The following is a 270884-nucleotide window of genomic DNA, read 5'->3' as shown; positions in this document are numbered from 1 at the left end:
TCGATGTCACCTCTTCCAGGAAGTCTGCCCTGTAGGCCAGACTCTTACCAGCTGGAGTGAGACATACATGGGGAACAGGACCAACATGTCAGCTTCAGATTACTGGAGGCACAGAAAAAGACTGGGGTGAAGGTGGGACTACATGGAGCATCCAGCCTGACCAAGAGAAGTCAGGGAAGGCATCTTGTAGGATGCCCTTCTCCCCTTCTTCCCCACCAAAAGTGAGAAGTTAGCCAAGGAAAGGGAGACTGAGATGATGGGGACTGATGTCCCCCATTCCTTTCCCCACAGTTCCACCGCTACCCCCGATGACCCGTACGAAGTGAAAAGAGCCCGAGAGTTGAACCAGCTGCTGGGTCCCAAGGGCACAGGCCAGGCTTTTGACTTTACCCTAGACCTGCACAACACCACAGCAAACACTGGAGTCTGCCTCATCTCTGAAGCCTCCCACAACTCCTTCAACTTGCACCTGTGCCACTACCTACAGGTGGCCCCTAGAGGGAAGGCAGGAGGGCGGGGAGGGGGCAGGGGGACCAGTGCCACCTGAGGTACTCCAGACTCGCCGCCGTATCCACCTCTTTTCCTTCCAACCAAGGAAAAGAGGTGGGGCAGGGTGGACGACCCTCTGCCTCCTGCACACTGCTTTTCCCAGCGTCAGTGCCTAAGTTTCCCCTCAAGAAGGCCTGGGTCCTGACTGGTGCCTCTCACCCCACAGCGGCAGAACCCGGGGATGCCCTGCCGCCTCTTTCAGTATGAGCCAGCTGGGACGGAGACCTTCAGCGTGGAATCTATATCCAAGAATGGAATCTGTGAGCTGATGGGTGGGGGAGGAGAGTAGGAGGAGTAGGCAGGGAGGGGGAGGACTCAGGAGGGGCAGAGTTAGGAAGGGTAGAAAAGAAGCAGAATCGAGACAGAGGTGGGGGGTAGGGGATAGGAGGACTCACCTACCATGGCTAGGCCTGGGCCGTTTGCCTGACATCTCCTTTTCTGGCCCCCCAGGTCTGGAGATAGGCCCACAGCCTCAGGGCGTGCTGCGGGCCGACCTGTTCTCCCAGATGCGAGCTCTGGTGGCGTCCATTCTAGACTTCATTGAGCTCTTCAACCAAGGTGAGACCCTCCAGTAGCTTTTCAGGAAAACTGAGGTCTGAGGAAAGGGTTGGCTTCTGGAAACCAGAGGGACAAGTGGTCACACACAGCCTGTGTGTGTGACCCACAGCCTGTGTGGTCACACACAGGCATGGACTTCCCCGCCTTTGAGATGGATATCTACAGGAACTTGGGCAGTGTGGACTTCCCACGCACCACAGATGGTGACCTGGCTGGCACTGTGCACCCTCAACTGCAGGTTGGTGTTGTGGGAGCTGGGGTGGGGGTACCCAGAACATCCGACTGAGCCCCTCGTAGAATCCTGAGCTGGATGAGAAGTTGGTGCAGTCCATACCTGCACCTAGAGCCCCACCCCGAGCCTGGCATTTGGAGCAGCTGAAATCTTCACAGTGGAGTAGGGAGGCTGGTGGATGCTGCCCTCTCTTAATAGGAGAAGCCAAGGGGAGGAGACAGGACACAAGTCACCTGCTTAGAAGTACAAGTATTGTTTTTCCATGGATATGTGAGTAGCTCCATGCCTGGGAGCTGCCTGTCCACAAGGGGGCGCTGTTAAACAGGCTCTTGTGCAGTCCTATAGCCTTTTTCTACAGCAGTCTTAGTAGTTTTAATCTCATTTATGACATCTGTGAGAGAATCCTAAGCCAGACCTGCCCATATGCTTTGCAAATGATGTGTAACAACAGTTATTTTAGAGATTTTACTTTAAAAAATATAAGCATGTTCAGTATTTTGTCCAAGAAGAGAGAGTGTGTACAGGAGTGATTCTGATAAGAGTATTTCTTTTCTTTTCTTTTCTTTTCTTTTTTTTTTAAAGATTTATTTATTTCTGTGAGTACACTGTTGCTGTCTTCAGACACACCAGAAGAGGACATTGGATCTCATTACAGATGGTTGTGAGCCACCATGTGGTTGCTGGGAATTGAACTCAGTACCTTCAGAATAGCAGTCAGTGTTCTTAACCGCTGAGCCATTTCTCCAGCCGGAGAGTATTTCTTGATGATGTCATAGCTATTTTAATTTGCATAGAACACACCATGATGTTCTTGAAACAGCAAAATCATCCTGGTGACACATTCCCCAGAACTAATCTTGTCTCTAAGCAGTGCTCCTTGGCAAGGGTAGAGTTACTCCCTCCTGGGGATGGGGGTCGGGGAGAGGTCATGACCCCAGCAACCTTGGCCTTGGCTCTTCTCCCAGGACCATGACTTTGAGCCACTGAGGCCTGGTGAACCCATCTTCAAGCTGTTCAGCGGAGAAGACGTACTGTATGAGGGGGACTCCACTGTGTACCCTGTGTTCATTAATGAGGCTGCCTACTATGAGAAGCACGTGGCTTTCCTGAAGTCTGAGAAGATCCGAGTCTCAGTGCCTACCCTGCTGGAGTTGACCCCCCGCTCCACCCAGACTCCCTAACCCAAATCATACCTGGCCTGATCTCAGTTTTTCTATCTGAACAATGGGTCCCAAGCCCAGGGTCCCCTATCTCACTCTGGACACCATATCCCTTTCCAGACAACTGATCTCATTATATAAAATAGACTGCGCCCCAAAATTGACAGTTCTTGTTCTTTGCCCAGCTTGGGCTTTGACTAGGGAGGTGGATGGGGGAGGGGAGGGATGTCCACAGGACCACACATGCACCTTTTTTTTTTTTTTGGTTTTTCGAGACAGGGTTTCTCTGTGTAGCCCTGGCTGTCCTGGAACTCACTTTGTACGCCAGGCTGCCCTCGAACTCAGAAATCCGCCTGCCTCTGCCTCCCGAGTGCTGGGATTAAAGGCGTGTGCCACCACACCCGGCACGCATGGACCTTTACATGTGGGCATACTGAAGGAGAAACTGGAGGAAGGGCCAGCTAATGTAACCTTGGATCTGGGGCCAGTGATAGCCATCTCTGTGCCTGTATTTGGCCGGATATCCTGGGGATAAAGAGAGACCCTCCATGTGGAGGAAGACCTGGAAATGAACTTCCAGGACCTGGGGGGTGGGAGGTCCCCATCCTCCTACTGGCATGTGCCCATGTAAATGTAAACAGCTGGGCTTGCCCAGGTTTGTGCCTACCCGGGTATGTGTGTGGTCCCAAGAGTCCTGGGCCTGCAGTGTCCATTTGAAGCAATCTGCATAGCTAGGCACATGGCCCAGATGTGAATTTCCAGGGGCTCAGGGGAGTTGGATGCAGACGGGGTACACCCAGGACAACTGTCCAGCTGCAAGGGTACTGGGAGGAGATGGCCTGGGTTAGGGCAGATGGAAGCCCAAGAGAGAAGCCAAGGTCCCTTCACCACCACCACCTTCTCTCCCCACCCTCACCCCTGGCATGAGGGGAACAGTGAAAGGTGCCAGTGGTGTCTCTTAGTCTTCAACCAGGTTCCCTGCTGAGCAGGCACAGCATTGCAAACTACTCAGGAAAGGTCAGGATCCAGGGCCCAGAGCTCTGCCCTCCCACAGTCTCTGGGCCTCTGCAGTCTGCCTGGCTCATTCATCTCCCTGCGGCCACGGCTGCCACACCGCCTCCTGGTATTGAGCTGTGAGATGAGAAGGTGTGAAGGATATGGGTGCGCCAGGGAGCAGCTGGCAGGCAAGATGGATGAGAGGGCAGTGGGGCCAGCAGGAGCCTGGGGCAGGAGGGAGGGCTGCAGGGTGGCCTGCCTTGCACAGTGTGCATGCGTTCACATACTGGGTTGTGGGTCCTATCTGTGAGACTAGAAACATACAGAAGCCCCACACACTGTCCTCTCCTGGATAAGCCTCTGAGTTCATGAGTGCACATGTAGACATGTGATCTAGCATGTTTATGTTCATGTGTGTGTGTTTTCCAGTATGTGTATCAAAGGAAGGCATGCGCACACACAGACACACACACACACACACTTCAATGCCCAGCAGAATCCAGGCTGGCCCACTTCTGAGAATCTGGGCTGAGGAGGAGCTGCTAAGACTGGGACAGGATCCCCCAACCTCTCCCTTTTCTCTCCTACTTCGCACCCAGCACACGGAATTCTGGGGCAGGAGGTCTGGGCACACTTCACTGGAGAACCTGGGAGACGCTGGCATCCTTTGACTTACAGACAGCGCCCCTTTCTTACCTGGTTGAAAGCACCAAAGCCAATGTTAGTGTCCATGGAGTATGGATCTGTGCAGGGTGGGGTCTTCTGAACTGCTCCCTCAGCACCCCTAGTGTGTGTGTGTGTGTGTGTGTGTGTGTGTGTGTGTGTGTGTCCAGCTTCAGGCTAGAGTCTGGGGCTGAGGGGCACTGAATGGATGGCAGAGAGAGGCAGGTCTATCTAGCCTGTGCCCCAAGTGTTACACTGACATGGCTTAGGTCCTGCCCCTGTTTGCCCCTGGCAAAGACCATGGCCTCTTTGAACACAACCTTCTAGCACCAGACTCTGCGGAGGTCTGGATTCTCCCTCCCAGGGTGGGCTGAGGTAGCCTGGCCAGGTGGGCTGTTAAGTACAAGCCACTAGTCAAGGGATGCTCTCAATAAAGGAAGCATGGGCTTAGAGGAAGCCCAACCTCTGGGCAGTGACTAGGTTTCCCTCAGAACAGATGGGGAAGCTTGGAGGAGGTGACTGGCAAGACTGGAGAGTGTGCACAGCGGATGCTTAGGCTTCCTCAGTCTACCTAATGGAGATGACAAGTGATCATGTGAGGGATGACCCACGCTATGCTGCTTGTCAGCTAAGGCTGGATCATCACAGGCAGAGAGATTGTTCACTGAAGTCGGGGATACTGAGGCACTGGACTGGCAGGAGAATCTGAATATCTTACTACCCAATCTGAAGCTCTCTCTGCCTCTCTCGTGTTTCCTGCCTGTCCATTGCAGGGACAGGCTGTAGACTTATGGGGACAATATCAGTAGGCAGGGGTCTTAGACTAGGAGAGAGGGCACCACCTCTGCACTTAGCCCACATCTGCTGCTTCCCCTGCTGCCTCCCCTTCAGCCCTTCCATCTAGGCAGAGCCTGGCCCCTGTGGACATCAGGCTGTCCTCAAGATGGCACCCTGCCCCCACCTGCACTGGGGCCCATTGATCAGGAATAGCTGGGGGCCTCTTAGCTGGAGAAGGGAGAGAGATCCAGGAGAGGAGAGGGGGAGTTTTGCAACGTCACAACCTTCCCACCTGCCCCCTTCCACATGAGCCTGCCTCCAGAGCCAAACCCAGCCAGTGGCCCAGCTCCAGACACTACAATCAGAGTCAATCTGGAGATACCCACCAGAACATCCCCAAGCTGGGCTTTACATCCAACCAGGTGTCCCGCTCAGGAGGAAAAGCCTCAGCCAGGAAGTCGGACAGAGGACAAACAAGGAGGGAAGTACTGAGAACTGGGGACAGGTGCATGCTTGAGAGTGAGGTCTGCTGCTGAGCATAGGAGCCAGCCCAGTGTCACTCACTGGCGTTCCCTCCCTGGGTGAGGCTGCAGCCTAGCCTGAGCTGAGATCTGGCTGCCCGGCTGTCCGCATGGCAGGTAAGTATGGGTTCAGGCTCACAGGTCACTCACTCCTCGTGGGTCAGGGCTGCAGAAGGCATGGCACAAGCCTTGTCTGCACATGCTCTGAATAAGCAGTCCAGTGGCACTGCCTGCCTGGTGTCATGCTAGACATAAGACACCTCCAGCCACCGGTCTCTTTATTATTTATAATAATTAATAAGTATTTTAATTATTGCATGTACATACTCCTGCACATATATGCATGTGAGTGTGCATGGTGGGGGCGGGATAGTCACAGAATGTTCGTGGGGGTCAGAGGGCAACCTCTGTGGAGCTGGTATTCTCCTTCCATCTTGTTGGCTATGGAAATGCAAGTCATGTTGCCTGGCTTCCCCCACATTCATGTAGCCTGCGGAGAGGCCCCCCAGCCCCCACCTGTCCAGCAGTGCCCTTTGCTCCTGTTTACCAGGGGCACTGTTGGGAATGGAGACTTTGTCTCCTCACTCCTGGCCACAACAAATTCCATGGTTCCTTCCATCCTCAGCCCCTTACTGGAATGTTCTCCACAAATTTTTGGGGTTTTTTGTGTAGCTGAGGCTTACCTAAGTCACTATGTCGCTAAGGGTGATTTCAGTTTCCAAGTATTGGGAGTACAGATGTGTACCACATCTGGACCAAAATAACCGTCTTTAAAATCCAGTGCTGGGCATTGAAAACAAATCCCCATGCGCGCTAGGCAAGTGCTCTGGGGCTGAGCTGTATCCCCAGCAGCACCTTTAAACTGTAGTGAATGTATGTGATATAAAATTCACCACGCTGACTATGTTTAAGAGTGTAGCTCATGGCATTAGGACATACACGGCTGTGTGCCCCTCACCACAATCTGCTTACTTTTTTTTTTTTTTTTTCATCTTATAAAGCTGAAACTCTCATCCTCACGGAGGGTTTTCTCCTCCTCCTGCCCGGCAACCACCACTTTGTTTCTGTGATTTTCTTTAACCTCTGTGAGTAGAATTATACAAACCGACCTGTGCTTCTGTCCTATCTCACATAGCAGAGTGCTCTGTTCTCATGGTCTCTCCCCACTGCATCAGAAAGCCCTTTATTTTGAAGGGTGAATAGTATTCCATTGTGGGCTACATTTTTTATCTACTCATCTGTCAGTGGACACGCGATTGCTTCTGCCTTTTGGCTACTGAAGCAGCACTGTCCTGAGGTGGATCGGTGCTTGGGCTCCTACTTTGGTGATTCTGTTTAGTTTTTTAAGAAGCCTCTGATCTGCAAAGGCTGCACCGTTTTAAATTCCCACCAACCCCAGGATTCCAACTCCTCCATAATTCTACTCACACTTGCTAAATTCTAGATTCTTTTCTTGTCCTAACAGTCACCTTGACAGCTGGCAGTGTCTTCCTGAAGCTGGCACCTTACTGCACCTTTGTTCTGTTTGTAGCTTTTGAATCAGAGTCTTACCGGTTCTGTTTCCTTGTTACATTTCCCTTCCTTCCTCTTTAATATGTATTTGAGACAGGGACAGGGAGACAGGGTCTCGTGAAGCCCAGGCCAGCCTCAACTCACTACGTATAGGAGAAGAGCCTTGAACTTCTGGTCCTCCTGCCTCCATCTCTCGAGTACTGCCATTACAGACATGTACCACCATGCTGTGTATATTTTTAACGTCTTGATGGGAACTGAGCCCAGCATTTTGTGCTCTGTAGGCAAGCCATCTACCAACTGAGTTGTGTCCCCAGATTGGGGGAGGGGAATCATTACTTTGTTAATATTTATTTTGTGTGTGCTGGTGAGTATGAGTGGATAACTAACCAGCACACACAAAATAAACCCGAGGGGCTGCTTCACCGGGTTAGCCTGTGAGCGCCTACAGGGCACTTGGTTAGTGATTAATGTGGAGGATGCAGCCCACTGGTGTCAGTGCCACCCCTGGGCAAACAGAACAAGCCACGAGGAGAGCCAGTAAGCGGGCTTCTCCCATAGCCTCTGCATCCCCTCCTGCCTCTGAGCTCCCAGCGTGCTTTCAGTCATGTTTATCAGAGCAATAGAAAGTAAATTAGTCTAGTGTGTGCACACAGAAGTCAGGATAAGCAAAGTTGGTTCTCTTCTTCCACCACATTGGTCCTAGGAATGGAACCAGGTCTTTGGGCTTTGCAGCAAGCTTCGTTATCCACTGAGTCATCTCACAGCCCAAGTATCATTGTTTAAATAAGAAACTGGAGCGTTTGGAATCTTTCGGCCAAGGCTTGTGTTGCAAATTATGGCTGAGACTGTCCAGAACAGGGAGGGGGTGCATACACAGCCATGAGTGTCCTAATGCCATGAGCTGTATGCTTAGACATGCTTAACATGGTAAATTTTATATCATGCGCACTCTAGCCACAGTTTAAAGGCTTTGCTGGGGATATGGCTCAGGTTTCAGGGTCTAGGGAAGATAATTTGTATGATCTGAGAGCTCCCTTCAGCCTCCTTCCCATCAAACAGCACTGGGCTGCTGGAGCTCCAGGGAGTTTCAGTAGCACTGAACTGAAGAGCCTCCTGTGTGCCACTCTGCTCTCACCAAGGCGTTGTCTGCCCTCCAAGATGGGAAACTAGGGAGCCAAGAGCTGAAACAATTTTCCCAAGGCCATGTAGCTGCCTGTCTCTACCCTCCAGGATCCTCCTGGGGAAAGACTTTAAATTAGGCGCAGTGACTGTAATCCTAGCACCTGAAAAGCTTAAGGCAGGAGGATTCCCTCTAGCTTGTGGCCAGTCTTGGCTACCAAATATCACCAAGCTTCACCACTCCTAGCCAAATAGTCATGGTGACACATGCCTGTTACCCTAGGCTCTGGGAAGCAGAGGCAAGAGGATCCGAAGTTTAAGGATAGCTTTGGTTACATAATGAGTCTGAGGTCAGCCTGGGCTACATGAGACCATGTTGCAGGGAAAAACTAAAGAAAAGGTCATAGTAACTGACTGTGGAGTGATGTTGGCTGACAACACTGGGGACAGAAGCCTGGCAGCCAGGGGCCTTCCAGAGGAGGAGGAACACGGACACAGTCCGAAAGATGAGGCTGAACGGACACTGAGTCAGGCTGACAAGTCTTCATCCTCTCTCCACAGTCTTCCTGTCTGCTGGCCTTGGGGTACTTGCTCCTCCAGAGACCTGTCCCCATCCTGAGACCAGCACCAGCTGGGAGTCCCGGCTGGGGACACGATTCCCCTCAGATTCCTGCACCATGTCTACAGAAGCCCAAGCCATGGCAGAGCCCACTGGGCAGGGCCCCAAGAACCCACGTGTGTCCAGTGTGATGGTGCAGCTGGAGATGAAGCCACTGTGGGAAGAGTTCAACCAGCTGGGCACAGAGATGATTGTCACCAAAGCGGGCAGGTGTGGGCATAGAGAGTGGGGGATGGGCAGGGGCTGGGGGAGGGGCAGAGCCAGGCTGAGCACCCCTTCCCTGCAGGAGGATGTTCCCAACGTTCCAGGTGAAGATCCTGGGCATGGACACGCTGGCTGACTACGCTCTGCTCATGGACTTTATCCCGTTGGATGACAAGAGATACAGGTCAGGCCACGGCAAGGGAGCAAGAGTGCTGAGAACAGGAACTTGCCCCTAAGGGCAGACAGGGTGAGGTGGAGCCCTTCTGAGTCCATACCAGGGGAGGCCAGCCTAGAGCGACAGGTCTTAGGCAGAAGAAAGAGGGAATGGGCTAGCCTGAGGCATACGCAATTAAAAAACAAATGATGCCCACCAGGTGGACTGAGCATGACAGGCTGAGAATCAGCGTTTTCACAATCACCTTGGTTAGACATGGCACTGAGTAGGGCAAGGACAGCCCCTGACCTCTCCCCCTGCTCCCCCAGGTACGCATTCCACAGTTCTGCCTGGCTGGTGGCAGGCAAGGCGGACCCTGCCACGCCTGGCAGGGTGCACTTCCACCCTGACTCGCCAGCCAAGGGTGCCCAGTGGATGCGGCAGATCGTGTCCTTTGACAAACTCAAGCTGACCAACAACCTGATGGACGACAATGGCCACGTGAGGCGCAAGCCACTACGCTGTCACGGGGAGGGGCTGAGCTGGCTGTAACCGGGTGGGACTGGGATTGTGATAAAGCCTGGAGCTAGAGCTGGCAGGGCTGGTGGGATATCTGCATGGCTGTCTAAAGGAAGAGAGGGAGGAAGAGGAGGTGAGAGGGGAAGCAGTTTGAAGCTTAGGGGACAGCCTGAGCAGAGACCCTGAGGTTAGAAAACATGGAGTGAGTTGAGGAGACTCCCAGTGGGACTGGAAGGGCCAGCGGTGGGTAGGTTGTGCCACAGGGCCATGTGCCTGAGGTGGGCCCATGGAGGGTGGCTGCACCAGCTCCACCCTGCACTTGGCTCCCACCCTCCTGCAGATCATCCTCAACTCCATGCATCGTTATCAGCCCCGTTTCCATGTGGTCTTCGTGGACCCACGCAAGGACAGTGCCCGCTATGCCCAGGAAAATTTCAAGTCCTTTGTCTTCACGGAGACCCAGTTCACAGCCGTGACAGCTTATCAGAACCACAGGGTGGGTTGTCCCACAGATCCCGAGGACCAGCTCAGCTCTGAGGGGCAGAGACTGAGGCTGGAGGGGCCTCTGTCCCCTGGACATCTGCCTTCCTGCTGGCACTGGAGACCCTGGGCCAAGGGGGTCTGGGTCCTGCTGAGCGGAAGTTCCCAGGGCTAAGTGTGGGCTTCCAGGGCTCAATGGCTGGAGCCAAGTCTACAACTAAACTTTCTTTCTGTAGATCACGCAGCTGAAAATTGCTAGCAATCCCTTTGCCAAAGGTTTCAGAGAGGCTGACCCAGACTCATGGTATCGTCTCACTCCTGCCTTCTTGCTCTAAGCCCAGCTGTGCCCTTCCCCTCCACCCCTCCATCCCAAGCAGCTCCTAAGGCCTTCACTCCTGACCTGCTTCATGGTCATGTCCTCTAGTTTGCCCTGGGATCCCCTATCTGACTCTGACCATAGCATCTGGAGTGGGGGTGGGGTGCTCCCTTGCCCTTTCCCCCATTCCTGCTTGCCCTATTTTCAGGCCTGTGACCCCCCGGCCACTGCTCAGCATTCCTGCCCGGAGTCGTAGCAGCCTCAGTCCCTGCCTGCTTAAGGGCTCTGCAGAACGAGAGAAAGGTGAGGACCCACCCCAAACACAATGGCATGCACGTAGGCCTCCAGGAAGGGGTTTCACCATGATGGGCAACATCCTCCTCCCCCATCCCTACCTGGGCAGGAAGGCACAGGAAAAAGCAGGGCAGGGACAGGGTTCAGAGCAAAGGAGGGGTGCCTGCTGGGCTTCCTGGAGGAGGTGGATCCTGAGTTGGGCATTGGATACTAAAAGCTCAGCTTGGAACTGGGAGACAGTTGAATAGAGAAGGTAAGGAAGAAAGTTCAGGCAGAGAACAAAGATGAATACTACATAGGTCAAGATGTGTGGCCAGCGACAAGACAGACAACGTAGGCCTCAGTATTAGGACTGGGGGTATAAGGGGAAATCTGTGGTCCACTTAGACCATTTTCTCCTTCAGATACCAGTAAAGCTTCCGCTTCCAGCTCCAGGACCCCTACTCAGCCACACCATCAGCTGCTGCCTGCCCCCGATGTCCTGCTGGCCCCTGCCACCTACAGACCCCTCCCTTACCAGAACCTGTACCCTGGATCCCCAAGCCATGCTGGGTCCCCAAGAGCTCGGCTGGCACCTTACCCTCTCCCCAACATCAGCACTGCGGGAGATCAGGAAGACCCAACCCTCACAGCTGGGCTGGGGCTCCTGCCCACCTCTGCCTTGTGCTTGGTGTCTAATCAAGCCTCGCAGTGATGGCTGAGTGCTGTGGAAGCCTCTTTCCCCTGTGCCCCACCTCTCTTACCCTCCTCTGTAAGACGTCTCCTAAGGAGGGCAGCACAACTGGAAGCTCTACAGCAGTGGGTTCCTGCCTCAAAGTCAGTCTGGGGCCTGCCAGCCTTGGAATCAGGTCTCCTTCCTACTCAAAAGCCCTGAATCATGCCCTGCTGCCTCGAGGATGCCTCCTCTAAATCCTGCTTCGAATGTCCTTCCCCCACATTAAACTGCTTGGCAACAGCAGTCACAGTGCTTCTGTTCACAGGAACTCCCAGACCAGACAGTCCCATCACCTTTATAAGTCTCCAAAAGCTGGACCCAGAGCACCGGGTGATAACTGACTACACCAGCAAGGCTGCGGTTAACCTGGTGTGTCCCCTATTTTGTGTACCCATATAAGGATGGAAGCGGCTCAGAGAGGTTTTGGCTCACAGTCACACAGCAAAGTACAGCTGACACTCATCATTCCACTTAAATGCGATGCTCTAAGGCTGGTTCTGAGAGCCAGGGGTCATTGAAGTGTGTCTAATATGATAGATAGGGATCACACAGGCCAAGGTAGGGATGGGTGTATACTTGGAGAACCGGAGGTAAAAGTCCAGGTTGAAGTCCTCTCGGTAGAGTCTGGTGGAATAAGGCTGGGGGAGGCGCGAACTCTTCGTTGTCTTGGAGTGGGCGCCCAGAGGCACCTGATGACTCCGACTGTGCTCCGACCCAGAGCTCTTCCTGTGAGACGTTCTGGAAAGCACGGACACCCACGAGACGAGAGAAAAGGGGCCCAGAAGATCTTCAGCAGCCAGACATCCCAATTCCCGAACCCGAAGTCAGGACCCATTCAATTCAGGTTACTCAAGCGTTCCGGAGACACAGAGTCCAAACCAACTGTGCCACAGATAGGGAAGTCACGTCCCTGGAAAGAAACTCAAGCGAAGCTGGCCGGCTTTTCCGGACACGCCTTCCATCGGCTCTAAGCCAGGTCTTTCCTTTAGGTGGCGCTCTGGTCCCTGTACACAAAACCGCTTCTGCCCTCATCTCGCAAACTCCGCCCCAGATGCCCTCTGTCGCCCAATAGCAGCAAAACCCGCCTTAAGCCACACCCCCGAGGTCTCCGAGGCTCTGCCTCAGCAGGCCTCGTCTGGAACTCCTCCGAGGTTCCAGCAGCCACTGCCTTGTCCATCTCGGAGGCTCTACCCGGGCAGGCTTCATACCGCCGGCGTCCGAGGCTTTGCAAGGGCAGTCCCAGGCCTGGCCGCCTCTCATACCCGGCTCCTGGAAGCCACGCCTCCTCGAAGCCACGCCTCCTTCCGGCTCCCACTTAGGTCCCCCGCCCCGCGCCGGAGCTTGCGCGCTGCGGCGTCCCCTCCCTAGCGGGCCGATCCCCCCCTGTGTCCCGGACGTCTGGGACATGCTGCCTGATGGCCTGTCCGCGGAGGACGAGCAGCGCTGCCGGCAGCTGCTAGCGCGGACCACTGCCCGGTTACGCTCGCGGCCCGCAGCGGCCGCAGTGCTTGTGCCGCTGTGCCTCGTGCGCGGGGTCCCGGCGCTGCTCTACACGCTGCGCTCTAATCGCCTGGTTGGGAGGCACAAAGGGGAAGTCAGGTACGCCGGCCTTGCCGGCGCACTACCTGTGGCCCGCATACCCCTCTGAATTTCTCCCTTCATAAACAGGACTCTGCCCCTTACTGTAGACTGGAGAGAGGCGATCCGGGGCTCCCCTTCTTTGGTTTCGCCCTCAGCAGAAGTTGAGAACACCCGGGGACGATATCTGCACTACTGGGACACCATAGGCAGACATAGGGTGTCTGAGCCCTAGCATAGTCTTAGCCAGCTGCCAGACCCTCATGTCGTAATTTATATCTCCAGTGCCTGTCCCCCCTTACTCTAATGGCACAGAGAGCTAAACTGCCTCCTGACGACCTGTGGTCCCAAGATTCCCTCTGCCCATTTAGTTTCCCAGGCGGTAAGTGTGATCCGGACGACCAAGATGTAATACATACGGCCCTTCGGGAGACTCAGGAGGAGCTGGGCCTAGAGGTGCCCAAGGAGCACGTGTGGGGTGTCCTGCAGCCAGTTTATGACCGGGTGAGCCACCCTCATCCTATCACAATCGGTACCCCTAGTGGCCGGGAAGCCAGCCATGCTCAGTCCAGGACAGGGTCCAGGAAGGCTTGCAGGGTAGGCTGCATCCCTCTAGGCTTGAGTGGCAAGTGGGAGGTTTCCTGGCGGTATTCAGGCAAGGGGGACCTGTGAAGCAGCATGGCAAGAAACCAAGGACCGGAACTGGAGGGCTCCACTATGATTACCCAAGACACCTGGATGGCAGAGTAGGGTCTGCTTCCTAAGTCTGCTCCTCCTGACTCTTCACCCTTCTCCTACCCAGGGAAAGGCAACCATAGTCCCGGTACTTGCCAACGTGGGCCCACTGGATCTGCAGAGCCTTAAGCCCAACCCTGAGGAGGTGAATGGGGACTACTGGGGAGTTGGACTGTCTTACCAGGGGACTCACAGGCAGTCCTCTGTCCACCCTCTTTCTGTCTCTTGCCTACAGGTGGATGAAGTATTTGAGATGTCTCTGGCCCACTTGCTGCAGACACAGAACCAGGGGTATACCCACTTCTGCCAGGGTGGCCACTTCAGCTACACACTGCCTGTCTTCTTGCATGGACCACACCGTGTCTGGGGCCTCACGGCTGTCATCACTGAGCTCACCCTGAAGCTGCTGGCCCCTGGCTTCTACCAGCCCTTCCTAGCTGTTCCTGAGCTGCCTAGGGGTTGAGGCCTGCCTGGCCTTTAAGTGCCTCTGCCATCATTTGGCCAGGCTACTCCAGAACTGATTAAAAGAGTGTTTGACAACTCTCCTCTGGCATCTTCCGTGTGGAAAGCGAGACATGGGGCATGGTAGCAACCCTTGTAATTCCAGCACTGGGGAAACAGACAGATGGATCTCTTGGGACTGCTGGCCAGCCAGTGTGGGCTACTTGGTGAGACACAGGCCAGTGAAAGATTCTGTGTCAAAACAAACAGGCAAAAAAACATGATAGAGGCTGGTGAGATGGCTTAGTGAGTGAAGGCACCTGTCACAAAGATTGATCTTTTAAGACCCACGTGGTGGAAGGAGAGAGCCAACTCCTGCAAGTTGTCCTCTGACCATGACACACATGTTCACAGATGTACATACATACAGGGTTTAAGAAGGGAAAGAAGCAGCCGGGCGGTGGTGGCACACGACTTTAATCCCTGCACTTGGGAGGCAGAGGCAGGTGGATTTCTGAGTTTGAGGCCAACCTGGTCTACAAAGTGAGTTCCAGGACAGCCAGGGCTACACAGAGAAACCCTGACTCGAAAAACCAAAAAAAAAAAAAAAGAGGGGGGGGAAGCCAAGCACATGACACACCCCTGTAGTTCCCACACTCCAGCGGTGGAGACAGGAGGATGGAGAATCCAAAGCCCACTCTTACTTGGCTTACACAGTGAGACTTGTGGAGCAGAAGGGGAAGGGATGCTAGGCTGCTCCTGTCAGTGAGCTCCCCTGCTCAGAACACCTCAAATAATGTGCCCAGTGGCCAGGGTGAAGCGAGTCAAGTAGAAGACACTGCCTGGGAAGTGGAAGAAGAGAGCCATACGGAGATGGAGCGAGAGGCCAGTTCCACCATACAGAGAGCCTCACCAAAAGATCAAGGGGACAGACTTGGGAGGGAGACCCAGCCAGGGGACAGGGTGGGAGTGTGGTGTGACTGCCAGCTGGTTTCCTTGAGGGGACTAGAATGCAGGGCTCTCCCAGCTGCTGTACTCATTTCTACAGGAGGACCCCACCCCTTCATACCTCCACAGTCCCCTATCCCTTTTTCTTCTCTCTTGATCCCCCCACATTTCTGCCCTTCTCACCTATTTCCTTTCCTGCCTACCCCCCCCAACACACCCCCTTTGTCACCTCTAGCCCTGCAGCCTCCTTACCCAGCAGCAGGCACATGATGGTGGTAAAAATAGCTCCTTTCAACAAAGTGTGAATGGAATGGAGGGGGCAGAGGCAGGAGACAAGGCTGGGCCCTCAGTGCTAGGGAAGGGCCCTTGGGAGGTTGGGCTCCTGATCCCCTCCCTGCTCAGTCACACACTTGCTCAGATGGTTCACCTCAGTCTCAGGCTCTGTCACCCTAAACATACACCTAGAGCCAGCAGCAGCAAAGCAGTGTGACACAGCTCTCCAGAGGTAAGGATCCCAGAAGGCTGACTCCAGCCTTCACTTTGCAGGTGAGGCAAAGTGTCTTCTGTCCTAGAACAGCCTTGGTGATGCCTCTTCATTCCATCTTGGTGGCCAGGTGTGTGCTCGGTGCCCCCAGTAGGTGGGAGCTTCTCTGAGTCCCTATGTCTGGACCACCATGGCATGTGCAGGGCCAGCCAGTGGGCGGCAGCGGGTGAGCATGCAGGAACACATGGCCATCGATGTGAGCCCTGGCCCCATTCGGCCCATCCACCTCATTTCTGACTACTTCCCACATTTCTACCCCTTCTTGGAGCCGGTGCTGCATGCCCCAGATCGGCAGGCAATGCTGGCCCCAGCCATCCCCTCTGCACCCCAGCTGCAGCCCAACCCTGAGCCCGAAGGAGACTCGGATGACAGCAGTGAGTAGGGGAGACAATTGGGATGCTCCCTAGGATGGGGTCAGGGGTGTCTCTGGCACCCAGGGCAGAGACCAGGCAATGTAGCGGTGGGGTGACCATGCTTACCGCTTGCCTCCGTAGCTGCCCTAGGCACCCTGGAGTTCACACTTCTCTTTGATGAGGACAACAGTGCCCTGCACTGCACAGCCCATCGTGCAAAGGTGAGGACAGAGGCTGAGTTCCTTGGATGGGACAAGCCACAGGTCTCTTTCTACATCCATTTTGTGTTTCCAGGGCCTCAAGCCACCAGCCGCCGGCTCTGTGGACACCTATGTCAAAGCCAACTTACTACCAGGGGCCAGCAAGGTGAGGGTAAGATCCAGGCCCTTAGATAGCAGGGCCAGCTTAGGGTACCCATTGATTCTACTTCACCCTATCCCAAGAACTAAATCTCAGTTGCTAGGATCCAAGAGTCAGAGCAGCAGGCCAGGAGGGTGCCTGACTTGCTTTCCTGACCCCAGGCCAGCCAGCTTCGGACACGCACTGTTCGAGGCACCAGGGAACCTGTCTGGGAGGAGACTCTCACCTATCATGGCTTTACATGCCAGGATGCTGGACGGAAGACCCTGAGGTGAGGACCCAGATCAGGGCACCAGTAGGGAGGCAGGGGGTGGGGCTTGTGTGACCAGGACTGACCTGGATGGCCACCAGACTATGTGTGTGTGAGGACTCACGGCTGCGGCGCCGGCGGCGAGCAACCCCCCTGGGGGAGCTACGAGTGCCCTTGAGGAAGCTGGTGCCAAACCGAGCCAGGAGCTTTGACATCTGTCTAGAGAAGCGGAAGCTGGTGAGTGGGCTGAAGTTCAAGCTGGGTCTACAGGACCAGGAGCCACGGGGAGTCAGGGAGGGGTCCTGGACAATAGCTACTAAAGTGATCAAGTGCTCTGATTTTTTTTTAGACCAAGAGGCCCAAGAGCCTGGACACAGCCCGTGGCATGTCTCTATATGAGGAGGTGGGTATCAAAGCTTGGCTGAACAGGTATAGAGACAGGCAGATCTAGATAGCCCAGGCTGGGATTAGGGCTAAGAGGGGCAGGTGTCCAGGCCTTTAAGGGCTTAGAGAAATTTGAATCCATCTCTCTTATAAATTCTGTGAGTCCTCAACAACTGCTAGGGTCTTAGGACTGGGCGAGGTGACAGTGACTCATTTGCTAGGGCAGCCTGAAGATGGGAAACACTAGGAACAGCCTGCGAAGGGCTCAGACTATAGGTAAGCAGGCCTGAGAGATGGTGCTTGTCGCCAGAGGTAGGAGATTGGGCAGGGTAGAAATAAGCTCCCAGATTGCTTGTCTGCTGCTAATGTCAGGGCAGTGGGTACCTCTGGGCCCGCCGCTCAGGAAGCAATGAAGATGACTTCAGCGCTTACTCAACCCCACCCGAGATCCTGCCCAGAAGCCCCTTTGCCAGGCAGGAAGGACATCTACAAGGCTGGGAGGCAGGCCCTCCTGCTCCTGGCAACAGTGGAGATGCTCTGTCCTATAGTGGAGCCCCAAGTTTCTGTAGTGTCTTCTTAGGTAGGCTCAAGCCCGTGAGGCCCACAGCAATAATGGACATCACTGAGAACCCTAAAGAGTCCCCACCAATCCCAGAACCCATGTCCAATCATGCCTGGCCACATACCGCTGGCAGAGCACTCCTGCGATAGCGAGTACCGCCAATGGTAAGAAAGTTTGGATCTCTGCCATCAATTCTACCCTGAAGGTGGGAAAGAAGGCATCCTACCCCAGGCCTTCTTCCCAGCTGGGGACCTCTAGTGTCTAAGAATATGCAAAGAACATTTATATGATGGTCTGCCAGGCAGTGGAAGTGAAGGTGGGCTTAAAAGGTAAGAAACCTGTCTCTCCGTGATGACAGCCTCTCAGCTACTTCCAGTGCATGAAGACAGCCACTTAGGAAGCCCCAGCCAAAAAAAAAAGATTAAAAAAAAAAAAAAGACAAGAGAAAAAAAAACAAAACAAAACAAAAAGAATAAGAAAAAAAAAAAAGACAAGAGAGAAGGAAAGCCGCAGCATGGCTGTAATGCTTACCATCAACCCCTTCTTGCTCTGACATGAGCAGCAAACCCTACCTTTTCTGAGCTTTGGAGGGTTCAGATATCTGAGTGCTACTGTAAGGTCTCTTCACTGAGGACTGGGAAAATGGCTATCTAGGGAAATAAACTTGACAGCCTGGTTTCTCTATAGGCATTTGTGCTCACACTGGGACCTGGCCTCTGCAGGTGGGGGGCTTCAGACTGGACAGGGTCTGACCACAGCTTGTACCTGCAGGAGGAGATGGAGGCAGAGGTGTTTGGGGAAGAACGTGGACGCATCCTACTGTCCCTGTGCTACAGTTCCGAGCGTGGTGGCCTGCTGGTGGGTGTGCTACGCTGTGCCCACCTTGCTCCCATGGATGCCAATGGCTACTCAGACCCCTTTGTCCGCCTGTGAGTACAAACAGGCAGGTGGGCATGAAAGGTGAAAGCGGGTCCTTGGCTCTGCCAGACCATGCCTAACCAGCCCATCTCTCCATCCAGTTTCCTGCATCCAAGTTCTGGGAAGAAATCCAAATATAAGACCAGTGTTCGGAGGAAGACCCTGAACCCTGAGTTCAATGAGGTGGGTCATGGCTGGGAGACCCCAGTCAAGTGTCCTCTTGATTTAGCAAACCAGGCCCTACCTGTTTGAGCCTGATGAGCCTGTTTTGTAAGCTCCAAAGAACTCACATCTTTACTGTCCCTTTCCCTACAGGAATTCTTTTATGCAGGTCATCGAGAGGAGCTGGCCCAGAAGGCACTGCTGGTGTCTGTGTGGGACTATGACCTGGGCACAGCTGACGATTTCATTGGTGAGCAGAAACACGGGGTGCAAGAGGGAGCCTCAGGAACTCTGAGGGCTACTAACCCATCTCTTGGCAGGTGGGGTGCAGCTGAGTGGCAGAGCCAGTGGGGAACGCCTGCGCCACTGGCGGGAGTGCCTCGGCCACTGTGACCACCGGCTGGAACTGTGGCACCTGCTGGACAGTGTGCCCCCCCAACTTGATGACTAGTCAGCACAGCACAGGGCCCTGCTTTGCAACCGGCTCAGGGGCCAAGATGTCTGCTGCATCTGGAAAGAGGTCTGGGCTATCACATCTGCTATGCATTCTTGTCTCCTTCCAGTCATGTAACCCCCAAACACAAAGCAAAATAAACACCTGCTTCTTCTGCCAGCTCGGAGTCTGTCCTTTCCCTAGGAATGTCTGCCTCTTCTATGCCCTCACCTCACAGGGCAGACCAGGTCCCTACTTTCCGTCTCTCACCCCTCAAATTTAAGACTGGGGGTGTGGTTCAGTGGCAGCATGCTTCCCTACCTTGTCCAAAGCCCTGGGATTGGTCCCCTAGTGCCACAAAAAGAGAAGTGGGCCAAGTTCACCCTTCACTGCCCTGGTCACATTCTGCTTCCCTTGCCCAGTGAAGGAACACATCTCTATGCGTAGGGGAGGTACGGAGCGGAGAAAAGCAAAGGTCCAGACAAGCTGTGATTGGAGAGTGGACAGCACTTGTTTATTGTCCAGTTTCCCAAAGGGATGAGAAATTGTCAGGCTAGGGTGTGGACTCACGAGGCTGCCTGCCAGGCCCGGTGCTGCTGGGCAAACCGTTGCATCCGATCCTCAAGCTCTGGCCGGAAATGTCGGATCAGACCCTGGGAAGGTGAGGGAGGCTCTGTATGAACCAGAGTGGCAAATTTCCAAAGCTCTGGGATGTCAATGCCCCCACCTTAGTGTGACACAGCAGGGCAGTGTGTACCTGTACTGGCCAGGCAGCCCCATCACCCAGAGCACAAATGGTGTGGCCCTCTATCTGCTTGCTGATCTCCCACAGGGAGTCAATCTCAGCTGGCCGGGCATCTCCTTTCACAAATCGGGCCATCACTTTGTTCATCCAGTCAACACCTGTAGTGGAGCAACAAGAGGGGCCTGAGGGCCTCCCACCATGAAGGGGACAACCCTGAAGGGATGCAGGCCTCATGGGGGAAGGTTAAGAACAGCTCAGCAACTACATCCCAATCTTCCCAGGAAGCTCACCCTCGCGGCACGGGGTACACTGGCCACAGCTCTCATGCTTGTAGAACTCAATGAGACGAGCGATGGCTTTCACAATGTCTGTCTAGGAGACAAGGAACAGTGCACAGACATCTTAGCCTCCCTCCCACAACACCCCTGACTCGGGTCCAGTGCTCTGGCCCATGCTCTCCCACTGTACAGGGTTTTAGTCTGTAGGAACTGGGAGCCAAGAGCCAGTCAGGAGACTTTTCAGAGAGGCTCGGGGAGGGAACACACCCGGGCTGGCAGGAGGTTTACGGGGCATGAGGTCCATTACCGAGCGATCCATAACAATAACTGCAGCTGTGCCCAGGCCTGTCTGAGCCTGCACCAGCGCATCGAAGTCCATTAGCACTGTCTCACACACAGATTTGGGAATCAGTGGAGTAGATGAGCCACCAGGAATCACAGCAAGGAGGTTGTCCCAGCCACCTGTGACACCACCTGTGACAATTTCCAAAAGGCTTGTCATGGCTCTCCCACCGTGGCCTCTCCCAGCACAGCCCCTGAGTTGGCTCCAGGCTTACCAGCGTGCTTCTCAATCAGCTCCTTCAGCGGCACAGACATCTCTTCCTCCACAGTGCAGGGGTGGTTGACATGGCCAGAGATGTTAAACAATTTGGTACCTGAATTGCGTTCTCGGCCAAAGCCAGCAAACCAAGTGCCCCCACGACGGCAAATGGTGGGGGACACAGCCACTGTCTCCACATTGGCCACAGTTGTGGGGCATCCAAACACTCCTTCAAGGAAATGACAAGAGGCTGGTGGCTTTCCAGGAAAGGAAGCATGCGTTGTTTTTGGACACTGGGTTTTTCCCCATAACCTGACTATCCTGGACTCACCCTGTTGACTAGGATGGCCTTGACCTCGAGATTCACCCACCTCTGCCTTTCGAGTGCACCACCTCCCCACCGGGAACATGACTCTTGTTAGTGGGATGTCCTGCTCTTGTCTCCTCATCGCTCTTGGCCCACACCGTACCCAACTCCAGGGCAGCATTTCCTATTCACCACCACACCTCTAACTTCTGGGACAGGAAGAAAGTACACTGCCCAGAGGGGACATGGGTATCTGATGTGAACTGAAGGCTGTGGGTGGCACTGGCAGAGACTGCACTATTAACACCTTCCTCATCAACCTGTCCTCCTCTCCAAAGGGCACAGAAAAATACTGCAAGAACCACCCAGAAGGCACCTGGTCACATTCAGGATCCCAGAGGGCTGAGCTAAGGCAAGGCCTCACTCAGGGCTGGGCAGAGACTTACCCACATCTGCTGGAAAGGGCGGCTTCAGGCGTGGCTTTCCCTGCTTGCCTTCAATGGATTCAATTAGTGCCGTCTCTTCTCCACAGATGTAGGCTCCAGCCCCACGCACCACAAACACATCAAAATCATAGTCGGAGCCACAAGCATTCTTGCCAATCAGACCTGCTTCATAGGCCTCTCGGATAGCTACCTGTGGGACAAGGTCTAAGTTCCCCAGCCCCACTGTACCCCAAGAGTCAGCCTCCAATCCAGGGCCCATGGAACCCTTGAAGACTTCCTAAGTTGAACTTTGGAGCACAAAAAGGAAGAACTCTGGGGCCAGGTCATGTTGTTGATGGATGCAGGAATGCCACTCCCCACCCCCACCAACCCAATTGCTGGCCCCAAACTGGTACTACCATCTAAGAATGGTTGTGCCAGGAAAGACGACAGCATGTGAGGTGAGGTGTGCCTGCACCATCAGCCAGCGCTCATGTGCTCACCTGCAAATTGGAGGCCTCATTGTAGAATTCCCCTCGGATGTAGATATAGGCGGCCCGGGCTCCCATGGCCCGGCCTCCCACAAGGCAGCCTTCCACCAGCTTGTGAGGGTCATGGCGCATGATCTCTCGGTCCTTACAGGTGCCTGGCTCTCCCTCGTCAGCATTCACCACCAGATACTTGGGCCTGTGGGGTCCTGCACATCAGTCAGGCTACAGACCCACCAGGACCCAGTTCTCAAACTTCATTCCGTCTACACTCAGAGAAGCCTCAAGGCAGTTGATCCTCTGTGCCCTATCCAAGGCTCTCTTTGTGTCACACCGATGACAGAACTCTGCCTATTTCATCTGTGACCACATATGTCCACAAGATAAGCCATGTTCTCCTGAGAGAACAAATCCAACATCTCTCCCTGGGCTTCCCTTGAGAGTCAATTCAGTTCTTGGTCGTAAGAGGTCTGCAACCTCCACCACAGCCTTGAGGCTAACAGGAGGTAGAATGGTTGACTTTTAAAAAAATGAGCAGGTAGTGGTGGTACACACCTTTCACCCCAGCACCCAGGAGGCAGAGATGGGTGGATCTCTGAGTTCAAGGCCATCCTGGTCTACAGAGTGAGTTCCAGGACAGCCAGAGCTACACAGAGAAGTCCTATCTTGAAACAATATTTCTGTTTATTACATTTATTTACTGGTGGTGGCAGCATGTGCCCTAACACATGTGAAGTTCAGGGATCAGCTTATGGGAGTCAGCTCTCTCTCTCTCTTTCATGTGGGTTCTAGAGATGACCTCTGGTCACCAGGCTTGAAGCCAGGCTCCCTTACCTGTTGAGCCATTATGCCAACGGAGTGGTTAACTTTATAATTTGCATTCTAGGTGTCTAGGTGTCAACTGAAGTTACAGGTCAAAAACTGAACCAACATTATCTTTTTAAGTTCTGCATATCATACTCAGACACACACCCATGCACATACAAATGAAAAAGAAGAAGAAGAAAAAAAAAGAATTCAAAAGGACCAGATTCTCCAAAGCTTGCTAAGTATTAAAAGGCAAAGGTGGAATTTGAATAATAAGGTCTGCCTAAATGAAAATCTTGTATGGATTGTAACATCTTAAGTCTCTGCTGAGGAAAGAGATAGCTCTTAAGTTAAGGATAGATATATCCTCTCTTACAGCCTGCTAAGTTTCCCAGCATCACCCCCAAAACCCAGTGATCCAGCAGCCCCTCCTGAATCCTGCAACCAGAGCTTAGGATATTCCCCAACAAACCTGCCATCTGAAGGCTTATTCATGAAGCTCCACTTGAGGCCAGTGGGGAAGCCAGCACCACCACGGCCCCGTAAACCCGATGTCTTCATCTCACCCAAGATCCAGTCAGGCCCCTTCAGCAGGATCTCCTTTGTCTTGTACCAGTCACCCCGCCTCAGGGCACCTTTCAGCCTGGACAGAGTAGGAAATAATGTGAAGGAGAAGTCCTGCTCTGGGACCCAGCAGGCCAAGGGCACTGTCTCACCTCCAGTCATGGCGCCCATACAGGTTGGTAAAGATCCGGTCTTCATCCTTCAGTGAGCCAAATGAGGTTTTCTTGGGTGCTGTCTGGGGAGATAGAAGGTCAGGAGGTCTAGAGCTCAGGGACTATGAGGGATTGGGGCAGAATTTTCAGCTTCTTGGTCCTTCCTACATAGGAGGAGCTGGGCCACAGCAGGGGTAGAGGCTTCAAAGTGTTTGAAACATTGTAGCTCCCGACCACCATTTATATCAGTCCTTCCTGTTTAGAAGTTAAGGAGCTAAACACTCCAACGTTTCATCCCAATTCATCCTGGTAGCATTCCTGAGCTAGGAATGGTTTCCTCCATTTTCCAAAGGAGGACACGGGGGCTCTAAACAAAAGGAATTTAGGGAAGGCCACAAAGCTAAAAGCAGATGGTCCCCACGGAGCCATGTCACACTTCAGCGACAGCACCAGCATTGCTTCCCCAAGACCAGCATAGATTTGTCTGACTCTTCCACTAGAGCAAAACCTGGCTAGGAGGAGGCGCTTGATTTCCCTAACTCTGCTGAAGAGGTAGTATGTGGTCACTGATGGAAGAGAAGTGCCTCATTGGGGCTGCGGAACAAAATGGATTTGGGGTCTGAGATAAAGGAGAGGTGTGGACTGGAATGTTTCACGACTTGGTAGAAAGTGGCCTGACATCCACTCCTACCTGGTGGCGCACGCCTTTAATCCCAGCACTCGGGAGGCAGAGGCAGGCGGATTTCTGAGTTCGAGGCCAGCCTGGTCTACAAAGTGAGTTCCAGGACAGCCAGGGCTATACAGAGAAACCCTGTCTCAAAAAAAAAAAAAAAAAGTACTTCTCCTCAGGTGTAGTGGTGGATGCCTGTGGTCCCAGAAGCACCCAGAGAGGCTGAGATAAGAGGACCAACACTAATTTGAATACAGCTTAGAACTATATAATGAGCCCCTATCTCATAAAGAAAAAAAAAATTCACAAAAGCGTTTTCCGGTCACTACTGGAAGCAGAATACTGTCGGGGGGTTGAAGAGATACACATCTTTTTCAAAACTGTTTTCTGAACTTTGAAATGGGGCGAAGACCCTGATACCCGGTAGGGCTGCGAGGAAGAAATAACAGACTATCTAAGACGCCTCAAAACCTGCAAACCCTCACACCAAGACGGGGTTGTTAAAACAAGAGTAGCTGGACTGGACATCGTCAGCCTGGAGTTTGGACCGTTAGTTTTTATCCAGACCGGGTGGTAGCTCGGAGAGGAGAGGACTCTGCAGAGGGAACCACAATCCCGCTCGCCGCTCGCCACTCATCTGCCATAGGCGTGGGCCTGAATCAGGGCGGGCTCACCGTGCCGCTGCTGAAACGCACAGATACCCGCACGGGAACCAACCCGCCGAGAAAATGCCGTGCCGCTAGCATCGCGGGAGCCAGACGGGTCACCTCCGGCTGTCACCTTCACAACTCCGAACCGCGGGACCGGCGCGACAGAAACACACGGGGTAGGGGGCGCACAGGAAGTGCGTCACACATCCGCAGCCAGTGGCGTGTCCAGGGACCTCCATTCCTTCGGGCTCCGCCCTCGGCCTCGCCCACTAAAGGTGCGCGGGCACAGAGACCGGAAATTTACTCTCGTGCTAGGCCTTCTGGGAGATGTAGTCCAGCTTGCCCAGACTCTCCTTTCTCGGAGACTCTTCCATTTCCTACTAAACCAGGCTCACGTGTCGCCCTCTGCTGGTTCCCAAGTATTCCACTTCCTACAGACTTTGTGTCTAGTTGACACCAGCTGTATGCACGAATGGAAGCTGGGGAGAAAATTAGTTGGGCTACAGCGGAATCGTCCTGATCTGGTGTAATTACGCTGAACTAGCTGAGCCCTGCTGAACTAAGCGCTCCCCCTGAGCATCCGTGTGCCTTGGAGAAGTACTCATTAACAAAAGAACTGGTGAGGCCCCTCACTTCCCACAAAGCTGACCCAGAACCTTTGCATAGGAATTCTCAGGGCTGTGTGTCTGTAAACCTTTTAGAGCAATGCAGAGACCAAGGATGGTCGGTGAGTGTCACAGGCTCCCGCCGATGCTAACAGGCTTCCCCCTCCCCTTGTCAGGGACCCCTTGGGGCTCTGGTTACACACTGCAGCCGGACTCCTGTCTTCAGAACCCAGCTCTAGAACAAAAACGTTTTGCTTGTTTTTCTTTTAAGATAAGTTTCATTTAGGTCTGGCAGGCCTGGAAATCACTATATGGCATAGGCTGGCTTTCAACTTGCTGTGAGCCTTTGACTTCCTAATGCTAGATTCACAAACCAGCTCCAGATATAAGAGTTTAAGAGTTTCCTTCCTTCCTTCCTTCCTTCCTTCCTTCCTTCCTTCCTTCCTCTCATCATTCTCTCTCTTCCTTCCTTCCTTCCTTCCTTCTTTCCTTCCATCTTTCCTTCCTTCCTTCTGCTTTGTCAGACAGAGTCTTACTATTCCCCTAATATGCTTTAAATTGCGCCTACGAGCTCACTTGGGTGTCTATCTTGGTAATAGGAGACCTCAGCATGCTGGACTTCTGCAGAATAAAGCATTCTTTGTGTCTACGTAGTATTTGAGTCCAGGGTATCAGGGATCAGAAAGGGGGCAGCAGCATCTTTAGACTACTTCATGCTTATTATGGGAGTCAGCTCCTTGGGGCAAGTCTGATCTTTGCTGTCAGTTTTATCTAATTATTTTCTTTTCTTCTTTCTTCTCCTCTTCCTTTTCTTCTTGTTTCTTCTTTGTGCACAGCTACTTAACAACCTCTTGGGGTCCTAGCATTTATATACCCTCTAAAAACTCCACAGAATTCCAAATGTCACATCATCACAGAAACTATCTACAGCTGGAAAAATCATGTCCTTGCTAGAGCACGAGGCAAATCATAGTCAGCTGCTGTGGACAGTCTGAAGCAGTTCTATATCCTCACACTTAGGATCAAAAACAAAAACACAGTTTGATAATATTTCTGTGTTTTTTTCAAAGAAACCAAAACTCCAAAGTTGTCACTACAATGTCTTGTAGGATCCCCGAAGGGAGACCCTCACTCAAGTCTCAGGGATCGCAAGCCCAGAAAGCCACAACAGTCAAGCTTGCTGCAAACACACGAGGTTTTAATGGCACACAAACCAGCATGCTGAGGTCAAGACCCATACACCACGCAGGGGTAGAGGAGTCTGACCCCAACCCTATTTTCCAGCAGGCTTATAAAGGCAAAAACCAGAACCTAGGGGGAGGATCGGAGAGGAAATTGGGGAAGTCTAGGGGTGGATATTTACTTCAAGGTACCTGGGACATTGAGACATTTTGTGGTTGTTTTTTCCAAAAGTTCCGGGAAATTAGGCCATCTGGCCGGGGGCGGGGGCCAATGTTCTCAGGGCAGTCATTATTTTATTTTTTTACTCTTCAGTCTGACTTACAAGTGTAGTATGTAAGAGACAGATGAATACCTGTTTGCTCAATACTGCCCACAGTGTGTGCTAGTCAGAAGGTTTTTTTGTTTTTTGTTTTTTGTTGTTTTGTTGTTTTTTTGTTTTGGTTTTTTGGTTTTTTTTGTTTTTGTTTTTGTTTTTTTTTTGAGACAGGGTTTCTCTGTGTAGTCCCAGCTGTCCTGGAACTCACTCTGTAGACCAGGCTGGCCTCGAACTCAGAAATTCCCCTGCCTCTGCCTCCCAGGTACTGGGATTAAAGGCGTGCGCCACCACACCCGGCTGTTTTTTGTTTTTTAACTTGACATAAATTAGTCATCTGAAAAGGGGGACCTTTGACTAAGGGATTATTTCCATTAAGTTGCTGGTAGGCAAGTCTGTGGGAGCATTTTTTTTTTTTATTAAGGATTGATGTGGGAAGGCCAAGCCCACTGTGGGTTAAGTCATTCCTGAGCAGATGGTCCTGTATTGTATTTAAAAAAAAAAAAAAAAACCTGAACAAGCCATGGGCAAGCAAACCAGTAAGTAGTGTTCCTCCATGGCCTTTGTTCCATTTCTGCCCACAGGAACCTGAGTTCTTGCCGTTACTTCCCTCAATGAGGGACTGTGACATGGAAATGTAAGCCTTTCCTCTCCAAGGTGTTTGCTTGTTTTGGTCATGGTATTTATCACTGAAATAGACAGCAAACTGGGACAGTAGCCCTAGATGGCGTTAACTCCATGGGGGTGAAAATGAGCGTCTGAAGGATTTTCTCCCTGACTGGTAGAACTGCACCCAAAACCATATTTTCCTTCCCATAGTGCTTGGCACTCAGCAGGACCCACAGCACTACTGACAAGCCTGTGACAGTCACTGGGTCCATCAGTGCTCCCAGAAGGGGCACCAAGAGCATCCACATCCTGCCTGAAGTGTTACAGCCTGGCAGGGCAGTCCCAGCCCCCCTCTACTGGGTAGAGAAGAGATGCCTGGGTAGAGCTAGAGATTACATAGCTAATCCAGGGTTTAGACCTAAGTCTGTGGATCATTTGGGGGGCAGAAGGAGGGGTAACAGGGTGGAACCAGGGCATCCCAGACCTTCCCCCTGCCCCCCATCATAAGTACTCAGACCAGAGGGAGAAGTGCCAGGGACAAGATGCAGTTTGTGGAAGTGACAGAAATGGAGAATGGAGGACAGGACCCACATTCATCTAGTGTCTGGCTCAGCACCAAGTGCTTGCCATGTGTTATTCCCTTAAGTCTTCCACATACATCAAATAGGAGTAATTAACCCCATTTGCAGAAGCAGACAGTGCGGCTCTGATGCTATGTGAGCCTCCCCAGCTTGGTACAGGTGCCAGTGCACTTTCTTACCACGCTGCTTGAGTAAAGGGAGTCTGAGGTGGAGGCAGAAGGATTGCTACAAATTCAAAATCATCCTTGCATATATAGTGATACATAGGGAGACCCTTTCTCAAGGAAAAAACATTTTTTTAAAGGAGGCAGCAGGAGACGCTCCTTAGCTTGCCTGGAATGCTCAAGGCCCTCCCTGCCTTTGACTTCAGTTAAGAGGTGTGTGTTACGGAAAGGCAGAGAGAGGACAAGGAGACACAGAGGTCAATTAGCTGGTTTTACAGGCTCACACTTGTAACTCCAACACCTGGCAGACTAAGGCAGGATTGCCTTGAGTTTGAAACTAAGTTAGGCTAGAAAGAAAAAAAATTTAAAGGTCCATTCTGGTGTCATTTCCTAAGCTGTTTCCTCTGGAGGGTCCAAGGCCTGGTGCTCCCTTCTTTCTCAGCCTGTTCCCTGTTGTGTCTCCTTCTCCCACGTCCACAGGCCCTTCCTCATAGCCATGGCTCTTTATCTGCCACCTGGAACCTTTCAAGTCCCCTCTAATTCATTCTCTATAAATGTGGAACCAGCAGAAAATTTTAAATCACAAGCCTGTTCCCCACACACACACACACACACACACACCCTTCCCGCCAGCCAGAAATTCTTCACGGTTCCAGGGCTGGTGAGATGGCTCAGCAGGTAAGATCATTGACTGCTCTTCTGAAGGTCCTGAGTTCAAATCCCAGCAACCACATGATGGCTCACAACCACTAGTAATGAGATCTGATGCCCTTTTCTGGTTTGTCTGAAAACAGCTACAGTGTACTTATTTATAATAATAAACACATCTTTGGCCGAAATGAGCAGGGACTGAGTGAACAGGGCCAACTGGAGCAATTAGGGTTGACTGGAGCAAGCAGAGGTCCTAAATTCAATCAAAACCCAACAACCACATGAAGGCTCACAACCATCTGTACAACTACAGTGTACTCATATACATAAAATAAATAAATAAATTAAAAAAAATGTTCTTGGGTCCAGTAAGTATTCAAGGCTCTGTCTGCACAGCTGGCACACACCAGGGATCTGCTGGGCTCTTTGGGCCTTTTCTTCCTATTCCTCTGCTGGAGGAGCCCTGTGGATGTCACCATTCCCAGGGACTTTCTTCACCCACCAGGACCAACTATATAGAATAACTGTTGTCCTGGCCAAGTGGGATGAAGGATGCCTGCCTGGGATGTCTCTTTAGGAAATACTTATTTAATACTATAACCGGTTTCCTATTTCAAAACTTAAAAATACTGCTTTTCTTTAATTGTAAGTATACAAAATGCTACAGAGACTAGAGGTGTTGTATTCCAAGGCTGTATAAGCCAGGTCTGGTTATACATGCCTTTCATCTCTGCACTCAAGAGGTGGAGGGTAGAGGCAGGAGGATTAGGAGTTCAAGGTCATCCTAGCCAACACAGCAAGTTAGTTGGAGGCTGGTCTGTGCTGTATGAGATCCTGTCTCAAAAAGAAGGAAGGAAGGGAAGGAGGGAGGAAGGAAGGGAAGGACGGAGGAAGGAAGGGAGGGAAAGAAAAATCAAGAAATGGTAGCAGTGTGTCTTCACTGCCTGATTTAATTGGCATAATCCCTTTGGTTTCTTTGCACTCTGTTTTCACTAGCACATGAGTTCAATGATCAAAAAAAAAAAAAAATTACCATTTGACAGAAGAAACTAAACTACTTGCCCATCATTCTGGAGCCAAATGCTTTTAAATCTGAAATTCTTGTGAGCGCCAGTAACTACGAAGCTTGCTAAAGCTTTCAGGTTTTGAGACGGGGTCAGTGCTGCCCAGCCTGGCCTCAAACTCCCTGCAGAAGCAAGGGGGCTCTGACTTCTCTCTCCTGTCTTTACCCTCTGATTGCTAGGATCTGTCTGCCCCCTGGGCGTGGCTAGGATCTGGGCGGTCCCCTGGGCGTGGCTAGGATCTGTCTGCCCCTGGGCGTGGCTAGGATCTGTCTGCCCCCTGGGCGTGGCTAGGATCTGTCTGCCCCCTGAGCTTGGCTAGGATAGTCCCAGGAGCACAGGTTTATCCTGAGGGTGTTTGGTGGCTGGCACCTGAGATGATGGAGTAAGTTTCCTTTTTTTTTTTTTTTTAAAGATTTATTTATTTTATATATGTAAGTACATTGTTGCTGTCTTCAGACACACCAGAAGAGGGCATCAGATCCCATTACAGATGGTTGTGAGCCACCATGTGGTTGCTGGGACTTGAACTCCAGAACCTTTGAAAGAGCAGTCAGTGCTCTTAACCACTGAGCCATCTCTCCAGCCCTATAACTTTCCTTCTTAATCTGTGCTTAATCACCTCGATCCCTTTCCCATCAAGTAAACTATTGTTGCCTTAAGGGTGACGCCTCGTGAAGCTGCTGAGCACAGAATCTGAACTCAGTCAGGTTTAATCCTCTGCCCTTCTGTTGACATGCTCTGTGGCTTTGATCAAGTTCCTTGACCTCTCTGTGCCCAAGGTGTGGCTGCATTCATTAAATGTTTTCATCTGTAAAACTTTAGAACAGGAATGTAATGCAGTGTATGTACAGACCTGTCTGCTGCGCCCCCCCCCCCCTTCTTTCTTTCTTTCTTTTTTTTTTTTTTTCTGTTTTGTGACAGGGTTTCTTGGGGCCCAGGCTGGCTTCAAACTTGATATGTAGCCCAGGATGACCCTGAACTCTTGATCTCCTGCCTTCTGAGTGCTGGGATTACAGGAATGCCTCCCCACATCTAGCGGGTTATTTGTTTGTTTGCTTGTTTGTTTGTTTTAAGACAGGGTCTCACTATATCCTGGAACTCACTGGAGTGACAAGTGACTAGACCAGGCTGGCCTCAAACTCAGAGATCTGCCTGCTTCTGCCTCCCGAGTGCTGGGACCTCACTCAGCTCTGGCTGAGTCATAGCTAAGTTTCATTTCCAGCCTAGATGATATGAATCAGACACAGATGGAACGCAGCTGCGGGAGTCTAGCACACGGCTGAAACAAGCCCCTCCCCTGGGAAGGAAGTGGGCAGAGAGCCAGCACCCGGCCCACGGCCAGCCCAGTCCTGTGTGCTCACCTGGCTGTGTGGCTTACTCTCTCTTTGTCTTCAAATACTAAGCACTAGTGTCTCTGGGAGAGCAGTCTGGTGCATCCTTGACGGCTGTGTGGGATGGCAGATACAGGAGGTGTCTAGACACCCCTTGGAAGCTGTAACAAATGTGAACTGAATCGCCCTACTCCAAAGAATCCAGTTTTTAGAATGGCCTTGGTTTGTAAATCAGCAGTTCTCAACCTGTGGGTCATGACCCCCTTAGGAAGTTGAACAACCCTTGCACAGTGGTCAGATATCCTGCAGTCAGGCACTTAGGTTACAACTCACAATAATAGCAAAGTTACAGTTACGAAGTGGCAATGAAATAATATCATGGTTGGGGTCACCACAACATGAAGAACTGTATGTATTAAAGAGTCTCAGCATTGGGAAGGTTGAGAACCCCTGAGCTCGAGAAAAAGAAAATAGCCTGCCTGGCTCTTCTCTGTGGCCAGACACAGGCTGAGCCACTCAGCGTCTCTGCATCTTCGCCTCCGGAGGTCACTGTTTACCTCCTAAAGGCAATTTCTTCCCATGGCAGACTCTAAAAGCTAGGAGGAGGAGCCTCAGTTGTTTGACTGGGTTGTGAGGTCCTGGCTAGTATTTAAAGCCTTTTTCCTTGCGTGATTTTGTCTATGAGCCCTGGAGTCAGCCAATCTTTCAGATGCTCAGGAATTTAACTGGGATGACTATCGCACGTAGATGTGGCTTTCCAAACCTATACAGTCAGTGCAAACTCTACCCAAGGCTCACCATAGCTTCTCATAGAACTGAGAATATGATAGTAAAATGCGTATGGAACAACAAAGAGCCAAGAACGGCCAAGATGTTTCTTTTCCAACGCTGAAGGGGGAACCCAGGGCCTGGTGCATGCAATACAAGCTTTCTATCACTGATCTATGCCCCTAGTCCCTCCATGGTGGCTCCTCTGTGTACCACTGAGTCAAGCCTCCAGCTATGATAGCCAGGCTGACCTTGAATAACAACATGGAGTTTTGGGATACCTGCCTTTCAGAGAGCCATGTAATCAGCAGCTAGAGGAGCTGAGAGACAGAGGGGCAGTGGTCCTGACAGATGGGGATTCATTTTATTTTAGTTTTTTATTTGTGTGGGTGTTTAGCCTGTATGTATGTATGTCTGTCTACCACACACATGCCTGGTGCCTGTGGAGGCCAGAAGAAAACATTAGATCCCCTGGGACTGAAGTGACAGATGGTTCTGAGCCACTATGTGCATACTGGGAATAGAACCGCCGTCCTCAGACGGTGCTCTTAACTGCTAAGCCAGCCCTCCAGCCTCGAAACTGTGTTATTTATTTATTTATTTATTTATTTATTTATTTTTCTCAAGACAGGTTTCTCTGTGTAGCCCTGGCTGTCCTGGAACTCACTTTGTAGACCAGGCTGGCCTTGAACTCAGAAATCCACCAGCCTCTGCCTCCCAAGTGCTGGGATTAAAGGCATGCGCCACCACCGCCCGGTCAAGACTGTTATTTTTAATTGTAATTTTCTAAATGCCTGTGGCCTCCGCCATGCCTTCTGTATTGGGAGCCACCCCCCCCCCCCAGACTAAGGTACATAGAATAGCACCATTTCAAACACATGAAATCAAAACAGGTGAGATCACTCACTGGGTAAAGGCACCCACTGCCAAGCCTGAGACCTGACTCCAATCCCTAAAACTCACTTACTTGGACGGGCTATCCTTTTCATGTAGCCCAGGCTGGCCTTACACTCTCTGTGTAGCTGGAGACGACTTTGAGGCTCTTGCTGCCTACCCCTTCAGACCACTGGGATGGCAAACGGGCACCCACACTTGAACTTATGTGGTACTGCGAAGCCAGAGTCTCGAGCACACTAGGCAAGGACTCTGTCACACCCTCGCCCGCAATGTCATTCTTCACCCTGACCCCTTGAAACAGGTTCTCATCATGTGCCCCTGAATGAGGTCTTGAATTGACAGATATCTTTTCTGCCTCCCCAAAGCAACACCACGCCTGGCTTGGGTGCTATTTATTTATTTATTTATTTATGGCTTTGGGGTTTTTTTGTTTTTTTTTTTTTGTTGTTGTTGTTGTGTTTGTTGGTTGGTTTTTTTGTTTGTTTGTTTTTTTTTTTTTTTTTTTTTGGTTTTTTTGAGACAGGGTTTCTCTGTGTAGCCCTGGCTGTCCTGGAACTCACTTTGTAGACCAGGCTGGCCTCGAACTCAGAAATCTGCCTGCCTCTGCCTCCCAAGTGCTGGGATTAAAGGCGTGCGCCACCACGCCCGGCTGGTTGGTTTTTTTGAAACAGGGTTTCTCTGTGTAGTCCTGGCTGTCCTGGAACTCACTCTGTAGACCAGGCTGGCCTCTGAGGAGAACAATGGCTTCCCTTTGGTTTTGGCCTGAAAGGGTCAGAGCCGTTAACTGGGAGAAAGTTCAGGGGCCGTCCCTCCTAAAAGGGAGGGATGTCCTGACATGACTTTCTGTGGGCCAGAGGTTTTCCTTGTTCCTAGTCAAGAGTTAATATTTACCCGGAGAGGAGGATGTTCTTGGGTCTGCTGGTATACACTTCCTTCTTCTGAAGAACGTTCTTGTTATGAGAAAATGACTCCAAAAATGATAATATTGTGTGCCAGGTACAACTAAGTAAAAATGTTATTTTTGAGCAAAAATTGCAAAGTCATACCCCATGTTTATAAGCTGAAGAAATCAGTAAAGCTTTGCTACTTGCCACCGGAGTGGTAGTCTGTCTCTCTTTAAGGCGTTCGCAAAGCTGGTCTTCTTCAGGCCTCGAACTCAGAAATCCGCCTGCTCTGTCTCCCAAGTGCTGGGATTACAGGCGTGCGCCACCACTGACCGGCTATTTATGGCTTTTTGAGACAGGATTTCTCTGTGTAGCCCTTCCTGAAACTCACTCTGTAGATCAGGCTGGCCTCAAACTCAAAGATCTGCCTGCTTCTGCCTCTGAAGTGCCAGGGTTAAAGAAAGGCGTGTGCCACCACACTTAACTCTTTTATTTTCTTCTTAAATGATTCGTGTTTATTTTATGCGAATTAGTGTTTTGTCTGCATATGTGTCTGTTTAAGGGTGTCAGATCCCCTGAAACTGGAGTTACAGTCCGTTATAAGCTGCTATGGCTATGTGGGTGCAGGAAATTGAACCTGGGTCCTCTGGAAGTGCAGCCAGTGCTCTGACCACTGGGCAATCTCTCCAACCCCTACTGTCATTCTTCTTTCTTTCTTTTTTTTTTTTTAATCTTTTTTTTTTTTTTTAGATTTATTTATTTATTTATTACATGTAAGTACACTGTAGCTGTCTTCAGACACTCCAGAAGAGGGAGTCAGATCTCGTTACGGATGGTTGTGAGCCACCATGTGGTTGCTGGGATTTGAACTTCAGACCTTCGGAAGAGCAGTCGGGTGCTCTTACCCACTGAGCCATCTCACCAGCCCCCCATTCTTCTTTAAAATAAAAAAAAATTTTAAAGATTTATTTATTCTTTTTTTTTTTTTTTTTTTTTTTTTTTTGGTTTTTCAAGACAGGGTTTCTCTGTGTAGCCCTGGCTGTCCTGGAACTCACTTTGTAGACCAGGCTGGCCTCGAACTCAGAAATCCGCCTGCCTCTGCCTCCGGAGTGCTGGGATTAAAGGCGTGCGCCACCACACCCGGCTGATTTATTTATTCTTATGTATGTGAATACACTGTAGCTGTCTTCAGATACTTCTGAAGAGAGCATTGGGTCGCATTACAGATGGTTGTAAGCTACTGTGTGGTTGTTGAGAATTGATCTTAGAACCTCTGGAAGAGCAGTCAGTGCTCTTAACCACTGAGCCGTCTCTCCAGCTCCCCTGGTGTCATTCCTTTTGTTTGTTTGGTTTGTTTTTCGAGACAGGGTTTCTCTGTATAGTCCTGGCTGTCCTGGAACTCACTCTGTAGACCAGGCTGGCCTCGAACTCAGAAATCCACCTGCCTCTGCCTCCCAAGTGCAGGGATTAAAGTCGTGCGCAACCATGCCCGGCACGTCTCCTGGTGTCATTCTTAAAAGTCATTTTATAAAGGGAAGGATGCTAGAGTAATTTGTTGCCTGACCTTGTTCGTTTTAGTTTTGGCTTTATAATAAGCCTATATATATATATATATATATATATATATATATATATATATGCTGTCTGGACTATTCTACAACTTTCTTGGAGTCATGAAAGATGATTATTGTAAAGAATTTTTTTGAGCCGTTGTGTTAAACTCCAAAGTTTTTTCATTGACTTTTTGTTTGCTTATGTATATGTGTGTATCCATCTGTCCATCAGTCTGTCTGTCTGTCTGTCTGTCTGTTTGCCCAGGTGTGGGAATGTGCATACAATGGCATACTTGTGGAGGTCAGGGGACAATTTACACGAGTCCCTTCTCTTACCAAGTGAGTCCTAAAGATTGAACCCAGTCTCAGATTTGTCAGCCAGCAACTTCGCCAGATGAGTCATCTCCCTGGCCCTGTTTGTCCCCATTTGTCTGAGACTGGGCCATTCTCTGTAGCCCAGGCTGGCCTCCAACCCTCCCTCCCTTTTCCACAGTCAGCCTGGTGACTACCAGGTTACGGGTGACATAACACCCAGCTTCGCCTGTAGCCTCTGGTTTATGAGTCCCAGGCATGCCGTTCAAGGCCAGAAGCTCAAGACTGTAGCTGCTTCACATTTTACTTTCGTGAGAAACAGAGAGGAACTTTTGTTTATGTGGTCTTTATTGTTTGGGAGGATTCTGATAAGGCCAGGAACTTCAGCTCCATCACTGAACACAAGTCCCATCCCCCTGTGTGGGAGATTGCCGTCATTTCCTCTGAAAATCTGATGCAACAGTGAGCATTGTGCCAAGGAAACCCTCAACTGTAACAGGGTCATTGGAGCCATACTTAAGAAATAGATCCTAAGCCTGAGGCCACAAGGGCACCATCTTTCACTGTTACTGTTTATCATTTTGAGACAGGGTCTTACTATGTAACTCCAGTTGGCCTTGATCTTGGAGACCTTCTACCTTTCTGGTATTGGGATTACAGGTGACTCCAGAGACAATCTGAGAAGCTGCCTCTTGTCCCTGCCATTGTGACTTCCCATCGTGACGGACTGCACCCTGGAACTGTAAGCCAGAATAAACCCTTCTTTCCTGACAGTGCTTTTTTTTTTTAAAGATTTATTTATTTATTATATCTAAGTACACTGTAGCTGTCTTCAGATGCACCAGAAGAGGGTGTCAGATCTCATTACGGATGGTTGTGAGCCACCATGTGGTTGCTGGGATTTGAACTCAGGACCTTCGGAAGAGCAGTCGGTGCTCTTAACCACTGAGCCATCGCTCCAGCCCCTGACATTGCTTTTATCAGTGCATTTTATCACAGAAAATGAACTAACACAAGTGAAGCGATGTCTTCTAGCCCTGGAAGCCCCTCAGGGTTACTCCCTCTACCCAGTCCTCCTCAAGCAGTGAAACATTTCACTGAGAAGATTGAAGTCAAAATACTTTTGAACTTGTTTGAAAACCACCCAAGCCCAGCACAGGTGGCACAGGCCTTTAATCTAAGTTCTTGAGAGGCAGAGGCAGGGGCAGGGGCAGAGAGGCAGAGGCAGAGAGGCAGAGAGGGGGCAGGGGCAGAGAGGCAGAGGGCAGGGGCCAGGGGCAGAGTCAGAGAGGCAGAGGCAGAGAGGGGGCAGGGGCAGAGGGCAGGGGCAGAGGGCACAGGCAGAGAAGCAGAGGCAGAGAGGCAGAGGCAGAGGCAGAGGCAGAGAGGGGGCAGGGGCAGGGGCAGGGGCAGAGGCCAGCAGATCTTTGTGATTTGAGGCCAACCTGGTGTACAAAGTTCCAGAACGTCAAGGCAAAACAAAGCAAAACACCCACCCCCCAAATCTAATGCAATTCCCTGTTGCCTTCTGCTCCTGTGACTTAAAAGTCACCCATGTGTGGTGGTTGGTGTTCATTGTTAACTTCACGGAGTCTACAGTGGCCTGGGAGATGGCATGCCTGTGGGGACTCACCGTATTTGGTTAGGTGGAAAGACCCTACTGTCCCTGCAGTCTTGATCTGCTCACACCAATGGCCTCTGTCTGACCCAACCTCCCTTCCGCGCTGGTTACCCCACCTCCAGTCACCTTTATCTCCTTCTCTCCTCCATCCTTCAACAAAATGGGTCATCGGGGGGTGGGGTGGGGGGTGGGAGTGGGGAGTTGGGATTGCCCAGATGTGATGTTGTACCTGACCCCAGAAGCTGGAGGGCAGGGGAATCTCTTCCGGGGTCTCTCCCTGTGACCTAGAACACTATAATAAATCTCTATGTATATGTGCACATGTATGTACACATGAAAAGAATAAGATGCCATTCCTAAGCATGCCCCTCTGGCATAGTGACTATTTTGAGTTGAAGACATTTGAAAGATATTGTTTTATTTTCTTTTTTTCCTATCTCAAAAGGAGGGGATGAAATTCCCATCAGGACAGTGGCCTTCCTGCAGCAGAGCAGGGCAGGGACAGAAGGCATGCTGGCCCATTTCCTTGTCCTTCCTACTGATGCCTCGCACTGCCCACAGCTACTCTGTGTCCTGAGACTCACAAAGCACCATTCAGGTTTGCTTTGAGACCATGGATGGTTCCACCCATCAGCCTCAACACATGGAACCGGCCCTTGTCATCCACACCAACCCCACCAGCCCTGAGCTACCACTTCAGCCAGGACACTAATACCTCCTCATGTCCCTCTGCTTGCGCTGCCTGAACTTCAGTGAATTCTGTCAGGAATGGAGGTAGGTGTGATACCTGGAAGCTATTACTCCCGACCTAAGGTTGTGCTTGGGCTAAGTTTAAGTAAGAAGGAAGAATACTGAAGCTGAGGGAAATCAGCACAAATGGCTTGCAAAAAAAAAAAAAAACAAACAAAACAAAACAAAAAAAAACAACTAATTTATATATTTGGGTGTTTTGCCTGCATGTACATTTGCACACCAGGAGAGGGCATTGGATCCCATGGGACTACAGTTACAGATGGCTGTGAGCCACCATGTGGCTGCTGGGAACTGAACCCAGAACCTTTGGAAGAACAGCCACTGCTCTTGACTGCTAAACCATCTCTCCAGATCCCTGTAATTCTTTTTAAATCAGGAATTAAAATTTTTTTTTTACATTTCAGACTTTATTTTTATGGTAATAGGGGTTTAAGTAAGAGTCTTAGACACACGTGCTAGGTGAGTGTTCTACTGATTATATACATCCTCACCCCTCTTCTAAAACACTTTAAACCAGCCAGTGCCTTTAATCCCAGTAATTGGAAAGCAGAGGCAGGTGAATCCCTGGGAGTTTGAGGCCAGCCTGGTTTACAGAGGGAGTTCCAGGGCAGCTAAACCTACAGAGAGAAATCATGTCTAGAGAAAACCAAAACCAAACAAAAGCCACTTGATTTTAGGTGTGGGCATGTGCATATCATAGAACACATGTGAAGGTCAGAGCACAGCTTACTGGGTCACTTGTCTCTTTCCACCACGTGGGTCCTGGGGATCGGACCCATGTTTTCAGGCTCGGCAGTGGACTTAGCGCAGGCTTCTTTACCTGCTGAGCCAGCTCGCCTCACCAGATCTAGAAGTAAATTTTGTTTTGTTTTAGTTTTTTTGTTTTTTGGTTTTTGTTTTTTGGTTTTTGTATTTTGTTTTTTGTTTTTCGAGACAGGGTTTCTCTGTATGGCCCTGGCTATCCTGGAACTCACTTTGTAGATCAGGCTGGCCTTGAACTCAGAAATCCGCCTGCCTCTGCCTCCCAACTGCTGGGATTAAAGGCGTGCGCCACTACTCCAGGCCTAGAAGTAAAATTTGTTTTCCCAAGTTTCTCAAAACAGGGAGAGTCCCTGGCTGGGACTTTTCTTGTTTTGGTGGTGCTGTGCTCAAATGATCCTGAGACATCCACTCGAGGCTTCTCAGTGTGCCATGCCTCAGATCCAGCTCAACCCCAGAAGACAGCTCTGGGGTACAACAGAATGGTAAGCACTTCTCTCTGCGGCTGGGACGACAGTCAGTCAGTAAGTGCTGGCTCTGTGAGCATGTGGACCTGAGTTCAATCCCCCATGTCTGGGTAGAAGCCAGATGTGGGCAAATGCCCCTGTAATCCTAGCACAGCTTGCAGCAGGTAGGGGGCACCTGGCAGTTGATCCCACTGACTCTAGTGAAAGACCTCCGTTGGGATACCCCCCCAAAGAATCATGAGAGACCGTCTTGATGCAAACACACGAGGCAGTTTAATGACGGAGCTCTGGGCCGACACGTATCTCACGAATCTCACGAAGGAGACAGAGGTGTCGACCCCGAGGCTCAAAAGTTAGGGTTTTATATAGGAAAAAAGTGGAGGTAGGGAAAGAATTGGTGCGGCTTCACACAATTGGACAGTTTAAAATCAGCAAACTGTACGTGCAGAGCAAGGTAACAGCAATTCTGAGGGTGTGGGAAGCCACATACGCCATTACAAGATGGTGCTGGCTACCGCTGGCCACCACCCATAAGTTTGAGTAAACAACCAATGTGCGCATGTGCAGTAGAGTTTTTTGCCGAGTCACTGCCTGGTCCAAGGCATGTAAATGAGGTACTGAAAGCATAACCAATCGGGTGTAGACACGACTGTCCTAGGCCTATATAAGCAGCACTGGTTTTCGGGCTCGGGGTCTTTCGCCTTCGCAATCAAGCTCTTCCAATAAACATGTGCAGAAGAATCCTGTTGTGGCATCTTTCTTGCTGGCGAGTCGGGCGTCTACAAGTGGTGCTGAAACCTGGGAAAAAGAGACATCTTCAGGCACAAGCGAAGACCCCCTGTTACAGGGAGGATTCAGAACTGCATCACGGGGAAGGAAGAAGTGTTCCTGCAATAAAGGCTATTGAGAAGAATTCGACCTCGTGGATTCAGAACTCTTCAGCTGGGGAATGGCAGTACCGGTAAGTAAAAAGAAATTTATGTAAGTCTCTGAGAGATATGCTTTCCTATGGAATAGATCTGGTAATTGTTGCTGGGGTTGTGTTGCTTGTTTTCTTTCTTGTCCTGATATTGTGTTATTGTCTTAATTTTCATCGCCCTGGACACGTGTGTATCTGCTGGGAATAGCTTGGCAGATACATAAGATCATAAAGCGAGTGTAGATAAACTCGTGAGTCGATCTTGGGACTAAGAATCTCATGTAGATAAGTGAGTGTCTCCGGAACACTTTAGTCCAGGACGATCATAGGTACTGGCCAGTCTATGCCATTAGTAGGGCCGGTGCAATCCTTGCTCAAAGAACGAGGTTTAAAGATTTCTGAAAGTACAGTGAGAGGATTCTTAAAAGAGATAGACAGACTTGCTCCTTGGTTTGCCCCCACTGGGTCACTGACGCTACCTAGTTGGGAAAAGTAAGGGAGAGATATAGTGAGAGAGGAGGCAGAAGGGAAAGTGAAAGCAGGAACAAGGACGTTATGGAAGCTGATTAAGGCTTGTATCCAGGTCAAGAAATGTGAACCAGCTGTTAAGGAAGGGCAGCGATTTTGCAGGAGCACCAGGAAAGCATGTCAGAAACAGAGAGAAATGAAAAGGAAGGAGCATGCAGAAAAATAAGTAAAGGAAGAGATATAAAAAGAGAAAAGGAAAAAAACCAAAATATAGAGATTCAAAAGATAATATAAAGAATGAAGATCAAAATATTAAGTCAATTTACCCTCCTCTCGATGACTTTGAGTTATTAGAATTATCTAGCTCGGAGGACTCGGAATTATCAGCAGGGGAGGAGGAAGAGTTGTAGGAGGCTACTGCAGAGTATGAGGCGGAAAGATATGGTTCAATAGGAAGGAGTCTCAGTGCTCCCCCACCACCTCCGCCTTATACAGAGAAGAAAACAATTGGCAATGGCCTCTCTTTTTGCACTCCTAGAGGGTTGCGTAAAATATGTCAGGCTTTTCCTGTTTTTCAGGATCAAGCTCAACAGCGATATTATGAGCCAATATCACATAAACAAGTGAAAGATTTAGCAGAGTCAGTAAGGACCTATGGAGTCAATGCCTCTTTTACTCAATCCCAAATTGATAGACTGGCTCACCATGCCATTGACTCGTTTTGATTGGATGAGTGTGGTAAAGGCATGTCTTACGATGGGACAGTATCTAGACTGGAAGTCTATATGGCATGATCTGTGTTTGAGTCAGGCAACCAGCATGGAGCTTTGAAATGCTTACAGGTCAGGGTCAATGGACAAACAATCAGTTAGGATACCCAGTGCAGGTCTATGATCAAATCAATCAGGCAGCAGTGAAAGCTTGGAAAGGATTGCCTAATCAAGGAGAGGTATCTGGTAATCTGACAAAAATTATTCAGGGAGCTAATGAGCCGTTCTCTGAATTTGTGGCTCGCATGATGGAAGCAGCTGGATGCATATTTGGTGATTCTGAGGCCGCAATGCCATTAATTGAACAATTAGTTTATGAGCAATGTACCAAAGAATGCAGAAATGCTATCACACCTTGGAAAGGGAAAGGACTACAGGTGTGGATGAAAGCCTGTAGAGAAATAGGAGGACCCCTTTCAAATGCAGGGCTGGCTGCCGCAGTTTTGATGGCGCGAACAAAAGGAATAACTTGCTTTAATTGTGGATAAACAGGTCATATGCAAAAGCAGTGTTTAAAGGGATAGTCCGGATGTCTTTGAAGGTCTTCTCCTATCTTTATGGCTAGCCAGTTCCTGGAATGACTTAACAGCAACAGCCTTTGTTCTTTGCCCTTGGCCCAAAAAGCCCTCCTAACTAGCAAGCCACATGAGTCAAGGACCTTGAATTTAATTTTCTTTCACTAGCTGTGAGACCCTCAAAAATAAGATGGTAGCAGGGTGTGGTGGCACAAACTAATCCCAGTACTTGAGGGGATAGATACAGGCACATCTCTTGAGTTTCAGGCCAGCTAGAGCCATATGGCAAGACTCTGTGTCAAACAAACAAAACAGTGGAAAGTAATTGAGAAAGATACAAGCTGCCAATCTCTGGTCTATACACAATCTCTCCCCCTAACCCTGCTCCCCTCCTCTCTCTCACATACACACCAACAAACCTCCCTTTGTCTGTCTTTCTAAATTTAGGTTTGTGGGAGAATCTGGGTGAACTATGTCTTTGGGGACAGAGGCTCTGCCAGATTCTGTCATGAGAACTCTTGCTTCTGTTGGTTCTTTTTATACAAACAGATATTATCATTGTTCTTTGTCTTTTGTGTGACTGGCCATGTGGAGGGGAGTCACAGGGTAGAACCAGGAGTGGCCCCATGAGCTTGTGACTCCAGCCCACCTATTGACTAAAAAGCTGGGTTTCTTGCCTGGCCTATATCCGTGTGGGTAAGCTTTTATATGTGGGTCATCAATAAAATGAATCTGAGCATGTTTCTCTTTCTCCCCCTTATTTCACATGCAGAGCCTTTATCTCAGTGGCCACTGAGTGTATTCTCTCTGATCTCAATCAGAGAAACAAAATATTTAACCCAGGCCATGTGGTCAGCCTGGAACAGCCTGGAAACCCAGGTCATTGAGGGTACAGTAATATTATATCTATCTGTGGTGCCAATTTCTGGGGAGATTGTCATAGGGAGAGATCCTAGTCTGAGGGCCATTCTCTCATCAGCCTTCTCTGACTCCTCCCACTCCCATCACGTGTTAGAAATTGGCCAGTCCACTCATTTAATGACCTCCAAGTTAGATGATGGTGGTGGTAGGAGTGGGTAGTGGTTTTGGAGGCATAACACAAAGGTTCTTGTGCCCACAGATCTCCAGAGAAATCAGGAATGTTAAGCACATATGACTGTCTTTGCAGTGGAAAAGATGAAAACCTGTTCTTTCATCCAGAAATCTGGGAGTTGGAAGTGACATCTATTGGACCTGGTGATATCTGGTGGGCTAGGCCATATCAAATTCCTACCACCAGTACCAGAGGCGCTGACAGTCTAAATGGCCTCTTCCCTATCTTTATGTCAGAGACCAGTCCAGAGCCTTCCCTTGGCCCTTAAGCTATGCAGGTAGCCTATCTCTAGAGCCTATCTTCTTGGAAGAAATGACATGTATCCTGAGTTGAATTTCAATGTAATTATGTTTCTTTATGCACAGGGGATTGATTGTCTTATACCAGGACATTTTCCCCAAAATTATACTGGGTTTAAATACATTGGGATAAACCCCTGATATCAGACTCTTTCTCATTTGTTTGAGATTCACTTCCCTGCCTGACACCTGCAGAGATGCCCTCGGTGACGCCGATGCTGATAGTGATGAAGAGAATGATTTGAGACGGGCTCTCCTGTAGCTCAACCTGACCTTGACTTTTGATTCTCCTGTCTCCACTTCTTGAGTGCTAGGATTACAGGTGTGAGCCTCCACACTAGCTCTTTAGTTGATGTTATTTATTTGTGTTAATTTTATTTCTTTGTGTGGGTGGGGCAGGACAGGGTGTGTACGGATGTGTTGTGCGCATGCGCGCGCGCGCACACACACACACACACACACACACACACACACACTTTCTTTCTTTTTCTCTTTCTTTCTTTCTTCCTTCCTTCCTTCCTTCCTTCCTTCCTTCCTTCCTTCCTTCCTTCCAGGCTAGTCTGGAACTAACTCTGTATGGAGTGCTTTCTCAGTGCTGGGCTCCAGGTGTAGTGGCATGCACCTAATTTATCCTAGCACACAGGTGGCAGAGATAGGTGGGCCATGAGTTCAGTGCTAGCCTGGGCTTCATAACAAGACTATTGACAGCTGGGGTTTTATTGCTGTGAAGAGACACCATGACCACAGCAACTCTTAGAAAGGAAAACATTTAATTGGGTCTCGTTTACAGTTCAAAGGTTTAGTCCATTGTCATCATGGCAAGAAGCATGGTAGCATGCAGGCAGACATGGTGCTGGAGAAGGAGCTGGAGAAGGAGTTCTACATCTGGATCAGTATTTGGCAGGAAGAGAGACTGACACTGGGCGTGGCTTGAGCTTCTGAAAACTCAAAGTCCCCAGTGACACACTTCCTCCAACAAGGCCACACCTACTCCAATAAGACCACACCTCCTAACAGTGCCATTCCCTATGAGCCAATGGGGTCCATTTTCATTTAAACCATCACAACTATCTCAAACTACCAAAACTCAAGTGTTTTAGTTTGAATGGGAAATGTCCTCCACAGGCTCCTGTGTTTGAACCCCTGGTCCCTAGCTGGTGGCCCTGTTATGGGATCTGTAGAACCTTCTGAACATAGGGCTAGCCGCCTGACCTAGGCCACTGGGGTGGATATTGAGGGTTACAGTGTGGCCCTTATTTTGGACTGAGTTCTCTTTCCTGATCCACCAAGAAGTGAGCAAGTCATGGCTGATGGTCCTGTGGCCAGGAATCCTGCCAGGCCGCCCCTCTGTGGTGGACTGTAGCTCTGGTCTGTAATAACCTCCCTCCAAATCACTCTGCAGGGTATCTGGTCCCAGACAGGAGAAAAGTAACATAAAAATGAAACTGGAACATCAAAAGCAGCCACTATTCCTCAGGCCTCATTCTTCTGTGGGTCCACTCAGATAAGGAGCTCACTAGACACCAGGAGGCCCCCTGAGGCCGACTCTGGGGCTCTGGTCAGCATTTACCCCATGATGCCCCCATCCTCAGGGCAACATAAAAGTGAGATTCAGACAACTTGAGCCGGGCGTGGTGGCGCACGTCTTTAATCCCAGCACTCAGGAGGCAGAGGCAAGCGGATCTCTGTGAGTTCGAGGCCAGTATGGTCTACAGAGTGAGTTCCAGGACAGCCAGGGCTATTCAGGAAAACCCTGTCTCAAAAAAAAAAAAAAAAAAAAAAAAAACAAACCAAAAACCAAAACCAAAAAAAAAACAAAAAAAAAAAAAACCCAAATAAAGAAATCAAACGGTTCCTCCTCCTCCTCTTCCTTCTTCTTCTTTTGGTTTTTCAAGATAGGGTTTCTCTGTGTAGCCCTGGCTGTCCTGGAACTCACTTTGTAGACCAGGCTGGCCTCGAACTCAGAAATTCACCTGCCTCTGCCTCCTGAGTGCTGGGATTAAAGGCGTGTGCCACCACGCCCGGCCCTTCTTATTTTTATTTTATGTGTGCAAGAGTTTTGTTTACCTCTGTGTCTGTGCACTGTGTGTGTTCTAGGTGCCCATGGAGACCAGAAGAGGGGGGTCAGATCCCCTGGTACTGGAGCTATAGTGTGAGCCACCATATGGATGCTGGGAACTGAACTTGGGTCCTCTGGAAAAGCAGCCTGTGCTCTTAACAGCTAAACCATTTCTTCAGTCCCAAATGAAATGTAATTAAAACAAAGAAGAAAAGGCCTACTTAGTGTAATATAGTGCTTCTATTTGAAGTAATCTAGATTTTTAAAAGAAAGTTTTATTGTATTTATTTTAGTTGCGTGTAGGAGCTTGAGGTAGAGACTTGGGCTCAATTCTCAGTATCCACACGGCAGCTCATAACCATCATAGCTCTAGGGCCCGAGGATCCAGTGTCCTCTTCAGGCTTCCACAGACACTGTATGGAATGTGGTGCACAGTCATACAAGCAGGCTAAACACCCATTCGCATCAAACAAATAGGACTGGAGAGATGACTCAGTCATTAAGAGCACTGGCTGTTCTTCCAGGGAACCAGGCTCAATTCTGAGCTTGTCTGTAAAATGCAGTTCCAGAGTTTAGAGACCCTCATATAGACATATGCAGGCAAAACACCAATACACATACAATAAAAATAAATCTTTTTTTAAAGGATGGTGTGAGGGCTGACTGCTATTCCAACGGACCTGGGTTCAGTACCCAGCACATGACAGCTCACAAGTGTCTGTAACTCCAGCTCCAGGGAACCCAACGTCATCACACAGACTCACTTCACATAGATACAAATGCAGGTGAACACCAATGCACATAAAATAGAAATAAATAATTTTTTTAAAAGTGCTATGTGCCGGGCGTGGTGGCGCACGCCTTTAATCCCAGCACTCGGGAGGCAGAGGCAGGCGGATTTCTGAGTTCGAGGCCAGCCTGGTCTACAGAGTGAGTTCAGGACAGCCAGGGCTATACAGAGAAACCCTGTCTCGAAAAACCAAAAAAAAAAAAAAAAAAAAAGTGCTATGTGTGTGTGTGTGTGTACATGAATGTATCAGAGGGTGTGTACCTGTGTTCACAGATAGGCCAGAAAAACAAAACGACACCATGCTCCTTCTTCTATTGCCCTATTCCTCTGAGGCAGGGTCTCTCCCTGAAGCTGGAGTTCAAGTTTCTTTAGCTAGGCTGAAAGCCAGCGAGCCGCAGCCGTCCTCCTGACTTCAGGTCCACATCTGACTTGTTACCTAACTATTAGGATCCATATGCTGGTCCTCACAGTCGCACAGCAAAGGACTCCTAACTGTTGAGCCCTGACTGTCTCCAGAGTCTGATCTGCATGTTTGGAAGGACAGGGGAAACACTCCTGATAAGAAGCTTAGCTTAAGGTCTAGCCAGCTCCCAGGGGCAAGCAAGAGATGAACTTAAGCTCCCAGCAGGCTCTGTTTGCTCTCGCGCTTGCTCATCTTTAGTCTTTCTGTTTGCCAGTCTCCAGCATCTCACCTGACTCTTCTCTCCCCTCAGCACAACTCAGTTTTTAAGAAAATTTCTGGGGAAACTTTGCACAGGGGATAAAGCGGCTATGCATAGCACAACCCCAAACCCAATTCTGTCAAGTACTTTGTGTTAAAAATATTTTAAAGATCTGAGAGGTGGCTTGGTGCTCAAGAGCACTGGCTGCTTTCCCAGAGGACCCAGGTTTGGTTCCCAGCACACAAGACATCTCTAGCTGCTGTAACTCCATCTGCAGGAGAACCATCGCCCTTTCTGCCCTCCTGGACACCAGCACACAGCTTGGGAAAATACTTATGTATATAAAATAAAAATAAGTAAATCTAAAATAAATAAGTAAATAAATAGATAAGCAGCAGCTGAGGAAATCCCCTTGTAAAAGGCACCGTGGCTTGATGAAGTTTCTTCTACCAAAATTCACAATCTCATTCAACTGTCAACATGACAGTATTGAAATAGCCAGGCAGTGGAGGTGCAAGAAGTCAGGCAGTTCAGGCAAATCATTAACTTCAAGGCGAGCCTGGTCCACAGAGTTGCAGGACAGCGGGACTACACAGAGAAACCCTGTCTCAAAAAAACCAAAATAGACAGACAGACAGACAGACAGACACACACACACACACACACACACACACGAGAGAGAGAGAGAGAGAGAGAGAGAGAGAGAGAGAGCAGGAAAGAAATGAAGGAAGGAGGGAAGGAAGAAAGTAATGCTACTAAGAGGTGCTGGGTGCTGGTGACAGACTCCTCAAGAGTGCTTCATCGCTAAAGCTTAGTTAGATTGCCAGGCTCCTCTGGACACCTGTGTCCTTCCCCAGGTGTACTTCTTCCTTGCCAGAAACTGGGTGGATTCAGATACAATGTTTTTTAACTCCAGAACCCTGTAGCCTCTCCCCTGTAGACAAACAGTATCTTTTCAAGGTGCTAGAATGTATCGAATAACGATTATCTTCTACTCAGCATTGTAGCATTGTCCCTGTCCACTATTATCAAGTAATCCCTGTGTGCCATGACAACGTGAATACTGGCAACATCTTTCATGTTGGTCCTAAGGAATATTAACGCTCAGATTGCTCCTGACCCTTTCCAGGGCAGAAGGGAAGAGGCTGCAGGCTTGAAAGAGGGGTTACTGAAGAACAAGGCAGAGAGCCAACACAGTCAGAATGACAGGCAGGTGATTAAATGTTAAGGAAGCTAACGAAGGGCAATGCAGAGCTCAGCTACAGAGTGCAACATCCTCAAGGTGAGCGCCAGGAGTCCAGAAGGATGGATGGATGGCTACTTGAATGGGCCTCATCACACAGTGGGGATAGGGTGGGTGGAGCTCAGGAGAAGCTTAGAGATTCTCTGCCAATTGGTCCCTGGTGGCCTTGCTGTGTGGTTGAATGACAGGCTTCTATGGGGTCTGGTGAAGTTGTTGCACTTTTCCTTGGAGGGTTTGGTAAGTTCTTGGCTCATTTTTTTTTCACACAGTTTTAATATACACACTCGCCCATGGGTTCCAATCTATATTGAGTAGCTTGTAGATGGTGTCAGTCAGAGACTGTGGGTGGTGCTGGTTGGATAATGGCAATTACAGGCACAAAGGAGATGGCAGTCATCCTGTGTCTGCATTTACACTCCAAGGAAACACTCAGCCCAAAGGCCACAGTCTCATGCAAATTAGGGCACAGTGGTGACTCAGAGCATTTAGTGCTTGGTGACAATCTACAGTTACCCAGCCTCAGGGGTTCTCTTATAACAACAAAGTCCAGGCTGAAAAGAAGAGAAATGTCCTTCATAGCCTTGGCTGTCCTGGAACTTACTCTGTAGACCAGGCTGGCCTCAAACTCAAGAAATCTGCCTGCCTCTGCCTCCCAAGTGCTGGGATTAAAGGCGTGCACCACAACGACGGGCCAAGAAATGTCATTCTTATCTTCAAGCACAGAATACTGAGGCCAAGGAGAGAAACTTGCAGGAACAACCTGAGCACAGTCCACAGCTGTGATCACAACATTTCAGAAATAGACACTCACACATAACCAGGAAGGCAAGCAGAGGCCCTCTGTACAGTTTGTGACCCTTCACCAGGCCAGCTTCAGGTCACAGTGCCTCAGCCTATCCCAAGGCAGGGAACTAGCTTGGCCTGCGGCCAGGTGTTGAGTGTTCCTAGGACTAACTGGCAAATCAACATGGGACCCCCTTCATTAGATGTTGGTTCATTTCTCTTCTTATTCTGCTCTTAACCCCTTCCTGTTTCAAAGGTCAGCAAATATTAAGCAGGAAGATGTCCTGGTCCCACCCTTATGTGCAAGTTTCCTGGTCCTCTGCCCTTTTCCAGCCTGAGGGTCCCAGAGCCCTCTTTTCAACAGGAAACAGCACCAGAGGCACCTCTTCTGTCTTACAAACTTTATTAGTGCTGGGAAAACGGGGACAAGAAGCTCTTGTCTCTTCAGTCCACTACTGTTTGCCATTGCCATTGATGGGGCGGTTCACATGTTCCGGGGAGGACAGAAAGGCCTTGATCTTGGGCCTGGCACTGAGGCGAGCCACATAGGCAGAGAGCAGGGGGAAGCTGTCCAGGCAGCCAGGGGCCAGGACTTGGTGGATCAGCAGCAGGTCCAGCAAGTTGTAATCGGCAAAGGAGATCTGCAGGGGCAGGAGGTGTGGGTCACAGCAGCTGGGAGGAGGCTGGGGCTGGGGACAGAGAGCTGAGGGCCCCCACCCCCACCTCCACCCCTTTAGTTCTGCTCCACTTTACATATGGCACCCTCTTGTCCTTATCCACAAGGCAAAGGCAATGCAAGAGATGCTCACCTGGTCACCCACGATGAAAGCTTTGCCTCCCTGGTTCTGGGACAGCAGGGTCTCAAAAGGCTTCAGATGCCCAGGCAGGGCCTTCACATAGTCATTCTTACCATTTTCCTGCCAGGGAGACACCCAAAGACACCATCCTCCACTGTCACAGTGCCCTGGGCACTGGACTCCTGCTGCCCTGTAATGAATTCCAGATATACCCCACCCCCAGGGACATGGCCTACCACTACCTACTTCCTGGGCTGCTTGGTGTCAGGAGCCTAGCCACCACTGTGCCTGCTGCCAACACCCAGGCTTTGACCAGGTCTCAGTCACTTCAGCTGCTAATTCTTTCTTACACCATTCAACCACTCCATCCCTGCTATGCTCTCCTTCCCTACCCTAGGCTGCCCTGGACAACTCACACTGTAGCTCAGGACACCCATCTACTGTGATTGCAGGCGTGCATTACCACCCTCAGCGAAGTTCTCTGGTCTTTAGCATAGTAAAGCTCTCAGAGCTGGCACCCTGAGGATCATTCGGAGCTTCACATTTAAATCCAGCCACGAACAGACTCTTCAACAGCCCCACAGAGTCCAAGCCAGCTAGCTGGTCCAAGGGCTTTAGGACCTGGCCTGCTGCCCTCAGCTCTGTCTCTTTATGTTCTGCCCCTATGCACACGAGAGGGCACACACACTCTTCCTATCTGCACGCCCTGACCCCTCCTGAAGCTGTCTATTGGCCCTCTTTACACTGCCCTGACTGCCTCAGGCTCTGATACAGAAAGGAAACTAGGGAGACTGAAGTGCACAAAGCTCCTTTGCTCATCGCCCCCACCTCTACCCTCCCCCCCCCCAGATGCAGGCTCACATAGTTGGTGTAGATGAGGGTGACATATTTGCAGCGAAGGTCCTCCACCCCATCATTCACCATATCCACCTGGGCGGCCTCCTTCTGGTTCTTCCCATAAAGCCCTGCAGGTTGGGAGAGACAGCATGACTGACCCCTGATTGCCTCAGGCATGTGGCAATGTGGCTGTTGGCAGTCTTGGTGGAGGGGATATGGGCAGTCATGTGAGGCCTGAGCTCATGAAAGGCAACAGGAAGCCACGGCAGGCAGACCACAGCTGCAGCCTGAACAAGGATAATCTCTGTGTGTCCCTGTCTTGCTCTGTCAACTCAAAACTAAAAAGGGAGTGGCCAGCTGGGCAGAAACCCCCTGAAACAATAACTGATACCCCCACCACCACCCTGCCCACCAGCTGGACCACCTGGGTTCAGGACTTACCCAAAGAGCGGCCAAGGTGTCTCAAGATGGCATTAGATTGGTAAAGGGTGAGGTCTCCATCCTCAAACTTGGGAAGCTGCCCATACAGCTGGAGGGAGGAACAAGAACCTTGGTGAGGCTGCTGCCTCCCAGTTACAGCCCTCCTAAGGCCCTACCTCTGCCCCCTCCACTACAGGTGTCACTCACACAAGTGGGCTTGAGCAAGCCTTGCATCCAGGTATCTATGGTAACCACCTCCTCCTTCCAGCTCTGGCCCTGGTCAGCCAGCAGCATGCGCATGGCCTCACACCGCCCTGTATGGAGTCAGGGTAAGGATTTGGGGGATAGTGTAAAGGCCCAGCCTCAACGCAATTTCGAGTACGAGGACTGACTGTCCACTTGCAACCAGAAGGAGGGTCAAAGATGAACTGGAATTTCTCCATGGCGGATAGGAATGGTGGGCTGCAGCCCCTACCCCAGACCTCCCCTTCCTGCAGTCACTTGGTCTTACCTCGAACTGGGAAGTAGACAATGGTGTATGGCGGCACTGGGGTGGACAGGAGAAGAATGTTAGGTAGAAGAGGGGTAATGATTAGGTTTCAGAGTGGTGCACTTTCCCACCCCGTCTCCTGGGTCCCTTCTCTGGTTTGAAACGCCTCCCTACCCCACCCCCACCCCCACCCCCAAGCTCCTGGTGCAAGCTGCCCGGTGCAAAGAGCTCCGATCGCGAGCCCAGGCCCGGACAGCTGCAAGCTGGTTGTCCGGGGAAGCTGCGCGGAGCGGACTCACTGGCTGCTGGGTGCAGATTCAGTGCTGCGTAGACAGAGAGGTACTCAGAGCGAGGACGGAAACGTAGGCCACCGGGCCGCCTTATAAGGGGCATCGCGCTCCGCCCCGGATGCTGACTCAACAAGTTGGAGCGAGAAGCCGGTAGCGGAGCTCTGCAGCTCCCGCCTCCTGCCGGGGACACTCGCTTGTGGGACCCTAGTCTGCAGCGGTGCTGGGTTCATTTTTGGGTCCTGCTCCGAGAAGGGTTTGTCCAGCTCCCGTCCACTTTGTGCTGGAGCTGGACAGCTTTCTGCAGCATGTGCAACTCTGTCAGCCTTTTGCCTGTCCCCATCTACCAACCTCTGTAGTAGATTCCACTAGGCATTCCTTAACTCACCAACTTCTTTCTCCTCCCAAAGAGCTTCGTTTGATCATTTGACCTTCGCCAGGAGTAATCAGAAAATTGTTATCCTAACTCCTCACACTCAACACAAACACCAAATAAATGATAAAAATAAACGACACAAACAGGGTTGGAGAGATGGCGCAGCAGGTAAAATGCGTACTACACAAGTTCGAGCGCCATAGTCTCACCTCAGCACCCACATAAAAAGGGTGCAGCACGCACACAGAATCCCGGCTCTAGTCCAGGTGGTGGCGGCGGCTCCCACCTTTAATCTCACTCAGAAGAGAGGCAGGCAGATCTCTGTGAGTTTGAGGCCAGCCTGGTCTACAGAGCGAATCTCAGGACTGCCAAGGCTACACAAAGAGATTTTGTCTTAGGAGAAAAAAAAAAAAAGGAACCCTAGCTCTGTGAGAATAGAGATAAATATAAATCTTGAGTTTTGTTAGCTGATCCGTCTGGATGAACAGGTAGGCTCCAGGTCGAGTAAGAGACCTTGTCTCAAAAAAATAAGGTGAAGAAAAAAATTCCTCTGTGTGATTCTCCACCGTTAAACAGGCTAATCCAAGCCCCACATAACATAGGTGCACATTTACTGAATCCGGAGCCTTCATTCTGTTATGACGTCTCTGTATTGTGTAAAACTTTGATTACATAAAACTGAATGATTTTTCAGTTGGTTTAAAAGAATCACCCCCCAGTGACATCTTTTTTAAAGAATTATTTATTTTATGTTTGTGAGTATACTGTTGCTGTTTTCAGATACACCAGAAGAGGGCATCAGATCCCATCACAGATGGTTGTGAACCACCATGTGGTTGCTGGGAATTGAACTCAGGACATATGGAAGAACAGTCAGTGCTCTTAACTGCTGGGCCATCTCGCCAGCCCAATAATCCTTCTTATTTTAACTCTCAGGGATAGTAAGAACAAAACAAAACAAAACAAAACAAAACAAAACAAAGAAGCAAACAAAATCCACTAAAAGTTAGATTTCTGTTTAGATAAGATTTTATCTTCTTGTCGGTGTCTTACTCTGAGAACTCTTGTTAACTCACCTTGGCTTTATGTGTAGGGGGCAACAAAACTCACAGATCATCAGCAAGGTAAGCATAGGCCCTCTGTACAGTTTGTGACCATCCACCAGGCCAGCCTCGGGTCACAGTTCCTTAGCCCATCCAAAGCCAGGGAATTAGCTCTGGCCTGCAGCCAGGTGTTGAGTATTCCTGGGACTGACTGGCAAATCAACATGGGGCCCCCTTCATTAGATGTTGGTTCACTTTTTCTTTTTTCTTTTCTTTTCTTTTCTTTTCTTTTCTTTTCTTTTCTTTCTTTCTTTTTCCCCCGTTTTTTTAAGACAGGGTTTCTCTATGTAGCCCTGGCTGTCCTAGAACTCACTCTGTAGATCAGGATGGCCTCGAACTCAGACATCCACCTGCCTCTGCCTCCCAAGTGCTGGGATTAAATGCATGCACCACCACTGCCCATCTCTTATATATATATATAAGAGAGAGAGAGAGTTGGTTTTTTTTTTGGGGGGGGAGGGAAGGGTTGAGACAGGGTTTCTCTGTGTAGCCCTGGCTGTCCTAGAATTCACTTTGTAGACCAGGCTGGCCTTGAACTCAGAAATCTGCCTGCCTCTGCCTCCCAAGTGCTGTTGGGAGCTATTAAGACAACACAATTGTCCTGATCTCTGAATTGGGCCTCTCCCCCCGAGAAGAAAAGGGGGTCAAAGGCAGGCCACAGACACACCGCTCCTAGAACAACCACAGAATGTTCCAGCCCTAAGTCAGCGCTGGATGTCCTGACCACAAGATGTACCCTGATACCACCAAGTTCCTGCTTCTCCATGTAGTCACCAAAAGAAAAATTTCTGCTGCCCCATCCCTCCTGCTGAGAAGTACTTCCCCTTTTGCTTGTGCATTTAAGCCTTGAGCCTCGCTGAATACAGTGACACCGTGATGCTACTCAGACTGGTTCCATGTCTTTCTTCCCACTTGGTGTCCATCTTTCTCTCCCCCCATTTGGTTCTTAGAAGAAGGTCCCCTCGAGACCCTCGAATAACTGGACTTGCTGGACAGGTCAAGTGCTGAGATTAAAGGTGTGCACCACTATGCCTGCTGGGTTTTTTTTTTTTTAGATTTATTTATTTATTTATTTATTATATGTAAGTACACACCAGAAGAGGGCATAAGTTCTTATTACAGATGGTTGTGAGCCACCATGTGGTTGCTGGGATTTGAACTCAGAACCTCCTGAAGAGCAGTCAATGCTGTTAACTGCTGAGCCATCTCTCCAACCCTAATTTCTCTTCTTATTCTGCTCTTAACCCCTTCCTGTTTCAAAGGTCAGCAAATATTAAGCAGAAAGATGTCCTGGTCCCACCCTTATGTGCAAGTTTCCTGGTCCTCTGCCCTTTTCCAGCCTGAGGGTCCCAGAGCCCCCTTTTCAACAGGAAACAGCACCAGAGGCACCTCTTCTGTCTTACAAACTTTATTAGTGCTGGGAAAACGGGGACAAGAAGCTCTTGTCTCTTCAGTCCACTACTGTTTGCCATTGCCATTGATGGGGCGGTTCACATGTTCCGGGGAGGACAGAAAGGCCTTGATCTTGGGCCTGGCACTGAGGCGAGCCACATAGGCAGAGAGCAGGGGGAAGCTGTCCAGGCAGCCAGGGGCCAGGACTTGGTGGATCAGCAGCAGGTCCAGCAAGTTGTAATCGGCAAAGGAGATCTGCAGGGGCAGGAGGTGTGGGTCACAGCAGCTGGGAGGAGGCTGGGGCTGGGGACAGAGAGCTGAGGGCCCCCACCCCCACCTCCACCCCTTTAGTTCTGCTCCACTTTACATATGGCACCCTCTTGTCCTTATCCACAAGGCAAAGGCAATGCAAGAGATGCTCACCTGGTCACCCACGATGAAAGCTTTGCCTCCCTGGTTCTGGGACAGCAGGGTCTCAAAAGGCTTCAGATGCCCAGGCAGGGCCTTCACATAGTCATTCTTACCATTTTCCTGCCAGGGAGACACCCAAAGACACCATCCTCCACTGTCACAGTGCCCTGGGCACTGGACTCCTGCTGCCCTGTAATGAATTCCAGATATACCCCACCCCCAGGGACATGGCCTACCACTACCTACTTCCTGGGCTGCCTGGTGTCAGGAGCCTAGCCACCACTGTGCCTGCTGCCAACACCCAGGCTTTGACCAGGTCTCAGTCACTTCAGCTGCTAATTCTTTCTTACACCATTCAACCACTCCATCCCTGCTATGCTCTCCTTCCCTACCCTAGGCTGCCCTGGACAACTCACACTGTAGCTCAGGACACCCATCTACTGTGATTGCAGGCGTGCATTACCACCCTCAGCGAAGTTCTCTGGTCTTTAGCATAGTAAAGCTCTCAGAGCTGGCACCCTGAGGATCATTCGGAGCTTCACATTTAAATCCAGCCACGAACAGACTCTTCAACAGCCCCACAGAGTCCAAGCCAGCTAGCTGGTCCAAGGGCTTTAGGACCTGGCCTGCTGCCCTCAGCTCTGTCTCTTCATGTTCTGCCTCTATGCACACGCGAGGGTACACACACTCTTCCTATCTGCACGCCCTGACCCCTCCTGAAGCTGTCTATTGGCCCTCTTTACACTGACCAAGCCTGCCTCAGGCTCTGATACAGAAAGGAAACTAGGGAGACTGAAGTGCACAAAGCTCCTTTGCTCATCGCCCCCCCCTCTACCCCCCCCCCCCCCCCAGATCCAGGCTCACATAGTTTCTGTAGATCATGGTGCCATATTTGCAGCGAAGGTCCTCTACCCCATCATTCACCATATCCACCTGGGCGGCCTCCTTCTGGTTCTTCCCATAAAGCCCTGCAGGTTGGGAGAGACAGCATGACTGACCCCTGATTGCCTTAGGCATGTGGCAGTGTGACTGTTGGCAGTCTTGGTGGAGGGGATATGGGCAGTCATGTGAGGCCTGAGCTCATGAAAGGCAACAGGAAGCCATGGCAGGCAGACCACAGCTGCAGCCTGAACAAGGATAATCTCTGTGTGTCCCTGTCTTGCTCTGTCAACTCAAAACTAAAAAGGGAGTGGCCAGCTGGGCAGAAACCCCCTGAAACAATAACTGATACCCCCCCCACCACCCTGCCCACCAGCTGGACCACCTGGGTTCAGGACTTACCCAAAGAGCGGCCAAGGTGTCTCAAGATGGCATTAGATTGGTAAAGGGTGAGGTCTCCATCCTCAAACTTGGGAAGCTGCCCATACAGCTGGAGGGAGGAACAAGAACCTTGGTGAGGCTGCTGCCTCCCAGTTACAGCCCTCCTAAGGCCCTACCTCTGCCCCCTCCACTACAGGTTCACTCACACAAGTGGGCTTGAGCAAGCCTTGCATCCAGGTATCTATGGTAACCACTTCCTCCTTCCAGCTCTGGCCCTGGTCAGCCAGCAGCATGCGCATGGCCTCACACCGCCCTGTATGGAGTCAGGGTAAGGATTTGGGGGATAGTGTAAAGGCCCAGCCTCAACGCAATTTCGAGTACGAGGACTGACTGGCCATGGTGAGGGAAGTAGAGCTTTGCAACCAGGAGGATTAATGATTAACTGGAATTTCTCCATGGCGGATAGGAATGGTGGGCTGCAGCCCCTACCCCAGACCTCCCCTTCCTGCAGTCACTAGCTCCTACCTCGACTTGGGAAGTAGACAATGGTGTATGGCGGCACTGGGGTGGACAAGAGAAGAATGTTAGGTAAAAGAAGGGAATGATTAGGGTTCAGTGTGGTGCACTTTCCCGCCCCATCTCCCGGGTCCCTTTTCTGGTTTGTTCCCCACACCCGGTCCCAGGCTCCCGGTGCAAGTTGCCCGGTGCAGAGAGCTCAGTCCCGAGCGAGCTCTGTCCGGGACAGCTGCAAGCTGGTAGTTCGGGGAAGCTGCAGGGCGTGGACTCACTGGCTGCTTTGCAGAGAGAAGTGGGGATTAGGTGCTGAATAGTCAGAGATGTGTCTCGGGGATGGAAGCAAACACAGGCCCCAGGACAGCCAGCCTTATAAGGGGCATCGCGCTCCGCCCCGGATGCTGACTCAACACGTTGGAGAGAGAAGCCGGTAGTGGAGCTCTGCAGCTCCCGCCTCCTGCCGGAGACACTAGCATGTGACCCGAGTCTGCAGCGGTGCTGGGTTCATTTTTGAGTCCTGCCCAGAAAAGGGTGTGTCCAGCTCCCTTCCACTTTGTGCTGGAGCTGGACAGCTTTCTGCAGCATGTGCAACTCTGTCAGCCTTTTGCCTGTCCCCATCTACCAACCTCTGTAGTAGATTCCACTAGGCATTCCTTAACTCACCAACTTCTTTCTCCTCCCAAAGAGCTTCGTTTCCTTCGCTAGGAATAGCCAGAAAACTGCGCTTTTGGGTTCTTTATGCCAGAGATCTGAGGAGCTTCAAAACGAGAAGAAAACTCAAGTGAAGAGACAAAGATGCAGTTGTATGTCAAAAACCTTAGTTGGTGGTTCCTCGCCTTTCTGTCATGGACTCTAGTTTTTCAGCCCTTCAAAAAATAAAAGCTGGAGAGATGGCCCTCTCTCAAGGCATTTCCAGATCTTACACAAGACCCAAGTTCAGTTCCCAGAACCCAGTCAGTTGGCTCACAACTGGCAGGAACTCTGGGGCCAGATCTGACACTTCTGGCTTCCTTGGGGACTGCACTCATTTGCACAAACACAGAGACACATAATTAAAACAAAACAAAACAAAAAACAAAAAAACAAAACAAAATACCTGTCCCTAAAGGCTACCACAGACAACCTCACTGTTACACACACCCAAGTGTGTGAGCCCACACCTGAGAGGGAGGGAGGGAGAGAGAGAACATCACATCACACTCTTCAGTCGTGCCCTCTGGTGTTGAGGGGACAGCTATGTCTTCCCTCAGGCTGGCTAAGGGCTGTTTCTTTCTTCAGTCTCCCCTTCCTTCCTTGCTTCTCCCTTCTCTGTGTCTCCCTGGGTAATGGGGATTTGGACTATTGAAGCAGTTGTAGGTAGCTACGCCTGTGTCTCACTCTTTCCTCCCGCAGCCTGCCTGTCACTGTCCTAGCTGGTGTCTGGTTCTTGCTGGTCTGTCTCCTCCTCTCTTTTCCTACTCCGTTACTTCAAAGGAGCCAAAGTCAACTTCTCATTTTGAACTGAAATTTATGCAGAAACATTTTCCACCCCCCAGCCCTGCCCCTAGCCCCTCCCCAGGCTTGGACTCTGTGCCCTGTGGATAATAAAATACTGACCATTCCCCTTTCCCACAGCTCAGTCCTGGCCTTTCTGCCCCTTCTATAGAGCACAGACATGTGTGGGGGTTAAGGGACTAATGGATTCCCAGTCCCTATTGGACCCCAGCCTGAGCCTGCCCTTTCTTATTGTGTTCATCTACTCCCTTCTCAGTTCCTGGCTGTTATCTGGGATGCACCCTGTGTGGAAGTGCTGATCCCAAGATATGTGGACCCTTGATTCGCATCTGCATCCGTAGAACCTGGGACAGGTGTATATGCATGCACTGTAGCTTCACATTCTCAACTACTGTCAGCTCCCTCGGGCCCCAGTTTTCATCACTGAGGTTCTGGGCCCTTCTTGTGTTCTTGAATTTTTGTTTTTTTGTTTTTTTCTTGCCTGGTGGAAACTGCTAGCTCCTAACCGTGGGCTCTGCATAAGCTGGCCTTGAACTTGTAGCAACTCCTCTGCCTCAGTCTCTTAAGTGCTGGAATTACAGATATATCACTGAACCTGTTACTCTGTTCTCAAAGGGCTGGATAGATATAAAGGAAGAAGAAAATCTATACTCTAGCCCTACCCCCCATCCCCCCAAACCCATACTTTGGGTTACTGCCTTATTCAGAGTATCTGGCCGGAGAACTAGAGGACTTTATGTAGTTATACGTACAGATTTTTGGCCTGTAATCCCATCACCTGAGAGACAGAGACAAGACTCCTAGTTAGCTAGTCAGACATGCTGGAATTGAGTTTATCAGGGATTCTGCCTCAATTCAAAAAAAAAAAAAAAAAAAAAAAGGCAGAGAGCCATTGAGGAGGATGCCTGGTGTCAACTTCAGACCTCTACACACAGGTGTACGCATGTGAACATGCATTCATACACATGCAAACACACACAGAGATACCACACACATGTGCAAAAAGAGAACTGAGCTGGGCTGAGCTGATAAGATTATGTATGACTAGAATCCTAGCCCTCTGGAGGCTGAGGCAGGAGAATTGTGACTGCAAAGGAAACCTGACCTGAAGACTGAGGCACTGTCTAAAAATTACTTCCTAAAATCCTGGGGAGGAGGCCAGAGAATCTTCTGTTCCCACCAACGGTGTGGAAGGAATCCCTGCATCTATCTTCTCACCAGGAAGGAATCCAATCCAGGGAGAGATGAACTCCAGTTCCACAGAGTGTGGTTTTCATGACCGTGACACTTCCAAAATACACGAAACTCCCAGGAGGAAGCAGAAGAAGGTGTGGCCCTGGGCCAGAGGCGGGCCAGCTTCACTGGGCAAAAGGATGGGATATGTATGTTTGTGAGGGTTTTGTTGCTGAATCATAGTGACTTGACTAGATTGCTACAATTTATCCATTTACCAGGCTTGGGAGTGTAGCCTTTGTGGCTTAGTGCTCCAGGTACTGGTCATAAAACAGATAGGGACATTCCTCCACCCACCCGCTTCCTGGGTTCAATTCAAAGAATGGCACCCTGACCATTACTGGAACCTACAATGCAAATGTGCTATCTTTAGGGGCTCTTAGATTGTTAGGGGCTCTTAGAAACTGTCTTGAGAGATAACCTGACACTTGTGACTTTATACTTCCTTGTGACTCTTAACTGGTATTTTTGGTATTTTCCAACAACACCCTCCCCACCTCCATGAATTGTGGTTTCTTCCTTTAAATACCCCCTTACTCAGCTACTCGGGGCGCCATGGTCCTCTACCCCTGCGTGGTGTATGACCATGGGCCCGAGAGCGCTCTTGATTAAAAATCCTCTTGCAATTTGCAGCAAGATCGCTTGTGTGTGATTTGGGGTGTTGCCTCTCCTGAGTCAGAACGTGGGGGAGTCCTCACGTTGTGGGTCTTTCACTACAACCTGCTGACCAGTCTGTAACATCTCACTTGCTTGCCTGCCCACCTTGTGGTTTTAAAATAGAAAATGAAAATACAAACTGGGCCTAGCAGCCTTTCGTGAGCTGCCCTGGCTTCCTTCCTCTCTTCTATGCTCATTGGTGGTGGACTGCTTATTCCAGAAACATTTCCACAATTCTGGACCTGCCTCCACCTGCCCCCATTGAGATCTTTATCACAACCTTAGTTTGTCCAGAGAGGCTGTAGTTCTCAGGCCTTTCTGTCCACCGAGGCTCTCTGGAACCCAGAGGGCATGCTCCCAAGGTGATTCCAAGGTCCCCTTCCAATGGCTTAAAGGGACTGTAAGACCCGGAACTGGACCGAGTCTCTCTATGGAAGAATAGACTAAGCTAGGCATCCAGACCAAATAAGGACTCCATATTATTAGACATAATTAATACAAATAAACATTTAAAAATTATTATTTATGGGTTTTTGTTATTGTTGCTTTGTTTCTGATTTTTTTTTTTTTTAAACAGGGTCTCACAATATAGGGTAGGCTTGCCTGGAACTTTCAATAATACTCCTGTCTCAGACTTCCATGTGCCCAGATTATTATAGGCATCACCCATGAAGGTTTGTCAAATTTGAGAAGCCTGCCTAATGTAAGCAAAAAGGAGATTTCTGAGCCAGGCATGGCGGGACACACCTGTGATAGACCAGAGGCTAAGAAAATGTATTCTGTCTGGTGCTTTGCTAACACATAAAATATATAGCATTTTTCTAGTTTATCTTTTTCCAACAGTCTCCAACAAATGTTTCACTCACCATTTTATTCTACAGTTTAAGTTGTTTTACACACACACACACACACACACACACACACACATTCATACAATTGTTCATGGGCCATGCCGACTTTATCAAAGGCTGACCTCAAACCCTCCACATATTGGAGAATGACCTTGAACTTCTGATCCTCCTTCTTCTGCCTCCTTAGTGCTGGGAATGCAGGTGTGTCCCACCACACCCAGTTTCTAAGATGCTGGGGGTGGAACTCTGAACTTGGTGCCTGTTAAGCATACATTCTGCAAACTGAGCTACACGCCCAGCCTGATTTATCTGTATTTAAGACAGGGTCTTGGGAAAAAGTGAAGAATGAAATTCAAGTGAGGGGCCACCTGGAAATAGTAACTGAGATAGAGACAAGTCTGAGCCTGTCCTACTTTGATGAATATGCTGGGTCATCAGTGAGCAGTTACTGGCGCTAACAAAGCACTTCAAGAACTGTTGAGCTCACCTCGTCCAGCAAGAAAAAACGCAACATGGTCGGATTCTTCTCAACAGCCTTTTTTATTTCAGGAACACCTCGATGCTACGGGAACACTGGAAACCCAGGGAGGACTGCTTATATACACCCCAGCACTGGGGAGAGCTATGTGTCCTCCTGGGATTGGTCAGTCTGCTGGCACTTTAATTTGTATGCACCCGCTCAGGAGGGGCTGGCGCCAGATTCGGGCTAGCGCCTGCGCAGTGGCGTTGTACCGGAGGCCAGCACCATCTTTTAGGCGCCCGGCTGCCTACAAAGAACGAAGAGAGTCCTAAGGAGGAGACTGGGCCTTGGCTGACAAACTCAAACTAACAAAAGGATAGGAATCCAGTGTTAGGATTTGGTTCTTCTATAAAAGGCATGAGATGAAGCTGAAGTGGTTGGCTGAGGCCCACAATTATTGGAAAATATGTAGTTGCCACTTGACACCAAGAGGGACCACCAGGCAGAACCCCAAGGAGCCCTCTCAAAATGACCCTGGACACCCGAAGCTTTGGAAGCCTCGAAGAGTCTCATATGCTCTTCCTGGTACCAAAGCAGAGATGGCGGGTCACAGGATTTTGGACTCCTTGAAGCTGGGGCAGGGGTCTGTTGGGTTTTATGTCTCTAGGCAGTACAGCAATAATAGAGCTTGCATCCATAGAAACTAAAATGACTGCTTTAAAAGAAAAAAAGAAGAAGAAGAAGAAAAAAGGCAGGGCCTTGGGATGTTCCTCATGTTAGTCTGAGGCTCCTGAGCTGTAGATGGAGTATGGAGTCTGAGGCTCCATCCTCCTGTCACAGTGTCCTATGGAGCTAGAACTTTAAGTGTCGCTTACTGCAACCACCAGCTTTTTATATTTTCATCTTTCAGTTTTATATGTTATGTGAATCTGTTATTTACTGTTTCAACGTTGAGAAAAATCACTTATTTATTTATTGTGTCATGCAAGGGAGTGTCACATCATGCTTGGTGGCAAATGCCTTTATCTGCTGAGCCATCTTGCTAGCCCTTCAACTTTTCCTTTTTCGTCCACTCTTTATTCTATTTTACATTCCTAGCTGTCCTTTTTGTGCTTCTGTATTTCTACAATGTGCGTCCTCTGTGAGTACTTGGTTCTGCAGAAGGCTGTTGCTTTTGATGCAACGGGAACTTGTGAGACTGCGCCCCCTGGTGGATTTGATCAGTCTATTGTTTTACTTTGCCAAACTAGGATTTATTAAAACTCTGGTTTTAGTTGCCAACCTTAGTGGCTTCAAGAAGGAAGGAGCTGAATCCCAGGGAAATGAGATGACAGCCAATCTCTTGTCACCCCCAAGCAGATCCTGAGATGAGAGGCTCTCCTCAAGACCCTTGGGGCAGGAAGGAGGCTTCCAGACTCGAATGTGTCAGTCTTAGAGCATTTGAGGAGAAAGCATGGATGGGAGAAATTCCCTCTTCCCCCAGCACCTCTCCCCAGCACAGTCTGCAGCCATCTGACCGGGAATGCCTGCAGCTGCATTAGGTCAGTAAGTGACAGTGTGACAGCAACGACAGTCCTTCCTCAACCATGGAGAACCAGTGGTAAGGACTGGGTGACAGTGGTCCCGTGGCCCCCCTTTGTCAATACCTTCAGACACTCTCAGTCTCACACTTTACATCTACACACACACACACATCAATCACCTGTCTCTAAGAGGTATGTCTGCTCAACAACCCCTAACCTCTTGTTTTTGTTTTAATTTTGATTTATCGTATGTTATATGCATGAGTGTTTTGCATGCATGTATGTGCATCACACGCACCATGGTGTTCTTAGAGGGTAGAAGAGAGCACCAGGTCCCCTGGAACTGGATGTACGGATGCTGTGACCACTGTGTGAGTGCTGGACACTGTGCCCGGGTCTCTGAAAGACCTTCTAACGACTGAGCCGTCTCTCCAGCTTTTTTTTTTCCTAATTTTTTTCCCCCTGAAACAACTTCTCTCTGCAGTTTGCTACTGGAGTTGAGGTTAGTGTGTGCTAGGTCACCACAGAAAGTGAAGGCTTGGACTGGAGAGATGGCTTAGTGGTTAATAAGAGTACTGACTGCTCTTCCAGAGGTCCTGAGTTCAATTCGGATCACCTACATGGTGGCTCAGGCCCATCTATAAAGGGATCCGATGCCCTCTTCTGGCATGCAGGTGTACATGCAGCAGAGTACTCTCACATAAAATAATTACCAAACCAAACCCAAAAACCAAATTAAAAAAAAAAAAAAAAAAAAAAAAAGGTTTGGGGGTTGGAGAGATGGCTCAGCAGTTAAGAGCACTGGCTGCTCTTCCAGAGGTCCTGAGTTCAAATCCCAGCAACCACATGGTGGCTCACAACCATCCATAATGGGATCTGATGCCCTCTTCTGGTGTGCCTGAAAAGAGTGACAATGCACTTACATATGTTAAATAAATAAATAAATAAATAAATTTTGAGAGAGAGAGAGAAAGGGCTTCCACATCGAGGACCTTGGTCATCACCTGCCTCTGTAAATAAAGTTTTATTGGATACTTGCTTGTTTTGAGACAGGGTTTCTCTATGTAGCTCTGGCTGTCTCTGTAGACCAGGCTGTCCTCCAACTCACAGAGATCTTCCTGTGCCTGCCTCTTGAGTACTGGGACTAAAGGTCCCACAGCTTTTGGGCAACAGCAGCGGTGAGGATGATGAACCCCACAGCTACTGTGCTGTCCCAGAGATTAAACGTGTGCTGTCCATCCTGTGCCGAAACTCTGCTGACCCCTTATACAGTGTCCTCAAGACACTGAGTCATGAACACCTCAGTGTCATTTGCTTCTCCAGGGTGGTAGCTGTGGAGTGTCCCAGAGCAATGTCCAGCACCTTGCCAACATCCCTGCACTGCCATCAGGGTCCAGGGGGTGGGAGTTCCAGACATTCCTGCAGTAGACTCAGAGGGTGGTCAACAGCTTCAGATACTACCTCACTGCTCGGGACCACAGAGAAAATGCCACCGAGCTGGCTCAGTGCCTTCCACAGACCATGGTCCCTCAGAGTTAGCACTTCTCTCTGTAGGATGACAGGCAATGTGCCAAAGTCATGAAGGCCTCCCAGGAAGCAAAGGCCACTAGGGGAAATCGTCGCTGCTTATATACTTTTCTACTTCTTCTTCTTCTTTTTGGTTTTTCGAGAGAGGGTTTCTCTGTATAGCTCTGGTTGTCCTGGAACTCACTTTGTAGACCAGGCTGGCCTCGAACTCAGAAATCCGCCTGCCTCTGCCTCCCGAGTGCTGGGATTAAAGGCGTGCGCCACCACACCCGGCCTATTTCTTTTTAAATGTATTTATTTTATGTCACTGTCCTCAGACACACCAGAAGAGGGCATCAGATCCCATTATAGATGGTTGTGAGCCACCATATGGCTGCTGGGATTTGAACTCAGGACCTCTGGAAGAGCAGTCAGTGCTCTTAACCACTGAGCCATCTCTCCAGCCCCCTATATACTTTTCTGTTACATTTGGTATGAATGTGTGTGCGTGCATGCATGTGTGTGTTTATGTGTGCACTCATGCTCATACCACAGTACCTGTGGAGGCAAAAGGATAATCTGCTGGAGTTGGCCTTCTCACTCTATCACGTAAGATCCAGAGATAGAATTCATGCCATTAAGCTTGGTAGCAGGTCCCTTTAGCCACCTCGCTAGCCCAGGGTTCTCAGTCTTACTCTGTGCAGATGAGGCTTTGGTGTAGAAGTCTAGCCAGGGAAGCGTTCTACCCTGTTCTTCTGCTTCTCTCACTCATCACCTCCAAGGACATGTTTTAGAGGTGAGGAGGAAAGGGAGGGGAGGTGCAAGGCTGAGCCATGAAGGCAGCAAACATTGCCATGGTGTCTGCAGTGACTGGCATTCTGTGAGGGTCGCCATGGCGTAGGATCCTGACTGAAGTGACCACCTTGACTTTGTAAAGACATCAACGGCAAAGGTTATGGAAGGGCTGAAAAGAGAAGTGCTGTCACCGAGGCCTTCACAAAGTAAGAAATTATAAATTAACGTCTGTAGTTTACAACACCAGAAATGAAGATCTCGCTTGCTTTTAAGATAGGGCCCCAAACCAGACTCACAGAGATCTCTGCTTCCTGACAGCTGGGATTAAAGCATGTCTATAAAAATATATAAATAAAAAAATTATCTTTTAATTTTGTATGTGTGTGTCCACATCTGTGTATAGGTATGCGCATGTGACTGCAGTGCCCACAGAGGCCAGAAGAGGGCATCAGATCCCTTAAAGCTGGTTAGAAGTGGTTGTGAGCTGCACCGTGTGAGTGCTGAGTACTGAACGCCAGTCTTCTGTTACTGTATACTGTGGTCCTAACTGCTGCACTGTCTCTCTTGCCTCATAGCTTTAGTTCTGTTTGTTAGATTTAAAATTTTTTTTGGGCTGGTGAGATGGCTCAGTGGGTAAGAGCACCCGACTGCTCTTCCGAAGGTCCGGAGTTCAAATCCCAGCAACCACATGGTGGCTCACAACCATCCATAACGAGATCTGGCGCCCTCTTCTGGAGTGTCTGAAGACAGCTACACTGTACTTACATATAATAAATAAATAAATAAATAAATAAAGTTTAAAAATTTTTTTATCCTGATTGTGTGTGTCTGTATTTGCATGGTGTGTGTCTGTGGTGGCGCACTTGTGAGGATCAGAAGACAACTTTGTAGAGTCAGTTTTCTCTTCTACCTTCTTGTGGGCTCTTGGGATTGAACTCGGGTTGCCAGGCTTGCTCCACAATCCCCCTTACCAACAGAACCACCTTGCCAACCCTGCTTCCCTGCTTGTGTTTCGGATGTGTGCCTAAGATCGCTCTCACCGATGTCTGAACTATAACCAATGATATGATTGCTAGTTTTGGACACATTGGCTTGTTTGTTTTCATTTTTGGTTTTTTTTTTTTTTTTTTTTTTTTTTTTTTAGACAGAGTCTATGTACCCTGGGCTGGCCTTGAACTAATGACCCTTCTCTCTCAGCCTCCCATGTCCTAGGACTGCAGGCACATTTCCCTACCCAGTCCAATTTTGTGTAGTAGTTGTTGTTTTTCAAAACAGGGTTTCTTTTTGTAGCCCTGGCTGTCCTGCAGGCTGCAGGATTTTTTTTTTTTTTTTTTTTAAGTTGAGAAAATAAGACTCTATAAAGAGGGCAATGTGGTTACTATAATCTCATTTCCAAAATAGAGAAACCGAAAATAGTGCAGTATTCCCTGGAGGAGGTTGGCAGACAGAGACGCTGCTCAGAAAGCAAATCAACACAGACTGCTCCAAGCAGGCAGGTTACAAACCAGTAATAAAGAGTAAACCAGTGCTCCAAAACCCAACCAGCCAACCAACCAACCAACCAGCCAGCCAGAGTAAACCACTGAAAACCAGCTTAAGAGTTAAAGCGTTGACCACCAGGGGGCGCTAGAGTGCAGAGGCTGAGGCCAAGGGTCGTTCCTATTCACCAGGCCCCCTGAGTATTTTAATGTTTTTGAAGAATGCTAATAATCTGCCAATAGAATTCTGTTGTTTGAGTTTTGCATCTTGCAGGCTCTTATGGCCACAGTTGCCGCTGACAAGCAAAGCTTAGGTCCCTAAAGTGCTTTAATGTGTTTGCCCCAGAACGGGGCATGAGCATTCCGTGTGTTACTCTGCCCCATCTACACCAGGCCCCTTGCAGCTCGTCAACCTACTTTTTCAGAGTCGTGCCTTTTTTGGCAAGTACATCAATGCGACTGAAATTTTGCTAAACTTCTGTGAGTCATTTCAGTAAATCGATGAACCACTGGAACCCGCAGTTTTTAGCAAATTTGTCAGGGTACAGGAGGTTTAAGCATGCTTTAATCCCACCACCGGGGAGGTGGAGACAGGTGGGCCTCTGTTGAATTGAGGCCAGCCTGATCTATATAGTGATTTCCAGGCTAGCTAGGGCCACAGAGTGAGACTCTGTCAAGTTAAAAAAAAAAAAAAAAAAGACAGGAAGCTTGTGACTGAGACAGATCTAAGTCTTTCCCTTGGGGATCTGTGCTGGCTTGGGGCAGCTTAGTGTGAGAATGGAGTCGAACTGTGAGCGTAGAGCTAGTGTTGGCCATCTGGTAGTGGAATGGAAAACATGATAATAAGTGAGCTCCCTCAGGTCTGGCCTCAGACATCCGTCTCTGCCTGCTTTGAACCCCTAGTACATAGACAGCCCACTCTCTGTCCTAGGCACTGCTGCATCAGCCTGTTACTGAAGATCTAGGTAGGCTAAAATGGAGCTGTCTGGGGCACAGCCCAGGCTCCCTCTCCTCCCACTAGTACCATCTATTCCTGCCTGCTTGGCCTCAGGAAGTGCTGTCTATGACATCCAGACATAGACATAAACATAGGACATAGACATGGTCCTCTCTGATCAAAGCTCCTACCTGCCTGTATCCAGGCTCCTCTTAGGAAGTTTTTTGTTTTTGCTTTTCTAGAAAGGGTTTCCCTGTGTTTCTGTGGCTGACCTGGAACTCTATCTGTAGACCAGGCTACCCTTGAATTTAGAGATCCACTTGAGTATGCCTTCCAAATGCTGAGATTGAAGGAACGTGGGAGATGCTGACCAAAGGTACCATGTTAGCATGACAACGACTGTTTAGAGGCTCAGCATCCCTTCCCCCACTGCTCTGCTGGCCAAGCCCTTCCTCTCCCACTCATTTAAGTGATAGAAAGGAAGCAGGGGTGTGGGTGGGGGTGCACTTGGAAAAGTTTAAGGTAAACCTAGGCCACACAGTAAGCTCTCTCTCAAAACAATCATGAAAGAAGCCTAGTCCTCAGCACTGAACAACAGCGACCACAACAAAATTAGAGGAGGTTGGGGAGGTAGCGACAACAGAGCTGCTTAAAGAACAGGGTAGATCCCTGCGCTTGGCGCTTGAGCGGCTGCTACAGTGTTATTTGTCTATGATTCCAGCACTCAGAGAGTGAGGCAGGAGGATTACAAGTTCTGGTCATTCTTGGTAAGTAGAGCATTTGAGACCAGCCCGAGAAACAAGAGACCTTGCATCTTTTTCTTTTTTTTTTAAAAGGAGAGTTACCTAAGAGATATTAAAGATTATTGTATTATAATGGTTATGATCAAACTTGATGCATTGGTTAGGAATGAACAATAGTGAACAGAGAGTTCTAAAACAAGCAGAGTGCACGTGGGAAGTGAGTACTACCTCTGCTTCTGGGGAAAAATAGGCTAGACTTCCAAATACAGTTTAAATAAACAATCTAAAATGATTAGGAAAAGATCTGCCTAGGGCCTTGAGAGTTAAGAGCATGTGCTGCTCTTAACAGGACCCGAGTTTAGTTCCCAACACCCATGCTGTGCTGTTTCCGGCACTACAGGGAGACTGACACCCTCTTGTCCTCTGAGAGTTTGTGTGTTCATGTGTGCACATGTAATTAAAAAGAAAATAAAACTTGACCAAAAAAGTGTCAGAGCCAAATGTGGTGGTGCACTCCTTTAATCCCAACACCCAGAAAGTAGAGGCCAGCAGATCTCATGTGACTTAGAGGTCATCTTGGTCTACATAGAAAGATCCAGGACAGCTAGAACTAGAGACCCTTGTCAGAAAGAGAGGGGGGCAGGGGAGGGAGAGAGAGAGAGAATATATCTTCCTTCCCTAACTAGAGTTTTAAAGGTCTTGTTGATGACATAAGTAATGACAAAAAATGTTCAAATGACCCAGTCAAGTCAGAGTCAGATGAAGACATAGCTCAGCAGCTGAGAGTTCATACCGCTCTTTTCACAGGACCCAAGTTCCAGTCTTAGCACCTGTGTCAGGCTCTTAACAGCTTCCAGTTACTTCAGCTCCAAAGGATCTGATGCTGTTTCTGGCTTTTGTAGGCTCATGTGTTGAGTGTCCTCATGCATACTTAAACACACACGTCACAAAACATTGAATACATTCATAGATGTTCTCTGGAAATATGAGCTTTCAAAGCATGTGTTCAGTGTACGCTTACTTTTAGATGTGGTGCAAGAAAGTTAAGTGCTAGGTAAAATGGTTATAATGTAGGATTTTAGTTTTGCTTCCTTAAAAATAAATAACAAATTGAAGAATCCTCTGTATAGGAGATCTGCAGATCAGGTCCACAGACAGAAATGAGTAATTAAGACAAACATTGTAACCATAGTTTCAAAAGAGTTTTGGTAGATGCATGCTGGCTCTCTCTGAGAGCTCTAAAGCGGGCGGTTCTCTAACTGTAGTGGAGGCCTCATCAGTTCATCTCAACCCTTGACCTAACGTGGCCGCACACCCTCGGCAGCCAAGCTTATTGTAAGTCGTCTGCTCCATTTGTTTGACCTTTGCTGTTTTCTCTTTCAGACGGGGAACTGGTGCTTTTAAATCACGAGTAGGACTGCCTGCGCCTGCTCCTGTTATCAATAGCAAATACGGACTTAGAGAAACAGATAAACGCTTAAATAGGCTTAAAAAGTTAGGTGACAGCGGCAAAAACTCAGACAGTCAGTCTGTCAGCTCTAACACAGATGCAGACACCACTCAGGAAAAAGACAATGCAAGTAAGTAAGTAAGGGAGCTGCTGTGAGGTGCCAGTTATGCTCCTCAGTTCTGTAGCATGCCCTAGGAGGGTCTGTAGCATGCCCTAAGAGGGTCTGTAGCATGCCCTAAGAGGGTCTGTAGCATGCCCTAGGAGGGTCTGTAGCATGCCCCAGGAGGGTTTTTTGGTTTTTGTTCCTTGTTTTTGTGTTTTTTGTTTTTAAGATTTATTTGTGTTTGTTAGTACACTGTCGCTGTCCTCAGACACACCAGAAGAGGGAATCAAATCCCATTACGGATGGTTGTGAGCCACAATGTGGTTGCTGGGAATTGAACTCAGAACCTCTGGAAGAGCAGTCAGTGCTCTTAACCACTGAGCCATCTCTCCAGCCCCAAGGTTCTCATTCATACAAAACAAGTACTTTACCAGACAGCCGGGGCTCTGTGTTTTGGGGAAGAGATTGTCTAAGGAGTTGTGGACATATTTTGAACCTATCAGTCTCTCTCAGCCAAAGGCAAACCAGTTGTTCTTTCTCTCCTCTCTCTTTCCTTCCTCCTCTTCCTCTTCTTGTGGTTTGTTTGTTTGTTTTTTGTTTATGTGTTGTTGTTGATTTTGTTTTTTTGGTTTTTCGAGACAGGGTTTCTCTGTATAGCCCTGGCTGTCCTGGAACTCACTTTGTAGACCAAGCTGGCCTTGAACTCAGAAATCTGCCTGCCTCTGCCTCCCAAATGCTGGGATTAAAGGCGTGCGCCACCACGCCTGGCTTCTTGTGGTTTTTGTTTTGTTTTTTTGAGACAGGATTTCTCTGTGTAGCCCTGATTATCCTGGAACTCATTCCATTGACCAGGTTAGCCTTGAACTCCAGAGACCCGCCTGCCTGCCTCTGCCTCTGCCTCCTGAGTGCTGAGGTTAAATGTGTACACCATTTGCTTGGCACAAGATGTATTTTCAGAGGGAAGTGATTGTGGTTCCCACGACTAAGCCAAAAGATGGATAGATGGATGGAGTAAAGTCAGCTTCTCAAACCTGGTACCAAGAACCTGAAGCCTCCCCCATCCTACTCTGGTGGAGAATTGAGGAAAAAGAGACAGAGAGGGAGAGGTGAAAAGAGAAAGAAAGGGATAGATGGAGACAGAGAGAGATGGAGGGAGAAAGACAGAGACACAGAGAGAGAAAGAGGAGAGAGGCTCCACCTTAGAGGAGGGTGAAGAAAGGGACATGATGAACTGTGCCAGTGAGGTGGGGTAGTCTGTCAGAGATGGACTCATATTGTTCCAGTTCTTTGTTCATTGAGAGCTCACCTCTGCATCCATAACTAAACCCAGAGCTGAGGCTCTGGGATGGGCTAGTCTTGGCTCACATATTAGTCCTGCATCTACAGGAGAAGACCTGGCACAGGAGGAAGATGCTGGGGACTAACATGGAATGGGAGGAAGAGATGCCCAGACGGTTGTCAGGTTGGAACTGGGCAGCCATCCCAATGTGTGTGTGACTGTTGCCTTGGCTGAATTTAGGAGCCAAAGGTCGCAGTTGCCCTGTTTTTGGAACAGCAGGAAAAAGCATCTGCTTCAGACTTGCAAAATGGTAACTTTCCAGAGAGACAGCCCAGGCAGGTCAGCAGGGAGGCCTCCAGCCTCCTGCACCCACAGTCTGTAGCACAGGCTGCTGCCTCTCATGGTCTGGTGGCCATACGTTTAAGATGAAAGCAGTCCTGGGGGCAAAAGTCTTCCTGCCATTTTCTCTCCTGCTCTGACAAAAACTAGGGTCATGACAGAAGTTAAGCTGAGAGGAAACAGCAAGCTTGTGCCATGGACCCAGGGCAGCAGAAAACAGCCATGCAGGAAAGCAGGCAGGCAAAACAAGGCTCCTCCCTCCAGCCTCTGTCTAAAGTTGGCAGAGGAATGTTCAGAGCTCAGGAGTTGGGGTGAGGGGTGTTGCCAAACGGAGACGCACTGGGCAGTTTGGGGGACTGGAACATCCATTGGTAGAATGAGGAGTGGCCCCAGGCAGGAGTTCACCCCAGCTTTACCCACCCCGGTGTACAGAACTGACGCACGGCCTTCCTAGATCAGACACAAACACCCAGATGAGTTTGGACGTGGCCCCAGATTTGCACCATTTGACTTCAGCCTGAGTATCTAATACGTAACTACCATGTATGTGTTTAGTAGTCACTGCACTTGTCCAGAGAACATGCAGAAGTGGCTGCTGGGAATGTTTGGGAAAGAATGCAGACTTAGTATCCAGATGCCTGGGTGCAAATTCCAGCTCTGGCCCAGCGTGAGAGAGAATAGACTCAGAGAGGGTCAGCTACGTTTCTGTGGGACCCACATACAGATCAAGAGCAGCTTGGAGAGTCCTGATGACACGTCTGAGTCCCCTCAGGGTAAGAAGAGCCTTGGGACACTCTCTAGGAAGGTGGCAGGTGGCAGCAAATAGCAGCTGCTGGAGAAGCAACACTAGGAGATGGGGGGACACTCCCAGACTTCCTGCCTGTATGACGTAGCTGAGGAATGCAACTCAAGGGTGAAGCCCTGATCCCAGGACTGAACCCTGATCCCGGAACTAAGCCCTGATCCCAGGTCTGAATTCTAATCCTTGTACTAAGTCCTGATCCCTGAGCCGAATCCTGATTTCAGTCCTAAGACCAGCTCTTCATGGTGAGCCCTGACCCCTGGGTTAAACCTGCTCCCTGAGCTGATGATCACTGATCTCATGTTGGAGACCTGATACTCGGGCTGAACCCTGATCCCTTCTCATTTCTCAGCCCTCTCAATCCTAGGAGGGCTATAAAAGGGAAATCTTTTGGGAGAATGAGGCCAGCCTTGACTCTACTCTTTCTGCTCTCTCCCAAGCAGCAGCTGGCCAACTCTTTTAACCTGGGTACAAAAGGCTGTTCCACCTCCCTAGCTGGGGAGAGCAGATGCAGCCGCCAGTCTTCAAATGCTCCTCCCACTTTCAGAAGAGCAGTGAGCCCCTTGAGCTGCAGGCCTGCCTTGCAGCGACTCTCGCACTGGGGACTTGCTGATTGCCTGCAAGTGGGATAGGAGAATCCAACTGTCCATGGTCTCAGATAACACATGAGAACTTGCCACATGCTTACTCATGGGACACACTCAAATATATGTGTCACTCCTGAGGGTAAGTGTCTGCCCAGAATGAGTTCACCAAATGAGGCATTAACTAGCTGATACCCTTAGGGCTATAGCTGTATTCCTCTTGGATGAGGGAACCCTGTAGGATTAAAGGTCAGTCACCTCCCAGCAGGAAGTCCTCTAGTAGGACTTGGAGGTTTAGAGCCCCAAAGGCCCTCTTTCCTGGCAGCTCTGGGCCAGACATTTTAGCAAGGGTGGCCTATGTGTCTACACAGTGTCTTCATCCTTGCCCCTTAAGCTCACAGTACAGCTTTCTGCCATTCCGTTTTTTTATTTTGTGTTGTGTTTTTGCTTTTTTTTTTTTTTTTTCCTTTTCTTTTTCGATAGGCCCTGACTGTCCTGGAACTTTGTGGACCAGGCTGACCTTGAACCCACAGAGATTCGCCTGCCTCTGCCTCTCAAGTGTTAGGATTAAGGACGAGCCCTGCACTGGCTCCTGCCATCAGTTTTATTGGTCTGGGGTGGGGGCTGGGGAAGGCAGGTGGACTCACATCTTTATGCAAGCAGCAAGGGGCCGGTTCACGTGCTCTGGAGACTCCAGGAAGGCCTTGAGCTTGGGTCGGGATTTCATAGGCGGAGAACAGGGGAAAGTCATTCAAGTAACCAGGAAACAGGAGCTCGAGGTTCAGAAGCACATCCAGCAGGCGGTAGTCCGAGAAAGAGATCTACAGGACAAGGGTGTGACGGGGCTGGAGCTGAGGCAGGACTGGGAGAAGCTTCACAGAGCAAAACACTGGGTGCTCCCTGCTTCTGCCTCTGCATCTGGCCTCAGTTTACCCCTCTGAGAAAGGATCTGGCAATGAGTGGGTGGGGAAAGGCCTACCCAATGCTCACCTGGTCACCAACAATGAAGGACTGGCCACCCCTGTTCTGGGCCAGGAGAGTTTCAAATGGCTTCAGGTGTCCCGGAAGCTCCTTCTGTGGTCAGAAAGGTGCAGACAGAGTGACCGAAGTGATCTCCCTTTCCTGCCCACCCCGCTTGGTCACTAGCCTGTGGCTCCTACATACAAGGATATGGTGATACTGCTGGGCAATGCGTCTGAATAGGTCTTCCAGTCCATCGTTCACCATGTCCACCAGTGCTGCCTCTTGCTGGTCTTTGCCATAGAGCCCTGGGTCAGCGGGCAGGCAGCAGGCTCAGGTTCTGTACTTGTCCCTACATGTCCACTCCGTCTCAGCCTGGGCCTACTCTCTAACCTTGCTTTGGAGGTCTTCCCTGCCTACCTCTGGGATGCCATTAGAAAAATGATACAAGTTGGAAACTCACAGCCCTGGCTGTACAGACAGCAGACAGCCCAGCAGCACACCAGTAGCCTTCTGGAACCTGGGCCCTGCATGATCCTCTAGGGTGACCCAGGTGGGACATTGGTGGCTGCAGGTGAGGCAATTCAAAGCCCCAGGACATTTTGAGGAACATCTCAGGTGTCTCTCAGGGCTTGGCTTCTGGACTCACGGAAGGAGCGGCCCAGGTGCCGTAGGATAGCATTGGATTGGTACAGGGTGAGATCTCCATCCTGGAACTTGGGGATCTGTCCAAACAGCTGGGAGAAGACCTCTCTGTAAGGGGTGCTGAACCTGGCTGCCCCCAGCCCTAGACACAGCACCCTAAGGCTGCGCCCCAACCTCATCCCCAAGGGGGAGAGGGAGACAATCACTCACACAGGAAGCCTTGAATGTGCCTTGCTCCCAAACATCCAAGGTCACCACCTCCTCCTTCCAGCTCTGGCCCTGGTCGGCTAGGAGCATGCGCATAACCTCACAGCGCCCTGTATTGGGGTGCAGGATGAGGATGAGGACACAGCGAAAAGATCCACTCTCAGAGCATCCTGGGAGAGTTTGGGAGAGTGGAAAGCTGACAAGAGGACTACGCTAGCTTGGGAGCCTCGTAGGGAGGGGAGATATGTGGTGGCAGAGGCCATGTCCAAACATTATCTTGGAAAGCGAAGACCCAGCCCCACAATGCACAGGGAAGGAAGGAAAAGTGACAGACAGTGCAGCTGTCTATGGAGGCTAAGAGGGCAGTCCTGGCCCCACCAACCACAACTGTAGTCCTGCCCCAGGTCTCTGTCCCGGCCCCGGCCCCAATACCGTCTTGGTCACGCCCTTCCTACACCACTGTTGGGGACTCCCAGGAGTGACCCGGAAAACTACTGTTTGTCCCCTTCATCTTGGAAGTGCTGAGGCCACACCTCGGGAAGGGAAATAGACGATGGTGTAAGGTGGCATTAGGAGAGATAGACAAAAAGCACGATGAAGGAGGACCTTGCCTGGGCTGCAGGGCCAAGGAGCCGGTAGTAGCAGGGGTGAGGTGGGGGTATAACTCTGCCCCCACCCTCGCCTCCAGGTTTCTCCTTACTGTTGGGCCGATGCAGTGTGGAGCAAGCTCAGCAGGAAGAGAGGAAGTGACCCAGCGCCTTATATTGACAGGAAGACTCCACCTCCTCAGACATCCCACACTGCCCCAGAAACAGACCAAGTCCTGGTGTCCAGTGTACCAGCTTCCTGGCAGACGTGGAGGGGGAGAGCAGGGCAGACTCACCTTTCTATCTGTGGTGCTCTATGCTACTGGAGTTTTGCAAGAGGCACACATGGTCACATGATAAGCCTCCCCCTTAACACGCCCAAACCACTCGGTTTCTTGTGTGCTCAGGGGTTTGGACAGTGCCTTACATGCAGGAAGGTCTCTAGCCAACAGCACATGGTATAATAATAAGTGCTCCTTGTAAAAATAAGGCAATGTAGAGGAGCCGTGATTAATCCCAGCACTTGGGAGGCAGAAGCAAGAGGATGTCTGAGTTCAGCCTAGTCTGGCCGACAGAGTTCCAGGACAGCCAGGGCTCCAAAGAGAAACCGTGTTTATAAATGACAAAAAATAAATAATAACAATACCATAATAATGGCAGTGTCACCTGGAGTGGTGGCACACACCTTTAATTGCAGCACTCAAAGTACAAAGAAAGGCCGGGCGGTGGTGCCGCACGCCTTTAATCCTAGCACTTGGGAGGCAGAGGCAGGCACATTTCTGAGTTCAAGGCCAGCCTGGTCTACAAAGTGAGTGCCAGGTCAGAGAAACTCTGTCTCGAAAAAACGGGGGAAAAAAAAAGTACAAAGAGAGGCAGCCCTTTCGAATTCAAGGCCAGCCTGGTCTACAACCAAGATCACCAAGCCAGCCAGAGCTATATAGCAAGAGCCTGTCTTTTCAAGAAAAGAATAAAGGGATTGTTTTTTTTTTAAGATTTATTTATTTATCACATGCAAACACACTGCAGCTGTCCTCAGACACACCAGAAGAGGGCATCCAATCCCATCACAGATGGCCGTGAGCTACCATGCAGTTGCCGGGACCTGAACTCAGGACCTCCAGAACAGCAGCCAGTGCTCCCAACCGCTGAGCCATCCCTCCAGCTCCCCCCCCCTTTTTTTTTAAATAAAGGGATTTTTTTTTTTTTTTTTTTTTTTTTTGGTTTTTCGAGACAGGGTTTCTCTGTATAGCCCTGGCTGTCCTGGAACTCACTTTGTAGACCAGGCTGGCCTCGAACTCAGAAATCCGCCTGCCTCTGCCTCCCGAGTGCTGGGATTAAAGGCGTGAGCCACCACGCCCGGCAATAAAGGGATTTTAACTAATGAAATATCCCCTCCTCTCTGGTGATGCTATAACAGAAAACTTAGCAAAGAGTTAAGCCTTACATGGTCAGTCCTCAGCCTTACATGTGTCAGTCCTCAGCCTTACATGTGTCAGTCCTCAGCCTTACATGTGTCAGTCCTCAGCCTTACATGTGTCAGTCCTCAGCCTTACATGGTCAGTCCTCAGCCTTACATGGATCAGTCCTCAGCCTTACATGTGTCAGTCCTCAGCCTTACATGGTCAGTCCTCAGCCTTACATGGTCAGTCCTCAGCCTTACATGGTCAGTCCTCAGCCTTACATGGATCAGTCCTCAAGGCTAGCACTGTTCCTTGTTTGTAGAGAAACTGAAACAAAGAAGTGACGTGACATGCCCAAGGTCACACAGCTAGTAAACAGGATTTAAACTTGTTTGGTCTGGTTAGTTCCCTGGGAACCTCATGTCTGTCTGTCTGTCTTCTATCTATCATCTATGCATCTATCTATCTATCTATCTATCTATCTATCTATCTATCATCTGTCTGTCTATCTGTCTATCATCTATCTATCTATCATCGGTCTGTCTATCTGCCTATCATCTATCTATCTATCTATCTATCTATCTATCTATCTATCTAGCATCTGTCTGTCTATCTATCATCATCACTGTGCTTCTCTGTTCTCTGTGTAGCCCTGGTTGACCTGGAACTTGCTCTGTAGAGCAGGCCAGCTCCAAAACCATAGAAAGCCACCTGTCTCTGTCTCCTGAGTGCTGAGATTTAAGGAGTGTGCCACTACTGCCAGGCTGGGAACCTCACTTTTTAAATCCATTTTCCCCCTTTGATACCTTCTTGTTGAAGGGAACAGACTATGTCACTTCACAATGTGCTTCTGAAACATAAACCGTACCACAGAGCAGGGCATGACAGTGCAGAGCTGGACTCAGGGCTGTGAGCACCAGGATGGAAGGTGCTGAGTGAAGCTAGCCTGGGCTGCATTGGGAAACCACGCCTCAAAAAATAAAACCGACTGGAGGGGTGGCTCGGTGGGTCTGGATCCGGATCCCAGCAGCCACACCAGGCAGCACACAACCAGGGAGTCCAACACCTCTGGCTTCTGAGGGCACTTACATGCACATCCCCTCCACACATAATTAAAAATGAAATAAATGTTAAAAGATAATGAAACAAATCAGAGCCAGTGAGAAAGCTCAGGGAATTGCCACCAGGCCTGATGACCTGAGTACAGTTCCTGAAACCCACAGTGAGAAGAGAGAACAAACTCCCAAGGATGTTCTCTCATCCCTCCAACCACTGTGCACGCACGCACGCACGCAGGCACACACACACACACACACACACGTAATAAAATAAAAAAATAAATAAAATTACTGCAAAACTGAGGCAGTTGAGAACAACAAACAGTAGTAGTGAAAATTAAAGGTGCTGATAAGGATTTCTTCACATCCCTCCCTCCCTCCCTTCTCCCCTCCCTCTCTCCTGCTCTGCTTAAAATGTGTGTGTAGGGGGGTCTGAAGGTGTGCTATGTGTATATTTGTGTTGTAAGTATTTATGTATATGCATGGTGTGTGTGCTATATGTATGTGTATATGGTGTGTATATGTGTGTAGTGTGTGCATATGTGTGTGCGTGTGTGAGAGATGTGGTATGTACTTGTGTGTAGTGTGTATATGCATGTGATGTGTATATGTGTGGTATGTGTGTGGGGTATGTATGTATATGTATGTGGTGTGTGTATGTGTGGTATATGTGTGTGTGTGGAATGTGTGTAGGATGTATGTGTGTGTGGTGTGTGCTCTGTGTGTGTGTGTGTGTGTATGTGTGGTATCTGAGTGTGAGTGTTGTTTCTCAACAGCCATCCACCTTTCTGAACAGGACATCAGATCCCACCCTGGCCTGAAACTTATCTAGCAGGGTAGGCTGCCCAGCCAGTGAGCCCCAAGGACCAACCATCCTTTCTCCATTACAATTTCAGTCTTTTGTGTTGTTTGTTTGTTTGTTTATTTTGTTTTAATGTGGGTCCTGGGCGTTCAGGTCAGGTCCTTGTGTTTGCAAGGCAAGCATCTCACAGTCTGAGCAAGCATCTTCCAAGCCTGAGGGGCCAATCCTCCTGGCATGCCCAGCACTCCAGCCTGTTCCCCACTGTGGTCCCTCGCTGGAGTTTTCTGTGGGACAGAGCTACCAAGAAAGTGGAGATGCACTACCACCCACCTGGAACTCCGAAGCACAAAATTACCCCAATCAGGAGAACCCTAATAGCCAAGGCTCACGCTTGGGGAGCATGCCCCCTCCCTTGAGCCCACAGCTTTGTGGGGCTGGGAGCAAGTGGAGGAGGTGGTGCCAGAGCTGGGCTCTCATCCCTGGCTCACAGCTGGAGGAACATCTGCCCAGCACAGAGCCGCTTACTAAGAGCTTTCATAGAAACGATCTCATTTCATCTCCCAAGCAACCCTGGGAAGAAGTTAAGGAAGAAGGGAGAGAGGCTTGTTGCCATTACGCCAATGGAACATGGTATCTCAGAGACATTCCTTCATTCTGTAGAAGGATCACAGACTCGGGAAAGCAGATGCTACAGTTTCAATAGGTGACCCCCAAAGGTCTATAAAGAGCGTGGCACCGTTAGCACAGTGGTGTGCTCTCTGTGGGTCAGGACCCCTTTGGGGGACGGAGGCTTGGAAGGTCCTTTCCCAGGGGTTGTGCATTAGGTATCCTGCATGTCAGATATTTACATTATAATTAGTGATAGTAGCAAAGTTACAGTTATGAAGTAGCAATGACAATAATTTTATGGTTGGGGGTCACTGCAGACATTTTAAATCTGTAGTTAAAAGACAACTAACGAAACAAAATCTTAAACTAGTGACTATGATAGTTGGTTATATAATGGAATGTTTTACCGGAACCAGATTAATTGATCAGAACTCCACTGATCAATATTTGAACTCTGAACTTTTTTGGGGTGGTGGCTGCTGTTTTGAGACAGGGTTTCTCTGTATAGCCCTGGCTGTCCTGGAACTCACTTTGTAGACCAGGCTGGCCTCGAACTCAGAAATCCGCCTGCCTCTGCCTCCCGAGTGCTGGGATTAAAGGCGTGCGCCACCACGCCCGGCAACTCTGAGCTTTTAAAGTCCCAATTTAACAGTACATAGTGAGGGGAAGACATTGGAAGCTGTTTTGTCCCTTTTTTTGTGCCTTAACTACTTTCTTGTCACCTTCAAGTTTGTCACAACCTCCACAACTTGCACTTACCAAGCTCAAAACACCTTCCTAGACCTTCAGATATTTTCCTTGATCCTCATAAGTTAGGTTTTCATATCTTCAGATCTTACACAAATTTTATTTAATAATTAACCATGAGACATGATCACTGGGAGCAGTCACTACAGAGTGAGCTCCTTTAGATAAAGGAGCAGCAAAAAGTGACATCTAAACCCGGTTTAACCTTTTATCATGAAGCCCGTGAGCAAGGCGAACCTGTTTGCTTTTTAAATAAGAGATCTTAACTAGCTAATGAGCTACCACAGTGGCGGATTACCTGGGGCTAAGAAGCTCCTTGCCTGTTCTCGAGCTGTCAAGCTACAGTCAGCAATGTGGTCAGAGATCTGAAAGGATAAATTTTAATCCCGATGTCATAGATCAATTAAAACAACAAAGATTCGCCCATGGTCCGCTGCCCAGACAGTGTTCCCAGGTTCCTGTGGTCTCTGTGGCACTGCGCACAGAGGCAGTCTGGCCATTAGGCTCAGGAGATGAGGGTTTTTTTCCTGTAGAGGAGGGACATGGGAAAGATGACTTCACCTTATCGTAAGACACATTTTCTGTGCTAGCAATAAGGCAAAACAGCATAAAACAGCAGTGGAACATTATGAAACGATTTCAAAATTATCCATATTTAAATAACAGCCAAATCCCTATTATATTAGATCTAGTGGAAAGAAAAACAAGAGGTGAATGTAGCCGTGGTGGCTGGCGGTAGGGGGAAGCAGCAGCAGCAGCCCTTCACACAAGTGTGCGTGCTGTGGCCCTTCACACAAGCAAGCATTCCGTGGCCCTGTGCCAGCAAAGACACGAGTGGTTAGGCACACATTCTAAATTAGCTCTTGTTAATCTGAATTACCTTTATGATCTGAAATGTCACCATCATATAAGAAACATTTTAAATTAGGGTGAATCGCATACACAGTATGTGGTAAAGTATAACTTTGAGGCAGGCAGATCTCTGAGTTCAAGAGATCTCTGCAGAGTGAGCGCCAGGACAGCCAGGGCTACACAGAGAAACCCTGTCTCGGAAAGAAAAAAAGAAAAGAAGAGAAAAGAAAGGAAAGGAAAGAGAAGGGAAGGAAAGGAAAGAGAAAGAATAACTTTGATCTTTATCATCACACAAAAATCCATACCAAATTAAATTAGACTTGTTGCTTTCTTAGTCTAAAAGGTGACAAGATAATAAACAGTTCACTAGGGCTGAGCAGTTTTATAATTCAGTGTGCTCATATTAAGATGGTAAAGTCACATGGTTATTAACATTGAAAACATTTTTCTTTGTAGATCTGTCAGTTTTTGTTTTTGTTTTTTTTCCTTCAATGAGAATTGCATCCAAATTATATGGACATCTACAGAGAGTTAAATCCAAGTTACATACACATAGAGTTGAATTTGAGTTACATACAAATATATATGTCCTAAACGAGAGCTGAATAAAGCCAAATATTATTGTAGATTATGTAGATTTTAATCCATACCCAATGAGCAATTTATAAATCCTTAGATGAGCATTTACAGCATAAACTTAAGATATACATTTATTTTGAGGACAGAATGTAAAGAAATCAGAGATAAAAGGTTTTTAAGAGTGGAGACGTAGAAGAGAGCAAGTAAACATATAAAATATTTGAGAATCATTTGTCTGTGTCCGTGAGAATCTGGAAGATAGGAATAAATTCTGAGTCTATGAAGAGAGACAGGGCGTTCCTAGTGCAAGCCAGCGGCAGGAGGGGGACGGGGAAGCAGGTTCACGCGGGCAGCCCCAGAACTGGGCCGCAGGGAGGGAGAGGATTTGAGCTGGAATTTGGAATTTACAGACAAATGATCGATACATCTCAGGAGTTGTTTAACTGAGACCAGGCAGGAAGAAACGGGATTTAGAGAGAAGAGAAATAGAGAATCCTTTCCCATTTCGCCGATTGCTCGTAGTATTTGTAGAAATATGATTGGAAGGCAAATACATTTAGAACCAGTGTAGAGGCTGCGGGGCGGGGGAATGAGAGGATCGTTCCTGTGGGTGAGAAAGGGAAGCAGAATGTCCCTGGAGCCTGGAGCCATGGGCATCGTCAGACTCAGGGAGGAAAAAAGGAAAGCCAAACCATTCAGAGGTCATTGTGTGGGTTAACGGGGGTCAGAGGAGAGACTCGTTGCCTGGGACCAGGGTTTTTGAGGAAGCCAGAAGGTGAGAATGAGAACCATGCTCTGGTAGAGGATTTCATCCACAGGAAAGTTTTGAGGAAGAACAGAGAAGGGACATAGTAGCCCAGTAAGGCCTACGGAAATGGCAGGGTTGCAGCTCCGAGGAGACTGCGACTCGGACTGGAGATGCGTAGGTTGCTTCCTCAGACTCCGGGAGAAGTTAAAAAGACCAACAGGGAAACTTACCTAAATGTCATTAGCGGATGGGTTGAAGAGCAGTAGGTGAGCCAGAAAGTATAGTTGTTGTAGGTTGAATGTAGGGTCCTGTTGTGTGACTTAGACCCAAACACCAGAAGAACCTCCCAAGTCTGGCACCCGTGTTATGAAATATAGTGTGGTGGTGGCAGGGAACGGGGATACCTGGCAGGCTCTTGCCAAGCTGTCCCCCTGAGAAATCACACCACGTGACAGACGTGACATAAGGGAAGGTTATTGCTTATTGTGGGAAAGGGGGAGGAGGACTTGGTGAAGGGGTAGAAGGGGGGATCAGAGGACAGAAAGAGAGGAAGAGAGGCTGGCCAGAACACATGGGAACAGAGAGAGAAAGAGGGAGGAGGAGGGGGGAAGGAGGAAGAGGAGGAAGAGGAGGAAGAGGAGGAGGAGGGGTTGAGGTAGGCAAGCATCCTCTTTCACATGGCAGGCCACCCACACCTGGTGACAGCACAGTTAGTTATGGCGCAGGTGATGATAAGCTGCTATTAGGTCACTGGGAGGAAGTCTAGTAGAATTAATTGTCTGTAAGCCAACAGAGACACCATGACCAAAGCAACTCTTATAAAGGAAAACATTTAACTGGGATGAGTTACAGTTCAGAGGAAGCATGGCAGCGCGCAGGTCAGAGGAATGCTGGAAAAGGAGCTGAGAGTTCTACATCTTTATCCACAGGCAGCAGAAGGCCTATGGGATAAGCATTCAAACACATGAGTCTATGGGGACCATTCTATTCAAACCACAACACCAGGGCACCAAGGATTTTCTTCTCTGGTGAGTCATATGAACGGACTCCTACAGTATTTTGTTTTGTTTTCTGGCTCCTTTCATTTAGCACAACATTTTCCAAAATTCACCCATGTTGGGGCATGTGTTAATACTTTATAACTTTTGGTTTTGTTTTGACTTGTTGTTGTTTTTTTGTTTTGTTTTGTTTTGAGACAGGGTTTCCCTATGTAGCTTTGGCTGTCCTGGAACTTATTTGATAGACTAAGCTGGCCCTGAACTCATAGAGGTTACCTTGTCTCTGTTTTCCGAGTGCTGGGATTAAAGGCGTGTCAATCAAGGATAGTCCAGGCTGTCCTTGAATTTTCTATGTGGTAGAGGATGACCTTGAACTTCTGAACCTCCTGCCTCCAGTTGCTGTATGCTAGGATAGCAGGCAGGGGCCATCATGAGACACTTAATAGTACATTTACAATTGCTGTATGCTAGGATGGCAGGCAGGGGCCTTCATGAGACATTTAACAGTACATTTACGGATAAATCCTTAAATGAGACTCTGCTTTACAAAAGGAACCACATGTGTTTTTTGCCATTGGGCATGGCTTTTTTTGAGGTAGGGTCTCATTTTGTAACTCAGGCTGGCCTCACACTTTGCATCCTCTGCACAAGTGCTGGACCCACAGCTGTGTACCGCCATACCCAGCCTGGATTCTAGATTTACTCATTTATCAGCTAATGAACGTATGGTTTGTTTAACTCTGGGTGCACGAATAATGATTCCAGGTTTGTGGGAAATTACACTTTTTTTTTTTTGAGACAAGGTTTCTCTGTATAGCCCTGGTTGTCCTGTAACTCCCTCTGGACCAGGCTGGCCTCAAACTCACAGAGATCTGCCTGCCTCTGCCTCTTGAGTCCTGGGATTAAAGGTGTGTGCCACCACCTGGCATTCATTTTTCTTGAGTACATACCTAGATTTTGGCTTTGGGCTTTCAGGATCATGTGACCACTTGTTCTAAAGGACACTGGACTCACTTGGCCAGTGGTCACACCATTGAGAACTGCACTATCAAACTAGAGTGACCCCACTTCTCCAGACCTCACTCTGGCCTGTGTCTGGTGCTTCTCAGGTAAAGTTCTGGGCTCAGCCCATGGGGACAAGGTAGAGAAGATTTTGGGAGTGTGGAGGGGTGGGGGCAAAACTTGGTTTGGAGAGAATAAAAGTTGCTGTCGATAATAATATTTTCCTGCCTTGACTATGTGACTCTGAAGCCAGAAGCCACAGGCCTCAGGCGAATTAAAGCTCAGTTGTTAAATAGTTGGAAATTAAGTAAAGGATTAATTGCCAGGGTTCCTTTCGATCTGGCCTGGAAGCCTTGCCCCTCACTGGCCAGGGGATAGGGAGGCCTGGAGCAATTAACTTTTATTGAACCAGGAGAAGAAAGTCACTCCCACAGGGGAAAAAAAAACTTTTATACAAGCAAATGTGCACAGAAACATACTTACATTCATACAGACATTCACCCTTTTGTTGGGGCCAACAATCTGTCTCATTAACTTAAATACTTACACACACACATTTATACACACACACACACACACACACACACACACACACGCTGGAGCAAAAGCCCAAGCATCAGTGTAGAAAGAACTCACTCATTCTAGACGAAAATTAAGCTGTAACCTTCATTGCATAGAGAAAGAAAAAGCTTCTACCTTTCTATTGCTAAATGAAGGAAACCCAAGTCTGTTAGGAAAAACACCTGTCCTTGTTGGTAGGAAGCCTGTTCTAGCCTGTCTCACAGTGAGAAGCCTGCCCACTGCTCTCTGCTCTCTCTCCAGCGCCTTCTCTGCTCTGTGTGTTCTGTCTTGCCTCGCCTCTCTTCTCAGCTCCTCAGCTCTGTTAGACACTCCTTTCCTTTCTCTCTTCTCTTTCTCCCCAGCTCTGCTGTGATCTGCTGTGTTCTTTTGTATTCTCCTGTGTTCTGTATTCTGCTGTGTTTTGCTATGATCTGCTGTGTTCTTCTGTATTCTCCTGTGTTCTGCTGTATTCTGCTGTTCTGTTGTGCTCTGCTGTGTTCTGCTGTCTTCTTCTGTATTCTGCTGTGTTCTGCTGTGTTCTGCTGTGTTCTTCTGTGTTCTTCTGTGTTCTGTTGTGCTCTGCTGTGTTCTGCTGTGTACTGCTGTGTTCTGCTGTGATCTGCTGTGTTCTGCTGTATTCTTCTGTATTCTGCTGTGATCTGCTGTGTTCTTCTGTATTCTGCTGTGTTCTGCTGTATTCTGCTGTGATCTGCTGTGTTCTTCTGTATTCTGCTGTGTTCTTCTGTGTTCTGCAGTGTTCTGCTGTGCTCTGCTGTGTACTGCTGTGCTCTGCTGTGTTCTGCTGTGATCTGCTGTGTTCTGTATTCTGCTGTATTCTTCTGTGTTCTGCTGTGTTCTGCTGTGCTCTGCTGTGTTCTGCAGTGTTCTGCTGTGCTCTGCTGTGTTCTTCTGTATTCTGCTGTGTTCTGCTGTGCTCTGCTGTGTTTTGCTGTGCTCTGCTGTATTTTTCTGTGTTCTGCAGTGTTCTGCTGTATTCTGCTGTCTCTTCTGCTTCTACTTTGCTTCTATTTTGCTTCTCTTCTGATCTCCTTCTGCCTACTTAATGTCCTTGTTCCTAGTTTTGGTACTTTTTCAGGAGACTAGATCACATTAGCTATTCCAAGCCTCCTTTTTCAGAAGTTCACAAAAATTCAAACCTAAATTCACATTATAAATTGATTAAGGAGTGTCTTAGTCAGGGTTTCTATTCCTGCACAAACATCATGACCAAGAAGCACTTGGGGAGGAAAGAGTTTATTCGGCTTACACTTCCATACTGCTGTTCATCACCAAAGGAAGTCAGGACTGGAACTCAAGCAGGTCAGGAAACAGGAGCTGATGCAGAGGCCATGGAGGGATGTTCTTTACTGGCTTGCCTCCTGGCTTGCTCAGCCTGCTCTCTTATTGAACCAAGACTACCAGCCCAGAGATGGTCCCACCCACAAGGGGCCTTTCCCCCTTGATCACTAATTGAGAAAATGCCTTACAGTTGGATCTCATAGAGGCATTTCCTCAACTGAAGCTCTTTTTTCTGTGATAACTCCAGCTGTGTCAAGTTGACACAAAACTAGCCAGTACAAGGAGTTACAACAGAGATGTTTACATGTGCTTCCATCAAGGCTGGTTGTCCAACCTAACATCCTTTTCTGCCACTAGCTGCACAGTTTCACTGAGAGTTTAAAACTATAATTCTAAGTTAGCACATTTCTGAGAGGCTTACCATCTGACTAATGCCTCATTAGTATTGAAGTTTTGTATAGGTAAATCCAGTCAATATTTTATCTTCTGTCCTTGCACCTAAAAGAAATGATTCATTCCCAGTTTATGGACTTTAGTTATCAGATAACAGTTTACAGCCTAAAGGAATGTTATCCTTAATCCTAAATCCGTTACACTCCTACTTTCTATCCTAGTACAATTAACTTGTGACATATGAAGGCCTGCAGAGTCCTACTTCAGTTTTCATATTACAGAGGGCCCAAGATTCCTTGTACAATCTTAAGAATTCTATAGGATTACTATTTGGAGTTAAGAAATCATATATTTGCCTATACAGCATTGCTAAAAAGGGTACATCTTTGTTGATCTGCAAAAAATCTGCCCAATAGGGTGAACTAATGCCCAGGAATTGTTATATTAATTTACTAATGACAGAAAAAGCATATCAATAGCAAGAATCAAACCTGAGATGAAATCTCTCAGGCCTTGCCTCCAAGAGCTCATCCATCACAGACAATGAAAAAACAAAAACAAAACAAAAACAAAAACAAACAAACAAACAAAGGTAGACCATTTCAGGAAAGTCATCCACTAGCCTTAGCTTCTCCTTCATGACTTCTGTCAGAAGATGACATCATCTTTGTCATCAAATGTGTTACACTTGAAAGTCAGAGGATGACAGACATATGTTTAGTCATGCGTTGATTAGTGTCAATAAATGACTGGGGAATACCTTTGTAACTATGGTTTCCACCCTAAGTCATGGTTTAAAAACAATATAACCCAGTGACTAGGGAGATGGCAAAATTGGTAAAGTGCTTGTGATGCAAGTATAAGGGTCAGAGTTTGACCTTCAGAACCCAGGTGAAAGGTGCTAGGCACGTGATGTTAATCCCAGTGCAAGACAGAGACGTCAAGTCCCTGGGGTGTGCCAGCTAGAAGGTTCCCCTTCTTGGTGAGTTCCAGGCCAGTGAGTTATCCTGTCTCAATAAAGCAAGGTGGATGGTGCAGAGGACAGCTAACATGGTCCTCTGATATCCATACAAACATCACACACACAGGCATACACACAAGCCATGTTGTTGATCTGCAGAGAATCTGCCCAATAGGGTAGGCTAATGTCATCTAGGAGAGCCCACGGCTAGCGAATGACTTTTCTGAAATGGTCTGCTGCACTGTATCATATTGTAATACTGAATATTGGCTCCCAAGGTCTGGTTGCCCTTGGGATGAAGAGATACTCACATACACCTGAAAGATCCTGACAAAATATGAAAGGTCACAGAAGCCCTAAAATTGGTAAGATAGATTTCATTGTTAGCAGAACTAGCTTCACTGATTTAGAAAAATAGGTGCACAATGCTCTGGCCACTCCTTAAACCCATGTGTCTGCCAGTGTTTTGACCATTCCTTGAACCCAGGTGTGTGCCCACTGCTGCATCTCACTGCCAGGTGTTTGTGATATTGGTTGCTAAGACAGAGTCAGAAAATCTCCCCAGCAACTACAGCCGGGCCAATCCGGAGTTGCTACACCTGCACCAGACTCTTTCCTTGTACCCCTCCCATACCCATTTCTTGAGAATAGACATTGTTTAGATCTGGAAATCCCCTACTCTCCCCTTTTCCTTCCCCCCCCCCAGGGCCTATAAAAACTGGGACCCCTTTCCCCTCAAGGTCGACTCCTCTACCCCTGCATGGGATATGAGTCGTCCCCAGAGCTCTGGCTTTCCCCAAATAAAGCCTCATGTGGTTTGCATCAAGCTTGGTTTCTCATGAGTTCTTGGATGTCCGCTATTGTCCCAAGGCCTGAGCGAGAGGCTCCTCTCGGAGTCTTTCACACCAAGTGATGCTATGTAAACGTGTCACCCAAGTTATACCTGATTGGTCAATAAAGATAACTATAGCCTGTAGCTAGGCAGAAGAGAGGTAGGTAGGTGGGCTTTGGTTCCCAGGCTTGGGGTCTGAAGCAGCGACCACAAGGGAGCCGAAAGATGCAATGGGGATAAGAGATCGTGCCGGGCGTGGTGGGGCACGCCTTTAATCCCAGCACTCGGGAGGCAGAGGCAGGTGGATTTCTGAGTTCAAGGCCAGCCTGGTCTACAGAGTGAGTTCCAGGACAGCCAGGGCTATACAGAGAAACCCTGTCTCGAAAAACCAAATTAATTAATTAATTAATTAAAAAAAGTCTTTTATCTGGGAACTGAATGATTTAAAGTGGGGTAGAGACCCCCAGTAATAATAGTATTATTTACTACAACAGAGATTATAACTTGAAAAAAAGATGAAATTTCAAGACCTGTAAGTCATATAAAGTACTCAGAAATTGCTGGTTGTTTGTGAGCCTAGAGGCTTCCTGGGGCTGAAAATAAAGAAAAACAAACCCGGGTATGCCCCGTAGTTAAAACATTCCTGGGAACAGCTTAACCTTAAAGATAAAGGGGAATGTGAAGATATAACAGGGCTATCTAAACTGAGTCAACAACTCACAGAACTCTGACACCCTGCACGTACATGTAATTTTTCTGCTGATGTTTGAATAAGCCAATAGTGTGTCGATATGCTGAATTCCACACCCCTAAGCCCCTTACCCCATAAAAACCCCTAGCTTCTGAGCCTCGTGGCCGACATCCATTATCTCCTGTGTGGGATGCACGTTGGTCCGGAGCTCCGTCATTAAACTACCTCGTGTAATTACATCAGGGCGGTCTCTTCATGATTCTTTGGGTGCACACCGAATCGGGAATTGAGTGGGGGGTTCCCCACTAGGTTCTATCAAACTCAGGCAGTGGGGCTTGTCTTAGTCAGGGTTTGTATTCCCTCACAAAACATGACCAAGAAGCAAGTTGGGGAGGAAAGGGTTTATTTGGCTTACACTTCCATGCTGCTGTTCATCACCAAAAGAAGTCAGGACTGGAACCCAAGCAGGTCAGGAAGCAGGGGCTGATGCAGAGGCCATGGAGGGATGTTACTTACTGGCTTGCTTCCCCTGCCTTGCTCAGCTTGCTTTCTTATAGAACCCAAGACAACCAGCCCAGGGATGGCACCACCCACAATGGGCCTTCCCACCCTTGATCACTAATTGAGAAAATGACATACATCTGGATCTCATGGAGGCATTTCCTCAAGGGAGGCTCCTTTCTCTGTGATAACTCCAGCTGTGTCAAGTTGACACACAAACCCAGCCAGTACAAAGCTCATGCCTACAAGTTCAACGCTGAAAAGGCCAAAGCAGGAGGGTTGCCATCAGTTTGAGGCTAGTCTGGGTTACATAGTGAGTTCTAGGCCAGTTTAGGCTACAGAGGGACACCATGTCCAAAAAGGGGGTGAGGGTGGGGAGATAAGATTCTGTACCTGCAACTGGAGAGATGGCTCAGCAGTTAAGAGCACTGGCCACTCCTCTAGAGCACTCAGGTTCAATTTCTAACATCCTTATGGTAGCTCACAATTGTCTGTAACTGTAGCTCCAGGGCATCCATGATACCAGGTGTGTGCATGTGAGATACACACACACACACACACACACACACACACACACACACATATATTTACTGGCAAAATGCCTATACACATAAAATAAAATAAATCTTTTTTAAAAAGATTCCTGCACCTGCCATCTACCTACTTCCATCCATCTGTCTTTCTATCTATCCAATCATTTATCCATCCAACAAACATTCAACCATTAGTGTAGTAGGAATATTTTAATAAACCCTGGAGTGAGATCACTACCACCTCAATGGTTTATGTTCCTGAATGAAAGACACACAGAGCCTTTATAGACTGAGCTGGGCAACTGCCCACTGTCCGTGCTGTTGGTATCCACCTCCCATCAATAATTCCGAGTTACTATTTACTAATTTCTATGATCCATCTTGACTGCTTTTAATTCAGCCAGCCAGCTCTCTGGGCCACATTCTCTTGACACAGAGTTCAGGGCGCTCTTCTTCTTCTCTACCCCATGGTGGCCCCTGTCTCTCTCCTACACACTCTTCTAAGGCATGGCGTCTTTTGCCCCCTGCTCCTTCCTCGAGGTCCCAAACTCAGGAAACCTAAACCGTGCCTATGTCTTTTCTCCCCAGTTATTGGCTGTTGGCATCTTTATTTACCAATCAGAATTAACTAGGGGCAGGGTCTTTCTCTTGTTTTAAGGGCAAACAGTTTTGGGGGGCCCAAATACAAGCATTAGGTCAAACTCACTACACAATAGTCCACCAAAGTGCTCACTAATCTTCCCTCCCAACTAACCAACTAACCAACTAACCTTCACCAGCTTATCCATCCGTCCATTAATCCATTGGCCCTTCCAATATCTCTCTATGCAATCCATCTACCACTTACCAACATCTGGCTCATCAGATGGTGTCCATCTATCCATTTGTACATCCAGCTATTCAATTTCCCCTCCACCAACCCAACTGTCTATCCATTAGCCTCTTGTCCCTCCATCCATCCCTCCTTCTATGTGCTTACCTGATCATCTACTCTTCCAACTAGCCACTCAAAAGCCAGTCTATCCAGTTATCCAGCCAGCCAGCCATCCTTCTACCACTGCCAAAGGTTCTGATCCTGACAGCTGCAGGGTTCCAGAAGGCTAATCTCCTGCACTAAGACCTTGGAGTTGACAGTCTGCCAACCCCACCTTCTTGCCATCAACCCCCTCTGTAGAGGCCACCAACTCTTCTCTTGTCTCCTTATGGCCTCTGCCCAGTGTGCCCTGATCTAATGATTCACAACCCTGGACAGCAGGCCTTGAACCTGTTTGGCTAAGTCACTGTTGAGCTAATTGAGGACACCAAGATGAGGTCTCCAGGACACTGAGATGCAAGCCAGGAGGGACTTCCAGCCAGGAGACAATGCCTTTGTCCTCATGGGAAACTTACCTACTGACTTTTGACTAATTATTTCCCTAACCACCTTGGACTATACTTTGAGACACGTATTTCTCATTACCTCCTATCTTCCCAGAGGGAAATACAAGATTAACCTTCATTTTTGTTTTTTGTTTGCTTGTGTGTTTTTTCAGACAAATCACTGAACTTACCGACTGATTCATGCCTAGGTTCCCAGCTACTTGACAAGAAGAAAGGAGAAAAAAACAGACAGACAGAGAGAGAGAGAGAGAGAGAAGAGAAGAGAAGAGAAGAGAAGAGAAGAGAAGAGAGGAGAAGAGAAGAGAAGAAGAGTCTGGAGATGTAGCTCACTAGTGGAGTATTTGCCTAGCATATATGAAGCCTGGGCTCCAACCCCAGTCCTGGGTAAAAATGAAAAGAGGGTCAGAAGGTAAAGTGCTCTTCCCCGGGGACCCAGCCCTGTCAGACCCTCTAAGACCTTGCAGAACATGAGAGAATATGCTTTCTGGGGACTGTTTTGGAGGATGCCCTGCCTGGTGCACATGGTCTGAAAAGCCACAGGCTGGGTCCTGTGAACAATGACAAAGAACCCTTTCCCACGCTTGACCACCTGGCCAGCGTCCACACACCTCTCAGGCTCGCCTGTCCCAGATCTCAGTCTTCAGGCTGCGTTTAGCCTGTTCCCTCCTCATGGAGGCCACCTCTTCCCAGTCACCTTATCTCACCTCCACACACAGCAAGGCCTCCCTCTGAGAGGGAGCCTGTTGGACTGTCCTTGTATTTGCCCATTGACTATAATCCTACATGGCTGAAGGTGCTGCCCCTACCACGTCAAAAGCTCTAGAAGTGAAGCTGGCTGGCTGCTCCCAGGCCGAGGGTGACAGTGCCACCCTCTGGTGCCCTCTCTCTACTGTCCATACGTTCTACAGAGGCCACTGATGTTCTCCCCTTCCTCCTGAGGGCTCTGCCCAGGGTTACTTGAGAGTTCCCGGACTCTGCCAGATCACTGTTGACTGTCAGCCTCATTCAGGGCTACTTGACATCAGCAGAACAGGCCATGTCCCGAGTGTGGTGTGCAGAGCCTTCCTCTCACCTGCCTGGGTGGGTATTCCGAAGCACAAACAGCCTGCTTGGTGGCCTTTGTCTGAGTTAAATGCACTTGAGACTGGAGTCTTCAGGGAAGGTGGGGTCTGTTGTGTGGTCCCTGATGCTGGCCTGGGACTAGAAACCACCCTGGGGTTTCTTATAATCCAGACTGGACTGGAACTTACTATGTAGCCAAGGATAACCTTGAATTTTGATACTTCTACCTCTGGGTATTTTACAGGTGTACAACACTATGTCCAGTTTTTTTTTTTCTGTACTGTGTTGAGCTCAGAGTCTTTCTGTATGCTAGGCAAGCACTCTACCAAGGGAGATAGAGGCCCTGCCTCTCTCCCCACTCTCCCTCCCGTCCTTGATGTTTGCAAGCTAGTCACTGAATCGATGATAGAGTCACTAGCTCAGATGGCAGACATGGCATGGGATCTGGTTCCCTGGGACAAAGGCTGGTGCAGGGGGGCACGTGAATAAATCATGAGGGGCCCATGACAGGCCAGCAGGCTACAGCTGACCTCATTCTGGAAGTGAGAGTAAGCTGCTGTGTGGTGAGTGGCTACAGTGTGGCAAGGGGCAAGGGTCTGTGTGGCACCTTTATCCTTGTTCCTTGAGAAGAGCTTACAGGTCAGGGGGGTGGTTCACCCAGGAGGTGGGGAAGCAGAGGTGGAAACAGAGGTATCCTGGGACTCCAGATGGGGAAGAGAGGAGCAGGTGGCATACTTTTCCAGAATCTTGGAGCTGTCCTGGGAGAGAGAATGGTGGAGGGGTGGAAAGGGCAAACAGATAGAGCAAACTGAGAAAGAACCCCTGTAAAACAGTGAAAGGGCAGAGAGACAGACAGATGGACAGACAAGCACACACAGAGAGACAGACAGACAGAGACAGAGAATCAGAGACAGGGAGACAGAGATACAGAGAGACACAGAGACTGAGAGAGACAGGAAGCCAAATACAGAGACAGACAGAGACAAATAGAGAGAGACAGAGACAGATAGACAGAGACACAGAGACAAACAGACAGGGGCAGAGAAACAGACACAGAGAGACACACAGACAGGGACAGAGAGACACAAAGACACAGAGACAGAGAGAAAGAGATAGAGAGACAGACAGAGAGACAAAGACAGAGAGGGGTTGAGGGGGACAGAGAGAGGTTAAGGCACAGAGAGAAACTGAGGGGAACAGAGAGACTGAGAGGGCCTGAGAGTACTGGTCTACCAAGACATAGTATAGGCCAAGCCAAAGCAGATGGAGAGCAAGCAGGATACGGAGCAGGAAGAATGTGTTAGGACCACGAACCAGAGAGGTGCAGGCAGGATATGGGACTGAAGGAGGCCAGCCAGCGTGGGAGCCTGGCCACCTGGATCAGCGAGGAGCCCCAGGGTGGAGTCTGTGGTCCTGTGAAGGTTGGGAAGCACTCTAGGAGGTAGGTGAAGATTTCAAAGATGGATTATGGGAGCAGCAATGGAAGAAGACAGTGATCTTAGAGGACTCGGGCTCTTCTAACCCCCAGAGCTAGAAACAAAACGTAGCCACAGCTTGCACTGAGCCACCGACCTACAGGTGGAGGAGACCCAGCTGGAACAGAAAACGTACCACACCTACATCCATGGCCCTACCCGAGGGCCCAACAGATGGCAGCCTCCCTGAAGGAGACTCCAGTCCATCCTCAGGCACTGCAGGACCCAGCCAAGACCTAGCCAGCCCCACCACCCGCAGAAGGGCCCTTCTCCGTGAGCTGGAAGCCCAGGTGCAGGCTGCCTACGGACAGGTAAGGGGCAGAAATGTTATTTTCTAAAGGACCCCAAATCCCAGCTGGCTATAAAACACACCTAGAACCAAGTCCACATACAGGTGACCAGAGTGGTCAGGAGAAGTTAGGGGATCCGCCTGCCATCTCTGTTGACGCTGAGGGAGCCCTTCATGCACTATGACAAGCCCTGAATGGATACAGGGTTTTGATAGGGGTGCACAGGAACTCCAGACTGGGCCAAGATAAAAGCAAGCAGGCTCTCTCTTTCTCCCTGAGGACTTCACCCCCCAGCCCCCAGTTGCCACATTGGGAGAATTGGGAATCCAGCTGGTCCAAGCACTGGGTGCCTACTTCTTCTGGAGGGATCCAAGCCTGCTTCTGAAGGTGCTGATTGGGGGAGATTAGTGTAAGGCTGAGAGAGGGGCTGGTTGGGGGCGGGGGGGGGGGGTGATCAGAAGACCCTCCCGTGGGAAGAGCTGGGAGACTGTGCCTTCCAGGGGGCCTTGGCTCTGAGTAAACCCATACACACACTCACAGAGATACTCAGAGATAATCCCGGATTGGATTAGGGCCCAAGCCCCGGGCCCAGGGCTCCCCGCCTGCCCACCCGCTCCTGATCTTGCCCACAAAACCCCAGGAAAATCCTCTCCAGTGCTCCCAGGCTGTCCCTGGAAACAGCAGGGGGCTGGCAGAATCCACAGCATCCTCCCAGGACTCCGGGCCTGGCATGGTTCAGAGACCCATGGGGAACTGTGCCAAGGCGCCATGGCACCGGGGGTCTAAGGTAGGAAGGTGAAGGGGAGAGACATAAGGCCAGAGACCTGGGTGGCCGATGCACTGGGCAGGTAGTACCCAGAGACCTGGGGTACTGGGCTGGATTAGAGATTGGCTCCAGAGGAGATGGAGGGATATCTGTATGTTCCCCTACTAAGCTGATAGATAGGCCAGCTACCCATTCTGTGCAGGCCTGACTCTCTCAGCTTTAACCGGGCTGACCCGAGCTAGAGGTCAGGTCTTGTTCTCCTCCTTGACCCGGCTAAGGCTCTCACTTCTTCTGTGCTTTAGTTTACCTAACTGAGCAGTTGGGGGTGAACTCTTGAGCCTGGGATGTTAATGGGTCTTGTGTACCTAGAGGCCCCTCCCACTCTGTCAGGTGCTGGGCTCCAGAGGGAGGAGCAGCTGATGAGGGCTGGAGAGGGGCTACAAGAGACCGGGCTAAGTGGGCATTGCTCCGGCTCATGGCTCACTTTGCCACAGGAACGCTGGCAGTGGCCTGGATCCCCCCTAGGGGGCTCCCGCCCCAGCCCTGGTCCCAGAGCTGAGGAGCAGGAGGGGACACAGGGCTACTCAGTGCTCGGAAGCTTGGTGGGGCCAGCATGCATCTTCCTTCGACCCAGCATCGCGGCTACCCAGCTCGTATGTACAGTTACTCCTCTGCCTGCCGGCTGCTCAGGTCCCATAGCTTCATCACTCCCAAGTAGGTGTGAAGGCCAGAGAGGACGTCAGAGGAAAGACAGCGACCCTAGGGGTGGGGCGGAGCTTGGGGAACTCCCATACCAGGCATGGAGTTGGGTACCAACCCAAGAAACAGCCACCTGAGAGTTGGGGTGCAGTCCAGTGGCAGAATACTTGCTTATAGCAAGCCCAGGGTTACATCTCCAGCACAACCGAAATAGAAAGAAAGTGCTTTCAAGGGGAAGATGCTAGAGAGGTGGGAGAGTCCTCAGGAGAGGGTGGGGGCAATGCAGACCTGCAGTGACAGTGAGGCCAGCTGGCTTGAGTATGAGGTTCTGTCTTACCCTGGGATCTGCCTCTGTCAAAAGGAGCTATGTACCTCAGAAGACTGTGGGAACAGGGGTCCTGGGGTCCCATGGCAGGTCACAAGGAAAAGGGATCCCCAAGACACCCAGACAGATGACCAGGACCAGGCAGAATCAGGCACAGACCTTGAGGATGTTGTGGGGTGGGCTGGATGAGAAACCCCAGGACACAGAAAGAGGGTGCTGAGGTGTGGGCAGGCCAAGGAACTCCTAACTATCTGTGTACTTTGCAGGATCGAGAGCTGAGACCAGAAGAGATCGAAGGTAACGGGTTGAGGTGGAGTGTGGGGTGGGGGTTACAAGAAGAGGTTTGGGGCTAGGGCCTCTGCAAGGTCCAGGAGGAGCGAGAAGGACATGGGGACTGGGCAGGGGGAGGTGGCAAAACCTCCCTTCTTTGCCAACCCCTTGGTCTCAGTGACCACACTGGTCAAGGACTGCTTTTATATTTGTCTATCTGGCTGACACTTCCTGGCTGTCCACTGTGGGCCTGGCCCCTTGCTAACCCTGCTAACCAGGTAGATAAGGGCCCCACCTTCTGGAGATAGCTACAGCTGCAGCTGCATAGAGCACTCTTAGGAAAACCAATGACTGGGCTGACTAGGAAGAAATGGGCAGGGAACTCTTCCTGGTAGCTTTTCTGTCTCTTCTCCCCTCCCGCCTTCTCTTCCTTCTCTTTTTAATCACCTAGAACAGAGATGGACACATAACAGGTGCTTCTTAAGCATTGGATGAGAGAACAAAGTTTTAACACCACACATGCAAAGGCTCTGGGTAACAATAGGAACTGAGGTTTAACAGAAGGGACTGGAGCAAAGGGAAAAGATGGGCCGGCCCCACTGGCAGCCAGGAGGGGGTGCTCAGAAGAGGATTAACCTCACTCTGTCCCGCAGAGCTGCAGGTCGCCTTCCAGGAGTTTGACAGAGACCGGGATGGCTACATTGGCTACCGGGAGCTGGGTGCCTGCATGCGGACACTAGGCTACATGCCCACGGAGATGGAGCTCATTGAGATATCACAACAGATCAGTATGTGCTTCAGACCCACCAAAGCCTCATGCCCCAGCCCTGGCCCAGCCCTGAGGTAGACGTGTACGCTGTTGCAAAAGCCCAGGATATAAGTTGTTATTAAAGGGAGAGCAGGGAGGATGACACCAGTAAAGAGACTGAAGCTCAGAGAGGTGAAGTATTGTCTAGAGTCACACAGCAGGGGCTCAGAGAAACCAAGAAACTGTGACTTAAGAGCCTAGTAGGATGGTGACACATGCCTTTAGTCCTAGCACTTGGGAGGCAGGCAGATCTCTGATTTCGAGGCCAGCCTGGTCTACAAAGCATGTTCCAGGACAGTCAGGGCTACGCAGAGAACCCCTGTGTTGAAAACCACAAACAAACAGAGCCTAGCTGAGGACAGTTCCCACCACGAAGTGTCATGCCATCATTGGCATACAGGAAGGACAGTCCATCTAAAGCCATGAAGGAAGGAGGCAGGAGCCAAAGGGAACATAGGTCAGATGCTAGGCTGGGCTCTCTAATGGATGGACCTACCCTCAGGTGGTGGGAAGGTGGATTTTGAAGATTTTGTGGAGCTGATGGGTCCCAAGCTGCTGGCAGAGACGGCAGACATGATTGGCGTGAGGGAGCTTCGAGACGCCTTCCGGGAGGTGCACCTTGGGTGGAAGGGGTGGAGAGGGTCGGTGAGATTGTGGGTCTGCAGGGAGTGAGAGGCTGAGTGGATTCAGGGCTCAGTCAGTGATCCCATGCCACCATCAATGCTACCACAGTTTGACACCAACGGTGATGGCTGCATCAGCGTAGGGGAGCTCCGGGCAGCCCTCAAGGCTCTGCTGGGGGAACGCCTTAGCCAACGGGAAGTAGATGAGATACTCCAAGACATTGACCTCAATGGAGATGGCCTGGTTGACTTTGAAGGTAACACTTCCCCTACTTAGCCACAGGTGCCCTCAAGGATTCTAAACCAGGGGTCCTCAACCTGTGGGTCGTGACTGAATATCAGATATCCTGCATATCAGATACTTAAATGACGATTCATAACAGTAACAAAAAATATAATTATGAAGTAACAATGAGATAATTTTATGGTTGGGGGTCACTATAACACGAGGAACTGTATTAAAGGGTTGAAGCATTAGGAAGGTTGAGAACCACTGTTTGTAAAGAGTCCCCAGTTATCATGAAGAATCCAGGAGGGAGGGATATATCCTCCCTACTGTAGAGAGAAGAAATTTATGTCAGTTCTCAGGAGAGCTCAAGTGCTTACTTGGGGAAAGGAAACGGGGAGAATCAAGATTGTAGTCTGAGCGACTGAGGCCCCTCCTGCCTGATACACAGATGCCTTGGAAGGCCTCCTCAAGAATCCTTCGCCCGCCCTGGGGCAGGCAGATCTGCCTCAGTTCTAATGGGATCAGGAGGGCAGACCTAAAACCTTGGCTTGTCCTGTTAGAATTTGTTCGGATGATGTCTCGGTGAGCCTGTATAGAAGCTGGAGTGGACCGGCCTGGAGGATCCCAGCCTCCGAATTGCAGAGGATCCTATATGTTCTTTGAAGGTCACTGTGTACAGGACTGTGTGCCTCCTCCCCATCCCTGCCTGGGCACAGTGCCCTATCCTGTCATCACCCCATACCTCGTCCTGGTTCTCTGGCAATAAAACATCTCCAAGCTTGTTGAGAAAGAGTTTTCTCCACTCACTCATCCTGAAGGTATCTGACCCCAAAAGCTAAGTTCTGGAACTGGGCTAATTACAAGTCACCAAGTCACCGCAAATGTGAGCTCCAGGGGAATAGGGACTCCCTCTTCTTCCTCCCTGATCTAACCCAATGCAAGGGCCAAAACAATGTCTGATAGGTGCATGCCTTTTATCCCAGCACTCTGGAGGTAGAGACAGTTGAATCTCTGTGAGTTCAAGGACAGCATTGTCTACAGAGCAAATTCCAAGACAGCCAGGGCTACACAGTGAAACCCTGTTTCTGGCCTCCTCTCCCCCTCCAAAAGAAAAACCCAAAACAACAAAAAAGACATCTTTGGACTGTGTCTTAGTCAGGGTTTCTATTCCTGCACAAACATCATGACCAAGAAGCAAGTTGGGGAGGAAAGGGTTTATTCGGCTTACACTTCCTTGCTGCTGTTCATCACCAAAGGAAGTCAGGACTGGAACTCAAGCAGGTCAGGGAGCAGGAGCTGATGCAGAGGCCATGGAGGGATGTTCTTTACTGGCTTGCCTCGCCTGGCTTGCTCAGCCTGCTCTCTTATAAAACCCAAGACTACCAGCCCAGAGATGGTCCCACCCACAAGGGGCCTTTCCCCTTGATCACTAATTGAGAAAATGCCTTACAGTTGGATCTCATGGAGGCATTTCCTCAACTGAAGCTCCTTTCTCTGTGATAACTCCAGCTGTGTCAAGTTGACACAAAACTAACCAGTACAGACTGGTAAACACACACACACACAAACACACACATACGCACACACACACACACATACACACACACACATACACACACACATACACACACACACACACACACACACACTCATGGCTTCTGGTGTTGAGCACTGACTGCTCTTCCAAAGGTCCTGAGTTCAAATCCCAGCAACCACATGGTGGCTCACAACCATCCATAATGAGATCTGATGCCCTTTTCTGGGGTGTCTGAGATAGCTACAGTGTACTCACATATAATATATAAATAAATAAATAAATAAATAAATCTTAAAAAAGAAAGAGAGAAGGAAAGAAAGAAAGAGAGAGAGAGAGAAAGGAAGAAAAGAAGAAAGGAAGAAAGGAATGAATTAATTTCCAGGACAGAGCCCTTCTCTCAGCTCTGTCATATGTATTCCTGCCCCGGCCTGGGAGAGGCGCTTCTCAGAGCTCAGCCTTCGGCACCCTGGAAGGTGCTGGCTGGCAGAAGGCCCCCCAGGAAGCACATCAGTCGGAGAGCCGGGACTTCCTTCCTCTGGGACCCCCAGTACTTCCCGAGAACAGCCCCGCCCATTTCAAGGCCCCGATAATGGGCAGTCTATGTTGGTGAGCCTTTTAGCATAGAGGGTAGAACCTGCCTAGCAGGAATCAGGGACTCCTTCCCTAGCCAGATGCCTGGCTCTTTTCTTTACAAGTATCCCTAACCTAAACCTCCACTCTCCACTCTCCACTCTACTAGAGACTCACATCTTCACACACAGAGCCTTCACAGCCCCTGGTCTACATGGGTCTCTACCCACTCCCACTTTTGTAACAAATGCCTCAGACTAAGTCATGTAGAGACATTCTAATTTAACACGCTCATGTCTAGAAGCTAGGAAGCCCAAATTCAAGATGCAGTCAGAGAAGGTAGACAGTGACACATACTTGTAACCCCAGCGCTCAGAACACTAAGGCAGCCAGATCAAGAGTTTGAGGCTAGCCTCAGGCACATCGTGAGATCCTGACTCAAAAAGGAAGGAAAGGGCAGACAGTGTGGTGGTTCACAGCATTGATACCAGCCAGACTTGCCAAAACACAGAGACCCTGTCTCAAGAAATGAGAAGGAGCTGGACACAGTAATGCATGCCTTTAATCCCAGCACTCAGGAGACAGAGGCAGAAAAATCTGAGTATGAGGCCAGCCTGGTCTACATAGCAAGTTCTAGGGCAAGACTGCATAGTCTCAAATAATGAGGGGGAGGAAGAGAGTGATTGGGGAAGACATTGGCAGTCAGTCTCTGACTCTCACACACAAAGAAATAGGAGTCGGGGGCACACTGGTCCTCATCAGATGGTCTTAGGGACAGCAAAGAGGCAGCCCAAGCTCCCAGAGCAGCAGCCTGGAATCTGGACTCTGAGGTGCCAGTGCTGGCCTCAGCAGCCTCAGCACCACCCATCCTGCAGATCCCAATTAATCCTTAATCCTCAATTAAGTGATCCCTACTGCCAAGCCTACCGCCTCCAACAATAAGTTGCCCAAGCCCTGTGGCTTTTCCAGAAGCTGGCACAGATGGTATCATCCACGAGACGATGTCTCTGCAGGAGCCGGGGGTGGCAACCCCACAATTGATGGGAAAGCTGCTCACTGCTGCCCAGCTCCACGCAAGCCTCTGTGTATGGATGGTGAAAGCCACCAGAGAAGGTCTTAGTTGGAATGTTTCTGCTAACACTGACAGCGCTCGTGGGACCCCGATGTCATGTATTTCCCCACGCTCCCGCAAAAAGCCTCTAGTTTAGATGTTCCAAAAGATCCCAACTGGAATAGGTCAGGGCTAGGAGGGGAGCCGCCCACAGCAGACTCTGCGGAGACCCTGCGTTTCCCAGCTGCTAGCGGATGCTTCCCTGGAAGTGTGCTCACTGCCCAGCTCCCAGAGCTCACATGCCCTGTGGCCTTTGGCCTTCCAAGGATGAACTCAGTCCCAGGTCATCAGTGGCTCATTCCCAAAGCGGCACTCTGAGTCTGAGAACTAACTAGATTCTTTGCTTGCTATCCATGCTCCATCATGGCATTCTACTTTATAGATGATTTTTTTTTTTTTTTTTTGGTTTTTCGAGACAGGGTTTCTCTGTATAGCTCTGGCTGTCCTGGAACTCACTTTGTAGACCAGGCTGGCCTCAAACTCAGAAATCCGGCTGCCTCTGCCTCCCAAGTGCTGGGATTAAAGGCGTGCGCCACCACGCCCGGCTGATTTTTTTTTAATTACACACACTAAAGTTTGCTCATTGATGAATCTTCAATGTTTTCTACTCACCCTCATGGAATTGTATGAAACAGTCTCACTCTCCTAAAAACACTGTCTAGACTTGAATAACCCTGCTCCACCCCCAGACCCCTAAGCTATCTCCTGAGAGCTAGTCACCTGTCAGCCTTCTGATAATTTCCCTTTCCCAGCAAGCTGCACAATGGGAATCATATACACTGTAGCTTTTTGTTTTGTTTTGTTTTTTCAAGACAGCGTTTCTCTGCATAGCCCTGGTTGTCCTGTAACTCACTTTGTAGACCAGGCTGGCCTCGAACTCAGAAATCTGCCTGCCTCTGCCTCCCGAGGGCTGGGATTAAAGGCGTGCGCCACCATGCCCGGCTCTATGTAGCTTTTTTTCACTTAGCACCATACACTTAAGATTTATTCATGTTGAGAGGTCTGCCCGCAGTGGGCACCACTATGATATGTTGGAGAGATGGGGAAAGAGAAGTGGAATAGTTTGTGTACTATGAAGAGAGACAGAACTGGGGATGAGAGGATGGAGAGGAGTAGCCTAATGTGAGTAGCCAGTCTGCCATCTGAAGTCATAGTAAGGTCCCAGCCCTTGTTGCTGCTAAGGGCCATGCAGCAGCAGGGGTCTGTGTCAATGTCCGTGGCTCATGCTACCACCAAATACCATGCAGATGTCCCTGGTCTATGCTTCCCCTTGGGAGCATGTTGATGTCCAAGGGCTGTCCAGAGCTGGCCCCGGTGGCATGAGAGCAGGAGCTGGCCCTGCCCCCTGCCAGCTGCAGCATTGGGTGAGTTAGCCAGGGCAGGGCAGGAGATTGCCCCAGTGGTGTGGGTGCAGGAGAGCTGGCGAGCTAACATAGCCACCACCCAGGCCCAGATCCAGAGCTATGAGTTGACTCATCCCAACCTCTACCCCATCTGTGAACTGCATGTGAAAGAGCTGGTCCTGCAGACCTAAAGCTGCAGGACCTCCAGGACACACAGCAACAACAGGATATCCAAGAGGAGGCTCATTGAGGATCCAGTGTTGACAGTGTAGTGTAAGGCAGAGAGAGGCCTTGAACCAGACCAGTGACTCATTGCAATGAATATTTGCAAGTAAAGATGTATGGACAAAAAGGGTGTACTGTGGGGCACACTGTGACACACTACTACAGCTCCCATAATGAGGTGTCTTTGGGTTTTATTTTTTATTTTCTTTTTGTGGGGGAGGCTGCAAGGGCAGAGGGGCGGGGGGATGAGTGGGATTGGGATGCCTGATGTGAAATTCACACAAAAAAATTATAAAAGATGAAATTAAAAAAAGATTTATCTTTAAAAAATGGGACAGTAGGGCCTTCAAAGATGGAATTAAACATCATGGTACTAAGGGTAAGTCTGCTGTGTCTGTGGCAGGTAGGAGAAGCTCACATGCAGATATTAAAGGACACATAGGAAGAGGAAGGATGAAAACCTCACTTGTCATTGAAGTAACTCTCCGCATGCAGAGAGACCCAGGGAAATGTACTACCTAGGGGAGTCATCTGGAGGTTATCTGATAAAATGAAGCATGTTGCATCCTGTAGTCTGTCCCGGGTGGGGGGGGGGTGTCTCATAATAAAAAAGAGTTACGGTTCAAAAAAAAAAAAAAGATTTATCTACGTCATTGTGTGGAGAGATGCTCAGCAGTTGAGCACTCACTGATCTTCTAGAAGACCCAGGCTCTCTCCCCAGAACCCATATGGAGGCTCACTCTCCTTGGCCACAGAGGGCAGTAGACATGCACAGACATATACAGAGGCAAAACACCAATACATATAAAATAATATTAAAACAAAAAGTATTTTATCTATGATATATTATGCTAGATACATGATTTCTATCTGTTGCTGAGTAAAATTCCATTATATGAAGATATGAAGATATAATTGATGTGGTGCATTTGAATGGTGCATCTGTTGTATGGGTATACATACCACAGCTAATTCATCTAAATACCTATTTTCTTTTCCTTTTGAAATAGAGTCTTTCTACGTAGTTCTGGCTGTCCTGGAACTTTCTGTGTAGACCAGATGGCCTTGAATTCCAAGTTCTGCCTGCCGGGATGAACTGCGGGATCCAGGACGCCCACCTGTTCCTGTTCACCCATTGAAGGGTGTTATACTTTGTAAATTACTTTTTTAAAAAAAGATTTATTTATTTATTATATGTAACTACACTGTAGCTGTCTTCAGACACACCAGAAGGGGGCATCAGATCCCATTACAGATGGTTGTGAGCCACCATGTGGTTGCTGGGATTTGAACTCAGGACCTCTGGAAGAGCAGCCATTGCTCTTAACTGCTGAGCCATCTCTCCAGCCCTGTAAATTACTTTTGAGACAAAGTCTGGCTATGTAACCCAGCCTGACATCAAACTCATGGCTATGGTCCTCAGTCTCTCATTGAGCTCTGGGGTTTCAGAAGTATAGCAAGCTTGAGTCTCGAATGTCTTCGCAGAGCCTCATGTGGAAGGTTTGGTTCTCCCAGTTCACGGCACTACTTCCTAGGAGGGACGGAAGCTCTAGGATGTGGGACCTTCTAAGGCAAGGTCACTGGGCAACTGTTCTTGCAGGGAACAGTTCCTGGACAACTCAGGTCCTGGACCGTCTTCTTCCTCTTTTCTCATGTGCCGTGAGAGTTTCATAGCATGGATTGAACAGGTATCCTCTGACATAGGCTCCAACCAGAGTGGAACAACCATGAGCTGAAACCTGAAGCCATGACACTCACTAAGCTTTCCTTTGGACAACTGTCTGAGGTGTCCCGTCACGGGAGTGGAACACTGACTAATATAAAATACATCTGCACTGTTGCATGTCATAAAACTGCCATAAACCGCCGCACATGCCTGCTTTGCAGAGACAGACATCTTCCTATCAGTTGCTCAGCACCCATTTTCCGGGTCATTGTGGTAAGACTATGATTTGGGAAGGAGCTGCTGGGGTATCTTCTGCAGTGGCTGCACCATGTTGCCTCCCCACCAAATGAGCAGAAGAGTTCATGTCACCGATGTCTCTGTCAGCCGCTGGTGAGGGTCAGAGGTGTAGAGGCATCTCTCTGCTTGTGAATCCATTCAGTTGTTCAACACTCTAGTGTGAAACTTTACAAACATAAAGTGGGTGGTGAGCCTCGCCTTTAACAGCTGAGCTGTCTCTTCAGCCCTAAAACTTTACAAACATAACGTGGGGAGAGATATACAGAAATACAAATTGGAGCCAGCAAATGGCTCAGTGGGTAATGGGGCTTGCTACCAAACTTGACGACCTGAGTTTGTTTTCTGGGACCCACACAGCAGAAGAATCAAATAACCACCTGAGTCCTCTATGCTGTCTTCCAGTCACTGCACATGCACCATGGCACATGCAGCCACACACAGTCCTCTATGCTGTCTTCCAGTCACTGCACATGCACCATGGCACATGCAGCCACACACAGTCCTCTATGCTGTCTTCCAGTCACTACACATGCACCATGGCACATGCAGCCACACACAGTCCTCTATGCTGTCTTCCAGTCACTGCACATGCACCATGGCACATGCAGCCACACACAGAGCCCAATGACACACATGATAAAAAACAAAAAAATCCAAAACACAAAAACCAAAAATATAACAAAAAAGAGTTTTTGTTTTGTTTTGTTTTCTAAATTTGAAAGGGACTGGAGAGATAGCTCAGTGGTCAAGAGTGCTTACCACTCCAGAGGCCCTGAGTTCAATCCCCAGCAGCCATGTCGGGTGGCTCACAACTGCCCGGAGCTCCAACTCCAGGGAGTGTGTCATCCTCTTAGGAACTCCTCAGGTACCTGCCCTGCTGTGCACATACCCACTCTGACACACAGACATGCACATAATTAAAAATAGAACACTTTTTTTCAAGTAAAGGAAAAGCGATGTCAGCTATTCACATAAAGTTACAGACGGCTGTTGACTATCAGCCTGTGAGGTGAACTGAGTCTGTGGGTCTCACTTCCTAGCCTTTGATCTGGAGGATGCCATACCGGAAGGTCCCCTAAAAGCACAGGGAAGCCAGGTGACTCACACTGTGAGCCAAGCTTAAGAAGCAGAGGCAAGAGCACTCCTGTGAGTGCTGGTTAGCTGGAGCTGTGGAGCAAAATCTTATCTCAGAACCAAACCCACACAAACCCAAGGGCTGGGCTGAGAGTGCTTACTCTGCGAGCACTAAGGTCTGAGTCCCTAGCTGAATATCGATGTAAAAAAAGCCGGGCACAGTTGAGTGTTCCTGTGACCCCAAAATTTAGGGTGTAGGGTAGAGTTGGGGCTCCCTGGCCAGCCAGGCTAGCAGAAATGTGAGCTTCTGGTTCAGTGGCATACCCCAACTCAAGGCAGAGGGGCAAACAGCAGTAGATGAGAACACCGGACACTCTCTTCCCTGGTCTTCTCACTCCTCAATCATTCACATGGACTTGCACCCACACATGCCCATGCATGTAACACAAACACACACACACACAGAGGCTGGGGAAGGGTTCCCCTGACAAACAGGCCAAGAGGCCTTTGCCAGCTTCCCCCGAGTGATCAGAGTCTGGTCTTTGGGTAGGCAGGCTGCAGCTGTCTGCTCTAACCTCCTTCAGGACACACCCTGTTCCTCGGGGAGGATCCACTCTCGAAAGAAGAGGAACATCTAAATCACTTCAGTGTGTGTTCAGCCCACTCGCACCTCCCCAGATGTTCAGAGCTGGATGTCGGTGTGTTCCCTTAAGCTCACATGTGCACCCCTACTTCCCACTGTGACTGAATCTGGAGGTAGGTCTCTAAGGAAAAAGTGAAAATTAAAGGTCAAAGGGCAGGGCCCTTATGTAGAAACACTGTGTGAGGCCGGGAAGAAAGCCCACAGCAGGGACCCAGGACGCTGGTACTCCGACCTCAGACTTTTAGCCCCTAAGCTGTGCAAAAATAATCTCGATTTAAACTACTCAGTCCATGGTGTTTTGTTTCATTTGGATATTACTCAACCCCAAGCAATGAACATATGGAGCAAGGGAGAAAGCAGGAAGGCTTACGGCTGAAAGGAGGGGAACTGAGACATTCCTGAACGGAGTGTTTACAGTAGCTCTCTTCACACACTCCCACCCACCCACTTGAGTCTTTCCCACCGTGCAGTCCTGCTGGCACACATGGGGGTTGTCTTGGGTGACCTGACCGGCACTTTTATTTTTGTTTATTTGGGACAGGCTGGCGCTAAGTTCTTGATCCTCCAGCCTCCTTGAGGTTACACACTCACCGCCATCCCAGGGCCTTATTTTAATTGTGAATTAGAGAATTCTAAAAAGGCATGATTAAATGCCGGGTTTTGTTTTGTTTTTGTTTTTTGTTTTTTCAAGACAGGGTTTCTCTGTGTAGCCTTGGCTGTCCTGGAACTCACTTTGTAGACCAGGCTGGCCTCGAACTCAGAAATCCGCCTGCCTCTGCCTCCCAAGTGCTGGGATTAAAGGCACGCGCCACCACGCCCGGCTGGTTTTTTTTTTTTTTTTTTTTTTAATTTGAGATTTGTTTGGTTTGGGTTTTTCTTAAAGATTTATTTACTTTATGTATCTTGAGTACACTGTAGCTGTCCTCAGACACACCAGAAGAGGGCATTGGATCCCATTACAGATGGTTATGAGCCACCATGTGTTTGCTAGGAATTGAACTCAAAACTTTTGGAAGGACAGTCAGTCTTAACCACTGAACTATCTCTTCAGCCTTTTGGTTTGTTTTTTAATAGTCTTTAAAAAGGAGATTTATGGGCTGGAGAGATGGCTCAGTGGTTAAGAGCACTGATTGCTCTTCCGGAGGTCCCGAGTTCAAATCCCAGCAACCACATGATGGCTCACAACCATCTGTAACAAGACCTGATTCCCTCTCCTGGTGTCTGAAGACAGCTACAGTGTACATACATATAATAAATAAAATAAGTCTTAAAAAAAAAAAAACAGGGAGATTTATTTAGCTGGGAGTGGTAGTGCATGCCTTCAATCAAAGCATTCAGGAAGAAGAAGAGAGAGGATCTCTGTGAGTTTAAGGCCAGCCTGGCCTACATAATGAGTTCCAGGTTAGCCAGAGCTAGTGAGACCCTTTCTCAGGAAAAAAAAAAAAAAAAAAAAGTCTAGGGTGTTTTCCCTGACTGTACGTTTGCGTACTACATGCTTGCTGGGTGCCCACTGAGGACAGAAAGGGATATTGGGCCCACTGGAAATGCAGTTACAGAAGGTTCTGAGGCACTATGTAAATGCTGAGAATTCTAACCTGGGTCCTCTGGAGGAGCCTGTCCTCTTACCTGCTAAGCCATCTCTGCAGTCGCTTTTTTGAAAAGTGAGTTCTGCAGCAGACATATATGCAGACAAAACACTCGTATACATAAAATAGTTTTATTTTAATTTTAAAGTGAATTGATTTCAAGGAAATAGAAACTAGATGGCCAGACCCAGGTGGGAGTTTCATTAATGACGTCAGAACAATAATCAACCATGCTTCAACCCATATGGGGCTGGCTCTCATCTCTATTTCTCTGCCCACTTCCAAGTTTACTTTCCAGGTATTACTGTCTTCATGTTTCATGAGAAAACGGAAACATATTAAGGCAAGAAACTGGAGTGTGACTGTAATCCTTTAGCATTTCAGAGACAAGAACATCAGGAATTCAAGGTCACCCTCCCCTCCCCGGAGAGTTCGAATTCTGACTGGGCTACTTGAGACCTTGTCTCAATCTCATCCCACCCGCCAAAAAGAGAGTCCAGGAGGAAAGCATTAATGAGGTGTTGAGATTCCAGCCAAGGGTCTTAACCGGGGTCCTGACTTGACCTAACTCAGTTCTTGATCTATGATGCTCTATCATTGTGGAGAGAGTGGGGGACTTAGGGTTCAGTGTCGAGCAGCGTCGTTGGCTGCCTTGGACCCACCTGCCTAGACCGAAGATTCAAACCAATCCAGAGAAGGAGCTTGGTAATGACTTTGGTGAGGGAACCGTTGCCATGGGAACAAATACAGGCCTGAGGCGCGCACATGCGCACAGCCGAAGTGGGGGGGCACTGAACCGGTGAAAGGTGACGTAAAACGCTCGGGGTAGGGCGGAGTGCTCACACTGTGGGAGCCGTGGCCTTGGGAGTTCTGAGCGGAGGGAAGTCGCGAAGCGGTGAGGACGAAGGGTGTTCGGCGGCCCGCCACACACCACCGGAGCAGACCGCGGGGACCAGACTGGCCCGCTGCCGAGGCCCCGCCTCTTGGACCTCGGGACTAATCGGATTGAAAGCGCGCCGGCCCCGGGCCCCGAACTCGCCAATTGAGGAGGACGGCTGTCACCGCCCAATCCGGGGCAGACAGGTGCGAGGTCCGGAAGGTGGAGGCCAATCGGCAGCGGTTGCGGCCTGCGGGGGCAAGATTCAGCCAATGAGGAGGCTCGAGTGACAGCTGAGCGCGCCAATCGAGAGTGAGAAACGATCGTGCCCGCCCACCCTTCCGGCCGGAGCTCTATTTACCAGGGGCGTGCAGCTCGCTTGCCAATCAGAGTGCCGCTGAGCTGCCGGACAGCCAACCCCAGAGGAGCGGCCGGTTGGCGGCCGCCGCACTGAGGAGTTGGGATGTCCTACAAACCTATCGCGCCCGCCCCCAGCAGTACCCCGGGCTCCAGCACCCCCGGGCCAGGCACCCCGGTCCCTACAGGTGAGGCTCCAACTCCACCCTTGCTCTCCTTGTCCGGGCAGTCGAGGTCTTGGAGGGAAACCGCTCGAGTTTTGCAATCCGGGGCCTGCTAGACGAGCCTGGCTCAGCCTCAGTTTGCTGGCCTGAGAAGTGGGCGTGGTCACGTAGAGCTTGTAGGTGGAGCGCAGGGGGGAGGAGTGTGTCTCCGAAGTTGTTCAGAGTGGAATGAAGAAGCATGCCTTTGGAGGTTAGTCAGGGGAACAGTCCTGGGCTTGGAAATCTGTGACGAGGCCCTTGTCACACTCTGACCTCTTACTGGTGTCGTTGCAGCCGGGAGTGTCCCATCGCCATCGGGCTCAGTGCCAGGAGCTGCCGCACCTTTCAGACCACTGTTTAACGACTTTGGTCCGCCCTCCATGGGGTATGTACAGGTGAGTGTGGCCAAGAGCTTGCTTATGGCCGAGGACAGGAGATCCCCTCGGGGTCTGAGATCACGTCTGTATTTTCTTTTGACACAGGCGATGAAGCCACCTGGTTCCCAGGGCTCTCAGAGCACCTACACGGACCTGCTGTCTGTCATAGAGGAGATGGGCAAAGAGATCCGGCCCACCTATGCTGGTAGCAAGAGTGCCATGGAGCGCCTGAAGAGAGGTAAGTGAAGCCACAGGCCTGCCCTTGCTCTGCCCAGGACACAGACACTGAACTTTAAGACAGTTCAGTAAGGATGGAGGTTATCTAGAGTCAGGACAGGACATTTGGGCCAGCCTCGATTGGAACAGAACTTGTACCTAAGGAGGTGTTTTTAAATGAACTTTTCCGTTTTCAAATGAGTCTGTTTCCAAGAAGGTGCCTGGGAACTCGGGGTAAATGCGAGGAGGATTAGCCACCCTTAATCCCATCCACCCTCATTAGATTGGAGGTGCTTTAGCTGAGCCGTGGGGCGGTGGGGGAGTGTCTGCTCTGAAGGGTGGCTGTGGACTGTTTCTGGGGCCCTGTTTATTACCTCCCCAGGCATCATCCACGCTCGGGCACTAGTCAGAGAGTGCTTGGCAGAGACAGAACGCAATGCCCGCACGTAACAGGAAGCACCTTGACCTCATCGTCGGGACCTTTCTGGCCACTGCAGAGCTCCCGCTTCTCCCTGGCCTTCGCGCCCCAAGTTGCTTCCTATCCTGGGCTTCCTGTCCTGTGTCTCTTGGTGGGCACCCTCCAGGAACCAGGTAGCAGATCTTCGTCCAGTTGGCTGTACAAACTGGTCTCCTCCCTCTGTGGGAGTACTGGGAGGCCACTGGAAGTCCCTTCCATGACCTGCTCACAGTGCTGATCTGACGGGAGCTTGCTCCTCTCTGTGGCCCCACCACACAGCACTTACTCCTAAACTCTTAGCCCAGGCCACCTCCTGCCTCTTCACCAGGAGTGCAGAAGATTTCCTGCCTCATCTCTGGGGCCACAGCCGACTCTCTTTTTGGTGTGTCTTTTACTAAATATGCCCTTTTTGTATAAATAAAAGATGCTTTGGAGTCATTCTCTCAGCCTTTCTGTGTGTGGTTCCTCTGGGGAAGCCTGAGTGGGCAGAGCGGAAGGGCAGAGCAGGAACTGGGAAGGTCGCTTGAACCTAGCTTTGCCTTCCCATTTGCCTTCTTGTCCATTGCTACCTCCAGCGCTGTGCCTTGCAGCTGAAGACCAGACAGAACACCAATGATGTCTGCATAAGGAGGTGCCACCAGGGGGCAGTGTAGGGCTTGGCTGCCTTCACAGCTGGAGGCACTATTGGACAGCAGGAGCCTAAAGGGCCCTTCCTGTAGATTGGCAGGCATGCCTGGCAGGGTGGAAATACCAGTTCACTTAAGCCTCTCCCTTGAACGTCCTAATGCCCCTACACTACCTCCACTTTAAAACCATCCTTGGAAGGCTCTAAATACACCGGGTCTCTGACTCCTAAGGGAGGCAGTTAGAGGCTCCTTCCCCCACACACACACACACCTTGGCTTGATGCTGCTATCCACTATCCTGACAACTTCCACAAGGCTGGGTGTGTCTCCATGAGCCAGCCCCGGGTGTCTCGGCCTTTGTACAGAGTCGGAGCAGTTAGATGGGTGTCCAAATTTGAGAACCTAGCAAACATAGTAGGGAAGGACTTGGGCTTCATTAGGGGGATGGCCTGTACCTGGGCATGTAGCTAAGTAACCGGGAAATGCCAACCCTAGGCAGAGGCAATTGAGAACTTCCAAATTCTGGCTAACTTTGGGGTACAACATTTCCTCTAACCTGGGCTCCCGCTAGGTCAAATTCCACCTCTTCAACGCACACAGGAGGGCTGCCCTGACTGGGCCTGGGTGGGAAATGAAACCAAGAATCCTTGGGGTGTCCAGACAGCACAGAAATAAAGAACTGGCATTTGGGGCCCGGCCTCTTCCCGGTCTGTCTTGGAGAAGGAAAGCAGGGGCCAGCCTTGCTGCGCCGCGGGCGGGGCTGCCCCGACCCTGCCGGGGTGGGGAGGACCAGCCGGGCCCAGGAAAGGGGCGGGGCGGCTGCAGTGACGCGGCGGGGAGGGACAGCAGGGGCGCCGGCGGGCAGACCGGGAAAAAGGTCGGGGCTATGGGCCGGCTCCGCGCCTCCAGAGGGTCGGGCTCCATCTGGAAACCGAGGCCGGGACTGGGGGCACAACGGACTCCCACCTTGGGGTCGACCACCCCTGCCCGGGTTGGGTGAGGGGCACCCACCAGAAGCTAGAGGTGAGCGGGGACGGCGGTGAGCGGGCGGGTCAAGAGCGCGTCTGGCGACAGGGACAAGGAGCTGAGGGAAGTGAGGACAGAGGGCCTCTCGCCTGCCCGCTGGGTGCGAGGTGGGGGTGGGAGGGGTGTCTGCAGCGGAACTGTGGCGCCATGCCGGGACGCAGGTGGGCAGAGTGGGCCTCCCAGGGCGGAGGCCAGAGGGATACCAGTGGACCGCTCCTACACCAGCCTGGAATGGGCAACCTCGTGGGAAGATGATGGGGTGGCTGTAAGGACGAATGGAAACTCGGCGAAAACCAAGGGTACATACAGTTCAGGAACCGGGTACCTTCTAGGGTGGTAAAAGCAGGTTGGGGGGGGGGGGAGACGGAGGTTTTGTTTTGTTTTTTTCTTCTGGCATCATAAGGTAAGTTAGTATTAGCAGAGTTGCAGAGGCCCATTGGGGGTCGCTTCCTGAAAGATACCTTGGCGGACAAGGGTCTAGGTGGACGTCTAGGAGTGGAGTGAGTACACAGAACCCCACCGACTCCAGGGTTCAGATGAAGTGGTGAAGGGGGCGGGTCCCTAAGGTTCTGGTCTTGGAAGCCAGGCGCGGCCCGGAGGGATGCTGTTTCGGGATGCGACCTCGGTGCAGACGCGAGGATGGCCTTGCGGCGTGTCGGCTCGCGTCCGCCGCTCTGGGGGGCCCGCGTCAGCGCGCGGTTGCCATGACGACAGGCGGGCGGGGGGCGGGGCTGCGTGGAAAAGAGGTCAGCTCTGAGCCTTTCTACTGCTCTGGGCTCCGCGGTGCGGGAGGCAACACTGGGTTCGCCTCTGCCTCCCCCGCGGCGGGCCCGGCCATGGGGTTCCGCGTCCCGAGCCCCTCGGCAGGCGTGCAGGGCTCAGTACCGCGCACCACCGTCCTGCACTGACTGCCGCGCGGTACCCTGCGCTAGGAGGAGCAGAGGCCGCACGCGGTCAGCGGAGCGTCTTCAGGATGCTTATCAAGGAGTACCACATCCTGCTGCCCATGAGCCTGGACGAGTATCAAGTGGCCCAGCTCTACATGATCCAGGTGAGAATGGCGGGGAGGTCTGTAAAGGAGCCATGCTTCATGGTAGAGTGAAGAAGAAATTCGCAGGCCTCAGGGGGATAGTCCGGCTGGCTTCCCTCACAACCAGTTCCGTTAGTGGGTTCTGTAGCCCATAAGAGGACAGAGAGACATCCTCTTTGAATAATCAAGCAGAAGGGTGGGACAGAGGGGCAGAAGGGCAAGGAAGGCCAACGGGTGCTTTCAATCCATTAAATGCCCAGCCTGCACAGCCTACATATGGTCTCCTTTAATCCTAAGAATCTGTAATCCCGTGGGGGAAGGGAATGCAGTCTATGAGGAGACCAGGGAGCCAGGCCTACTAGGTGGCAGGTAGCTTAAGCAGGGGTTCTGGGGGAAAGTGAATCCTGGCATTGCCGGGAGATAGAAAAGAGGCGCATGGATCAGGGCCTCAGACTGTGGCAGGCACAGACAGGGCAGGCAGGAACTAGATGGTGAGGAAGGACATCTGGCCTTTGGCTGTGAGAGACATGCTGGTTCAAGGCAAGCTAGCGGGGCTTCAAGGGGTCTGAGCCAGGTTTGTTCTTCGGGCCTATAAAATCTACATCTAGGAGGAGAGAGGGCCATATCCCACCTCGTGGGGGTCAAGTGGGCCACATTTGGGCTTCAGAACTATGAAAGGGGAGCCAGAGGCTCTCACACACTGACAGACGTCACTAGAGCTGGGAATGAGGTTCCAGCGGGACAGGGCAAGGCAAGTCTGTGGAGAGGTGGTCTTGTTGCTATTCCTTGAACATACTTGTCATACCCCCCTACTAAGCTTGCACACACTTCTCTGCCTCCAGCCCCCTGTGTGCACACATACCACATATTCAAGCCATGGTCATGTCCTGTCAGTGATCTGTGACCCTCTATGGCATTTAGTCCCTAGGTCTTCGCCCTTGCTGACCCTTCCTTTCCTCATGGCACTCTCTGCCGTTCTGTTTTCTATCTCCCTCTGCTGCAGCCTGAGTTGTGCTGTCAGCAAACCCCAGTCCTACATCCCACCCAATGAATGACCAGATCAAGTGTTAGGTTGCAGGACCCCATGGGACCTGGGCAGAACCCATGATGCCAACCCTAGGGACTTGTAAAGGCTATGTAAGCTGCAGAGATGTCTTGGCTGTTAAGAACAGTTGCTGCTCTTATGGGGGACCTGGATTTTGTTCCCAGCACCCACAGGGCAGCTCACAGTCAACAGCTAGTCCAATATCCGGAGATCCAATGCCCTCTTCAGGCACCAGACATGCAGGTGGTATCCATACATATATGTAGCCAAACACTCATAACTTAAACTTCTTTTTAAAGAGTGATGCAAAGAATTAGAGCCAACCTGAGGACCCCAGAATTTAAGCTAGGGGCTGAGTTCCCTATTTTCTGTCCTGGGCTGCAGAAAAAGAGCCGTGAGGAGTCTAGTGGTGAGGGCAGCGGCGTGGAGATCCTGGCCAACCGGCCCTACACAGATGGGCCTGGAGGCAATGGGCAGTATACACACAAGGTGTACCACGTGGGCTCCCACATCCCAGGCTGGTTCCGGGCACTGTTACCCAAGGCTGCTCTGCAGGTAGAAGAGGAATCTTGGAACGCTTACCCATATACCCGGACACGGTGAGTGTGTGAGAAGGCACAGGCTCAGGACCGGGAAGGAAACAGTGCTGTGTACACAGTATGACTGTCACACTGCCCTCTGCAGGTACACCTGCCCCTTTGTGGAGAAGTTCTCCATTGAGATAGAGACCTACTACCTGCCTGATGGGGGGCAGCAACCCAACGTCTTCAACCTGAGCGGGGCTGAGAGAAGACAGAGAATCCTGGGTGAGGCCTTCTTGGGCCCCCTGCTGCTGCCTCTGTGGGCGGTCACTAACAAGCCCCAAGTCCTGTCTTTCTGTCTGTGAAAGGCTTTTCCTTCTAATCCTTGGGGTGGTGGGTAGAGATGAGAGGAGGGTCTGGGTTTGCTTAGTGCTGACTGAAACCCCTTCAGATACCATCGACATCGTGCGGGATGCAGTGGCCCCAGGAGAATACAAAGCCGAAGAGGACCCTCGGCTGTACCGCTCAGCCAAGACAGGCCGAGGGCCGCTGGCTGATGACTGGGCACGGACAGCAGCCCAGACAGGACCTCTCATGTGTGCCTATAAGCTGTGCAAGGTTGAATTCCGCTACTGGGGCATGCAGGCCAAGATTGAGCAGTTCATCCATGACGTAGGTGAGCATCCGGATGAGGAACATCCAGCGCGCACTCGACCCGTGTTTGCAGCCAGGAATGCTTCCATTCACACAGTGGAGGGGAGAAGAGGAATAGTGGAGCCTGGCTAGGAATCAAGGGCACCTGCTTTGAGGTACCTGAAAGAATTAGGAGGGCAAGCAGCTGGCAGCATGGTCTCTGAAGCCCATGCTATCTCTGATACTCAACGACGATGCACCTCTGTGAAGTCTCGATGAGCTTGGCAATACTGAGAGGCTCTCGGGAGGGTCACCAGGTGAAGATGATCACCTCACAGATTTGCTGAGGATTGCAGGCCAAGAAGCGCATTTGATTTCATTACTGTCTTCCTCAGGGTGGCCTCCTTTCCCCAGCTCTATGGCCCTGATACTGAAGCCCCAGTTTAAGCCTCTCCTGACCCCTTCCCCTCCAGAGCTGCTGCTGAGCCCTGCTTCCTTGTCAGGTCTGAGAGAGGGCCACTTGCACACACAGAGAAGAAACATCCCCAGGTGACAGAGCCTCATAGCCCGGGTTCTACTTCCTCCACTGCTGACCCCCTGCAGCTGTCCCAGCTGGGAGGCACCTCAGCACCTTAATGTTCCTTTCTGACACTAGAAAAGGAGGTGAGGACAGTGACAGCCAGTGTCTGAGTGAGAGTCACTGCAGGATCCCCCTTAGCACCCGGGACAGCCCTTTAGGACAAGGGCTACTACCATTCCCATTTTGCAGATGAGGACACTGAGTTTAGAGAGCGATGCAGACTCCCCTGTAATGCTTTTGGGAAAAGCACTAGTAGGAAAGCGAAATCTCCAACATATTGTAGCCTCTGTTAGGATGCTAATGCATTTACGTCCGAGGTTTGTAATTCAACCGTTGTTATTATTATTATGACTTTACTTTCTAGATTCTTTGGGGTCTCTTATCTTTATTTCTTTCCTTAAGATGATACGAGGACGGGTATCATCTTTCGCGTCACCCTCTTGAGGATTGCCAGAATTTCCATTAACTATTAACACCTTCATTAACCGTGACATTTCATTAACTGTTACTACCTTAATTAACTGTTAGCTCCTCAGCAGGAAGCCAGCTGAAAGCAAGCCACAAGCCTTGGTCATGTCTGCTAGAGTGACTGCCTCAGTACTCAGCGGTCAGAGAAATAGACCAGAAAGGACAGGGAGACAAATGCCCATCCGTCTCCTGTCCTGTCCTCTAGACAACACAGGCCTTGTGCTGCTTAGTGGGTAGTATGTCTTAAGAGAGCCATTACCTAGCCTTGAGGCCTGGGCATACAGCTGCATTGGCAGGGCAATGGGGGTGGGAGGCATGGTTCTGACGCCTGGGGCTTCTGCAGGTCTGCGCAGGGTGATGCTTCGCGCCCATCGCCAGGCCTGGTGTTGGCAAGATGAGTGGATAGAACTGAGCATGGCTGACATCCGGGCACTGGAGGAGGAGACTGCACGCATGCTAGCGCAGCGTATGGCTAAGTGCAACACTGGCAGTGAGGGACCAGAGGCTCAGACCCCTGGGAAATCCAGCACTGAGGACCGGCCTGGGACCAGCACTGCTGGCACCGCTGATGGGCCTGAGGCCCCGCCTGGCCCTGACGCCTCCCCAGACGCCAGCTTCGGGAAGCAGTGGTCCTCATCCTCGCGTTCCTCCTACTCATCCCAACATGGAGGTGAGACCGCGGTGGAGGGGCCAGGAATGGGAGGGGGCCCCACCCCCCACCCCCCACCCCCCACCTGGGCTCCCAAGCTGAAGCCCAGGTGGTTCTGCAGGCGGCGTGTCTCCACAGAGCTTGTCTGAGTGGCGCATGCAGAACATCGCCCGGGACTCTGAGAACAGCTCCGAGGAGGAATTCTTTGATGCCCATGGTCAGCACAGAAGCCATATTTGTGGAGGATGGGGGTATTGGCGAGTTACTAAGTCACCCTACCCGTGACACAGCCCCCTGTCTCCACAGAAGGTTTCTCGGACAGTGACGAGGTCTTCCCCAAGGAGATGACCAAGTGGAATTCCAATGACTTTATCGATGCCTTTGCCTCCCCAACCGAGGTGGAGGGGGTACCAGGTAAAGATCTCACCTCAGGATACCAGATGCCAACACCCTGTGTGCAGCAGGGGCTCAGAACAGCTTGGTTCTAAGTGAACAGGACCTGAGAGGAATGTCAGTCTGGAGAGGGTTCCCATCAGTACCCAGTCGGCGAGTGGATGGATAAAGGGTGGAGTGGATGGAAGAAAAAAGTTCAAACAGGTCCAGGTGGCACCAGGGAGGGACTGCCTCTGTATCCAGGAAGGCTTCCTGCTGGTACTGATGTCTACACTGGGGTTTCAAGGAGTGAACCAATACTGTCCAACAGAACTGTCTAAGACAGTGAAAATGTTCTAGGCCCAAGTCAACCTGTGTGGTAGCCACTAATACCATATGACTGGCAGGCACTTAAGAGATGGGGCTTTTAAATTATTTTGCATTTTATTTTAATATAAAAAGCCATGCTTGGCTTGTAGCTGTCATGGTATTCCCCTGAGGTAGTTGCTGACAATATTTTGTTTATCTTTTGAGATTTTTTTTTTTTTTGAGGTAGACCACTAAGCATTCTACGACTATGCGTGCTAGGCAAGTGTTCTATCCCTGTATCCCTGTATCCTCTGGATCTGTGGTTTGCTATGTCAAATGGATCAGGATGAGAAATTTCCCAAACTTTTTTTTCTTTTTTTCTTTTTGGTTTTTCGAGACAGGGTTTCTCTGTGTAGCCCTGGCTGTCCTAAAACTCACTCTGTAGACCAGGCTGGCCTCAGAACTCAGAAATCCGGCTGCCTCTGCCTCCCAAGTGCTGGGATTAAAGGCGTGTGCCACCACGCCCAGCTGAAAAGCCTAGAATGTAAAGTAGTCTGCAGATTTGGGTGGGAATAAAAGGGGACATCAGGCAGTCATCATGACAAGGGTATCTGAAGGACCAAAGCAAGGGTTCCAGTGGTCTTTGATCCCCCTCACTTATTCTCCCGTGTCTTAGATCCTACAGTCATGGCTACCAAAGGCATTGAAGATGGGGCCCGAGCTCCCAGGGACTCAGAGGCAAGTATGTTCAACTACTCTTGTACATGTTCTGCTCATTTGCTGACTGGCCACTGATCTGACACCCCATACCTCACTGTCCCTCAGGGCCTAGATGGAGCAGGGGATCTAGTGGTCGAAGCGTGCTCTGTGCATGCCCTCTTCCTCATCCTGCACAGCGGCAGCATCCTGGACTCTGGCCCTGGAGACACCAACTCCAAGCAGGCCGACGTGCAAACGCTGAGCACAGCCTTTGAGGCCGTCACCCGAGTCCATTTCCCCGAGGCCCTGGGTCACGTGGCACTGCGGCTGGTGCCCTGTCCACCCATCTGCGCGGCTGCTTATGCTCTTGTCTCCAAGTACTGGCCAGGGGTGGAAGGGTGGAGCACACACAGGGTCCCCAAGAGGCAGTCATCTATTTGGGGGGCTCCCCCAGGATCAGGGCAGTTCCGGGGGTAGAGAGAGAAATCACCTACCTGGGTCAGTCCTGGTCAGGAGTGGGTTGGTTTGATTTTGTTCTTGCTGCTATTTTATGTACATGGGTGTTTTGCCTATGTGTCTGTCTGTGCACCACATGTGTGCTTAATGCTCAGAGGTGACAAGGTGATATCTGATAACCTGGTAGCTAGAGTTTCTGACATTTGTGAGCTGCCATGTGGGTGCTTGGGATCAAACCCAGGTTCTCTGGAAGAGCAGCCAGTGCTCTTAACGGCTGAGCCGTTGCTCTAGCCTCTGACTTTGCTTAGCCCAGGTTGACTTGGGATAAATAGCTGAGATTGGCCTCAAATGTGGGAATCCTCCTAGCACAAACTCCAGAGCAAGTGGTTCTCATCCTGTGGGCCTCGATCCCCAAAGACCATTGGGAAACACTGATAACACAACTCATAACAGTAGCAAAATTATAGTTATGAAGCAGCAGCAAAAGTAACTTTATACGTGGGGTCACCACAACATGAGGAACCGCACTAAAGGGTCGCAGCATTAGGAAAGCTGAGAGCCATTGCTCCAGAGTACTGGGATCATAGAGTGCACACCATCATGCCTGCATCTGAATAGACCTGATGAATAGGTCCACCTCAAATGCCTCTCCGGTCTCACACCCCACCAAGGACACTAGCTAGCAGGCCCAGGGGAGCCGATAGCTGTGGTTAAACCAAAGGCTCACCACATTTTATTCTCCTGCAGCCTGAGCCCCTACAGCCATGATGGGGATAGCCTGTCCCGCTCCCAGGACCACATTCCGCTGGCTGCCCTGCCGCTCCTGGCCACCTCATCCTCTCGCTACCAGGGTGCTGTGGCCACTGTCATCGCTCGCACCAACCAGGCCTATGCAGCCTTCCTGCGCTCATCGGAGGGCACAGGTTTCTGCGGGCAGGTCAGGGGTTAGACATGTTCCCAGGAAGCAACCAGTACCCATGCAGCTGTGGCCCCCCATCTAGATTGGTGACAAAGCCTCTCAGTTGTGCCACCTTCTCACTCAGGTGGTGCTGATCGGAGATGGTGTTGGTGGCATCCTGGGCTTTGATGCGCTCTGCCACAGTGCCAGTGCAGGCCCAGGGAGTCGGGGCAGCAGCCGCCGTGGGAGCATGGTCAGTGTGGCCAAACCCAGCCTCCTCAGGAGGGGGGTTGTCTCCATCTCTAGGTCTCTGCCCCCTTGGAATATGGCCTCTCTGCATGTGGGCAGGGCCCCCGCTGCAAAGTTGAGTCTCCCATGGGACTCTGCCTGATCCAACCCCAAGCCTGTATTCTCACTTCCAAATGAGATAAGAATCAGATGGTCTCAGGCCTAAGGATGCTTCTGTCCTTTGTTCTTTCTAGAACAATGAGATGCTCTCCCCTGAAGTTGGTCCAGTACGGGACCCGCTGGCAGATGGGGTGGAGGTACTGGGTCGTGCTAGCCCAGAACCCTCAGCCCTACCTGCTCAGCGTACCTTCAGTGACATGGCCAATCCTGATCCTGATGGCTCTCAGAACAGGTGATAACTTTGCCCAATAGCCCCTGCCCTAAACATAGGCTGGACCTCAGAGGCAATAACAGTGAGTTTCTCCTTCCCTTACAGCCTCCAGGTAGCCTCCACAGCTACCTCTGGGGAGCCCCGCCGTGCAAGCACAGCCTCCTGTCCACCTGCCAGTTCTGAGGCTCCTGACGGCCCCACGAACGCTGCTCGCCTGGACTTCAAGGTCTCAGGCTTCTTCCTCTTTGGGTCCCCACTGGGCCTGGTGCTGGCTCTACGAAAAACTGTGATGCCCGCCTTGGAGGGTGAGCGAGCCCTCATCTGCTTCTGTTTGTTCCTTCCCCGTGTCTGCTAGCCTTGGTGGCTTCACCTGAGACAAGGGAATTCTTTTGGATTTTTTGTTGTTGTTTTGGGTTTTTTTGTTGTTTTTTTTTTTCGAGACAGGGTTTCTCTGTGTAGCCCTGGCTGTCCTGGAACTCACTCTGTAGACCAGGCTGGCCTTGAACTCAGAAATCCGCCTGCCTCTGCCTCCCGAGTGCTGGGATTAAAGGCATGCGCCACCACGCCTGGCTTGAGACAAGGGAATTCCTACTGTTCTTCCTCACTGTGAAGTAATGGCCTGGTTAGAGAGGGGAAACGGAAGGCCCAGAAAGGACATGCCAAGGCTATGTCCCAAAGTGGATCAGGAGGAATAGGAAAAAGGTATTCTGTATAAGGAATAGGTCCCAAGGCTGGAAACTTAGTTCAGTGGTTAAAAGCACTTGTTGCTCTTGCAGAGGACCTGAGTTCAATTCCCAGCACCCACATGGCAGCTCACGACCATCTGTGACTCAGTTGCAGAGCATCTGACACCCCTTATAACCTTCATGGGTATCAGGCACACACATGGTACACATACATACATGCAGGAAAAACACTCATACACATAAAATAAATCTAAAAGGGAATTTAAGACTTTCCTTTTTTTAAAGAAGGGGCCCACATGCAGAAGCCTCACATCACATAACCCAGCAGCCAGCAACGGCTTCTTGTCCAGGAGACCCCTGCAATGCCTGGTCTAACCACACTCTGCCCCCAGGCTGGAATAATGGCACACACCTTTCATCTCAACACTCTGGAGGCAGAGACAGGCTTATTTCTGTGAGTTCAAGGCCAGTCTGCTTTACATATTGAGTTCTAGGACAGCCAGGGCTATAGAGAGAGACCCTGTCTACAAACAAACAAAAAACCCTCCCCCTTCTCTGTCTGTCTAATGGGTACACAGTGGCTCAGATGCGTCCAGCCTGCGAGCAGATCTACAATCTCTTCCATGCCGCTGATCCCTGTGCCTCCCGCCTGGAACCCCTGCTGGCCCCCAAGTTCCAGGCCATCGCCCCCCTGGCTGTACCTCGTTACCAGAAGTTTCCCCTAGGAGATGGCTCATCCTTGCTGCTGGGTACAACACCCCCTATCCCAGCCAAAATTAAAGGGAGAGGAGACAGTAAAAGATAGGCAGTAGCCCCCACATCATAGATAACCTCTCATTTCACCCCTCCCAGATACAAGAAACACTCCCCTTCTCCCATAGGCAGTCAGGGTTCCCAGGACCTTTTGACCTGTGTCAAGTAGGAACCAGTGACTAGTCTAGAGGGGCATTGGCATGTCGATGTGCACACGTGTAAGATTGTACCTCTATGTGCACTTGGTTGCATGTACTAGAGGGGAGCATGTATGTTTGTGTGTTTGGGGGTAGCAAGCATACTTTTAGGATTTTTGTTGACTATTGTATACAACCAGAGACAACACTGTCTGCCCTGGAAGGCTTCAGCTTCAGCCAGCCAGAGAGGCCAACGGGACAGAGAGTCGAGGCTCAGGAGCTGAGTAATGGCTGGGACCACTGGGAGAAGAGGCATGGGGGTAGTCTGATGCTTAGGTCGCTCCTCTTCCTCCAGCTGACACTTTGCAAACCCATTCGAGTCTCTTCCTGGAAGAGCTGGAGATGATGGTACCCTCCACTCCCACCTCGGCCAGTGGTGCCTTCTGGAAGGGCAGTGAACTAGGCAATGAGCCAGCAGCCCAGACAGCAGCCCCCAGCACCACCAGCGAGGTTGTTAAGAGTAAGTCAGCCAGCACTGCCTTGCACTGTCAGCCTGCCTGGAAGCGTATCACTTCATAAAGTACACACATTGTCCTAGGTAGATGGAAAGGAGGGAGGGAAGACACCCCCACCCCTAGAGACCAGGTAGATGGGCAGTGGACAGCAGGCCACCCTGACTCACTGCCCACCATGGCTGTGTAGTCCTGGACCGCTGGTGGGGAAACAAGCGGATCGACTATTCACTGTACTGCCCCGAGGCACTCACCGCCTTCCCCACGGTCACGCTGCCCCACCTCTTCCACGCCAGCTACTGGGAGTCAGCGGATGTGGTGGCCTTCATTCTGCGCCAGGTGAGTGAAGCCAGGGATGTGGGCCTGAAACCGGGAAGCCTAGGACTGTGGAAGAGGGCTATTGTTTCCTGCCTGGTGTCCCGGGCAGGTCATCGAGAAGGAGCGGCCACAGCTGACAGAGTGTGAGGAGCCATCCATCTATAGCCCTGCCTTCCCCAGGGAGAAGTGGCAGCGCAAACGCACACAGGTCAAGATCCGGGTATGTGTCTGGCTGTCAGGAGCCAGCCCAAGTATATCCCCAGCATCCTTAGGGTTCTCTGGCCTCACATCTGCCTTGCCTTAGCTCTGCCCCTGGAAACCTCAGGTCCCTCTGCCCACTTCTGAGCCCTGGTTGTTAGTCAGTCTGGATCCTCATTCACCCTCACCTGACATCCTCTGCATCCTGTCTGCACTGACTGCCAGGAAGCTTCCCAGCTACACACTCCATGTGATCCACAGAAGTTTGCATGTTCAGCCTCCGTGGTCTCCCATGGCAGACCTGCCTCCTCACGCTCCACCATCAGAGTGGCCCTGAATCCAACCGGACACCAACTCTTTCTCCATACATATGCATCCTTTCCTCCATACATGTGCATCCTTTCCTCCATACACATGCATCCTTTCCAGTCCCAGCTTTCTCCATACATATGCATCCTTTGCAGTCCCAGCTTTCTCCATACATGTGCATCCTTTGCAGTCCCAGCTTTCTCCATACATGTGCATCCTTTCCAGTCCCAGCTTTCTCCATACATGTGCATCCTTTGCAGCCCCAGCTTTCTCCATACATGTGCATCCTTTGCAGTCCCAGCTTTCTCCATACATATGCATCCTTTGCAGTCCCAGCTTTCTCCATACATATGCATCCTTTGCAGTCCCAGCTTTCTCCATACATGTGCATCCTTTCCAGTCCCAGCTTTCTCCATACATGTGCATCCTTTCCAGTCCCAGCTTTCTCCATACATATGCATCCTTTGCAGTCCCAGCTTTCTCCATACATGTGCATCCTTTGCAGTCCCAGCTTTCTCCATACATGTGCATCCTTTCCAGTCCCAGCTTTCTCCATACATGTGCATCCTTTGCAGCCCCAGCTTTCTCCATACATGTGCATCCTTTGCAGTCCCAGCTTTCTCCATACATATGCATCCTTTGCAGTCCCAGCTTTCTCCATACATATGCATCCTTTGCAGTCCCAGCTTTCTCCATACATGTGCATCCTTTCCAGTCCCAGCTTTCTCCATACATGTGCATCCTTTGCAGTCCCAGCTTTCTCCATACATGTGCATCCTTTGCAGTTCCAGCTTTCTCCATACATGTGCATCCTTTGCAGTCCCAGCTCACCCCTCTTTCCCACCAGAACGTCACTTCCAACCACCGGGCGAGTGACACCGTGGTATGTGAGGGCCGTCCCCAGGTGCTGAATGGGCGCTTCATGTATGGACCGTTGGATGTGGTCACGCTCACTGGAGAGAAGGTCAGGACCCAGTGTCCACGCTCCTGGTGTTTCCTACCCTGCCCTAACAGCTGCTGATCTATAGATCAACAACTTGAAATTCCTCCTGCCTGGCCAGCCTCTGCTCTCACCTGCCTGTAAATTGGTGCACAGGAGTGTTGTCTCCATAGCCCTGTCCACCCTTTCCAGGTGGATGTCTACGTCATGACACAGCCACTGTCAGGCAAGTGGATCCACTTTGGCACAGAGGTCACTAACAGCTCAGGCCGGCTCACCTTCCCAGTGCCCTCAGAACGTGCACTGGGCATTGGTGTCTACCCTGTGCGCATGGTGGTCAGGTAAGCAGCAGGTATCTGGGCTCCTGTGGGGCTGGGCACTGCCAACCTCACCCTATCCACTCATGCCATGCTTCCATGGACCATAGAGGAGACCACACCTATGCCGAGTGCTGTCTGACTGTGGTGTCCCGAGGCACGGAAGCTGTGGTCTTCAGCATCGATGGTTCTTTCACTGCCAGTGTCTCTATCATGGGCAGTGACCCCAAGGTGCGCGCTGGCGCAGTGGACGTGGTCAGGTAGGACCCTCAGCCCCACCGGCCACAGCGACTGGTCATCCCTGTGGACTGGAGCTGACAAGCCTCCACCTTACAGGCACTGGCAGGACTCTGGCTACTTGATTGTGTATGTAACTGGCCGGCCTGATATGCAAAAGCACCGTGTAGTGGCCTGGCTGTCGCAACACAACTTCCCCCATGGTGTTGTCTCCTTCTGTGATGGCCTCACCCACGACCCGCTGCGGCAGAAAGCCATGTTTCTGCAGAGCCTGGTGCAAGAGGTACTGTGGCTGAGGATGGTCCTAACCTGCCCTCGCCCCATTCCACACCACAGTGGTCCCAGTCCCATCAACTGGACCTAAAGAGGCCTCTGTGGGCCCGCTCTCCTGAGGGCCAACAGGGGAGATTGAGCTATGTTGACCAGGACCTTGCCCCCATCTCTTCACAAATAGGGATACCCCTGAAACAACAATTGTGGGGGATGCATGCCGCACCCTTGGCCCTATGGCTCTACGGGCTGCTGACAGGCTTTTCAACACAGGTAGAACTGAACATCGTGGCTGGATATGGGTCACCAAAAGATGTGGCAGTGTATGCAGCACTGGGACTCTCTCCGAGCCAGACCTACATTGTTGGCCGTGCTGTGCGCAAACTGCAGGCACAGTGTCAGGTAAGATCTAAGGAAAGGCTGGGAACAGAATTCCAGGGCCAAGGCTAAGGACCACCCAGTGTGTTGATTCCTGCAAGAGAGGGCAGATATACGGCATTTGTGGCCCCAGAACTACTTATTCCTCCTGGGATAGGGATAACAGGCTACACTTGCTGTGCACAGACTCCAATGATCACAGAGGCTGTGACTGTTCAAGGTCTCAGATACAGATCAACTTACCATGGCCTTGGGCAGGCGCTTTGACCTTTCTGAGCTTGTTCTGTGGGTAGTGAATGATGCTAGCACTATCTGTACTCATTAGCTTATAACAAAGGTCTGATCATTCACCGTAGGTCAAAGGCTCAAGGCTGGGCCTAAGCTTGCTAAATGCTAAATGCTTTTATTTCCCCAAGATGCCAGCCTGAGGATGAGTCAGGCCTAGAGAGAGGCAAACTGGGAGTGGAGCCAAGGTGCCTGGCTCACAGTCAGGGGATACTATGTAGTGGGAGAAGGCTTCCTGATCAGGCTGAGCCAGCCTGCCACTTGCCAGTATCACCCCGGTCTATCTACCCTGTGCAGGAGCCTCGGGGGAGGCTGGACATCCCCTCATCCCTGCCTCCTTCTGCCCACAGTTCCTGTCAGATGGCTATGTGGCCCACTTGGGCCAGCTGGAGGCAGGCTCCCACTCCCATGCCCCCTCAGGACCTCCGAGAGCCGCTCTGACCAAGAGCAGCTATGCTGTGGCTGCCCCTGTGGACTTCCTCCGGAAGCAGAGCCAGCTGCTTCGATCCAGAGGCCCCAGCCAGGTGGACCGTGAGGGTCCAGGAACACCTCCCACCACCCTGGCCAGGGGCAAGACTCGCAGCATCAGCCTCAAGTTGGACAGTGAAGAGTGAGGGAACCTTGGCTAGAACTGGGTTATTTATTGACTCGCAAGAGGCCTTGGTGACTGTGGGAGGCTGGGGCCCCCACACCCTGTATGACTACACCACAGTATTACTTCCCTTTGTGGGGGGGTAGGGGACCCAGCCCCCAGGGGAGGAAGGAGGGAGTGGGCTAGGGCCCAGCAGCGTTTCCAGTGTGTGAACCTATAAAAATAAACAACTGCACTCTACTGTGGGCCTTCCTGTCTGGGGCACTGAGGTGCTGAAGGGGGCCAGGACCTACTCAGGGTCATAGAGGCAGCCAGGCTGGAGCCCTTGTACTTTCACTTTCACGAGCCCTGGCTGCACGTACCTAGGGCATTTCCTAGATAGTCTGCCTGTTCCTTCTCCTGCCCCCAACCTCAGCCGGTGTTGGAGTTTATGAGAGTCACGTGGCTTCTGACCCTGCACCTCCCCTCACCTCTGCCCCTGAGGAAACTTCTGTCTTCAAAGCCAGGAACTGTGGCCCCTAAGGATGATAGAGTGGCCTGTGTGGGCCACGCATGCTTTACCGCTTAATACTAGAGGCTCCCTAGACTGGTATTGGCCAGAAAGAAATTCCCAGAGACCTTAGAACAAGCCAGTGGGAACTAGGGTAAGAACCTGATCTCTTCCCTCCCACTGACTACCAAGCCCCTAGCCAGTGATGACCAGCCTTCAGGATAGATTAGTTCTGCAAAGCCAGAGAGATAAATAAGGCCTTTATATACACAGAAGCGCAAAGTGACAGTGGGGGATTGACAGGTGGTGGCAGCAGTGGGCTTGGCAGGGCAGGGCAGGGCAGGGCAGGGCAGGGCAGGGCAGGGCAGGGCAAGGCAGGGCAGAACTGGGGCCCTGTCAGTGGGAAAAGATGCCCCGGAAGCGAGCTTTGTCCTCTTCATCCTTCTGCCGGATCCGTGTCTCCAGGGCCCGCAGCTCTCTGCTTACCACAGGTGCCAGGGCAGGGTCTAGCTCTAACACCTTGGCAAAGTCAGCCTGGGCCTCCTGGGCATTCCACACGGCAGCATGGGCCTTACCCCGCTTGAAGTAAGCCTTGACATTGTCTGCAGGGACACCAGAAAGCAGAGGCATGCAAGAGGCATAAGAGGAGACGGCCAGCCTGACTTCTGGCATCTAGGCCCACAACTCTCTGAACGGGGTACCAGTGCCACCCTGTCACACGGTTCCACTCATACTTCCTGGATACTGCCCTTCCCTGCTGGCATGGAAGCTCTGGTCAGGCTCTTGTGGGGAGCTCAGAGATGTCAACGCTAAGGGCACAGTGCTGGGTGGGAAGAGGCCAGTCTGGGCTGCCAGCGGGCCTGGTGCTCACCATCATACTTGTTGAGGATGGAGGAGCAGTGATCCAGCACCTCATAATACTCCTGAGCCACCAGCTTGCACTGGCAATAGTTGAGTAGCAGTGGTGTGATCTGCAGGTCCAACTGGATCCAGTCAGGTGAGCCAGGCTGCTCCTGGGGTGTATGGGGGCGAGGAAAGTGGAGATGCTGAGACCTGGCCGCAGCCTTGGCTTCCTCCGTGTGCCCCTCCCACCGCGGCCTCTGAGCATACCTTCATCTGCAGATTCTTGAGGCAGGCGATGGCGTCATAGTACTTGGCAGCAGCCTCTTTCACCTGCCCCTCACGGTACAACCGGTTGCCCTCTTGGTGGATGAGTGGTACCGCCTTGGCTTTCTCCTCATCTGTCATTGCCCATGGGTCCTGCTGATAGGTGCCAGGACTCTCTACCTGCCAAGGCAGGAACCAATTCAAAGCAGAGCCCATGGGTACCTCGGAATCTTCTGCAGCAAACCTGGCCTCTGACATCAGATGCTGGAAACCATGTCACCTGGCCACTGGTCTCTTAGCACGTGTCATCAGCCCCTACATGCCTGGGCATACCAAGTACTAAGTACTCAGGTAACAGTGAAGATGGTGGCAAGTACTCATGCGCTGGCAGAGCCTATGTTCCATGGAAAGTAACCTACGTGGGCAAGAAGAACCACCTAACCCTAAACCTTCAGAGCACGGCCAGTTGTGAGGAAAAGATGGGCTCACAGACGGAGGACAAGAGTCGAGTTGGGTGGGCATAGGTGATCAGTGAGGCCTGAGAAGGGCCCTAGAGGCTTCCACAGTTTTCCTACCCTTGCCCCTTTCCACAGACTAACCCTGGACATCGGGGAGGTAGGGCTAGTGTCCCCTTTGAGACAAGGAGCCTTACCTTCAGCATCTCGATGTGGAAGATGAGAGGCTGTGGGTTCTGCTGCAGGGCGTCCAGGTCCGCATGCCCCAGGGAGCTGTGTTCATGCATCTGAGCAATCCCACAGCAATGCCGCTGTCCCTCCAGGGGGTCCTTGCCCTCAGCGATGTTGCGGAGGCTCTTGGCCACTAGAGGATACAGGACTACGTGCTGCAGGAAGGCAGCAGAGGCGCCATCAATTTGTGCAGGTGCTCAATGTGCACAAGAGAAGTCTCGCCATCACCGTTCATACAGGCTTTTCCACCTCTGGTGGCTTTCTCTCTCTCTCTCTCTCTCTCTCTCTCTCTCTCTCTCTCTTTTAAAAAATGTTTGTTTATGTTTGTTTTGTTTTTTCTTTCTTCTTTGGGGTGATGGTGGGGAGTTCAGAACAGAGTTTCTTCATGTATCCCTGACTATCCTGGAACTCTTTAGATAAGGCTGGCCTCAAACTCAGAGTTCCACCTGCCTCTGCCTCCTGCATCACCATGGCCTGGCTTCCTCGGGTATCTTTCTATCCTTACAGTAAAGCCCTCAGCTTTGCCATGATCTCTGGCCACCAATCCAGCACCTGCCTAACTCACAAACACACTAACAGTTCCCTTCTGTGTCCTGTCCATCAGGAGCCCAGTATGGGTCTCTCTCCGTTCTCCCCTCCCCCTCCCCTTCTCCCCTTAGGGGTGAGTCCCCCAGACCAAGCTCTTCACCACATCGTGTGCTCAGCGCCACTTCTTCCTTCTATTCATGTCAAGGCCCCTCTCAGAGCTGGGCACAGGGCACATCTTCAAATCCCAGGGGAACTGGGTGTGGTGGTATACATCTTGGCAGATGGAGACCTGAGCCCTGAGTTTGAGGCCAGCCTGGTCTACAGAGTGAGTTCCAGAACATCCAAGACTACACAGAGAAACCCTGTCTCGAAAAACAATGCAAACAAACAAAAACAACAACAACAAATTCCCAGGGGGGGCTACCTGGTGCTTTGCTGCAACTATTATTACTCAGGAAGCTGAGGCTGGAGGACCTTTTGAGTCCAGGAATTCAAGAGCTTCTTGGGCAGTACAGAGATCCAAAAAACAAAACAAAAATCAGGAGCTTGGGGAGCTGGCTCAAAGGGTAAAGTGACCTGAGTTTAGATTCACAGCATCCATGTCAAAGCTGAGTGTGACTGACCCACTGCTTGTAACTCCAGCTGGGAGGAGTTATTTAGCCAGTCTAGAGCACCCATGCATGCAGGCATTCAGGCAGGCAGGCAGGCAGGCACACACACACACACACACCCCCGACACTGTTTCTAAAGAGTAGGCCTGGATGGTATGATATCTCCCTGGCAGGTGAAATGCCCTGGGCTCAGTCCTCAGTCCCAGGACAAACAAAACACTGGGAAGATGGAAACAGAAGACTTAACCTTAGAAAAGATGTAAGGATGATGGGTTCCCATTGCCCCTGCTCTCTGCACACAGTAGATTACTAGCAGACATTCATATGCAGATGGTTTTGGACAAAGGGCTTTGGGTTGGCTCCATTTGGAAATGAGAGGTAAGAAAAAGCCAGTTCCCATCATGTGTGTACAACTAGACAGAAGACCAGATCCTGACATGGGGCATGAGGGCAGAAGAACCCAGAGGAGGGGTTCAAGAAAACCCTTAGCAGTCAGGGGTCTTCCCAGCGGTGATAACCATGAATTGACTTTGAAGTATGAGGAAGGGGTAGGCTATAGGAAACGAAAGACAAGGAAGAACAAGGGGTTCGTTGTATAGGAGGAGACATGAGACATCAGACTCCAAAGGGACATGTCAGCAGCCACATATGCGCCACAGAAGTGACCAAGAGCCACAGAAGTATGAGGTAATGGGTCCGATGGGCAATTGCACCTAAAAATGAGTCTCTGGCTGGAGTCTGGTTTATGGACAGGAAAGAGAATAGAGGCCAGGGTGCAAGTCAGGAGCCTAGTGGTAGTTTGGAGACAGCGCTAAGACTAAAGGCATGCACCACCACCTCCCATCTTTATTTGGACAAAGTTAGTGGCTAAGCCAGGGCAGCAGCCCTGAAGATAGGACACAGAGCATGTCCCAGAACTGTTACCTTGATGTCACAGAGGAACTGGGCAATCTCCCCCTCACGCATGGTGCACACGATGGTCTCCCACACAGGCAACTTGAACTTCTTGCCAACGATGAGCTCCATGGGCTTGCCTCGTGTTCGGCTGTCATCTATAACGGAGCCTTCATTGTCACTGTGCAACGTCCGAAAGTGGAACGTGGCCTGTGAAACCACACGGGATATCAGGGGAAGGTACAAAGCCTCACTAAAGCCCCAGCTCACATACAGCCTTGCTTCTAATGAATGCTTCCTGGATGACGCTCTCCTGGGAACACCAGCTAGCCCTGCACCTGGCTTTATCCCACCGTCTCAGTGAGAGCTGTGTAACAGACAAGGAAGTAAGAGGCCCATGGCTACTGGGAGACAGGGCTGAGACAAAGCCTGTTTCCAATCATGTTTTCAACATGGATCTACTGAGCTCCTACTACACACCCACACTGTACAAGACACAATAAAACATAGCAGTAAACCACGCAGAAGCTACAGAGCCACTGAGGAGCACCCATGGTCTTTCTAGAATACAGGAAGGAAAGCCAGACAAAACCATATGCTATGTTAGAGGAAAGTGATTTTTTTTTTTTTAGCATTTTGAGAAGAAAAAACAAATTTAACAGAAGTAGGGCAGGGGCTTCTCCAAGGAGGCAAAATTTTAAGGGGATAATAGCAATAAGGAATAAAGAAAAGAGTGAGTCAGATGAGGACTCAGGTAGTAAAGTTTCTAGGCCAAAGAAACAACAGGTACAAAAGCACACAGTGGGTCAATGTGTGGGGTATTCAAATCAGCAAGGCCAGTGCCACAGTGTGAACATGGAGTGCAGACTCCATGGAGCCCCAGCGGTGGGCAAGGACAAACTCCACAGGGCATACAGAATGTGTTGAGGGCCCGAGAGTTTTCACACTGAAATTAGAGGCACTGGGTGGCTCCTAGCAGAAGTGGTACATAACCCAACTTAGATTCTTGTTGCTGGGATGGGGTCACCTTTAAAGGGATGAGGATGGAGGAGTGGGGCAAAGATGGACGGTTTCTGTATGACCCAGGCAACTCTGCCTGGACTGGAGACAGCACAGATGGAAGAGATTAAGACTGTGTGGTCATAGCTGCACATGGTGGCTCACGTCTTTAATCCCAGCACTCATGAGGCAAAGACAGGTGTACTGGTTGGTTTCGTGTCAACTTGACACAGGCTGGAGTTATCACAGAGAAAGGAGCTTCAGGTGAGGAAATGCCTCCATGAGATCCAGCTGTAAGGCATTTTCTCAATTAGTGATCAAGTGGGGAGGGCACCTTATTGGTGGTGCCATCTCTGGGCTGGTAGCCTTGGGTTCTATATGAAAGCAAGCTGAGCAAGCCAGTAAGTAACATCCCTCCATGGCCTCTGCATCAGCTCCTGCTTCCTGACCTGCTTGAGTTCCAGTCCTGACTTTCTTTGGTGATAAACAGCAGGGTGGAAAGTGTAAGCTGAATAAACCCTTTCCTCCCCCAACTTGCTTCTTGGTCATGATGTTTTGTGCAGGAATAGAAACCCTGACTAAGACAACAGGTGTATCTTTTGAGTTCGAGGCCAGCCTGGTTTACAGAGTGCGTTCTATGACAGCCAGGGCTACACAGAGAAACCCTGTCTCAAAAACCCAACCAAACAAACAAACAAACAAACAAATGAGAATACTCTGGTGCTATTCCAACATCAAGGGTAGAAGGGTAGAGAGAGGTAGACATCCACATTTGTGAGTAATCTGGGCGTGGAGTCATGTCAAAACGTTGATTCTAGATAAGATCATGTTAGGGTGAGGGCAGACAGAAGAGAGCTTGAGACGGAAATCTCAACAGGATATGGTTAGCTGAACCCACACTCTTAACTGCTACATGGCTGTGCTGCCTTTCTGAAGTCAGTTTCCACATCAGTAAAACTGAATCAACAGTATCTGTCTAGCATTGTGGGAGATAAACCTATGAACACATACCACGGGGCTCTCTGGTAGCTGGGCTTTTTCTTTTACTTTTCTGCTTGAAAATCCAAGGCCTCTACATCCTAGACTCTACCACTAAGCCCCATCCTTAACCCTGGTGGTGTTACATTGATTTCTGTATTTGGGGGCTCACATGTGACATAATGCTTGGATGAGGTCAGGGGACAACCTGCAGAAGACATTTCTCTCCTTCTACCATCTGGGTCCTGGGGATCTAACCCAGGCCATCAGATTGGCAGCAAGCACTCTATCCACTGAGCCACCTCACCAGCAGAAGACCCCCCCCCCTGACCCCCAGTGATTGTTTAACCCTGCCTGCTTCTATTTACTACGTGCCCCTGCTCACCGATTACTCTAGTCTTATATTATTTTATCCTATGCTTTTCCATCTAGAATCCCTCTTGCCAGGCTCCTTCCAAAGCCTGTTCTTTATCTCCATCTCTCTAATTTTAAGACAGGGTCTCATTAAGTGTCCTGAGCTGGCCTTGAACTCATGCTGTAGCCCAGCTTCACCACCGGCTGAGACTGTAGGCCTGTGCCACCAGGCCCAGCTTGTAGATCCCTTTTTCAAGCACAGCTGATCACTACCACCACATGCCTGCCCTCTGCTCTCAGCATTTACCCCTCACCACATCAGGCTAGACTCCCTGCCTGCTGGCTTAAAACCACTGGCCAGAGGGCATACATTCATTCACAGAATTCTTGCTTTTGGCTTCACTGGTATCAGCTCACAACTGTGATTAGAGATCTACAGCAACAAAGCAGGGGTACCTAGAGGTACGGAGTGCCTTAGGGAGGGGCACCTGAACTTGGTGCCCAGATATAAAAGCATCTATCAGGACGCTGACATAGGAGTTTGGTCTGGAAAACTAGATCTCTGGGACTCTGTGTTTTTTTAGTTCCAGGACCTCAGTTTCCCTGTGTAAACAATGAGAGTTGTCCTAGATGGTTTCAGAAGGCTCCTTTACTCAAAACTGCATGAGCTTTGAACCTTCAGGTACGGGTATCAGCACCGAGGTCACACCCACACCAAAACCATTTTGAGATGACTGACACCCACCCCTGTCCAATGCAGTCCTAAAACAAAGCCAAGGGGCGGAGTAGACATATCTGAATTAACTCCCACTTAAATCCAGACCAATCAGCGTCGAGCTCGGCATGTGAGAGGTAGCCTGACGGGCAGCTGCTCTCTGGGCATGCGCAACCTCTCACCTACGGCCTCCTCCCGCCTCGCATGCGCACCGCGCTTCAGAAGAGACGCTGGGAAAGTGGGGAGAGGATGGACACAAACCTTAGTGCCATCCTGAAAGTCCGGCAACTCTCCTCGGCCCTCCTGTATCACACGCTTTTGGATCCCGTCCTCTCGAAGTCTTGCGATGAGATCCGCCATCCTCCTTCCCCGCTGCTCCCTTTCGGCAACTTCCGGACTCGCTCGGTAGCTTCCGGACCTGTTTCGGCAACTCCTAGCGTCTCGGCAGCTTCTGAGCAAGCGCCATTTTGACTGAGGGCAGAAGCCAAAAAGGGAGGGAATGAAGAAAAAAGCCGTGATTGGTTCCTAATGCTACGGCTTTAACGCGGCGCTGGGGGCGGAGCCTGAGCCTGCTTAGGGGCGGGCCTTTGTTGTCCCTCCCCTGCCAGTTGTGCTTAGTTGGCTTTATTGGGGTTGCAGCTCTCCTATCTGTGTGCCACTCCATTTAAGTTGTAGATGCCCTATTATCGGCATTTCAGTTAGAAAAATGAAAAACACCGCTTCACCTGTGTATTCCCTTTGGACCTTTTTTGTTTTGCTTTGTTTTGTTTTTTCAAGACAGGGTTTCTCTGTATAGCCCTGGCTGTCCTGGAACTCACTTTGTAGACCAGGCTGGCCTCGAACTCAGAAATCTGCCTGCCTCTGCCTCCCGAGTGCTGGGATCAAAGGCGTGTGCCACCACCGCCCGGCCCCCCTTTGGCCCTTTTATTTTGCTTATTTTAGCATAAGTTATAACATCTAGATTCTGGATTCTAGATTCACTTGTCTTCAGAAAAAAAAGGAAGGAAACCCGGTGTGGTGACATACTTCTCTTTAGTGTCTTCATCCCTTATATCATAACCAGGAAGATTATTTTCTTTCCCCTGAGCCCCAGGTCACATACTCTGACTGCTTCACTTTCCAGCAAGAAGTCTTGAGGGGCTGGAGAGATGGCTCACCAGTTAAGGGCACTGACTGCTCTTCCAGAGATCATGAGTTCAAATCCCAGCAACCACATGGTGGCTCACAACCATCTGTAATGAGATCTGATGCCCACTTCTGGTGTGTCTGAAGATATCTACAGTATACTTATATAATAAATAAATAAATCTTTAAAAAAAAAATCCCTCAGAGAGGGGACTTTCTGAAGGGAAGAGGAAACATGCTTGGGTTTGTTTTCTATCAACGCAGAGAGCTTACAGGCAAGCTATCCCAAACTTTAGTGAAAAGTAATCTGCTGTACTCCTCTTGCAGGAAGTACAACAGAAGAAAGCTGACCGATATGGCTAAGTATACACCAGAGCATGAAAGATGTAGATAGATAAAAATAATAACATATGATCCAGGTTGTTGTGGTGCACGCCTTTAATCCCAGCACTTGGGAGGCAAAGGCAGGTGAATCTCTGAGTTCAAGTTCAGATTGGCCTACAGAGGGAGTTCCAAGACAGCAAGAGAAACCCTGTCTTGAAAAACCAATGATGGGCTGGTGAGATGGCTCAGTGGGTAAGAGCACCCGACTGCTCTTCTGAAGGTCCAGAGTTCAAATCCCAGCAACCACATGGTGGCTCACAACCATCCGCAACGAGATCTGGCGCCCTCTTCTGGAATGTCTGAAGACAGCTACAGTGTACTACATATAATAAATAAAATCTTTAAAAAAAAAAGAAAAAAGAAAAACCAATGATAACAACAATAACAACAATAATAATAATAAAATGTTAAGCTAGGGACTGAGAGTGTAGCTCAGTGTTGGAACATTTCCCTAGCATTTGAGAGGTCCTGGGTTCTTTCTCTAGCACACACACACACACACATTAAGCTAACACTACCTATCAGTATTCTCAGTGAAATATCAGTCACGAAAAAAGACTGTATGGCCTGGAGCGATGCCTCAGCAGTTAAGAGCACTGTACTTCTTCAGAGAATGTAAGTCCCTTTCTCCACACCCACATAGCAATTCATAACCTCTGTGAGTCCAGTTCCAGAAGGCTAGACATGTTCTTGTGGCCTCTGTGGGCACCAGGCATACCTGTAATGCACATACATACATGCAGGCAAACATGCACATTTTAAAATACTGTATGATCACACTTACTGAAGTGTCTGCATAGACAGCTCAGAGAAAGAAAGTAGAATGGTGCAGTGGGAATGGGGAAGTTGTTTTTTAAGGAAGGACTGAGTTTCTATTTTACAACATTACAAAGCTCTACAGACTGACTGGCTACACAATACTATGAATTCATAACTGAACTGTGCAGTTTGAAACTGTGAGGAAGGCAAGGTAATGTTATCTGTATTTTACTTCAAGAACAAATTTTGTTTCATACAGACAAAAAAATGCAAAATGAGAAAGACAGACTAAAGAGCAAGTAGGATTTCTCCCAACAATGTAAGACTGGCATAACTTGAGATCAACTTATTCCTCAGTGAGACAACTCAATGGGGAAAGTCCTTGAGACAGGGTTGAAGGATGGCTCCGTGGTGTAGAGTGTTGCTCTTCCAGACAACTGGGGTTTGGTCCCCAGCACCCACTTGGCCACTCACAACTATCTGTAACTCCAGTCCCAGGGGATCTTCTGACCTCTACAGGTCCCAGGCACTGGCGTGCATCCAGGCAAAACACTCATACACATAAATATAAATGTTAAAGAGAAGGGCAGAGGGAACAGAAAAGGGAGGGCCTGATAAAGGCATTTGCCTCAAACAGACAATCTGAGTTAGACGCCTGAGCCCACATGGTGGACAAAAAGTGCCTACTCCCATTAAGTTCTCTGACCTGAGCCGGGCATGGTGGCGCATGCCTTTAATCCCAGCACTCGGGAGGCAGAGGCAGGGGCAGGTGGATTTCTGAGTTCAAGTCCAGCCTGGTCTACAGAGTGGGTTCCAGGACAGCCAGGGCTACACAGAGAAACCCTGTCTCGAACCCCCACCCCAAAAAGTTCTCTGACCTACAGAAGCGCCATGCATCTGCATGCTCACACAGACTCCTGTGCACACACAAGAAGTAAATAATTAAATACATATGGAAAGGCAGGAGGGAGGAGAAAAAAGGAAAAGGATGTGACAGAGGAAGAAAGGAAGGAAGAGAAAGGGGAAGCAAGAAGGAAGAAAGAAACCATGTATAGTGGTAAGCCTGTAATCCCATTATTAGGCCAAGGCAGGAGACCTATAGCTTGTCTACATAGTGATTTCCAGCCTGGTAAGAGCCACATAGGAAGATGTCAGTGTCAGAAAGACCTCACCAGCCAGCAAAGGAAGACAAGGAGGGAGAAAAGCATCTGCTTGTGTCCATCAGAACCACCGGGGCTGAGAGAAAGCCAGAAGCCTCAGGGTAGGTGTCAGGAAATCGCCAAGGTACACTCCCTACAACCTGGACATCCACCTGCTAGAAGAGGAGGCCTCCCACCATTCAAGGAGACAGCAGTGATGTGTGCATGAGGCCAACCTCAGCCTGACTGCTGCGGGGCTGAGTGTTGGAAGCCCAACTGGTACCACGCCTACAGCTCATAGAAACAGCAAACAAGATGCATGTGGAAACCATTAGCACTGAGTGGAAAAATGGAAAAATGGAAACAACAGAATGCACTTGATACAGGAGCCCATGCTTGTACATTGCAAACACATCCATATAGAAGACAGTGCCGGGCTGGTGAAATGGCTCAGTGGGTAAGAGCACCCGACTGCTCTTCCAAAGGTCCAGAGTTCAAATCCCAGCAACCACATGGTGGCTCACAACCATCCGCAACGAGATCTGGCGCCCTCTTCTGGAATGTCTGAAGACAGCTACAGTGTACTTACATATAATAAATAAATAAAAAAAAAAGAAGACAGTGCCTCGTGAGGGCCAGGTAGGGTTGCAAACACATCCATATAGAAGACAGTGCCTCGTGAGGGCCAGGCAGGATTGAAACTCAGTGAGGCCAGGTCTTGGGAGAAGAAGGGGAGGGGAGGAAGATGGGGATGGAGGGAATGGAGGGGGCGGGGAATGAATGACCACAACTAGAGAGGAGCCTCTTTAACCATAAAATGAGAAGTTGGGTTGACTCAGTTCTTTATGGGAGATCATAAAATGAGAGGGTAGTTGGACGTGGAGGAGGGCAAACACTTTGTAAGCTAGAAAGATATGGGTTCAATTCTCAGACGTAGCACTTTGACAAACTGTCACCGATATTTATTGAGCATCTATTCAGTTCCAAACACTCCTGAGCACTGAAGAGAAAGCGGTACTACAAAAGCTAAGGCAAAAAGATCAGGAATTCAAGGCCAGATTGAGCTAAATAGGGAGATCCTCTTCCAAGAAAACCAAAAAAAGAAAAAAAGATAGAAGGGAATGCAGACTCAGTGCTAGAAAGATTTTTTTTTTAATCACTTTAGCTGCCCCATGTATTCTGAATTGGAGGAAACAATATAAGCGCTCTGAGCCTCAGTGTCCACATCTGAAAAATGATAAGGACACCCCTCCATTGGAAGCTGTGGTGAGTAGGATGGAGGAACAGGTCCAAGAGTTTCGATGGCACAGGAGTGCGGACTGGAATCCAGGCTACCTTATGAGGTTTGAGCTGCTGGGCAGAGAAAGCAACCACACACACACACACACACACACACATACCACACCCCTCCCCCTCCCCCTCCCCCTGCCCCCCCCCCCCCCCTACAAGCAAAAGCTTAGATCAGTCCTGGTCACAGCCGGGGCTGTCGCTCACCAAGGGAGCCTCAGGGTGGCGCCGCGAGTCCCGCTACCCGCGAGACTCTGACGTGATCCCGAAGCAACTCTGCACTCTGCTGCTCAGGCCTGCAGAGGAGGAGCGGACAGGGCGGGGCGGTTGTAGAGGGCAGATCTTCGCTCCCAGGGAGACGGGGCGGGGCCTGTGAGGGCGGGACCTGTTTGGTGGGCGGGACCTGTTTTGTGGGCGTGGCCGTGGCGGGCTCAAATGGCGGCGGCGCTGGGCGCCTAGGCCGGCGGGGGCCATGAGCGCCGCCCGGCCCCAGTTTAGCATCGATGATGCCTTCGAGCTGACCCTGGAGGACGCGGGGCCTGGGCCCGAGTCCAGCGGGGTCGCCCGCTTCGGGCCGCTGCACTTCGAGCGCCGGGCTCGGTTCGAGGTGGCTGATGAAGACAAGCAGTCCCGGCTACGCTACCAGGTGAACGGCCCTGCTCGTCTCACCCTCTTGTCCGGGATAGGGCGGAACCCCAGGCTGGGTCCCGGAGAATTCTAACTCCGGAGCCTCTGCCTAGAGACCCCACCGGAGCGGAAAATTGTCCCCTAGACGTGTCTGCTCATCCAGATTTATGTCCTTGCCCTCTGAGCTCTGAGCTCGGTTCCAGTGCAGCTGTGGAGAGCCGCAAACTCGAACTAGGAACCCAGGCCTTAGCAACAGTGTAGAACCCACCTGTCTTGAAGACTGACACCCCAATATCACTCCGAGGAGTTTGGGGAGTACTTCCAATCCGAACCAGACCTTGTCGATTTTTACAGCATCCCTTGATCCCCAGACCACGTGACCTATGGAGCCTCCGCATCCCCTCTACTTTGAGAATCACCCTAAAAATGGAGGTCCCCACACATGATGTGTTTGCCCATCTCTTAAAATACTAAACCACACCATAAATCATTGTCTCAGGTAGCTTCCCCCAACCCTATCGTTCTTTGGGACGTAAGAACCAGAGGCCTGTGCTATGCTATACCAAATCCAAAGTCTCTATGTTGGGTCCCTGAAAAATCCTAAGAGCCTCATTTGAGTGGTCACCTGCTCCTGGGATCCATGCTGGCAGCCCACTCCTGCTGGATTCTGTGCTGAAGCCCCCAACAGCCTCCTACTTCCTACCCAGGTTTTGGTTTCTGAATCATCAAACCGGTTCCGCTGGGAGGGCAGGGAGAGGCAGGAGAGCAGCTGCCAGACGTGCCAGGCAGAAGCTGTCAGGCTGCCTTTCTCCTCCCCCCAGAGGGCAGTGGAAAGGCCCATACCTGAAGCTTATCTGAACCTTATGTCCTGGAACAGAACCTGGAAAATGATGAGGACGGAACCCAGGCCTCTCCGGAGCCAGATGGGGGAGTCAGCACCAGGTCAGGGCCAGGTGGGGATCCACCCTTCTTATCCCAGGCCCCGTGTCTGTGTCTCAGGCTCCTGTCTGCAATAACCTGCCCAGTCCCCAACCAGATGCATTTACCTGTCTTACAGGGATTCCTAGCCCTGCTTCTCTCATGGGATCTGCTGTCCAGCTGGGTCACCTTACCCTAGTGCCCCTGGCCTCCACCTTATCAATGCCAGGCTTTCTCTCTTCTAGGAATCCTCAGTTTCATCCAGTCCCCACCCTCTTTCATTCCTCTTAACACACACTCTATTCTGTAATTCCTTCTCACCCCCTACCCTTGACCTCCTTCAGGACCCTCTATCCTGCAGGGGTTAACCTCAGTCCCTAGATACACCTTGAGTTTATCTCTCAGCTTCTGTCCCTCTCTTTATCTTCCCCGCCCCCTCACTATCCTTCTGTTCTTCAGGGATTCAGGGCACATGTCTATCCGCAGCTCCCAGTGGTCCTTCAGCACCATCAGCAGCAGCACACAGCGCTCCTACAACGCCTGCTGCAGGTGAGAGCCTCTTCACTTGGGGTTCAGCTTCCAAGTACCTTCTGCTTCTGCCTGCCAGCCAGCCCCAGCTCCCTGCCTGCTTCACCTCCTTGACCTCCATCTTGCTCTCCTGCCACCCAGCTGGACCCAACATCCTTTGATCCAGAAAAACCGCCGGGTAGTGCTGGCCTCCTTCCTGCTTCTGCTGTTGGGGCTAGGTGAGTGTCCTAAGGGCCTAACTTCCTCCCTCCTATGAGCAGGCTCTGAAGCACCTTAGCACCCTAGGCCTCCCTGTTGGTACTGAGCATGCAGGACTGTGAGGGGATTAGCCTCACTCTCCTGATCATCTGGCCAGAGTCACAAAGGGAGGGAAAAATGGAACCTGGTTCAGTACTTTTAAAAGTATTTCCTTTTTGTTTTTAATTTTTCTCTCTTTTTTTTTTGTTTGTTTGTTTTATTTTGTGTTGTTGTTGTTGTTTGAGACAGGAGTTTCTCTGTGTAGTCTTGGCTGTCCTGGAACTCACTATCTAGACCAGGCTGGTCTGGAACTCACAGAGATCTGCCTGCCTCTGCCTCCCTAGTACTAGGATTAAAGGCATCCACCACCACCACAACCACCCAGTCTTTTTTTGAAGTTTCTAAAAATTATTTTTCTCATATTTTTGTTTTATGTGTATGTAGATGTACCATGTGTGAGCAGTCTCCAAGGAGGTCAGAAAAGGGAACTGGATCCCTGGAGCTGGAGGTGCAGAGGGTTGAGAGCCACTGTGTGGGTGCTAGGAACCAACTCTGGGTCCTCTGCAAGAATAATATGTGCTCCTAACCTCTGAGCCATCTCTTCAGTTCCTTACCCCCTTTTTAAGTTCTTTTGAGACAGTCTCATAGCCCAGACAGCGAGGTATGATCTTGAACACTTGACCATTCTACCCCTACTTCCCATGTTCTGGAATTAGAGTTATATGCCATTATGCCCAGCTTACCTTGGGTTTTGTTTTTTGTTTTGTTGTTGTTGTTGTTCTGTTTTGTTTTTAAAGATTTATTTGTTATATGTAAGTACACTGTAGCTGTCTTCAGACACCCCAGAAGACGGCATCAGATCTCATTACAGATGGTTGAGCCACTATGTGGTTGCTGGGATTTGAACTCAGGACCTTTGGTAGAGCAGTCAATGCTCTTAATAGCTGAGTCATCTCTACAGCCCTACTTTCTTATTTATTTAATTATTAATTTATTTATTGCTTTTTCTAGGCAGGGTTTCTCTGTGTAGCCCTGGCTGTTTTAGAGCTTGCTATGTATACGGGGATGGCCTCAAACTCAGAGGTCCTGCCTCTGCCTCCCAAAAGCTAGGATTAAAGACATATGTTGCCTGCATGCCCCCGCCCCAGTTGTTTGGGTGTTTGTTTGTTTTAACTCAGCCTGAGGATGAGTTAGTCCACCAGAGGATGGAGAGGTAACAGTTTCCATTGATTCTGTGCTGACTATTGACAGGTCCATTGTTTTCACCTTAGAGAGGTGAGCAGCATCCAGAATCTCTGTTCATGAAGGCAGGCCAGGTGCTGGGGATACTAGTGTCCCTGAGGCCAGGTATCAGCTGTGGTCTGTGACCCGACCAGGACCTTTCTCCACGTCACATTGTTCAGTGAGGGAAACTGAGGTCCAGCGTAGGCAGATTTAACAGCCACGTATTTCGTCTTCTTTATGGGACTGAGATGCAGTGTCCCAGAGCATCCAGAGTTGGGATCAACATGGGGCCATGAAGACTAACCGTGGCTGCCTCCCTAGGTCCTCTTCCCTTCCTTCTCCAGGAAGGTCAAAACTCCCAGCCATCCAGGTCTCCTGGCCAGAAGTCTAATCTCCATCTCTAGGTGATTGAGTTTAGGAGACAGAGCTGCTCCTTGCTAGCACCACTTCAGGCCAGGCAGTGGTGGCACCTATTGCTAGCTTCTCCTCGGCCCAGCAAAGCAAGTGTTGCTAGCACACTGGCTTGGGAAGTGAGGACACTAAGGGCGCTCAGGCAGGAGGGCGGGCTTCCTCGGGCTGCAACTGGAAGGCAGATGGCCTTCGATTGAGACCCAACCCATGACTGCCAAGCTTTGGGATCACCAGAAAGCCCCAAAAGGCTCTAGGGAATGTTACTCTAAGAGAAGGGTGTTTACTCTAAGAGAACAGAACTGAAGCCCTAAACCAGGGTCAGGCAATGAGTGTGAACCTTGTTTTGGGTGCTTTTTGTAGAACATGAAATATACAAAAGTCCATGGTGGCCCCTGGCTTCACCCTCCCCAATCAGTGAGTCCAGCTATTACCTCTCCATCAAAGGCCATATCCCTGCCTGGGACAATGTGCTGTCCCAGATTTCTCTAGCCCGGGTTCTTCTTGTTCAGTCTCATCAAGTGCTGGACGCTCTTAGAAAGCGTCAGGTTCCTTCCAGACTCTGAGGCTTGGCTGTGCTGTTCCTTCTATACTGAATTCTCTCTGTGTGGTGGTCCACCTACAGCTGCTGTGTCCCATCGGGTCATGGTTTAGTTTATCAAGACATTGCATGTATGCTTAGCTCAGGGCCTGCCAGTGATATCATTGCTGTCATTCCTGCCAGGCTTAGAGGTTACTGTCTCCTGGGCTGACTTGAAGCAGCTGTTTCAAGCTCCCACACAGACCTCTTTCCACACATAGATCGTAGCTTTCAGGATCTTGTTGGTCCGTCCACTAAAAAAGGCCGTGGGACAGGGACCTACTGCCCTTCCATTACATTCTTTCATTTGTGTGTTTGTGGGTGGAGGAGGGAATGTATGCCACAACTCAAATGTTCATTTTTGTCTGTGTGGGTGGAGGAGGGCATGTGTGCCACAGCTCAGTGTGGTCAGAGGGTAACTTGCAGGAGTCCCACTGAGCCATCTTGCTGTCCCCATATGCCTTTTGCCGGGGGGGGGGGTTGGGGGAGGGCAGGGTCTCTATATGTAAACCAGACTGGCCTCAAACTCATGGAAATCTTCCTGTCTCTGCCTCCTGAGTGCTGGGACTCAAGGTGCTTGCCACCATGCCAGACCCCTCTCTGCTTTTTGGGGTAGAATTTTTAGTACCAGCCATGTGGAGGATATTCCATAAGTGTTTCTTGAGTGATGGAAAGGTCATACAAAATAGCAGTAAACCCTCCCATTTAATAGCTGTTTCCCAGGGCCTGCCAAAGTACCCTGCCCTGGAAACAGCTTTGTGCGCATCCTGGGAGGTGTTCTGCCCAGGGAGCATCAGTTTAGGTGGGAGACGCATCAGGCCGAAGCCTGGCTGGAAGACCCTGCCCTTACTCCCCCCTGTCCTTCCCCTCCACAATCCCATATGTGTGCAGTGCTTATCCTGGTCGGCGTGGGACTGGAGGTGGCCCCCTCTCCAGGTGAGTGTCCTTCCTGCCTGGGTCCTCGGCAAACCCTCCCAACTCCCCACACAAGCTAGCCACCTTCCAGGAGAAAGGGAGGCCTTCCCAGGCAGCCATCATCCCCAGGGACCCCTAGTTCTGAGCTGTCAGTTTCTTTCTACCTTAGGTGTCTCCAGTGCCATCTTCTTTGTGCCGGGCATCCTGCTGTTAGTCCCAGGAGGTAAGAGTGACAAGAGGGTGGGGCATGGGTGGGGTGGGGCGGGGCCAGGCACCCTCACTGACAGATATCACCCCCACAGTCTACCATGTGATCTTCATCTACTGTGCTGTCAAGGGCCGCCGGGGCTTCCAATTCTTCTACCTGCCCTATTTTGAGAAGTGAGCTACAACTGGCCAGTGGCTCACCAGTGATCCAAGGCCTCAGGTCACCTCCACGCGTCCACAGGGTATTCCTCCAACCTACACCTGGTTCTGTTCCTTTCACCTGAGGCCCTCTGGGACCCTCACAACCACCAGGCCCCTTTGAATTTGCTCAGGAAGTTTGGAGCATGCCAGCCTGGGGATATTGCCTCTTACCTGATGTGTGCCTTAACTTATTTCTGGGTTCTGGACTCCTGGGTTGGTGTAATTTTGTGCTAATAAAAGGGTAATTACTTCCAACAAGGACAGTAGCACTTTCCTGGGCCAGCACACTAATGACCACAGTTCCCTCCTACAGAGGTTTAGTAAAGGACTCACCTAGAGCTCTAGAGGACCACCAACTTCCCAAGGACAACCTGGATGATCTCAGGTGTGCCCAAGGTCACCATTATGCCCAGGGCAGAGCTGGATGAAGTAGTCCCAGCCTGTCTGCCTTCATCCCTGAGGAGATTCAACACTACCCCCTAGCCAAGGGCACCAAGAGGTGATGCAGGCACCAGGCCTAGAGGCTGGTACCCTGGTTCCTGCCTGGCTCTGTAGCACTAGGCACTCATGACTGTCACTAAATGTGGGTCATGTGCCCCTCTACCCACCCACTGCCCTATTTCCTAGACCCAGAGGTTGGAAGAAGCAGGGAGCGGAGGGGTGGGATCACCCCTGCTTCTCCGCCGAGCAGCACAGTAACAAGGCGATGCTTAGAGCCACCAACTGTTTGAAACAGTTCAAGTTCTTAGAAAATGGGGGCCGCTAATAATGTCTGAAACTTAAATAAACAAAACGGAGAATCTTTAAGGAAATCTGAGCTCACAGCTGTTCATGTGCAACAAGCTGTGCTGAGAGCTTCCCTTAAATCAAGCCTGAGAATCCTCACTGCCTCAGCTCCATTTCCTAGATGAGACGCTCAAGGCCCCAGTTGTAGGTAGGGACCAACTCACCAAGGTCAACAGCACAACCCAAGCCCTTCTAAAACCCAGGGAGAGAAGAGAAGGAAACCAGGCTGATGCTCTCTGTAGGCCGCCCAGAAACCTGGCTGAAGCCCTCTGCAGGCCACTATAGACCAGCTGAGTGAGTGTTCTGTCTTTCAGACCACAGCATGAGTGTCCATAGAGAAGCAACAGGATGCTGGACACCCTAGAGTCCTGTGCCTTTATTGAATAAGTGGACACCTAGTCTTTGACCCACCCAGACCTTCCAACCTCAGACCTGCAATCAAATCACCTTAAGTAACTTGAGACTCTGCAGGTAACTGAGGCTAGGACTATATAACTATACCATAGATGTCTGGTAAGATGACTCCAAGAATTGAGGCTGGAGCCTGACAGCCTAAATTCAATCCCTGGAACCCTCATGAAGGGAAAAGAAGACTCCCACATGTTCTTCCTGACCCCCCACACACTCCATAGGACACTTGAACACAAATGTGATTTTTTAAAAAGCCAGGCTGCGGTGGTGCACGCCTTTAATCCCAACACTTGGCAGGCAGAAGCAGGCGATCTCTGAGTTCAAGGCCAGCCTGAACTATCAAGGGAGTTCTAGGTCAGTCACAGGGCCACAAGGGAAAACCGTGTCTTGAAAAGGGAGACGTAGCCAGTGGGAAACTGCAGGAGCTGAAGGTGGGCAGGGTAAATGAAGTGCTTGCTGTGCAGCTGTGAGGCTCTGAGTGGGAATCTCCCGAGCATACAGAAAGCTAGACACAGGACTGGATGTTTGCCATCCCAACTACTGCACAGATGGGAGATGGAGACAGGAGAAGCCCCAGAAATTTACAGGCCCAGCATCAGAAGTGCTAAGGTAGCAAGACCTACTACTGCCTGTCTCAAAGCCAAAGCAAAGTGCAGCAGAGGCTGGCCTCTGCCCTTACGTGTGTGCTGTGGTGTCCTCGTGCCCAAGGAGGTGGTGAGTCTCCATGTGCTTACTGGGAGTTAAACCAAAGCCCTTTGCAAGAACCACTGAGCCACCTCTCCAAAAAGTGAAAAAGACAACATCCAAGCCCATAGTTTATATTAGCAGTGCATTCACACAGTTATAGTCGGATAAACATACTGAGAACAGACGTAGGATGAAAAAGAGAAATTACAAAACCGTCAACTAAAAAGAAACCTGGCAAGATGGCTCACTGGATGAAAGCACATACCTCACAGCTTGGATTTGAACCCCAAATCCTACTGTGGAAGGGGGAAGCTGAGTCCCCCAAATCATCCTGTCCTCCACATGTGTGTCATGGCAGGCAGCCACACTCACAAATAATAATTTGTTTTTACTTTTTTTAAGTTTTTTATTTTTTTAAGGGTAGGAGTCATGCCAGAAAATCCCATTACAGATGGCTGTGAGCCTCCATGTGGGTGCTGGGATTTGAACTCAGGACCTCTGGAAGAGCAGTCAGTACTCTTAACCACTGAGCCATCTCTCCAGCCCCGCTTTAGTTTAAGACAGAGTTTCACACCCGGAGGTATGTCCAGACACCTTTAATCCTAGCACTCAGGAGGAAAAGGCAAGCGAATCTCTGGATTCAAGGCCAGCCTGGTCTCCATAATGAGTTCCAGGGTGGCCTTGGCTACACAGAGGCAGCCTGTCTCAAAAACCAAAAATTCAAAAGCATAAGCAAAGAGCTTCACTGTGTAGCTGGCTAGCCTGGAACTTGCTATGTAGACCAGGTTGGCCTCAAACTCAGATCTACCTGCCTCTGGCTCCACGGGACTGGCAATAAACTGTGTGCCACCATGGCTTAAAAAGAAGTTTTAAGTGAGCAGATTTGAGTCTAATTCCATTCTTTGACCCAGTATACATCACTTAAAATTGTAACCAATGAGCTTTTTTTCTGTTGTTAAAATTACATTATTTATTTGAGAGTAGAGGATCATACATGCAGCATCCTATGTGGCATGTCAGAGGACACCTGTGGGAACCAGGTCTCTCCTTCTGCATGTGGATCCCCGGGACTGACCACAGGTCTTCACACTTGGCACCTTGCCTGCTGGGCCATCTTGCTGGCCTTTCTTTCCTTTTTGGTTTTTGGTTTTTGGGTTTTTTTTTTTTTTGTTTTGGTTTTTTTTTGTTTTGTTTGTTTGTTTGTTTGTTTGTGTTTTGGTGGTGCTGGCATTTGAGCCCGGGACCTTGCCAGTGCCAGTGTACCACTAAGTCACACTTCAACCCAGAGCTTGACACCGGTCACACTTCTCAAACACTGCTGGAAACCAAAACTCTAAATAGACACTATAAGCAGTATTTCTTTATCTTGAGACACACTGATAGGAGGCATAAAGATTTCCTTAGTGACTGTGTTAGGTGGTGCATGCCTTTAATGCCAGCATCTGCGGGGTGGAACAGGGGAAGGAGTCTCCAAGTTCCAGGACAGCCTGGTCTACATAGGTTGTTCAAAACTGGCCAGAGCTACATAGTTTTCTCAGGAAAAAAACAAAACAAGAAAACAAAAAAGCTGCTTTCCCAGCCTTCTCCTAGTTTAAATCAGAATTCTTCATTTGGATTATCGAATGCTATACTCTGCATCTGTAATCTTCCAGGCTAACCTTAAATGAAGTCCACAGGGGCGAGTACAGAAGGCCTGAGCCTTGGCTCCCCTTTGGGTCTCCTCTATCTCTGCGGACTGACCAGTCACCTTGAGAACGGCCACTCTCTCAGGCTTGAGTTCTTCTCCATTGCTTTCCAGACTTTGGAATGTGAGCAGGTGACCCATGCCTTCCTTCCCCTCAGGTCTCTGCCCCTCGTGAGTGTTAGAAGGTGGGCACCCAACCCTCAGTCCGGGACTGAATTCGCCCATGCCAGCTCACCCCTGAGGCCTAACATGAGCTCTCCATCAGGCTCTCCTCTCGGGGGGGGGGGTTTCGGAGTTGAAACTTGTGCCCCTCTTGCCTAGGCCGTCTGTACAGAGATTACTAGCACAAACCACCACATCCAGATTCAAGTTCACTTTTCATTTATTTATTTATTCATGGGGGTGTGAACAGGGCATTAGCCTACCAAAGAACAACTTTGTGAAGTTAGCTCTCTCATTCCACCACACAAACTTCAGGGATCAAATTCAGGCTTGGTGGCATAAACTTTTACCTACAAAGTCATTACCAGGCCCAAGTTCATTTTTCAAAAACAACCCTTTATACAAACAAGTAGTGGGAAGTGATCTAACTAGATCTCAAAGCATCTTGTCCTAGGAATTCCCCCAGTGCACTATGCCTCTGTCATTTGAATGCAGCCACTTGTGGGGAACTCCCTACCTCTCCAGGATCTAAAGAGATTCAAATCATGTTCTTCAGTGAAAACTGTAACCAGGTTCAATTTTTTTTTTTCTCTCCACAGCTTGGGGGTGGGAGAAGACAGCACTGCAGACTCTGGAGTTGGGTGTGTTGAGGGGTGAACCAGCCTGGGGGGAGGGGGATTTCTCCCATGCTGGGGAAGGGTGTGGTAGTCTGGTGTCTGCTGCTGTCTTGGCCCGCAGAGGCAGTAGGTTGTCCCTGAAGGTGCCTCAGCCTGTAGATAGCATCATTACAAACTCTGCAGGAGAGAGGGAAGGGAAAGGCCAATCCAGGTCAGGGATTGAAGGAGGTACACGGTGCTAGAGGCATGGGAGAGGTGTCTGCAGAGTGACTCACCGTCAAAGTCTATGGTGCCATCCCCATTGAGGTCCATTTCTCGCAACATCTCATCCAGTTCAGTGCCCTCTAGTGGTTCCCCCAGCAGAGCTGGTGCTGCCTGCCGCAGCTCCGCCACCGTGATCCGTCCATCCCTGTCCTTGTCAAACTGTAGAGAGTTCAAGCATGGCTTTTATGCCACCTTATCTGCATATCTGCATACATATGGCTCTGCTTGCTTTGTTTCCTTCCTTCCTTCCTTTCTTTCTTTTCTTCCTTCCTTTCTTCCTTTCTTTCTTTCTTTCTTTCTTTCTTTCTTTCTTTCTTTCTTTCTTTCTTTCTTTCTTATTTAAGACAGAGTCTCACTATGTCATCCTGTCCAGTCTGGTTTCAAACTCACAAACATTCTCTTGCCTCTGCCTCCCAAGTATTGGGATTAAAAGTGTGGACCACTATGCTCAGCCATCCTCGGCGTTAGTGGATGAGTTTGTGTTGTTGAGACAGTGCCTCCTGCAGGCCAGGCTGTCCTCAAACTCAGCATAGCCTTCAACTCCTTATCCTCCTGCCTTCCCCACCTCCCAAATCCTGGATTTCAAGTGTACACTACCATGCCTGGCTTTCTTTGGTGCTGGGGATTGAACCCAGGGCTTTGTGCATACTGGCTATACATACACCTTATCAACCGAACTACATCCTCTTCTTGGTTCTACTCTCAACACTACCTGTTGCTGTGCTGTTCCCCATAACCGTCTGACCCTCCCCAACATTAAGAACCAACATTGTCTCCTTGATGAGAAGTTTCCCTGATGTGAAGGCCTGAACTGGGAGTCAGCCAGGCTATCCCTACCTGACCCTGGACCCTAGTCTTGCCTCTCTGGGCCTCCTGAAGGCTGAGACTTCCTAGTAAGGATGTAAGTCCATGCTTGCCACCCATTTGTGATGCCCTTGTACTTCTTACCTCTCGGAAGGCGATGCGTAGCTCCCGAACGCCCAGCATGTGAGCTGTCTCCTCCCTCAGCTTTGGGCTTATCAGCTCCACAAACTCTTCAAAATCCACAAAGCCTCCCACTGTGGACCCAGGCAGAGCATCACAATCGGTTTGATGGCAATGCCACACTCTTTGTCTTCCCACCTGGGCTCTGGATCTACAAAGGCACACCCAGTTCCTGGCTGTAGAGGGGTTTCTTGCAAAGGGGTGAGGGTGGGGGATCAGGGACACTCCTGATCACAATGAAGGCCAGGGGGGCAAAAAAGACCTGGCTTCAGAGCAGGCAGCCCAAGTTCAAATCCTGTTGCTCTGTGAGACCTTGGATGGCTTACCAACCCTCCTGCTCTCATCCTGGGATGGACCTGGAAGAAGGTCTCCATGGGACAGGGCTATGGCTGCCGGAAGTCAGGGCTGTAGAGCTGAGTGGGAAGCACTAAATACCTTCCCAAAGGATTGCTACGGTCATCACCCCCCAAAACACCAAGAGGCAGATAACAGCTTTGGGTGGGGAAGAGATGACTGACCCTGAGTGCTCATTGTGCTTTCTGTTGTTGTTTGAGGCAGGGTTTCTCTATTCCGTCCTGACTGGCCTAGAACTCATGGAGCATCTCCTACCTGCCGCTGTCTCCCCAGCGCTAGGATTAAAACAATGTGCTGCCACTCTGTTGGGGGGGTTGGTTTTTGTTTGTTTTGCGTTTGGGTTTTTTATTTGTCTGGTTGTTTGTTTTGTTTTTGTCAACTTGACATAAGCTAGGATCATCTAGGAAGAGGGAACTTTAGTTGAGGAAATGCCTCCATCAAATGGGCCCATAGAAAAGTCTGTGGGACTTGTTCTTGATTAGCGATTGATGTAGGAGAGCCCATTCCATTGTGAGTGGTACAAGGTGGGAAGGTGGTCCCGGGAGGTATAAGGAGCGTAGCTGAACAGGAGCCTGGAGAGCAAGCCAGTAAGCTGCATTTTTCTAGTTTCTGTTTCAGTTCCTGCCCAGGTTCCTGCCTTGAGTTCCTGCCCTGAGTTTCCTCAGCGATGGGTTGTAAAGTAATACAGAATAAACCCTTTTCTCTCCCAGTTTCTTTTGGTCATGGTGTTTATCACCGCAATAGAAAGCAAATCAGGACACGCACATCAGGGCAAATCCCATCCCCCGCTTAGAAATTGTAAAACTAAAGAAAGCCATTGCAGCAGAGGGCTCCATGGATAAACTTGCTTGCCACCATGCCTAACGACCTGAGTTGAGTAGATCCCCGGAACTCCCATGATAGAAGCACTCACTCCCACCAACAGCTAGCTGTATTCTGACCAAATGCACGTTGTGGCTCACACATCCCACCCCCCACCCCCACTAATAATAACTACAAATAAAGGTAACACAATGATGGCCCACCCATCCTCTAAGTAACCAGGCTGGCTCCCAACCCAATCACCCAGCAGGGCTCCAACACTAACTGCGCATCTTCACGTGCTGCGACACTTCTAGAAGCTCCATCTCTGTGGGCATGTAGCCCAGCGTCCGCATGCAGTCACCTAGCTCTCGGTAGCCGATGTAGCCATCCTGGTCAGTGTCAAACTCCTCAAAGGCAGCCTGGAGCTCTGTAGGGATTAGCAGCAGTCAGGCCAGGAGGCTGGACCCAGGTCACCTTCCACCTCCCAGCAACAGTGAGGGACACTCACCCTCCAACTCCTCAGGGCCCAGTTCACGATCCTGTATAGGAATAAGCCAACATGTCCTCATTTGCCACTGCTCCTCCAGCCTCTGCAAGTGCACTGGGCAGGGCTAGCTCCACCAAAGCAGCTGAAGAGAGTTGAAATCCTACAGACCCCACAAGCAGAGGACAACCTTCTCCCCATGCTTCTGAAGTTTCAAGTGAGTTTTCCTAGCTATCTGATGTGAGGTCTGCCTCTGTTTACTATGCCAGCTGGCCTGAAGCCAGCCTTGTCTCTCACTGGCTCTCCTGGTCTAGGATACAAAAGGCCACAACTCTACCCTCGTTTATATTTCCCAATCTGAGGCACAAGAAAGAGGCCTTGGCATGTAGGCGCAGGAAGGAATACAGATGAGAGTTACCCTCAACCCCCCACCCATAGACCCCCCCCTGACCTTTCCAAACATGTGGTTGAGCAGGGGCCCATAAGTCCTTTGGGCAGCATCCTGCTGGGGGTCAGAACGGTGCCGATGGGAGTGTCGGTGAGACGCTGGCCTGGCAGGGGCTGCGGATGGCTCCTCCTGCCCCACTTTGCTCCTTGGGGGGAGCTTGCTGCTTCCTGAGGCCTCAGAGCCCTGGCTAGAGGACTGGTCCCCAGAACTGGCTTTCTGGGACCCTGGGTGCCTACTCTCCTTCTTGCTCCTTCTCCTGGTCAAGGCAGGGCCCTCAGCAGCACTCCTGGGAGATACAACTCCTTTAGGGATCTTCTGGGAGCCAGGAACCAGCTGTACACTGTGCTCTGTTGCCATGGAGAAGATAACAGGACTCAGTGATGTAGCTCCCTGGAGTGCCCTTGCTTCTCAGGGCCCAGAAAGCTGCTTATGGCCCCCTAGGCTTGAGTTGATCACCTGGGATCCACAGTGAGGTGGATTAGGGTAAATGAGTCAGGCAGTCAACCTAATCCCTGCCCTCTGCCCCAGGGTGGCCTGGCAGTACCAGATGGGTCTTGAAAACTGCTCTCAGGAGTGCAGGTGCCAGGGCACAGCAGCTTCAGAGAGCTCAATCTTAAGCTCAGCTATTTCTTGCCTAGGAGAAGCAGCCAGTTCATCATTCCAAGTCTCAGTTTCCCCATCTGTGAAATGGAGACACATTGCTGCATTTATCTCAGAGTGTACCATAGCTGTACTTTGTGTGGCCAAGAAGACTAGTGAAGGCCCCTTAGGCAGGAGGAGGCATACTGGAAAAGGCTGAGAATTGTCACCTTGAGTCCCCAGTAAAGTAACATCCTGATTGGGATACAGGACATATGAAACGTTAAAAAAGAGACCAGACCAGAGACCTTGGATGCTGATGGAGAACTGGAGATGGCACAGCCTGCCCTGGACTGGAGGAGCTCCTAGCAAAGGGTCTCCATTGTCTGACCTTGTTGGAATGGGGGGCCCTGGCTAGCAGCTTAGCCCTATGGGGCCACGGTTAGGGTTTCCAGGAGAGCAGAGCCATGAATGATTGATGCTACCTCAGCTTGGGTTTCCTGCCTGTCTGCCTCCATATCGACATTGGGTGCCATGCGGCAAGCTCCACCGTGGGACTGGCTGGTGGCTGGACCTTGGGCAAGTGGGCAGCACCCTGCTCCTTCTACCTGGCCTGCACCTCCCAGGTAAGCCAGGCCCTGAGAAAGGGGCATCCAGACTCTGAGGCCATAGAGGAGACTCTGCCAAGAAAGGGGCTGAGGTGGGGAGCCATGGGCATGGTGGCTGCAACCATGGGTTCCAGACATGATCTAGCTGTGTTCCATCAGCCAGTCCCCCTCTACCATCAGAGGGACGCCTTAGTCCCTCTGCCAGTTGTGTGAGGTAGAGTAAGGATAGCAGAAGGCACTGGGTGGCCCCTGGCCACCTTATTGTCATCATGCCACAGAGCCACTGCCTCCCCTATACAGAACCTCCTGGGACAGGCAGGGCCACCTTTGCTGAACTCTGAGGTGCTGGGAAGAAACAGGCAGCAGTGCAAGACACTGAAGTGTCACGAGCTGCTCCCAGGAGCAGCTACAGCCTGCCAGGGCCTGGAGGCTCAGCCCTCACCTGGTGTCTGCTAGTGACACTTTTCTTCCTGGGATTTTAAACATTTGGAACGACAAAATATCAGGATCTTGTGAAGGGATGGTTCTGTACTTTTCTTTCTTTCTCTTTTGGGATAATGGCTTGTGTATCCCAGGCTGACTTCAAACTCCCAAGAAGAAAAGTCTAGCCTTGAACTCTTGACCCCCTTACCCATTTCTCCAACGCAGACATTGCAGGTGTGCACCAGCTGATGTCGTTTTGTTTGAGAGAAGCTTTTAAAACTCTGTAGTGTAGGCTGACCTTGAACTCATGGCAGTTCCCCTGCTTCCACCTCCCCAGTACTGATATTACCAGAATCACTGCCTTTAAGTGGTTTTAAACTGTCTTGTGGAGCACTGGAGGGTTGCTCCCACGGCTTTAACTCAAAGCATCACCTCTCCACTCACTCAGACGCTCCACTGTCACTCTTTATCCTAGAGCAGGACGTACAGCTGAAGCTGGGCATGGCAGTGCATGCCTCATAATCCCACACTGTGGAAGCAGAGGCAGGAGGATCATTTAAATGTTAAGGTCTGCCTGGTCTACATAGTGACATGACATCCTGTCCGAAAAAAACAAGAAGCAGGGTCAGGAGATTGGCGAAGTTGGTAGAATGCTTGCCAGGCATGCAAGAGGCCTTGGGTTCAATCCGCAGTACTGCATAAACTGAACATAGTGGTTGTGGCTGTAATCCAAGCACTTCGCAGGTAGATACAGGAAGGTCAGGAGTTCAAGGTCATCCTCAGCTCTATAATGAGATGGAGGCCAGTTTGGGCTACATGATATCTTGTTTCAAAAATTTTTAATCAGGGCTGGAGAGATAAGATGGTTCAACTGTTAAAACTATACATTCATGTTACAGAGGAGCCAGCAGTACTTGCATGGTACTTTCACTGCCATTTAGCTCCATTTCCAGGGGATCCAATGCCCCTTTCTGGACACCAGAACACACTTGTGGCTGGCCTGGAAATTTCTGTGTAGACTAGGCTAGCCTCATACTCAGAGAGTCATCTGTTTCTGAGCCTCCTAAGTGTTGGGATTAAAGGCATTTGACACCATGCCTGGCCCCAGATAAATAAATCTTTTTTTTTAAAAAAAAAAGTCAAAGCTGGTAGTGCAGGTTAGTAATCCCAGCATTTAAAGGGTTAACACAAAAGGATTGCCTCAAGGTTGAGACCATTCTGGTCTATACAGCAAGTGTCAGGCCAGCCAGGGTCCCACAGCAAGACCCTGTCTGAAGACAACATTTAATGGTCTCTCTAGTAAATGCACTTGGGCACATGGATTCCACGTGGCAAAATGGTATCAAGTTTAGCCTGAGTTGTTGACCATATCTTGTAACTTTAACCAATTCACAGAGTTAGTGGACAATTATCTCCTCACTGGTAAGGTTGACTATAGGGGGACCACATGAGATTATCTATGTAAGTGCCCTGCACAGGCTAATTACTCAAAAGGTAATAATACTGGCCCAGAGAGGGGCAGTGACTGTCCTGAAAGTGCACAGCACCATCTCTCTCATACCAAGCCATCACGAATTTGTTGATTCAGCAGACTGGCAGTCCATGTCCTGCACTACGCTGAGGACCCAGAATGGACACTGCTGTGGAAGCCAACCTGGGCGCTGCTGGCCACGGTCCCCGTACAGAGCTCAGTGATGAGGACTACTACCCTCAGGGCAGCTGGGACACAGTCTTTCTGGTGGCCTTGCTGCTCCTGGGACTGCCAGCCAATGGGCTGATGGCATGGCTGGCTGGCTCACAGGCCCGGCACGGGGCTGGCACAAGATTGGCCTTGCTCCTGCTCAGCTTGGCCCTCTCTGACTTCTTATTCCTGGCAGCAGCAACTTTCCAAATCCTGGAAATCCAGCATGGAGGGCATTGGCCACTGGGCACTGCCGCCTGCCGCTTCTACTACTTCCTGTGGGGTGTGTCCTATTCCTCTGGCCTCTTCCTATTGACAGCGCTCAGCCTGGACCGCTGCTTGCTGGCACTGTGCCCTCAATGGTACCCTGGGCACCGTCCAGCCCGCCTGCCCCTCTGGGTGTGCGCTGGGGTCTGGGTGCTGGCCACACTCTTCAGTGTGCCCTGGTTGGTCTTCCCTGAGGCTGCCGTCTGGTGGTATGATCTGGTCATCTGCCTGGACTTCTGGGACACCGAGGAGCTGCCTCTGCGGATGCTTGAGATCTTGGGGGGCTTCCTGCCCTTCCTCTTGCTGCTGGTCTGCCATGTGCTCACCCAAGCCACTGCTTGCAAGACCTGTTGTGGACATCAGCCTAGGCGCATGGCCTGCCACGGCTTTGCCCGTGTGGCCAAGACCATTTTGTCAGCCTATGTGGTCCTGAGGCTACCTTACCAGCTGGCACAGCTGCTCTATCTGGCTTTCTTATGGGATGTCTACCCTGGGTACCTGCTCTGGGAAGCCCTGGTCTATTCTGACTACCTGATCCTGCTTAACAGCTGCCTGAGCCCCTTCCTGTGCCTGGCAGCCAGCGCCGACCTCCGGGCCTTGCTGCGCTCTGTGCTCTCCTCCTTTGCAGCCGCTGTCTGCGAGGAGCGACCTGGAAGCTTCATATCCGCCGAGCCACAGACTCTGACAGGACCAACATCTGAAGGCCAGTCAAGGTTTGATTCTGTGGTCCAGCCTGAGGTGAATCCTTCTGTCCAGCCACAGTCAGATTCTGTGGTCCAGCCTGAGGTGAGCTCCTCAGCCCAGCCACAGTCAGATTCTGTGGCCCAGCCTACGGTGGGCTCCCTGATCCAGCCACCGTTGGATACTGTAGTTCAACTTGAGGTGAACCCTCTGACCCAGCCATCGTTGGATCCCATGGCTCAACCTCAAGTAAACCCCTCAGCCCAACCACAGTCAAAGTCTGTGGTCCAGCCTCAAGTGGACCCCCTGACCCAGCCACAGTCAAACACAGAGGCCCCAATCCCTGCCTGCGGGGACGAGACAGCCTCTAACCCTGGTGAGGAAAACTCCTCTGGCCCATGCCCAGATCCCACTCCTGGGGCCCCTGAGAACCAAGACAGACCAGCTGTTCCCCAGGAAGGAAGCCCTAGCGATGTCCTCCCAGAAGAAACCCCCAGTGCAGGACCTACTTGAGTGGTGGGAAGCCCAGGCCTGCCAGGGCAGTGGAAGAGTCAGAGAGAGCCAATGAAGCAGCTGGGCAGAGGTGGGAACAGGAAGGAACCCAGCAGTGAGAGAGAGCCCCGTTGGGTCCCTCGAGCCTGCCGGGGAAGGCTGAGGGGAAGAGAAACCAGTCAGCCAAAAGTCCCAGGCAGGGCACTGTGAATGTCTCCACCCTGGTCGCACCAGGCTTTTGCATGACTACCCCAAGCACATAGAGCCACCCAGCATCCTTGAGTCCCTGAGGATGGTCTTGCTGGCTCTGTTCTTCGGTCCCCCAAGACCCATGCTTCCTTCCCCCTTATTGCCTCCATCCTCCTGGTAGAAGAAAGATAGCATGAGGCACTTCCTCTAGGCTTGATCTGATCTCCTCCCAATCTTTCCCTAACTTTCCCCATTCCTGTCTGGTTTTCTGGCTTGGGCACCCAACAAAAATGTTCCCACAGAGAAGAGAGGCTTCCAAGAGTCCACAGACTCCAGCAGAAGCCAATGGGCCCAGCACAGCCAAGCTGTCTCCGATGTTCATCTACGCCCTGCACACAAAGCCTAGGACAGGATTTCCCTCGTGCGGCTAAGAATCAGGAGCAGCCAGGCCTCGATTCAAACCCAGCCCTGTCACAGCCTGGCTTCGTAGGCCGCCATGCTCCTGCTCTGGGGCCCTTGAGGATTACAGGAGAAAGTGAGTGCGGCCGTGCTAGAACTTGGCACCTAGTGAGGCTCTGGAGCAGAGGCTACTAACAGAAAAAATGGCCCCCAGGGGCTGGGACTGCACAACAGGAAGACAGTGCCACCATCTGACTAGAGGACCTGAGATCCTCTAATTGCTTAGAGGTGTCCTGTGGGTGCCTTGAGGGTGAGAGGCTTAAGAAATCTTCAAGGTCAGACTCCATTCAAGAGCTGAACTAATGTCGCCTGCCACTAGCGACATTAACCCTCGGGGAGGGTTGGACAGGATCTGGGGAAGCTGCAGGTGCAGAGTGCACTAGAATTTGAACCCCAGGATACAGACAAGAAGCTGCCTAAAGGCAGAGAGCCCTGGGCACCGTGGTCCCAGGAAAGGCCAAAGCTCCGGAGGTCACAGAGCTGAGCCTATTCTTCCTCTGCAGCTGCAGATGTTGTAAGGGAAAAACAACACAAAACAGGAAGTTCTGAGGATGCTTTCGCACGTGTTTCTCTCCAGTCACTGCCTCGGCATCCAAACCAGTTTTCTCCTCTCAGCCTCTTGTGCTCCCAGATCAGGCCTCCCTCCCTCAGCCCAGATGTTCCCAACGGGGGTGGGGGGTGGCTTATGTGACGCTTCACTTCTAGGATGCTTACATCTTAGAAAGGCAAGGTGGCAAGCTGCACAGGCAGCTGCATTGTCATTTCTTAATGTCATTTTTTTCTGATCCATATGATGGGGGAAATGTGCTGGGTGTGGCTCACTCCTGTAATCCTAGCACTCAGGACGCCAAGGCAAGAGTCTCATAAGTTCAAGGCCAGCCTAGACTACATAGTGAGACCCTGGATCAAAACAGCGAAGGCTGGTGGGACAGGAGCGATGGCTTAGCAACTAAAAGAAGAAAATATTCTTGTAAAGGACCAACGTTGGTTCTCAGCACCCACATATGGCAACTTACACTCATGAAACTCTAGCTCCAGGGGATCCAACATCCCTCCATGGGCACCTACATATACAGACAGATATACATATAAATTAAATTAAATAAATCTAAAGAAAAGAAAGGGCTGGTGATACAGTTCCACAGTAGCGTGCTTGTCTAAAATACTCAAGGCCCTGGGCTCAGTCACCAGCGCAACAAAATAATGGAGGTTATGTTCTCTTGCTTGTGGCTACATGAGAATGCCACAGAATGTTCCAGGCAGTTTCAAATCACACTGGTAGCATGAAGGAACTATAGGCCCTGTCACTCACTAGTCTATGGCTGTGAAGAGACACCATGACCAAGGCAACTCTCATAAAGGAAAGCATGGGATTGGGAACTTGCTTGTTGTTTCAGAGGCTTCATTCATGACCATCATAGCAGGGGCTCATGGTGGCAGGCACAGTGCTAGAGAAGTAGTTGAGAGCCACATTCCACCCCTACCCTGCACAACCCATTCACAGGCAGAGAGAATGAACTGGGCCAACATGAACTTTTGTAACCTCAAAGACCACCCCCAGTGACACAGTTCCTCCCACCAGGCCACACCTCCTAATCCTTCTAATCTTTATCAAAGAGTTCCACTCCTGGGTGACCAGGCATTCAAATACCTGAGCCTATGGAGGCCATTCTTACTCAAACACCAGAGGCACTAAAGCCGGTGGGAGAGAGATTTCTGAAGCATTTGTTGAATTAATTGCTCTAACAAGTATTTAGTGAACATTTACCAGATAGCTTTCTGGACAGCCTTTCGTTTTAGAGACACACGTATAGGGTCCAGGGCATCTCTAATGGTTTGGGCCCTGTCTCCACCACTCATTCACTGTGTGGCCTTCAACAAAGTTCTTTGGGGGACTTAATTTGCCCATTTGTAAAGTGGTTCTTTGGTAGAAAATAAGTCTTCAGTCACTGACAGCCATTATTTGATACACTCGTGAGCACCCTGAGACCCAGTGAGGCCTAGGCCAGAGCCCTCCTCTCTGCAGGTAGCCTGGGAACCAATTATATGTCCCCTTACACAGCCATGGTGTCTCCTCCACAGGAAATGTTCACCTCCCCCTGTGGTTCACTGGACTTCACAGACTCTAAGGGCAGAGCCTAATGACTGTCTCCTTTGGGGCACTCTGCTCCCTTCTCCTAATAGGGGCCTCCAAGCCTTTTCAACACGGCAGACAGGTCAGAGAATAAAACTTCCCCACCTCCAACTTTAGCCCACCCCATCTCTCAGGGCCCCACCTCCATGGTTCTCAGAGGGAGCCTTCCCCATGTGGGAGAATTGCTACTCAAAAAGAAAGTTATACGAGATAAGGGGTTTCCTAGGGGCTCACAGAACAGGTTTGGAGAGACTTCAGTCTCAAAACAGTCCCCAGCTCAGGCAACATTCTGCAGGGACCGGGGATGCCCGCCTTCTCCCTCCAGGAGAGATGCCCGCCTTCTCCCTCCAGGAGAGATGCCCGCCTTCTCCCTCCAGGAGAGATGCCCGTGCTTCTTCAAAGGAGCCAGGTGTTGGATCTGAGAGCTGTGAATATGAAGATTTTGCAATTCTATATCCAGGCCTGCTGTTCATTCGTTCACCCAGTATGAAGTGGTCTCATGCTGGGTGCTGGCTGGGGTCTCCTTCTGGGCACTGGAAGGCAGGGTGGAGGCTGGGGAGTAGGGGAGTGCACAAGACAAAGTCCCTGTCTTTCCTTTGCTGGCATGAATCTTAGCAGGGTGCCAAATAGTTACACAATGTAGCATCTGGGACTAAGAACAAAGAATGGGAACCAGGAACAGGAAGAACTGGGTGAGAAGAGAGCTCAGAAAGGCCCACAGGGGAAGTGACACTTGAGGCCTGGGGTCATTGAGGGATGAAGCCTTCCCAAGGCTAGGAAGAGCTTCCAGAAGGAGGAAGGGAGCAGGATGTGTTAGCTTGAGGTGGGAACTGAGGTTTGGTGTCACTGGGACACGTGCTGAGAGGGGACAGTGGTGGGTGCCCTGGGGTCAGACAGGAATTCTGACACAGGAACATGGGACTATGGATTTTATTTGAAGTGGGGTGATGTGGGGGGTGGGAAGTGATAGGTAGAACTGTAGCCACCTGACATCATAGGGGCTTCCCTGTGAACATCTGCTATCCAAGGCAAGCCACACTCTGTCTCCCTAGCTCCAGGTTTTACAAACAGTGAGAAATCCCGAGACATTGGAAATAACAAAGTAAGGCTGAGCCCCAGCTGGGAGGTCGCAATCAAGCACCTGTCCTCTCTAGGCCTGTTTCTTCAGAGTGTAGTGACCACTGAGGTGGGACACAAGTCCACTTAGCCTCCCACACACAGTTGGGGCTTCATGAAAGCTAAACAAAGCACCTTTTACCTCTGCTCTGCCTCTTCCCACGTCCCTCTTCCCTTTCTGGGAAAGATGGCCTCGTATCACCACTGGTTACTGGAGGTGGACACAGAGGAACAGTGTTTTATTACTACTGTGGGTCCTAACAGGGACACCTAAGGCTCCAGGATGAGAGGAGATAGGGCGAATCTGAGGAGGCAAATTCAGGCTCTGATGGGATGGAGGAGAGAAAGGACATGCATGGGATCCACTGTCATCCTCTACTTCGATTTTCTCTAAGCCAGAGCAGGAGCCACAGGAGTCCATCAAGATGTACGAGATTGCCTTTCGCCTCTTCAATGTACATATCTGACATCAGGAACCCCCCAACTTTAAAATCCATACCTATCGCAGAGTGTGGTGGCACATGCCTTTAATCCTAGCACAGATATCTGTGAGTTCTTTGCTAGTTCCAGGCCAGCAAGTATGCAGAGTAACAACCTGTCTCAAACACAAAACAAAAAACACGTGAAAACATTGGAGGCGGAGCGAGAGAATACTTTTGGGTAGAACTGGGTAGGGAAATCAGAGGGCAGGCTTCACCCCTCCTCAAGAGACTCGCACAATCTGTACCCGCAGCTCCAACCAGGCCCGCCCCTTTCAACAAGCAGCCCAGGGCCTGGCGACTAGGCCTTGCCCCGTGGGCGTGGCATCCCAAAGCCCCGCCTTCTGCGCGTGACCTTGCCCCGCCCCCGCCTCCCTCGTCTGTCACTTCCTGATTCCCGCTTCCTGCTTCCCAGAGGCCGGGATCCGGAGCCGCCCGAGGTCGCCGCCGCAGTCCCCGGCGCCCCTGGGGAGCGGAGAGCGGTGAGCGGTGAGAGCGGCAGGGACGGACTAGGGGCGCAGACGTGGGCCTGGGGCAGGGGGCGCGAGCTGGAAGAGCGCCGCGCCCCACCTTCATTCCCAACTCCCCCCACCCCCCAGCCGCCCCTCTCTCCCTTTCTGGGCTGGGATCTCTGGAAGTTGGGTTCCTGGTTCACTTGGACCGTGCTCCAAGGCCACTTTGAGGACCTGGCAGTATCCTCGACCCCTGTTCAGCCAGGGTCCCAAGGCCCGACTTCTGCAGCTCTTTGCACAGTCCCCGGGACTTAGCTGCGGCCTAGCAAGAAGACCAAACAACCCCTTTTGCTGCCTCTTCTCCCCATCACCCAGCCTTCAAACTCTGGGTGTGGAAAGCTCCTTGGAACCATCTGGGACCTACAGAAGATCTAAGCTCTGTCTCCCTTTCAGCAGCACACACACACTCAGACCCTAGTCAGGGAGGGGATGGGGGGGGGGACGCGGAGAGTGTTGGTCTGCACCTATGAACCCATTCTATAACTGGGGAAATAGAGAATCCCAGCTAATGCTGGACCAATTTCCTGGTGACATGCTCTGTGTGTCTCTTTGGAGAGCAGAGCTGATTCAGGTGTCTCTGCCCACGCAGACATGTCCTTCCGAAAAGTTGTGCGGCAGAGCAAATTCCGGCATGTATTTGGTCAGCCGGTCAAGAATGACCAGTGCTATGAGGACATTCGAGTGTCCCGAGTTACCTGGGACAGCACCTTCTGCGCAGTCAACCCCAAGTTCCTGGCAGTGATTGTGGAAGCCAGTGGTGGAGGCGCCTTTATGGTGCTTCCTCTAAACAAGGTGGGCCTCGGCGGGTCAGGGTGGAGAGGACATCTGAGGACACTCTGGCCACACCTGTGGGCAGGGCAGTTTGTGCCACTTCTTGGCCCATGGCTACTGATGGATTGTTGGTGCAAGTAGAAAAAGTGTTTATTGCCACCAAGTGTGGATAAGAGGCTGCAGGCATTTCCTCATATGCTGGGTGGAGCAGACACATCTGGGCCACCAGGAACCAGGGCGGTCACATCATTCTTGCACCTTGGAGGGCCCACGGATACTGGGAGGAATGGAGGTCGGGACTTTGGGTTCTTCTCTGACTGCTCTTCATGCCTACAGACGGGCCGCATTGACAAGGCCTACCCGACAGTGTGTGGGCACACGGGGCCTGTTCTGGACATTGACTGGTGTCCCCACAATGATGAAGTCATTGCCAGTGGATCAGAGGACTGCACTGTCATGGTGAGCAAAGGACCGTTCGAGTCAGGGTCTCAGGGTGTGGCTGAAGGATGCTGGCAGCAGGGGCAAGCACAGGCCTGAGCCCATCCTCCTTCTCCCTACCGCAGGTATGGCAGATTCCAGAAAATGGGCTGACCTCCCCTCTGACAGAGCCAGTAGTGGTGCTCGAGGGGCATACCAAGCGTGTGGGCATTATCACCTGGCACCCCACAGCCCGAAACGTGCTTCTCAGTGCAGGTTTGCACCATCCCATACCTACCTCTTGCTCTCCGCCCTTCTCCAGGGTGATCCTGGAGTGTTCAGCAGCCTCTCACAGGCCAGTCTAACAGGGGAAGTGATGCCTGCAAAGATGGTGGCCCGGATCAGTACAGGAGGCGGGGCAGAGTAGGCCTGGTGGGATGACGGTCCTACGCGTGCCTGCCTGGCTGCCTGAGCTGATGACTGCTTGCCCATCAGGTTGTGACAATGTGGTACTTATCTGGAATGTGGGCACTGCAGAGGAGCTGTACCGCCTGGACAGCTTGCACCCCGACCTCATCTACAACGTGAGCTGGAACCACAATGGCAGCCTCTTTTGCTCAGCTTGCAAGGACAAGAGCGTCCGAATCATCGATCCCAGGCGGGGCACCCTGGTGGCAGTAGGTATCCCCAGAGGGCAAAGATGACAATGTCCAGACTCAGGGCCTTGATCTGCACTGTACTGACCACCTGTCCATCCTACAGGAACGGGAAAAGGCTCACGAGGGGGCCCGGCCCATGCGGGCCATCTTTCTGGCTGACGGGAAGGTGTTCACCACGGGTTTCAGCCGCATGAGTGAACGGCAGCTGGCGCTCTGGGACCCAGTGAGTGATGTAGAAAGCCTAAGGCAGGCAGGCTTGTGACCTGGGCCTCACCCTAGCATATTCCTCCCGGGGCCTGGCAGACAGATTAACGTGGAGACATCTGTCTGTACTGCTTGGATTCTCAGCCTGGCTCTTGAGACTTCCAGGATGTTGCCATCCCTCCCTTCCCTGTTTCCAGCTCCCTTGCTCTCCCTAGCACTCCCCCAGTGCCTCCCACATCCTTAGTTTTTGCTTGCGCAAACCATAAAGGTACCCTTCTCCTTAGAGCTTCCAGTCCCTGGGTAGGAGACTGTCCCTCAGTAGCGTGCTCTGCACAGTGAATTCAAGGGTCCTCTTGAGGCCTGGGCTGGTACCACCTGGGCCCCCACCCTTCCTGTGGCCAGATGTCTTCAACACTTGCCTATTAGTTTGGGAGTAGTCTTGAGGCCTGGAGAAGGCTGGGAAGTGGGCCCTGGAAATGGAGAAAACCACTAGCATGCTGAGGAGTGTTGCTGACTGGTGTGAGACTGGCCTCGGCCAGTCTTGCAGTGCTCGGAACGAGAGGATGCTGACTCGACCCAATTGTCCCTCATGTACTTAGGAAAACCTTGAGGAGCCCATGGCCCTGCAGGAGCTGGATTCAAGCAATGGGGCTCTACTGCCCTTTTATGACCCAGACACCAGTGTGGTCTATGTCTGTGGCAAGGTGAGGCTGGGTGGGCAGCAAACTTAGGCTAAGCATAATGGAAGGCCCTGGCTAAGTGCTGGACTTCCTTATTCCTGCAGGGCGATTCCAGCATCCGGTACTTTGAGATCACAGATGAGCCCCCCTACATCCACTTCCTGAATACATTTACCAGCAAAGAACCCCAGAGGGGTATGGGCAGCATGCCTAAGAGGGGCTTGGAGGTCAGCAAGTGTGAAATTGCCAGGTATTAAAGTCCTCTGGGGCAGCCATTTGTAGGCAGACTTTATTCAAGGACTGTCGTGTGTGTGTGTGTGTGTGTGTGTGTGTGTGTGTGTGTGGTGGGGGGTGTCAGACAAAGAGCCAGGTTGTCAGCATCCAAGGTGAAAGTTCAGATCGTGGAGGCTAAACTGGGCATGGTGTCCTATACCTGTCATCCCAGCATTTGGGAAGTAGGAGGACTGCCAGCACCGAGGCCACTCAGGGCCACATAGTAAGTTCAAGGTCAGTTCAAGACCCTGTCTCAAACAAGACAAAGGAAAGGAGTGGGCATGTAGCTCCATTGGTGGAGCGCCTGCCCAGCACAGAGCCCGTGGTTTTACCATGGCAGTGTAAAGCAAAAGCTGCAACGCGTGCCTGTAATTCACTCGGGAGTTAGACTTGGGAGGAGCACAAGTTCAAGGTCATCTGTAGTTCTGTAGTGAGCTTAGGCTCGGGGCCAGCCTGGAATATATGAAACCATGTTTCAAAAAATAGAGAGAGTAGCACACTCACTCCTTTAATCCTAGCTTCTTGCAGAGGCAGGTCGATCTCCTTGAGTTTTAAACAAGGCTGGTCTACACAGTGAGACCCTATCTCAAAAAGAGACAGAGACAGAAAGAGAGAATGAGAATCACAATTGTAAGGTTGCCTAGGGCCATGCTCTAGGGAGGCCATGAACTCACAAGGCAGCCTGTATATGTGGTCTCAGGTCTACCTGTGGGAATATCCAGGTGGGGAAACTGGAAAACTGTGGGAGGTTCCACCATGGCTCCCCTCCCTTTTCCAGGTTCTACAAACTGCATGAACGCAAGTGTGAGCCCATAGTCATGACTGTGCCAAGAAAGGTGAGGCTGCTGGTAACCCTGTCCACCCACTCCCATCCCTAGCAGAAGGACCACACCAAAGCGGTGGGTGGGGCTGATAAGTGGATGAAGCCTATGGGCTGTACTGATTCCAGGGTGGACTGAGTTGTAGTAAATGGCACAGGATGAGCTGAAGCCCTGCAGTGACAGACCAGGCACTTAAGAGCAAGATGGGGGAAGAGGGACAGAGGGAGACCAGACTAGCTGTGGAGCTGGGATGGTGGTCTGTGGGAGGCAGGGCTAGAAGAAGGGCATGAAGGACAGGGGCTCTGGTCATGAAACCCATGGGGAGGAGCCTGGAACACAGCCCCACTGTCCTGCAGCTGGTGTTTACAGTCTGCCAGCCATGGCCTGCAGCAAAGCTCGTAATCTGTGGGCCATAGATATGGCTCCCAGGATCCCACAGAGCCACATAGCTGGTCCTTGTGGTTTGCTGGAGATGATGCCAGCAAGGGCTGTGCCAGGAAGGATCAGGCATTTGGAGGATGGGTTGGCAAGAGTACAAGTCAGGAGGGTGTTGAGGATGCAGCCACTCAGAGACCAGATGTGAGACCCCTGATAGTCGGGACCTCCAACTGATTCTGACCTCCCCTACCCGGTACGCAGTCTGACCTCTTCCAGGATGATCTGTACCCTGACACAGCCGGACCTGAGGCTGCTCTTGAAGCAGAGGATTGGGTGAGCGGTCAGGATGCTGATCCAATCCTCATCTCACTACGGGAAGCCTATGTGCCCAGTAAACAACGGGACCTGAAGGTCAGCCGGCGCAACGTGCTATCAGACAGCAGGCCTGCCAGTTACAGCCGCTCTGGAGCCTCCACAGCTACTGCAGTTACAGATGTCCCCAGCGGCAACCTTGCTGGGGCTGGCGTATGTGTCCTACATTTGGGAGTGCTGTCCCATTGGCTAGGCACCAGGCCTCTTCCCTGGGGATGGGTTATGGCAGATAGCCTCTGACTTCCATATGTCTTTGTAGGAAGCTGGGAAGCTGGAAGAGGTGATGCAGGAGCTCCGGGCACTTCGGATGCTGGTCAAGGAGCAGGGAGAGCGCATCAGCCGCCTGGAGGAGCAGCTGGGCCGCATGGAGAATGGGAATACATAGGAGCGCCAGGGACCTGCTCCCGACCGACACCGCCTCCTTCTCCCACCCTCCCCACCTAGCTTCTGTGGCCAGGCCACACCAGGCAGTTGGCTGCTCAGTGCCTCTGTGGCAGGTCACAGCCAGTTTGCACCTCTCCACAGCCTGGGGCCCAGGTTGGAAGCACCACCTGGCTTTTGGAAGATTTTTGTACCAAGGCAAATTCCCAAGTACTTAAAGGGACCATCTCCTCGACCTGCCCAACCCACTGCCCCCTCACCAGAAAAAGCAGCAGAGATGGGGTCTATATTTTCATTCCAAATAAAATGCTCTTTCTAAAGCCAGGTTTGACCTACTGTTGTGGAGGGTTAGGGGTGGATGCTAGGGAGGGAAACTGCAAACCTTATATGGAAAGTAGCCCCTGCATACCGGAATTCCACCATACAGAGAAACTGAGGGATGGGTTAGTGGGTAAATTCTCTTGCTAAGCGAGCCTGATGACCTGAATTCAACTCCTGCAGCCCACAGTGGAAAGAGGCATCAGATTTCCATATGTCCCCATATATGCAGGCATGGGTACAGTTTTGTTGTTTTGGCTTTTTGTTTTAAGGTTAACCAGATACCCACTTCTAGCCCCAGCACCCCAGAGGCAGAGCTAGGAGCTCAGAGTTCCAGGCCTGCCAAAGCGACATAGTGTATAGGTGGCTGTCCTGCTTTGAGTTAGATGCACACTTCCTCCCTTTGGAGTTCTGGTCACAGATCCTGTGGCCCCAGCCTCACCTAGAGAGAGGCATGGGAAGGTCTAGTACTGGTCTGGGTAATCCTGAGAGGCTGAGACCCAGTGAGGGTCCTGTAATAGAAAAGAGTGGGTGGGGCATTTTGGGCAGGAAACGGAAGTGTAACTCCTACTAGCTACTGTACTGAGAGCTGCGGGGCTCACTTCTCACTAAACAGTCAGAGGTGGGTGCCCGTGCAAAGGCCATCGGATCAATGGTGAGCTGTGGGACTCTCTGGGCTCTTGGGGCCCCGTGGGCTGGGGATGGAATATCAAGGTTCCAGGAGTTAAGGAAGGGTCTCCTTCCATAGCCTGAGACCCAGGACTAGAATGGGTTGGAAGTTAGCCCTCACCTCAGATCTGGGCTCTTAGGGATTAAAGGTAGGTCCTCTAGCTCCTCACCCTGGGCACAGCCCTATTCCAAGACCCTTGGGATAGTCCTCCACCTGGTTCCTCACGAGGCGAGTTTGGGTGTAACTCTTTCTCCAGAGCTTGGTATGCTACAGGGGAGCCTTGTGCCCAGCACCCCTCCCCCCACCCCCTGCTACCACCCCCCCCCCCCACCTGCTTTGTTCCAACCGCAGGCTTCCTCTGATAGCTACACATGCTGCCCCCAAGCCGGTGGCCCTGCACGCCTGAGGCCCTTTGGGGTAGAGTGGGGAGCTGAACAACGGAAACCCTGCAGCTGGGGCAGCCCCATGGTCGAGGAGGGGCTTCAAAGACCCCTCATTCTAGGACCAGTCAACCTCTGAGCTGGTCTAGATATCCATCATGGCCTCCAGAGAGCAACCTGCCATTAGCCTCTCAGACCCCTTCAACTCCCTCTACTGCAGGGCAGGCCAGGCCACACATCCAGCTAATATCCACTGAGCATCTATGTCCATGGTTTTAAGTGCTCCCCACCCCAAATCCAGGTGCTTATTCTGGTGCGAAATGGAACACAAATGGATCAAGATTATTCTCTAGGATTTGGTGGGAAAAGTAATCAAGGGACCTGAGGTTGGTGAATGGGTGGGCTGAGGTCTGACAAGTTAGCTGTAGAAGTCTTGCAGGTGTGGGAGGATGTCCCGGAGAGGGCAATGACCAGAATAAAGTGAGTAAGTTTAAAAAAAAAAACCAGTCTGGCAGGACCTCATCATCAGCCAGGCCTAGCCAGGCTTGGCAAGCATGTCACCATGAGGCTGTGAAGTAGTGTCTGAGCAGAGGGAAGGCCAGCGCACAGGTCTCTGGCAGTGAGAAGTGAGTTACAGGGTTGGGTTGAAGGTGAGCACAATAGCAAAGGCCTGACCAAATATGGGCTGGTGATTTTCTGCTTGACTGTCCCTATTTTGCTTGAGGCAGCTGAGGTCTTTGTTAGAATTCAGTTGGTCTCATCAGGTGACAACTCTTCCCTACTGTCTCCCACAGGCTCTGCCTGGTACCCTCAGATTTGGGGTGCTGATGGCCCTGCCAGGGGCACTGGCCTCTGGGGCAGACCCAGAGGACGGTGTGGGCTCCAGTGTGGTCACCATTGTCCTGCTGCTCTTGCTCCTGCTGCTGCTGGTCACTGCCCTAGCCTTGGCTTGGCGTCGCCTCAGCCGTGCCTCAGGGGGGTACTACCACCCAGCTCGTCTGAGTGCTGCCTTGTGGGGCCACACCTGCCGCCTGCTCTGGGCCAGCCCTGCAGGCCGCTGGCTTCGCGCCCGCACTGAACTGGGATCCCCAGAAGAATCAGGGCCGCGGGAAGATGAAGAGGATGTAGAAGATTTTATGATAGATGGCGGCCCCAAGGAAGCTGACGCCAAGGAAGAGGAGCAGCGGTGTCAAGCAGAGCAGACCCGAGATCCATGTGACACAGACAGTGACGGGGGCCTGGGCCTGAGCTCTCAGGGTCCCGTGGGCTCAGGCAGCAGCGCTGAGGCCCTGCTGAGTGACCTGCATGCCTTTTCTGGCAGTGCTGCCTGGGATGACAGCACTGGAGGAGCAGGGGGCCAGGGCCTCCGGGTCACTGCACTATAGGAGTCAGCTTGTCCTGTTCCTGCCCCAGCCTCTGACTCTTCCCATGTTGTCATGGTGAAACACAAGCTGCCCTGGACCTTCGTCACCCCACCCTCACATCAGCTTCTTAGACTGACACCCCCATCAGTTCCCCAGCGTGTGTGTGCATCCCAGACAGGCACTGGGCAGACATTAAAAATAAAACTTTGTAAGCACTGAGGTCCGTGGTCCTTTAGGATCCCCTCCTCTCCCTAAACATGCCACTCTTGGGACCTGGAGTCCGGCAAAAGCCACTCTGCATGATTCAGTCCTTTACTTCTTCTACAAGGGCACAGGTCCAAAGGGCAGGCCAAGTCCCTTCTAATGGGGTGGGGGTTAGGAACCACTGCCAGTGGCTGCAGCCTGCAGCCTGCAGCCTTCAGTGGACATGATTGTAAGGCTCACTCTCACACACAAGACATACTCTGATCGCTTGACTATCCGCAGGTCCGAACGAGCCGGGTTCTCACAGCTGCCCTCTCTTCCTCTATTCTCCTAATGCCCTGAGCGGCCCCGTCCCTTCTTGGACTTCTTGGTTCCTGAGGGAGGACGGATGGGAAGAGGGGCAGTGCTTGTGGGTGGTGGTGATGATGGTGGTGGTAGGAGTGGAGGTAGAGATGGCTCCATGGGCTCTGGTGGGCCAGGACTGGGCCGGAACCCCTCAAAGGGAGAGAACTTGAGGGGGCTGCAAGAGAAACCAAGGCTGAGTCAGAGCCTCCGGGCCTGGTCAGTAATACTGGCAGCAGGGAAGGGAGGTGAGGCACTTTATCTACTTGGGCACACAAGTTGTAGGTCCACAAACTACCACTTTAGCAGCCTCTGTTACAGATGTACAGGGACTGGGGTCCCACACTGAGCAGGGGCCTGAGGCCAGCCTTTAAAGGAAAGCTTGGCTGAGTAGCCCACAGGTACTAGTCTATACTAGAGAACCCTGCCCCGGGCACACGCCTGCCCTGTTCCTGGGTACCTGATGGGGGTGCGGGGACTGCTGTTAAGGCGTCTGGGGGAACGCAGCTTGGGCTGGAAGGAGAAGCCCTCTTTGATGCTGTCCAGGACAGAAGGTGCCACATATGTGAAGCCCTGTGGGGAGAGGCCAGGCCAGGTGATGCTGGCATCTCCAATCCCTAGCTACAATCCTTCGGTCCCCATAACCCCCAGGCCCTCACCAGGAAGGCTTGGTTGGCACTCTCACTGAGGGCTGTGTCATCTGGACTATCTACAGGCGTCTGCCGTGTGAATCGTGCATCAAACTGGCTCACATCCTCTTCTGATTGCTGTGGGAAAATCCGTGTGGGGAATTAAAGGAGTCCAAAGGACAAGACCTCCACATGCCATGTGGCCAAAATGACCCCCATATACTCACCAGACTCGGCCTGAAGGGAGGGTCCACGCGGCGGGCCAAGAGGTCATCCCAATTGATATGGCGGAAAAAGGGGTGCCTCTGAGGGTAGAGGGCGCCCGGAAATATGTCCATTACTCACCTTGCCTATCTCCCTGCTATCTCCACTGCATCCTCTGGCCCCGGCTCACTGTGACATAGCCAGACTCACCTGCACATCAGCAGCATCTCCCGGGCCACCCCCAATTCGCTGAATGGGATTCCGCTTCAGAAACTGGACAGGGTAAGGTAAGGGTGGAGAGAAGTTGATGGTGTGTGCCCAGCCTCCAGAATGGGGACCAGGCAAGCAGAAATAGGGTATAAGATCTAGAACATGGCCTCTGCCCGATGCACCCCTCAGTCCTTTCAGAGTTGGGTCAACAGTGCTCTCTTCATGCCACCTTGGTAGCATTCCCCTCCCTTAGGAGGCTGGCTGTGGCCTTTCTGATGGAGCAGGGCTAATTCACAAGAACACCCTGCTGATAAAGACAGATCCAGCCCTGCTCAGGGGCAGCGGTCAAGCTCTCAGAGCCCAGGCCTAAACTCAGGGTTCTCATTCCAAAGCCAATGTGTCTGCCACTTCCAGAGACAAACTGCACAGGCAGGCGGGGTTAAGGCATGGCCTTCCCCAGAGCCTAGGGACAGTCAATCAAACATGCAGAGTTGCTGACAGGGTTTAGGGGAAGAGACAGAAACAAGTCCCTGGATGAGAAGGAGCCCCACCTTTTTGGCAAGGTCCCGGGCATCCGGGGTGAGGTAGGGGGGCAGCACCAGCTTCCCTTTAATGATTTTATCCATAGTTTTCTTCCGGTTCTCTGCAGTGAAGGGCGGCTGGAGAAGGCAGAAGGTGAGGGCAGCCTAGGGGTCCTCCCACCCAGTCCTGCCCCAACCTAGAAGGGATCTCCCCAACACCCACCCTGCGCCCAAGGAAGCTGGACTTGCCGATCCAGTGAGCATGTCGTACATCAGGGCTCCCAGGCTCCACCAATCCACTGCCCGGTTGTGACCAGTGCGCACTAGAATCTCTGGGGCCCTGGGAGGCAGGTGGAAGTGTCAGTTAAGGGAAGGCCCTCTCTGGTAATCCTCCCAGACCCTAGCCAGCCAGGTGCTACTTACATGTACTCAATGGTGCCGCAGAAGGTGTGAGTGACAGCACCCTCATGAATGGACTCCTTGCAGAGTCCAAAGTCTGTCAGTTTGATGTGGCCTGAGGAAGAATGTTGAAAGAGAAGCCATGGGATGACATATGGCCAGGCCTACTTGTGGGCTCCTCAGCCCTGCCCTGCAGATGCTGGCAAGGCCAGGGGTGTAACGCCCATGCATGCACGCAGCATGCACGCAGCATGCTCACCCTGGCTGCTGAGCATGATGTTCTCAGGCTTGAGATCTCGGTAGATGATGCCATGGGAATGGAGATGGCCCAGGGCTAGTGTGATCTCTGCCAGGTAGAAGCTGCAAAGACAGGACAAGGTAAAGGCAGGGCAAAGGTTGGGGTGTAGGCAAGGACCAGCACCCCCAGACACCCACCAGGCTGTGTCTTCCAGGAAGATGCCTTCTCGCTCAAGATGTGTGAAGAGCTCACCACCTGTGACACAAGCACATCAGGAGCTGTGCACTCGGGCCCAGCCTCGCTGCTGTCTGAGCGTCAGTTTCTTCTAGAGAAAAATGGGACTTGTAGATCCCACCCTACCTGCCTCCCAGAGCTGCCGTGGGGACTCAATTCAATCAGCAAACATCTACCGTCGCCTACGTACTCGGTGCCTGGCCCTGTGCTGCGTGAAGCTGGGGCAGAGTTGAGGAGACCCAGGCATTGCCCTCAGGAGGCTCAGTCTAATGGGAAGACAGACATGTGGACACTGCTTGTGGATGCCAGGCTCAGGTCATAGCTCTGGGAACTTCAGAGCCTCATGATAGAGGGCAGAGGAAGCTAATCTCAACACAGTGATGGGGAAGGGGCAGTGACGGTGTGGCTCTCTGTCTGGATAGAGTGGGAAGGGATGCCAAGCATGCAGGAAGTCGCTGTAGGGTTCAGATGGTACTGGGGAGACAGGGAGAAGGAATGGCTCTCAATCACTCTTGGTGAGTAATGGCATGACCAAAAAGACCAAGGCCTTTGGGTGTTTAGAGACACATGCTCCAGGAAGATGACCTCCGCAATTAGTGGAGGTGATTCAAGAACCCAGGAAAGCTAGACCCTCAAAGCAAGTTTAAAAACGGACCTGCTGGGTGTGATGGCACATAATTTTAATCCTAGACAGGGGCAGGGAATGTCTTTTGAGTTCTATGTAGTGAGTTCCTGGCCAGCCAATGGTATATAGTAAGATCCTGCCTCAAAAAGACAAAACAAGAAGGTGTGTAGCACACTCCTTTAATACCAGCACTCAGTCTGCAAAGACAGGCAGAACTCCTGAGTTCAAGGCCAGCATGGTCTATATCGTAAGTTCCAGGCAGGCCAGGACTACATAAGCAGACTTAGTCTCAAAAAATAAACAGGGCTGGTGAGATGGCTCAGTGGGTAAGAGCACCCGACTGCTCTTCCGAAGGTCCAGAGTTCAACTCCCAGCAACCACATGGTGGCTCACAACCATCCGTAACGAGATCTGGCGCCCTCTTCTGGAGTGTCTGAAGACAGCTACAGTGTACTTACATATAATAAATAAATCTTTAAAAAAAAAAAAAAAAAAAAAAGCCGGGCATGGTGGCGCACGCCTTTAATCCCAGCACTCGGGAGGCAGAGGCAGGCGGATTTCTGAGTTTGAGGCCAGCCTGGTCTACAGAGTGAGTTCCAGGACAGCCAAGGCTACACAAAGAAACCCTGCCTCGAAAAACCAAAAAAAAAAAAAATAAACAAAACAAAAAAAAAAAAAAAACAAAACCCCGGGCAGTGGTGGTGCGTGCCTTTAATCCCAGAACTTGGAAAGCAGAGGCAGTCAGATTTCTGAGTTCGAGGCCAGCTTGGTCTACAGAGTGCGTTCCAGGACAACCAGGGCTACACAGAGAAACCCTGTCTTGAACCCTCCCCGCAAAACAAAACAAAAAAATTAAACCCTATAGAAACAGTAACCACTCATGAGACTTCTAAGAAGAAGGATGCAGCTAGGTGAGACCTGACTGGGTGCCTGGCACACAGAGGACAGGCAGGAAAAAGTGGATGGAATTCTCTCTGGACATGTGGCTCTCTGTCTGGATAGAGTGGGAAGGGACGCCAAGCATGCAGGAAGTCGCTGTAGGGTTCAGATGGTACTGGGGAGACATCTATATAAACTCCCACCAGCCCCACCCACCCCACAAACACTAGGCACTGGATGGATGTTTGCTGAATGAATGAACAGATAGAGAGACAGACAGATGGACACACGACCAGGCATGGTATGTGAGCCTCCCAGCCATCCTCCATGATCATACCTCTCAAGAGACCCTTAGTCCCCACCCAGTGTTCCTGGGCTGGCTCCCTGCCACACACTACTCGGCTTAGCCCACAGACCTACCACTGAGGCACTCCAGGATGAGGTAGAGTTTGCCACCTGTCTGGAAAGCATAGGCCAGTTCTACAATGAAGGGATGCTTCACAGATTCTAGAATGTTCCTCTCAGCCCGGGTATGGGCTGTGTCCTTGGCACTGCATACAATCTTGGCCTAGAGATGCAGGAGTCTGTTAGAAGGGGAGGCACCCAGAGTGCTTTTGCCTTTCTGCTCTGCTGATTGATCGCCACCTCAATAGAATGCGCAACCTCAATAGTCAACTATACCAAGGAGGAGCCAGTGTTCCAGTACAAGAGAACTCATGTCTCTTGTTTCAAATAAACATTGAAACACAACTTGGGTATGCAAGTGTCTAGACGCTAGGTCTGTGCAATGATATCATAGTCATCCTGACAGTAGCCAACCCATAGAGTCGGGATACCAAGGGTGGAACAGTATCACAAAGAGCCCCCTTTCTAGAAGCTTCTCCAGTCTGCCCTCCACAAGATCTGATCATGACAAAGACAATGGGAAGACTGGGCCGTGGACTCAGAGGTTAAAAGTGTGTACTATGAAAGCATAAAGATCTGAGTTCAAATCTTCAGTAGCAATATAAAAAGCCAAGGATGGCTGTGTGTGCCTGTGCCCTGTGGGAGGGGGGCACAGAAGCACCCCTGGGGCTTGCTCCAGCCTAGCTTCAGGTTGAGTGAGACCTTGTCTCATGAGAGGAAGTGACTTAAAAACAGTAAACTTTTCTGGAACTGGTTTATCCTCTCAGTTTCTCACCCTTGATACTTTCTTGTGTTCTTTGAGACAAGGTATCATTATGTAGCCCATGGTGTGCTGGCCTACCACCACTCAGATCCCCTGCTTTACCCCTTCAAGTCCTGAGACTACACATGTATCCTACCAAGTTCAGCTCCACTTGACACTGCTGACAAACTGAGCCAGACAAGTCTTTGTTGTGGGTTCCTGCTGAGCTGCATCCTGGGCTGCTATTCACAGAATGCCAACAGTACTGCCTGTCCTCACGAGTCCGGACAATCAAAGCTTGCCCTATGTGCCCTAGCAGGCCAGCTGCTTCCATCCAAGAATTACTCCAAAATCGTAAGTATGACAATTGATGCTAAGTCAGCAAGTGTCAAGATAAGGACTGTCTTTATCATGTCTCCGACTGTCTTCCCGATAGCTGGCACAGGCTGCTGGGGATGGCAGCTACTCTGTCTCTGCTGGCTAAGCGAGTGACTCACCTTCCTCAAGACCTTCATGGCATATATTTTTCCCAAGTTGGTGCCTTGCACTTTTCTCACCTGGAACACCTGTAGGGCAGGGGAGACAGGATTAACTTCCCTGACCACACCCCACCTTCAAGGTTGCCCCACCCTAAAGGGACCAAAAGGTCTAAGCTCAGCTTAAGGGTGGAACAGTAAAGATCTCCATCAGATTTTGAAAGGATCTGCCCTTCCTTCCCCAGGCCTCCAGCTCTGAGTTCCATCAGAGACTCAGTACATTTACAAGCCTATTGAGTGTGAAGGATAGTATGCTGTCTCAGGCTAGAGCTGAGGTCGCCAGGAAGCGAGGGATGTTAGTACCTTGCCATAGCCCCCCTTGCCCAGTACACTCAGTAGCTCAAAGCAGTGGGGCCCGATGCGCTCAGGACCCAGGTTCACGCTGCTCTCTGTCAGCTCTACTTCTTCATAGTGTCCCACTGTCCTAAAGACAGAATAAGTTAATGAGGGAAAGGCTTTAGTGTACTCCAAGTCCCGACCCCTACTCCATACCCCCACACCCCCCAAGCAAGACCCTCACTCACTCCAGGCCAGCAGCCCTTAACTCGCCAAGGGGACACACGTCCTGTGAGAAACCAAGTGATAAGAACCATGGGAGGTGCCAGAATACCTCCTCCCAACCTAGGCTCAACTGCTTGGCCCAGGGAAGAGGACCAAGGATAGAAGACAGCAGCAGGGATGGGGAAAGGTTGGGAAGGGAGACCAAGGATAGAAAAGGAAAGATTGGGTCCAGGGGCTGGGACTGGGGCTGGGGTTGGGGCTGGGGTTGGGGCTGGATCTGGGTTTGTAGGGGTCACAAACCACTCAGAGTTGGGAGCGCCAGGGTTTTGGTTAACCAGCCGGGCTCCCGGGTCCAGTCGCGCCCGGAGGGAAACACTCACCGCCGGGCTGAACTCAGGTTCGCCCTCGCCTTCGCTCCCTTCCTCGGTCTCCAAGTCTAAATCAAACACGGCCGCCATGGCCCCGCCGGTCCCGCGGGACCCTTGGCCCGGACCAGGCAGAACTCTGACTGACAGCACCGGGTTGGGCCTACGTCATTTCTCCGCGACAGCAGCCGCTCGCTCTGTTGACGCAATAACTTCACCCACTCTCAAGTCGAGTGGGAAGAAAAGATGGCGCCTGTCGGAAAGCCTCTCGGGAGTCGTAGTTCCAGAGATCTGGACCTCCCATCCTGCAAGCCTTTTGAATAGAATAGGCTTTACTAAACCATCTTCCTTGTCGGTTTCTCCTGGGCCAGCTCTCGCCCCGAGCCGCGCGCACAGAGGCTCCCATTTTGACTCTGGAGCAAGTTCAAGATTTAATGGGCAGAATTACAGATGCATGAACGTTTGAGTTTAAATGGCAACTCCTCAGCCCTTCTTAGTGCTGTGAGCTGCCCAGAAAGAAAAGTTGTGTCTGTTCGGTTGTATTAGGGGACAGTAGGCTGTATTAGGGACACTCCATACAACCTCCCTGAAGCTCATAGACCCTGCAGGTCTGACATTTTCTGGGCGACTGCCTGGGCTTTGTTTCAAGGCTCCCGTTCTGAAGGGCTCAACACACCTAAATATGGACTTTTGCTAATGTAAGCATACCGAGTATTTGAGCTGCCTAGTTCAGAATAGATATTTTAATAGAATATGGTTGGCTTCCACAGGAGGCCTACACGCTGCCGTCTGTGCCGCCGCCATGTCTCTAGTGATCCCTTAAGTTCCAGCACATTTTGCGAGTACTCAACACCAGCATCGATGGCGGCAGAAAATAGCCTTCGCCATAACTGCCATTAATGGCGTGGGGCGGAGATATGTTCATGTGATGTTGAGGAAAGCAGACATCGACCTCACCAAGAGGGCTGGAGAACTCACGGAGGATGAGGTGGAGCGTGTGATCACCATCATGCAGAACCCAGGACAGTACAACATTCCAGACTGGTTCCTGAACAGACAGAAGGATGTGAAGGATGGGAAGTACAGCCAGGTTCTGGCCAACGGTCTAGACAACAAGCTGCGTGAGGACCTGGAGTGGCTGAAGAAAATTCGAGCCCATAGAGGGCTGCGCCACTTTTGGGGCCTTCATGTCCATGGTCAGCACACTAAGACCACTGGCCGCAGGGGCCGTACTGTGGGTGTATCCAAGAAGAAATGAGTCTCTGGACCTTTGCTATTAATAAATAGTTTATATACCTATGAAAAAAAAAAGAATATGGTTGAAAGGATGGAGAACTGACGAGATGGTTCAGGGGGTAAAATCACTTGCCACACAAATGGCAAGTGACTGCTGGGGTTCAGTCCCAAACTAAGCCTGTCCATTTCTTTTTTTTTTTTTTTTTTTTTTTTTTTTTGGTTTTTCGAGACAGGGTTTCTCTGTATAGCCCTGGCTGTCCTGGAACTCACTCTGTAGACCAGGCTGGCCTCGAACTCAGAAATCTGCCTGCCTCTGCCTCCCAAGTGCTGGGATTAAAGGCGTGCGCCACCACTCCCGGCAAGCCTGTCCATTTCTATTGGAGTCTGTCTGGAGAGCCATTTCTATTGGAATCTGTCTGGAGAGCCTTTCCATTGCACAGGGGATGCCCACTGAGGTACAGGATATGAACTCAGATGAACAGAATTTAGGGGTATTCAGGTCTGCAGAGGGATTACTGCCTGAATATGACCTGCGATTATAATTCAAGAAAAAAAAATCTTAAACATACAAGTAGATATAAGGTAAGCCCGTAACAAAGGTCAACCCTGGGGCCCAGCCAATGGGGTGCTTTTACCTCTCCCTCCCACTTCCCAGCTCCCCACCTACTGAACCTGGGAGGGGAGCACTAGCTAAAACAAACTGGACTCCGGATACTTCACTAGTTAACAAGTCTTTATTTGGGTAGGCAGGTTTCAGGAGCTGTCCTCGGCTCCCGGGCAAAGACAGGTGTTTTCAGAGTAGCTAGCTCCCTAGAATGCGGAAAGGTATACACCGAAGTCCCAGGGCCAAGCTCCTTAGGAATGCCAGAGGCCAAAGCAACAAAGCTGGTAGAGATCGTGTGTGGTGTATGGGAGGCAGGTGTTTAGGAGTCTGAGTGCTGCCTATAAATGAAGATAGAAAGGAGAGAGGACCTGGAGGCTAACTGAGCGTGTAAAACAGTAAACAGAGAAGGTTGGCCTTGGCATTCTGTCCACATCCACTGTCATAGGAACATGAAGGCAGTCATTTTTTTCTCTCTCTCTGAGCCTGCTTCCTCATCTATAACATAGGGGCACTAGGATCTGCCTGAAAGCATGAAGGGAAATGTTTACTCCTAGTGCTGAGCACAGACATTTGCTTCTACTGCTCAGGCCAAAGACACAGTGAAGCACGGCCAGACATTTTCAGCAGGCTCTACAACTGTCCTGGGTTTTGCATAAAGGCTGGTGTGCTAATCTCCCATTTCATGGCCTTTGTCCAAGGCTAGGGGCTGGTGGGGGGTCTCTCCTTGTGTAGGTGACAGGAAGAGCTGGACCTAGACGGTGGAGGGGTAAGGAAGGAGGAGCTTGGGTTTCACCCGCCCCCATCTGGGCTGGGCACTGATGTGCGGGTGAAGAAGCTGCTGTTTGTTAGTTCTTTAAAGGCTACAGTCCTGGGGATACCTGGGGCTAGATGGAGGCTTTCTGGAAGGCAAGAGGACCCAGCAAATTCTAGATACTTGTTTTATGGTCCTTGAATCCAGAAGACTTTGGTGTCACAATGGCTCTACTGTTCTGGAACAGACCTGAGATGTGGTAGCGTGCTGACCCAGGATTGGGGCAAAGTGACAGAGAGAGGGACAGGGAAATAGAGCCCCACAGCCCCTCCTCCTGGCACTGCATCCCTGCTGCTCCTTGACCCCGGTGCTATTTGAAATGAGACAGGAAATGGGCAACAGGGTAGTTGGGCCTGTCAATGCCCAAGCCCTGACAGATGCCTAGCAGGCGGTGACGGGCCTCAGCAGGGCTGGGCCCAGCACACGCCACATTGCAGTAGGGCTCTTCATACTGGCCAGGTATCAGGGCCTCCTCCAGCAGGTTGAGTCGTAATTGCCCCTGGTCATGGAGGGCTTGCAGAGTCTCTCGACTGCCCGGGGAACTCAGCAGCTGTAGGTGCTGGGACACCAGGCACATGATGCCCACTAGGTAGCCACGGGCACGAGGGTGAGCAGGCAAGGCAGGCTGCAGGCCACAGGCCACCATTGTAGAAGCCAGAAGCAAATCCACACCATAGAGCTCCAGGATCCAGTCTCGAAGGTAGAAGCCTCCCATTCGAGGGTTAATCTCGATGAGCCTCGGCCCAGCCCCAGTCATCTTGAGCTCCACATTGAAAACCCCATCTAGCAGCCCACAGCCCAGGCAGCAGCGAAAAGCTGCCTGCACCATCTGGGCCTCCTGCTCTGGTGCTAGCCCAGTTGGCATGCAGGCTGCAGTCTCTGTGAAGCCAGGCAGCCTTGTGGGGCCATTATCGGAGACAAAAGCAGCCAGCAGCCGTCCACCGAACACCACCAGGTCCACATCATGCTCTGTGCCCTCAACAAACTCCATCAGCAGCATAGCATTGCCCCAGCCCAGCCCGATGCCGGGGTGGTCAGCCTCACCCTGCAGATCATGGAGGATCCGGGAAAAGTGCTCATGGCACTGTGGCCCATCCTTCACCAGCTGCACGCCTACTGCTCCTGACCCAAATTCCAGTTTCATCACACCTGGCAGGGGTACCTGGTAAATGGCTCTCTCCACATCAGCCTCACTCTCCAATGGGCAACAGGCCACGGCATGGAGAGAGGTCGAAGGCCAGGGTGGGCCCTGGCACCTCAACAGATGTAGCTGGGTGCGGCTCTTCTGCTTTGCCAAGCACATGGCAGCTGGGGGGCTGCAGGGCAGACCCAGCTCACGGCAGAGGAGAGCAGTAAGCACCAAGCAGTCGTCCCAGAAGGAGAAACAGCCATCTAGCTTCAGGTTCCGGGTTCGTACCAGCTCAGCCAGCAGCCGCGCATTCTCCTCATCCCTCCGGTGCTCAGTCACATCAAAGTGGATAAAGGTCTGTACCAGTTGGGATGCAAAGTGGTTGGGGTCGGATTCCACCAGGTGCAGCTGAAACAAACCGGAGGGACATTCATGTGAGCAGGTGTGTTGGGTCATGGATGGTACAGGATGGTTTTCTACAGGATAGACACCAGGTGCTCAATATATGTTTATTGACGACTTGAATAAATGTAGAGAGGTGAGACACCTACTTCAGCCTGGATGGGAGGAAAATCAGAAGAAAAAAAGCTTCCGGAGGAAAGGGTGGGCCGAGTGAGAGGAGCAGGGTGCAAGAAGAGCACACCAGAGGGCTCATTAGAGCGTGCTCACAGGCAGCTTTCCTGTAGGGCTTGGAGGCCAGCCATCAGGGCTGGGGGCTGGAGGCAGGTGGCTTGCTTGTCATCCCTTCAACATGTTCTAACACTGTAATGTGATGTGCAGGAGGCGTCCTAGCTCCCCAAAGCTGGTGTTCTGCTTGGTGAGCAGAGACACAAGGCAGCTGCTACTCAAGGCACAAGCAGCCACTGATGAGGGAGCAGAAGTGGCTGTGTGTAAAGTAGCCAGGAATCTGTCAGTCCTGCAACTGGCACACACACTATCAGGTAGGAACTGGGATGCCAAGGCTGTTGAGAATTCCCCAAGGATTGTGCATGGTGGAAAACGGGCAAAGAGGCCACTGTGGTGGACTAGAGCCAGCCTGAGAAAGACTCAGCTTTCTTTCTTTTCTTTTTTTTTTTTTTTTTTTGGTTTTTCGAGACAGGATTTCTCTGTATAGCCCTGGCTGTCCTGGAACTCACTCTGTAGACCAGGCTGGCCTCGAACTCAGAAATCCACCTGCCTCTACCTCCCGAGTGCTGGGATTAAAGGCGTGCGCCACCACCACCCGGCACAAGACTCAGCTTTCTTATCTGTTTCAACAGGAATGATAATGTCTGCTGCCTGGCTAACTCCAGATCCTACAATGTGAGTCCCTGCCTTCTTCAAACAATAAACTTGCCTGGCAGTGGTGGCACATGCCTTTAATCCTAGCACTTTCGAGGCAGAGGCAGGTGGATTTCTGAGTTTAAGGCCAGCCTGGTCTACAGAGTGAGTTCCAGAACAGCCAGGGCTACACAGAGAAATCCTGTCTTGAAAAAAAACAAAAACAAAAAATGAAAAAAAACCAATAAACTTATAAACATAACTTGACATCAATAAAGTGTTCATAGAGCACTTTATTGTGTTCCTGGAGAAGCCTATGTGCCAAGCTGCAGGAATTCAGCTTCAAAGTTTCCCCCAAGACAGAGCTAAACTTCTTCCTTAACCAGATGTTCAAGACCTAGTAGTTACAGGGTTTGGCGGTACATACTTGTAATTCCATCATCTGGGAGGCTGAGGTAGAAGGACTGTGTTATGAAGGTCAAGTCTGGGCTGCATAGTGAAAAATGTGTCTGGGGAAAAAATGTGGAGGGGAAGCTCAAGAGGGTGATCCCACACTTGGGAGGCAGAGGACTATGGAGCTCAGCGAACTCAAGGCCAGCCTGACTTCCCTGCTCAGTTTCAGGTCAGCCCGAGCCACAGAGGAAGACCATGTCTGGCATAAATAAATAACTACTAAAATAAACAAAAATATAAATATAAAATAACATTCCTACTGAGTTCCAAACCAGCCTGGTCTACAAAGTGAGCTCCAGGACAGTCAGGGCTACACAGAGAAACCCTGTCTCAACAACAACAACAACAACAACAACAAAAGTCACTCCTAAAATCTCGGAATCTGGAGGTGGAGGTAGGCGGAGTTTGAAGCCATCATAGGTTATATAAGAACGTATTTCAAAGCTCCCCAACCCTGAGGGCTGGAGGGATGGCTCAGGCATTAAGAGCACTTGCTGCGCTTGCAGAGGACCAGAGTGCTTTGCACCCAGGTCAGGTGACTCTGGATCTGATGACATCCTCTTCTGGACTGACTCCACTGACACCTGCACACACCTGTACATATACATACTTCAGACCCAAACACATAACAGGTCAAAAGTGAAATAAATAGGGGTTGGAGAGATGGCTCAGCAGTGAAGAGCCCTGGCTGCTCTCCCACAGGACCAGGTTTGATTCTCAGCAACAAAATGACAACTCACAACAGCCTATAATTCTGGTCCATGGGCATCGATGCCCTCTTCTGGCATCTGTGGACACCAAGCACGTGCATGGTGCACAGACATACTTGCAGGCAAAATACCCAAACACATACAATTAAAAATAAATAAATAAAAATAATGAAATCCAGGGCTCTAATTCAGGCATAGAGAGCTTGTTCCCATAGTATATGCAAGGCCCCAATTCAATCCCTAAAACAGCAAGAAAAAAAATCTGAGCGTGGTGTTACAAGCTTTAATTCTAGATTAGGATGGAAGAGGCAGGAAGACTCTGGGAGTTTGAGGGTAGCCTGATTTACACTGCAAATTCCAGTCAGGACTAAGTAGTGAGACTCTTTCTCAAAAATAAATAAAACAAGCCGGGTAGTGGTGGCACACACCTTTAATCCCAACACTTGGGAGGCAGAGGCAGGTGGATTTCTGAGTTTAAGGGCCAGCCTGGTCTACAGAGTGAGTTCCAGGACAGCCAGGGCTACACAGAGAAACCCTGTCTCGAACACCACCCACCCACCCAAAAAATAAATAAAATAAAATAAATAAGTAAGCTCCTCTGTTAACCTAAAATACCGCCAGTCCCCTGCTCATTCCAACCTATTTATTCCACCTCTTCCTCAACCTATTTATTCCACCTCTTCTTTTCCTTTGTTTTTTCTGAGGGGCGCCTCTCACAGCAGCAGGGCCCGCCCCTCGCCAGAAAGACCCGCCCCCGGGACGCGGCCACTCTGGTCTGAAGAACTGGTCCCGCCCATTCGCAGCCCGCTCCCACCAATCAGAACACGATCTGGGCCGCGCCCCGCCCACCGTCAGTCCGTAGTCCCGCGCCGCCTCCCACACGAACTTCTTGCTGACGCCGCCGGCGCCGATCACCAGCAGTTGCTTGCCGTCCATGAGGTGGCGCCCTGAGCGCCGCAGCATGGTCTCCACCAGCGGCGCTGCCGCTGCCTCCTCAGCTGAGCGTCTCAGGCGTGGCACGGCCCACAGCCCCTCGAGCGCGCCGCAGGCCTCTAGGCACAGGCCACTGTTCAGCTTAAGGACCACGGGCGTCAGCGTGCGTCCGATCACCGTGAGAACGAAGTCCACGCCTGGGCCGGGCGAGAATGCGCGGAATGAGCTTCCCACAACCCCGGTCCCCAAACCGCCCAGGCCGAGCCGCGCCTCCCGTCCTCACCGAGGAAGTCGGTGTGCACTTGGCGTCCACCACGCTGCTCCACACTCAGTCCAGCCTCCAGGGCCAGCACAGCGGCCAATGCGCCTTCGGCTGCTTCTTTGATGCCCTGCTCCAGAAGCGCCACCTGCGCCTCCTCTTCCAGGCCACACTGAGCCAGCGCCACCCCCAGTGTCCTCGGCAGGGTATAGTGGTGCCGCACGGGTCGATCCCCACGGCCCACGCCACACACCACCTGACCACAGTGCAGCTCAGAAGGGGCTGGCCTGGGAGAAGCCCTCCAAAGCTCACCCTTCTAAGTACCCCTTAGACACCTGTGCATCTTCCCTACGCCAAGATCCAGGCCCCACCTTCCCTGCACTTCAAGAACCCTTTCTTCATCAAGACCTAAACTTTACAAATCTCTCTCAACATCACTGGCCATCTGGTGCCCAGATCCCTTGGGGTTACCCTGGCTTCCAGGCCCAGCTCGAAGAGTCGTGGCATGTTTGCTCCAACCTGCTATAGCTATCCTGGGTTTTCCTAGCCTTAGCATGTCTCTTGAAAAACCCTCATCATCTCCCCTAGAGCTCTGCTGAGTACCCAGGAGGTCCCCCAAGCCTTCCTGGGTTCATCAGCTTGGCACCTTCTTATGGGACTGACCCTGAGTTAGTTTCTTCTGTAAGGAGAAGCATTCTGGAAAAGGAATCAGGCCCCCAGGACAAGGAACAAGGGTTAAGCACAAGAGCTCGGGCTCCTGATACACAAGGGTTAAGGAAGGTTGAAGAGGAAGAAAAAAACGTATCAACCCTAGGAGTCCCCCTGGAAGCAACCAGAACCCACACACACCAAATCATTTCCTCTCTACACCAGGCAGACCCTCAGCAGATCAGTGGGGCTAGGCAGAGCTGCGGTGGACAGGACTGTGTCCTAGACCTGAGCCATTCTCACCTTACTCAGTAGGGGCCTATCACCCTGAATCCGACACACCACTGCACAGACACGCACAGCCAGCTCAGGGCCAGGTGCAGGACCGCCTGGAGGAATATGAGAAGTCTAAGCCCAGAAGCGGTCTAGAGGTCAGTCTCTGCTCCCAGTTTCTGGCTGGCTCAGGCGAGAACCTGGTAAGGGCAGCCGGACAGGTGGGCACATGGCCTCCACAAGGACACTCTCCTCCTCCTCCAGCTTCTCCAGCAATCCCAGCACCGTATTCACCACTGTGGATGGCTCTACCCGCAGGTGCAGAGGCAATGCCTGCTGTCCACGCCCGCGACAGCCACTGAGCCTCACAGCCACCTACAGAAGAAAAGGGAAAAGACCTTCCTCACCACCACTACGTCATGTGCCTGGAAGGCAGGATGCTCACGCCACAGGTGCCAGTAAGTAAACTGAGGAAGGCACAGGGCACTGATATGGTGGAATGGGACAGTGGCAGAGCTAAGAGTTTGGGATGATTTCCCAGCAGGACTTGGTAATGACAACCTGGGTTCCCTCCTGTGGGGGCCCACACAGACCTCAGTGCAGAGAGGGGCCTGTTGTTACCTGTGAAGCATCACCCAAGGCCTCGGAGTGCACAAAGGCCTCTACTTCCTCTTTCACCAGTGTTTCCTGGCCCTCCTTCCCACTGAGTTCCACCAGCCGGAGTCCAGGGCTGGCATCCCCTCCCCGAAGCAGCCCTGGAGGCCTATAAGTGAAAGCCAGGGTAGCTGGCACGGCCACACCACTCTGCTGGGACAGCAACCACCTCATCAGCAGCCGGTTCTCCAGCAGCCGTGCCAGCTCCGATGAGGTTCCTGTGGGGCAAGTGAGATTCCGAGCCAGCTCTGCTGCCTCCTTGCCATGGCCAGATTCTGGCCCCAGGCCTGCCAGGAAGTAAGTAGCATGCCGAGGGGGAACAAAGTCATCCAGGAATGTCAGGCCCCCTGGATAGAAGCTCACAGCCTTGGAGACCAGCAGGGCTGCCTCACCCTCTTGGCCTGGAGTTGCCACCTTCATCAGCCAGGCAGGGGACAGGCAAAGTAGCATGTTTCCTGTGGGCAAAGGGAGGAAGGTGACTGGCCAGGGAATGCTTAGTGGTGCCACCCTCCACCCCCAGCCCCGGCTTCTGTGTCCTGGGGGGGCCAGTGACTCCCAGAACCCACCCCCTACTCAGCATGGCAGCTAGTCCTTTGGAATGCAGGCAGTTGCCAAGGTTGGTGGGTATTTTGGGATGCAGCTGGGCTAGGGCAGGGCTGCCCTTTCTGTAGGAGAGGGTGGGGAACTAGGGCACACACTCACCAGGACTCTGGATCCCACCCTCCAGCAATAGAGATAGGAAGGTGCTGGGAGAACCCAGAATGCACAAGGTCACCTCTGCCCCAGGGCAGCCTGGGGGAAGAGAACATTGCCCCGTTCACCAAGGGTCCTCGTCTTGCTGCCCTTCTGCCCACTTTCCCCTACCTCCACATTCCCACCCTCACCCTTAGGCCTCCCAGGTTCTTCTTAGGGGTTAAATGAGAAGAAGACAGAGGGAGTGGAGTATGAAAGGGGAGCTGCCCGACATCCCTGCCTTGAGACTGGCTCTGTTTAATTTGCATCTGATCCAGAAGGCACTGGAGGATGAAGCTAACCTGAGTTTGGATTTTGCTCATGACCTCAGAAAGGCCACTGTTTCTCTAAGCCTCAGTTTTCCATTCTGTGTGATGGGAACAAGTCTGTGATTCTCATGTATTCTAACTGAAGATCATTTGGTCCACACAAAATTATTCATGACCCACCTGATCTATGAAACAAGGAGGCATCTTGGGATCGCAACTGCTCAGCTGCATCCATAGCATCTCCTAAGACATCGCTCTAGAAGTTTCAGCTCCACAGAATATGCAATGATATCGGGGATTTCCAGGGAGCAGGATGGGTAGGGTGGGACATGGTGGGGAGCCCTGACCTGATGTCCTTGGAGATAAGACCTGCCTGCCCTAGGCCCTCTGGTTTTGCCTTTAGATGGAACCAGAGCCTGGGGGAGGAGCCAGCCTGGACAGACAAGGGGAAGCAACTGAACTGAAGGTCCCTCCCCTGTCTCTGGGAGGCCTGTTTTTCGGAGCCCTGAGGCACCTGTACGAGGTGCCTGGCTGCGATCCTGGGTCTCAGGAAGGCCAGCTTGCTGCAGACAGCTCTGAAGGAGACCGTAGTAGTACACAGTCCAGGCCCGAGCCTCAGCCTCTTCTGGGGAGCCCTTGCAATCCAGGCTGATATCCTGGCGCCAGGGCCCAGGGAAGCAGCCTGTGGGTGGCAGGCCAGCACCGCCTTTCCATGGTTCTTCCTTTCCATCCAGGTCCTTGGAGTCCCACTCCGTACCCAGTGGATCCAGGCAGAGCTGAGCAGAGAGCAGAAACACTACGTCTTGGGCAGGATTGGCAAAGGAGTATCTTAAATCACTCAATGGTATAAGCCAGCCTCCCAGTCTTCCCATCTGGGTCAAGTTCAAAGGGCCAGAAGAGGAAGGAGTTGGGGGAGGGAAGGTTTGCCAAGTGGGAACTGTGGCTAGGTACCGTACACTGATAAATGTAGTGTCTTGGGCCAGCAAATGGGAAGGGACATACTCCCTGCATTGGACTGCTGATCCCCATCACACCTAGGGTCTGTCCTAGCTGGGATCACAGGAGCCTGGGTTTTGTTACTGGAATCCCAGCTTCACACAGTGCTGACACACAGTAACTGGTCCACAGATGTTTCCTAACTGAAATACTTCAACCATTGTCTAGCCCTGTTCTCTCTGGGACTCGGTGACTCATCTACCATCATGGAGTTTGCTGTTACTTAGTAGGAGAATTTATTTCCTCCTCATCACCCTGATGTAACACCTTGAGGACTGGCATCCTTTTTATTATTGGTGTTTTGTTTTGTTTTGTTTTGAGACAGGGTTTTATGTAGTTGAGGCTAGCCTCAAACTTGAGAATAGTGGAGAATGACCTTGAACTTCTGATCCACATATCTCTGCCTCCTGAGTGCTGGGATAATCCGCATGTTCCACCACAGCAGGTTTACATGATGCTGGGGATGGAACTCAGCCTCCTGTAGGCTAAGCCGACACTTTACCAACTACCTTGTAACCTCAGCCCCTCCTTTTGTTCCTTTTTCTTCTTCATTTTTCTTTTCCTTTTCTTGAGTCAGGTTGACCTCACACTCAAGGCCCTCTGCCTCCCAAGCAGTGAGATTACAGGTGTGCACCACTACCTCTGATTTCATAGGGAGCTGGGGGTTGAACCCGGGGTCCACTGTGCGCCAGGCAAGCATTCTCTAAGCTAATTAGTTTGTCCAGTTGGTTGGTTGGTTGATGGGTTTGCTATGTGGCTCAGGGTGGCCTTGAACTGGCAATCCTTTTGCTTCAGACTTCTGAATGCCAGGATTAAAAGCATGTGTCACCACACCCGGTTTAACATGTCTACAAGTATATGGAGTTCTGGCACTATTTCCTTTGCAGGAAGTCTGCAGGAAGAGGACCCCCCAGTCCCCTCTCTGAGTCTGGGAACCTTAGGATGATAGAAATGGGGACATTACTCCTTGCCATGTGTTGGCCTATACAAGTCTGGCACCTGGGCCTGTCTTTCAGGAGATAGGCTGAGCCACCCATTTGGAACAGGTTGTTAGCTCTCTCTGGCTTGGTGGCTACTTGGTGTCTGTCTTATTCACATCCCATGGGTTCTGTCTTGCCTGGGGGAATCATCTGTTGGCTCAGAAACTATAAGCTATGGCCCAGACATCCAAGGTCTGGACCTCAGCCATTCATTTGCATCTCAGGACACCAGGACTGAATTCTTTGTATCCTTTCCTAGGAAAGTACACTGATGTCAGTGACGGACTCATAGCTCATCTGTGTGTCCTCAAACTCAGACCAGTGCTGGGCAGCTAGGTGGTATTTATAGGCGGTATTGGAATGAGGAACTGTTATTGGGCTGACAGCACCTACTTCCTGGGGATAATGTGGCACAGGTGAGTGCCTGGTACACTGGGTAGGGGTCAAGTGGTGGAGCTGGTTATGGGGTGTAAGTTGACAGTCCTCAGGGCTAGGTTTCTGGGTGCCAGCCCCTGCCCTCCCTCTATCCAGGGACTTGGACCTTTGTGGGAAGGGACCACAGGAGACTCACCATCTTGGAGGTAGAGAGGCAGAGAGACTATGGGACAGAGAGAGAAAACAGGGATCAGAGCAACCTGGTTCCTGTCTGACCTTTCAGCCCTTAAGACTTCAAGGAGCCCATACACCCTATGTCTTATCCCTGCCCCACCCCCACCCTCAAGGAAAAAGACCAATTTCTGTTCCATGGATTCCCAAGAGCCATCTCTACCCCTGGTTACACCAGCAATGCTGGGAACTGGGGTGTTGGCTCAAACCCTGCAGTGGTGGTGGTGGGGTGACCAGGGTTCCCATGAATGTGTTCGATTAGTGTTAAGCTCTACAAGCTCTCAGGGTGCCCAACCCATGTCCCCACTCATCCCCACTCCCTGGCTCCCATGGGGTAGGGCAGGAACCGGGGTACCTGCTGTTGGCAGCAACTGGACCAGGCTAGGCAGGCGGGCTGGTGAGCAAAAACAAGGGAGTTCTGCAGTGGAGGAGGCACAACACACTATGGCAAGTGGCTTGTCCTTATATAGTGAGCCTGGCCATGCCCGGGGCGGAGCCCCGCCTCCCCCTTTCCCCAGTGGCTCCCTCCTCCGCAGCCCAGGCTTAGGACAAGGGACTTGTGATCCGGAGGGTGTTGGGATCTGATGACTGACAAGAGAGGCAATCCACAGAACAGACACAAACAACCCTGAGCCAGAGCCTAGGACTATCCAGACACAGACGGACCTACAGTGAGACCCACAAGGAGAAAAACAGAGGGAGGGAAAGCTATGGACTGGGAGGAGCGCGGCATGGTGGGGAGAGTGAACCCAGCATGTTACTGGAGCCGCCTGCCTGGGGCACTGGCTCCACCCTGCCCTCAGATGAAGCAAAGCTCCCGAAGCTCCCAGCCAGGCAGCTGTCAGTCCTAGTCAGGAGCCCCTGGCTACAATGTCCTTCCTGAGCCAGGATCTCTGCCAGTTAGGTACCATGAGGACAGCCGATTGAAATGCTGGTGTGAAGCCAGCAATATATACTCCTTGTCATGGCAGGGCCAACATCCAGGAGCAGGGCTCCCAGAAGCCCACACACCTGATTTGTGTAAGTGCGATTACACCCATCATCTTTCTGAGAACCACACAGTCATACCTGGGGGCTCATGCAGTCTGCCAGTGTTTATCACACTAGTAGGTTCCAATTTTGCCTCTGGGCTGCAGGATCTGGAGAGCTAAGGTTTGAGTCCTGAAGCTCTGTTTCCTGCTGCCCTCAGCCATAGCACCTAGTGCCCTTTGTGGCAAACACTCTGACCCTCCCTCCCCTGCTTGCTCCCCAGGACCTCCACTGTTCTCAAGAACATCTTGGGCAAGGAGAGTATTAAGGGGCCAGCAGCACTCCTTGGAAACAGAGAAATTTGTAGACAAATGACATTAAGGTTGACTCTGGACATATTGAGGTGACAGTACTAGGTGACATTTATATGGATATATGTTACAGCAAATATAAGGGGGCAGGCTGGAACTTTAGACCAATCAACGTCTGAAAGTCAGCTAGAAGGAAAATTCATGGGGTCATACTTGTATCTCAGACCACACAGAGGAGGAGTCAGGATTCTGATTTGGATTTGATTCACATTTAGAAGTCACCTAACATCTTTCTGAGCCTTGTTATCATTACTATTAAACACAGATAATGCCACCACAGGCCTCATAGAATAGTAGATATTAAGTATGAAAAGACCTATAAAGCACAGAGCACAATGGCCAGCACACAGGAGTATAGATAGCAGTGATAGTGACAGCAATGACCCGCAGAAAGACCCCAAGTGCAAAAACCCACAGATACTGCAAACACCATCTTAGGGGGATGTTTAGAGGGAAAGATGAAAAGACATGAGGATGGAGGGGAGGAAAGGAACAGCTTTCATAGTTTCCTGGAAAGTGCATGCATAGAAGTCTAGGAGGACCACTTCTGTCTCTATCACTCCGAAGGGAAGGTGACTTATCCAGGGTTCCCTAGTCCCCAATGTCCCCCTATAAAACTTTCCAGAGCTGCTGTGAACTCCCTTTGCTCCAGGTTCACATGTGCCTCAAGTGACAATCCCTACACTAACTGATAACTACAATGAGGGGCAGCCAACACAGGAGCCACATGTGTGTCCTAAGCTACAGAGGGACATCGTGGAGCGCAGATGGCTTATCCAGCTTCTGAAGGCTCTGCTTTGTGTTTTCAAACGGGGATTCTTGTGCATTCCTAAAGGTAGAACTTAGTAAGAGGCTCTAAGGGGAGCTTGTGATTTTCAGCAAGTGCTTATTCTTTTTAAACTCGTTTGTTCTGTTTTGTTTGTTTTGTTTTGTTTTGTTTTGTTTTGTTTTGTTTTGTTTTGTGAGACAGGGTTTCTCTGTATAGCCCTGGCTGTCCTGGAACTCACTTTGTAGACCAGGCTGGTCTCGAACTCAGAGATCCACCTGCCTCTGCCTCCTGAGTGCTGGGATTAAAGTCATGTGCCATCACATCTGGCCTATAAATGTTTATTCTTGTAACAGGCACTGTATGAGAGCACGCAGGATCTCAATTCTTAACACCGTGAAAGCTGTTATGACTGCCTTTATGCTTAGGGAAGGAAGGCTCAGAGAGGTGGTGTGATCTGTCCAAGGTCACACACCCGGTAAAAAGCCAGTTAGCTGGGCTCTTTCCTGTACTCCAGCATGTGGGTGCTGCCCAGGGAATAGCATGGTGCCATCCCACTCCCAGGTCAGCTTGGCTGGGGATCAGCCCACTTGTGTTTGTAGCCCACTTGTGTAGGTGAAAAAAGAAAAGCTCTGAGATGTCTTATTCACAAGTGGTGGAGGGGAGGGAAAATAGAGACGGGAACCAGTTAGCAGCTTTCTAAACATATGCTGAAAGATTGGCTCACAACTGAGGAGTTTAACCATGAGGATGCTATTATTTTTACAGTTTAACCAGGTAAAAAGCAATATTGCCAGACTCCATGGTGCAGCCTGGAAATCCCAGCCCTGGGAAGAAGGAAAATTGCTGCAAATTTCAGCCCATCCTTGGCTACTAAGCTAGACCTGGTGTCACAGGCCTGCCATCCTAGATACTTGACAGTTTGGAGCAGGAGGATGACAAGTTCATACCTGACTGGGCTACAAAGCAAGCTCAAAGCCAGCACAGGTAGCTTCATAACTTTTTCTCGCCAGGCAGTGGTGGCGCACACTTTTAATCCCAGCACTCGGGAGGCGGAAGCAGGTGGATTTCTGAGTTCGAGGCCAGCCTGATCTACAGAGTGAGTTCCAGGACAGCCAGGGCTGCAGACAAACCTTGTCTCGAAAACAAACAAACAAACATAGACACTATAGCTGGGCATGGAAACACACTCAGGCAATCTCAGCGATCAGTAGGCTGAGGCTGGAAGATGGTGAGTTGAAGATTGGCTTGAGTCAGGCATGATCCAAGCACTCCAGAGGACGAGAAAGGAGAACTGGGAAGAGTTCATTTAGGCTACCTATGGAGTTCGAAGCCAGTCTGGGCAACATGAGAGATTTTGTTTTAAACACAAGGAGGCAAGGCTTTGTCTCAATAAAACAAAACCAGTAGTCGTGATGGTGTTCACCTGTACCCTGGCACTCAGGAAGCGAGGCAGTAAGATCACCATATTTGTGGCTAGGGTTTTCTACACATCAAGTTCCAGTCCAGCTTAGGCTACCTATCAAGATTCTTTCTAGAAAAAGAGAGCAGCCGGGCGTGGTGGCGCACGCCTTTAATCCCAGCACTCGGGAGGCAGAGGCAGGCGGATTTCTGAGTTCGAGGCCAGCCTGGTCTACAAAGTGAGTTCCAGGACAGCCAGGGCTATACAGAGAAACCCTGTCTCGAACAACCAAAAAAAAAAAAAAAAAAAGAGAGGGGAAAAAAAAAAGAGCCAAGTATAGTATACACACCTGTAATTCTACCACATGAAAGATGGAGGAGGCAGGAATAGGATTTAGAAGTTCAAGGCCAGCCTTGGCTGCATAGCAAATTCAAGGTTAGCCTGAGCTATTTGAGAACGTGTTTCAAAAAACAAGACAGGTTGGAATTTGGTATGCATTCACGTTGGCCATCAAAGCATTTTGAAGGATTAAAAAAAAAAAAGATGGAATTTGTGAAGAGGTAGCTTAATGGTTAGGAGAGCCACTGTTTTTCCACAGGACCCGGGTTCAATTCTTTTTGGTTGGTTGGTTGGTTTTTTGGTTTTTCTTTCTTTTTTTCTTTCTTCCTTTTTTTTTTTTTTTTGAGACAGGGTTTCTCTGTGTTCCCCTGGATGTCCTGGAACTCACTTTGTAGACCAGGCTGTCCTCGAACTCAGAAATTCGCCTGCCTCTGCCTCCCAAGGGCTGGGATTAAAGGCGTGCGCCACCACTGCCCGGCTTGGTTTTTGGTTTTTCAAGACAGGGTTTCTCTGTGTAGCCCTGGCTGTCCTAGAACTCACTCTGTAGACCAGGCTGGCCTCGAACTCAGAAATCCGCCTGCCTCTGCCTCCCAAGTGCTGGGATTAAAGGCGTGCGCCACCATGCCCTGCTTCAATTCTCAGCACCTACACAGTAGTTCTTAACTGTCTGCAATTCAAGTTCTAGGATATTTAACACCCTCTTCTAACCTCCTTGAACATCAGGCAAACACATGGCACACATATATACAAACAAGCAAAACACTTATAAACAAACAAATGAAAATGGCTGATAAGATGGCTCAGTCCGGGGGCTGGTGAGATGGCTCAGTGGGTAAGAGCACCCGACTGCTCTTCCAAAGGTCCGGAGTTCAAATCCCAGCAACCACATGGTGGCTCACAACCATCCGTAACGAGATCTGACTCCCTCTTCTGGAGTGTCTGAAGACAGCTACAGTGTACTTACATATAATCAATAAATAAATCTTTAAAAAAAAAAAAAAAAAAAAAAAAAAAAAAAAGAAAGATGGCTCAGTCCGTAAACACAGTGGTGCCACCCAGGCTGAGGTCAATCCTGAGAACCTGAGTTCAAACTGGAAACCAAAGAGCCAACCCTTGCAGATTGTCCTCTGACCTCTACACACATGCTACACATAGAGACAGACACACGCACACAACCAACACAAAACGTGAGCCTATGTCCTTTGTGTTTGACCTCTCTTACCCAAACTTTGCCCTGTCTGTATAACCCAGTCCTTTTTAGCCACGGTCAAGTAAGTCATTTATACCTTCTTTCACCGCAGTTTTCATGACAAAGATGCTCTGGCTTTGTGGATTCTGGAGCCTCTTTTGCCAGGTGCTATTCGGCCTTGCTGGGCGGTGCCAGAACTGGTCCAGTCTTCTGACCAGTATCATCATGATGGTTCAGTAATCTATATTATCTCATGAAAATCTGTCTCAAGAGTTACGAAAGGGGTGACCAATCCAAGTTGGGCAACTTCAGTTTGTGCTCCAGGCACTGAGATGTAGGGCAGGCATGTTGGCAGAGCTGTCTCAATGTCTTTGTCAGGAAAGAGGTAATGTCACCCAAGGCTGAGCTGGGTCGAGTTAGGATAGAGTGAGATAAGGTGACTGCCCCGATGTCATTATGAGAGTGAGATGGGCAGGTAAACCAAGAGGGAATCTGGGATAAGAGTGGTAATCTGCCCTTTATCTGTAGGGGAAAACTGAGAGTCTGAAAGATCTTGAAAATCTTTCCAATTCAAGAACTTGGCAGGAGGGGCACATCGTGGCTCTGAACCTGGGAGGCTGTGGGAAACTTTTGTAGTGGAAGAGAGTACAAAATGGAAATCAAGAGCTCCCTTTCTAGCTAGATGTGGTGGCACACGCCTTTAATCCTAGCACTCAGGAGGCAGAGGCAGGTGGGTCTCTTGAGTTCAAGGCCAGCCTGATCTACAAAGCAAGTTCCAGGGCTACCCAGAGAAATTCTTGTCTTGAGAAAAAAAAAAAAGTCCTCTTTCCCATCCTAGGATAGGGATTCATGTGGCCTTCCACTCACCTGTGTGAACCCTGCTGCTATCTCAGCTCATATCTTTTGGGACGATACAGGTCGGCAGACACCATCCCAGCTTCTGTCTCCACGGTTGACTAGATGTGCTTCCTGCCTCTGAGCCCCTTCCTAGGCAACTTTTGAAGGAGCTGCTAAGCTCATAGGAAATGGTTGCTCAGTTGCTCGTAGCATAAAGACACCTCGTTGCGGAGTCACTTGCCACTGTGTCACACCATTTAACCCAACAGGAGTGCATGGGTCCATGTTGCCTGGAGCAGACTGTCTTTTCCCAGCTAGTACAAAAGTTAGAAGGATTGGCACCGCTCTATGGAGGAGGGCCCATTAGAATGTGTGAACACACTGGGCAGTGGTGGCGCACTTCTTTAATCCCAGCACTTGGGAGGCAGAGGCAGGCGGATTTCTGAGTTCGAGGCCAGCCTGGTCTACAGAGTGAGCTCCAGGACAGCCAGGGCTATAAAGAGAAATCCTGTCTCGAAAAAAAAAAAAACAAAAGGGAACCCCCCCCCCAAAAAAAAACCCAAAGCTGGACGAGGAGGTACATGCCTTTGATCCCATCAGAAGCAGAGACATTTAGAAGTCTGTGAGTTTGAGGCTAGCCTAGTCTACATAGTGAGACCTGTCTCTAAACAAAAACAAACAAACAAAACCAGCCATTCACATATACGAGGCATACTTGTAATCCCAGTACTTGGAAGGTAGAGGTGGGTAGATCACTACCTGGTTTACATAGTGAACTCCAGGCCAGCCTGGGCTTTATAGACAGAAACTATCACAAACCAAAACAACTGTGCTTGCACAAGGAGGAACCTATTTCTCTTCTCTGACGTCTCAGAGTTGCCATGGAGATGGCTGGCAACAGGACCTGCTCAAGAGCTGCTGAGAGAATACTTCCCAGAGGAGGAATGGCAGTGACTCTGCCCTAGATAGGGTCCTGCTGGAAAGCACCTACTACCAGTGAACCACTGCTGCAGAGACTGTCTGAGCTCCTGGCTGAGGCAAAGGGTGTCCCATCCCCATGCTCTCCTAGAAGAGCTTATCTGTAGAGTGAAAGCAGCATGGGGGTGGCCTCCCCTACCAATTGCATGCCTGAGAGCCCCATGTTTGTTTGAGACAGGATTTCTGTGTGGCCCTAGCTTTCCTGGAACTTGTAGAGATTTATCTGCCTCTGTCTCCCGAGAGCTGACATTAAAAGTGTGCACCAGCCGGGCGTGGTGGCGCACGCCTTTAATCCCAGCACTCGGGAGGCAGAGGCAGGCGGATTTCTGAGTTCGAGGCCAGCCTGGTATACAGAGTGAGTTCCAGGACAGCCAGGTCTATACAGAGAAACCCTGTCTCTAAAAAAAAAAAAAACAAAAACAAAACAAAACAAAAAAAGTGTGCACCACCACTGCCCAGCAAGATCTCCACTTTTGCCCGTGCCAGGGCGCTGACTGGAGCCTCTGAGGTTATGTCCTGGCAATCCTAGCGGCCTCTGCCTCCCACTATGGTCTTGGGCTGCATGCTTAGCCTCCCAGGCCACTTTTCTCAAGTAAGACTGTCAGGACCTGGGCAGACACTGGGCAGGGAGTCTGAGGAACAGCGTCATGAACCCCAAGTGAAAAGATTATTAAGCTGCACTACCTCAGTGAGTGCAAACGATGAAAGGAGGGAGGCTCCAGAGGCCCCACATGTCTTTTTTCTGTCCCTTATGTAGAGGGGATGGAATCCAAGGCCTCACACAAGCCAGACAAGCACTCCTCCACTAAGCTACATCCCCAGTCCTGTTTCCTTTCTTGTTTTGAGACACAGTATCCCTAAGTGACCCAGCCTGGCCTTGAACTTAATAGGCCAGGCAAATCTTGGAACTTGTGTCTCTCCTGACTCAGTCTCCAGTGTAGCTGCAGCCTGGCTCTTCTAAGTATTTAACATAGGAGTCCTCCAGGAGAGTAGGCCAAAGTGGATGTCCAGGGTTGTTGGGGTCAGGGATTATGGGATGCCAAAAGTCGAGGTCAGGGTAAGCCTTTGGTCTCCATGGTAGTAAGGATTTGGCCAGTGAGTTCTTTCTGCTTCTAAGTCTCCATTTCCCTAGGGAAAGCACAGTCTGGTCTCCTGTAACTTTCCCTCCAAAGCAAGCTCTTGACAAACCCTTAATCCTCTTGCTCCCAGCTCCTAGAAGCTTGGATTACAGGTGTATATCCCCTGGCTTGGCTCACAGAAGGCATTTCTATAGCCCTGTGACTAGAACATTCCAGATCCAGATTTTAATAGGGGACCATGCCAAAGTCCCAACAGTGATAGGACTTTCCTACAGTGGCTCCACATCTATTATGGCTAAGTGTGTATGCTGGCACACCAGCACACCTTTGCACACCAGCTCTTTCTGCAACATTGTACCACAAGGAACTGATACCAGGGACTTGTCCTGAGCAGGGTAGTGTAATCACACCTTCAAGGATACACTGGCCTCTGATCTGTATCTTACACATATTAAAAATTGTATTAAAAAAATAAAAATAATTACATGGGGAGAAATCATATTAAAAAATAAAAAATTAAAAAGACAGGCTGGTGAGCCATGAAGAATAGCAGGTCTTAGCCCATTGTCTCAGAACATTGTAACATGTGCCCCTTCCTTCCTTCCTTAGGCATAGGAGTGGAAATTCTGGTCTCTCTCTGGCTCAGCACTGCCCCTTTCTCCTCCGGTGGAGCATCTCCCTCTTCACCTTTGCTCTGCTCAGTCCACTTCTGTTGCCTCCACCACTGCATGACTCCCATGGAAAGAAGGGCCTCCAAATACTGCTTCCCTGCTCTTGCCTTGCTCCCACCTTCCGGCGCTGGGAAGCTACCCAGGGAGTCAGAGAGCAACTAGGTCTCAACTCTGCAGAGACGAGCTAGCATCACATCTAGCCCTGCTGCCTTGGCAATGGCTCATATCCCAGGCACCCTAGGCACCCACAGGAGCAATTAGTGAGTGTGGGAGAGGGTTTCTATGGTGGCGGTCCCAAGGGCCTAGGGAAGAACAAGGGCCAGCAGGACCTTTCTCCTTTGTCCTGAGCACACTAGGCCTTTGTTCTTCTCTGGCTCTCTTTGACAGATGGGAGCAGGAACATGGTTAGGGAGGCCAACATGGTTTAAAGTCCCCCACCGAAGGGAGCCATGAGCCATCTAGGGGAGGCAATGGGAGGTTGAAGTGCCTCTCTGGGACTCAGCTGTCACTGGGGAGCCTTCCTCTGGAAGGTAGAGAAGTCTGACCTGTACCCTAGAGGCTGGCGCAACCTGGCTTACTACAGGCAGGCTCCCTTTCCCTGTAAACACCTTACGCAGTAGCCAATGGGCAGCCTTGGTGTGTCCCATGTGGGACAAGGACAGAAAGGGTGGATGCAGGCAGGAGAGAACACAACAATAAGTCCAGGGTGGAGAGTGGATGAATATTTGATCCAACTTTATCTAGTTATCTTCTCAGTCAGGCTTTATTTGAGGATTCCCTTGCAAGAAGCCCATGGGGAACCATATCTCAGCCATAGGCTTCATTCCCACAATCCTTCAGTGCTGGCTTTGATGCTGGCAATGGCAAGCACCAAACAGCTCCCCACAAGCTCCACTCAACAATCCTTCTTTCTTTATCTTTGTGCCTGATACAGTCCTTAAAGTGAGGAGACACTCCACTCCTCAAGGTGGTCCTTGCTGGAAACAGCAGAGTCACATAGCCCAGCAATAGAGTATATATTCCTGGGGCTGGCATCACTGCTCAGATGATTGAGATATGGTGGCACTAAGTGTATGGTGCACTTAGAATCGGGTGTCCAGGAAAGAGGCAGAGCCTCGTTGGGACCTGGAGGGGCCCTCAATAGGGGGTCCCCTGGCCCTTATCAGGAGTCCATGGAAAGTTTTACCCCGGGTCTGTGGCTTGCGCCGTGGTGGCTTGGGTTCCTCTGGGGGCTGCACCACAATTCGAGGTATCTCAGGTTTGGTGCTTTCGCGAACCCCTGCCAGCTGCTGGGACTCGAAGATGGCTTGGGCCCCAGGAAGGCGGGCCTGTGGCAGAGGGGCTGGTCCAGGGAGTGACTTGGAAAGCTGGGCTAGCTGGATCCTGATTTCCCGTTGCAGGTCTCGCTCAGACAGGGTTACACTGTGCACCTGTGGGGAACAGTTGATGTTAACTTTGCCTGGACTGGGGTGTCAGGAAGAAGGAAGCCTTGAGGTCCCCATGGGGCAGGCAGTACACAACCCCAGGAAGTGGCTGAGGGCTGAGACACAGCTTTGCGGAGACCTAAAGGAAGACAGTTGAGGCCTGGGGTTCTCACATTTTCTGCAGCTCAGAGCACAGGAACTACATCTTACTCTTACCCAGGCTTAGTCTTCCGAGCTATGCAGCATGGGGCAAGGCCATTGAGGATTGCTAAGAGAGATACCCACCTGGGACATGAAGATCTCTTCCTGCAGCTGGGTAGGGGGAATGGCTCGTAGGGCCCCCAATGTCTCCAGGAGCCCTGGGCATGCTGTGCGCTGTTCTACAGTGCCCAGTGCCAGGCGCATCAGTGTCAGCCCCACGCGGAACAGTACCTTAGCCCCTGCAGGGAAGGGAGTAGCTCACAGGAAACCAGCCTGAGCCCTCCCCCCTCAGTTATTCAGCTGAATCAGCCCTCAGCCACGCTCCTTCTACCTCTCTGCAGCTCGCTTCACCCAACAGAGGCATGGAAAAATGGCCAATGACTGTAACCTGCTTATTTTTTGAGACAGGGTCTCATGTAAACAGACCTCCATCTGCCTACATAGCTGAGAATGACCTTGACCTGCCAGAGCCTCCTTTCTCTTCCACTAGAGAGCTGGATAGCAGGCATGTGGCATCACAAGTGGCTTGGTGTTTTGTTATGTTTTTGTTTTGTTTTGAGATAGTTTTACTTTGTAGCTTAGGCTGCCTTGGAATTCTCGTGTAGTGCAAATTGGCCTTGAACTTGCAGCAATTCTCCAGCCTCTGCCTCCTGAGTTCTGGGATTACAGGTGGGGCCATCACGCCTGGCTATTTAGGGTGTGTGTGTGTGTGTGTGTGTGTGTGTGTGTACTATGTGCCTGCCAAATCACGTGCGAAGGTCACAAAATCTCTTGTAGGATTCAATTCTTTTCTTCTACCATGTGAGATCTGGAGATCAAACTCAAGTCATCAGGCTTGGGGGCAAGCACCCTTGCCCACTGAGCCACCTCACCAGCTCATACACCTGGCTTTTAGTTTTCTTGAGATAGTGGCTCACCCTGCAGGCCATGATGGCCTGGAACTATGTGACCCAGCCTTACCTTGAACTCACAGCAATCCTCCTGTCTCAGCCTCTGCACTGGAATTTTAAGTATGAATTATGATGCTTAGAAGGAATACTACAATTTGAGAGCACAGGATACTGAAGGAGCCAAGCCTGTCTCAGGATGGCAGACACTTCTAAGAAGGGTAGCTAACCAGGAGCCAGGGGCTGCTAACAATCTTATGCCAAGCCTTCTCTGACCTCAGCATCTTGTTTCTTTGAGGAGTACATGGGTCGGTGCCTATTAAGTACTTTCCATCTTGAATCCACCACCTTCTGATTCTAGAAAGGTTCTAATGCAGAACTTTTCTTCCTACAGCAAAAACATGGCACTCATGTACACACAGGCAAACACACACAAACACACAGAGACACCGAGACACATGCACACACTAACCCTTGCCAATCCTAGGACTTCACAATCCCTTTCTGGCATCCTCTAAACTGATAAGAGCAGCTAGCATGCCAGGGAGACCTAGTGACAACTGTAACTTATAAAGGAACAATTGCCACCGACAATGTCATCATTAAAGAGAGCCTGTGCAGTGCTTGTTCCCAGGTACAGAGGACAGGGATCAGATGGACCGCCATGATCAGCCCTCCCTCTGGGGTCTGAGGCTAGAGGGGGAGGTGACACGCATGCTTTGGATACTTGGCACATGATTTTCTTGCTTATTTTTTAAGTTCTGGAGACAGATCTCATGTAGCCCAGGTTGGCCTCAAATTCACTGTGTGGCCAAGGAGGATCATAAACCTCTGCTCTCTTGCTACTGTCTTCCAAGTGCTGTGATTGCAGGCATGGGCCCCCATGACCAATGTGATGTAGTGCTGGAGATTGGACCCAGGACTTATTGGTGTTTATTGCAAGCATTCTACCAACTGAGCTAGCACATTACCAGCCCTAACTTGAACCTGACTGTAGGAACGATCTCTAGACATGTGGGCAGCATGAAGCTGAGCCCTGAAGATCCAGAGTCCAACTTGGCTCTGCTCTGATACTCCTTCCACTCTCAGCACGCCCCCATCCCTTTTCCTACCCTTTACCTTTCCATGTCCTTCCTCCCAAGAGTCACTGAGCTGGCTGTGGCCTGGTCTTCCTGGCCTCTACCCTCCACCTGCTTGCCTTCTAGTTTACCTCCTCCATAGAGCAGCCAGAACTTCTTTACAAACAGCAACCACCTCCTGCTGCTCTCCTGACACTGTCACATCCCTTGATTTATTTTCTTCATGGCACTCATGACATTCTATAAATATCTTCTTAATTTAGGTACTGTCACCTCCTAGCCCCACCTCCACCAATGAAAGTTTCACAAGCTAGCTGTCAGAGGCAGCTTCGTGGGGCAGACTCCTTAGGAAGAGTCAAGAGCACAAGGCCCTGAGGAGGAGAACCTCCTATGGCTAGGGACCACGCCTAACTAAACCTTGCATGCCCCGAGCCTCACATTCCACGATATGTGCTTTGACCAACCCAGTTCCTGCACACAGACCCCAAACCCATCAGGGACTTTCCTAGCCTTGCTCTCAGCCTCCCACAGTGGTGTTTGTGACAACGTGGAGGCCCTCATTCATCATTCTGAGACTGTGCCCAGGAGATGGTCTGCTTTCTCCACAGACACACTCAGGTCCACGTGACAGAAGGTCCCAAAAGGGCTGATAGTGGGAACAACAAGCTCTGCAGATTCACAAATGTGAGCCAGCCCCTCAGCCCCACTTACCCTCACTGAGGAAGGCATCCCAGACGCGCAGTACTGTGGGGAAGGGCAGCGACCGAGTGAAGAGGCACAGGAACCACTCGGGCAGGTAGAGCAGGGGGCCGACGCCTACCTGCTGCAGGTGCTTGTGCACACGTGGGAGCAGCCGCCGCAGAAGGACCATGAACACTTCAGCATCCAGCTGTACGGCCTTCTACAGCCAGGCTCCTTATCAGTCTGACTAGCCATGCTGCAGACCTCCACTCCCAGACCCCAAGCTGCAGATACCCCACCGTCCATCTTCCACCTCCCGACCCAGCCTCTCACCATGTGGGGCCCATAGTAGCCAGGGAGGTAGACCTCGCAGATCTGCACCAAGCACCAGAAGGCCTCCTGAGGGCAGGGCACAGGCCAGTGAGTACTCATTCAGGAACTGTCCACAGAGTGGGAGGAGGGATGGGGACAGGCACAGGGGCCTGCATTCATGCCACTTCCACCCTGCCCTATCCTGGAGGTGAGAAGTTGGAAATCACAGGGCCTGGGGTTCTTTATTTGAGGGCCATAAGGCAAAAGTTGGGAGGTTTTCAGAGTTTATATCCCAGAATCCTAGGGTCATTTAGGTACCCCCCACGCCCTCCCGGGGCCAAGGCCATAGCGCTCCAGATCCCCAGTGCCACAAGTGAGAGATAGGGAACGCCAAGGTGAGGGGTGCTCCTAGCAAGTCTGGCCTTGGCACAGAATTCAGGGTCAACGTACAAGATGTTAAAGGGAAAGCGTTCCAGACTCCTGATCACTGCGATGAAATCAGGATCAAGAATAACAAATTTAATGGCTACTGAGACTGGTGGGCATGAGGCTTTGGCCATAAGAACAGTGCCTGAAGTAAAGGGACACAGATTTCTGAGGTCCAGTACCTGGGGTTGGGGTTGGGGGTGTGTGTCTCAGATCACTAGGGATTGAGGGTCTCAGAGCAGGGTCAAGGTCACTCACCTCTGGGGGCAGATGCATGAGCAGCACAGCAGCTACAGGTCCCTGAGCCTGGCAGTATCCCTGCTCTGGCCGGTACAGGGTGTAGGCCTTGAGAACCTGCAGCAGCCCCTGCTGCCTGTGCCAAAAGAGCTCATTAAGGCTAGCCTCCCAGGCATCCCTGCCTGCCCTCCCTCCGTGGCCTCTGCCCAGGCCAGAGACTCCCTCGTCCAAGGATGTAAAAGTAGAACTAAAGAATCTAGCATGAGGAGCATGGGTATCCCTGGCCTCGTACCCGTGTCCCTGGGGTGACACAAACATCTCATGTAGAGGAAACTGACGGTGCAAGTCTCTGCCAATGGTCTCCATCCACTGCGGGTCCCCAGGGGCTGCTGCCAGCTCCTGTTGGTGGGAGGAAGGGAGATATGGAGGGTCAGATGGCAGGGAGCTCTGAGAAGGGGTAGTAAAGATCCTGCCAACTTTCTTACCTGATAGGTGCCAGGGTTGTTCTTCTGACACATCTGGGCCCCACACAGTAGGGGCCAACACCGGGCGCGTAGGGCTGAGGGGATGCCCTTGCGGCACTGTATCTTTACCTGTGGGTGAGGTCAAGATGCATTGGGGTTACTTCTCCTGCTCTCCTGCAGGTCATAGGTACTCATGCACAGCTTGCTTGCTTCTTTCTTTTGTTCTTTTCCTTCCTTCCTTCCTTCCTTCCTTCCTTCCTTCCTTCCTTCCTTCCTTTTTTTGGTTTTTGGATACAGGGTTTCTTTGTGTAGCCCTAGCTGTCATGGAATTTACTCTGTAGACCAGGCTGGCCTCCAACTCATAGAGATCTGCCTGCCTTTGCCTTTTTTTTCCCTTTAAGACAGGGTTTCTCTGTGTAGCCCTGGCTATCCTGGAACTCACTCTGTAGACCAGGCTGGCCTTGAACTCAGAAATCCGCCTGCCTCTGCCTCCCAAGTGCTGGGATCAAAGGCGTGCGTGCACCACCATTGCCCAGGTCTAAGCACAGCTTTTCTTTGGTCAAGAGGCCACTTGGGAAGCAGAAGCAGGGGGACTGAGAACTTTGGGAACCAGTGTATGTACACCTCTTTTTCCTTACCTTCTTGTATCGTCGGGACATGGTCTTCTCCCAGTGTAACGTCATTTCCACCCATTTCATCTCTCGCTGGCGGATGAGGTCTGCAGAGGGTTGACAAAGCCTGGAGGCACCACACAACAGACACAGTATCAAAATTAAAGGAAGGGATTTGGGTTTCAATAGGGATAGAAACTGGACGGGCGTGGTGGCACATGCCTTTAATCCCAGCACTTGGGAGGCAGAGACAGGCAGATTTCTGAGTTTGAGGCCAGCTTGGTTTACAGAGTGAGTTCCAGGACAGCCAGGGCTATACAGAGAAACACTGTCTTGAAAAAAAAAAAAAAAAAGGGATAAAGGGATGGAAGCTGGAAAGACTAATGGGATGAGGAGGTGTATATTTAGGGTAGGTCTGTTTGGCTGTCCCCTAAAACAGAGACAGAGCTAACTCATAGGGGAAGCTAGGTGGATAGTGCCCTGGCCTGGAAGCCTGAAGAAGCCCTGAGTCTGAACCTGCTTCTGTTTCTAATCTGCTGTGCGATGTGTCAAGTTTCTGTCTGTGATTAACTGTGTAAGGGAAACCTGGAGAAGAGGATAGAAGACATCCAAATTTCCATCGGGGGTTCTTGGACCAGAGATTAAAAGGGAAAAGATGTTCAGCTTTAGGGGAAGGTGCAGATCCTCAGAGGATAAAGAGATAAAGCACACCCCCACCCCACCCCCACCCCACCCCGCCCCACCCCCACCCCACCCCCACCCCGCGGAACCGAGCAGTGACACCAGCTGAGTTCTGGGCTAGTGTCCTCAGTCTCTGGACCCTACTCACTCCCCTACTCACTCACCTCAGTTCACCTGAGTTGCCCCCAATGAAGCCATAACGGTCAGCCTGGCGATATGGACTGGACCCACTCAGCTCTGAGTCAGACCCGAGGGAGCTAGAATCATCTTGTAGTTCTGATAACAAGTCCTCTCCCAGGGCCTGGGCCATTCTGCCCTAGACCCCAGTGTCACTGGCTGCAAGACATACAGAGAGCCAGTGTGAACAGCCAAGACTTAGGCTGGGGATTCCAGCCACCAGTCCTCAGTCACAGGGGACTAAGCCCCCTCTTTTGCTGGGGAGTCGGGTAGACCCTGAGACCAAGTCTCTGTGCAGAGCCCCAGCCCCAAGCCTGGCCCCTACCCCAGCAGCCCCGCTCACCTCCTTGCAGCACCTCACCTCCTCCTCTCACTTCCTCCTCAGTCTCAGCTTCAGCAGCCTGCTGGGGGCCCCTCCCTGGTGGGGGGACTCTCCCCTTCCTCTGTGAGGTTCTTCCTGCTTGCCCTAGTGCCCGAGCCTCGAACTCCTCCCATCCACAGGATGCTGGGTGTATTGATTCCCTGGCTGGCCCAAATTGAAGATGACAGGCCACCTTCAGTTTTGAGGTTACTTGCAAGTAAAACCAATTTATGGTTCCAATAATAATTATCCTTTAAGCCGGGCGTGGTGGCGCACGCCTTTAATCCCAGCACTCGGGAGGCAGAGGCAGGCGGATTTCTGAGTTTGAGGCCAGCCTGGTCTACAAAGTGAGTTCCAGGACAGCCAGGGCTACACAGAGAAACCCTGTCTCGAAAAACCAAAAAAAAAAAAAAAAAAAAAAAAAAAAAAAAAAAAAAAAAAAAAAAAAATTATCCTTTAATGTCATCCCACCTCTTCAATCCCCTGCCCCCGGGTTTTTTGTTTTGTTTTGAGAGTTGAAGGGGTAGTGTGAGAACAGGGTCTTATGTAGCCCAGACAGGAGATGACCCTGAACTTCTGATCCTCCTGTGTCCAGACTCCTGAGTGCAGGAATTTCAGGCACTGGAATTATAGGTTTATGACACCAAGCCTACTTCAATGTTCCTTTCAGAGCCGGAGCTGGAACCTCAGGCCTTGCACATGCTAGACAAGTCCAGGTACTCTACAAAGGACTTACAACATGAATAAGATACAACAGTATTACATCACTTATGGAAAAAAAAAATAGACGTAGCAGGCACCAAGGCAACCTGGGCCAAAACATTGCTTAGAGTTCAGTAGCAGGTGTTCACGGAGTCTGGCCATAAAGATGGAGGTGAATGTGAGGCTCCGGAGGTCTGGAGCCCACTCTCAGTATCATTAAATTAAGCCTTAGTTTCTTTTTCTGCACTTCGAGGAATTACTTTAGTGTTTGAGAAGTCAGCGATTAACATGCTCATACCACAATCCCACGCAGGGCTGGGGTGGGAAGAGACTTGGAAAGAGAAAAACAATTTCTACAGTACTTCCGGCCCTAACTCATCAGATCGCGGCTGGGCGAGTCCTCCAGGGTGGAGCCGACCCAACCCCGCCCTACCAAACCCGGCTCACCACCCTTGCCAGGCCCTCTCGGGCTGCGGTGCTTCCCGTCCAGGGGAGGCGCTAGAGAGCGGGGAACTACGGACGCGGCAGGGCGGGGCGGTCGACCGAAGAGGAGGGGCGGCGGGCCGGGGGCGGGCTGGGGAGGGCGGAAGGAGAGCCAGGCCGGAAGGAGGCTGTAAGAGGGCGGGAGGCAGGAGAGGGCCCGGAGCTGGTGGGCCGGAGCGGCGGCGCCGCCATGTCCGACAGCGAGAAGCTCAACCTGGACTCCATCATCGAGCGCCTGCTGGAAGGTGGGCAGGGGTAGGGAAGGTGCGCTCGCGCCGAGCCCCGGCCCCTCGCCGTCCGGAAGTGGCGCGCGGGCGGGCCCGCCGCTCCCGGGGGCTAGCGTCGCTTGGGCGGGGACAGGCCGTGAGGATCCATGGCCACGGCAGCCCCCCCACCCCCGGGCGCCTGGGCTTTGGAGCGCGCTCGGAGGCTCCTGCGAAGCTAGCTGGGAAGGGGTGCCGAAGCGAGGAAGCTCCGGCTGACAGGCTGCTGAGCACAGGCGTCTCTCTGGAGGCCCTCCGGGTGGCTAAGGGGTCGGATCTTGCCTTTGAAGGCCTGACGCAAAGGTTTCGGGGGGTGGGGGCTCACTTGCAACAGTTGCCCCTGTTAGGGGGGCACGACACCTACCCTCGTCCCGTCTGCGAGGTCAGGGTCCCAAGACCCTATTCCGTACTCAGTGCAGGGCTCACGGCCTGGGAAGAACGTGCAGCTGACAGAGAACGAGATCCGTGGTCTGTGCCTCAAATCCCGGGAGATTTTCCTGAGCCAGCCCATTCTTCTGGAGCTTGAGGCGCCTCTCAAGATCTGTGGTAAGCCCTTGCACAGAACCCTTTTGCTTCCTGAAAATAGCCCCTACTCCTGCCCCATTAACCGTGCTCCTCCACCCTTTAGCCTATTGCTGGCCCTGGGGTCAAGTTTACATCTTGCACCTACCTAGTTTTCTCTGGTTCCCAGGTGACATCCATGGCCAGTACTATGACCTTCTACGGCTGTTTGAGTATGGTGGCTTCCCTCCAGAGAGCAACTACCTCTTCTTGGGGGATTATGTAGATCGGGGCAAGCAGTCTTTGGAGACCATCTGCCTGTTGCTGGCCTATAAGATCAGATACCCGGAGAATTTCTTTCTACTTCGTGGGAACCATGAGTGTGCCAGCATCAACCGCATTTATGGCTTCTATGATGAATGTAAGTGCTTTGAATGTTGCTGGCTGCGCAGAACCTACCTTCCCTGCTCTTCACGGCCCCCTACATTGGTCTAAAGACCCCTGATGATGAGCCCTGTAGGGCCCCAGCAACATGTTGTCTGTCATCCTTGGCGCTCAGGAGGGGCCTGGTGAATGGATGTACATGCAGAGCTGCCCGTTTGCTAAAGCTTCCCCCACAGCCCTGCCTGATGACACCCCCTTCTAGTACATTCTTTACTAAACATTTAGGATGCCTGTATGAATAAAACAGACCCACTCTTGGTTTGGCCTCATCCATGAGACCAGAGTGGGTACCATCATCAAGGTTGGGTCAGGGTTCAGGGTCTTGTGGACATAGGTGTTAGATTTTGGACGATAGATGAGCAAAGAGAAGGACGTAAGCTGTCTTTGCCTTTCCATCTTTGTTCTCAGCATTGTCCGTGGATGGGTGCACAGAAGCCTAGACTGGGGTTGGGGCTGGGGGGAGCCCTCCCCATGAGCCACTTTCTTTTGCGCAGGCAAGAGAAGATACAACATCAAGCTGTGGAAGACGTTCACAGACTGCTTCAACTGCCTGCCCATTGCAGCCATTGTGGATGAGAAGATCTTCTGCTGCCACGGGGGTAAGAGTGCGTGTGGGGCTGTGCTTGGGATCTTGGGCCACATCCTTAGGGGCCTTGTAAAGGTGTTAACAGAACTCTTCTCAGTTCCCTGGAATAGCGCTCCTTGAATCTCATCTTGGATATCGCTTATTAGCGGAGATTACCCACACCCCTGTTTGTTTTTGAGACAGGCTTTCTGGGTAAAACCCTGACAGTCCTGGAACTCACTTTGTAGACCAGGTTGGCCTGGAACTCACAAGAGTTCCTGCCTGTCTCTGACTCCCAAGTGATGGGATTAAAGGCGCGTTCCACCCACCAGTTTGGTTGCACTCTTTCCTGTTGTGGCATGAGGCATCCTGTAGGCAACTCATCCTCTCCCCCAGGGAGGTCTGCTATCTGCACTTCTAAGTAGTGGTGTCATATAAAGTGAATTCCAGGACAGCCAAGGCCACAAAGAGGGTTAGGGTTAGCCAGTGGGGAAGTAATGGATTCTGTCTCCCTGAACTTAAAGGAGCCCAGAAGATTAGCGGTGGGAACAGTGGAGCTGACACCCCCCCCACCCCCCACCCCCAGCTTCTGGGCACAGGACAGTACTTGCTTTTGGTTTAAGGAACACTATTCCCACTCCACCACCCCCAGGCCTGTCTCCAGACTTGCAATCCATGGAGCAGATTAGGCGTATTATGCGGCCCACAGATGTGCCTGACCAGGGCCTACTGTGTGATCTCCTGTGGTCTGACCCTGACAAGGATGTTCAAGGCTGGGGCGAGAATGACCGTGGTGTCTCCTTTACCTTTGGGGCTGAGGTGGTAGCCAAGTTCCTGCACAAGCATGACTTGGACCTCATCTGCAGAGCACATCAGGTGGGCTGGTGGCCTGGGGCGGGCAGGGGCGGGGGCAGCTGCCTAACTTACAGACTAAACTGTTCCTGTGCTGGCCCAGGTTGTAGAAGATGGCTATGAGTTCTTTGCCAAGAGACAGTTGGTGACACTCTTCTCAGCTCCCAACTACTGTGGAGAGTTTGACAATGCTGGTGCCATGATGAGTGTGGATGAGACCCTCATGTGTTCCTTCCAGGTGGGCATGGGGGGAAAGGCTGCCCGATAGATGCCTGGCTCAGCCCCAGGACCCTGATGAATGTTTTCTCTTCCAGATCCTCAAGCCCGCTGATAAGAATAAGGGCAAGTATGGGCAGTTCAGCGGCCTGAACCCCGGAGGCCGGCCCATCACTCCACCGCGCAATTCTGCCAAAGCCAAGAAATAGCCTCCATGTGCTGCCCTTCTGCCCCAGATGATGGATCATTTGTACAGAAATCATGCTGCCATGGGTCACACTGGCCTCTCAAGCCCACCCGTCACGGGGAACACACAGCGTTAAGTGTCTTTCCTTTATTTTTTAAAGAATCAATAGCAGCATCTAATCCCCCAGGGCTCCCTCCCACCAGCACCTGTGGTGGCTGCTAGTGGAATCCTGGGGCCAAGGCTGCAGCTCAGGGCAATGGCAGACCAGATTGTGGGTCTCCAGCCTTGCATGGCTGGCAGCCAGATCCTGGGGCAACCCATCTGGTCTCTTGAATAAAGGTCAAAGCTGGATTCTCGCCATGGCCTCTGTCTCTCTTGTCCCAGACAGTGGGCCAGCAGTTCTTTGGTACAAAGCCACCTGGGAGGGCAGACTGAGTGGCTGAACATGGGCCCAGCCAGGGCAACCCCAGTGACACACAGTCAGGTCCAGAGGCTGTTAGGATTCTAGGGCAAGGCCCAACTGTTAGGAAAGAGAAACAGTTCCTTTGGGGAGTTCATGATTGGCAGAGGGTGTTCAATACTGACCTTTCTGTTTTAGAGGCAGGAGAAACTGAGGAAGCTAAGTTTCTGGCTTTGGCCAGAATTCGTATTCTAGAGCCTCAAAGTAAGTAAAGGATGAAGGATCTGTCAGGTGACGGTGGGCACCACAGAGACATGATTGGTATAGGCTGAATAAATATAGAATACAGACCAAGCATGGTTCCTAGGCAGTTCTGCAGCAGACAGCCAAGTGGGGCATACCCCACTTGGCATAGAGCTTTTTCCATGTCCATGTCTAGGGACTGATGCCCAACTCAGTGGGCGGGCCTGCATCTGGTCCGGAAGCCTTTGAACACAGACTTTAGTTTCTCAAATTCACCCTTCACCGTCACTATCTTCAGCCAGCACAGGGTTGGGACCCTGGGGGGAGTGTACATCGGCCAGGATGGAGCCAAAGAACAGTGAACGAAACTGGAAAGAGAATAGAGAAAGCCCAGTTAGTCTTGGAAGCTGCTTCCTTCCTTCCCTCAGCTCCTTCCTATCCCAATATCCAGCTTTTACCTTCTTGGGTGGGGGAGTCCCAGGCACTGTACTGGGCTCAGCTTCCTCCTCTTCCTCCTCTGAGGTGGGGGCAAGGTCATGGGAGGCCAGGGAGACAGGTGGGAGGGATGTGGAAGGCTGTGCCCCGGAGCCCTCATTGCCTCCAGTGGTTTCCATGGCAATCATGTAACAGTCGATGTCATCACTGGTAAAGTCATCTAAGTGGGGTGTGCTGTAGGCAGAGATAATATCAAGGTACAGAGAAAAAAAGGGATACAGAGGCAAACCCCACTTTGGAGGGCTCTGAGGAGGGCTTGAGGCCTCAAGACTGCTGGTGAGCTTTTGATTTTATTACTTCCTGATTTGGCTGGGAGGATAGGATGCAGGGGTTAAGTGGGAGCTTCCGGGAGGGGGTGGAACTGGAACCCTTTTGATCAGAGTTCAGGTAGGGGCCTGAGGGAGGATCCTGGGGCCAATTTAGCTCAGCTGGGGGAGGAAAGCAACAAGTCCTGTGAACAGGGCCACGTGGGGCCCAACCCCTCACCTTCCCAAGGGACAGGAGCTGGAGAGCACAAGAGCACAGGGATGTGCTGGGCCGAGCGCCAGACCAAACTTCCTCTGCTTCTACTACATGAGCCCAGCCTCCCAACCCACCTGCCCTCGCAGCCACCTGCTTCCCCTGCACCAGGCAGCTCCCTGCCTCCCAGCAGCCCTTTCTCTCTGGAAAGAGGCTCAGAGGGGAGGCCTCAGCCAGAGAAGGAAGCCAGCAGGACCTTGGGGATGCCTCTATGGATGGGAGGGGTCTCAGTACAGCTGACCATTAAGGCTGGAAGCCCTGTTGAGGCTGGGCCTGACAGGAAGCATGTATGGGGGAGGTGCAGAAGCTACAAGTAGCAAGCTCAACCTGAGTGTGCAGAAATGGAGGGAATGTGAGGAAGTGAGCCCCTTACCTGTGTGCCTGCTTCTGAGGCACTGGCTGCTGGGGTTTGGGGGAACACGGGCCCTGGGAACATGAGTCTTGCTCTAAGAGTGTGGCCAAGACAAAGTGGGCATCCAGCAAGGAATCCTCAATGGTAAAGATGACTGGCCTGGGTGACAGAAAGGGCCAGGCTAAGCTAGGTTGTCCTGCTCTGGGCATCCCAGAGCCTTGCCTCCCCCCAGTCTAAAAGCCTGGAATTACCTGCCTGGAACATCGAAGTGGATAGTAAGAGGCAAATTCGCTGACTCTGCAAAGCTCAGGAGCCCCTGGGATGGAAGAAACAGGTAGTGAGAGCCTGTGTTTGGTTCAAAGACCGGGTGACAGCCATAGCAAACTCACCCGAAATTCCTTGAGGCAGAAGGTGACAGCTATCCCTTCTGGGGCATGCAGCTGCTGGAAGTCCTCGTCCCCGATGCTGGTCTCAGTCACCATGGCTTTGCTGGTGCTATCTATGTGGCAGACACAAGAAGAGTTAAAGTCCTCAAGCCCTGGCTTCACTCCTAGCTCTTGTTCCCTCCTGGGGCAGGTCTAACTCCCTCACCTGCCTCCTCTTCCTGGTAGCTGCGCAGGATGACCCGTCGGCCACGGCCAATGCCCAGTGTCACCTCAGTCAATGCAAGGGGAAAGGACAGAACAGCCTCTGCCAGAACCCTGTGACAAGGACAGATGCGCATGAAATGCTTTGTCCACTCTTTTCAAGACAGGGTTTCTCTGTGTAGCCCTGGCTGTCCTGGAACTCACTCTGTAGACCAGGCTGGCCTCGAACTAAGAAGTCCGCCTGCCTCTGCCTCCCGAGTGCTGGGATTAAAGGCGTGCGCCACCACGCCTGGCGCTTTGTCCACTCTTATATGTTACTTGCCTGGTCAGAAGCTTAAGGCAATGGAAGTCCAGACACAGCAGAGGGGAGCAGGCAACATTGGACAGGCTGGGGACAAAGAGCAGCACTAGCTGAGCACAGCAGTGGGGGAGGAAAGTTGGCTATAGGGGGACACTGCTGTTGGTTCCAGCTACTTTTTGTGGGATGGGGGTTGTTTTTTATATGTAGCCCTAGCTGACTTCAAACTTAACTTTAAAAAAATTATTTTATTTACATGAGTACACTGTAACGGTCTTCAAACACACCCAAAGAGGGCATCAGATCCCATTACAGATGGTTGTGGGTGCTGGGAACTGAACTCAGGACCTCTGGAAGAGCAGTCAGTGCCCTAACTCCTGAGCCATCTCTACAATCCGACTCTTAACTCTTAATAAAGAGCTGGGGTCACCGGTGTGTACTACCACACCCAAGCTAGCTGTCGAGCCCAGGGGCTTAACAACGCCCTTTGTAGACAGCAATACCCTGCACCACACACAGAAACGCAACAGGAGAGGTTTGGTGGGTTTTTGAGACAGGGTCTATCTTGGACTGGCCTTGAACTCAGAGATCTGCCTACCTCTTCTTCCTAAGATCTGGGATTAAAGGTGTGGACCACCAAGTCAGGTCTTGGCTTCCACCTCTAAGGAACATTGCTGAACATTTACAGAAAAGTAACTCCTAGCTTTGCCTCAAGACTACAGTCTTTGGGTTCTGTCCCTAGCATGGGGTGGGGGGTGGGGGCAGCTGGCATCTATATTTGAATTTTTAAAAATTATTTTGTGTGGGTGTGTGTCCTGTGGAGAGAAGTGCAGTTGCGATGCCTTGGTGCACATGTGGAGATTGACAACAGCCCACTGGGTCCACTCTACCACTTAGGTTCTGAGGATTTAAAACCTGACAACTCAACTGGGCAGGCTTAAAGCAACGGCCTTAACTACTGAGCTATCGTACTGACTTCTCTATTTGAAACCGTACGTGAGAAGGAGAGCAGTCAGGGCTGGGAATTCAGCTCAGAGATACAGAGTCCCTAGCAAATACAGGGCCCTGGGTTCTACTGCCAGTATTTATGGGGGAAAAAAATAGCCCCCCAAAAAGGAACTCTTGCCACTATTAACAGGCCCTGCCTGGGGAAGCAGACTCTGGGAACTGAAGGGACTTTCGTTCTGAGAAATGAATGGGACCTTGGGCTACTTGGATGCAAACAGTGTCCAGCACAGGCAGGGGAGAGCCCACTGCATCCTGGGCTTATCTTGAGTGAGCTTAGTCTCTGCTGGAAGCACATTCCCCTTGCCATGCTGTGTCTTGGTGCTGACTGGTGGGCTGTGCAGCAGCCCTCCTACACTCCAGCCTCCTTGCCCAGGTTCTTCTTTTGGCCCAAAGTTTAGAGCCCTGGCAATTAGCAAGAAGCCACCAGAAGGGGGAATACTACCAGAAGAATGAGAGGTCAGAGGGCTTTGAACTCTATTACGAGGGTCAAGGACAGGCCTTCAGGGTTTTTCAGGTCATACAAGAGATCTGCAGGCAGGTCATAGGCTCTCTAGCAAAGCAGTTGGAGCAGGCCTCTGGGACACAGATGGCAGGACCCCACAGGCAGTGGAAATGACGGAGAGGCAGCAGCTTCTACTTTTGAAGAGCAAGGTAAGGGCCCAAATATGTACTGGGCTGTGTGGCCTTGACACAGAAACACCGAGCCCCGTCCCTCTGCCCCCAAAGACAAAGGTGCTTTTGTGTTGTGTGTGAACTGTGAACATGCACGGGCAGAAGCCAGAAGATGTGCTCAGTGTTGTGTGTGAACTGTGAACATGCACGGGCAGAAGCCAGAAGATGTGCTCAGTGATGCTGCTTCTCAGGGCTGTGCATCTGGGGATTTGGTTTTGCCCGCCCCCGCCCCCCCCCCCCAACACGCACATATTTTTTTTTTTTTTTAAAGACAGGGTTTCTCTCTGTAGCCCTGCCTGTCCTGGAACTTGCTCTGTAGACCAGGCTGGCCTCACAGAGATCTGCCTGCCTCTGACTCCTAAATGCTGGGATTAAAGGCGTGCACCACCACCACCACTACCACCCAATTAATACACATTTTTATATAAGTGGGACTCAAAACCAGGCCTTCATGTTTGCACATCAACCATTTTACTGAGTTATCTCGCCAGCACATGCACCCTTTTTTTGAGAAAGAGTCTCATTGCTTAGGCTACCTAGAAACTCAATGGCCTTCCCAGGGAAGTTTCCTAGAAACTTCTGATCTTCCTACCTCAATCTAAGAACTGCTACGATGACAGGCATAGGCTAGCCAGACCCACTGAAAATGGAGCATTCCTAGAATGACATTAAAGCCCTAAAGGTAGGAGAGACTCAGGCGAAGTTTGAAGCAGGGGTGCTTACCGTGCTGGGGTGCGCAGTAAGTGAGGGCACGAGGCTGAGTCAAAGACAGCCTGCAGGGACTCACAGTCCTGGAAGGAGAGGTTGTGTGTCTTCGTGACCCCTGGATAAGGGAAACAGTCTCAGGGCTTGACAACCTCCACTGCCACTGCCCCCACACCCACAGAGGAACTCTTGGGGCAGGCCGCTTGCTCACCATACTTGCAGTGGAGCTGGACCACCAGGTGGCTGTGGCTGCCACTGAGGGAGATACAGCACGTCTCCACAGACTTCTCCACAGTTGCCAGAGAGCGGAAGACGGACAGGAAGGCCTGGGCAGGGTAGGACATCAGCCTGGCACACTGCTTTCATGGCCCAGCTCTACATCCCATGTAGGCCCTGGCCCATCACTGGCCCCACAAAGCTGTGGTGTCTGCACACTCCCATGCTGCCTTGCCCATGCTGTTCCCTTTGCTGGGAAGGGCCACTGACCTTTTGACCAACTTGAATGTCACCACCCTCTCCAAAGCTCTTAGATAGCCCTCTAGGGTCTAAACATCTTTACCTCACTGCATCTTGCATGGAATAGCTCCCGTATGAGACTAACTCCCTAGTTATCATTTACTGAGTACCTGGCACAGAGACACAGCTGTGGAGCTGCTTCAGGTGGTCCTTACCTTCATCAGGATCTTACAGCGCAGCAGGTCCTGACCAGGGGAAGCCGCCTGGTACTGCTGGAAGAAGAGTGGGGCAAAAAGGAAGCAGGCATAGGCAGAACGGGACGAGTTCACAGTCCGTAGGGAGAGCTGAGACACAAAAAGCAGACAAAACAAAAGTCAGGCGCAATGGCAGGCCCACCCCGGTAGCCTGCGTTTTCATTCTGCAGCACTTCTCTTCCATCACTACTGAACCTCCCTTTCCCCTTCTGTGTAGCAAGACAGTCTCCCGCGGCCCAGGGTCTACCATGCTTGCCTTGCCTGCCACTAGGCGTTCTAGGAAGAGCAAGTGCCCTCTGTATAGACATGCAGCCTCAGAAGACTGGGCCCAAGCTGATGTCCGAACAACCCAAGAGATAATAAACTGCGCCGGAATATCTGTCCACCATCCCTGTAAGGCCGAATGAACACCAAGCCTAGGCTCCCCATTCACCACTGAATCCGCCCCCATCCCTGCGTCCCAGTCTCTTACCCCGTCCTTCAAGGGTTCCAGATAGAGCTCGTCCCCGATTCGGGATAGCGAATGGACAGCCTTGCCCAGCACTGCGGGGAGGAGAACAGAAAGTGGTTAGGGGGACTGCTGGGGCTTGCTCACGTGGTCTGCTACAAGGTAGGTCCAAACTTACCCTTCACGTTACCCCCGGTGATCAGGCACTTCATAGTACATAAGCACTAAAATCGAGCCTGTTTTGCACACGAACCGGGACGGGATAGGACTTATAATGAGTCCCAGCAGCTACTACGAATGCCTAAAGTTCCCTTCCCGCGCACCGTCCCCTCCCCGCTGCCGGCCTGGCCTCCGCTTCCTTATTGGTCCACGAGGGGTTTCTCCGTCACGTGAGAAAAACGTTCCTTGGCTCGGTGTCACGTGATCTAATCGGTTCATTGGGTGTAGCCTGGATCACGTGACTGCGGAGGGCGAGCTCTTCGTCCTTCCTCAGGTCTGATTCTCCCACCGGAACCGGAGCCCTGCACACCCTGCAGAGCTCTACAGCTCCACTGGGCTGCACTGGGCATACGTGGTGAAGGACATATTAGATGGAGGAGCAAGGTGTCTGCACCAAGGATCGAGCTCTGGACCAGAGCCCTAACGTGGGAAGTGTAGACCCTCCCGGGTCGCTAACTTTAGTGTGTGGGGTTACAGGGTCAAATCAAAATAGTCCGCGCTCAATCTGGGCTGGGGATTCTGTTGTGGCAGCAACCACCAGCTCCCCTCAAAAAACGTAACTCACTTCAACAGCGATGAGAAGGGGCTGTTCATTTTGCTTTCAGGATCCTTCCCTGACCTTCGTAAATACACGGAAAAATGAGAAGGTTCTGGGACAGAAAAGGGTGGAAGGATGGACTTGTCAGAAGGAGGGGCAGAAGCAGAAGCACAATGGGGTAGGCGAATATGGGTGAATGGGGTGTCCTGAGCCTTGTGCGGTAAGGGGTGGGGAGTCAGAGCTGAAGGGATGAACTGGGAAGCCCTGGGAAGGCTTAAGCACTACACGGGGTTTGGTTTATGTACATTTTACCAATTACCCAGACAGTGTGAAAGGATGAAGATTTTCAGCTGGGATGCATTCACCTTGCTCTGGGAGGTTAGTTCAAATGCCTAGAGCAACCCTTGCCCATCCCCCTGCGGGCCTGTGGGCAATGGGGAGGGTGTGTTTGTTACCTAGCCCCTCTTTGTTTTTCTAGGCTCCTCTCCCTCCCTAAGTGCTTCTTTCTTAGAGCCTCCAGGGAGGAGGCGGCTTTCCCTTTCCACATCCAAGGCAACCTGCAGACAACGCAGAGGTGTCCAGTTCTCTGTTAGACTGGGAGTTAGCGGGTTACCAGCATCCTCTCCTTCTCACCTGCTCATGTCTTCGGTGGATTCTGGCTGCTTCATTTCCCAAACAGATGGCAAAGTGGCCCTCCTTCTGTCTCCACTGTCCTCCTTTCACTGTTCAGACACAGTCCTCAGTGATCTGCCCCACCAGAGGGCTTAACTCTCCTGGCCAAAGTCTAGTCTCTTGATCTGGAACTTTGAATATCCAGGTCCCACATAGGTCTTCACTGTCTCCTACCCCACAGGATCACCTATCTCCATAGCCCTGCCAGGCCCTTAGCGGCCACTCTGGCTGCTTCCAAGGCTGTAGCCTGCTTCTCCCATGCTGACTTCTCTTCCTGGGCTCAACAGCAAAGGTTCCCTCAGCAGAGAAAACCCTAGGCTTTGAGCCATGGTGCATCTCAGTTTCCTCTGTTTAATATTTGTGCTCCCTGCTGTTGTGCCTGCTGCATGTGGGCAGGAACTGCTTCTGTTTTGTTTGTTGCTCTGTGTACTTCCCACCCATCAATAAATAGGTGTTGAGCCAGGTATGGTGGCTCATGCCTATAATCCCACCACTAGCGACTCGAGAACTTGAGAGGCCAGCCTGGGCTATATAGCAAGACCCTGTCTCAAAAAAAAAAAAAAAAATAGCAAAAGGAGGGCCTAGAGAGATGGCTCAGTGGTTAAGAGCACTGGCTGCTCTTCCAGAGGACCTGAGTTCAATTCTCAGCAACCACATGGTGATCTGATGCCCTCTTCTGGCATGCAGGTGTACAGATAGAGCACCCATATAAATAAAAGAAATACATCTTTTTAGAAGGAAAGGAAAGGAAAGGAAAGGAAAGGAAAGGAAAGGAAAGGAAAGGAAAGGAAAGGAAAGGAAAGGAAAGGAAAGGAAAGGAAAGGACAAAGTTAAGTATGTAGCACAGTTAAGCCAGGCTACTCCACCCTCCACCTCTGCCCACAGCACCGTCTCCTGATAACTCTACTCTCCCATACTTAGCTCATGTTCGCACAGGTTTGTAATCTCAGGTTCTTGGAGGGCTTGGGTGGAAAGATTGAAAATTTAAGGCCTACTGAGATGACAGAGAAAGTTCAAGGCGAGCCAGGCCGGTGGAGGATGGGCATATGCTGCTTCTATGCAGGCCTGAGGACAGGAGCTCTGCAGCCAACAGCCGGCACAGCAGGGGAAGAGCCCCCGAAAGCTGCCCACTGATGTCCACAAGTACTCCACGCAAGGGCTGCCAATCACACACACACACACTAATAATAGATGTAAGAAAAAATAAAGGGCTGGAATGTATCTCTGAGTAGAACACATGTCTAACATTCAAAAGCCCTGGGTTAAACCAGGCCTGGTGGGGCACTAATTTAATCCCAGGAGAGGCAGAGGGATCTACAGAGTGAGTGAGTTCCTGGGCAGCCAGAGCTACACAGAGAAACCCTGTCTCAAAAACAAGCAAGCAAGCAAGCAAGCAAACAAGCAAATCCCCAGTGCTTCCTGTTTCTTCTTCTCAAGATATCCTCCCACCCTACCGAGGACTGGGTGAGATCTTAAAGCATCCTCCACTTCCTCCCCTGTCCCCTGCCTGAGCAGCCAGGCTGTCTCAACAGGAGACAGAAGGCGAGGCTCCCTGGAAGCAAAGGAGACGGCTGCTGATTGACCTGCTCTGTTCCTGACATACTGGGTGTTAAGATGCTATTCTAGTGTATATGAGGTCATGTATACTAGAAGGAGAAAGGATACTTTAGAGCGATCACTCTCCTGTTTTCTCGCTCAATGCCAGAAACCTGTAGTACACTGGACTGGGGAAGGATAAGGAACAGGATGCTCGCCCAGACTCCCTCCAACCTGACACTTAAGATCCTGAAGGGCTTCCCTGGGCTGTAATCCTTGCAGACAAACTCTTCTAGGGTCTGTTCCCTGTCCCACTCCTGGGTTGTGAGTCTAGTATGGAGCTTTCCAATCCTCCATTCTGTCTTGCAGTTAGCACATCCAGTCATGCAAGTTTACCCAAGAAGCACAGTAAGAGGGGGAGGGAGCTGGGACCCATGGGACGTTATTATGTTAAGTGGGAGATGGATTACCCAAAGAGGGCTTGGGTCCATCCTGAAAGTAGAGCAAAGTGTGAGTCCAGCTCTGTGCACAGATGGCCTGGAGCAGGCCAAGGCCCCTCTGCACCTCCATTTCTCCCTCAAATGCAGTTGCAAGAGATGATGGGATGACCTCTTAGGATTCAACCCCCAAACTTACGGTGTTCACCTCACCCCATGTTGGAGGCAGCTTCCTACAAAGGTTCATTTGTTTTGTGTAAATGCAAGTGTATCTGGGACGGTGATGAAGGGTGGCTGCCACTGCAAACCCTTAGAGGCATCCTCTTGCCGGGACCCAATTCCTTCTAGAACCACTTCCCCCTAGCTGGTTAGGGCTGACTCACATCACGGGGAGCCCAAAGCTGGGACTTGGTGCTCATCCATCCACTGCATCAACACATACAGCACACACTGGGTGCAATTTTCCAAGTTTGGGACAGAGACAAGATAAAGCTCCCTGATCTCCGAGTATGGTGTGTAGGTGCTACAGGGAGGACAAAGGATACTGGGAGAGGAGAGGAATGCTGGGAGAAGAGAGCCTCCTCTAGAACAGTATGTCCAGGTTGGGTATTTGCCTGAAGACCTGAGGAAGGGAGCTGCAAAGTGAGAGCCACGGCTCTGGGGCTGGGTTGGGAGGGTCACACAGGGACTACAGTGTGAGACAAAGAACAAGGCACCACAGTCAGTGTGAAGCTGCACCTTGGGGAAAGGCAGGAATCTATGGCTCTGGGAATATGCTGTCACGTGGGAGTTTTGACAAACTGGAGTAAATAACAGGAGAGTTTGGAGAGTTGGGGATCACCTGGGTTTGTCTTGGTACAGGCTGTAGATACAGCATTTGTGTGCTTACTCTGGGGTAACCAAGTAGACATGGCAGCTCTGAGCTGTTGGGGCACTAGGAAGGGAGAACAGCATTTGGCCTGCCTGTGACGCACGCGTAGCACACCAGGTGCTGCCGGCCCCCGCTGCCAAGCCCTGCCCAGGGTTTCTTGTTACCTGGCATCTGTCCCATCAATCAGAATGATGTTTGGCACGTGCCATTAGTTTGATGAATCTATGCTGAATAAGTGAAGAGCAAAGATTCAGAACCTTTGCAAGACTTGAATTCTGGCTCCATCTAAAGTTGTGTGAAAATGGGCATTAGGCTGGTGGGTTTTTTCTTCTTCTTAGAGACGGGGTTTCTCTGTGTAGCCCTGGCTGTCCTGGAACTCACTCTGTAGACCAGGCTGGTCTCGAACTCAGAAATCCCCCTGCCTCTACCTCCCAAGTGCTGGGATTAAAGGCTTGCGCCACCACTGCCCAGCTAGGCTGGTGCTCTTAAAGTCTGAATTTTCTAATGTATAGACTGGAGGTACTCAGGGTCACTCCTTTGATGAGCTGCTGTGAAAATTTATTTAGTTCATGTGTACAAAGCTCTTTCAATCTGCTATTGCAATGATGGTATCCTATCTGCTCAATCTGTGTAGTCCATCCTTACTGTAGCCTAAGAATCAGAGAGGGCAACAGAACAGACAGTCAGGTCAGTCCAGGATGAAGGGATCCTGGAGGAAAGTCTCCCCAGTAGAAGGTACAGAGACAGGCGTGGAGCCCACAGGCTGGAGAACCTTCTATGATTGTGTCTGGGACAGAAGGAAGAACCAGCCCTTGAGAGCAGCTAAGAAAGCTGATGCTGCTGTTTTGAGCCACTATTTGGTCCTTCCATTCTGATTTTCGCTGGTCCTTAGCCTCCAGAGCAGGCAGAATGGTAGTGCTTATGTCTTTCAGAGTCTCCTGGAGGTTCCCGTGAGATAAAGATATGGCCACGCTCTAGACACAGACACAGTGCACACATGAGGGACCAGGTCTTTTCAGTCTGCAGGGCTGGAGGTGGAGGGAAGAAGGAATGGAATTTTTCAAACCCACAGGGGGATGGAAAGGGGGAAGCTCAGCTTGTTCACCCAAACCTGGCATGCTGGAGTTACAGGGCCCCCTTGGAGTGCAAGTGAGGTAAGTTTAGGACAAATCAAAGGCAGCATGCTTCACCCAGCAGGGGAGGACACCGATGGAACTCATTACCCCAAGATGTGGTCCCGGTTGGAAATATAAATAGCTTCACAAAAGGTTTAGATAAATCCATGGATGACAGCTCCATTCATGAGTTAGAAGGGAAAAGAGGCTGTTTGGGGGCCCCCTGGGCAGGCATCAGGGAGGCAACCTGACCTCCCTAAAGACCACCCCTTGGGGGTCCTGTTAAAGACAATACCATGGCCACAGGAATTCCAGAAGGTGACGTTGGAGTTTCTGTGGACCAGGGTATGGCCTGAGTCCCCTGTCTCCTGAATGTTCCCTACACTTAACCAGCCACCGCTGGGGAGACATGGACATGAACCAGCTCTAGGGAAAGCAGGTTGGCCAGGCTGTCCCCCTATGGGACCAGCAGAGGGAGACAGACACCACATCCAGTCCCAGGTCCCAGGGCAAATCCAGGGTGGCTGGCCTGACCCTGGGTCAAGCATGCATCTGTGGGTACCAGTCTTGAGTCCTGTCTTATTTTAGGTCCCATAAGAGGAAACAAGGCAAAAAAGGTGTCATTCCTAGGGTTTGCTTGTGGACATGAAGGTGCTTTCAGGATATAGAGACAGAATGGGAAAGGATCACTGATTAAAAGTGGGGTTGCTTTAGAGCTAAGTTGCCTGCCTCTATGATCTTAAGCCAAGTTGTACAATTTGTGCTTTGGATTCCCATGTGATAAGGTGGCACCTGAATTAGCACCCGCCTCAGGTGGTCTGTGTGAGACTGTCTGTGGGGAGTATTTAATTTAATTTTATTTATTTATTTTTTGCACTTCCAGGCAGGTAAGTGCTCAGTAAGCAGCAGCGACATGCATGGGTGGGAGACTAGAGGATTCTTGAATCTCCTTGGAGCTCTGCAATTTGCAAAGCCTTTACTTCACTGTTTCATGTGAGCCTCACCACAACTCTGAGGATTTTGTGAGGTGGAGAGGGTCACTTGTAGCTGGTTGATCTGGGCCTCCACTGTACCCAGTGCAGAGGATAGAACTCAGAGCCCTGCTTGTGCATGCTCGGCCACTGCAAATCCCAGTCTGGGGTTTCTGCTAACCACCCCCGATGGATCTGTGCAGAGTCCTGGTTGAGGAAAGGCTGGCTCCAGGTACCCCGGTCTGCGCTGAAGCAGCCTAGCGAGCTGCCCACCTGTCTAGTCAGGATGACAGTCACCTTTCCATGTGGCCCTGGAAGGCAGGCTGTGTCTAGGTCTACATCTGACACAGCAGCTGCTTCAGGAAGCCTTTGGGAGGTAACAGGACAGCACAGACATGGGTACCAGTTCCTCCCAGCTCTATACTCTTCTGTTGGCCATGCAATTCTCTCTGACCAGTCAGGGGGGTCATCCTTGACCCTCAAGCCTTGCCAGGCCCTCAGCCCCTGTTTCACTATCACTGTTCTGTTCTGGGACAGGAAGGCTCTCAGAGCCCTGACTCACACACAGTGCCTCTGCCTCCTCAGTGCGGGATGAACTGTGCTCCTCACTGTTGTTTTGTTGTTGACTCTGTTTGTCTGCAGTGCTCCCCGCAGCTCCAGTTCCTATTGTATTTATGCAGACACTCGATTAGGAACCACAGGGTACTACTATCATGTTACCACCATCCCTGTCTAGAAAAAAGAGGACATGAAGGAGTTAGAGGGGACAGTGACTTGTCCAAGGCCACTTGGCAGAGGAGGAGCATATTCTCTCCTCTGTCACTAAGCGTCTTTATCATCATTGACCCTTGGCCTGGACAGCACGGAGAGGCCTGAAAAGAGGATAGTGGGGAGAAGGGAGGGGAGAAGGCGGGAGGAGCCAGTGACTCAGCAGGGCAGGATAAGGATCTCCCAGCCCAGGGAGAGGTAACCCCACTTCTCTGCCAGGGGAGACAGAGTCACAGAGCCTGCAGCATGGGTTGGCCAGGGCAATGGAACATCCTGGGAGAATGGCAAGGACAACTCCTGGCAGGCAAAGGAGAAGGCAAGCACCTGGGCCCCCGTGTCTCCTCTGCCCGTGTCTGCCCACACCCACCACCCAGACACCCTATGCATGACAGAGAAAGCCATGGTGGGGCAGGGGGAGACAGCGACAGAACCAAATCGCCAGTACAGGTGCGGCTCAGCTTCCTTCCAGCTCCAAGGGGGAAGTAGGGTGCGGTGTCTTTTGGGGAGGCTTGAGCTGGGCCAGGTGTGGGTGGGGGAGCAAGGGCAGGGCAGGGAAGTTGCTGAGGTGAGAGGAGCCCTCTGCCCCTGGGGTTTCCGCTGACATCAGGGCCAGGTCAGGGTGAGGCAGGGCCCTCTGGGCTGGAGTGTGTTAGAGAAAAAGAGAAAGTGCCAGCTCTCCTATGCTCAGCCTTCTCTTCCTCCCCTCCTCTCACCACTACAGGGGTTTTTGATACACCCTGCAGAACACTACCAAAAGCTATCTGGGATTGGGCCCCTGAAGCCATCTAGGGAATGTCTTTGTGACCAGTGAAGAAGGAAGCCCCTGTCTTCCTGCTTTGGTAGATGACTTTGAACCCCCACTTTAATGCTCATTGTGTGGATCCAAGCTCCCTACTAACAGAATCCAGAATCTAGCTGAGGTTTTCAGTGTTCTTAGAATCTGGCCTCTCTTGGACACAGGAGGGTGATGTTAAGGCACCCGGCCCAGCTTACATTGCCACATGTGGCAGAGGAGCCAGGATTCTGCTACTCCAATACTAGAATAATCTGTAAATGTCTCAAGGAACACCTTGGTATCTTGAACGGACCCCCTGCCCCCCGTGCCCATAGCCACAGACCTCATACTCCCTGGACACAAAATGTGCTCTCAGCTTCTTCTCTGTGGATTCCTCTCAAGGCAGTCCCCAGGTTGGTACCTGCATGGTGTAGTCAAACGGCCATAGTCCCTAAGGTCAGACAATGCTGGGTCTTTATCCCTGCTCTACCATGCAGTCTGGTGGGCTATGGTGCAGTGACTTCACCTGCCTCCTCCTCACTTAAGGAAAAAGACAGCATATGTCTCATAGGGTTCCCCCAAAGGTAAGATGGAAGGGACAAAGATGGACCGGAAGAGGACTACTGCCACTGAGGAAAAGGGAGCTTGGTGTTTTAAAAAAGCTATGATAATCTTTAAGTCAAATAATCATTAAGAAGAGAAGTTTTAGCAGAGGAAGGTAGATCTGAATTTCTGAGTTTGAAGACAGCCTGGTCTACAAAGTGAGTTCCAGGACAGCCAGGGCTACACAGAGAAACTCTGTCTCAAACAAATAAGAACAGAACACACACACACACACACACACACAAGAACAGAAAACAAAACAAAACAAAAACGGGACAAAGAGGAGACTTACTGGCTTGGGGGCTGAGGTTCCACTCCTGCCTTCCCCATGTATACCTGGGCCAGCCTCTGTCATTCCTCCCACAGCCCCTTAAGGCTCCTATGTTTTTCCTCAGTGACCGGCATGGAAGAGGCCCTCGGGAAAATGTCTAGTGACAAATGAATTAAAAACAGTCTCTACGCCCTCTGTGGGCTTCTCCAAGCTCTTCCTGATCACCTGTCAAGAAGAGACCAGATTAGAGGTTTCCCTAGTTCACGAACTGGGACCTCATTAGGCCAGGACCCTGTCAATGCCAATAGCTATATCAAATATAGTATTTTGTGGTACCTAGAGATCTCTCTCCCATGACAGTTATAAAACAAAAGAAGATAGAGAGTGAGAGGGAAAGGAGGAAGGGGTTGGATTACAGTCAGTCCCTGAGCTAACGACCAGTTACTTTTAGTCCTTCCCTGGAGGGCAGTTTGATTACCAGCTCTGCCCCTCCCTCACCCATCGCATTTCTTGGGTCTACTTGCCATCTTCCAGTGGCCTGCTATCTGGAAGGTCAAAGGAGGTGGCAAGCTAGCATCCCAATCAAACATTAACTCACTGAATACTGGAAGAGGAGAGTAGCCATGGTCAAACCTTCCTGTACCCAGGTCCCTGAGTCCCAGCCTCCCCCTCCCCCCTGCCTGCTGCTGGGAGCTGCGTGGCTGGTGCCCAACGGTCTCTCCCACTGTGGCTGAAGAATGGCATTTAATAAGTGTCCTGAAGCTGGGCAGTGGTGGCGCACATCTTTAATCCCAGCACTTGGGAGGCAGAGGCAGGCAGATTTCTGAGTTCGAGGCCAGCCTGGTCTACAGAGTGAGTTCCAGGACAGCCAGGGCTATACAGAGAAACACTGTCTTTAAAAAAAAAAAATCCCCAAACCCAAATTCTTGAAGGCAATATTGGGATTTCCTCTTGTTTGTTACGAGACAGGGTATCCCAACAGAAGCTGTGAAAGCAGCCTAACAGGATCTCACAGGACAAAGGCGATCTCTCTTTGTGAGGATGCTTTCTGGAGCTGGGGGCACATATCTAGTTTCTCCTGCAGCCTCTCCCCTACCCCCACTGCCAGCTTGTTGGAGTTGGAAGGGCCCTGCCTAGGTTCTGAGAGCCAGCACGGGTAAGGAAGGGAGCACAGGCACTTCATTAGCTCTTTAGCTGGAAACCAGAAGACAGCACCTGTCCTGCCCCACCCTGCTCCACAGAAACCCTGGGGGGCTCTCCTGATTCACTTTCCTTTCTTCCTTCTCCCCCAAATTCCAGCAGCCCACCCCTATTGGGGATTTGGCAGGAGGTGAAGTCTTTACTCTGGCCCCCACCCCACCCTACCTGGCAGCTTCTTGCTTGGTGCCTTTGCCCAGACATGGCAGAGGGGCACCGGCAGCTTGGAGATGGAGCTGATTTTCCCTTTGGCACTGTAGAGCTGGGGGGTGGCCCTCACTGGGTGAGGGGAGAGGGCAGAGAGGCAAGTCCAGACATGGGGCTAAGGGAGAATTTGACTTTCTTAGAATATGGGGTCACTACATTAAGAATCAGAAGGCAAGCAGGGTACCCCAGGAGCCCCGTGTAAAGCTGTTTGTCTGCTCCCAACCTGGGCTGAATCTACTGGGAACAGCTGCCCAGTTTCTGCAGGCCTATGCCTCTGAGACACAGCTGGGTGGAGCAGGTCAGTACTCCCCTCTCCAGCCTCATTGAGAGGCCATTCTTCCTCATCGCTGTCTTTTTTTCCCTTCTGTTGCTACTCTCTCCTCATTCTATTGTCTCCCTGTGTCTCCTCTCTCTTTTCCCAGGTCCCTTCTCCTTTCTTTTCTCTCCCCCTCAGCCCTCCTTCCTTCTCTCTTCATCGAGGCGGTCCCCCTGACTCAGCAAGGTGCTTTATAAGGTGCTGAGGGGCTCAGCCAAATCCAAACCACATTGTCTGCAAAGCCTTCCTTTCCACCAGGGGTGAGCTGTGGAGCTGCACAGCCCAAGCCGGGCTTCCAAGCTGCTCCCCTCCCTTCCTTGCTCCCTTCAGAAGGGGTGGTAGATGCTAGGAGGACCTCCTGGTCCACTCTGGGTCAGTTACTTGTGGGCATCTGCCTTCTTGACCTTGGCAAGCGCACCAAGAGATGGTTAGGCTCACTAGCCAAGAATGCCATTGAAACTCCAGAGCCCTGGCTGGTGGGGGGTGGGGAGGTGGGGGAGGGAGGTCTAAGCACTTTTCACAGGGCCCCTCCAAGGCACTTTTCATCAGAGCAGCTACTGATGCTCTAGACTTCCCTGCCCCCACCCAGACCAGCTCTCCATTCTCAGCTTTTTCTTCTTGTTCAGAAAAAAAAGGGGGGGGGATGAGGGAGAAAGAAAGGAAGGGAGAGAGGGAAAAAAATAGAAAGAAACAACCCAACAACAAAGTCTGTCCCACTCCAGTGAGGTAATTGAAAACAAACTTCTTCCCCACCCCCCCCACCCCCCCACCCCAGTTCTCCAGTGCAGAACAGGGAAGTGCCGCCCTGGGAAACTAGCACTGGCCATGACTGATGCCCACACTGACCCACAGGCTGGAGGGGCTGTGCTGGACTGGCAGAGTGCCCTCCTTTCCCAGGGGTACCAGCAGAAGTGGGGGGGGGTGAATATCTCATGCCATTCCAGAGACAGGCATCACCTTCCATGTCTGGCTGCCATCGGTATCTACTCCTGGTGAGACTACAGATAAACAACACAGCAACTTATCAGATGACTTAATTGGTGGTATGCTTCTACAAGCACCCAAGACTTGGGGACCAAATGACTGTCCCCCAAGAAAAATCACAGAATGGGGCTGCCTCCAAGCCCCAGATGACAGCTGTTTCCTCTGCACTAGCTCTCATGCTCCCTCGCTCTCCCTGGCAGCCCTCTGGAGAGGGAGGAAGGAGGAGGAAAGGAGACCCTCCTGGGAGGGTCTAGGCTTATGGGTCCCCTAGGTCTCCCACTCAGAAAGTCCCAACCCAAGCCTGAGGGGAAGGAGGGAGAGTGCTCTTAGCCAAACCACCCCTACCTCACCACCGGAAAAACCAACAACCCAAACCCCCAAAGGGAAGAGGATGCCAAATGTCTCGATGGGGAAGCGTTTCACAAACGCGATGCTGGGTCTATCCATGGCCTTGAATCTTCGAGTTCCCGCTGAGTCACCCGTGAAGCCTCTGGTGTTGAAACTGGTCCGGTGCCTTGTGCTGATTAATGAATTACAAATCCCCCACCCATGTGCACTCTCCCTGGTCACCGGGAAGAATGAAAACCCTTGTGAACTTGACTGAGAAGTTGGGCCCTGGTGCCCTCTCCCCTCCTCAGGGGGCATTGTGAGCTGGTTAGTCACCTGCCCCAGCCCCTGGCGCCACACTTAGCTCTAGCTTTTGGAAGTGGGACAAGTGGCGGGACAATAGGCAAGGGGGGCGGTCAGCCCAGACAAAGGGCAGCAGGAAAAACACCATCACTTGCTTGGAGGCCAGCTTGCTGGCATTTGAGAGAATGTGTCATTGCATTTACTCAAGTGGGAGGGGGAGGGAAGGTTAGAAATGAAGAGGCAGAGGTAGAGTGGGTACAGGGACCCTCAACTCGGCAATGAGCAGAGGGAAGGGGGCCAGCATGCCCTGGCCGACACCAAGGAAGAAGCCCACACCAAGGCCAGCTCCCTTTCCAAGCTCTCAGGAGTTTGCCGAGGGACGATGCCCTCCCTGCCCCCTCCCCCAGGAGGCCTAGGGTGGTACCGTCGCAGCCTTGCCTCACCTCACCACCCCCCCTCAGTGTTGTGGGAGGGAGAGGAGCCCCAGAAGCCCTCCCTTCCCTCCTCCCCCCTCTTCCCCCCACCCGGGGAGGGCTGCTACAATTTGTGGTTACAGCTTTACACGTCAGAAAAAAAAAAAGTTTGCAGAATGTCCCACACCGAAAAAAAAATGCGAAACCGAGAGAAAAAAACCTGCGAGTGGGCCTGGCGGATGGGATTATTAAAGCTTCGCCGGAGCCGCGGCTCGCCCTCCCACTCCGCCAGCCTCTGGGAGAGGAGCCGCGCCCGGCCGGCCCGGCCCCCAGCCCCATGGACCTCCGAGCAGGTAGGAGCCAGGCGTCCGAGGCCGAGGCCTCCGCCCCCGCCCAGCACCAGTGAGATCCGGTTCCCGTCCTCCTCCCCACCCTCGGAGCCCCAAGCCAGGGCCGGGCCGGGGAGCAGAGCTCGGGCTGGGGAGGTACGGCCGGGCGCCCTCGAGAGGGGCCGGGTGGGGACGCGGCATTCCTGGAGTCCGCTCGGCGGAGCCAGGAGGTGGCTGAGAACGCGGCGGGGAGCCTGGACAACCCTCAGACCTGGACGGGCGGCCACCTGGAGCCGCGGCGAGGCGGGGTCCCAGGGAACCCGCGGACACAGAGCCCCGCGCCAGAATCGGGGCGAGCGAGTCCGAGGCGGGCAGCGAGGGTGCGGGAGGGGGGCCGCGGCGCAAGGGAGGAGGGGGCCAGGAGAGGAAGAGGGAGGGAGAGAGGCAGAGGGGGAGCCCGCGGCCGAGCAGCGGGAAGCGAGGGGGAGGCCGACACCTCGGGCCGCGCTGAACTCCTTCCTCGGCTCGCGGGGAGGGCAGGAGGGCGCGCGAGAGGAGGGCGGAGGGCAGAGCAAACCTAGCTGAGCCGGGCCGGGCCGGGCCGGGCCACGGGACTCCGGTTACTACGCTGCGCGCGGCGTGGCCGGAGCCCTCCATGCTGCCCACCGCCTGGGAGCCAGAGGCAGGTAGGCGCGGCGGGGTGGCCGGGGCCCCGAGCCCGCGGTGGCCTGGGAGTGATTACTGCAGGAGGGAGTTGTGGGGGAGACGCAGCCTGGCCGGACCCAGCAGGAAAAAGTCCGTCAGCGGCCCGGGAGCGCCGAGACTGCCGGCAGCCCCTCGAGCGGCTGCCTGGCTAGGCTGCCCGTGGCAGGAGGGCGGGCCAGGCAGGGAGTGGACGCGCCGGAGCGGGCAGCGGCTCAGCCGAGCCCCGAAGCCCGGCGCCCGGACCCCGCCTCCGCCCCCGCCGCCGCCGGGAAGGGAGCGAACGGGGGGGGGGGGCGGGGCCGGGGGCGCCGGGGCCACACAAGGGGAAGGCGCCATCGCCGCCGGGAGGGGTCCGAGATCGAGAGGTCACGGTCGAGAAGATAGGGCCAGCGAACTGCCAACTCTCACCGCCCCAGTTCTCGGGGCTGATCCCCTCAAGCAAAGTCCGCGTAGCTTCTTCAAAGTCCCCACACCCATGTTCTCACCTACCTTTCTATTACACTGGGGTGCAGAAGGCTTTCCTCTAGGAGACCCCCAATCTCCGTGTTCACCAGAGCCTAGGAGCAGGAAGAACCTGCCAAAAGAAAGAAGGAAGGCAGACAGGAGGATGGATGTATATGGCAGCGGCACACTGAATCTTAGAGAGAGACTAGAGGTGGGGAACATCATGAGCACACCCCCCTCTCTCTCTCTCTCTCTCTCCTTCTTTCTTCTTTCTTCTTCTTCTTCTTCTTCTTCTTCTTCTTCTTCTTCTTCTTCTTCTTCTTCTTCTTTCTTCTTCTTCTTCTTCTTCTTCTTCTTCTTCTTCTTCTCCTTCTCCTCCTCCTCCTCCTCCTCCTCCTCCTCCTCCTTCTTCTTTCTCTCTTTCTCCTTTCTCTCTCTCTCTTTCTGTCTGTCTCTCTGAATCTGAGCAGGGAAATCTCTGGCTTTCATTGTCCCTGACAGGCATCTGTCTCAGTCCAGTCAGTACACACCGCCATCCAGTTCGCCCCCCTCACCACCAGCTGAAAGTTCTAACTTCTCTAACAGTCAGGGTGCACCCTTATAGCTCTAGTGTCCGGTAGCCACACTTCAAGGAAGAGGAAGAACAACTAGAAATGGAAGCTGGTGTCCCTGGGCAACCCCAGAAGTGTCTGCTGACTGGAGTAATGGGCTCCCAGCTGCACACCCAAGTGTCCACTTCACACTTCTGCAAGCCAGCCCTACACACTAGCTACTGATTCCTGACACTTCACATTCCTCCCCATAATCCCACCTGCCTGTTCACACCCTGGCTCCTGCACTCTCTGCAGCCCTTCCCATGCCCTCCTGTACATCCTTGACCACAACAGCCTTTCCAGTTCACCCGAACACTCGCTCTGGGCTATTTCCTTCGTTTCTTTTCCGGCAGCCTCAGAGGGCTGCTTTCCTCTCATCTCCCTGAGAACCCAGGGCCCTCTTGTGGCATAGTGGAGCAGCTTGTCCCTCAGCCTAAGCGGAGCTCCTGGACTCACTTCACAAGGAAAGACTTGCCTTGCCTGCTGCTTCTTTCCCCTGACACTGGTCCGTCCATCTTTGGACTAGAAAGGAAGAGAAGGGGGGAAACGGGACTGTTTGAAAGGACACCAAGATGGAGCCCCATAGGATTCATCTGGGAGGAACCTTAGCACAGTGCAGTCTCTTATGGGAGCCATTGCTACCAGATGGGTTCGTGGTAGAGCTCCGTCTCCTGGCTTCCAGGCCTACCTTCATTCCTCACCAGCCATGGGGAAGGGGACCTGAGACTGCAGAAGTGAGGCTGGAAAGACTAGGTTTCCGTGGGCCTCCATGGATCTCACACCACTTTTAGACTACTCCCTTCAGTTCCCCTCAGTGCACTCCAAAGTCACCCAGATGCTACTTCTGATATGGACTGAAGGTACGACCTTTCCTTCTGGCTCCATATTTAGCCTAGACTGTAGAACTTCTGGACCCAACATCTAGGATTTACAGCTGTTAGCCCCTGGACCCAGATGCAGTCTACCCCATCTACCCTGGACATCTGCACTGCTGAGCCCCCCACCCTCACTGAGGGTGGTCAGCCTGTGGGATGGGCCAGGAGCTGAGGGGAGACTGCTGAAAGCCTGCCTATGTAGCATGTGGGGGTGGCCTTTGGACTCGTCAGGGCTAAGACAGTGTGTGTGTGTTCATGAGGGGGGCCTGGTTTCCCAGGGCCCAGGGATCTGGATAGAATTAGGGGCTGGCCCTGGCAGGGGCCAGGATAGGGAGTGTAGGGTGCTGCAGCAGGAAACGTGAGCCGCACTCATTAGCTCCTCACGTGCTCAGCCGGATTTATAAACACAAGGAGAGGGGATGTAAACAATCAGTGGGCAGGAGCCAGAGGGGCTGGGGGAGGAGGCCCTGGATGCAGCCTTATGGTGGGGTCCACCTGCATACATCATGAGCTAGAGAGAAAAATGGAGCTGGGGTCTACCAAACCTACCCCTGGGCATGGGGAGTCCCCGGCTCAGTGCTCATATTGAGGTCAGGTGTTCTCTGTCCAGGCCTTCCAGCTTGGCAGCCTGAGATATGGGCACATATTGTCCAAGACCAGAGCTGTCATAGGACTATACTTCAACTCCCCTTTCACCTCTACTGGTCTCCACTTTGATTCCTACGACTGACTCCCATGCTTCTTTCTGCTTCTCTTTACGACTGGCCAGTAGGCTCCCCTTCTGTTCTCCTGTGTCCCCCCACCCCCCCACCCCCAGCTTGCAGTGACATAGTTACCTCAGAACTGAAATATTCCTGGAAACACCGGACTCGTCTGGTTAATTTCATGAGCCGTTTTTCTGCCCAGATGACTTAGCTTTTGTTTATCCAAAGGCTTTTTCTCCCCTGTTGTCCCAGTGTAAGGAGCTATTCTCCCCAGAGATGTCCCACAGGGCCCAGAAAGGGAGGGAGAAGTCAGTTTCATGCTAGGCCCCTGACTATATCTCCTGCTATGGGACAGACAGAGCCTAGTCCAGGATTCTGGATGACAGGGCTGCCTCCGGCAGGGTCAAATAAAAAGGCCAGCCAAGCCTCCGGTTTCTGCTTTGGCAATGCCACTAATTTCCAGCAAAGCCATACTCCATCCTAAAAGCTGTCTTGAGGCTGGAAGAGGAAGAGGCACTGCTCAACTCATCATGGCTCCTGAACTAAGCCTACATGGTGCCCCAGGGTCCGACATGGGGCTTATCCAGAGCTCAGGGCTGGGAACAGAGGAGGAGGACTTGGACATATTTGGAGATACAATAGAAAGTAAGAAAGATAGAAAGTAAAAACAGAGGCAGGTAAGAACTAGGGAGACAACCAAGGGAGGAACACAGGCTGCAGATGGGATGGAGCCTGTTTGTCCAGGAAGCAGTTAAATGTCTGACCCTGCTGTCTGAAAACACATGTGAACTTGCACGCACACACACACACTGCCATGGTTCACCTGGAAAGCCGGCCAGTCAAGCACCTGTACTGAGTATGTGGGCCATAGCAAAAGCCCTCAGCTGCCTCCTGTATTCTAAATGTGACAAACAGCCCTGAAGCCCCAAAGACTTAGCATTACAACAGACTCTAACCCTAATCTAGTCTCCATGCCTCCTTAACTCCAAACCCTATCCTGAGTCTGAATACAGCCAAATCCTTAAGCCTATCCACTTGTTTCTAAGAAACATGTCATTATAGAAAAATCTGGAAGTATAAAATGTAAACTAGAGGAAAGAAACCACTTGATCTCATACCTATCCAAGCTTAAAACCCAAACTAGCCCTGCTTTTTGTGACATGCCAGACACCATTCTATCTGATGGGTAAAGCAGCAAACTCCCAGATCTCGGTCCCAGCTAACATTCTGCCTGCCCAGACCTGACCACATCCTCCTCCTGGACTTAAATCTCAACCACACTCACTCAACCAAGTCCCAGTCTACATTCATCTGAGATGTAAGACTAAGCCAGCTCACTGCCTCTTCTATTCCTACAAGATCCTAGCCCTGATTTTCATGTTGAACCTCACCTAAAAATCTCTTTAGAAAAGCATGTTTCCCACCTGATTCTGGCCCTTCTCTCAGTATCAACTCCTGGCTTCTGGAATAATCAAACGCTCCATTCTCGTCTGTGGATCAACCTCCCTCTTTCTCCTTGGTGCTCCCCTACAACACCCTAGATAAAGATGGGGGGCAGGGCCTGAAGGGACAAGCCTTTGATCCCAGCTACTCAGGATGCTGAGGCAGAAAGATTTTTTTGTTTTGTTTTGTTTTGTTTTTTGGGGTTTTTTTTTTTGTTTTTTTTTTAATTCCCAAACATTTTATTTATTTATTTATTTTAATTTTTAATATTTTTATTACATATTTTCCTCAATTACATTTCCAATGGTATCCCAAAAGTCCCCCATAGCGCCCCCCCACTTCCCTACCCACCCATTCCCATTCTTTTGGCCCTGGCATTCCCCTATATTGGGGCATATAAAGTTTGCAAGTCCAATGGGCCTCTCTTTCCATTGATGGCCGACTAGGCCATCTTTCGATACATATGCAGCTAGAGACAAGAGCTCCGGGATTCTGGTTAGTACATCATGTTGTTCCAACAATAGGGTTGCAGATCCCTTTAGCTCCTTGGGTATTTTCTCTAGCTCCTCCATTGGGGGCCCTGTGATACATCCAATAGCTGACTGTGAGCATCCACTCCTGTGTTTGCTAGGCCCCGGCATCGTCTCACAAGAGACAGCTATATTTGGGTCCTTTCAGCAAAATCTTGCTAGTGTATGCAATGGTGTCCGCGTTTAGAAGCTGATTATGGGATGGATCCCTGGATACGGCAGTCTCTAGATGGTCCATCAGAAAGATCTTAAGTTCACAAGTAGCTTGGGCAACTTAGGGAGTCCCTGCATCGAAAATAGAGAAGGCTGCTAAACTAAGTGGTAGAGCACTGGCCTGCATGCACAGGCCAGGTATTTAATCCTAGGTCTACAGGGAAAAGGGGGGGGGGACCAAACATCTACATTGCTACGAAGAGGAATGCTGTACCTCCTTCAGTTAGTCCAACCCTGCCCTTACCGCCCCCAGGAACCATATTCTAGTATATACCCTCCACTTCTCACTCCACACGCCATCTCGGACCCTTGGCCTGACGGGCTGTGGAGCACTCCTCCAGCCTCCCACTGGCCTGACGGGCTATGGAGCACTCCTCCAGCCTCCCACTGGCCTGACGGTGGCTGTGGAGCACTCCTCCAGCCTCCCACTGGCCTGACGGGCTGTGGAGCACTCCTCCAGCCTCCCACTGGCCTGACGGTGGCTGTGGAGCACTCCTCCAGCCTCCCACTGGCCTGACGGTGGCTGTGGAGCACTCCTCCAGCCTCCCATGGTTGCTGCCTCTCTTCTCACTCTTCCACAGGGCTCACTCACACTCACAGCTTGCCAGAGTTGACCTATGCCACATTCCCACCCCTTAATTCCTGCTTCATGGGACTGGAAGGCTTGGAGAAGAGACTGGGACACAACTGAAGCTCAGGCATATTGACACAAAATCCCTAAAGCCTGGCCTGCCCCTCTGAATAGACACATGCACATATATTTGGCACATACATGCCAAAGACTTTCAGCTAATAGCAGTCAAGTTTCTACTGATAGACACAAATGCCAGGATTTGCCTTTGCATACATACCTCCACATACACTCTTGGACCAGAAGTCTTTCTCCTCCTCCATCTCCTCCACTTCCCATCTGGTCTCTCTCCCTTACCCCCCTTCCTAGCCCAAGGTGGGGACAGACACCTGAGGGGCTGCCAGCTGTTTCCCTACTTGGGCCTGGGCCCACCCTCATACTTCTTGCCCATCCTATTCACAGGGGACTCGTGGGGGATGTTAGCTTGCCTATGCACGGTGCTGTGGCACCTCCCTGCAGTGCCAGCTCTTAATCGCACAGGAGATCCAGGCCCTGGCCCCTCCATCCAGAAAACCTATGACCTCACCCGCTACCTGGAGCATCAACTCCGCAGCTTAGCTGGGACCTACGTGAGTATCCCCTTTGGCAAAGAGGAAGCAGAGGCTTTGGGGAAGAGAGAGCATGGGGCAGGGGTCCTAGTGAATGATGGGGTGATGAGAGGCCCTTTGGGTCCACATAGCTTCTCCATCTGGCCTATCTTCTGCCCTTCCCTCTCAGGTGCCCCCCCCCAATCCTGGCCCCAGGAGTAGGCATGTGGGCAGGCCTCGAACCCGCCTTGGCCCATTGCCCCATTGGCTGCCAGCCCAGCTGCCTGCCTCCCCCTGGGGGCTGGGGAAGTCTCCTCTGTTTACACCGTGTTGTGGTGTCTCTTGCAAGGGTGGGGCTGGGTGGGGATGGAGGGGCCCCACCTTCTATGCTTGTGTTCCAGCTCGCCTACCCCCAGACCTGGGGCCCTGTTGTTCTGGACCCATGGGCCTCCCTCTGTCTGCCTCTCCCATCCTTCACAGACCTCTTAGGGGGTTGGAGGAGGGATCTACAAAGAACCTAGGACAGTCATGGCAAGGGGTTCAGGGTATGGAGGGCGGTTGTGCCCTAAGAATTTGAGGGTAGTTTAGAGATGTTCACAGAGCCCAGGAGAGACGGAGAGAGGATCGGAGGCACTGAGGACCATGGGGAACAGGCCCCTCTTCCCGTGTTCCTCTTCCACATCCCAGACCCTACTCCTGAGCCAGGGAAGAAAAAGGGAGGAGGTGGCGGGGGAGCTGGCTCCAGCCCCAGGATACACCGAGGAAATTAGTTTGTCTCTGTGCTTGTCAGCGTGTGAACCTCCCCCTGGGCCAGTGCCTATCCCAGGCCTCGCCCCTCTTCTCTTTTTCCCTCCCAGTTGCACATCTCCCACATCCCCTTCCCTGGGCCTCAGGCCGTTCCCCTGAGACATTGGCAAGGCCTTTGCCCTCTTCCGATGCTCCTCTGCCTCCCATGCCCTCCCTCCTGTCCTCTCTTTAGATTTCCTCAGTTTCTTCCTTTACAGCTCTGCTTCTAGGAACTGAGTTCTCTTCTTTGGGGTAAGTACATTGCTATCTCGTGTCCCTTTGGCCTGTTGAGGAGGAGTTTTGGTGTCAGCAGGTCCCTTTGCCTTTGATATGGACTCTCCTCTGGCTGGTTTTCCTGCACAGAAAACTTCTACTTGAGTCTGCTACCCTCTCTAACTCGACCCTTTCTCTCCTAACTTCCTCTGCCAAATTTCTTGAAGGAGTTGTCTACACCCTCTGCCTCCACTTCCTCTCCACCCACTCACTTGTTAACCCCCTGCAATCTGGCTTCCAGGCCACGGCAACCATCTCTCCCAGGTCATCAGGCATCTCCTTCTCACCAAACCCGACAGCATTTTCTGCGGCTCACTCTCATGTTCTGCAACTGCCCTGCGGAGCTCTGCTGCCGTCCTGAGCTCTTCCCTGGCCTGCACTCTCAGAGGCCACCTTCTACCTCTCCAGCCTGGTCTCCTGGCTCCTCCGGCTCCTCTTCTTCTCTGCCCTGCCCTGCCCTGTGGTGGGCATTCTCCACCCAGACAATCAGCACGTCCCACCTGAGTGGCTCCTTCGTGGTTTTCTCTCTCTGCACTCCTCCATGGGAGAACTCATCACCCCACTGCTTCACCTGTCTCCTCCATGCAAATGATACACTTGCTGGAAAACCTCCCATGTCAGGGGTCCAGAGCGATAGAAGCTTTGGGAGGAGGTATCTCTCTGCTGGCAAGCTGGCAGCTCTGCTCTGCTCCTTCCCCATTGCCCTCTCCTTTTCACAGCTGAACTACCTGGGGCCCCCTTTCAACGAGCCTGACTTCAATCCTCCTCGGCTGGGGGCAGAAACTCTGCCCAGGGCCACGGTCAACTTGGAAGTGTGGCGAAGCCTCAATGACAGGCTGCGGCTGACCCAGAACTATGAGGCGTACAGTCACCTCTTGTGTTACTTGCGTGGCCTCAACCGTCAGGCTGCCACAGCTGAACTCCGACGTAGCCTGGCCCACTTCTGTACCAGCCTCCAGGGCCTGCTGGGCAGTATTGCAGGTGTCATGGCGACGCTTGGCTACCCACTGCCCCAGCCTCTGCCAGGGACTGAGCCAGCCTGGGCCCCTGGCCCTGCCCACAGTGACTTCCTCCAGAAGATGGATGACTTCTGGCTGCTGAAGGAGCTGCAGACCTGGCTATGGCGTTCAGCCAAGGACTTCAACCGGCTTAAGAAGAAGATGCAACCTCCGGCAGCTTCAGTCACCCTGCACTTGGAGGCCCATGGTTTCTGATCTCTGACCCTTAACCCCCGCACCTCCAGGCCCAGTCAGCTGTGCTTCCATTGTGGGGTGAAAAATCCTGTATACCAACATTTGTTGAGTCAGGAACCAGACCATGAGAGCTCTACCCTCCTCAGCCTTGGATGGGGAGTGTAACTCAATAAGCCCTCTAGCTCAGAAAGTCCTAGGGTCTGGGGAAACCGTACAGTGGGCATCGAGGTGATGCCTGAGGGAGTGGAATGGCTCTCCCTGCCTCCTGCTCTCTGCCTGCCACTTGCCAGTACTCACTCAGTCCCTCATGTGGCATTTGCAGAAGCACCCTTGGAGGGCACTGGTGGGGGCCACTGTAGCATGTGCCTTTCTGGGATAAGGCCCCTTGGCTTCCCTCCCTCTCCTTGGATGGGTGTTGCTCCCCTACCCCAATAACTACATATCCAGTTCAGGAAACAAAGCGACCAGTCCTAAGAAGAGTGTTACAGTAAGCGGAGGGGGGTAGGGTTTATGCTGGAGGTGGCCTAGACACCACAAGATGTAATTCTAAAAGAGAAGGGCAGGGACAGACCAGACCCAGCAGTCACCAAGACAATTGGTGGCACAGGGCGGAAAACAAAAGCCATGTTGAGCATTAGTACCTTGCCTTGAATTTTCTTGCCAGCATCTTGGTGCCTCCTCTCTGCCCCCTTTCCCAGGGTATCTGTGGTTGCCTGGGCTGGGGAGGGCAGCCATAGCCATAGCCACAGGGTTTCCTGAAAGTTTACATTGCAGTAGCATTGTGGGGTGAGGGGGATGGCTCCCCCAGGCTCTATCCCCAGCCCCACCCACTCATGACTCTAAGTTTGTTGTATTAATATTTATTTATTTGGAGATGTTATTTATTAGATGATATTTATTGCAGAATTTCTATTCTTGTATTAACAAATAAAATGCTTTCCCCAGAACTTGGACTCTTTGCCTAGCTTGGTAATCTTCCTGGGGTACATTGCTGGTGACCCTAACCCTACCTGCCATGATTTTCACTGTCTCTTTATACCATAGAGGTACACAGGCCTTGGAGTACAGGCTCTTACTGCTGGCCCTGGAGCAACCCATCCACTCCCTTGCCACACCCACTATGCCTTGGTCCTCCCAGATAGCTGTGTGTGTTTCATGTTGTCTTCCAGTCTTCCTTGCCTCTGGACTGCTTGTCTGGTCTCCTAGGTCTATCTGGCCTTCACTTTCCCCTCTCTAGCTCAGCCTGCACTTGGTGGGAAGCGGTATTATGTTCCTCTCTGGCTTGCTAACTACTAAGCCTTGACATTCAGTGCCAAGCTTCCCCAGGCCTCCATTTGTCCCATAAGGGGCCCTCACCTTCCTCTTCTCCTGGAAGGCTGACAGACAGTAGCCAAGCTGGAGTCCTATGGACCTGCTCCTCCCCTCCAGTGTAAAAGCCTATTTGGAGGAGGAGAATGGGGTCGATGCGAGGGATGATGGAAACCCCGATTTCATTTTATAGCCTATTACTTGGACAGCCTTGGACAAAGTTTTCTGGTCTTTGGTGTCTCTATTTGTAAAGTGGGGATAATTAAATATCCCCTAGGGATATCTAGGGAGAGGATGATGGAAATATTAAAGGTATTTGGCTATAGCAACAACCCCTGGAATAATTACACATTAATTGGGGCATATCACTGTGTCATGACATTCTAGTCATGAATTACTGGATAAATTAATGGATTAATTGACCCCAGGAAATACATGGATATTTTATGAGAGTCTCCTAAAGACAGTGCTGTATGCATTAAGGAAGTAACAAATGGTGGTAGTGCCACTCAGTTGGTGGCTACTTTAAAGACTTAATTACCTTCTCTTCACACACTCACTGGGTTTGTTGAAACCAAAAGAGGTCCTAACTTGGCTCCTGCTCTTTTTTGTTGTTTGTTTTTTGGAGTTTTTTTGTTTGTTTGTTTGTTTTTGTTTTTTGAGACAGGGTTTCTCTGATAGCCCTGGCTGTCCTGGAACTCACTCTATAGACCAGGCTGGCCTCGAACTCAGAAATCCACCTCCCTCTGCCTCCCAAGTGCTGGGATTAAAGGCGTGCACTGCCACTGCCCAGCTGGCTCCTGCTCTTGTGGAACTTACAATATACTTGGGAAGAAAGTTCAGCTTCCCTGAAAAAATAAGGTCCATTTACATAATTGAGTGGACAGAGCAAGTGCAGGAGCCCTAGAAAAGGGGGAAGTGAAGGTGTAGGGTGTCGAGTTTCTGACTGCTGATGCATGGGCTGGCCAACTTCAGCATCATATCCTAGAGTCACCTGTCCCAAGTGGAACATGTCCTGATTCTGTGGGCTGAGACACCTGTGGCAGACACCCAACAAAACTCTGCCCTTTTGCCTAATGAGACACACTCAAAAGGCAATCGTGCTTTGTCTACACACAGGCAAAATATGTCTTGGCTTGTGATGTGCAAACACTAAGCGAGGATATATGAGGAGGGCAGGGGAGCAAGGGCCCTTCCTGTCTTGATGGTGATCTCGCAGTATCAGCCGGTGAGTTTCTTTCCTTTTCTTTTTTTAATATTTATTTTATGTATATGAGTACATCATTGCTGTCTTCAGACACACACACCAGAAGAGGGCGTCAGATCCCATTACAGATGGTTGGGAGCCACCATGCGGGTGCTGGGAATTGAGCAGTTGGTGTTCTTAACTGCTGAGCTGTCTCTCCAGCCCAGCTGGTGAGTTTCTCAGAGGCCAACACCAGCCTTCCTCTGTAGTGTTTTCCTCCATCTCTCCCTTTCTTCCTTCTCTCCCTCCCTTTTCCCTTTCTCCCTCCTCTTATTTCCCCTCTCCTCTCCCCTCCTCTTCGTTCTCCCCCCGCCCCCCAGCTTTTTTTCTCTCACTTTGTAGCCTAGGTTGCTTTTGAACTTGCAATTCTCCTGCTGCACCTCTGCAGTGCTGGTTTAAAAAGCACTTGCCTCTTTAAGTTCTCACCTTTCCTTCTTTCTTTTTTCTTTTTCTTTTTTGGTTTTTTGAGACAGGGTTTCTCTGTGTAGTCCAGGCTGTCCTGGAACTCACTCTGTAGACCAGGGTGGCCTTGAACTCAGAAATCCGCCTGCCTCCACCTCCCGAGTGCTGGGATTAAAGGCGTGCGCCACCACGCCCAGCAGTCCTCACCTTTCTTACTCTCCTCTTTAGCCCTCCTTCTCTCTCTATCCTTTCCCCTTTTCTCTCCTTCTTTCTACTTTCTCTCTGCCTTTCTACAATAAAGCTCTAAAGCCCCCCCCCAAAAAAAACAACACACCACCATGCTCTGCTTTTCTTTCTGCTATGTGTGGCACCAGCCCAGGGTCCAGCCTGAAGGTGTTTCACTGATGTGTTCTGTCAGTGTGGGACAAAACAATCCAGGAAAGGGAGAAGGGTGACCGCTCGTAGACGTCAGGCTATGATGCGGCAGACTTACTTAGATGTACGAAGACCTAGGCAATGGGCCAGGGAGATGGCTCAGTGAGTACAGGTGGTTGCTGCCAAGCCAAATATGAGTTACTTACATGGTAGAAGAAGAGAACCAATAAATATTAGGAAAGGTAGGGAGTCAAGCAGGCAGACCCATCAAATGAAAGTGTAAGACAGAAGGCAGTACCTAATGGGTGAAGGCCTTAGGCAGAGAGGTAGGGAGGAAGCAGTGTGTCACCCTATTGATGTGTGTGAGTATCTGCTCATGGCAAGTGCTCAGCACATCTTTTGCATAAAGGCACAGGGTGCGATTCAGTACTGTTCTCAGAGGACAGGAAGATTTTGGATAGGCAGAGATGGATGGGTCAGGGCACAGGTGAATCTCCTTTTCAGGCAGACAGTATTTGGGGGGCAGGCTCCAGGATTGCTCAGCCACACATCCAGATAACGTCTTAGCATAATGCCAGACACAGTGAAATCCTTGGTAGTTTGATTTAAAGTGATGTAAAGACTGTCCAAGGGGGCTGATGAGATGACTCAGCGGTTAAGAGCGCCAACTGCTCTTCCAAAGGTTCTGAGTTCAAATCCCAGCAACCACATGGTGGCTCACAACCATCCGTAACGAAATCTGATGTCGTCTTCTGTCTTCTGGAGTGTCTGAAGACAGCTACAGTGTACTTACATATAATAAATAAATAAATAAATAAATAAATAAATAAATATTTTTAAAAAAGACTGTCCAAAACGAGAGTTTTGAAAGACTTAGAAGCTGAGAGCAGCTCATCAGGAGTCTCAAGCTCTGGAAGAACTGAGAGGAGAAAACAGAGGAAAGACACAAGCTTGGGCAGTTAGGAACCACCGGCAACTGGTTTGTGTTTGGATATAGGGAGCTATGTAGACCAGGCTCACTTAAAACCCACAGTGATCCTCCTGCTTCGGTGTCCTATGTGCCAGTATTATGTGCACGTCACCATGCACACCCCATAGGAGCCTGTGACATAGCAGGTGAGAGGCAGACGCCAAATGGAGAATCCAAGAAAGATACGGTGTGAGGAGAGAAGTGACTATGTATCCTGTGTCCTTGGCAAAGGCGGGACCAAGGAAGGCTTAGCATTTGTCTGTTTTAAACAGAAGGGATCTAAGCATGTGATTGGCAAGTGTAGAGGTGGAAGCTGAAGAGTGGAGGGTTTGGAGTACTGAAGAGATAAAGAAAGAATCCAAAAGCTGGCTGGGCAGACACAGGGAAGAGCCAGGTGGCTGCTGACTCATCTTCCTTGTGGATCCCATTGGTGGCATTTCTTAGCAACCCAGAACAGACATTCCCACCAGATGCTCTGTAGGACACAGTGCTGACACTCCAGTCACTGTGGTGGGGAATGACTAGTGAGTATGTCAAAAACCCAAGCGGTGCTGCACATCTGTAAGCCCAATACTTGGGAGATGAAGGCAAGAAGATCAGGAGTTCAAGGCCAGCCTTGGTTTACATAGTAAATTCAAAGTCTTGAGATAGTCAAGAGACTGTCTCAAAAACACAAATCAGAAATGAAAAAGAAAAAGAAACAGGCTAGAGCCCTGAAGGGCTCTCTGAGCCGGTTCTCCCCTGTAAGGCCCCACCCTCACTTTCTGTGAATTCGGTGTTCCACACATGCAGCGGCTCTTCAATCCATTTCCTGCCTTTGTTCTTCCTAGTGTCCACTCTGCTTGTGGTGTGTGGCACAATGGCTCCCAACTGCTCAACAATCGCATTCTAGTGACCTAGAGTCCCCCACCTCTTGACTTTGCTTGTCTTGCTGATCCTCAGTATTGGAAAATGCCCTCTCTTCACTCAGCCTCAGCCACTTGCCTAGGTCTCCAGAAGTCCTGTGTCCTTAGGGAGAAAGAAGAGAGAGTAGAGCTGAGAAGGGCTGACTTCCCCCTTGTCCTCCCCAGAGAGCACATGTGTATTGGAAACCTGCACCTAGGAGAGAAGGCAGCTTCCTGGAGGTGAGATCCAGTTCTGAGGAGGCTCTAAATCGAGGCAAATCACCAGACCTCACCAGAGAATGAGCGGAAACAGCGGGGACTCAGGGACCCCCTCAGCAGCAAGGGAACACATTCAAACACTCACCTTACACAAGCACATTCACCAGTTACCACGGCCACAGCCACTCAAAATGGGAGGCAGAGGGCGGTTCTTCGCTTTCCTTAGCACACAGGTTAGCGATTCAGGGGAGACTGCACAGTCTGATGGCAGTCCCTCTGAGTCCTCCCTTCTAGGGAGCCTTAATTGTCCCTGCCTTTGTCCTCTCCATTCCTGAGCTCCCTGACTCAGGCTGGTACCCAAATTTCCTAGAGGGAAAAACACTTGCCAGCAGACTAGTACCAATGACACAGAGGAGGTGACTGTGACAGAGCTGTGGGTCTGACCCTTCAGGGTCCCTAGCCTGGCCAGTTCAGAGAGAACTTGGAGGTACCTCCCCAACTTGCCTCCAGCATATGGCTCTATGGACTAACTAGGACCTCTTTCCTGCTGGATAAAGTCTGACACCTGGTGGCCATAGTGAGGAATGACCAGGAGGGCACCTTTCAAATCTCCACAACTTCTGGTCCCAGTGAAAGGGGAGCTGACCAGCGGAGCTGGTTGGAAAGTTCCTAGGCAGGGCAGAATAGACACTAGGGACCCAGAGAAACCTTCCTATTTTTTCACCCTTTAAGTCCAGGAAACTCAGAACCTACTAGGCTAAGGTGCTGGGTCTGAGAGGGAAGAGAGGGGCTAGGAGGAGACCCTGAAGGAATATGGCAAAAATGAAGGCTGGATGGGCAAGATGTTTTGGGGTGTTCACCTGGGTGCACAAAATCCCCTAAACTGGACTGAATTTCAGCTCAGAATGAGTAGCAGGGCCTGAGGGGGGAGTTGCTAAGGAGATAGAAAGAAATGGGAGAGACCTCACATCCCATTGAACTTATGCAGCTGCTGCCCTCCCTCGCTTTTACCTGCCCCATCTTTTCAGCTCTAACTGGCTCTGTCCATATGACCCATCTCAAACTGGAGGAGAGGGACTTTCAGGATGTATATTTGTGTATAGTGCTGACCCCACCCAGAACTGTCACACTGAGTAAAGCCAGGATTAACCTGCTTCCCACAGGAGCCGTGTGCAGTGAGTCTCAGCCCCAGTGAGCCCCAGTTCTAGGTTTCTGTTCAGGTTGTTTGTTCTCCTGGCCTTCACAGGACTTTGACCTTGAACCTAATAAGGCTTTGGGTATTTGCAAGGTGTAAGTTAACTCCATCCACTTCTATCACCAGCTTCTAGAATCAGTGCTGACCAAAGACACTTTGTATACAAGACAGAATTGAGCCACTAACTTAGACCACCAGTTTGGTCTCCACTCTGAGAACTCTGCATCGAGCAAAGTGTTCTAGGCAGGAAGGAAAATGATGAGGTTAGAGAAGAAAGTAGGAAAACACCCAAAGATAGGAGACCAAGTCAGTGCCCTAAGCACCTTAGAGACACATCTGATACTGAGCAGCCAGGATGACCCATCCTAATGCTCACCTGGAGGGACAGCTTGCTTCCTAGGGAGCTCCACCCCACACACCTCCCCCACCAGAAGGCTAGTGCTAGGGTCCCTGCACTGAGGCAGAGCACTCCAGATCCCTTAGGGGCTGAGGGAACCTAAAGCCCCCGGGAGGTATCTTTCCAGTCAGTGTTGGAGAAGCTGCCTGGACCTGAGCCAGGCAGATCTGGGGTGGGGGCTGAAGGGAAGGCAGGTAGGGATGGCTCAGCCAAGATCCACAGAGCAGGTCAGGGTGTCAGGAGCTTGCCAAAGGAGACAAGCGACTAGGCGCAGGCAGTGGAGGGAGCTGCTGTGGCCGCCCAGCGGCACACCCCATTTCACGCTCCCTAGGCGGTGGCAGGCCCCACGGCTATCAGCTTTCAGGGGTGGGAGGGACCAGGAATGAGGAGGGGTCTGCCACACCCAGGCTTCCCTGCTCCCTCAGGGCTTTGTGGACTCAGGAAGTGGGTGCCACATACCTTTGGGAACAGCCCCCGGAATATCTGAGGCCTGCTTAGGGAGGAGTGGTGGTCAGGCCCATGGAGCCTAGGAGCTACCCACTATAGAGCCTCACTAGGCCTAATGCCTGTGCCTTTCCCTGCCTAGTAGAGAATTCTCCCTGTCCCCCTTCCCAGCTCTGTAGGGTCTCTTCTCCCAGATGTCCAGGAGACAGATGGAGCGATCAGACCTGAGCCACCCCAAACAATGGGTCCCAGAAAGGCCTTCCAGGTCTTTGCAGTGTGCCTGCAGCTCCTTCTTCTTCAAGAAGCTAATGGGGGAAGGCTAGCAAGAGGAGGTCCCTGGAGACACAACCTTCTGCCCACCACTGGTGGGTTCCTCTCTGGAGGGATCCTCTTCTCTGCCTGCACACACAAGGGAGGCCAGCCAAGTGCTTCCTAAGCCAGATCACAGAGCTTCCAAAAAGGAGGGCAAAGGCCTCCAACCAGCCATCCTCGCACCCCTGGAAGGAAGAACCGGATGGGCTCTGCGGAGGGTGATTAGTGCTGGGTCAGTCCAAGTGCTGGTTCCCAGACTCCCACGGGCCAGCATTTTCACCCGCTGCCAGGAAGTTGGTGAGGGGAGGTGGTAGTAGGGTGAGTCAGTGATGACAGCAGCCCCAAAACAAAGGTCACGGGTAGAGAATTGAGAGGCACTGTTTACAGCAGTTACCTCCTGAGGTCTTCTCCCAATGCCTCCCACTCTCCTCCAGCTCTAAGGCATTCTTGCTCCTGCTCTCTGTCCAGGACTAACAATTGTGTATGTCCCTCTCTCCCGTGCAAGCCTGGGAGCTTCGGCAGCACAAGGGAAGCTAGTTAGTTACACAGTAGCTGTTACTAAGAGCACTGATCACAATTTGCCTACACTTCCCACTTGCAAAAAAAACTCTTTTGATATCTATTTTGAGTTAGCATGTGGGAGATGCTTAGAACTCGGCACATGGAAAGTCCAATATGAGGGTTGGGTTTATTGAAATTATTTTCTGCTCATGATACACATTCAGAAAAAAAAAAAAACAGAGCAGATCTGTCAGTTAAGAACTGGGGATATGTGGGGGGGAGGGTAATGGGGGACATTTGGGATAGCATTGGAAATGTAATTGAGGAAAATACGTAATAATAATAATAAAAAAACTGGAGATATGAACCCATGGAGAATGGAGACTATACTTCTGGCGTCCTGCTTGGAATGGAATCTTCCTGACTAGCAAAGTGGACAGAGGCAGGCTGTGGGACTTGACAGCGGCCACAGCAACCGCATGCCTGGGCTGGGTGGACAGTGGCTCTGCCAGCAGACTGTGAGAAAGGAGCCTTCTGAGCTCATGAGTTTCTCCAGCAAGGTCTCCTGGGGCTAGTAAGAGCAGCAGGGAAGGACCTGGACTAGTCCAAACTCTCTTTGGACCTACAGATCTGATCCCACAGTGCTCTAGGGCCAACCGGCAGGAGTAAAAGGTTCTCAGGGGACTTAAAAACTGGCCACGGGGATTAGTGAGGCTGAAAAGAACATTTGCCTAGGAAGGAAAAACGGGAAGTGAGAGGCCGAGGATAACTCTCTATATGTCCCAGGGGACCCAAGTGGACCAATGAGAAACCCGAGGAGGTGGTGAAGTCTGGGGCATCTTGACAGGTTCTTGGTTCCGCCTAACCCCTCCTCACTCGAAACGCTGCAGCAGCTACCCCGCCCCCCGTCTTCTGCCGATTGCCATTGGCTAGAATTAAGGTCCCGCCCCGCAAAGGCCGTTTGCCATTTGCTTAGGTCTCTGATGTTTGCGTGCTTGTGGGGGCGGAAGACAGGCGTCATTCCCTGGAACCTAGGGACTTCCTCTCTCTGCTTGTCTGGGTCAACTTGTCTGTCCATTGCTGGCCCATCTCTCTCTGGCCCCCTCTCTCACTCTCAGCAGCTGTCTCTCACAGGCCTGCTGCCCTGCCTTTTCTTTGCCTCCTGCTCCGCCTGCCTGGGTGGCCGCCATGGGTCGGAAGCGGTTCATCACTGACTCCTATCCTGTTGTGAAGAAGAGGGAGGGGCCCCCTGGGCACAGCAAGGGAGAGCTGGCACCCGAGCTAGGTCTCTAAAATGTGGGGGTGGCAGGAAGAGTGGACATGAAGTGACCAGAAAGGACTCTGTGTGTGTGTGTGTGTGTGTGTGTGTGTGTGTGTGTGTGTGTTGGCTAAAAGGGGAAGCTAGCATGTCTCGTACTTCCGATGAGCTGTCTGTCTGCCGGATGGCAAAGGCAAATGGGTGGGGAGATTGCCAGGATATAGAGTCATAGCTCTAAGTCCAGGGTAGGGCAAAGGCCTGGATGTGCCTGAGGAGCCACCACATGTTATTGCAGGGGAAGACACCCAGTCCCTCAGCCAGGAGGAAACAGAGCTGGAGCTGCTGAGGCAGTTTGACCTGGCCTGGCAGTATGGGCCTTGTACAGGTGAGAACCCCATTTCCAGCCCTTCCCATTAGGCACATCTCTCAATCAGTTCTGTTATCAATGTGTCTCAAAAGTAATCCTGCCTAGCGCTTGGACACTGTCTCCTGAAACTGACTATGGAGGCTCAAGAAACTGCCGTCTGTGTTCACTATCCTGGATTTTCCTGCCCATCCTGTCTTCTTTTCCTGATGGCAGGTATCACAAGGCTGCAGCGCTGGCGTCGGGCAGAGCAGATGGGCTTGAAGCCCCCCCTAGAGGTGTACCAAGTGTTGAAGGCACACCCTGAAGACCCTCACTTCCAATGCAGGTCAGGACAGGCTGGGATAGCTTTCAGGGGAACCAGAGACTTCTCCAGGAGCTGCCACCCTCTTGGTCTACGTAAGGGCTACCTTGACTTGGAGAAGTGGGAACAGACTTAAACGGTCCTTCCTGTCAAGCAAGAAGAGTCTGGCTCGAGATAGATCTCTATAATGATCCTTACCTCTATGAGCTGATGGTGGGGGACGAGTATATCTAGGGCCCATGGGGCTATCCGTGAGTGCTGAGGTGTTCACACCTCAGAGCCACAGAACTGTAGGCAGTAATTAAGAACTACAGACAGTCCATCAAGGAACAGAGCTGACGTGGCTATGCCTTCCTTCTCCCACCCTGTCTTCCACAGCCTGTGGCATCTCTACCCACTCTAAGGTACCCCCACGTTGTCCTTCCCTGGGCACCTCCTAGCCACCAAGAACTTCAGGACAGACATCATGGCTTGCTCTGCTCATTCCGTCTTTGGAGGTCCTCCTGGTTCAGCTTCTTATCCATCTAAACAGCAGGCTGCTGAAGCTCCTGGGGGCCTGTGAAGCTGAGCACCTCCACGCCCTAATCATGACCACCAGATGCCCGCCCGCCACACCCTCTGACCTACGGTGTGGCAAATCCAGCACAGGCTGGCATAAAGCTAGATGTAGGCAGATAACTTAAAGGGCCTACCTTGGGCATCGACCTGAGGGCACAAGTGAGTGAGTTATTGGATCAAGGAGCTCACTAATGCTTACAATAAAGTACATTAAGCCTGAAATTCTGACCTTAAGTCTTTTAATATGCTCTAATCTAGCCGGCAGTTCCCAAACTGTAAGTGGGCTGGAGAGCCAGCTACAGGCTTTTTTTTTTTTTTTTTTGAGGTGGTTGTTTTGAGACAGTTTCTCTATGTTGTCCTGATCCTGGAACTTACTCTGTAGACTTAGGCTGGCTACAAACTCAGAAATTTGCCTGCCTCTGCTTCCTGAATGCTGAGATTAAAGGGTCCCAATATGGGGGGGGGCAGTGCTGTGACTGGGATGTAAAGTGATTAATTAATTAGTTAATTCATGGGAAAAAGGTTTCTCTATGTAGTTCTGTTTGTCCTAGAACTCATTATATAGACCAGGCTGGCCTCTAACTCACAGAAATCTACTTGCCTCTGTCTCCCAAGTGCTGGGGTTAAAGGCTTGTGTTTCTATACCACAAGGCTTCCATATCTATTTTTCTAAGGCAGTCTTTTCAAAAGCTGAGTGGCCTCTGGTATTCCCTGGTAGAAACTCACTCTAAGTTTCCTTCCCTGACCAGCCAGCAGAAAATCTGCCTAATATGCCCAACTTATGAACAGCTACTAAGTTCCTGTTACTATAGATCCCATGGGTGTCACTGTCACTGAAAACATACACAAAACAATCATGGAAATTAGTTATGTCATGTGACGGTCAGCATTAAGTAAAATTAGGGTGAGGGGCTTGAAGGGGGTTAGAAAATGTCAACAAGATATTTTGCAGAGTAGGACAGGAAAGGCTCCATCGTTTTAAAAGTCTTTGAAAAGAGAAACACAAAGAAGGAAGGCAGAGAGGGCTCACCCCTGAGTAAGTGTTACAGACAGAAAGAATGACAAGAAAGGCTCAATGGCAGGAACATTTTCAGACTGTTCACACAAGAATGTGAAGGTCGGAACACAGGAGACAAGGTGAAGACAGAAGGGAATGAGGCCAAACAGGTAGCAGGCCAGTCCCATTGGGCATTGTAGACCATGATAAGAAATCTGGATTTTACAGTGAGTGAAAAGAGATATGGATGGCTTTGAAGAATGACAACATTGAACTTATGTTTTGAAAATACAAGTGCAGCTGTGGGTGGAAAGTCTATGGAGTTGGGAAAGCAGACAGGTGGTGAAACTGCTCTGCTCAGCAAGGCTAACAAAACCTGTCTGAGAACAGGTGACAGGGATGTGGTTTGAAGCAGGGAGGGGAAATGGAGCTGGTGAGAAGTAGCCAGATTTTATTTTGAGGGGACAACTGACTGGGATTTAAGAGGTAGGAGCCAAGGATAACTCCAAGGATTTGGGCTTGTGTGACTGGAAGACCAGATATCCCATAGTAGTAGAAGAAGGGGGGGGAGGAGGAGGGGGGAAGAGGAAAGTAGGAAGGGAACAAAGAGCTTTGGATGTTTTGGCTTTTGGGGAGGGGCTGTGGGTGGAACCTGAGGTCTTGCCTATAACAGGCAAGTGCTCTATTACACCCCCAGTCAATATGTTACATTTGACGTGCTTGCAATGTATCCCAGTAAAGATGGGATGTAGGCAGAAGATACAGTAAATCTGGAATTCTGGAGAGGTCTAGATTTGAGATATAACTTTGGGGAACTTTCAAATGGCATGTAAGGTCACAAGAATGAGCTGGCACAGTGGTGCTTGATCACTTGTAACCCCAACACTCTGAAACCTGATTGAGACTAAAGTTTCAAAGCCAGTCTGGCAACATAGCAAGACCTTGTCTCCAAAACGTTCTCAGCACTCAAAAGACAGAGACAGGAAAATCTCTGTGAGTTCAAGTCCAGCCTGGTTTATGTAGAGAGTTACAGGGCTGTTAGAGCTACAAAGAGAGACCCTGTCTTAAAAAAAATCCAAGTCCATTCATCAACCAGTATATTAAAAGTATTGAAGCCGGGCGTGGTGGCGCACGCCTTTAATCCCAGCACTCGGGAGGCAGAGGCAGGCGGATTTCTGAGTTCGAGGCCAGCCTGGTCTACAAAGTGAGTTCCAGGACAGCCAGGGCTATACAGAAAAACCCTGTCTCGAAAAACCAAAAAAAAAAAAAAAAAGTATTGAGAGAGCTGGGCGGTGGTGGTGCACACCTTTAATCCCAGCACTTGGGGGCGGGTTAGGGTTAGGGTTAGGGTTTCTGAGTTCGAGGCCAGCTGGTCAGAGTGAGTGCCAGGACAACCAGGGCTACACAGAGAAACCCTGTCTCCAAAAACAAAAAAACAAAAACAAAAAAACAAAACAAAACAAAACAAAACAAAACAAAACAAAACAAAACAAAACAAAAGAGTATTGAGAAAAGAGAGAGCCAAGGACAGCCCAGCTCTACTTTTAGGCCAGGGAGGTGGGAGATTGGGACAAAGGAGACAGGGGTGAGGGTAGCCTGCAGAGCCAAAGAAAGAGCAGAGCAGTGGAGGTGATGGGGAGCTTCGAGAGTCCCAGCAGAGTGTGTCAACCGTTAGGTGTTCCCAAGAAGCCGATAAAACGCAATTTGAGAGGGTTCAGCCGCACAGAGGTCCCTGGAAACTTTGGTAAGAGCAGCTTTGCGGTGTGAGGTAAGAGCCTGCCTGGAGAACTGGGAACGGGGAGCTTGTCAGCTTTGGTTTGATTGTATTATCATGCTAGGGAAGGGATAATGGCAGGAGTGGCTTTGACCCTAACACTGGACGGCAAGGATGAAAATCTGGTGCGTGTCACTGATTCTTACGCCATCCTAGCACTCCACCTTCAGTGTGTGTGCTGCCGAAGTGAGCACAGGCCACCTTCAGTGTGTGTGCCGCCGAAGTGAGCACACGCCAATTCTTTGAGGAACATTTTGCTGTAAAGGACCAGAGACTGCAGTGGTAGCTGGAAAGGGAATGAGATCAAAGGAACAGTTTGTTTTGTCTTCTGTTTTAGATGGAGCTGCAGAGCAGCTTAATTACACAGTGCACACAATCAAGAGTGATGTCTTTGACAGGATGTGATGCACAGTCAGGGAGGTCACTGCTAAGGTCAGTTGGGAGGACTGGAAACTCTAGGTAAATGACTGTGAGCATGCAAAAGTGGTATAGGGAAGGGATGTCCTGAGGGGTGGGGATACTGGAGGAGCAGCTGGCTCACCGAGAGCCTGGCAATGCTGGGTAGCATGGTATGTTTGCTAAGTGCTTGTCCTGCCACCTGCTGTGCTGAATACTGCATGTGTGTTACTAGTTGAAGCCTGAGAACATTAATTATTGTCTATGCTTTACAGATAAAGAAACTGAGGCTGAGAGGGAAAATGCTCTGCAGAGCCAGCAAACAGCAAAGCCAGCCTTCCTTCACAGCTGCCCCACCAGGCTAGCCAAACACCTGCACTCCAGATGTTTAGGATGGACTTGATAAGGCCTACATATGGGGAAAGTTAAAAAAAAAAAAAAAACACAAAAAACCTCATGTAATACAAGTGCTGCCCCCAGGCAACCTAGGAATCTAGAGACACGGAGTGCCCAGTTCTCAGGAACCATCGGAGGCAGGAGCATAGCCCCATTCTGCAGAAGCCTCCAGCGGACACGACTCCCCGCTTCACTGAAGTCACCCTGCAGACCCTTATTTGTACCAAGCCTTGGGTTCACAGTGTTCCTTCTTAGACCTTCCATTACAGAATTAATGCAGTCTCTGAGTATTCGCAGTAGTTTTGTGCTTGTTTGTTTTTATTATTATTATTAAATTTGCCAGTTTTACATTTGACTCCAGACTCTAGTGACGTGTCAGAAGTAGCTGTTTTAACATAAAAGCCTTCAGGAAGATGTGTTTGTGCAGCCTAAGGCTGGCTTCATAAGCCTCTGACACCTATCACAGCTTAGCTCAGTCTCAGCAACACTGGTAACAGTAACTCAGCCAGAGGAAATGGAAGGGATCCAGTCCCTGAAGAGTAAGCTAGAGCCTGCAGGCCGAGACCGGCATGCTGGCCTGAGCAAACAGTGTGTGGGGGGGTGTATGGGTGTTGGGGACAGGGGATGTTTGGAGGTTTTTGTCAAATCAACACAGAGTAGAATCATTTGAGAAGGAACCTCAGCTAAGAAAATGTTCCCATCAGATTGGCCTGTAGGGTATTATCTTGACTAATGATTGATGTGGATGAGCCCCGCCCATGGTTGGCAATGTCACCCATGGACAAGTGGGCTAAGGTGTATGAGAAAGTAAACTGAGCAAGCCAACAGGACCAAGCCAGTGAGCAGCAGTCCTCCATGGTGTCTGCCTGAGCTCCTGCCTCCAGGCTCCTGCCCTGCTTCAGTTCTTGCCCTGACTTCCTTCAGTGGTAGACTGGAAGTTTAAGATGAAACAAGGGCTGGAGAGATGGCTCAGTGGTTATGAGCACTGACTGCCCTTCAAGAGGCCCTGAGTTCAATTTCCAGCAACCACATGGTGGCTCACAACCATCTGTAATGAGGATCTGGCGCCCTCTTCTGTTGTGTCTGAAGACTGTGACAGTGTACTGACATACATGAAATAAATCTTTTTTTTTTAAAGATTTATTTATTTATTATATATAAGTACACTGCAGCTGTCTTCAGACACTCCAGAAGAGGGCGCCAGATCTTGTTACGGATGGTTGTGAGCCACCATGTGGTTGCTGGGATTTGAACTCTGGACCTTCGGAAGAGCAGTCGGGTGCTCTTACCCACTGAGCCATCTCACCAGCCCCAAAATAAATAAATCTTAAAAAAAAAAAACAAAACGATGAAACAAACCCTTTCCTCCTGTAGTTACTTTTGATCACTTTTTTTACCATAGCAATAAAAATGAAACTAAGATAGACATGTATGGTCAGGCACTCATGATGTATGCAGAGTATGCCATGTGTATTGTGATAGTACAACCAAAAGCTATCTGGGGGCTGGAGAAATGGCTGTGCAGGTTAGAAGTCGTTGTTGCTCTTACAGAGGAGCTGGCTTTGGTTCCTAGCACCCACATGGCATCTCACAAGCACTTGTAATCCTAGTGCCAGGGGCTCTAACACCCTCTTCTTGCCTCTGCTGGCACCAGGCACACAAGTGCTACACATGCATACACAGAGATACAACATATTTATATATATAAAGCCAAAAGACATACTTATTTGTCCAGCACTGGTCTGTGTGCATTTTATCTCACAGCCACTCTAGACACAACTTTAACACTTCTTACACAGCAATTCTGAAAAGGTCACTGGAGCAGAGAAAGTGAGCTGCACGGCATGAGAGAGGCTTGATCCTAGAGTCCAGCTCCAAGCTTGTACTCTCTGTCATGTGTGATACAGCCAATTAAGCAAGCTGAGGCCAAGAAAGGGTTCTTGAGCCATGGCAATAAGAGTGAGTGCCTGAGGGCTTCTGGGTAGAAGAGGCAAAACTAAAAGAGTCATCCTAAAAAGTCTATCAGGCCAGGTATGAAAGAATGAAAGAAAGATTGTCACCCAGAATGGTGGCACACACCGTCAACCCAGCATTCTAGAGACACAGGCAGACAGATCTCTGTGAGTTCAAGGCTGGCTTGGTCTACATAGCAAGCTACAGGATAGCCAGGGCTACATAGAGAGACCCTATCTCAAAAAAGGGGGGGGGCGTGGGAGAGAGACAGAGACAGAGAGACAGAGAGAGTGTTTGTCTTTGAGCAGGGGGAGCAGTATCCTAGGGAGAAAAACCAAATAGGAAGCTACTGAATGAATATTAGACATGGAGCTAAGACCTGGGATTGATGGGGACAAAGGAAAGGACGGACAAAGACTGTTATGAAGGAAGTTGGGAACAGGAGGTGGCATCAGATTGAGCTTTTGAGTTTGTGTGATTGGAAGAACACTGATTTGCAAGCAGAAAAGCAGATATGGGAGGGGAACAGCTCGGTTTCCCACATGGCTGCTCAGAGGTGAGGACAGATATCCAGAGGGAAAACTTGGTTGGCAATGTAAACAGAGTTAGGTCCAGAAGCGAGGACAGGGGAGGGATGACATCCAGGGACAGAAGAGACCACTGACCCCAAGAGTATGGGTAAATCTTTTGAGAGAAAAGAGACAGGAAAAGGTGGGACAAGAAGACCAAAGACAGTACTTAGGAAAGTTCTATTTAGAAGTTGAAAGAAGATCCAGCCAACCAAGGAGGAAGATCTTGGCATGGCAGGAAAACTGAGGCGCAGTGCTATGAGGCTGATAAGGAGGCTGGCTGCAGAGCTATCTGGACAGGCACTGTTGGGAAGAGCAGAGGAGATGGACCCACATCCCCTCCTCTGTTCTTGATTTGCACATCTATTTGGGCTTTCTCCATGCCGTGATGATGATGGGGATCCCAGTAACCCTGAGGGAACACACTGACTCCTTCAAACTGACTCAGGTGTGGCAGCATTCATCCTCCCTCAGACCATGATGCTAGCCAGGGCAAGCCTGACGGGAGGGCCCACAGAGGTTGCCTAAGGACTAGACAGATGAGTCCACAGCAGGGTTCAAGTGATTATAGACGATGTTCCAGGTGCCAAGTCCTTCTTGGGTCCATGTTTGGCTCTTTGTAACTTGAAGGGAAAGGCTGCTGCTCTAATTTTGAGGCTATCTCTGGCACCACACTATGAGGTGCTAATGGCTTCTACTTTTGCTGCCTCTAGCCTTTTCTACACCCTGGTTTTCTCTCTGTGAAGCCTTACCTAAGATGACTTAAAGACCCCTCCCTGTTCCCTGTGGTGGCCTGTTTGTATTTGTTATGGTATATCATGTTAGGACATACTATTGACCTCACTGCTAGAGAGGATTTAATCTTTGCCCCCCCCGCCCCCAAAAGGGTCAGTTCTATGGCTGACAACCTTCCCACGCCATGTTCACATCTGTTTTTGGTTTATTTCTCCAGGCTGTGAAATAATTTACAGTGTGAAGGCTGCTCCTAAGCTTTAGTGAAACTTAGGCTCTACCTAAATCACTCTGCTGTCAAGTTCAGAAGCAGACCCTTTCCTGTTTGCAAGCCTAGGCCTCCAGTGGCCAGCTTATTCAGTGCACCAAGGGACATAGTAGAGACAGTCATCATGCTGGAAGCCCTTGGCACTGTCCAACTTTTCTCCATGTGCTCCTAGGTCACTGGCCAGGACGCTACCGTTACAGTCCCACACGCTGAAGTGCAAACTTAACCAACTCCAAGGATACTAGTCTCACACCCTTCATTGAAATCATGAGTGTAGATGTATCCCTTTCATCCTCTGTCTAGAAACCTATCCAGGCAGGTCCACTTGTGTGTGGAAAACACCTGTCTAACTAACACTTTTTATAAGAGCAGAACATAAAGGCATAAAAGTGCCAAGAGTGGCAGGGCAGTGATGGCGCACGCCTTTTAATCCCAGCACATGGGAGACAGAGGCAGGCAGATTTCTGAGTTCAAGTCCAACCTGGTCTACAGAGTGAGTTCTAGGACAGCCAGGGCTACACAGAGAAACCCTGTCTCGAACAACAACAACAACAACAAAAACCCCAAAACCCAAAAACAAGTGGCAAGAGTGCAGTCTAAGCACTGACACCTGCTGGCTATAAAGCCGCAGTTGTGCAGAACTAGCTGGTTTGACTCGATGCTGATTTGACTCAATTCTAAGACATATAACAGAGGGAAAGATTTGCAGAAAAGTATGCATTTGAGCAAAAGTATGTACATATAAGGCTGAATGTGTGGCTCAGTAGTAAAAAGTGTTTAGTATGTGTAAGGCCCTGGGTTTGATCCCAGCCCCCTGCCCTGCCCCCACACACAATTTGCCTTATGCATATAGTAAGAACTGTATGCCATTAGAGCTGCCAAGATGGCTCGGTGGTAAAGACAGTTGCCACCAACCTGAGTTGTCTCCTCATCCACAGCCAAAGGAGAGAACCCATGTCACAAACTGTCTTCCGGCCTCCACACGTGCACCACGGCAGTGCCCCACTGCCACTAAAAAGGAATACATGTAATTAGAAGATATATTTATAATATTAGTTGCCTTTGACAGGAAGGTAATTTGTGCCTTAGAAATTGGGAGTAAAAGCCGGGCGTGGTGGCGCACGCCTTTAATCCCAGCACTCGGGAGGCAGAGGCAGGCGGATTTCCGAGTTCGAGGCCAGCCTGGTCTACAAAGTGAGTTCCAGGACAGCCAGGGCTACACAGAGAAACCCTGTCTCGAAAAACCAAAAAAAAAAAAAAAAAAAAAAGAAATTGGGAGTAAATCTGGGTACAGTGCCCACGCCTTTAATCCCAGCAGTCAGAAGGCAGAGGCGTGTGGCTTTCTGTGAGTTTAAAAGCAGCCTGATCTACTCAGTGAATTCAGGCCAGCTAGGACTAAAACATGAGGCCCTGTCTCAGAAAAAGAGGAAAAAATAGAAAAAAATGTATTTGAGCAATAACTTTTTAAAATTATTTAATTAAATCACCTGTCAATCAAGTAAAAAAAAAAAACCTCATTACCAAATTCATGCCTATGTGTTTAAAGAATATTAAAAATAATAGAAATACCAAGCACCTATAATTCTGGCTCTTGGGAGCCTCAGCTATACTGTGAGCTCGAGGTCAGCATGGGCTCTTTGTGACCTAGTCACAAAACAACAGTGATGGTGATGATGGTGATGGTGGTGGTGGTGATGGTGATGGTGGTGGTGGTGGTGGTGGTGGTGATGGTGATGGTGGTGGTGATGGTGGTGGTGGTGGTGATGGTGGTGATGATGGTGGTGGTGGTGGTGGTGATGGTGATGATGGTGGTGGTGGTGATGATGGTGGTGGTGGTGGTGGTGATGGTGATGGTGGTGGTGATGGTGGTGATGATGGTGGTGGTGGTGGTGGTGATGGTGATGATGGTGGTGGTGGTGATGATGGTGGTGGTGGTGGTGGTGATGGTGATGGTGGTGGTGGTGGTGATGGTGGTGATGATGGTGGTGGTGGTGGTGGTGATGGTGATGATGGTGGTGGTGGTGATGATGGTGGTGGTGGTGGTGGTGATGGTGATGGTGGTGGTGGTGATGGTGATGATGGTGGTGATGGTGGTGGTGGTGGTGATGGTGATGGTGATGGTGGTGGTGGTGATGGTGATGGTGGTGGTGATGGTGGTGGTGGTGGTGGTGATGGTGGTGGTGGTGATGATGGTGATGGTGGTGGTGATGGTGATGATGGTGATGGTGGTGGTGGTGGTGGTGATGGTGGTGATGATGGTGGTGGTGGTGGTGATGGTGATGGTGGTGGTGGTGGTGGTGATGGTGATGGTGGTGATGATGGTGGTGATGGTGATGGTGGTGGTGATGGTGGTGGTGGTGGTGGTGGTGGTGGTGCTGGTGATGATGGTGATGGTGGTGGTGGTGAAGATGGAGGAAGAGGAGGAGGAGGAAGCAGTGTCACGAGGTAAAAGGCCACTGTTTCATATACTGCAACATTTCTGTAGCTATGTCTGGACTCACAATGCTGCCCTCTCTGTGTTACAGTCACTGAGAGAGAAGGGATTACTACCTAGTCCTATCCTTTCAAGATGTTATTTCTAGTGGGCTTAGCTTCCCCTTTACCGGGTAATGCCCTAACAGTGGGACAAGGAGCAACTAGTCAAGACAACAGAGTCAGCAAAAGTTCAAATGATGGCTCTAAAATGAACACAGACACTTCCAGTTAGTTGGTTAACAAGCCCATATAGGGCTGAAGAGATGTCTCAGCAGCTAAGAGCACTGACACAACCATCTGCAATGGGATCTGATGCCCTCTTCTGGTGCATCTGTGTTATTATGTGTACTCACATACATTAAACAAACAAACAAATGAAACAAGCACATATGGGACACCTGTAGGTGTGGTAGCGTGTGGAAGAAAGAGCCCTGCTCTATCTCATAAAAATATGCTCAGCTCCACTCTAGTGTCCTGGACAGCACCCTCTGCTATCCAGGAGCAGCAGACAGGCAGAAGCTCAAAACAGCCTGGCTCTGGGAGGATCTGAAGGAGTGTGAGGACATGCCATTCATTGCTTGACTCAACAATCCCAATACTCCAACTAACCCTGAAGAATTGCTTCAACAAACAAAACAACATGTGCACAAGCTTATTCAGTGTGGTATTGTGTCAATGGCAGAATACTGAAAACAGCCTTCGACCCTGCCCACAGGGAGCTGCACACTGTGACTTCATAGCTAGAGATGTGAAAGATTCCCTGGCTGATGTGCAGTGATCGATTTCCAAGATAAATTGTAAAATACATAGAAACCCACTTTGTTTTAGGAAAGAAAGAGAAGTAAACTATGTATTTGATAAATAAAAACAATAAGAAAAGGTAAAGTAGACATGCTAGGTTAGCTGAGAGTGGAGGGAGGGTCCACAGCCAGGTTTCTCTACAGATATCTCATACAGCTTGGTTCTTGAGCTATGCAACTATGTAAAAGGTGTTCTGATGCATCTTTATATTTATATTTAACTTAGGACCCCCGAGTTCCAGGATAGCCAGGACTACACAGAGAAACCCTCCCTGTCTTGACAGCCCTGCCCCCAAAAAGGTCACATGTTGTGAAAAAAATGGAAAAAACCTTCTAGGGCTGGAGCGATGGCTCAGGGGTAAGAGCACTGAGTGCTCTGCCAGAGGTCCTGAGTTCAAATCCCAGCACCCACATGGTGGCTCACAACCATTTGTAATGAGATCTGATGCCCTCTTCTGGAGTGTCTGAAGACAGCTACATACACATTAAATAAATAAATCTTTTAAAGAAAGAAAGAAAGAGAGAGAGAGAGAGAGAAAGGAAGGAAGAAAGAAAACCTTCCAAGGTGGGATTTGGAGTTAGATATGTGAGTAATGTGAATTTTAAAAAATCATCTTTATTGAGATATAATTTATCTGCAATATTACAGGGTTTTTGTTTGTTTTGCTTTGCTTTTGGCAGTATTGTAATCAAGCCCAGGGTCTTATGCAAACTAGGCAACTGGGATCAGATACACACCCAGCCCCCAAAATTGATTTTAAGTGTACATCTCTGACAAATGTATAAACTACCTTAACCATCAATACCATGATAATCTAGAAAGTTCCATCAGCCCAGAAATCTTCTCACTCTTCTTTCTATGTATTCCCTCATCACACACAATTTGGTTTCTCTAACCAGAGACATATCCTGTCTTTCCTAGAATATCTCATAAACACCACCTTGAGCCTGCCTGCTTTTTATTTCACTTATAATATTTGTAAGAGGGCTCACTCGATGGCTGAGTGGATGGCGGTGCAAGCCCAGAAAGCTCAATTCTCTTCCTGTAACCCACACAGATGTCGCTGAGGAATGACTCAACACACAGAGGTGTACTCTGACCTACACATGGACGTCCCACCCCTTTAGCCTGACTTTTTGTGGGGCTTTCTTTCTTCTACCCTTCCCCAGCTCCCCTTTTTAGTTTACCCTTTCAACACCATACCACAAGGTAGGAGAGAAAAAAGGATAGAAAGGAAAGGGTTCTGGTTCTTGTCAGGCTGCCTCCTGCTGATGAGGGGGGTCAAGTTCTTTGGAGCTTGGAGCAAATTTCATCTTCACAGTCACGAGATGGAATTCTTTCTTGTTTCTTTTTTGCACACAAACAACGAGCAACAGCAACCAATGTTCAGCCTCTCGGGGCCACCCTCTGAAAAGTCCCCATAATTCCAAATGTCACACTATCGAGGGAACTGTCTGCGGCTGTCAGAATCACACCCCTGCTAGTGCATGAGACAAATCATAGTCGGCTGCTGCAGGCAGTCCGAAGCAGCCCCAGATTCCACACCTGGGATTAAGATGAAAACATATTCTTATAATATTTCTGTGTTTTTCAAAGAAACCAAAACTCCAAAACTGTCACCCCACTCCCCAAAACATTTTTAAAGATTAAAATGAGTAATCCCTATGAGGTCCGGCCACACCTGTGCATCAGGCACTCTGTCACTGTGAGTTGGGGACCAGTGAGAGCAGAGCAGGGTTACAGTGAAGGGGATGGGGAGGGAGGCTCAGGCCGCACTGCCCCGCCCTAATAGCAGCTAGGGAGTGGATGTGAGTAACACAGCGATGGCTCAGGAGTGAGATCTGGAGATAGAAGGAAGGGTTGAATTTCACCAACCAGTTAGCCAGAGAAGAGTAAGGCTTTTGTTACCCAGGCCTAGTCAGGAATGAAGGAATATCCGATGACTGTCCCCATGGCCACAGGCCATAGGCCTGGGGCAGAGGCAGGTCACAAATGAGTCAAGCTGAACTCATTTATTTTTTATGACTGAGTAATATTCCATCAGTGAGTACGCCCAGATGCATTAGCCATTTGTCAGCTGGTGGACACTTTCAATTACTTCTGGTTTTGAATCCTGCTGAATGACGCTGTTATAAACAGTCATGGACAAGTCTTTGTATCATGTTTTCTATTTTCTCCTGAGTAAATGCCAAAAAATCAGATTACTGGGTTGTATATCATATGTGTATTCAATTTTATTTATTTTTAAAGACTTACTTTATTTCATGTGTATGAATGTTTTGCCTGAATGTACATTTGTGTACTGCGTGTGTGCCTGCTGCCCATGGAAGCCAGAAGAGGGCATCAGATCCCTTGGAACTGGAGTTATAGAGGACTGTGAGCTGTCATGCAGGTGCTGGGAACCCAACCCAGGTCTAGAAGAGAAGTCAGTGCTCCTAACCACTGAGCAATCTCTCCATCCCATGTATATTAAATTTTAGAATAAATAGTAAATTCATCTCCCAAAAACGAGTCTACCATTTTACATTCTCATCAACATATAGGACAGTTTTAGGGGATGTGGCCCAAATGCTGCTAGCATTGGCACCTCGTATGTGTGAAGTCCTGAGCTCCATCCCCAGAACTGAAGAGTGGCAGTGGTTTAAGAGCCTTATATCGGGGCTGGTGAGATGGCTCAGTGGGTAAGAGCACCCGACTGTTCTTCTGAAGGTCCAGAGTTCAAATCCCAGCAACCACATGGTGGCTCACAACCATCCGTAACAAGATCTGGCGCCCTCTTCTGGAATACCTGAAGACAGCTACAGTGTACTTACATATAATAAATAAATAAATCTTAAAAAAAAAAAAAGAGCCTTATATCCACACCAATAACTAGTGGTCTTTTAAGTTTCCATCATTTTTCTTAAAAATATCTGTGTGGGCAAATGCCCAGATGGGCAGATGGCTTAGCAGTTAAGAAAGCTTACTGTCAAGCCAGGCATGGTGGCGCACGCCTTTAATCCCAGCACTCCGGAGGCAGAGGCAGGCGGATTTCTGAGTTCAAGGCCAGCCTGGTCTACATAGTGAGTTCCAGAACAGCCAAGGCTACACAGAGAAACCCTGTCTCGAAAAACCAAAAAAAAAAAAAAAAAAAAAAAAAAAAAAAAAAAAAAAAAAAAAGAAGAAGAAGAAGAAGAAGAAAAGAAAAGAAAAAGAAAAAAAGAAAGCTTACTGTCCTGTTAGAGGGCAGGGGAAGATGTGTACGTGTGCAGGTGTGTAGCCAGAGGGCAAGGCATGACATCTATGTGTGCAGGTGTGTAGCCAGAGGGCCAGGCAGATGTGTATATGTGCAGGCCTGCAGTCAGAGGACAACTTTGTGAAACTGATTCTCCTTCTACCTTTACATGGGTTCGGGGGATTGAACTTAGGTTGTCAGACTTGGCAACAAGGGTTTGTCCCCTCTGAGCCATCTCAGCGGTCCATGTGGAGGGATTGCTCAGTGGTTTGGAACACCAACTTCACACAGATACACATGCAGGCAAAACACTAACTCATGTAGAAGAATTTTAAAAAGATTTTAATTATGATGGGACTGGAGAGATGGCTCAGAGGTTAAGAGGCTCTGCTCTTCCAGACGTCCTGAGTTCAATTTCCAGCAACCATATAGTGGCTCACAACCATCTGTAAAGGGATCTGATGCTCTCTTCTGGCATGCAGGCATACATGCAGGCAGAGTGCTGTATACATAATTTGCAAATCTTTTAAAAATATTTTAATTATGTGTGTGTGTATGTGCGCATGAGCACAGGTGTCAGGAGAGACTAATTCCTCTGATGCTGGAGTTACAGGTGGTTGTAAGCTATCTGATCTGTGTGTTGGGAATTCAACCTGGGGCCTACAGAAAAGCAGTATATGCTCTTAACCAGGGACCATATCTTTAACATGATTCCTTGGTTCAACAACATTCCAATCACTCCATAGAGAAACTCTGCAGCTACCGACAGTCAGTTCCAAGTCCCCTTGGCAACAGCTAACATATTTTTAGTCTCTATGGATTTGCCTATTCTGAACATTTCACACACAGATAGAATCATGCAGGACTGGGGAGATGGCCCAGTAGTTAAGAACACATGCTGCTCTTGTAGAGGTTCTGGGTTCAATTCCAGTACCCACATGGCAGCCTAGAAACCTTCTGTAGCTTCAGTTCCAGGGGATGTGATGCCCTCTCTCTGACCTCCAGGATACCAGGATCACACATGCTCCATATATACACATGCAGGCAAAACACTCATACACATAAAAGAAAAATAGCTAAATCTTAAAAAAAAAAAAAAAAATCCAGGGGCTCTGATGCCTCTTATGGCTTTTGTGGGTACTGCATGCATGTACTGCACAGATACCTACAGGCAAAATACTCGGACACTGAATAAATATGACATGAAAATAAATAACTAGAATTATGCAATATGTGGGCTTTTCTTTTGAAAGGCATGGGCAACCAAGCTGGGCCTGTTCATATTCTTGTTTTTGTTTTTTGTTGTTGATGTTGTTGTTTTTGGTTTTTCGAGACAGGGTTTCTCTGTGTAGCCCTGGCTGTCCTGGAACTCACTCTGTAGACCAGGCTGGCCTTGATCTCTGCCTGCCTCTGCCTCCCAAGTGCTGGGATTAAAGGTGTGTGCCACCACTGCCTGGCAAATATTAAAAATTTTAAGGAAACACTGTATTTTTATTTTTTGTTCATGAATGTTTTACCTGAACATGTGTGTGTATACATGCATCGGTGTGTCTGTGTGCCTGTGTGCCTGTGTAAGTGCCTATGGAACCAACAGAGGGTGCTGGGTCCCCTGGAGCTGCTTGTGAGCCACCCAACATGGGTGCTGCTGCAAACTCTGGTCCTCTGAAAGAACAATTCATGCTCTTAAACAGCAGAGCCATCTTCCTAGTCTCCCCGCCTTCATCTTTTTACAACTTGATTTTAGGCTGTATTAGACAGGCTTGGTGTAGCTTTGTTCTACTAAAGGGTTTAGAAAAGAGCTGACCTCTGTAAAGAGCAAGACAGTGAGTCCAGATCTTCCAGCCCATGTTGTCTCTGCCACTGTAGTACAGATCAGGTAGAAAGAGGAGGCAAGCAAATACACAGGTTGTAGTGGCTTGTGCTGGGCCAGATTTGGGCAGCCTCTAGTTTGCCTTCCCAGCTTCTAGGTCATGGTCCCTATTCCTACAGCGCAGCTTCACTGAGGTCAACCAGAATATTAGTGAAGTGTCTTCATTCTGAGTAACCCACAATGCAAATTCTCATAGGACCATGGGATCTTTAGTATCTCCACTTCACTCCCAGCCTCCCAGCAATAGAGAATCTCTGTTACCTTTGCAAAGTCACCCTGAACTTGCATAGCCAGCCTCAGCTAAGGCTTCATAGAGAAGTCACACACAGACTTGGGCACTCTCCATGGCTGTCTTTCTTGCAGCTTGCCTTTGAATTTCCCCATGCTTTGGTGGCCCTCGACTATGAGCTCTGCCTTCCAGTGCAGCAGAACTCCTGTGCTCTGCCTCAGTGTCAGCTCTGTGCTCTGCCAGACAAGGGCAGGAGCCTGTTGTCCGGGGTTAACCTCAAATATTTTCCTTCCCTCAGGGGTCATTTCTACTTATTTGTAAAGCCAATAGTAGTGACCATATATACTTTACCCAATTTTAGAGCCATTTACAATGGAAGGGCTCTGCCATGGTCTGAATCAGCAGTCCTAAAAATCAATATCTTTTCCCATTTACCATTCATCATAAAAGCCTAGAAGCAGGCTTCCAGAGGTCCCCTTGTTTTCTCCTCTCCCCCACAGCAGCCCTGGGATTACAGGCACCTATGCTATTGTGTCTGAGTTTACACAGATTCTAGGGATCTGGGTCATCAGGGTTGCATGGCCAACATCTTCTACACTTGGCCTTCTCCTCATTCCTGTAAACATTTCTTAGGTATAAAGGTACCTGTCTAGGCAGAGTAAGCAACAACAATGAGCACAAAGAGCTGAAAGCTTTTCAAAGGAACAGCCATTGTGAGGCCCACACCTTTGATTACAGTACTCATGAGGCAGAGGCAGGCAGATCTGAGCTGAAGACCAGTCAGGTCTACAGAGTGAGTTCTACACAGTCAGGACTATGCAGAGAAACTCTGTCTTAAACAAACAAACAAACCAACAAAAAACAAAAGAGGAAAGAAAGAAAGAAAGAAAGAAAGAAAGAAAGAAAGAAAGAAAAGAGAAGAGAAGAGAAGAGAAGAGAAGAGAAGAGAAGAGAAGAGAAGAGAAGAGAAGAGAAGAGAAGAGAAGAGAAGAGAAGAGAAGAGAAGAGAAGAAAAGAGAAGAAAAGAAGGGACTGGTGAGATGGCTCAGTGGGTAAGAGCACCCGGCTGCTCTTCCGAAGGTCCAGAGTTCAAATCCCAGCAACCACATGGTGGCTCACAACCATCCGTAACGAGATCTGGCGCCCTCTTCTGGAGTGTCTGAAGACAGCTACAGTGTACTTACATATAATAAATAAATAAATCTTTAAAAAAAAAAAAAAGAAAGTTAAAAAAAAAAAGAAAGAAAAGAAAAGGAGACAGACAGAGAGACACAAGGCTAGGATTCCTGAAGGAATCAAAAGTCAGCACTGCACTGGCCGGGCCACAGAAAGCAGCACTGAAGGCACTGGGCGTGGAATAACATGGAAATAATGTAATTCTTCCAAGCGATGAACCTAGTCTCTGGGCGGATGGAGTGACATGACCTAGAAATAGCAGTGAAGCCCTAGGAACCATGAAGGCATGGTGACAGGGACTAGGGCAAGGACATAGGATCAAAAGGGAGATTTTTGAAGAAAGACCATCAGAATCTGGTAATTATGCATGGAAAGTTGGTGGAAATTCTGACTGAATTGGAAAGAGAGAGCTGCTTTCTGGAATCCAGCTGAGGACTGTGGCCTCTCCAGTCCCTTAGTGATAATAGGTAGGGAAGGCTACTGGTCTTGACACCATCATTTAAGTCTCTGATCTATACCCTAAAAATAGGACCTTCAGATTGGAAAGTGAAGCTATCTCACAAGAATCTGCAGCTGAGGCCAAATGAGATCTCATGTAAGTGGCAGTGCTTTGCAATGGTGAGAACCATTATGCTCTTGAAGCCTGCTGGCACAGGCCTCTAACGGCAGACGTGGATTATCATGACTTCTTACCCCTCAGGCCTGGACTTAGCAGGCTTCATATGACAGCTAGCTGCAAAAGAATCTCACACACTGTACAAGCACTTACCTGCAGTCTGTGGAGAAGAAGCAAGCGGAGGGCAACAGCAGGGCTCCAGGTACAAACAAGGGCCATCAGGAGATAAGATCCCTCCTTGGTTTGTTTCCAATAAAGGGAGCACTTGTCCCCTGAAGTTCTGAACCATCCCATATCTAGGGACAGAAAAGGCAAGTGGCTGTGTACTCTCCCTCTTGTGCACCATCTCCACGGTCTCCCTGGTTTGAAGGTGACTTTTCACCCACCTCAAGCCAGAGGACTGGAAAATTCAGACCTTTGTAAAGAGGCCCTGTCCTCCTTGCAGTCTTGTCTATTTGTGCCTCGCTTAAGACACACCACAGCCTTGCGTCCCTGTCCTTGAAGTCTACCTGCTGGGTTAGGAGAAAAGCAGGACCCCCACACCACCCTGAAGATGGCGCTGCTGGTGCTCATGCTCTTGCAGCAGCCTGGTGTGGTAGACAGAGCTTCCTGCTGCCAAGAGGGTTACAGTCAGGAGGCAAATGGTTATGGGGAAAGGGTTGAACTGAAGGGGTATCCTCCTTGTTCTTTAAGGTTGCCTCATGGTCTAGGTTTCGATCCTCCCATCGTAGCTCTTCCCTGAAGCTCCAGGAAAGGAGGTCCATAGACCTTTCTACACATTGAAGAGACTATTAGCTTGTTTTCTCAGTGGGCTGGCACTGTATAGAATATCCCAGCAATCTGGCTCTTGCCCCATAATCACCTGCCTGATCATGTTCTTCCTCCTATAGGAATGTATGAAAGCCAAGGGTCATTAAGTACCCAGCCTGGTTCCTCTTTACAGGGAAATAATTCAGTGATACACATTGTATGCCAACCATACATTAGGCAGAGAGTAAAGCAACCACCAGAACCTGTCTTCTAGGACCATGTAGTAAGGGGCGCAGACAGGTCTCTTCTATGGTCACAAGCTGAGAGAGGGGTCCTCAGAATTCCTTCCCCCTAAGTTTTGGCCTATATGCTTTATGCTTCCTAACACATTTCATTAGGAAGCTCACGTGAAGCACCTCGTGTTCTAGGCATATTGACAGGTGGGAGTGGTCTCTCCGGCATCTCCAGAGCACAGCGACCTAGACCTCGAATGCTACGTGAATTTTTACTTAAGTGTTTGCACTCATGATCACTTCTCTGCCAGATACTATGTTTTCTGGGAGCAAAGGCTGTACATCATCACATTCCTCAGAGCACCCACACAGTACCACATACATAATAGGTGTTTAACGTGCTGGGGTGGGGGAGGGGGAGAGTTAGGAGAGATGGCTCAGTGGCTTAGAGTACTTGTTACTCTTGCAAAGGGCCCAGGTTTTATTCTCAGCACCCATATGGAAGCTCAAAAGCATTTGTAATGTCAGTACCAGGAGGGTCTGATGCCCTGTTCTAACCTTCACACCACGCATGTACATGCTGCACATACATATATACATGCATGCACGCATACATATACATATACACAAAGTAAAAAAAAATTAAAATCTACAAACAAATGTTTTATGGAATAGCATCCACATCAAAAATGTTTGTTAGCTGAATCGAGGCTTCTTTGTGACAATATGGAGTACTCAGATTAGAGTATCGGGCTGGTGAGATGGCTCAGTGGGTAAGAGCACCCGACTGCTCTTCTGAAGGTCCAGAGTTCAAATCCCAGCAACCACATGGTGGCTCACAACCATCCACAACGAGATCTGGCGCCCTCTTCTGGAGTGTCTGAAGACAGCTACAGTGTACTTATATATAATAAATAAATCTTAAAAAAAAAAAAAAAAGATTAGAGTATCAAGAACATTTGGGGGCTGAGAGATGATTTAGCAGTCCAGGGCCACTCTTGCACAAGATCTAGGCTGCATTCCCAGCATCTACATGGCAGCGCACACTGTCTGTTAACTCCAATTCTAGGGGCTCTGACGCCCTCTTCTGTCCCTTGTGGGCACTGCATGCATGTTGTGTACAGACATCTACAGGCCAAACACCCATACACATCAAATAAAAAAATGAATATTTCGAAAATGTTTTGTAATGGCTGGAGAGATGGCTCAGTGGCTAAGAGCACCGACTGCTCTTCCAGAGGTCCTGAGTTCAATTCCCAGCAACCATATGGTGGCTCACAGGCATCTATAATGGGATCTGATGCCCTCTTCTGGCATGCAGGTAACACGCAGATAGTGCACTCACAAATTAAATAAAATTTAAAAATATATTTTAAGTATATTCAGTGACTTTCATATAACAAATAAGAGCTCACATCCTCTACGAATCCTAAGGGAGGAAAAGCGTCTTTCCCAGCATGTGATGCTGGGCCCTGAATCCCCCCATGCTGTGCCAGGAGTGCACCGGCCTTCAGCACTGACCCTGCCTGCAGGAGCAGACTCAAGCTTCCTCTTTACAGTCCTGCCTGAGAAGAATGGATATGCCCAGAAATAAAAGAAGTTACTTCAAAAATTAGGACTATTCTAAGAAGCACTAGTCTTCGAATAGTGCTTACTGAATGCAGGCATTGAACTAAAAATGTAATGTTATCTCATTTAATCATTAAAAACCTGAGGTGGGCAGTGATGGTGCACGACTTTAATCCTAGCTCTTGGGAGGCAGAGGTGGGGGTGGGGGTGGGTGGGAGGGGATCGCTGTGAGTTTGAGGACAGCCTGGTTCCACAGAGCGAGTTCCAGGACAGTCAGGGCTATGTACAGAGAAACCCTGTCTTGAAAAACAAAAAAACAAAAAAAAATAAAATAAAACACAACCTGAGGTGGGGGCCTAGCTCGGCATTTAAGAGCACTTGTTACTGCAGAGACTAGGTTTGATTTCTAGCACCCACATGGGGGCTCACTACCATCACTGACTCCAGTTCCAAAGGACCTGACATCATTTCTGATCTCCATTAGCACCAGGTACTCACATGGTGCACAGACAGACAGACAGACAAAACACCCATGCACATAAATCTATACCCAAATCACACACCTAGGTTGACTAGATCTCATCCCAAGCTGAGAGTCTTGCTTAAATCATCTCATTCCCCACCCTCCACTCCCTTTTATTTCTTTGCTCTTGGGGAGAGGCAGCAACTATAGCTGTAGGTTAAATTGCATGGCTAGGAAACATCTTGAGGATTATTTGATTTGAATGCCATTTTATTTTGTTTTATTTTTTTGAGGCTGGCCTGGATTCAATGTGTGTGTGTGTGGGGGGGGGCTGATCTTGAACTCAGAGAGATCAATTTCTTCTTAAGATGTGCACCACCACAGCTCAAGTACCTTCCTTATTTTATTTTTTTATTTTTATTTATTTTTTTGGTCTTTTCGAGACAGGGTTTCTCTGTGTAGCCCTGGCTGTCCTGGAACTCACTTTGTAGACCAGGCTGGCCTCGAACTCAGAAATCCGCCTGCCTCTGCCTCCCGAGTGCTGGGATTAAAGGCGTGCGCCACCATGCCCTGCCCTTCCTTATTTTACAGACTGAAACTTCTGTTAAATGAAATAAAGGGATTTGTCTTCTATTCCAGCGCAAACCCAATTGTACTGGGCGGAACAAGGACGAATACTGAAACTGGGGATCAGCCTGCGGTTCGGACTTCTTTGGAGACAAGAGTCGGGTCCAAGCCCATCTAGCACGGGTCTCCTCCCAGGCAGGATTCTACTTTCACGTTCACTCAACTTGACCCACCACCCCCGCCCTCTGTCTGCTCGTTCCCGAGGAGTACCTGTGTGTGTGCCGCGTAGGCCCTCCTCTGGAGGGTGACAAGATTTAGAAATTGGTTCAAGGCGAGAGGCACCTTACAGGTCAGAAAGCCAAACTCTGGTCTCGCGAACTCCTCAGGACGCCGAGGCCCCGGGAGCGCGTGGACTCCAGGACACCCAGGAGAATTTGGCAGTGCTGGTTCCGGGTAGCAGGTAAGTTCCCCACTTTGTCCCTGTAATTGTCTGCAAACTCGGTCTCCTACCTCCTCTGAACTAACCGCTCAGAGTAGAACTGTCCGGATTTCTCCGGGTCGAGGTTCCTATGGAAACGAGAGGACGTTCTTTGCGCCTGTGCAGTTGCGCTAGGCACACTGGGAAATGTAGTTTACAACTTGCCACTAATAGGCCTGAGGAATGGACACAAGATGGCGCCCGAGCGTCGCGGTTGATTCTAACGAGCCAGAGTCTCTGCCGACGCTGTAGCTGCGGCCTGAGGAGAGGCCGTCCAGGCCTGAAAGGTCATACTCCTGGATACCCTGCCTCTGAGGCGTCTACGGTGCGGAGTAGGGGCGGAAGCGCGAGCTATGAGGAGGAGTTGATTTTGCTATGTTTTTAAACAGCCTAATGAGGTGTTACCCTGACTCCGGGCACAGAGGTGACCACTAGTGATCTCGTGTCGGCACAAGAAGACTTTGAAGGTGGGACCTAGCCCAGGATGGGGGTAGCCTGAAAGATATGAGCTCCTCATTACCCCAAGTGTTCAAATCGGGGCTGCGGTATCAGGGGAGAATTGAGTGGGGCCCCTGAGCGCTGGGATGGCTGACTCTGTAGGAGTTGGGTGTTTGCAGGCAGTTTTCCACCCAGAGCCCTGCTTCAGCACCAGTGTGAAGTCAGTGAAGTGACCTCTGAGAAACAGCCGTCCTTGTGTCCAGAGTTAGGCTCCTGGATTGAAAAATCTAGAAACCAGAGTCAGATTCAGGCTCTATTAGATATGTGGTAGTTTCTGTTGAGTCTCAGTTTCTAAACACTGGTACTTACAAGGCCTGCCCTTTGCCCCTCTGAGAGTATTGTAAAGTGATTTGGGTGTGTAGGTTGGATGGCTCTTTAAGGAGACAGACATTCCCACTTACACTTACTGTAAAAAGGAGCATGAAATTAAAAATGTATATAGTTTTTGCTTTAGCAATTTTAGAAATATGACCTACAGATTTAATAGCAAACAGAATATTTATGTAAACAAAAATACAGGCAGAAGTGCTTAGTGAGATGATGCTTGGAATGGGGTTTTAAAATGTAGACCGACTGTTCATCATAAACATCACTTATAGCCCACCAAGTGACGCACGTCTTTGATCGCAGCGCTGGGGAGGCAGAGGCAGGCAGAGCTGAGCTTCAGGCCCACTGGTCTACAGAGTGGGTTCCAGGATAGCCAGAGTTACAAAAAGAAACCCTGTCTCAAAAAATAAAATAATTTAATAAAAGGTCACTTAAAATACAAAATAGAGCTGGGCAATGGTGGTGGCCCATGCCTTTAATCCCAGCACTCGGGAGGCAGAGGCAGATGGATTTCTGAGTTGAGGCCAGCCTGGTCTACA

The 270884-nt window shown here is 50.8% G+C and overlaps 23 protein-coding genes, 2 long non-coding RNA genes and 2 pseudogenes across 45 annotated transcripts in view; 17 read left to right on the top strand and 10 right to left on the bottom strand.

The window, feature by feature from the left end:
- Acy3 (aminoacylase 3) overlaps positions 1-2659 on the top strand; it is a 3576-nt gene extending 917 nt beyond the window's left edge. The window contains exons 4-8 of the mRNA XM_021151854.3: positions 292-487; positions 716-809; positions 1000-1107; positions 1236-1345; positions 2305-2659. Coding sequence (XP_021007513.1) covers positions 292-487; positions 716-809; positions 1000-1107; positions 1236-1345; positions 2305-2520 — 724 coding nt within the window. The 3' untranslated portion in view covers positions 2521-2659. The remainder of the gene's footprint in view (positions 1-291; positions 488-715; positions 810-999; positions 1108-1235; positions 1346-2304) is intronic.
- A 2547-nt stretch (positions 2660-5206) lies between these two features.
- Positions 5207-11634, top strand: Tbx10 (T-box transcription factor 10). Of its 2 annotated transcripts, none has more exons than XM_021152084.3 (8): positions 5207-5573; positions 8652-8919; positions 8996-9097; positions 9397-9568; positions 9957-10082; positions 10303-10370; positions 10591-10685; positions 11081-11634. In XM_021152084.3, exons 1-8 carry the CDS (start codon positions 5567-5569, stop codon positions 11368-11370), a joined length of 1128 nt encoding a protein of 375 aa, XP_021007743.1. In that variant the 5' UTR covers positions 5207-5566; the 3' UTR covers positions 11371-11634. The 2 variants fall into 2 exon arrangements, with proteins under 2 accessions (XP_021007743.1, XP_021007742.1); XM_021152083.3 differs by having other exon boundaries at positions 5211-5573; positions 9927-10082.
- A 746-nt stretch (positions 11635-12380) lies between these two features.
- Positions 12381-14249, top strand: Nudt8 (nudix hydrolase 8). 2 transcript variants are annotated; one of them, XM_021152085.3, is made up of 4 exons: positions 12393-12990; positions 13341-13473; positions 13772-13849; positions 13940-14249. In XM_021152085.3, exons 1-4 carry the CDS (start codon positions 12797-12799, stop codon positions 14165-14167), a joined length of 633 nt encoding a protein of 210 aa, XP_021007744.1. In that variant the 5' UTR covers positions 12393-12796; the 3' UTR covers positions 14168-14249. The 2 variants fall into 2 exon arrangements, with proteins under 2 accessions (XP_085690340.1, XP_021007744.1); XM_085834214.1 differs by having other exon boundaries at positions 12381-12990; positions 13772-14249.
- A 1205-nt stretch (positions 14250-15454) lies between these two features.
- On the top strand, positions 15455-19233 carry LOC110285872 (double C2-like domain-containing protein gamma). 2 transcript variants are annotated; one of them, XM_029472675.1, is made up of 11 exons: positions 15455-15598; positions 15906-16011; positions 16132-16211; positions 16285-16356; positions 16512-16621; positions 16702-16837; positions 16950-17003; positions 18318-18475; positions 18566-18647; positions 18780-18876; positions 18947-19233. In XM_029472675.1, exons 2-11 carry the CDS (start codon positions 15936-15938, stop codon positions 19075-19077), a joined length of 996 nt encoding a protein of 331 aa, XP_029328535.1. In that variant the 5' UTR covers positions 15455-15598; positions 15906-15935; the 3' UTR covers positions 19078-19233. The 2 variants fall into 2 exon arrangements, with proteins under 2 accessions (XP_029328535.1, XP_021007993.1); XM_021152334.3 differs by having other exon boundaries at positions 15708-16011.
- A 318-nt stretch (positions 19234-19551) lies between these two features.
- Ndufv1 (NADH:ubiquinone oxidoreductase core subunit V1) lies at positions 19552-24884 on the bottom strand. Its single transcript, XM_021151864.3, has 10 exons — positions 24711-24884; positions 23367-23449; positions 23123-23293; positions 21859-22042; positions 21377-21566; positions 20640-20852; positions 20390-20556; positions 20095-20176; positions 19817-19962; positions 19552-19712 (listed from the first exon to the last, which is right to left on the bottom strand). The coding sequence occupies exons 1-10, from the start codon at positions 24780-24782 to the stop codon at positions 19626-19628; spliced, it is 1395 nt and encodes a 464-aa protein (XP_021007523.1). The 5' UTR covers positions 24783-24884; the 3' UTR covers positions 19552-19625.
- A 24303-nt stretch (positions 24885-49187) lies between these two features.
- LOC110285868 (glutathione S-transferase P 1) lies at positions 49188-51768 on the bottom strand. Its single transcript, XM_021152328.3, has 7 exons — positions 51645-51768; positions 51367-51402; positions 51063-51169; positions 50877-50964; positions 50460-50563; positions 49611-49718; positions 49188-49442 (listed from the first exon to the last, which is right to left on the bottom strand). Exons 1-7 carry the CDS (start codon positions 51736-51738, stop codon positions 49254-49256), a joined length of 726 nt encoding a protein of 241 aa, XP_021007987.2. The 5' UTR covers positions 51739-51768; the 3' UTR covers positions 49188-49253.
- A 2735-nt stretch (positions 51769-54503) lies between these two features.
- On the bottom strand, positions 54504-57098 carry LOC147000203 (glutathione S-transferase P 2). Of its 2 annotated transcripts, XM_085833987.1 has the most exons (7): positions 56963-57098; positions 56700-56735; positions 56381-56487; positions 56196-56283; positions 55779-55882; positions 54927-55034; positions 54504-54758 (listed from the first exon to the last, which is right to left on the bottom strand). In XM_085833987.1, coding segments are annotated over exons 1-7 (633 nt in total). In that variant the 5' UTR covers positions 56964-57098; the 3' UTR covers positions 54504-54569. The 2 variants fall into 2 exon arrangements, with proteins under 2 accessions (XP_085690113.1, XP_085690114.1); XM_085833988.1 differs by lacking the exon at positions 56700-56735 and having other exon boundaries at positions 56963-57087.
- A 16409-nt stretch (positions 57099-73507) lies between these two features.
- LOC110285955 (glutathione S-transferase P 2-like) lies at positions 73508-75609 on the bottom strand (annotated as a pseudogene). Its single transcript, XR_015046147.1, has 6 exons — positions 75345-75609; positions 74737-74843; positions 74531-74618; positions 74086-74189; positions 73912-73995; positions 73508-73742 (listed from the first exon to the last, which is right to left on the bottom strand). The product of XR_015046147.1 is annotated as a glutathione S-transferase P 2-like (transcript).
- Positions 75610-93952: 18343 nt separating this feature from the next.
- Cabp2 (calcium binding protein 2) lies at positions 93953-98399 on the top strand. Of its 3 annotated transcripts, XM_021152228.3 has the most exons (7): positions 94824-94880; positions 95354-95512; positions 96150-96180; positions 96807-96941; positions 97464-97573; positions 97694-97841; positions 98374-98399. In XM_021152228.3, the coding sequence occupies exons 1-7, from the start codon at positions 94824-94826 to the stop codon at positions 98397-98399; spliced, it is 666 nt and encodes a 221-aa protein (XP_021007887.1). The 3 variants fall into 3 exon arrangements, with proteins under 3 accessions (XP_021007888.1, XP_021007887.1, XP_021007890.1); XM_021152229.3 differs by lacking the exons at positions 94824-94880; positions 95354-95512 and adding an exon at positions 93953-94114; XM_021152231.3 differs by lacking the exon at positions 95354-95512.
- A 10275-nt stretch (positions 98400-108674) lies between these two features.
- Cdk2ap2 (cyclin dependent kinase 2 associated protein 2) lies at positions 108675-110798 on the top strand. 2 transcript variants are annotated; one of them, XM_021151879.3, is made up of 4 exons: positions 108675-109287; positions 109597-109697; positions 109785-109917; positions 110278-110798. In XM_021151879.3, exons 1-4 carry the CDS (start codon positions 109206-109208, stop codon positions 110343-110345), a joined length of 384 nt encoding a protein of 127 aa, XP_021007538.1. In that variant the 5' UTR covers positions 108675-109205; the 3' UTR covers positions 110346-110798. The 2 variants fall into 2 exon arrangements, with proteins under 2 accessions (XP_021007538.1, XP_021007539.1); XM_021151880.3 differs by lacking the exon at positions 108675-109287 and adding an exon at positions 109308-109513.
- Positions 110799-111824: 1026 nt separating this feature from the next.
- On the top strand, positions 111825-126449 carry Pitpnm1 (phosphatidylinositol transfer protein membrane associated 1). Its single transcript, XM_021151216.2, has 24 exons — positions 111825-112001; positions 112937-113055; positions 114464-114678; positions 114764-114885; positions 115052-115276; positions 116625-116951; positions 117052-117147; positions 117237-117344; positions 118288-118349; positions 118437-118687; positions 119514-119703; positions 119810-119917; positions 120147-120304; positions 120389-120588; positions 121548-121718; positions 122215-122379; positions 122562-122710; positions 122799-122909; positions 124044-124160; positions 124329-124477; positions 124564-124713; positions 124790-124973; positions 125234-125362; positions 125974-126449. Exons 2-24 carry the CDS (start codon positions 112978-112980, stop codon positions 126235-126237), a joined length of 3729 nt encoding a protein of 1242 aa, XP_021006875.1. The 5' UTR covers positions 111825-112001; positions 112937-112977; the 3' UTR covers positions 126238-126449.
- Positions 126450-126946: 497 nt separating this feature from the next.
- Aip (AHR interacting HSP90 co-chaperone) lies at positions 126947-138567 on the bottom strand. Its single transcript, XM_021151218.3, has 7 exons — positions 138479-138567; positions 133839-134048; positions 130562-130741; positions 128465-128653; positions 127816-127992; positions 127577-127718; positions 126947-127307 (listed from the first exon to the last, which is right to left on the bottom strand). The coding sequence occupies exons 2-7, from the start codon at positions 133935-133937 to the stop codon at positions 127102-127104; spliced, it is 993 nt and encodes a 330-aa protein (XP_021006877.1). The 5' UTR covers positions 133938-134048; positions 138479-138567; the 3' UTR covers positions 126947-127101.
- Positions 138568-138652: 85 nt separating this feature from the next.
- On the top strand, positions 138653-144374 carry Tmem134 (transmembrane protein 134). Of its 6 annotated transcripts, none has more exons than XM_021151642.3 (7): positions 138653-138917; positions 139776-139840; positions 140303-140365; positions 140486-140562; positions 143685-143729; positions 143878-143931; positions 144011-144374. In XM_021151642.3, exons 1-7 carry the CDS (start codon positions 138744-138746, stop codon positions 144091-144093), a joined length of 561 nt encoding a protein of 186 aa, XP_021007301.1. In that variant the 5' UTR covers positions 138653-138743; the 3' UTR covers positions 144094-144374. The 6 variants fall into 6 exon arrangements, with proteins under 6 accessions (XP_021007301.1, XP_021007299.1, XP_021007302.1 ...); XM_021151640.3 differs by having other exon boundaries at positions 140276-140365; XM_085834133.1 differs by having other exon boundaries at positions 138661-138917; positions 139606-139851.
- A 3720-nt stretch (positions 144375-148094) lies between these two features.
- On the bottom strand, positions 148095-152196 carry Cabp4 (calcium binding protein 4). The gene is made up of 6 exons (XM_021152251.2): positions 151805-152196; positions 151378-151408; positions 151153-151296; positions 149676-149785; positions 148739-148886; positions 148095-148640 (listed from the first exon to the last, which is right to left on the bottom strand). The coding sequence occupies exons 1-6, from the start codon at positions 152156-152158 to the stop codon at positions 148612-148614; spliced, it is 816 nt and encodes a 271-aa protein (XP_021007910.1). The 5' UTR covers positions 152159-152196; the 3' UTR covers positions 148095-148611.
- A 2794-nt stretch (positions 152197-154990) lies between these two features.
- On the top strand, positions 154991-156553 carry Gpr152 (G protein-coupled receptor 152). The gene has a single exon (XM_021152250.2). The coding sequence runs from the start codon at positions 155042-155044 to the stop codon at positions 156551-156553; it is 1512 nt and encodes a 503-aa protein (XP_021007909.1). The 5' UTR covers positions 154991-155041.
- A 4750-nt stretch (positions 156554-161303) lies between these two features.
- On the top strand, positions 161304-166701 carry Coro1b (coronin 1B). Of its 2 annotated transcripts, none has more exons than XM_021152089.2 (11): positions 161304-161391; positions 162011-162213; positions 162529-162651; positions 162756-162885; positions 163105-163286; positions 163372-163491; positions 164072-164176; positions 164257-164402; positions 165204-165261; positions 165886-166149; positions 166256-166701. In XM_021152089.2, exons 2-11 carry the CDS (start codon positions 162013-162015, stop codon positions 166379-166381), a joined length of 1455 nt encoding a protein of 484 aa, XP_021007748.1. In that variant the 5' UTR covers positions 161304-161391; positions 162011-162012; the 3' UTR covers positions 166382-166701. The 2 variants fall into 2 exon arrangements, with proteins under 2 accessions (XP_021007748.1, XP_021007747.1); XM_021152088.2 differs by having other exon boundaries at positions 161304-161398.
- A 577-nt stretch (positions 166702-167278) lies between these two features.
- On the top strand, positions 167279-169327 carry Ptprcap (protein tyrosine phosphatase receptor type C associated protein). Its single transcript, XM_021151562.3, has 2 exons — positions 167279-167350; positions 168540-169327. Exons 1-2 carry the CDS (start codon positions 167348-167350, stop codon positions 169128-169130), a joined length of 594 nt encoding a protein of 197 aa, XP_021007221.1. The 5' UTR covers positions 167279-167347; the 3' UTR covers positions 169131-169327.
- A 78-nt stretch (positions 169328-169405) lies between these two features.
- Rps6kb2 (ribosomal protein S6 kinase B2) lies at positions 169406-176332 on the bottom strand. Of its 2 annotated transcripts, XM_021151561.3 has the most exons (15): positions 176159-176332; positions 175802-175842; positions 175581-175701; positions 175239-175307; positions 174015-174162; positions 172054-172111; positions 171878-171978; positions 171643-171733; positions 171469-171559; positions 171250-171357; positions 170699-170761; positions 170512-170589; positions 170315-170422; positions 170116-170228; positions 169406-169833 (listed from the first exon to the last, which is right to left on the bottom strand). In XM_021151561.3, exons 1-15 carry the CDS (start codon positions 176234-176236, stop codon positions 169644-169646), a joined length of 1458 nt encoding a protein of 485 aa, XP_021007220.1. In that variant the 5' UTR covers positions 176237-176332; the 3' UTR covers positions 169406-169643. The 2 variants fall into 2 exon arrangements, with proteins under 2 accessions (XP_021007220.1, XP_085690300.1); XM_085834174.1 differs by lacking the exon at positions 175802-175842.
- A 58-nt stretch (positions 176333-176390) lies between these two features.
- LOC110285956 (small ribosomal subunit protein uS13 pseudogene) lies at positions 176391-177410 on the top strand (annotated as a pseudogene).
- Positions 177411-178098: 688 nt separating this feature from the next.
- On the bottom strand, positions 178099-189129 carry Carns1 (carnosine synthase 1). 3 transcript variants are annotated; one of them, XM_085833796.1, is made up of 11 exons: positions 189052-189129; positions 188662-188688; positions 186629-186890; positions 185816-185905; positions 185506-185568; positions 185081-185331; positions 184660-184834; positions 184490-184575; positions 183563-183794; positions 183196-183476; positions 178099-180331 (listed from the first exon to the last, which is right to left on the bottom strand). In XM_085833796.1, exons 2-11 carry the CDS (start codon positions 188662-188664, stop codon positions 179105-179107), a joined length of 2670 nt encoding a protein of 889 aa, XP_085689922.1. In that variant the 5' UTR covers positions 188665-188688; positions 189052-189129; the 3' UTR covers positions 178099-179104. The 3 variants fall into 3 exon arrangements, with proteins under 3 accessions (XP_085689922.1, XP_021008196.1, XP_029328769.1); XM_021152537.3 differs by having other exon boundaries at positions 185081-185568; XM_029472909.2 differs by lacking the exons at positions 186629-186890; positions 188662-188688; positions 189052-189129 and adding an exon at positions 186295-186620 and having other exon boundaries at positions 185081-185568.
- Positions 189130-198036: 8907 nt separating this feature from the next.
- Positions 198037-205020, bottom strand: Tbc1d10c (TBC1 domain family member 10C). Of its 2 annotated transcripts, none has more exons than XM_021152092.3 (10): positions 204821-205020; positions 204465-204636; positions 203647-203746; positions 203030-203137; positions 202837-202943; positions 202566-202680; positions 201903-201968; positions 201600-201789; positions 199007-199161; positions 198037-198727 (listed from the first exon to the last, which is right to left on the bottom strand). In XM_021152092.3, the coding sequence occupies exons 2-10, from the start codon at positions 204608-204610 to the stop codon at positions 198380-198382; spliced, it is 1335 nt and encodes a 444-aa protein (XP_021007751.1). In that variant the 5' UTR covers positions 204611-204636; positions 204821-205020; the 3' UTR covers positions 198037-198379. The 2 variants fall into 2 exon arrangements, with proteins under 2 accessions (XP_021007751.1, XP_085690122.1); XM_085833996.1 differs by having other exon boundaries at positions 204839-205020.
- A 1102-nt stretch (positions 205021-206122) lies between these two features.
- Positions 206123-209407, top strand: Ppp1ca (protein phosphatase 1 catalytic subunit alpha). The gene is made up of 7 exons (XM_021151774.3): positions 206123-206268; positions 206701-206832; positions 206978-207208; positions 207726-207830; positions 208449-208672; positions 208752-208886; positions 208963-209407. Exons 1-7 carry the CDS (start codon positions 206214-206216, stop codon positions 209071-209073), a joined length of 993 nt encoding a protein of 330 aa, XP_021007433.1. The 5' UTR covers positions 206123-206213; the 3' UTR covers positions 209074-209407.
- A 284-nt stretch (positions 209408-209691) lies between these two features.
- Rad9a (RAD9 checkpoint clamp component A) lies at positions 209692-269607 on the bottom strand. Of its 2 annotated transcripts, XM_085834185.1 has the most exons (13): positions 269313-269607; positions 265614-265756; positions 229535-229619; positions 215513-215583; positions 215002-215130; positions 214542-214656; positions 214349-214448; positions 211652-211761; positions 211450-211559; positions 211312-211376; positions 211082-211219; positions 210153-210363; positions 209692-210062 (listed from the first exon to the last, which is right to left on the bottom strand). In XM_085834185.1, exons 5-13 carry the CDS (start codon positions 215005-215007, stop codon positions 209967-209969), a joined length of 951 nt encoding a protein of 316 aa, XP_085690311.1. In that variant the 5' UTR covers positions 215008-215130; positions 215513-215583; positions 229535-229619; positions 265614-265756; positions 269313-269607; the 3' UTR covers positions 209692-209966. The 2 variants fall into 2 exon arrangements, with proteins under 2 accessions (XP_085690311.1, XP_021007432.1); XM_021151773.2 differs by lacking the exons at positions 229535-229619; positions 265614-265756; positions 269313-269607 and adding an exon at positions 215667-215840.
- On the top strand, positions 215952-217407 carry LOC115029990 (uncharacterized). Its single transcript, XR_003835579.2, has 3 exons — positions 215952-216423; positions 216569-216623; positions 216724-217407. It is a non-coding gene; the product is annotated as an uncharacterized LOC115029990 (long non-coding RNA).
- Positions 228192-238196, top strand: Clcf1 (cardiotrophin like cytokine factor 1). Of its 2 annotated transcripts, none has more exons than XM_021151629.2 (3): positions 228192-228364; positions 234881-235047; positions 236784-238196. In XM_021151629.2, exons 1-3 carry the CDS (start codon positions 228349-228351, stop codon positions 237276-237278), a joined length of 678 nt encoding a protein of 225 aa, XP_021007288.1. In that variant the 5' UTR covers positions 228192-228348; the 3' UTR covers positions 237279-238196. The 2 variants fall into 2 exon arrangements, with proteins under 2 accessions (XP_021007288.1, XP_021007290.1); XM_021151631.3 differs by lacking the exon at positions 228192-228364 and adding an exon at positions 228453-228496.
- Positions 246499-248216, top strand: Pold4 (DNA polymerase delta 4, accessory subunit). The gene is made up of 4 exons (XM_021151633.2): positions 246499-246795; positions 247064-247153; positions 247349-247460; positions 247815-248216. The coding sequence occupies exons 1-4, from the start codon at positions 246699-246701 to the stop codon at positions 247837-247839; spliced, it is 324 nt and encodes a 107-aa protein (XP_021007292.1). The 5' UTR covers positions 246499-246698; the 3' UTR covers positions 247840-248216.
- Positions 250254-251912, top strand: LOC110286029 (uncharacterized). Its single transcript, XR_002377102.3, has 2 exons — positions 250254-251197; positions 251437-251912. It is a non-coding gene; the product is annotated as an uncharacterized LOC110286029 (long non-coding RNA).
- Positions 269608-270884: the final 1277 nt, after the last annotated feature.

The sequence above is a fragment of the Mus caroli genome, unplaced genomic scaffold (genome assembly GCF_978045245.1).
Source record: "Mus caroli unplaced genomic scaffold, Mus_caroli_1 scaffold_20, whole genome shotgun sequence".
Classification (NCBI taxonomy): domain Eukaryota; kingdom Metazoa; phylum Chordata; class Mammalia; order Rodentia; family Muridae; genus Mus; species Mus caroli.
Note: the sequence above shows the minus strand (reverse complement) of the source record. Positions and strands in the feature narration are given on the sequence as shown.

Bases quoted from the DNA above. Each gene is read 5' to 3' on its own strand.
- Tbc1d10c (XM_021152092.3), bottom strand. From the start codon at position 204,610: ATGGCCCAGGCCCTGGGAGAGGACTTGTTATCAGAACTACAAGATGAT. The intron at 201,969-202,565 runs GTGAGTGACCTT...CCCTGCCCTCAG, and splicing joins TCATGCATCTGCCCCCAGAG to GAGGCCTTCTGGTGCTTGGT. The intron at 198,728-199,006 runs GTGGGTATCTCT...TGTTCCCCACAG, and splicing joins AAGAGATCTTCATGTCCCAG to GTGCACAGTGTAACCCTGTC.
- Cdk2ap2 (XM_021151879.3), top strand. From the start codon at position 109,206: ATGTCCTACAAACCTATCGCGCCCGCCCCCAGCAGTACCCCGGGCTCC. The intron at 109,698-109,784 runs GTGAGTGTGGCC...CTTTTGACACAG, and splicing joins CCTCCATGGGGTATGTACAG to GCGATGAAGCCACCTGGTTC. The intron at 109,918-110,277 runs GTAAGTGAAGCC...TTACCTCCCCAG, and splicing joins CATGGAGCGCCTGAAGAGAG to GCATCATCCACGCTCGGGCA.
- Tbx10 (XM_021152083.3), top strand. The intron at 10,083-10,302 runs GTGGGTTGTCCC...TTCTTTCTGTAG, and splicing joins CAGCTTATCAGAACCACAGG to ATCACGCAGCTGAAAATTGC. The intron at 10,371-10,590 runs GTATCGTCTCAC...CCCTATTTTCAG, and splicing joins GAGGCTGACCCAGACTCATG to GCCTGTGACCCCCCGGCCAC.
- Clcf1 (XM_021151629.2), top strand. The intron at 235,048-236,783 runs GTGAGTATCCCC...TCCTTTTCACAG, and splicing joins GCAGCTTAGCTGGGACCTAC to CTGAACTACCTGGGGCCCCC.
- Rad9a (XM_021151773.2), bottom strand. From the start codon at position 215,700: ATGAAGTGCCTGATCACCGGGGGTAACGTGAAGG. The intron at 215,584-215,666 runs GTAAGTTTGGAC...TCCTCCCCGCAG, and splicing joins CACCGGGGGTAACGTGAAGG to TGCTGGGCAAGGCTGTCCAT. The intron at 210,063-210,152 runs GTAAAAGCTGGA...TTCTCTTTCCAG, and splicing joins GGACTCCCCCACCCAAGAAG to TTTCGTTCACTGTTCTTTGG.
- Carns1 (XM_021152537.3), bottom strand. The intron at 184,576-184,659 runs GTTCTCGCCTGA...ATATTCCTCCAG, and splicing joins TGTCCGGCTGCCCTTACCAG to GCGGTCCTGCACCTGGCCCT. The intron at 183,477-183,562 runs GTGAGGACGGGA...CGCCCGGCCCAG, and splicing joins AGTGCACACCGACTTCCTCG to GCGTGGACTTCGTTCTCACG.
- LOC110285868 (XM_021152328.3), bottom strand. From the start codon at position 51,738: ATGCCCCTTATAAGGCGGCCCGGTGGCCTACGTTTCCGTCCTCGCTCT. The intron at 51,170-51,366 runs GTAAGACCAAGT...GACTCCATACAG, and splicing joins TGTCTACTTCCCAGTTCGAG to GGCGGTGTGAGGCCATGCGC. The intron at 50,965-51,062 runs GTGAGTGACACC...TCCTCCCTCCAG, and splicing joins GCTTGCTCAAGCCCACTTGT to CTGTATGGGCAGCTTCCCAA.
- LOC147000203 (XM_085833987.1), bottom strand. The intron at 56,488-56,699 runs GTAGGAGCTAGT...GACTCCATACAG, and splicing joins TGTCTACTTCCCAAGTCGAG to GGCGGTGTGAGGCCATGCGC. The intron at 54,759-54,926 runs GTGAGCATCTCT...CTGCCCCTGCAG, and splicing joins CTTTCATCGTGGGTGACCAG to ATCTCCTTTGCCGATTACAA.
- Nudt8 (XM_085834214.1), top strand. From the start codon at position 12,797: ATGCTGCCTGATGGCCTGTCCGCGGAGGACGAGCAGCGCTGCCGGCAG. The intron at 12,991-13,340 runs GTACGCCGGCCT...CTGCCCATTTAG, and splicing joins AGGCACAAAGGGGAAGTCAG to TTTCCCAGGCGGTAAGTGTG. The intron at 13,474-13,771 runs GTGAGCCACCCT...TCTCCTACCCAG, and splicing joins TGCAGCCAGTTTATGACCGG to GGAAAGGCAACCATAGTCCC.
- Cabp4 (XM_021152251.2), bottom strand. From the start codon at position 152,158: ATGGCAACAGAGCACAGTGTACAGCTGGTTCCTGGCTCCCAGAAGATC. The intron at 151,297-151,377 runs GTGAGTGTCCCT...TAATCCCTACAG, and splicing joins GGGCCCTGAGGAGTTGGAGG to AGCTCCAGGCTGCCTTTGAG. The intron at 148,641-148,738 runs GTGAGTCACTCT...TCTCTCCTGCAG, and splicing joins TGGCACCATAGACTTTGACG to AGTTTGTAATGATGCTATCT.
- LOC110285872 (XM_021152334.3), top strand. From the start codon at position 15,768: ATGGCATGTGCAGGGCCAGCCAGTGGGCGGCAGCGGGTGAGCATGCAG. The intron at 16,212-16,284 runs GTGAGGACAGAG...TTGTGTTTCCAG, and splicing joins GCACAGCCCATCGTGCAAAG to GGCCTCAAGCCACCAGCCGC. The intron at 17,004-18,317 runs GTGGGTATCAAA...TTGTACCTGCAG, and splicing joins GCATGTCTCTATATGAGGAG to GAGGAGATGGAGGCAGAGGT.
- Cabp2 (XM_021152228.3), top strand. From the start codon at position 94,824: ATGGTTCAGAGACCCATGGGGAACTGTGCCAAGGCGCCATGGCACCGG. The intron at 96,942-97,463 runs GTATGTGCTTCA...ACCTACCCTCAG, and splicing joins TGAGATATCACAACAGATCA to GTGGTGGGAAGGTGGATTTT. The intron at 97,842-98,373 runs GTAACACTTCCC...TTGTCCTGTTAG, and splicing joins TGGCCTGGTTGACTTTGAAG to AATTTGTTCGGATGATGTCT.
- Gpr152 (XM_021152250.2), top strand. From the start codon at position 155,042: ATGGACACTGCTGTGGAAGCCAACCTGGGCGCTGCTGGCCACGGTCCC.
- Tmem134 (XM_085834132.1), top strand. From the start codon at position 138,744: ATGAGCGCCGCCCGGCCCCAGTTTAGCATCGATGATGCCTTCGAGCTG. The intron at 138,918-139,605 runs GTGAACGGCCCT...CTTCCTACCCAG, and splicing joins AGTCCCGGCTACGCTACCAG to GTTTTGGTTTCTGAATCATC. The intron at 143,730-143,877 runs GTGAGTGTCCTT...TTTCTACCTTAG, and splicing joins GGAGGTGGCCCCCTCTCCAG to GTGTCTCCAGTGCCATCTTC.
- Ndufv1 (XM_021151864.3), bottom strand. From the start codon at position 24,782: ATGCTAGCGGCACGGCATTTTCTCGGCGGGTTGGTTCCCGTGCGGGTA. The intron at 21,567-21,858 runs GTGAGCACATGA...CTTGTCCCACAG, and splicing joins ATGAGGCCTCCAATTTGCAG to GTAGCTATCCGAGAGGCCTA. The intron at 20,177-20,389 runs GTAATGGACCTC...CTTGTCTCCTAG, and splicing joins TTATTGTTATGGATCGCTCG to ACAGACATTGTGAAAGCCAT.
- Coro1b (XM_021152089.2), top strand. From the start codon at position 162,013: ATGTCCTTCCGAAAAGTTGTGCGGCAGAGCAAATTCCGGCATGTATTT. The intron at 163,492-164,071 runs GTGAGTGATGTA...TCATGTACTTAG, and splicing joins AGCTGGCGCTCTGGGACCCA to GAAAACCTTGAGGAGCCCAT. The intron at 164,177-164,256 runs GTGAGGCTGGGT...TTATTCCTGCAG, and splicing joins TGGTCTATGTCTGTGGCAAG to GGCGATTCCAGCATCCGGTA.
- Pitpnm1 (XM_021151216.2), top strand. From the start codon at position 112,978: ATGCTTATCAAGGAGTACCACATCCTGCTGCCCATGAGCCTGGACGAG. The intron at 120,589-121,547 runs GTGAGCGAGCCC...ATGGGTACACAG, and splicing joins TGTGATGCCCGCCTTGGAGG to TGGCTCAGATGCGTCCAGCC. The intron at 124,714-124,789 runs GTAGGACCCTCA...TCCACCTTACAG, and splicing joins GGCGCAGTGGACGTGGTCAG to GCACTGGCAGGACTCTGGCT.
- Pold4 (XM_021151633.2), top strand. From the start codon at position 246,699: ATGGGTCGGAAGCGGTTCATCACTGACTCCTATCCTGTTGTGAAGAAG. The intron at 247,154-247,348 runs GTGAGAACCCCA...TCCTGATGGCAG, and splicing joins GCAGTATGGGCCTTGTACAG to GTATCACAAGGCTGCAGCGC. The intron at 247,461-247,814 runs GTCAGGACAGGC...TGTCTTCCACAG, and splicing joins GACCCTCACTTCCAATGCAG to CCTGTGGCATCTCTACCCAC.
- Aip (XM_021151218.3), bottom strand. From the start codon at position 133,937: ATGGCGGATCTCATCGCAAGACTTCGAGAGGACGGGATCCAAAAGCGT. The intron at 130,742-133,838 runs GTTTGTGTCCAT...GTGGTTTCACAG, and splicing joins ACTTTCAGGATGGCACTAAG to GCCACGTTCCACTTTCGGAC. The intron at 127,993-128,464 runs GTAAGGCTCCTT...CTGCCTTGGCAG, and splicing joins TCCACATCGAGATGCTGAAG to GTAGAGAGTCCTGGCACCTA.
- Ppp1ca (XM_021151774.3), top strand. From the start codon at position 206,214: ATGTCCGACAGCGAGAAGCTCAACCTGGACTCCATCATCGAGCGCCTG. The intron at 207,831-208,448 runs GTAAGAGTGCGT...CACCACCCCCAG, and splicing joins GATCTTCTGCTGCCACGGGG to GCCTGTCTCCAGACTTGCAA. The intron at 208,887-208,962 runs GTGGGCATGGGG...TTTCTCTTCCAG, and splicing joins CCCTCATGTGTTCCTTCCAG to ATCCTCAAGCCCGCTGATAA.
- Rps6kb2 (XM_021151561.3), bottom strand. From the start codon at position 176,236: ATGGCGGCCGTGTTTGATTTAGACTTGGAGACCGAGGAAGGGAGCGAA. The intron at 172,112-174,014 runs GTAGGTCTGTGG...CTTGTGTCACAG, and splicing joins CATCCTGGAGTGCCTCAGTG to GTGGTGAGCTCTTCACACAT. The intron at 170,762-171,249 runs GTGGGGCTCCTT...TACCCTGTCCAG, and splicing joins CCCGGGACCTTGCCAAAAAG to TTTCTGAAGCGGAATCCCAT.